The sequence below is a fragment of the Acipenser ruthenus genome, chromosome 14, assembly GCF_902713425.1.
Source record: "Acipenser ruthenus chromosome 14, fAciRut3.2 maternal haplotype, whole genome shotgun sequence".
In the NCBI taxonomy this organism is placed as follows: Eukaryota; Metazoa; Chordata; class Actinopteri; order Acipenseriformes; family Acipenseridae; genus Acipenser; species Acipenser ruthenus.
In genome coordinates this window covers 25,058,531-25,321,735 of record NC_081202.1, presented here as the reverse complement: position 1 = coordinate 25,321,735, position 263,205 = coordinate 25,058,531, and the positions used below count along the sequence as shown (strand labels likewise).

Below are 263,205 nucleotides of genomic sequence, written 5' to 3'. Positions count from 1 at the left end.
AGGGGTCGTTACAGCAAATCAGTGATGGTAGGCTTACTGTAATCAATCTGTTTAGAGCATGATTTGTCACAACACAAGTTCAAGAGCATGATTCTGCATATTAATGTAAGTGGCTTATTCAAAACATTCCCATTGAAAACATTAAAAGTTGACTCTTTAGCTTTCAACAAATAAATGAACTCTCATTGCAATGAACTTGTCAGAAGAATGCAGTACTATTAGTACAGCATGTGCATTCTAGGTATCGACCAAAAGTACGTTTTTGAAAACTTTCCATAGAAAAAATAGTGAGTATAAAAACACATCAATGCACATTTTAAATGGAACACAGTTGCTGTCAGATGCTAGCAGCCTGTTGATTTTCACAGGTCACTACCTTATATTTTATAAAATGGCGATCCTGGCTGTACCCTCAGGTCTGGAAAAATGCACAAGCATTGTACCAATCTGTGTGTGTGTGTGTGTGTGTGTGTGTGTTTAATGTACCCAGGTGCAGCATCAGAAAGCATGTTGCACTGATTATATCCCATCTCATGAATTCATTAATAATTTAAAAACTGGTTTCATAAGAATACTGCATCAGTGCCCCGGTATGGAGGGCTGTTTGTGGAGCGCTGTGTGTTAACAGCCCTTACCCAGTAAGTTTGCAGGCTTGATAAAGACCTCCACAAACTGAATTGGTATACCAGTAATATGTGATTCATTTGTTTCTTCTAGTAGGGCAAGCAGAATCCTTAACCGTTATTTATTGTCAGTCCGGCTCAGCTGCCCTAGAGGATAACCTGAAATTGGGGAACCCCACCATTGGTTATACCAGCACTGATTCCTTAGCTAAAACAGATACTGAACTGACAGACAGCATCTGTTAAATATCTGGCATCTGAACCAATCCCACATCATTCAGCATACATTCCTGTCAGGTTCATTAACAGTTAAGGGATATACTTTTTATCAGTTTTTCTTTTTTAAATTGTATTCATTTGAAACTTTCTGGAAGGTATACATTTATTTTTGTATCCCCTTTTAGCACCCCTGATGCCCCTGTTCCTGACGGAGGAGTTAAAGAGACCGAGGAAGAAAGCAACAGCTCTGGTAGTGAATCCTCTTTCAGTGACTGACACTGTTGGCCAGTAAAGCTAACAGGCTTCTACTTGCCTGCAACTCATGGTGATGAGACTGATATGAAGTGTGTAAAATACCTGCTTAACCCATTATAGCATTTGTGATGAATAGCGAGCAGAGGAACTCTCAGAAAACCTAGAAACCATGGCAATACATCTCCTTCAGTCTCCCATAATAGACTTTCTCAACCAATGTTTCTGAATATACAGAAGAATCTGACATTTTCAACTCTGAATGTTAAACCCATCTTTAATAATGAAATCAACACAGCACAACATACACATTTAACTGAGGATTACCGGTATCTTGTGCAATAAAGAGAGTGCTTTTAGCCTTATTAAAAACTGCTCTAGTGACCATTTTACTAATTATAGTTAGAGATTGGTAATGTTTAATACTGTACCAGCAAAATAATAATGACAAAGGAATGTGTCTGTTTACAAGTGATTCAGGCTACGTGTGGTATAGTAACTTAAACTTTGACACTACAGTACCTTTATTGTACAGTACATCTTAATTATGTTTGGAAAAAAAGGTCACATCACTAACTGTATGATGCAATAAAATCTGGTATTTTATAAAAACAAGTGAACCAGTGTGTTCTCTGTTTTGTTTGTTTGTTTTTTGTTTTGGAAGTAGGCTGGTAATGAAGTTAACTAAAGTTTCGTGAATAAATGATGATTTCTTCTATAAGACTACTCAAGCAGTAGTACAGTATTTTCTTTTAAATGTTACAACAGCAGTGAGCTGTCACAAACAAGCAAATACAGTGGGCTGACTGTAGTTCTTCTAATAAACACAGAGAGTTAAAGCATAATAACAGATATCACCTTTGACCAAGATTAGTCCCATATCACAAACTGCTGCATATGTCTTTGAAAGACTATAGTGCTAAATTCTCAGAGCTATTTATTCAAATTGTCATTACCACAATTTGTACAGGTTGTAGAAACGCACCCAATAAAGTTACCAAATCACAAATAAACAACTCATTTATTTAAGAACTTGTGCGTAGTGAGCAGTGGTATTTTTAGAAATGTAAATAGTATTTTTTTCCTTTCGGACAAACATTGCGTAAATACCTGTATCTTTGAGAATCTAGTCTCCATTGTGTCTCGGCATGATTCAAAATTTTACTAAATAAAATAGATTAGCTGCATGTTAATTACTGTATTTTTTCTGGAGTTGCTTTTGTAGCAGCTGTTCATACAATCTGCTGTATTGATGACTTAAATGTATGGCTCGCTTAAGCAGCAGAATAGTTACCACAGATATTGCTATATAAAATACACACAGAGTTAGATACACAGATGAATAGTTTTTTTTTCTTTTTTTTGGTTGTTGTTATGAATAGTTCAAAAGTATCATAATGCTGTTTTTTCTTTGTATATTTAAAAAGGAACACATTTGAATTCTGAATGGCAGTGATGTACAGTATTACTTTGCATGGAAATTAGCTGTGTTATAGCTGATGCACATTTCCTTTCATTTTTATTTATGTGTAAATGTATTCAATTTGGATTATCCAAGATGTGTCTTCATTCAGTAATTATTTTATGCCTGTAAAGTATAAAAATGTATTTATGTTGTAGTAATTTCCACAATGTCATTTGCTCTAAAAAAAAATAGGCAAGAATGATTATTATTATTGCAGTAGTCCTTGAAATAAAATAATTATTCTAGTACTTAAAAAAAAAAAGTACTACGTCCACACAATTCATGAAGGAGCTCAAAATGGCAACTCATTCCCCCTCACTACCCCACTGGTTGTATTGTATGCCTGAAACTAGCAGGGTGAGGTGTCCCCTCTCACACTCTTATTATATTTTGTTTTAGTTTAGCAGGGATAAGGCAAAAATCCCTATCCTTACATGGAAATTGGTTTCTGGCTTCTTTGATTTGTGGGGCAGTCTCTCAATCTAAATGATCCCAGTGTGTATAAAAGGCTGCAGAAAGCCTTGTCAGTAGTGGTAGGCTGTAGGAAGAGGTTAAATGAGAAGCTGGGCCAGCTTTGATAGAAATGCTTGGGCAAAATATATTTGCTGTGTCTTCTCAGTTTTAAAGCCTGTAGACCTATCATATGATTATTTGTTACAAGTATTTTTTAATTTTTTAATTTTCTTTGCTACACATCGATGGGCTTTATATAATACATTATTTTGTGTACAACAACCTAATTGTTATTGGGTTGTCCCCCCCCCCCCCCAAATATTAATATTCTTTCACAAAAAGGGGTTGCTTCCCTGGAATAAGCCCAAACACATGTCTTGTAAGACCCTGCTCTTCTTATTAATTGACATGCCCAGATATCTGTAGTTTACTGTACAGCTCTTATTCCTATCTGAAATGAGTTCCACATACTGTAGCCTTATTTGTATAAACATGCCAGTTCCCTTTACCACCTAACTCGACCCTGTTTCTTTAGTAATTTCAGCCAGCATGGTTAGTTAGTTACAGGAAACAGCTTTGGTTTAGCCATTTCTATTAACAGACAAAAGCCTTTGTGATACAGGCTGAGTGGTATAAAACTTCCTCAAATTGCAAAACTTCCAGTTTTATGCAAGAGCCATCTGATCGTAATGTGCAACTGATTTATAAAGTGAAAGTAAAGCAAAAGCGGGGATTCCCACATTAGAGTGCTTCCATGCAGCTGATAATATATTTGGTCATATTAATAATTTATAGGGGGAGGGTCAATTGTCTCATCCAATGACATATTTTAGGGAACTCAATGTGAAACAAACCACACATCACATGCCTCTAGCTTAGTTATCACATTTTACATGTTTGCCATATTTTTGATTGTTATTATCAAGCAAGTACAGACCAACTGACCTAGAACCAAAACTGGTCCCATTGCAGGTATCAGGAGCCTCACAAAGCTTTCTGCACTTCACCTGTTTACCTATCCACAGTTCCAGTAAAGCAGAATGTCAAAACATGTGTAAAGTGGTAACACCACTTTACACATGTTTTGACATCCTGCTTTACTGGAACTTATCAAAGAAAGCATGTGGGGGATCTAACAGGTGTGGACCACCAAACCCCTTTCGCTGTCCTGAAGGGGACAGCCCCTCTTTAAATCAGAACAGACCTATATTGGAGTGCAATGAGCCACGTTTTGGAGCTCAAGTGCCATCAGTTGGATAGCTTTAGAGATACTGTGAGTGAAATGTGAGTTTATATAGTACCCACACTAGTGAAAAACTAGGAAGTTAAACATACTGTAAAAATCAAATACAATAATCAAATAAAAGAGATCTAAATAAATAAAATTGTTGTAAACTGTACTCTTTATTTTAAAAGTGTGGATAATTTTTTTTTTTTTTTTCTCCAAATGGAACAAGATGAATGGGATGCAGCAAAACATTGCTATCATAAAAATGCATGTTATATCACATAAAATCATATTACAAAATAAATATTGTACAAATATAGTGATTGTAAGTTTGCAGCATTTTGCTTAAAACAGTATGTCCCAATCTGTAAAAGTCTATTAAATGTATTAAAGTGCTCTCCTCTTTCAGTAACAATCAATGAACTCTGCCTTGGTCTTCAGTGTGAATTTCTGTCAAGAGAAAAATACAGAAAATCAGTGGATACAAATATTAATATAATAATGTTAGTAACTTTAATTAAAAAAAATAAACACACACACATACTAGAAGACAAAGACATTGACACACTGCTAAAAAACAAATATACACTGCTGAAAATATCAGACTAGTAATGCTATAAAGCAAGTAACAAGAGGTGAATGCATTGGGCATTTGTTGTTTATTTTAGCTTTTGTAGGAGACTGTAGTGGGACTTTTGTTTGGCGCAATAAAAAACTTACTAAGGTTAAAGTATAGCAGTAATATGTAAACGGCACCTACCTGGAATTCTTTTATGTAGGTCAGGAAATAACAGACAAAGCCAAAGGCTACTATCCACTCACAAACTGCACTCACCAGGTGTAACGGGTAGTCCTATAGAGGGGTTAAACAGTTATAAACAAGGATAAAAGGACCACAAGCCAAAGCCGATGCCAGGATGAAATGCATCTTCTGAAATGTGTTTTTTTTCTGCTTTTTAACATTATTATTAAGTATACAAATCAAATATATGATTTTTTTAAAGTAGGTACATATTATATAGATATACAGCACACACATTGATCTGAACACATACATACATAGTTACATACATAGTGACACACCAGTTGTTTAAAACTGGTTTAGAGTCTCACAAACACTACGGTATATCAGAAGCACTACCTTTTCATCTGGATCCCAATGCAGCTGTGTTCTTGGCACCATTAAAGCACACACAATCACTGGTGAAGTTACATGTCAAGGAGCTGCTGTACAAATAAGTTGCCTTAGCTGTCACAACAGTCAACTGTCTAGTCAAAATAAAACACTTTATAAAAGGGTTCAAGGTTCCAAGGTGTACTAATAAAGTATCTGGCAGTTATATCAACACCAGCTCATATCCTAAGTGACATATTTTGTAACTCACAGTATGTGAATAGGGAAAGGATACTTGGGACAACAGCAATTATGGAAATGCCTGAGATGCCCATCCGGATGTAACACACTATCAGAGTGCTCCCTGAAGGGTACATCTTGAAAGAGATGATAGATTGCAGAGAAATATATATGACGCCGGCGAGAAATGCAATAATGGCACCAATGTCATGAACTAAAGTAATAACTGTTTCCTGAAATTAAAAGAAAAAAATCACATAAAAAAGGAAACAATAGTTGTATTGCTGATGACAACAATATACCGTACATATTCTAGAGGAAATACTAAATATTTAGAACATCTAGAAAAGTTCATGTAAACAGTGACTTCAGTCTTTATTAGTGTTTCTTATTTTGACTTTATGATGTAGATATATACATTCATAATACAGGAGAAAATAACACGAATAACATTGCCACAACAATAAATATTGAAAATGTTTGCAGGGCAACATTTACAATTCTGGCTTCAAGCTATAAACTCTAAGATAGCTGTAAGGGGTCTACCTGAAAAGTAGCAACAACACACATCCCCAAGCAGCCAATTATCCCCAAAAATAGTGCCGACTTGTTCAGTTTGGTAGAAATAGCATGTGTAGTTTCATTTAACTTTTCCAAGAACTTGTACCTCGTATACATTGTAGCCACTCCTACAAGAGTCCAGAGGCAAAAAGAGGAAGATGGATTAATGATTAAATGTAATGTGTTATGTATTAATACAAAAAGGGAGGCTATAAATGAAATGGCAGCTGCATTTAAATGAAGCATTTCTGCTTTCGCTTTCCTGAGAAAGGGAACTTGATAACTTTGATTTTCAGTTCTACAACATCAGTGATGAGCATCTGCCTCCACCACTAATAATCCAGAACCAGTACAGAAGAGCTTGTACAATACCCTCTGTAATGTTTTATTGGAGTACATGAGCTGCAATGGTATTTTGAAAGCATGCAGTTAACTATACTGACGCTAACACTATTCTGCTGATTATAATTCAATTATAATTCAATTATATTTCAAGTAGCTTAGGGATTTGTATTTGTAGTATTTCTCTAATATAAACCAGTCTGTTATAGAACAGAGATAGAGAAAGGCTGGTTGCTTCAGATGGATACATAAATACCCTATACTGATATCTTTCATTACTTACCCAAAAAGGAGGCCAGCGTAATCATTACTCCAAAAATCCCACTGTCTGGAGGCTCTGTGCCTGTGTCACTGGGAAAAAACAAAGAGAAAATGTGTCAGACTTCACTGCAATATGTTTGGATAACCAAACTGAGTATTGGTTATGAACTGTTGTGGGGAGTCTCCTGCTTTAAAACATAGGCACAGGCAATTTAAAGCATAGGTTTTATACTGTAGTCCAGGGAAAAGGTTTATTAATAAATTCATGATACATGGATTTGGCTATTAAAAAGCAACAGATGTTTTTTAAGGAAGAAATGTTTATTATCTGGCCTCCACAACGCTTAGTAAACAACCTTGTTAAGTTATTACACACTTTGCTACACAGCTTGTGGCTCATAATTAGCCTTAATATCAATTTGCTCTTCTGTTCACAACATTTCTTGGAAGAAACCAAGTGTATACAATATGTGTTTCAGAAAAAATGGCTTTGAAATTATTCTATGTAATTAAAACAACATACTATACATCAACTTCAGAACAGACCTTGATATAACACAAACTGTGTTGTTCTTTATCAGAGATCCTGAGATTTAATACCAGGTGCGTTTTCCTTAATCAAACAAGTGCTGTGTTAATATGTGAGGTGCATGATGCTGTCCGTCTGTATGTCTGTCCTGCAGTAAATTCTATACAGTATAACTGACACTTTTTTTTTTATCAATTTACTGTAGACAGTATTCACACACAAAATATCCTAAAGAATCTTGCAGCAATGTATTATTTTTATGTGCATTTACCTTTAACATGCTTCTTATATGGTTACTCAAGTCTTCACTCCACACATTCAAATTAGTAAACTACTGTCAGACAGCCTGCAGTATTCTGCCTTAGAAATTGGTAACTGTGACTAGTAAAGTTTTTTTTATATGTACTACTGTTCAAACATTCTCATTTATAGCAGTATTTTACTATAGTTAGTAAATTACAGTATACTGCAGTTTACTGATTTTATAGCAATTCATTACTTTTTTCTATGGATTATGTCAACCATCTTTCACAAGGCACAAGGCAATATAAAGATGTTTTCTGTGTAAGTAAGGCAATGGTGGCACATCCCCGAATACATCCAGTCTTACAAGAATTTAATTGTAGCAGTCAACACATTTTTTATCATAAGGGCCCTCAGCATCAGAGTCTTGTAGTGAATGATTTCTGGCATACACAACAGGTGGTTTTCATTTGGGTGACACAGGAAATGGAAAACATAAACAAAACATAAGCAATTGTGCATTCTATTTTTTACTTCAACAGTTTTTTAAAAAATGTATTATTATACAGTCTCTGTTTCTCTTCTGTTGTACTAAAAAGAATTAGGCAAATACTTTAATGGGAAGTAACTTGAGTATAACTTCTGCTATACAGGACGGCTGCTAAATATTTTGCAGTAAAAAGTAAAACAGACTCAGACTATTGTAGAGTGGTCAGAAATTAGAGAGGGGTCACTCCCATAACCAGAATGGTCCTGTGGTGAATAATGGATTATCTTCCATTAAAAAATGTGTATCTCACATGTTTTCATCATTCTCATGTCCAATTGTTTTTCTCATTCCGTGAATTAAAAATAATGACATGGTTTCACATTTCAGCATCTGTGTGCTGCGTTGCTCAACATTCGTCTAATTAAGAAAGAATTTGCATGCAACCTTGAAAAAAATCCAAAAGAACATCTACACTACAGCAAACCACCAGGGTGAAAGAGAAACCTGTTTCATATTATTCATTTTTTAAAAGTTACATTTAAGTAAAAGAACGACTTGCTAAAAAGAATTACATTGTATAACTTAAATCACTTTCCAATAGCTGCGAATATAGGAACAACTACACCGTGTAACAGTATATATATTTTTTTTGGTTCCTGGGTAGTAAGTGTTATTTCCTAATTGCTTATGCCTCAAAAGTATAGAAAATGGCTATTATTCCCCACAAACTTTGCTTTTGTGACCAGGACAGTGATATTTTGAAATGTACCTATTTTCCAGAACATTCCAGATAGATTCAGTGCTGAGTAAACTTGGAGTAACTTCTAGAACTTTCCAGTAATATAAATAGTAGTATAAATACAGGGGCCTTAAGCCCATCAGTTCAATTTAGTTCCAGCTGCCTAAGTGGATACATATCTGCATTTTTCTGAGATGGCATCAAGAGGCTGCAATGGTGGCATTCCTGATGGGTCTCCAAGGCGGTTTTACCAAGTTTCCCTGCTATCTTTGCCTTTGGGACAGCAGGGACACCAAGGCGCACTACCACAGACGGGACTGGCCACAGCGGACCGAGTTCTCTGTGGGGAGGAACAACGTCAAGTGGGAGCCACTGGTGGACCCCCGGAAGGCGCTGATGCCACCACTGCACATCAAATTGGGCTTTATGAAACAATTTGTCAGAGCTCTAGATAAGGAGTCGGCAGCCTTCAAGTACCTTCAAGATCCTTGATGCTCATCTTGATAAATTCAAGGAGAACATGGGAGCGTACTCGGAGGAGCAAAGCGAGCGCTTCCACCAGGATATACTGGACTTTGAACGCCGCTACCAAGGACAGTATAACGAGAACATGATGGGAGACTACATTTGGGGGCTGATTCGTGAAAGTGATTTACAGTATAATCGTAAATCTCGAAAAACTACTCACTTCAAAATCTTTTGTAGTCATTTTTGTATTACTTTAGTATAAATACATGTTAATTTGGATTCATATGTTGTTGTCGTGTGAACGAAAAGACACAAATTCGCCCGTTTTCTCATTGGAAATAGGTACATTTCAAAATATCACTGTCTGGTCACAAAAGCAAAGTTTGTGGGGAATAATAGCCATTTTCTATACTTTTGAGGCATAAGCAATTAGGAAATAATACTTACTACCCAGGAACAAAAATTGTGTTACATAGTGCTATCAATGATTTATGTGCAGGGCGTTAACTACTAGTACAGTACTACTGTAAGCAACGTTTAACGTTAGATTATCCTACTTACATTTAAACTACTTACATTTAATATAGCAACCTAAAATGCTTTCTTTAAAAAAAAAAAAAAAAAAACGGGTATACTTTACTGTACTGTAGGTTGCGTAAATTACACAAATGAACATAGTTCACATACAGAATCCTTGCAAAATTAACCTACGGTATACGGTAGTTATTTTGTGTAGGCTACTGCACTTATTCTTTAGAAATGCAGAAAGTCATCAACAAATTTAAATACTGTATCTTACCTTATATACGGGAACACCGGATCTACATGACGTTCAAGTAACGCCGTAATATATGACACTATAAAAGAAGAGGACGACCAAATCACCAGTGAAACCGGCAAAAAACACATCCCTTCCATGAACCAAAACATCGTGTCTGAAATCCTTTTTCGAAGGTTAAAGTGTTTTTAAAATATAGTACACGAACGCCCTCTGTTTCGCCTGGGTAACGTGACTTGCCATTTCATTCTGAAACAAACGATTAGGAAGCAAAGCTTATAAAATCAGACAACTTCAGAACTGTTACACGTTGTGTCACGTGTGTGGGAGCGGTTATCAACTCGCAGATATGTCTGGCTTTATTTCCATTTCAACGAGTTGTCACTAAACACCACAGAAACCTCTTCCTGTTTGATAGAGATCTGAACTTCAGCTGGACGCATCTATCTTACCGTTCCCACACACAGTACTCTTATCATTTGCATGACTTTATTTATGGTCAAGCAGCTTTCTTCTATTTAAAAATGCTGCTCCTTTGAGTGTGGTAGCCTGCATGTCTATGCTGACCTGAGGTGACCTATGCAATGGTTATTTACTGTTGAAGTTTACTTTCCACCTCTTTCATATTTTCCCTTCTACATTTTTAAATATACTGTACCAAGAAAACAGTCCCAGTTTTTATACTTGTAAAAGGTGTAATCAATGTCTTGGGCTGTCAAAAGTCTCTTCTTAATACTCTCTAAACCATAATATTAATCTGGCAGTTCTGGGTTCTCTGCATCTAGCTAAAAACCAGAGTGTGGGGATCTGGGAACCATTTACAGATGATCCCTCACAGGAGTAGCCTACATGTAGCCTCTACAGTTGTGCCCAGTAGCATTGACCAAATGACCAGAGTTTAAATAAATCATACTTGTTGCACACTTCCATTAGTTACATGCGTAAATGTTCAGTTTTGATAAAAACGCACCTTGAAGTAAGCATGTATGTTTATTTTAAAACATGATATTTGGTACTTGGTATTAAGAAATCTGTTTGGAAACCAGGCTGCACTTCCTTGGTAATTTCACCTGGAGGGTGAAATTGTCCCCAACAATTTAACACCATTTAACATGTTCTTTCCTTGTATTAACCTACAAGCGGCTTCCCATAAAAACTGACATTCTTTCACCCTAAGGACACTACTGAGGTGAGATGACATAGGAAGTGCAAGAGCTCAGATTTCCTGAGAGGAAGGCATGGAAACTGAGAACTTTCTCTAACCTAATGTAGTACTTAGATATCATGTCAAAATGAAAAGACCCGATTGCTCAAATGCTTTTAACTCTGCTGTGAAAACATCAAAGTTCTTTGTCCACAGTCTAGATTAGTTCTGAATCCAAATCTTAATTGCTGAATTCAGTTGAATATAGTTCAAAAATTTAACCCCCAGATGTGAAAGAGATTGTTCAAGCAATGACAATTTTAATACCATGCACTGAATGAGCGTTGGTACCTATGATCAATATTGTTCATTTTTATTTTGGACTAATGGTACAAAAAGATGTCTTGTATAATGAACAACAGTACAATCTGAAACTATACTGTGTCAATACAGTGCCAGGGGCATCATAAATCCAGTCCCATTGGGCATTCACTTCTTGCTAATCATTTTTTATTCAAGTTTTGAAAAGTTACAGTTACTGACAAGATTCAACAGCATGAAACTTCTTGTTAACTGCAGAACAGCACTGTGTCACCAAAACAGAAGTGAAACCAAGCAAGCTCATCAGTTCCCAGCAGCAAAAACAAGAAATAATGTTGCAATCCCTCCATGTGGCTTCTTCCACGAGACAAGCCAATGCATACTGGAATTCATGTGAATTAACAGAACCAAATTGCACAAATGGAATATGCAGTTAGAGTTTAAAGTGTAGTTTTATTCTTCGGTTCCCTTTTCCCTTAAGTTTGTTCATAGTATTGTTTGTTTGCTTCAGTTCTCAGGCAAGGTTTTCCCTCCAAACTGGCCCACTATTGCTACTACATGCAGCACCAGGTTGTGGGTTAGATCCTCAAACTGTGTTATAGCTCAGGAAGGAAAAATGGTATAGCCCTTGTATCTAAATTGTATGGTCAGAATACAGGAAAATGATTCACAAAAAGAACTATACATCTGAGATTAATGTAATTTTGCAATGGAATTACATTAATCCTCTGTTGAAATCCCTTTCAACATCTCTGAAGGTAAAACCCTCTAAAGTGTCCCTTATCTCCATGTTGGTCGCCGAGTGTTAGCGTCAACCAGTGCTCTCTGTCCTTACAAAAGAAAATAATGCTTCATGTTTCATTTTGTTTTATTTTCACTTATATGATGTCTGCAATCATTCTGAGTTGTCGATAGTGTGTGCTTTAAAAAAAACTCTCTCTCTCTCTCTCTCTCTCTCTCTCTCTCTCTGTCTCCGTCTCTCTCTCTCTCTCTCTCTCTCTCTCTCTCTCTCTCTCTCTCTCTCTCTCTCTCTCTCTCTCTCTCTCTCTCTCTCTCTGCATGCTAGATCAGCCAAAATAGCCTTACAGGAATAAGAGCTGCCAAGACCAAGTTTAAGACCACTAGGTGGCAATCACGAGCAAATTATGGTTTGGGTTGTGGGTCAGATAAGCAGAATCATTCACCGATTATATATCTGTGGTGATCATAGACTGCACACATGCCAAATTCATTTGACACCATATACTGCAACTTTTACCTTCAATTATAGCATTTACTACAGCCTTTATGGTCATCACTTGAGTGTAAGAGTACCATTGTCAAACACTCTTATAAGGGGAGTTGTTACCTCCAACAAGGGAATCAAAGCCAGTCCCACAAAAGCCAGAGTCTTGGATATGGAAGCTCCTGCTATCCAAGTTGCCTACTATCTGCCCCAGTCAAAGCCTGTCACATCTGCTATTTTATGCCCGACGTGACTAAAACTCTTTTACCAATATAAATGTTTACTGTTGTATAACAAACAAGTTAACATAGGTCTCTTGTAAGTATACTGTTCCATACTGTAATAACTCAGTAATTACATAGATAGCATGCAACAAAATGCTTAATTCGAAAAAAGATAAATATTCGCAGTTGCTAGTTCCTAATTATACTGCATTTACACACGTAGTTTTATATTAGCAATGTAATTACTATGTATCGTAAATAGAATATCAGTGTAATTATAGTGTTGCTAAGGGTATCTGTAAGTAACCTGATGCCAGGCATGGTCAGCTACAAAACATTTAAGGTGATCTGCAAATCACAAGATCATAATAAATCAAACCAGCTTCTAGTTTGGCATGTTCAGTCGATTTGAAGGCATGCCAGTCTTTTTTTTTTTTTTTTACCACACAAAGCTCTACAGTTTTAAATACATATAATAGTGTTTTTTCATGACAGACAAATAATCATCCATTTTCTTTTCATTGTGTAATAAATCCTCCTTTACCACAGAGGGAGCTAGTTAAGATCTATGGCTCCCATAGATCTTAACTCACCCGCTCGGTCTGATAGAGTAGTCTCTCTTTCTTACCAATATCACTGAATGTTGGTGTGCTTTGTGTGTGTGTGTGTGGAAGTTGTTAACAGTTACATCAGTCAGGTGATGAGCGTGTGATATATCGTATGTTTTTAGTTGTTTTTTTTCTTCTTATACATTTTTAATCAGTTTTGTGGTGAAGTTGTTGCTGAATTCGAGTGGAATACGGACGACGTATGGAAAGCTGAGTGATGACAGGTTTGCCATGTTTCTAAATTCATTGCTTAAATTGCTTCAGAGACAGACTTATACCTGTCTGTCTCACCGATATGGACTGTATCTTTGCTTTGGAGGCATTGTCCTCATGATCGTGTCTGGATTCCAGTTCGGAGAGGTAAGTTTATCCAAGATCAATCAAAGTCATTTTTGCAACATTAACGCCAAATAATAATAATAATAATAATAATAATAATAACGTGTTATGTTTAGCTGTCACTGTTTTTTTTTTTTTAATTTAAATCCGCTAAGACTGAATATGTTTCCTGGTCTATACAGCGTTTGCAGAACTTGTTTAAATCGTGTCAAGATGTACCGGTTACAGGACACAAACTGTTTTGAAGTTGTATTGTCTGTGTGTGTGTGTGTGTGTGTAGACTGTCCTGTGTTTGTGGAACAAAAGGCAGCAGGTACTGTAAAATAATTCAGGTCATGTCAAAATAAGATATATTTTATTAACAACCGCTAAAAGACCATGTTGAACCATGCCTTCTACTTCCGGGTATGTGTAGGTTATAGAATTGATTCATGGTCACACAACGACTCAAAACTGAAAGCTGAAATTCAAATACATTTTTAGAGTGTTGTCTCAAAATGTAGTGCAAGAGGCGCGGGTCTGTTCAGAGTGGCAGAAGGCATGGAGGCGGCTTGATCTGCAGCTACATTTAGGTAATGAAAATAAAGTGGATAGACAGCAGTTTTGCATGACTTTAGCCTTTGTCAGACCTTATTGACAGTCCAGTTTGTAAAAGTATATATTTTTAACTTTAGGGATAAAGAGCTTCTTCCTTCTTGAATTTAACCTGCTTGCCACTGCTACTGTGTATACCAAAAATAAATGATCCTCCTACTGCAATATTTCGTCTGCAAATTGAGCCCAGTCAGATGAAGAATCTGAGGTTGATGATTCATAGGTCAAAACTAAGCAGCCAACAATGTGGTTTCCAGCCCAAGTAGTTAAAAACTTTTGAAAATAAAAGGACACATTATATATAATGTATGTACAGTATGTGTGTGTGTATATATATACACATACATACTATATATATAGTGTGTGTTTAAATTGGTGACTAAAAAAAATCAACATTTTTTATATAATAAGCAAAACTAAGTAAATAAATACAATTATGCATAACATTGTTATATTTTAAACCCCTTTGCAATACGTATTTACTCCCCAACTATTCAAAGTATGAGATTAGACTGGAATTCATCAGGACAGCTGGTAACTGTAGACCTCCATTATATATGTGTGCAAGGATGAAAATTTGGAAAACAATCAGCTCATCCATTTGTCTTTACAGGCCCCAGTTAATTATAGTTTGAGCTTAATCTGACATTGGAGGCTTGCATTTGTACTTAGCGTGATGGAACAGCTTGTATTTACAGTATTAAAAAACTTAGATTTTGTCAACATCTCATTCAATCTGGTTTTCTTTAAATACTGCAGTGTGTCAAAAGGAAAAAAAAAAACCTAAACATATTTATAGCCACAAGTCTATATTTAAAAGTGGGGAGGATTTTATGCAACTTGAATAAAGACTATATGAAATGTGTGCTTGTCCTTTCTCTGATTTGTGAAGTTAAACTCATGGCTAATACCTAGACTGATGCAAACAGCTATACTATGGAAATCGTATTAAACTGATGCTTTCTGGTACATAATCATTTTTTGTACTTTCGGTCAAACGGTTTAATTGCATTTGAGGCCATTGGCGTGAATCTGATCTAGAACACCAGCTAGCTTGCAAGAATACTGTATAGTGTTGTATGGTAAAAAAAAGTTTGCATATCTTCTGTAATGTAAAATAAATAAGAAAAATAGAGCCAGGGATAATTCTGATGCTAGTAAGAGGTAGGCCAAAAATAATTTTAAAGCCACAATAATTCCTTTAATGCTCTGTCTACACTACAGGTTTTTAAATCTGTTGCTCATCAGAATGCCAACCAAGTTAGTGACTATTAAACCAGGTTAAAAATAAATACCTGTTTTGGTGTGCTAAGCCCCCCTCCCGAGTTATACACAAAACTAGTATAACAGGTTATATATACGAGTCAAATGCACTTAAATGAGTACCAGAAACAACACATACTCAAAACATTTTGTCTGAATATAAAGGCTTTGTCATGTACAGATCTCATCTTCAATACAAAGATTTACAAATTTTGAGCATGCTGGTGCTCCAACACAGGAAACCATTGAAATTAAAATGCAAGGCCACAGTTTCACAGTTGTTTGTCTGCATACTTCTTTGAGGGAGAAAGAGATGCTTTTAAACTACAGCATACTGAAAACTGAAAAAAAAGATGGTCTGTTTTTCAATGTAATTTACTTTGATAAGCTGTGGATCATGCATGTATATCTTCATTTCTAATATCTCCAAACATGGCCACATAGCAGTTCTCTGCACCTGTAACATACATATTTTACATAGAGTAGGCCACTTTCTTCCTTTCATCCACAGGTTGTTGTAGAGTGGAGTCGGGACCAGTATCATGTGTTGTTTGATTCATATCGAGACAATGTGGCAGGCAAATCATTCCAAAACAGGTAAGTCTGTAATAATGTCTTCTCTAGTACATTTGCTCTTTAAAATAACCACCAAGAAATGAAGCAGATATATAGAAAAATAAATGAATTGCTTCACAGGTTTTGCTCCCTTTGGAAATGTAGTTAATAATGCCATAATATTATGGTAAAATGAAGGGAGGAAATATATATATATATATATATATATATATATATATATATATATATATATATATATATATATATATATATATATATCTCTCTGTCTGTCATTTTGTGCTGTGCTTTTTTTTTTTTTTTTTTTAGACTGTGTCTGCCTATGCCAATTGATGTGGTTTACACCTGGGTAAATGGTACAGATGTAGATTTAATCGGAGAACTTCGTGCAGTGAGGGAGCAGATGGAGGAGGAGCAAAGGGCGATAAGGTAAACTGATCACTTCAAACAAAGTGTTCTCTGGAGCTGGGTACTGCACAAGCCTTTCACCCCTGGGTTTGAATCCAGCGCAAAACTACAATGCACAACTTGATGCCTGGCACATTTGCAGGAAATCTCAAAAAGGTTTTAGATGGGCATGAAGACTGAACTGCTCCCTCCCCACCCAAGGTATGTTTAAGGCATGCTCAAGGGCAGTGTGTGGAAAGATGTTAGTTGTACTGTCCCTGCCCATTGAATACATATACAGTACATGACTTATTGTAAGTGCAGTTTCCAGACCACGAATACAAATTGAACACATTAGTACCTAGGTGTTAATTGTTTACAATTTAAATGTTTAATCATTATCCAAATAATACAAGTTCAGAATATTTCCTAAACATTTAACTGTAGTCAAAACTGTCCAAATACAAATATACAGTAGGTGTTGGCCTTTGTATTTGTGTCTACACTAGTAAGTAGACACATAATGTTGCAGTAATTTAGAAAAAAACCAAACACAGGAGGTCTTATCAAGATGGATTTTTAAATTGGCTACAAACATTTCAAATATATAAAAGCTTAAAGTTCAAATGATTAGGAAAATAAAGATAATCTAACACCTCTAATCCCAGAATTTGTTGGGGGGGGGGGGGTTGTAGGTTGAAATAGTGACTCTTCAAGACTAATTTCAATACACAAATAACATTGAGCTAATATACTAGATTTATGCAGGTCTGTTTGTTTCAACCTATATACAGTGCCTTGCATAAGTATTCACCCCACTTGGACTTTTCCACATTTTGTAGTGTTACAACCTGGAATTAAAATGGATTTAATTGGGATTTTTTGTCACTGATCTACACAAAATAGTCATTAATGTCGAAGTGGGGAAAAAAATCTACATATTTTTCAAAATTATTTACAAATAAAAAACTGAAAAGTCTTGATTGCATAAGTATTCACCCCCTTTGCTGTGACACCCCTAAATAAGCTCTGGTGCAACCAATTGCCTTCAGAAGTCACATAATTAGTTGAATGGAGTCCACCTGTGTGCAATTAAAGTGTCACATGATCTCAGATTAAATACACCTGTTTCTGGAAGGCCCCAGAGTTTGTTAGAGAGCATATCTAAACAAACAGCATCATGAAGACCAAGGAGCTATCAAAACAAGTCCGGGATAAAGTTCTGGAGAAGCTCAAATTGCACTTTGGAGTACAGATCTTGATAAATCTGGCCCAATATTATTTCTTTAATCATGAGTTGTCAGACAACAGGCCATGTTATACTAACCTGCGGTCAACTTCATGATTAAATAATTTCTTAAAAGCAATTGATACTTTACATTGTAGTCTGTAATTAACACACATCCACTGTGGTGCTCTTAACTATCAAAACATGTACACCTTGGGGCACGATTTTATTTGAAAATAACATTTAAAAAAAAAAAAAAGATTGGTTTATGTAACGTTTTTTAAAAAATGAATGAAATGTATTTGCTTACGATTGTAAATTGCCCTGGATAAGGGCGTCTGCTAAGAAATAAATAATAATAATAATAACCCGGACGCTCCACAAAGCTGGGCTTTATGGAAGAGTGGCAAGAAGAAAGTCATTGCTGAAAAAAAACCCTTATCAAATCCCGTTTGGATTTTGCCAAAAGGCATGTGGGAGACACAGCAAACATGTGGAAAAAGGTTCTCTGGTCTGATGAGACCAAAATTGAACTTTTTGGCCTTAAGCGCAAAACGCTATGTGTGGTGCAAAGCCAACACTGCTCATCACCCTGAGAACATCCCCACGGTGAAGCATGGTGGTGGCAGCATCTTGTTCTGGGGATGCTTTTAATCGACAGGGACTGGGAAACTGGTCAGGATTGAGGGCAAGATGGATGGAGCCAAATACAGGGAAATTCTAGAGGAAAACCTGTTTCAGTCTGCAAGAGACCTGGGACTGGGGCGGAGGTTCATCTTCCAGCAGAACAATGACCCTAAACACACAGCCAAAGCTACACTGGAGTGGTTTAAAAACAAGAACCTGAATGTCTTAGAATGGCCCAGTCAAAGTCCAGACCTCAATCCGATTGAGAATCTGTGGCAAGACTTGAAAATTGCTGTTCACCAACGGTCCCCATCCAACTTGACAGAGCTTGAGCAATTTTGCCAAGAAGAATGGGCAAAGATTGCAGGATCCAGATGTGCAAAGCTGGTAGAGACTTACCCAAAAAGACTCACAGCTGTAATTGCTGCCAAAGGTGCTTCTACCAAGTATTGACTCAGGGGGGTGAATACTTATGCAACCAACAAATGTCATTTTTTTTTGCTTAATTAACTTTTGTGTCACAATAAAAAATATTTTGCACCTTCAAAGTGTTAAGTATGTTGTGTAAATCAAATGGTAAAAATCCCAATTAAATCCATTTTAATTCCAGGTTGTAACACTACAAAATGTGGAAAAGTCCAAGGGGGGTGAATACTTACGCAAGGCACTGTAACTTTCTGATTCAATTGTTACAAACTTTCTATCTCAAATTGCACTTTGGAGTACAGATCTTGATAAATCTGGCCCAATGTTATTTCTTTAATCATGAGTTGTCAGACAACAGGCCATGTTATACTAACCTGTGGTCAACTATGATTAAATAATTTCTTAAAAGCAATTGATACTTTACATTGTAGTCTGTAATTAACACACATCCACTGTGGTGCTCTTAACTATCAAAACATGTACAACTTGGGGGCACGATTTTGTTTGAAAATAACATTTAAAAAAAAAAAAAGATTGGTTTATGTAATGTTTTTTAAAAAATGGTCTTACAGAAGCAGGTTGCACTTTGTGTTTGCCATTTCATTACAAAGCACATGTTGTGACCTTTATATCATTCTGAAACATTTAGTTTTTGTACCTATTAAGTCGGCATAAGATTTGTATCTGGAAATTCACACTCATGTTTGGAGAACAAAATGCAAGATCCTCATAACTTCGGTTAAGCATTTAATATATTGCTGTACCGTTTAGGTTTTTATTTTAGTTTTACTGTTTAGGTTTAAACTTTTACAACCTTAGTAATTGCTTTGTGACTGTGGCCCCTACAAAAAGATATTCTGGTCACAACAGGTTTGAACATGAAGTGTTTGTTTTGTGAAAAGATTTGCTTATGGTTGATATGAAGGCATCTGAAATAGAAAACTGCTGATTGTGGGTTGTTTTACCATAGAGAAAGTCTTGGGAGCAATTCTACTGAGAAGCCAAAGACAAGGTATGTGGGATATTTTCACAAGCTTTAGAGTAAATAAGTATATTCACTAAATGTTTAATACATGCAGATCTCAAATGTGCTGTTTTGAAAGGAACACGTGTTAGAGGAAACATCTGTTTATTTATATATATATATATATATATATATATATATATATATATTAGTAGGCCATGGTGAAATCCTTTTTCATGATGTTGATAGCTCTAATTTTGTATTTACATCTGTGGCAGTGGATATATGTCACTGACATACATTTATTAAGAAGTAGGAACATCCTTTAATGTATGTGTGGTTTTCTAAAACTAGCTTTCTATTAAAGGTATTTTTTTTTCTTTCTTTCTTTTTAAAGTGAGAAGCCGGAATGCTTTTTATCACACTGTATCAAGGTCCCAATGCTCGTCCTAGACCCAGCACTGCCTGCCAACATCACGATAAAGGAGCTGCCGTCATATTCTCAATCCTTCCAGTCTGCCAAGCAGATACTCCATGTTGCCAAGCCCAAGAATCCCTCTACGAATGTCACTGTGCTCATTTTCAACACTCAGAATGAAGGTGGGCTAAGCGTTTCATTATTTCTGTCGCTGATGCATATGTCATACCTAGTATGATGGAGGCCCCTGTGTGTAACAGTTGAGACTTTTGGGCTAATGAAGGCTATATCTTCAGAACTGCTTACTTAGATTTGGATAGGCATTTGTGAAATCTGTATACAGTATAACCATTGCAATGTATTGGAAATAAACCTAAATAAAAAGTCTGAATTAGTTTTATATCTGCTTAGCAACGCAGCATAATTTAACAGTGCGATTTGGCATTTTTACATCTAAAATATGTTCTTCCACATACTACAAATATAGGTCTTCTTTACCTATATTTTCAAGGCACTGACACCTAATTAACTAAGCTGTTACTATAGTGTTGCTATAGGCCATTTCTGTAATACTTGTTTTTCAGTATCCATGAAAATCCAGTATTAATGAGTGACGGGGAGAAGCAGCCCCAGTCCTACATCCTTATATTACCCCAGTTTCCCATTCTGGTGAAAAGCTAAAGTTGTACTTAAATAGGAATTTATAATTGAAAAATTGCTAATTAGTTCCTACGAGCAAGCTTTATAAAATTAGATGGAGTCAATTTCTCTTGAAGGGTGTTTAAAGCCCCCAGAAAGGAAAATGATGTGAACTAATGAGAACAGTGTCCTACATTTAAAATATATGTAAATAGGATTGTAACTGGTTCTTGTTATATTGAAATATATTTTTTTTTTCTAAAGAGAAGAAAAGTAATTGAGTTTTAAATCACTTCTTGGATGATTTTTCGAGTCTTGGAACACGATAAAAGAAACCCTTAAATTGACGAGACATTTTGAACAGTTCTGATAACATATCTGTACTGTTGGAATTCACCCCTTTACACCTCTAAAGGATTTGGGTAATAGTGTTGGTGTTGATAGGTTTACTTGCTTAAAGAGCAATAAGTTTAGGTACAAAAATACACTTAAATAAAAGTCACTTCATTAGATAAGTGCCTTTATTAAATGCCTATTCTCCTTATTACAACACAGTGAATCAACATTAATAAATGACTGTACTTGTTCCAATGAATTATTGGCCATATTGCTGCACAGTTGCATTCTATAACTCACTTGGTCCACTGTGATTATTTAAAATCAGTAGTTTTCGGATCATATTGAACCATTTTATACACAGCTAGGTTGTAGCCTATGATTATGTTATTTAACATATTGTGAATGTCAGTGACTAGACAACACTTCCTATTGATGATCCTTTTCAGTGAGCTATGGATATATTTATGTTTTCAGGCACTCATAGTTTGAGCAGTGTAACCGAAAAAGCAATCATTTTAGGCAGTTAAGCTGGTTATTTGAATAGTAAGTTTAGTAAGCAAAGGTAGTAAACCTGTTGGATAGGTTGCTTATGAGAAACCGGTTTTCAGATGCACATCAAAGGAACACAAAACCAATTTTTGCGTCAGAGCTGTTCTTTCATTAGAGAACTGCAGAAGCTGTCATGAGTCATGATTGTCATGAGTGAGTTCAGCAGTGCCCAGCGAGTATCGCGGTAGCACTGGAGTCGTGTCAAACCGGGACATTGTGATTAACAGGACAGATGTTGTGGTTGCTTTTACTGATTTATATATCTTTTTATACTGATACAATTTTACCCTCCATGCACTGCATACTCCGCTGGCTTTATATTCATGGCATGTCTCCCAATCAGGTTTTCCAAGACTTTAACTAATCACTCTTACTTTATCTTTCAGCTGATGAAGCCCATTCAGCAAATGAAAACAGCAAGCACTCTGTTTCAAGAGGATACCTGGTGTGTATTCATTTCAAAAGAGCTGCCATATGATACAAATAAATTAGGCTTGTTTAGGTTGTTTTTTTTTTGTTTACTGTGTGCCAGTACATGATAATGTATGAAAAAATGAATATGGATGAGAATATGAACTCCATTATAGCCTAGCATATGTTGGTCATTACCTTTAGTTAAATTTGCCATTTCGTAAACCACACAGTCTAGTATTGTGTCGGATCCATCAACTGATATGGTGAGCCATGTTTTTTTCTTGATGATACAATTATCCATATAGCGATGTCTATTTCAGTGCACCTTGATATGCTAGTTATTTTATTTTGCTAGTCTGCAGTGCTAGACAATGTGAGCGCAGAGATTTCAGTTTTTGTTGTGAAAGACTGTCTCATTGATTTTAATACACACACACACACAACACGGATATAAACTGTTCATTATATTAATTGAATGTATTAATGCGGTACATAAAATAGATTTTTATATTACTGTTCTGATCAAACACTACTATGTTGGTAATTTATTCGGTTCCGTATACCTCAGAAAAAAAATGTTTAGTCTTAATTTGATACACATTTATCTCAGTAAGTTTGCTTTGGGTAACACTATAGTATTTTTTTTTTTTTTTTTTTTTAAAGCCACAGTGTGTATCCCTCAGTTCTATTCAGTTTTATACTACTAAGTTATCCTATACTTAACCTTCTGCACACACAACTTTGTTGACAATCAAAATTAAGCTATCGTACAATTGAACTGTTGTGAACTAGGTACCCACTACATCTTGCAACAGTTGGAGGTTACAAATGACTTCTCTCAAGATGGCCAACATTTTTAAAAGGATTTGTATGTTTACTATATTGTGATGTATGTTGCACATGATGTATTATGACTCTTGTATTGTGGTGAAATGTACATGAAAAGTACTATTTTCCCACTGCTAAAGAGAGTATCCTATATACAGTGCCTTGCAAAAGTATTCAGAACCCTGACCAATTCTCTCATATTATTGAATTACAAATGGTACATTTTTTATTTTAAAACACTGAAACTCATAATCAATTATTGTAAGGTGACATTGGTTTTATGTTGGGTAATATTTTTTAAGAAAAATAAAAAACTGAAATATCTTGCTTGCATAAGTATTCAACCCCCACACATTAATATTTGGTAGAGCCACCTTTCGCTGCAATAACAGCTTTAAGTCTTTTGGGGTAAGTATGTACCAGCTTTGCACACAGTGTCTGAGTGATTTTGGCCCATTCTTCTTGGCAGATTTGCTCCAGGTTGTTCAGGTTGGTTGGACGACGCTTGTGGACCGCAATTTTCAAATAGTGCCACAGATTCTCAATGGGATTGAGATCAGGACTTTGACTGGGCCACTGTAGGACATTCACCTTTTTGTTCTTGAGCCACTCCAATGTTGCTTTGGCCTTGTGCTTGGGATCAATGTCCTGCTGAAAGGTGAATTTTTAGCAGACTGAAGCAGGTTCTCTTGCAGTATTTCCCTGTATTTTGCTCCATCCATTCTTCCTTCAATTTTAACAAGATGCCCAGTCCCTGCTGATGAGAAGCATCCCCACAGCATGATGCTGCCACCACCATACTTCACTGTAGGGATGGTGTGTCTTGAGGCATGGGCAGTGTTAGGTTTGCGCCACACATAGCGCTTTGAGTTTTGGCCAAAAAGCTCTATCTTGGTCTCATCTGACCACAAAACCTTTTCCCACATCGCAGCTGGGTCACTCTCATGCTTTCTGACAAACTCCAGACGTGCTTTCAGATGGTACTTTTTGAGTAACGGCTTCTTGTCACCCTCCCATACAGGCCAGTGTTATGTAGAGCTCTTGATATGGTTGACTGGTGCACCATTACTCCACTCCCAGCCACTAAACTCTGTCGATCCTTCAAAGTGATTGTTGGCCTCTCTGTGGCTTCTCTCACAAGTCTCCTTCTTGTTTGAGCGCTGAGTTTTGAGGGACGGCCTTTTCTTGGCAGTGCCTGGGTGGTGTGATGCAGCTTCCACTTCCTGATTATTGATCCAACTGTGCTCACTGGGATATCCAAACACTTGGATATTATTTTGTACCCTTTCCCTAATCTATGCATTTGTATTACTTTATCTCTAACTTCTGTAGAATGCTCTTTGGTCTTCATTTTCCTTCAGATTCACAGTCTGACCAACGATCCTTCAACAGTGGTGTTTTTATCCAGAAAATGTGACAGGAACTTTAATGGTTCACAGGTGGAGGCCAAATGTAAGGTAATTGTGTCCTCGTTAGGGCAATTTCTTTCATTGGAGTAAACTGGGAGCTTCCACAGCACAGGGGTTGAATACTTATGCAAGCAAGATATTTCAGTTTTTTTTATTTTTCTTAAAAATATTTCCCAACATAAAACCAATGTCACCTTACAATAATTGATTTTGAGTTTCAGTGTTTTAAAATTAAATATCAAACAGAACGCAATTTCAATGTACCATTTGTAATTCAGTAATATGAGAGAATTGGTCAGGGGTCTGAATACTTTTGCAAGGCACTGTATATGTGTGTGTATATATATACACTACCGGTCAAAAGTTTTAGAATACCCCCATTTTTCCAGTTTTTATTGAAATTTAAGCAGTTCAAGTCCAGTGAATAACCTGAAATGGTACAAAGGTAAGCGGTAAACTGCCAGAGGTTAAAAAAAAAAGTTGAGGTTACCAGAAACTGAAAAATAATGTACATTTCAGAGTTATACAAAAAGGCCTTTTTCAGGGAACAAGTAATGGGTTAACAACTTACAGCTGTTCTGCAGCAATGGAAGTAAATTAAGCCTTGAAAGTTGATGCTAACAATTCCTACAGGTGTCCCAACTTTTGTTGATTACTTACAAACCCTCTGTCTGTATAAAAGCAGTGTTGGAACAGACTGTGTTACTACACCCTCTTAAGCATTATTTGGACAGTATTGTACCGCAGGAAGTAGTATATTGCTGTCATAATGGCGAGAAAAAGGCAATTAACAAAGGAAGACAGACAGACCATTATAACCCTTAAAAGTGTAGGTCTTTCCTTTAGAGAAATTGCAAAGAAAGCCAAGGTGTCAGTGAGTACAGTTTCCTACACCATCAAAAGGCACTTGGAAACTGGAGGAAACTCTGACAGGAAGAGGTCTGGCCGACCCAAAGCCACAACAGAATCAGAAGACAAGTTTCTGAGAGTCAACAGCTTGCGTGATAGGCGGCTCACAGGACAACAGCTTCAAGCACAGCTTAACACTGGTCGAAGTAAGCAAGTCTCAGTTTCAACTGTGAAGAGAAGACTTCGAGCTGCAGGTTTGACAGGTCGAGTGGCAGTAAGAAAGCCATTGCTAAGATGGCAAAATAAGAAAAAGAGGCTTGCCTGGGCCATGAAGCACCGCCAGTGGACTACTGAAGACTGGAAGGTGGTCTTATGGACCGATGAATCAAAATTTGAAATCTTCGGTTCATCACGCAGGGTTTTTGTACGCCGTCGAGTAGGCGAAAGGATTTTTCCTCGGTGTGTGACACCAACTGTCAAACATGGAGGAGGAAGCGTGATGGTCTGGGGCTCTTTTGCTGGATCCAGAGTCGGCGACTTGCACAGAGTGAGTGGCACCCTGAACCAAAACTGCTACCACAGCATTTTGCAGCGCCATGCAGTACCCTCTGGTATACACCTAGTTGGTCAGGGGTTCATCCTACAGCAAGATAATGACCCAAAACATACCTCCAGGCTATGTCAGAACTACCTTAGAAGAAAAGAACAAGACGGTAGGTTTCAAATCATGGAATGGCCAGCACAGTCTCCAGACTTAAACCCCATCGAGCTGGTTTGGGATGAACTGGACAGAAGGGTGAAAGCAAAGCAACCTACAGTGCAACACATTTGTGGGAACTTCTGCAACAGTGTTGGGAAGAACTTTCCGAACAATATTTGATTTCCATTGTAGAAAGAATGCCACGAGTGTGTTCGGCTGTTATATCTGCAAAAGGTGGCTACTTTGAGTCAAAAATTTAGATTAAATTTTGTTAAACAAAACGATTCCATGATTTCTTTTTTATCTCCAATTGTTTATCTGTTCTATGCTTTAATTTCAGAGTACATTGAGACATTAAACTGCGTAAATTTCAATAAAAACTGGAAAAATTGAGGTGTTCTAAAACTTTTGACCGGTAGTGTGTGTGTGTGTGTGTGTGTGTGTGTGTGTGTGTGTGTGTGTGTGTGTGTGTGTATATATATATAATATATATATATATATATATATATATATATATATATATATATATATATATATATATATATATATATACACACACATTATATTTATATATATATATATATATATATATATATATATATATATATATATAATTTTTATTTTTTTTGTAGTTCACACATTCACGGCCATTACAATTTACAAGGCTAAACATCTGTCTGATACATTTTCTATTGTGGAATAAAGAATCCAATCTTTAATGTTCTAGACAACTGATAAAGAAGCGCCTGGTTTGGTGCTCATGCAGAATCTGGCATTCCTAAGTGGATTCCCAGCATCATTTAAGGAGACTGAACAGCTCAGAGTGAAGCTTCCACAGACCGTCACTAGTAAGATAAAACAGGTAAGGCTGAATAATAATCACTTATGATGCAATCTATAAAACTTCTTGGCCAAATCTGCAGAAATGTGGACTTTTATAAACAAGTTTTTCCAGATGCTGTAAACATTCTAACAACAATGAAAGAGAAAATAATGCCTTATACTAATTATACTATAAATGTGTTTTTTATATATATATATACAGTACTGTGCAAAAGTTTTAGGCAGGTGTGAAAAAATGCTGTAAAGTAAGAATGCTTTCAAAAATAGACATGTTAATAGATTATATTTATCAATTAACTAAATGCAAAGTGAGTGAACAGAAGAAAAATCTAAATCAAATCCATATTTGGTGTGACCACCCTTTGTCTTCAAAACAGCATCAATTCTTCTAGGTACACTTGCACAAAGTCAGGGATTTTGTAGGCATATAGTCAGGTGTATGATTAAACAATTATACTAAACAGGTGCTAATGATCATCAATTCAATATGTAGGTTGAAACACAATCATTAACTGAAACAGAAACAGCTGTGTAGGAGGAATAAAGATGGGTGAGGAACAGCCAAACTCAACTAACAAGGTGAGGTTGCTGAAGAGAGTTTACTGTCGAGTGTCATACACCATGGCAAGACTAAGCACAGCAACAAGACACAAGGTAGTTATACTGCATCAGCAAGGTCTCTCCCAGGCAGAAATTTCAAGGCAGACAGGGGTTTCCAGATGTGCTGTCCAAGCTCTTTTGAAGAAGCACAAAGAAACGGGCAACGTTGAGGACCGTAGACGCAGTGGTCGGCCAAGGAAACTTACTGCAGCAGATGAAAGGCACATCATGCTTACTTCCCTTCGCAATCGGAAGATGTGCAGCAGTGCCATCAGCTCAGAATTGGCAGAAAACAGTGGGACCCTGGTACACCCATCTACTGTCCGGAGAAGTCTGGTCAGAAGTGGCCTTCATGGAAGACTTGCGGCCAAAAAGCCATACCTCCGACATGGAAACAAGGCCAAGCGACTCAACTATGCACGAAAACACAGGAACTGGGGTGCAGAAAAATGGCAGCAGGTGCTCTGGACTGATGAGTCAAAATGTGAAATATTTGGCTGTAGCAGAAGGCAGTTTGTTCGCCGAAGCGCTGGAGAGCGGTACACGAATGAGTGTCAGCAGGCAACAGTGAAGCATGGTGGAGGTTCCTTGCAAGTTTGGGGCTGCATTTCTGCAAATGGAGTTGGGGATTTGGTCAAAATTAATGGTCTCATCAATGCTGAGAAGTACAGGCAGATACTTATCCATCATGCAATACCATCAGGGAGGCATCTGATTGGCCCCAAATTTATTCTGCAGCATGACAACAACCCCAAACATACAGCGAAAGTCATTAAGAACTATCTTCAGCGTAAAGAAGAACAAGGAGTCCTGGAAGTGATGGTATGGCCCCCACAGAGCCCTGATTGCAACATCATCGAGTCTGTCTGGGATTACATGAAGAGAGAGAAGCAACTGAGGCTGCCTAAATCCACAGAAGAACTGTGGTTAGTTCTCCAAGATGTTTGGGCCAACCTACCTGCCGAGTTCCTTCAAAAACTGTGTGCAAGTGTACCTAGAAGAATTGATGCTGTTTTGAAGGCAAAGGGTGGTCACACCAAATATTAATTTGATGTAGATTTTTCTTCTGTTCACTCACTTTGCATTTTGTTAATTGATAAATATAAACTATTAACATGTCTATATTTGAAAGCATTCTTACTTTACAGCATTTTTTCACACCTGCCTAAAACTTTTGCACAGTACTGTATATATAAGCCTGAAATGGAATTCAGCAAAGCACGCAACTGTACACAAAAGGTCATGTGAAAGGGGCACAACTCGGTATAATGTTCAGTCCTTCAGACCGTGCCAATCCAAGGTATTCCCGCGTCCATGTTTTCAAGTTCTGTATTACCTGCATGATTTGAAAATTAAATAAAAAATCAGCACACATATGCGCATCCCGGGGACTCGGACATCTGCGAACCTGAGAGTCCCAACAAACCCAGGGTCCCCAAGAGCACATCAGCACAGTGCACATGGTGTCCAGCCATGGTTCTGAATTCAACCTGCCCATGGTCTTTCATGTTTGTTTGGTTATTGGTATATTCAGGCAAATATAAATACATATGATTTATTTGCAATAGAGATCAAAAGGACATTCTTTCAAGTATGACTATGTTTTAATTATAAATGCTAACATGGATTAAAATAAAATGAGCGCAACATGAAACGGGAAATAAAACAAACTACAGCAATGTTTAATAACTGCATTATAACAGCCACCTTGCCATGGTAAAATGTACTGTACTTTATGTTCAGTCTCATTTTATCTAGTAGAGATGGGGGAAGTGGTTTGGAGATAAAACTGGCACAACAATTGGCTGCTGTTCTCCACTCCAAAACCACAACTTCTTCTTCTTCTTCTTCTTCTGACACTTTTATCCAAAGCGACTTACAGAGACAGGGTAAATAGGACCTTGGATGTTCTCTTATCTGTTTTAAAAAACATTGCACTGCAGGTGGTCATCAATGTGCATACTTTTTATATTACAAATATCATGCTAATAGTATTTAATTGTATTTATAATTTACATATTTAATTTAACATCATGTAATGAAAGAAACTACAAAATGATATTACAAATACCAGAAGCCATAATAGTAATACAGTATGTAATGTTAGATTTTGAAATGCCAGATTTGTTCAGTTTTTCGTATATGGAAAACTATAAAGTGTTATGTAATTCAATATGTTAATGTAACGTAACATTATTCAGCAGGTTTCATTCGACTTTATGAAGCAAAATTAGTTAATTCTATAGAGTGATGCAAAACTTTTGGCCTACTGTCGTCAAATTGTAGACTGATTTCTCACTCCATAGTAAATGAATGACAAAGGCAATTTGCACACAATGGAAAATACAACTCACCATGTTCTTTAATTTCATTTTTTTTTTTTTCATAGGGGGTAGATGTATTTTATTTTTAAGCAAACAGAAGGATGTGTTTTCCTGTTTGTCCACTAGATGGTGTGGTTGCCATTTATTTCAAAGAAAAAAATACAAAACACCTTATGCTTTTGGTAAAGGTGCTATCTGATCTCTTTTGATGTGGTATTTTTCATTTTTTTGGAAGTGAAAGTTTAGTGTTTAACCCATCTTCTAGTTAAGGATTATTATGTTGGGGAAACGTATCCTAGGGGAGATACCTGTGACTATGGCACACCTTGGTGGACAATGTATGTTGCTAACTTGAGACTGGATCTGATTTTGACCAACTCAACACCGCACTCTATACATATTTTGGATTGAAAATTCCAAGGGAGATTCCTTATTGCACAGAAGTTCATATATAAGACTTCTGGTCATAAAGCTTCCAGAAAAACCCATCTGATATTTGTTCCTACAGACACAGCTGAAATAACTTGAACACTGGCAAACAGAACATGTATATAAGTTCAGTGGGTTTTCACACAGTCTTTAAAGGAATATCCACAATGTCTGGGTATTCTGGTAATGTGCTAATCCCTCGCCCTCAATTACACCAATACCACAGTGGGGTCTGCATGTTCTTGCCCCTGCACTGCAGATTACAGTATGCCACCTGTAATGACAATGTCATACAGCAGCAATTGTGAATTTCCTAAAAACACTTTTAATCAACAGCACTTCATTGTTCCTGGCAGCAGAAAATGAAAATTAACAGCAGGGGCTGCTGTTGTCTACCATTGAATGTTTTGGGAGACTAAATCCTAAACAAGGGTGCAACTGCAAAACGTAGACATGATGTGAGAATTAAAAAACAAACAACAACAACAACAAAACAAACACCAAAATTCTATTTATAATTAATGCAGCACAAGTTTTATTGAAAGTTATTTATTTTTGGCTTCTGTCCGGACACAAAATGTGTAGTACAAAATAAAAAAGCCAGAGTTATTTATATGTTCAAGCCAGAACATTCAGTGTTCATGAAAATGGGGTATTTGGTATACTCTATAAAGGCAATGTATCCTTTACTGTAATGTTAGCAAGTGTATCTGACAGATACAAAAATACATAAATAATAGTTATACAGTTTTGTGACATACATAAATCTACACAGATTGACTCTCAGATTACTCTCTGTTCTGAATATATTTAAATTAAGTATGATACTCTATTTTAGGGTACTACTGATACTGTTATTGTAATCAATGCTAGCAACTGTATCATTGCACCTTAATAACAATAACAAAGAACGTAAACAAGTACTGATTTATTTAACAGACAAACTATCTTTGATCAAAGTCAATGAAATTCAGTTAATAGAAGTACTGATATTTAATTTTACAGATCTCACAGCTATAACAATATACTTTATTAAACATTCATCTCCGCTGCCACTTGCCTGCCTACCTTTTTCATTTGTAGCAAACTAATTTTCCTAGCAAAACTATCGCCTAAATAGTAAACAAATACGTTATTGTTATTCAAACTACTGCATGCATTATTATTATTATTATTATTATTATTATTATTATTATTATTATTAATAATTAATAATAAACGTAGGATAATGTAGTCTAATTTCTAGACATAATTCCATCAAAAATATCTTGTTCACCATGAATAGTTTGAAGCATAGCACAGCTGCAGCATTGCAATAGTGGTCCACTTTGTTGGATTTGGTTTAATTTCCTGTTTATCAAATTAGAATTTGTAGAGATTTGATTTAGAACAAATAAGTTCAAACATGTTCTAACTAGTTTTTTGACCCCTATGGCCTACTATAGATTGCCTTCCGTTGTAACAAGATATTCAGCGTGTGAAACCTGCTGGTGAACAGATGGATTTCAGTTATAATTCACAAAATCCCAGTTTCTAGACACATAGCGCCCTCTGTGTGCAAAACACGTAATGGCTGATTAAACAAATCGCATCAGCCTGTTTTGCCGGAGATTCTGCTAGAAGATTTTTGCGCCGCTACGGTTGGAACATGCGTGTATACCACTGTACACCGGCTAAGGGTTTAAATCAATGCTTTCCCATGCTTGATGATGGATTGTCTTGTGATAATGGTATTAAAATGGGGTATTAAAATGAAATCCAATAGCTGTGTATGCTGTTTAACTTTTGAACAGCTGTTTTTTGTGGCGACCTGCCAAGACTGCAGAGAAAGGTTAACATGGTTTTTCCAACCTTCTTATGTCACTGTCTCTGTTTGAGTTAACATCTTGACAAACCCTTGCTTCGATAAGGTGTCAGTCTGGGACCATGGTAAGATGTGCTGATGAAACAACGTCTTGGGTCTCTGCAGCAAAATAACTTTAGATCAAAATGCCCAACAGTATACTTTGGACCTAAAAGAAATCGTCTTATTTAGGAACCAAGGCTGTAACATTATCAATAAGTTGACTGCCAGGTTAGCACGTATTTGTCCCAGGTGATCACTCCTCATTGATTGGGGTGTGAAATATGCAGTGAATATCACTTTTGAAACTGTTCATTGTGAATTAGTAATTTGTGCAGTCTGAAATGCAGAAGAAACCAAGACTTCTAAATGTAGATTTATTTGGATGTTTGTGAATTGTGTGCTTTGATTGGCTGATAGGGAGTAATAATTAAACACATGTGCCCCAAATTGCAGGTGTATCTAATTTGTTGTCCAGCAGCTGTAGGTGTGTTAACAGCGTGTTAACAGTGTGTTAACAGGGCAGCAGTGTGGAGTAGTGGTTAGGGCTCTGGACTCCAGACCGGAGGGTCATGGGTTCAATCCCCAGTGGGACACTCTGCTGCTGTACCCTTGAGCAAGGTACTTTACCTAAAATTGCTCCAGTAAAAAAAAAAACAACAACAACTGTATAAATGGGTAATTGTATGTAAAAATAATGTGTAAAAAAAATAATGTGATATCTTGTAACAATTGTAAGTCGCCCTGGATAAGGGCGTCTGCTAAGAAATAAATAATAATAATAATAATAATAACAGGGGTGTTCTATTACTGTGTGGGTATCCACAGATAGACAAGAGAGACACAGAGGTTGAAGTTGAAAACGCCACTAGGCGTCCAGGTTTTATTGCACTTTACAGGCGGCCACTACTAGGGTACCAGCAATGGTGGCCCTAGTGTGGGAGGATATACACCTAAGTGTACCTGAAAATAATAAAATGCAAAAAAGGCAAAACAGCTGACAAAATAAAAACTGGCCAAACACCCACCAAAGGGAGGTCCTGCTCCAGGAACATTCTCTCTAACACACTCTAAATAAACTTGGGTGGGATTCAAATCCCCTGAGTGAATCCCTTTTCGGAATCCCAAGAATCGTGGTTACACACGTGGTGGCCCTCGGTTTTGGTTCACTCCTTTTTAAGGCATGTGGCCAGTGTTAATTGATAATCAGTTAGTCAGTCAACACCTGGCCCCATGTTACACATGAATTTGAATTGGGCAGGGAGGGGATTCTAACCTCCCAGCCCGGTCCTGTTTAACACAAACTTAATTCCCTAAAGTTTTGTAAATGTTGAGTTTCCAAGTACGATATTATATTTAATTTTGTAGTTTATGCATACAAATATAATAAGTACTTTATTAAGTGGTCACTTCAATTGGTGTAGAATGGTGTCCACACCACAGGTAATTCCTGTTTGTTTCTGAAGGCTATTATACAATCTGAACATTGCCTGCATTGAAATATATTTCCTATGAATACACATTCAGTCTACTGTAGTAACCTGCAGTGCTGCTGGGTTACAATAACTTCATGGCTAATGCCTGTTTGTTGTATAGAGCACACCCCTGTGCAAAATAATTTGTCATGTTTTTGTTTAGAAAGCTATCTCCCGGGGACCCGACACTATATTTGAAATGCCCTCCGTGCAGTATTGCTCATCAAACTATGCCCATGCTTCTCGTCTTTCATTTGTTCCGGCTGTCCAAATGGAGGATCATGAGCCAGCCTGGTACTGTATTTAGAGACATCATTAAACTGAAAGTAATGTTGATGAAGCCAGCTTGAGTTGTATTGGCAGGGCCTCATCTGGTCTCCATGATATTCGCATTGCTGTGATCGTTAATATTGGTTCATGCAGCAGGTGGTGCTGTGCTACTGCAGCAAAAATGGAACCAGCACCGAACTCGCACAAAGCATGCAAGGATGGAGATCTGTTACCATTGCTTTGCATGGCAGCCTCAAAGATATTATTCTGTTTTTTGGGGGGTTTGTGAATGCAAATGAATAGTAAGTGATTCCTTTCGACTATGTGACCCAGCATCTTTAGTCTCATCATTAGTGTGGTGGTATCTCATGGATCTTGACAGTGTAGGGCACACCACATTCCCATAACCTAAATAAAGTGCAGGGATCAGTGAAAATGCTTTCAGAGCAGTGTTGGGTTTCTCTAGCTGCCTGGTCCCTGGGGCTGCATGGCATGAGGCGCAACATTACCTCAGCCTCTTCGGTCACTCTGCCATTAATTTTTCACAGATACACACGCACACTATACTTCCCTGGAAGAGCTGGCATTGTCAGTTCACAGGAAACAGTGTTTGGTTTCTTGGCACCAAAATTATTGGTGGGGATTGAAGCTCAATCCGTTGACACATGATTTAGGCCCCTGACAGCTGTGAACTTTTACTGGCAGGACAGCTGCAGGTCATATATATAAGATTTCTTTTTTCGGCTGTCCTTTTCTTGCATTGAAATGAAAAGATGTTCTCAGATCTGCCCAAGGTAAAAGGATGTTGCTGCTAAACCAGAGGCTGGTTATAAGAGTTGTCTCATGGGGAAATCTGCAGCTGCCAACAATCCTTGTTCGTTGATAAAATATTAGTCATTCAGTCTTTACTGCTGTCCATCCATCGCCCACCAGGGGTTACAGTGTATGTCTTCCTGAAGCAGCCATTAGGAATAATTTTCCTGCAATTAAAATGATATGCTTCATAGTATTTAAAGGTACTGTAACCGACTGGGCTCTGCAATTGGCTTTTTCCCAGTGAGTCTATTAGACAAATCCTTGTAGAAACCTAAAAACATACTTTTTTGCTTACACTGTTCAGAAATGCATATGCATACCAAGGAATTAGGTCAAGAAAATGAATAATTAAGTGAAATTACTTAATTTTTTCATCCCATGCAGTTGCAGCTGTATTCTGAAGCCAGTATAGCCCTTCTGATGCTAAACAGTCCCAAGGACTTCTCTGAACTGACCCAACAAGCAAAGAAGAATCTGACAATGGAAGGGAAAGAGCTCAGTGTCAGTCTTACTTATTTATTATGGGACTTAAGTGCTATCAGCCAGGTAATTTTTGCATGATTGATTGTGTTTTTTATCCCAGTGATATTTGTGTGATTGATCATCAAGCAGATTCAGTGAGCAGTATTTGTGCAGTTTAAAAAAAAAAAACAGGTGGTTCAGCCATCAAATGTGACTACAGTTTTTAAGGCCTTTTAACCCTTGCAGTGGTTGTAGAGTTATGTGCATTACAGAGTAATAAATACTGTAGGCATTTTAAATGCAAACATGATTTTTATTTGCTGTTCTGTCAATTATTGTACAATTTCATGGTAGCATAAAATGAAGCTGATATATTTTATGGTGTGGGTGGGGTGGGGCATCTTCAGAGATGAGTTGTCTTTTAGAATATATTCAATCACTTAATGAATTTATTTAACCCTTCAACCTTGGCTAAACTCTAAATTAGCTGTTACTTTGTAGTCTCAATATCAATAAAAAATGTTTTGAAGAAGATATATTCCATGTACTGTAGATCCTACAGACTAGTCCTATTAAAACAGGGTTTAAGCATGTACATTCATTACCAGCTTCACTCTTCTCAAAGTCCAAGCAGGATGAGGATATTTCTGCCAGTAGATTCGAAGACAATGAGGAGCTGCGATACTCCCTGAGATCTGTAGAGAGACACGCCCCTTGGGTCCGACACATCTTCATTGTGACCAATGGGCAGATCCCTTCCTGGCTGAACCTGGACAACCCCAGGGTTACTGTGGTGGCCCACAAGGTAACCATGACTACACATAATCCTTGTGTATGCTTTCAATACATACAAGCATTGGATTTAAATGTCTTGCAAAGTCCTTAAGGTAAATACAACAATATCAGTATCCCTACTGTGTATCATATTATATGAGCATAATTTATTTACTTGGCATTGGATTTGAATATTCCTGATATAAGAAAACATCATGAATATACCTATCTTGTTTTCATATGTTTTTTTTCATTATTTTCCATGCCTGTCCTTACAGGATATTTTCCACAATGAAAGTCATTTACCTACCTTCAGCTCCCCAGCAATTGAAAGTCACATACATCGAATCCCTGGGCTTTCTCAGAAGTTTATTTACCTAAATGATGATGTCATGTTTGGTAAAGAGGTATGGCCAGATGACTTCTACAGTCACTCCAAGGGACAGAAGGTATGCTGAATTATAGAAAAAGGTGGATCATTGTCATATATAATAGAAAGAAATAAAAATAATAAAAAAAATACAAAATTGTTCAGACTTTTTCCCTTTGCTCAAGGTGTACCTCACATGGCCCGTCCCAAACTGTGCTGAGGGGTGCCCTGGGTCCTGGATCAAAGATGGCTATTGTGACAAGGCCTGCAATCATTCTGCCTGTGACTGGGATGGGGGAGATTGTTCAGGTAACTGCATTAGTAAAACTCCTCATATGAAGGAATGATTGCTTCACTGGAATTCAATTGGAAGTAATATTTTAGTTCATGTGTATTTTACGTTTGAAAACATGAATCTACTTCACTGTAAAAATGAACAAATAAATAACGAATAATATAAAAAAAAAAAAATAGATTCTACACATTTTGTTGCAGGGGCTGCAGGTTCCCGTGGTGGAGGAGGAGGGGCTGTGGGAGAAAACCTCCCGGCCTGGCACTTTGGTGCTGGTGTTGGAGGGGTTGGGGGACTCACCTATTGTAACCAGGGCTGTGCCAATTCTTGGCTGGCGGATAAGTTTTGTGACCAGGCCTGCAATGTACTGTCCTGTGGTTTTGATGTAGGAGACTGTGGGCAAGGTAAGTGTTACTGGTACTTAAGTAATAATGTGTACATGGGTGTAGTCTTCAGGTGAATTGAACCCGGGCAAGTGGATTAAGAGGCTAAGACTGGAGATCAACTCTTTCAGTCCACAAGAGTTACACTCACTTCACCAGTACAGTACATTCACAAGTTCAATTATAATGTCAGTTTAGTATGTAACTATGGTTAGTAATTTCCGTAACCTTTTTGGTGTGTAAATGGTAAGTTGCCTTGTCATGTTGTTTTGAACTGTGGATGTTGACTCTATATGTTTCTGTTGTGGTAATTACAGCTTTGTACTGCTTGATTCTATACTAAATCATTTTTTATAGACTAATGCTTTGAACCTTTTAATAGTGGTTGTATCACACTTAGTAAGGGCAACTGATTTTGTTACTACATACTACATACACAGTAGGTTAGCTGAAACATTCTGTATTGCATTTATCAGCATGTAAAGCTCTTTGTGCATGGTGGTCCACTATGAAAGGCGCTATATATAATAAATATTGATTGATATTGATGATTGCTGTCAATGCAAAATAAAGCTTTTATAAGTTACACTTAAAAATCTACATAAACTTCAAGCAAGGGTTGACATTTCTTTTTTGCTGTTTAGATCACTTCAATAAGTTGCTCAAGATAACCTTAGTGCGGAACCAGACCCACTACTTCATTCCTCAAGGGGAAACCAAGCCCTACTTCAGCTTTGGTGGCATCGCCAAGAGAATCTCGGCGGCCTACGCGAGTGACAACCCCACTGTGCGCCACACCTCAGTTGCCAATAAGTGGAAAACTGTTCATCTTCTCCTGCATGGCGGCATGAATGCTACAGTAATCCAGTATAACTTCACCTTCCAGGATGAACAGGACCAGGAGTTTAAAATGGTGATCACTGTGGATGTGGATACAAGAGAGATTATCAAACCCAATGTAACTGAGAGTCCGAAAGAAGACGGGAAAGATGCCAAAATAACAACTTCCCCTCTTGAGACAGATGGCCACTTTGAAGACGTTCCTGTAGAAAGACGCTTCCCCAGATTTCATATAAGGCTTTCCAGCGTGCCGGAGATGGCCATTAATGTGCCCATGGTGAATGTTTCTCTGTTGCCAGCCAGTGTTCAAGCTGAACTGCAACAACTGGATAAAAAGCTGGCAATAGGGGACATCACACTCAAAGGGTACAACCACACAAAAGCTGCACTGCTGGAACCATTTGAATCAATAGCTGAGGAACAAGGTGATGGAAAGAGTCTTGAGTCTCTTAACATGGTCAATAAAGTTGAAATGGAGCAGCAAGGGGCAGGGGGGTCACACAGACCTTACAAGGATCTCATAGGAGAGAATTCCGAAAAAGGGAAAATCCTACTAAATCCAGCTGCCCCCAGTCCAAAGCACACAGAGGTCCAAAAGACAACTCCTGCCAAGATCATTCCTTCCATCCAAATAAAAATCGATGGGAAGATGCAGAAAAACCCTGCTAATAAAGCCCAAGGAAGAGACTTTGTGCCCAAGGAGCAGAACATTCTAAGTGCTCTAATAAATAATTCGAAGTTAAAGGAAGCTGAAGGAGTAAACTTCAAGAACGAAGCGAAGGTTGTTGAAAAGGTGCAGGATAGCCGAGTGGCACTGGGCCGAAGACTCCAGCAGTACACGGTTTCTGTCCAGGGCTTCTTGCCTTGGGAGAGGAGGAAATATTTTCAAGATCTTTTAGATGTAAGTAGGATTTTGCTAAAAACTTCTTAATTTAAACTGAGTTACAGTAAACATGTTTTGAATAACCCTGGTCAGTGGTTCTCAATCTGTGGTTCGTGCACCACTGGTGGTCCGCTGGCTCCCTTCAGGTGGTCCGTGGAAAGGTTACATAATTAACGAAAGGAAGCGGCAGGGTAGTTTATAGATCCCATTGCAAACCCAAAATTTGAGACCTTAAAAACTCAGCTACAGAAGCAGAAAGAAAATGCATGCATGGATAATATCTCCAAGTTAAAAAAAAGAAAAAGGTCTAAACTCTCCATATATAGTTTTGGAGTGTCTAAAATGTATTCTTTACTTGGGAGTTTTCGTGTATTGCGCTCACGTGCACTCAACACAGCAGCTTGTAAAGTAACGCACGACAGGGCGTGTGTTGTGTTGCATTAACATACGGCTGTAGTTGGGTTGGAGGCATTAAGCAAAGCTGAGTGCCTTCAACCAACAAAGCTATGTGTTAAAGCAACACAGTGCACAAGCCCAGGGCTGGACTGCACCAACAGGACGTAAGTCGTAGTCTTAAAAGTCTGTCGTAAACCCTAAGTTAGACGTTAATACATCTGACCTATTTTTTTCAATACGTCTAGTGCACCAACACAATTAGCTCCGATGTAACTACGCCCAACATTAATGTGCGTTCATGTAAATAGGATGTTTATATTTAAATAAATCTGCTAGTTGGGTTTTAAATAAATAATACATTATTACAGTATGTGTAGTTTAATTTATTAGAGTACTCTGAAACCAACACTGAAATTAGAAAATTGATAGAAATGTATCATAAGTATAAATCTGTCCTTACTGCCAAGCAAAACAATAGTTGCAAACAAGCAAAAGCAAGAAATTTAATGCTGCAAAGAAGTGAGGAAAACATTTAGCTAATCCATGTAACTTAGACGTGTACTAGATAAATTCTAATGAAACTTAAATCTTTATTTTACACTTGGCAGCCAACATTCAGCTAACATATACATCCGAAATACATGATTTTTCAGCATATTTGTCATTGGCAATTAAATTTGAAAAAATAAATCTGTTTTTTGCAAAATAAATATTTCTTTTGCAAGCTACATCTGGAATGCCTACATCAAATGCTTAAATTCTGAAAGATCATGTATTTCGGATTGTAAAATAAAGATTTAAGTTCCATGCAGATGTGTCTTTTGGCTAAATGTTAATAAAATATATCTGAAAGTACACATTTCAAAACTTAAGGTATGTTTTTGTTAAAATGCATGTATTAAGCTAAATCTGGAAAAAATTGAATTCCGAAGTGGGTGACATCGATGCAGCCAATTACACCAGTGATCCCCGATTTTGCCATAAACCTTTGCTTTATATTGACAATTTATCTTTCATGTGAATACGACACATACCTGTCCAGTCATCGCTGTAGTGGCATCGAAACTCGGCGTGTTGCACGACAGGCAGTTGTTCGGTGTACATTTACCATGTCTCCAACTGGATTACCATGTCTCTAACTGCATTTACCATGTGTCCAACTGCATTTACCATGTGCAACTGCATTTACCATGTCTCCAACTGCATTTATCATGTCTATATTTTAAAATGCCCTGCTGGCATACAATCTTAGGGTAATAAGCGTCAGACCTGTGTTGTAAATCGGCTGAGAATTCATCAGTTAATTTCGTTAACTCACGTCAGTGAAAACAAAACCTTTCAAACAATTCGTTGTCAACATATTTGTCCAAAGGATTACATCGGTCCCTCAGCCCACGTTAATGTCACAATGCTCGCTTGTACTGGAATCTATGCACTAAACGTAGCATACTTCTTACTTTTATTTTTTATTTAGATTGTATATACCTTTCTACTGGAGGCCTGTTTTTTACGTCTTTATGATGATGTCGGACAGGGTCCGACATTGGACTGGAAAGGGAAAATTGCAATGTCGGACCAATTCCGACATAGGACCGCAAAGGGTTGAACTGGAGGTTTTCAACGTTTCCATTTATTTCCGTGCTGGTCTTAATAGTTCCGTAAACAGAGCTGACATAACCCGCAATGTTTGCCTTGTTAGTGACCAAGCATTTAAAAATGCCAGTCATGTGTTTTTGTTGATAATTAAATGATACAGAAAAGGAGACAAAGACAAAGTTCAGTATCCACGCATTACAAAAATTAATTATTGGCATTTTTAAATGCTTGCACTAACAGACTATCATTGTGGTTAATGTCAGCACTGTTCAGTGATTTGAGACCAGCACGGAGGCTAACATAACACAACTGAGTAGCCTACTCTTGACCAGCTGAATTACGCATTGAAATTTATGTTATGAAAAGTAATCTAGACCTGTTCCTTAAAACCTCCAATTTTTAAAATAACTTTGGTCACTGAAACAAGCCCCCCCCATCGCAGAAAAACAAAGAAAGGTAAGTCTACAGTTATTCTTAATATTATAGTGTTTTTTTTTTTATTTTATGTGCTTATTTTTCAGTCCGCTATACTGTTTATGTGTGATCCACCATAAAAATAAAAAATTCAGGTGGTCCGTGAACAAAAAAGTTTGAGAACCACTGACCTGGGTGATAATACACTTAAAGTAACAACATTTAATGCAACCTCTATCGTACATCTTATCAGAAACTGCCTGGGGACCACATCCCCAGTTTCTGTTTCGTCAGGACACTGGGTTTGTATCGTCTGATTGTCTTTCCAGGAAGAAGAGAAATTGAAGAAGGAGATGATGTACCACACGAACAGTAAGCTAGCTGGGAGGAGACTTAGAGACACATTTGCAGATTCGCTGCGCTATGTTAATAAACTCCTGAACGGCCAGTTTGGGTTCACTTCACGTAAAGTCCCTGCTCACATGCCTCATATGATCGACCGCATTGTCATGCAACAACTTCAGGACCTGTAAGTGGTGGAATGTTATTCAAATTTGTTGCTAGTTTGTCTTTCTTGGTGTAGTCTTCCAATATGTTCACAACTATAATTTCTAGATTCAGGCTGGGTTATCAAATTAACTAATCAAAGAATAACTCTGTTTCCAGTATGAATTTTCAAAGTAGCCATCAAAAAAATGTTGATATTCAAAAAAAAAAAAAAAAAAAAAAGTCAGCTGTGCAGTTTATTGCCCTTTTCTGGGGATGCAAGGATACAGGTAGGTATGTGTACTTGTCTACATACTGTATGCATGTCAGTTTTGCGTATATCTATAGAACCCTTCAGTTGTGATGAAATTTGCTAAGGACAAACTTCAAAAGTATGAGAATCTTGGGGTATATATTTGGTTTGTCTCAATTACGTTTTAAATGCACGTTGGTGGAAGTCATGGGGATTTAATATTTAATGATCTGAATCCTGACAGCTCTAATTTGGAAACACAGTTACGTCAGGCTTTTGTATGGAGTCAGGCTCTTGTCGTCACTGTGTGATGTATGTCTTTTGATGTGTTGGTTTTTCATAGGTTTCCTAAAGAATTTGACAAGACTTCGGCCCACAAAGTACGTCACCCAGAAGACATGCAGTTTGCCTTTTCCTATTTCTACTACCTGATGAGTGCGGTGCAGCAGCTTAACATCTCGCAGGTGTTTGATGAAGTCGACACTGATGGGTCTGGAGTCCTGTCAGACAGGGAGATCCGTACATTAGCAACAAGGATCCATGAACTCCCTCTCAGCCTGCAGGTGACATAGCGTGGAACATATTCCCATGTTGTGCATAGGCGTGTATATCTCTCTGTTGCACAATTGTTTTTGTGGCTATATTCAACCCTATCCTATGCACATTGTTCTAGACAGATATATTCAGTGCAAAGAAAAAAAAGCACTATATAGTGTAAAAATGACCTGCTTAGTCTGCATATACACACAACATGGATTTTTTTGCTAATGTAGATTGCTTTTGGTCCCAAATGAACTTAGTGGTTTTTTGTCGTAATTTAAGACCACTTAATCAAGTTAATCTCATAGTCATTAAGTGCATGCCTTTAGACCATAACTAAGAGTTATTGTTACTGCCCCTGCAGGACTTGACTGGACTGGAGCAGATGCTGATAAACTGTTCGAAAACACTCCCCATCAACATCACTCACATCAACACAATCAATCCTACGCAGGAGGCATACTATGATCCAAGCATGGTAAGACTCCAGTGCTTCTGTTGGTAACTGCACATCCCCACACCCAATGAATGTTGAATGCTGATTTTCCATGGATTGTACAGTATTACTGTGGAACATAAGAAAAGTTTGAGAATGAGAAAAGGCCATTCGGCCCATCAAGGCTGGTCCCTTGTTACCACACCATTTTCCCCTACTGGGGTGTACTAATTTCAAAGCACAGAATCTGGTCTTTTTAAACATATTCGCAGTGGTTTAGCTATTCCTTGCATTTATAACTCTTTGTAAAAAAGTGCTTCCTACCTTCTGTTCAAAACTTACTTTTACTCAGCTTCCACTTAAGCCCTCTTGTTCTTCTCTCTGTGCTAAATTTGCAGCAGTCGGGTTTACTTTATTTATACCATTTATGATTTTGTCCTTCTTTTTTTCTCTGCCGAAGAGATTTAATTTTTTTAACCTGTCCTCATACAGTAGCTCAAGTCCTGGGATCAGCTTAGTTGTCCTTCTATGTACCTTCTTGTCCAATTATGTATTTTTTGTAGTGAGGTGACCAAAACTGCACAGGTGGGGTCTAACTAGAGCATTATATAATCTTAGTATAACCTCTCTGGACTTGTATTCCACGCTAGACCTCTTTCCAGTATGCTCTAGTTTGTGAAAGTAATTAAACGAAACATTCTATATGAATGTTCTGCTCTCTCCTGTCTTGTGATGGTGCTATCTAATGAAGCTTGATTAGTAGATTACATTTCAGAGGTTTCTAATTACAGTCTTTCTAATTATAGTTTTGGCTTCTGATTTAAGGTAATAATAGCTTGTTTTTCAGAATCAGTTTGTTGAGACATTTATTTTTTCAAGAAACTTTGTACATACTATGCATTTTTGTAATTACCTTTTTTTTCCTGACACACAAAGACAAACTTTGGAAACCACTTACCTGTGTTTAAATGTAATGCTGTATTAATATGGGTATAGCAATATAATACAGATACAGTGCCTTGCGAAAGTATTCGGCCCCCTTGAACTTTGCGACCTTTTGCCACATTTCAGGCTTCAAACATAAAGATATGAAACTGTAATTTTTTGTGAAGAATCAACAACAAGTGGGACACAATCATGAAGTGGAACGAAATTTATTGGATATTTCAAACTTTTTTAACAAATAAAAAACTGAAAAATTGGGCGTGCAAAATTATTCAGCCCCTTTACTTTCAGTGCAGCAAACTCTCTCCAGAAGTTCAGTGAGGATCTCTGAATGATCCAATGTTGACCTAAATGACTAATGATGATAAATAGAATCCACCTGTGTGTAATCAAGTCTCCGTATAAATGCACCTGCACTGTGATAGTCTCAGAGGTCCGTTTAAAGCGCAGAGAGCATCATGAAGAACAAGGAACACACCAGGCAGGTCCGAGATACTGTTGTGGAGAAGTTTAAAGCCGGATTTGGATACAAAAAGATTTCCCAAGCTTTAAACATCCCAAGGAGCACTGTGCAAGCGATAATATTGAAATGGAAGGAGTATCAGACCACTGCAAATCTACCAAGACCTGGCCGTCCCTCTAAACTTTCAGCTCATACAAGGAGAAGACTGATCAGAGATGCAGCCAAGAGGCCCATGATCACTCTGGATGAACTGCAGAGATCTACAGCTGAGGTGGGAGACTCTGTCCATAGGACAACAATCAGTCGTATACTGCACAAATCTGGCCTTTATGGAAGAGTGGCAAGAAGAAAGCCATTTCTTAAAGATATCCATAAAAAGTGTAGTTTACAGTTTGCCACAAGCCACCTGGGAGACACACCAAACATGTGGAAGAAGGTGCTCTGGTCAGATGAAACCAAAATCGAATTTTTTGGCAACAATGCAAAACGTTATGTTTGGCGTAAAAGCAACACAGCTCATCACCCTGAACACACCATCCCCACTGTCAAACATGGTGGTGGCAGCATCATGGTTTGGGCCTGCTTTTCTTCAGCAGGGACAGGGAAGATGGTTAAAATTGATGGGAAGATGGATGGAGCCAAATACAGGACCATTCTGGAAGAAAACCTGATGGAGTCTGCAAAAGACCTGAGACTGGGACGGAGATTTGTCTTCCAACAAGACAATGATCCAAAACATAAAGCAAAATCTACAATGGAATGGTTCACAAATAAACATATCCAGGTGTTAGAATGGCCAAGTCAAAGTCCAGACCTGAATCCAATCGAGAATCTGTGGAAAGAACTGAAAACTGCTGTTCACAAATGCTCTCCATCCAACCTCACTGAGCTCGAGCTGTTTTGCAAGGAGGAATGGGCAAAAATTTCAGTCTCTCGATGTGCAAAACTGATAGAGACATACCCCAAGCGACTTACAGCTGTAATCGCAGCAAAAGGTGGCGCTACAAAGTATTAACTTAAGGGGGCTGAATAATTTTGCACGCCCAATTTTTCAGTTTTTTATTTGTTAAAAAAGTTTGAAATATCCAATAAATTTCGTTCCACTTCATGATTGTGTCCCACTTGTTGTTGATTCTTCACAAAAAATTACAGTTTCATATCTTTATGTTTGAAGCCTGAAATGTGGCAAAAGGTCGCAAAGTTCAAGGGGGCCGAATACTTTCGCAAGGCACTGTAAACTGTACAATATGCTGTTGAGAGTTTATTAAGTGAAGAACCAAAATAAATAGGTATCATGATTTTGAACTATTTAATATTTATCAAAGGATCTTCCAACAGGGAACAATATTAAAGCATATTGCACCATGTTATTTTACTTAGCAGGAGAGTTTTTATACTGCTCATAATCATTGTGCCAGCATCTTAGTGGTTTCTATTTCTAATCCCATGACATTTAAGTCCTATCAGGTTAATCTACTAGAAAGGTGATACAAAATTGCAATAAATCTGTTTTATAATTTTTTTCTATACATAGATATTATACACTAAAGGCACAGTTTTCATTTTGTTTGCAGAATGAGGACTATTATGATATAAAACTAGAAAGAAACTAGAGATCTGCACGTAGTCAGTTTTCTTGGATTAGTGGTGACTTTTTTTTTCCTTTCTGAAGAGAGGCAAACTTTGCATTGATGCAAACATAAGACTGTCTGTCTGTAATTGTAACATGTTATGAATGATTAAAGACAACCACGCAAATATGGTTCCTAATGTATTGTTTACAAAACTACTGGTTATGAGTTAACAGTTAGCCATTTACAGCAGTGAATCCCTCCTTAAACTCAATTGTATGTATACGGTTGTAAAGTATCTTCTATTTTAAATGTCTATTTTAATAGGTTGTATGTACAGTAGTGCCCAGGTCTCTAACAAAAAAAAAAAAAAAAAAACAGTCTGTAATTTGTTAAAGTTTTCTGGAGGTCAGGGTAGCACAAATTCAGCATACTGCATATGAAGGGGTCACACAAGAAGTGCTTAGCTTCACTTCTATCAAAAAAGACAAAATGCTTATTCACCACCAGGGAGAGCCCAGTACACAGCCACAGTCTTAAACTCATTGAAGCGCCTGCCTCTGATGGAACACACAGTTTCAAATGGCTGCATGCAGAAATTGTGCAAAGACAAAGCTCAGTTGTTTACTTGCTGTTAAAAGTTTAATCTCATAGTATTTGGGCATTTAGTATTTCCCTTCAACCTGATTTCAAAATCAAATTTCTGAAGTGGAGGAATTAAAAAAAAAAAAGCATGGTTGTAGTTTTTCCTGTGTCGTGTCTTTACAGCCTCCAGTGACGAAAGATTTGGTGGTAAACTGCAAGCCAATTGCTGTTCGCATACACAAGGCTTACAAGGATCAGAACAAATACAAGTATGTCTGTAACCTGCTTACAAGTTGATTAGATTTAGAGCTGGAGGCAAGAAGACTTTGTTAAATGGCTGCTTGAACTAACCTTTCGGTCAGTCATGTTGCAATAAAGTTGTGTTCTACAGTTACAGCCATTCAGAGCATACAAAAAAGTATTTCCTTAATATTCATGTAACATATGTATTCGTATTCTGTTTTTTTTTTGTTCACTTTCATTGCAGTCTTGCCACTGAGGAATGTCCCTTAACTAACATCTGTTCTCAAAAAAATAAAAAGTGTGTGTATTTATTTATATTTAATTTTGAGCTACATCAATGCCTGCGCTCATTAAACTTCATAACTAAATGATAAATTCAAACTACTTGTATCTTGTATTTTGCACAAGGTTTGAAATCATGGGTGAAGATGAAATCGCCTTTAAGATGGTTAGAACAAATGTGTCTCATGTTGTCGGGCAGTTGGATGATATACGTAAAAACCCCAGGTATGTTTTTTTTTTCGGTTATGTTTGTATATTGTCTTCTTGCTATTTTATTGTAGATCTTTGTATTCCATGTTTAATGGAGAAGTCTCTCCTGAGGTTGTATGCTCCAAGGTTCAATATTGTCACTGCTTGTACCCAGGGGGGTGGCAGGGCCAGTGTCTTGCTCCGCTCCACTGGACAACACAGATGCTCACTGACAGTATGATATATGTGCATATGAAGCAAGGGGTTCGGTAGTAACATTGTCATATCAAGCATCAACTAAACAGCCTAACAAAGTGTGTCCCTAATGAGAAATAAGGCTGAAACAGAACATGTTTTGGGTACTGCTGTACACTGGTGTGTACTGTCCCTCTGCCTCAGAGGGCATTATTGTCCTATTGAAGGTGATGGGTCTTCAGTCCAAAGCATTGTTGGGAATGAGAATACCAAGCCAACCCAGATCACAAAAGTACTAATGCTGTATTTGGTGCATATGCTGGAGAGGCTGCAGGACTGAAGGAACCTTTTTGATAAACAACATTTTCAGATATCCTGGCTTTATAGGTGATGCTTCTCAGCATGATAGCTGTCTTTTAAACACTTTTTAATACTGTTCTGTTCCATTAAAAAAAAAAAAGTCCATATTGCACATTGCAAATAAGCAAGTTTCCTTTACAAACAAAATGGTACAAAAGTGTAGTGAAACTCCCCTTAAAATGCAGCTTCTGAATATGTGAAACCTAAACGTTTGTGTCTAAATAATATTTATCGTGGAGCAGTATTTGAAGTATGCACACTCTTGTATTTAGGTTTTAATGAAATAACGCCTTGACTGAAGAAAGACCAACAATTTACTAATAATTAGAAAGTGTATATACCCATAATCATTTTCTTGTTTGATATCATTTGAACTTTAAATTTAAGGCAGGCATTGGTCTTTCAGTTTCACTTCTAACTTATTAAAAATGACTGCACTGGTAACAATTCTTAACCTACAAAATTATAATTCTACCAACGCAATTTAATTAGCCATTCAAAAAATAATCTACATTGAGCTAGTTACATAATGTTAGCCCCAAATTAGAACTTTATTAATTACCTACATACAGGGATTGAAATTATTATTTTTTTTTTCTGCCTGATTGCTTGGAAGTCTTATCGGACCAAACATTGTCATCACATATGTCACATATTGCAGTAATACGAGTAATAAAGCAGACATTAGATTGGACAACGCTGCGTTTCAACACAAAATAACAGGTACATTTTTTCACATTATAGCAGGTGCGAGCAATGCTTTATAAAAGTAATACACAATTGTCCTTCCCTGCATGGATACCTTTTTAAGTACCAGTATTGGTACTTATATCCTCAACATTTTTGTATCATTAGGAAATAAGTCTGTGGTCACTATGAAATTGAGAGGTTTTACAATTTGAAGGGCTGCACTATTTTCTCCTTCAGGAAGTTTGGGGACTTTTACTAGATGCTAAACTATAAAATATATATATATATATATATATATATATATATATATATATATATATATATATATATATATATATATATATATATTACTGTGCAATGTGTATTTAACAAGGCAGACCAACTTGTTAGGGCTTGATTAAAAAAAAGGTTGAGAACCTTTCGTGTCGATTGAATTGTTGATAAAAATATTCAATGACTACAAAATTCGTGATTTTAAGCAAGTTATTCAAATAATTGTTGTAGCACTACAGTAAACTAGTACAACGCCTGTGAACTGTTACTGTGGTTACACTGCAGATCAGTATTTGCAAGTCGTCTCTTTCAGAGTACAGTACTGGTTTAACATTTTAGCTGTGCTGTTTATCATGGTTGCTATATAATTTAACTATTTATTTTAGCATGGCATTTAGAAACATAAATGGACATAAAAACTTGTGTGGGCAAAATGTGAAAAAAAAAAAAAATTTGCTACTAACATTTAGTAATAGCAGTACTAGTAGTCGTAGTGATAGTAATATATTATCTTTTAGTTTGAAACTTGACATCTTTTGCAATACTGCAGGAAATTCATTTGTCTGAATGACAACATTGACCACAGTCACAAGGATGCCCCGACAGTGAAGGCTGTGCTGCGTGATTTCTACGAGTCAATGTTCCCCATCCCGTCCCAATTTGAGCTGCCAAGAGAGTATCGAAACCGCTTCCTCCACATGCAGGAGCTTCAGGAATGGTAAATTATTCATGATTCAATATCTCCGTTATGTATGAATGTCTACATCAAGGACTAGACTAGTGTTTTTAAAGACATTAACAAATACGCTGTCAAAATGTTTGCCTACCGTGAACTACAGAGAAATGAACACTTGGGTTTTAATTAAATAAGTTTACAAAAACAAAACAAAACAGCTTTATTACTTTTCGAACAGTGGTTATTGTTAACTCTGTTTTCCGTTAACAAAATGTAAACCTCTGGAAACTTTCAGATAAGATGTTATCTTGAAGTTCGGTGAGCTGTGGCAAAAAAAAAAAAAATAACCAGGGTTGGGGTCGTCATAATAGAACTTTTGCTCCCTAGGCATGTCTAATTTGACTGTATTTCAGTTTAAGAAGTACTGGTTATTATTTTTTGATTTTTTTTAAATGCCACCTAAAAATGTAAAGGTTTACATATTTTTTTTTTATCATTCACTTCAAACATTTTAAGCCAGATTGAGGTTTACAATACAAGTTGAAACCATAAAAATGAAAATAGGGGAGTTGCCAAGTAAATTTGAGAATTACATCAAACCAATGAATGAGGAACAGGAACTGGCAAATAGTACAGCTCAGAAAGCAGACAGCACACGTAACGATCACATTTCGGCAGAGCAACTAGCAACAAGAAATAAGTCTTTTTACATAATTCGGGGGATGCGTGCTCAAATTGTTCATTTTGTACAACCGCTGCAGTTCAACAGAGCTTATAAAATTCCAACAACCCCCGCCTCCGGAAACAAAAAAAAAACAATGAAATTGGTTTAAACTGAAAAAATAACAGGAGAAAAAATATAAAGCAACTGTATAAACATACCCATGACCCAACTGAAAATACTGTCAGATTTTTTTTTTACTCATCAGCTAACTCGCCAAAGCTAACTCGCCAAAGCTAACTCGTAAAATAAATCTGATATTTTTAATTGGGCCATAGATTTTAAATATTACATCATTTGTTGTTTTGTTATTGTATGTTTATCTCCCTTCGTCATTTTAATTGATTTATGTCGGGGTTCCTTCTTGGGGAAATTTAGCTGAGACAGACTTTCCCTTATATCATTTCTATTGATAGAAGCTGTAGATGTTCCATGAAGTAATAAACTGATGTGTTGTGAAGACGAGACACATTTTCCTGTTGAAAGGCATGTGTGGTTTGTATCCAGCAGTTGATTTATTAGGGTCAGAGGCCTGTACACAGTTCAGATCTTCATGTTATAGGAGAATAATTAATGGTCCCTGCTGTCAACACCTCAGTGCAGATAAAATAGGGGCTGTTAACGGCTGACATCTGTAGAGTAACAACCTGGCTAAGGGCCACTATGTGAGCTCCATGAGCTTCTGCAGTTGCATAAACTAGAAAAAGTCATGAGGGATGGTGGTGGTCCAATGGCCAGTTGGCACGTTGCCCAAATTTCAACCCTCTCTTAGGGGCTATACATTTCAAAACCAGTAGGAATGTTATTAATTAAAATGCTTCCCCATAGTAAAAGTAATTAAGAAGTGATTATCTGCAGTCAATCATGAATATATTTATGTTTGTTTCATCCAAACCTATTTCAGTCTAATTAGAAGTGCAATCAGCAACCATTTCAAATTGAGTATCAGACGGTAATTGATAATCCGTGCATTGACAGCATTTTAGTAAAAGATGTGTTGACAATACAACTTGCATATATACTATTTGCATTGAGAAAACTTTATTATCAAAAAGCAAAAAGATTCTGCCATTTCTCATCACTAAACAAATACAAACGGGAGCGCTTTAGTCTAGCAATGCATACTGGGTGCTAACATCGGAAAGCTCCAAATAAATTATCAGGACAGTTAATCGATGAATGTTTAATTATGACTTGCAAAACTAAAGCTATAGAAATCAGTAAAGGATGAATCGGTTAATTGTTGTATCGCTACCTATTACTTCACTGATCATAAAGCACTGAGCTTAGTGGTTGTGTTAGGGTTCAGCAATCAAGAAGTACCTCCTTCATTTAAGTTTTTGATACCTATCCAAGAAATCACTTAGACTTTACACACTTCATACAGTTAGGAACTCTCATTTAAAATCAAGCCATATTAATGCAGCTCATCTTCCTCTCTTGCACAGGCATCAGATGGCATAATGCTATAACTGAGAATTGAATTGACAGATTTTGAATAATAATAATAATAATAATAATAATAATAATAATAATAATAATAATAATAATAACTTAATAAACCCCAATTATTTTTAGACCAGTCCCAGCTTCATCAAAAAAGTAGTTTTTTGTGTGTTTATTGTAAATAGTGTTGTGTGTAAACTGTGTTTGTAAATAGTTAATGAAGAACTGGGAGATCCTACCTGCTGTGTGATTGCCAGCTGTGGGTTCCTAATCAGCAGGTAGGTGTGTTCTAGTGGGCCGTCAGGTATAAAAAGGTCCTGATTATACACCTCAGGGCTGCTGCAAGGCCATAAGCCAAAGGACTAAAGATCGTCCACGCTACCTGGACAAAGATGAAATCTGAGGGGCTGAAAACACAGATGACCGGGTGTGTGACCGAGGTCAGGGTTTGTTTACTTGTGTAATGAATAAGGATTAGTTCAGGGATTTTAAATTCTAGGTAAAAGCATAGCTAGGTGTAAAAGAGGGACCTTCATTGTTTAGCAGAGTAGTGCTAGTCGTCTTCACGGCACCTTGTATTTGTAGTTCTTGTACAGTGTTTTGTTTTTGCCTTTCATACACTTTGTTGTATGTCCTCCGTGAGCCACCATCGTGCCTGTGTGTGCACATAAATAAAACCTGCGCAGCTGCGGGGCGTCAACAACAAAACCTCTGTCTCCTGCCTGTCAATGAGGCACACCCCCTATTCTCCACTGTTACAACTTGTTAATCCAAAAAAGAATTACTGCAACTGGACAAAGTTACTTTCTGGCAGCAGGCAGTATTCAGCTCCTTATTAGTCACGGGATGTCAAGGTTGTCATCGTGGAGGTCCATCTTCTGAAAACAGCCAATGGCTGTAATTTTATAGTTTTGCTGCAGTTTAATTACATTGATGTGTTCACTGATGACAGTTTATTATACCGTTCAGGAATGTGTTTGCAGGGCTCCATGTTCTATTTGCGAGAGAGGGAGAGGGATTATAAAATAGCAGTATAATAAACCTATACCACAGAGACCAGTAAGGAGCCAGATTCCGAGAAGGTCATTGTAATCATTACCTTTATTTTGGCCCCTTTTGGAAGTCATTACAGTCTTTTAGTGAAAAGGCTTTCAAAGAAGAACTTGGAAACCAACAACTGGTTAATACAGGCATAAGGACTGATATGTAATGCTGTATGAAGACATTAGCTGAATCATTTGTCTGTTTAACTTAGTGTATTAGTAATGCTGCATCATAGTATATGTAATTATCACACAGTGACATTGAGGGACTTTATGTTGCTGAAGTACATTTTGTCATGAATCACTAGTGGACTTTATTACAGTATGTATTTAAAAAGCTGTTAGTAAGTACCTGTAAAATTTTAAAGTGACTTTTCAGGCTTTGTTATAATTTAAGCTGACATTTTTAAACTCTGAAATGCATAATTGCAGTTTCATTATAACTAGGGCTTCTGTTTTTCTGATTTTATTAATTTAATTTTCAGTGCTTATTTTTAGCTATTTTTGAGTTCTATATGTAATTTTTTTTTCCGGGCTTTTGCTTTTTATATACTATATGAAATTATTGTTTTCAGCTACTTTAGTTTTTTTCTGTCACAAAATGTATGGTAACTCGACAGTACCTGCACACTTCAATTGTACCTTCTTTCCTTTGCTGTCTTCCACAATGAAATCCTTATGGTCACGGACATATTCTTCTGGGGTTTTTGTGTGTTTAGGCATTTGTTTATGTTTCACCACAATTTGGAATTCTGTTTTAAATTCCACGAGCGTGTAAATACTCCCTATTGAACTGGAATATAGCTTTAAATCTCGTGAGCAAGAACAATCCTCCGTTTCTAATTGTAATCTTGTTTTAAATCTTGCAAGCGTATTACAACCCTCCAATAGAAATGTAGGAATTTAGTTCTGTAGTTGGTGTGGGTTTAAAGTATTCAGAACGAATCAATGCAAGATACAAGTCAGGAAGGAGGGACATTGCCCAGCTGCACTGTGAAATGTGTATATTTTTTTGTAGGTTGTTTTATTTTTCATTTTTTACAGGGAAAGGGGTCAAGTAAATGTGAATTGAGTAACCATTTCCTTGGAAACTGTGTTGTGTTTCTGAAAGGGGAATCCACCCACTAATCACATACGTAATCAAACTGTTCCTTTAAATAGGCCTCCTTGTCGTTTCTTTGGTCCTCCTCTTCCTCTGCCTCTACCTTGCAGCGTGCCTTTTCTAGGGGGAAGGTGGCCCTGAGTGTCACATGTCCTGCCCACTGGCATTAGTTGTCATTCAATCAATCTACATTACATCTTAGTTTGGCTAGCGTGTAGGGGCAGCTATCGAGCTCCAATGGACAAGGCCGTGGGCCAAATGTATATTACGGTCATTTGTCAAATGCATAAATAATTGTTCATTTCAAATCCTTTCTGAAAGTGTTTTTCCGGTGTTTATTGGATGTACACCGATTTCATTTTTTTTGTATCGGGGGGTGGGGGTGAGGGGGGGGGGGGTGTTTTTATTGTTTTTTATCGCATTTAAACCCAAAAATCAGAAGCCCTAATTATAACCTAGTAATTGACATGGAGTCGATTTCATCAGGGACTTACAGTATAGGCTATTATCTTAATGAGTTACTTTAATGAGTTTGGCACCATACTTGATACACAGCTGTGTTCTATGATTCCCTAGGTCAACTCTGAACGTGAGTATCGTACAAGAAAAATGAACCCTTTTGTGGCAGTAATGTCTAACATACTCATTTTTATATTATCTTTGCTGAAGGTTCTCCCTGTAGATTTTGTATGTACTGAAGTACTTTTTTGTGTGTGTTTTGTTTTGTTTTTCCAGGAGAGTGTATCGAGATAAGTTGAAGTTCTGGACTCACTGTGTCCTTGTGACCTTGGTTGCCTTCACAATTTTCTCCTTTTTTGCTGAACAGGTAAGTAGTTTTACCAACTGACATAAGCATGTCTACCATTATGTGATCGGAATTAGTACAGTCCATGTAAACACTATTTAAAAAAGATTAAAAATAATAATAATAATAATAATAATAATAATAATAATAATACTTTGTCTTTCACTAGTCTTTCTCAACTATTTAATCCCCCTCAGTATTGTATCATACTGTAAGTCTACACAAAGTATTCAGGACAGTAACGAAACAGCTTAATCCCAAGATGTCTATTCTATAAAGACATTTTAAAATAAAATAAAGAAAATGTTACCAGATATGCAAAGCAGTGCGAGGGTCCCAGTATTTTGGCAAGTGAATAAACAGTGCTGATATTCCTTAGTCTTCATGTGCAATCTAAAGAAACTTCAACAAGAGACTTGGTCTGGTTAAGTGTGCGCTAAAAATGGGACTAGCATTCTTCATTAAATTGTTTTACTAATAAGGCTGGAATATCTTCAAAAGAGGGCTGAGAAATGTGACTGTGGTGCAAGGCAATTTACAGGTCTAGCTTCAACTGCATGATGCTGTAACATAAGCATGTCAGGTTGTAAAAGAAGCACATTTGATGGGATCTTGTGCTTCAAATGTTTTTTTTTTAGTTGAGAAAAGATAAAATGTCTGGTATACACAGCTGATAAAATGCTTAGTAATGTGAAATTTTAAGTTTTTTTTTTTTTTTGGTACAGTGATGAAATCCAAGAAGGTTTGAGGTTGGCAGCATTTCATTGGCGTTTCGCACAGAAGCAAATACTATTTTGGTTCTTGGAAGTGCGCTCTCCATAGGGATCTGGCATAATGAATCTTTGACATATCTATATCAATTAAACCCTAACTATATAAGAGTTCAAAATTACTTTTAAATACCACATGGCACTGTGTTGATGGTGTTGATACTGTTATAAAATGCTTCCCAATCGATTAACAATTTATATTCATGAACAGGCACAAAGATTAGAAAATAGATAGTTGTATCACTTGGGAATTCAACCTGTGTGCATGCCAAGAACCCATGCGCCAATGCACTGTGCCTTACTTACCAGTCATTTATACCTGTGTAACGCTGAAACTTTGAGTATCACCGTTGTGCAAAGGGGGGATTGACCTATCCCAGTTCAGGTTGAAATAAATCTGTCGCTGCTGTTTTGTCTGGTTTGAGTAGCTTCACAATTGAGAGGATAGGTTTGCTCACTCACTCTAAACTTTTTTCAAAGTATAACGTGCGCCTATTTACATATTTTTGAGGATGATGAAGAAGGGTGCGCAGACTGCATCGACGCTTGTTCTCTGTGATTTGTTTTTCAAATTTGTCGTGTTTCCTGTGAACGTGCAACATGCATGGTAGCGGAGGCACGTGTCGTGCGTACAGTTCTGTGCCCACAGCTGAAATGAAAGCAGGAGGAGACACGACTAAAACTTTAATAATACTGAAATATACAGGCTTCCTGAAAAGCGAGCGAGAACTGCTGGTAGTGGATCACAGTAAATCAATGAGCCTGTATAAGAGCTACTGTAACCAATGATCTAGAATAAACCATTTTATTTTTGTGTGATATTTTGCTAATAGTACCACATTACAACTGATGTGCTGTGCATCACAGCAGTGAGATTAGGAAAACGTGGTTTACGAAGATATGTCAAATTGAAATACATCAACCCTTTCTTATGCAGTGGATTATGGGACACTAGAAGACTAATGGCTTTTCTTTATTTTTTGGAGTGTGTTTAGTTACAAACTTGCTGGGACTTTCTCCCAAAATAAATCTGGATGTAACTGGACTTGGACCCTAGTCGACTCCAGTTTTTCTTATTTTTAAACTGACTTTTATAGTATAATAATGAAAACAAGGTACTACACATTAAAGATAGGAAATTGCATTCCTGCTTTGATTAATGTACAACAAATATGAAAAAAAAAAATGCTTCATGCAGTTTTTAGTTTGCAAATGTTGGAAGCTTCATAGTGGTAGCATGCATTTAGAAGAGTAATGCCTCTTCAGGTCAAAGTTACTTATCTGACATATGAAATGTGTCAGATAAATAACTTTGTTTTGACTTATCAGTGACGTGTAACTACATTTAGGAAGAATTAAGAAATCCGACTTCTTCAAACACAGCTTCTGATGGTTTAAATATTCATCCAAATGTAAGCAACCAAGAGCTTTCCCTATTAATAGTAACATAATTCTGTCTTTTTCTCCCCAGCTTTTTGTACTAAAACGCAAGCTCTTCCCAAGACGAAGACACAGTAAGGAAATCAACCCTGAACGGGTTTAGAAGGAGTTTGTTTCATCTACCTCTGTTTCCAGAAGTCCATCCTGAGGAAATGGCTTGCCAGACCAGACAGCAGATTTAGAAATGTGCAACTTCCAAAAAAAAAAAAAATTGGATAACCAGCACTGCATGATGTTCCTTTGATTGGCAGTGATCAACTGTTTGGAGTACTCAGCTTTGGATTGCTGACATTTTATCCTGCAATAAAAGTGGGTGATTGGACAAAGGGCAGCGGCCTTGAATGTAGAGCCCTGCCAACAGGGTGTTTATACTGGAAACCTGAGCTACCAAGGGACGTCGAGCAGGATTTGTCGTGGCCAAGCTATTCCCAGTCATTTCTCTAAAGCTTGCAGTCGCAAAGCCAACAATGCTTTAGAGTTGCTGCTTTGAAATCGGGTTCTGGGACAGATGCAGTATTAAAAAAATGATCTTGTAAATTGGACTGGGAGCGAAGGTTTGCAGAATAGATTAAAGTAAATAGTCACGTTCATAATTAGAAGCTGTTAACAACTGTGTAGTGCACTCCATAGTTTGAATCTCTAGGGTGGGGGGTAAGGGGATTGTTTTTGCATTTGCGTAACTAACTTCTTGTTACACAAGTGCCTATTCTTTGATGTTTGAATCCAGTGAAAATAGCTCCAGAGAACCACATGGGCATGGATTCATTTTCTAGTGTTTTTTTTTTTTTCATGTTGTAAAACATTGGTGGAACTCATACAGTACATGTTGTATTAACTGGTATTTTAGAAGTTAAGGACCAATGCCGTTGGCAGTTTAGTGGTGAATAAATCTTTTTTTTTTCTTTTTTTAAGGAAAGCATACAATAACTGATTTGTAAAATATTACTTGGACTGAATCCGTTTTTAAGACTCTTCTGGTTAAACGGTTTCTTGAAAGACACAGCACATCTTTAAAGCAGACTGGGTTAAATGTACTGTATACCATATCCTACCATCTGGTTTTTTGTTTTAATTTTAGGTTCCTGGAGAATCACTGTTTTGCTTTGCTTTACTTTGCATGAATTGTTTCTTTAAGAAATGCCGTCTATTTAATCTCATTCTGCCTGTTATTCATAAAGCCAGTTATGTGTATGTTCAGTAGCACACAAAACAATAAGCCCGGCAGTCAGAAATGCTAATGTTAAATGTTCTTTTTATTGCCATGGGTCCAAAATGAGCCCTTACCCATTATACTTAATTTGTACTCTATGTGGATGAATGGTTGCGTTTAGGATGTTCAAATGGTTTGTTGGAAATCTGATTCTGTTTTAAGGGTAGATAGCAGCTTTTAAATTGTTGGAGTCAAGTATGGTTTAAAAATTGTTGCAGTAGAATATTTTTTTTAATTTGATTTCATGGAGCATACAGCAATGTCAAGCCTCAGGCACTTTAAGTTTTGTAAATGCAAAATAAAGACAGGAAGCAAAAGCCCTTTGGTGAAAACCCTGGAGTTTTGAACAGAGACTTTCAAATGAGTATACTTTTGCTTGTGATGCACCCGCAATGCCTGCTCTGGGACCAGAACACGTTGAACTTTTGAACTGAAAGAAGTAGCTATCTCTTAAAGGTGTCACTCTAAGTAACTGCTTTTCTGCTGATTGTATTGTTAAACTGCATTCTCAGTATACAGTCTACTGGGCACCTATCCCTTCTTTAAAAAGAAAGCAGATTTTTTTTTTTTTTCTGCATCACATGAATTACAGCAGATAGAGTTATTTTTGGTTGGCCCTTTCTGTGACTGTGGGTCCCAGCATATATACTTTTTCCTGAAAATAACATTTGATAACATATATATTTATATTTATAGGGGTAGTTCATTTTATGTGTTCCTGTTCTCATGTCTATATAAAAAAAAGCCTTCCTTGCATTTGCACATGTAAAAATGCTTGCCGCATTATCTCCACAAAGTAATTATTTAGTCCAGTTCTAATTTTCAAAAGATGTGATATAAGTATTGCATAATCCTTTAACCTGAAAAGTATTTGATGAATTGAAGACTGCATTGCCAACAAGTGACTTGCTCTGAAAAAATCTGGACATCAAAGGGCAGGACTGAAGCCTGGCTTTCACCACCAGCAACAGCCGTCCTGCCTGGCTCACTTTTCAGCTGACCCTTTCTGTGGCTGTTAGTCCCAGCCGGTATTTTTGAATCAATACTCAGGTAAAATGTAGATGATCTTCTTTCTGATGTGTGAAAACGAATCTCCACTAAGTTTTTTCCAGCTTTGTACCTCTGGAGTCATAGATTATTTAAAGCAAAACAAATGACAGCCAGGTGGCAGGCTTGCATCCTGAAGACTGTTGTGTACACCTTTTAGATTGGAACGAGTGCAGCAACAAAACAGGACCAGCTAGATTGTTCTTGCATGCTTCCATTCAGTAAATAAGATCATCATCATCCTCGACAAACCTACTGTGTCATCTGTGCATTTATGTGTTGCCTTGGAAATGGTTGTAGGCTTTAGTTTTGCATTTTGCTGTAAATACTGCTTTTCAGTTGTTTTAAAGCGCAAGAATGTCATTTTTGTATATTTTGTTAAACTAAACACTTTTGAATTTTATGGTGGTGGTTCTTTTATTTATTTCTTTTTGCTGGCTAAATGTAATACATTAGAAATACAGTAGTACTAAAAAGATGAAATAATGAAATTAGACAAACCATTACCTCAAGCATGTTTAAAGTTATGAATAAATCAGAAAAGTTCAATTTCCTGAAGCCATTTATAAGCGGGTAGTAATATAGGTGGAGGGATGAGATGCAGAGTTGCAAGGGGAGGGAAGATGAGAGTATCAAGATTTTCGAAGGCTAGTAGAATTTCTTTTTTTTTTTATAAAGAAAGCAGGTTAGAGTTAATGTTTAGTTAACTCTGCTTGACAATTAACCTCCACGACAACCCGGTAGCAATACCACATACAGCTGGTTTCACAGCACTTGATTAGCAATAGTCTTGGGCTACTTTACCTAAATTAACATTAGGTAGTCCAAGATTAGTGCTAATTGGAATCTGTGAAAGCAGCCATTAAAGTTTATAGGAGACAGTTAATCCAAGGAATATACTGTATGGTAAACAGAACAGGCCAGTGCAACTCCATCATTGTCCACGAGGGGGAGACATATTACATTGTGCATGTTGAGGATGAAACAGGCATACAGGTTAGAAGTTACTAAACCAGTACATCTCTAATTAACATGCCACAAAATAACCATTGGCAAAAGTAAGGCGTTTTTTTCCAAGATGAATGGAACGGGACACAAAGTAAGGAAAAAAAGTGCAATGCTAACCACTTTAAGATGCATTGGAAACACACATACTTAAAATAAACCCATGATGCAATATTTTTCTAAGTGTTTATGGCTGCATTTGTTGAGCTGGCTTGTTTCTTTTACTGAGAAAATAGGTTGTAGGGCTTTAACTATGAGCTGAGGCTGTTGAATATTATCACCTCTGCCAAAATTGAGCTTTGAGCTTTGCTCTTTGCAATGGAAAACCATTAAAAAATATAAATACATAATTGCCACCTCTAATCACTTGTTCCAGCCTGCTACTTTCTAGGAAGTCACTACAGCTGCTATTCCATTACACTATCTATCTATCTATCTATAGTTTGAGAAAAAGGAAAACTGCTGTGTACCAAAATGATAAATAAGAAAAAAAGAAAAGGATATTTCAGGTACTTAAAAAGGTAGAATAATTGATTACAAATCAATTATCAGGACGTTTCAGACTACAAGTCCTTCATCGGCTGAATACAAAAAAAACAGTGAAAAAAACTTTAAGTATGAAAACACATACATCTAAAAAAAACTTAAAAGTTAAATACACCCAATAGTTAGTACATAAACCAACTACACTAATTTCTAATAATTCCACAGGTTAGAGCAGCTGATAATTGTTAGGTCAGTACTTGTGCTGCAACACTGCAGTTGCAGTTGGGTTTAGGTTTTTTTTTTCCATGCCTTCATTGCAGCAACAGCAGAAACTCTCTTCTGTCCATATTATTCTGAGGGGGTCACAGCAATCGAAAAACCTTCATCCTAAGCAATATAATATAGTTAAAATGTTAATGGTATTATTTCAACTTTTGCTTATATTACTCTATTGTTAAAGGTGTTTTGTTATGGCACAGTTGCATTTGTGTATATATAAAAAACAACATCCTTATGAAAGAATACATTCCAGTAATAAAGGGACTTAACAACACAGAGTTTAAACAAAAGCAGATTGATATGGACATGTAAATGGACTTGGACCCTAATAACAATAATACATTAATGAATTTGTAATTACGGACCAGTTGTAGTATCAGCGCTGGTCTTAAAAGACTTTCTATGTAAAACTCATCATTAGAAAGTTATACCGTTAGAAATGTACAAACTGCAGGTTTGAAAAATGAGTGCATTTGTGTATTCAGCTTTAAAATGAACATCAACTATCGGTTTACCCCGGTTTGAATACATTCTAAAAACAAAACAGACTGCTGCAACGGCACTTTTCTACAAGACTTCAGTTTATTCAGAACAGAACACTTTTTTTTTTCTTTTAAACAAATGTTTTCTACATGGATTGTAAAACGATCAGTCCCTTTTTAAATTAGTGTTTGATCCCTTTTTTCTCATCATTGAAAAGCCCAGAATGGATCTTAGATGTTGCTTTAAGCAACAAGATGCTTGATATCTTGCTTATGAAGCATACTTGCCTTAGACACGATAAAGCCACACATTCACGAATCAGAACATCAGTTACACAGTGGACAAAGGTCTATCAAAACTAAACTACTGACCCTAGAAATTAATTACAGATGCAACAAAGCGTCCAGTTATAATCACCTAATATGTAAATAATAATAATAATAATAATAATAATAATAATAATAATAATAATAATAATAATTTGACATTAGACAGATTATACCGTGAAAATATTTGAAAAACTTTGTGAAAAAAAAAAAAAGGGTTTACAATGAATTAGTCTTTAGCTCCTTTATCCAAACAAATCAATTATATTTAAAATAGAAAAAAATGCAATTTAAGGCTGTTAACATAAAAATGACATACTCAATGTTGTTTTATTTGCTGTGAAATATGCCCACCAGGAGGAGGTTTAAAAAAAAAAAAAAAAAAAAAAAAAAAAAAAAAAGTACTTGCAGTCCTTGAAGATGCATATTGCTTATTGTGTGAATCTCAATCAAAATGGTTCTCATTGGTTTAAATCAATCTTTAAAGAATATGATTTTATACCATTCTATTTCTTTGTTATTTTGGCCTGATTTAAATGTAATGGATGGCAAATTAATAAGAATGTTTCTTAAAATCAGTTTTTGAATGCAGACTGCAATTGATATAAATATAGAGCCAGTATTAAACATACATAAACAAATTATAAAATATTTGTCAGAAAGGTACCTTTCAGATATGATTGAAAACCATCTCGTGGAATTTTTTTTTTTTTTTTTTTTTGGCAGTCCAGTGAAAATAGAAGTCTTTTAAATTATTATTGTATTTATTTAATATTGGATTACAGTGTCAAAATGTATTAGTTTTTCATTTTGGAGATCTTCTTGGACTGCATCTGGGCCTGCTGTATTTAAAAGGTGTCCCTGTGAAATAATCTCCTCCTCCTCTTGGGCTATTAGTCAGTCATGGTGGTTTTGAACCTGCTCAGAAACTTGAGGCGTGATTCTGAAGACTTGAATCTGAAGATGCGATGCAATTTGTATGCATACGCCACTGCAGTATCTCACCAGATCAACCAGAGAGATGAGCTAGATGAAAAAAATACAGGATTGAAAAGGTGAGAGAAAGAGCTTCCATTCTATTTCAATACAAACAGCTGCTATTAAACTTACTAAAAAGAAAAAAGGAGGGACAAACAATTATAAAATACACACAGTGATTCTTATATAGTCTGGACTAGGGAGGGTACAAGTTTGGTGCAGTATAGAATAGAAAAAAAAATAATAATAATTACCATCGCTATCCAAAGAACAAAGTATTCATCAATAAAACTATTGAAGTACTGGTTCAAAAACAGCAGCCCTGGTCCAATGAATGCTGTATCCTGTAGATGGAGCTCACTTTTTGCCATATGTGCCACCTAATATATAAAGAAATACAGAATACAGTATTACAGAAACATTTCCGCAAAAAGTCTAGCATTCTAGGCCCAAAACCTGCTGTAAAATATCTGCTTAACTTGTACTAGTTGACCATAATTCCTTTGTAATAATTAGTGTATTCAATACCTAGAAAGGCTGGCAGGGCAAGACTGGCATCACTATGTGGAGTAGTGGTTACGGCATTAGACTCTTGACCGGAGAGTTGTGGGTTCAATCCCAGGTGGAGGACACTGCTGCTGTACCCTTGAGCAAGGTACTTTACCTAGATTGCTCCAGTAAAAACCCAACTGTATAAATGGGTAATTGTATGTGAAAAATAAGGTGATAGATTGTAACAATTGTAAGTCGCCCTGGATAAGGGCGTCTGCTAAGAAATAAATAATAATAATAAATAATAGTCTTTTTCACTAAACTCAAATGTTTGATCTTTCTTGACTGGCAACTGAAAACAGAATAAACCAATCAGCTCCAATCTTACTCCCTGGACCCTTGCCAGTGTTAGATTGGGATGTGATGCTGGAGGCTACTGCTGTTACTCACAGAGAGGACACAAAACATGACCTTTCAATGGAATATATTAAAAGTGATTTTGTGACAACAGTGTGATCCGATAACATTAAGTAATGCACTTGAATTCCAATGCTTTTGAAAAAAAGGGTGTTCAACCCGTATGAAAGCAGAACTTGTTTTGATAAAGTGGAAATATTTCAATCTTGTAATTGTACATGGTACTGTATGTGTACTTCTTTCAATGTGATAGACATGTTCCTTGCTTAGGCAGGTAGCAAATTGTTAAAAAAAATAAATAAATAAATAAGTAGGACCTGTACCCTAATTACATGCAAGATCATGTTTCTTAGATCCCATCCTACACAAACCAGTCCAGGTTCTGCACTGCAGACCATAACATTAAAGTGTTTGTATATGGACATGTTTAATTGTCCCCATATTGTCCCATAGGGTTAACTGGACACCAGTTCTGAGAAATAATGTTAAAAGTCATCTATTTAATATTCTTACAGAAGCCCACTTGCACAAATACCACTTAACTAACATGTGATTAATTCGATATTATAATGACACTCGCACAATAAAAAGAGACATGTATACAAAAAAAATGAAACTTACAACAAGTTTATTGGCAATCTTGGCAAATACACATCCAAATGTTAAGATGTACAGGCAGGAGTGGTTTTCAAAAAGCTGGCTGGAAGATTTCTTGAAGATCATGACAGCCATTGTTAAGATAAGACCTATGTGAGTGCCTGGGGAAAGCACACTGGTGTCCTGTGGGACAAAAATAATTAAATACATACATAAAAATACAGGTAAGAAACAGGTAAAACGATCAACTGATCTAAATATCACCATGCTGCGCAAGTTAGTCTCTTTAGTTGATTGCTAGATGTAACATTATAAAAAAGCACAGTGGTATGCTATGTGAAGAAGTATGCTGTCAATGGTGTTGTCCACACAGACTTTGTTGGGGTTTGGTATGTGGGGAAGGCAGATGCAGAAACACAATCAATGTATCTGGAAATGACCATTAATGTTTATTGTACCTGGTTTTTTTTAATACAATTAAAAAAAAAGAAATCTAAAATTTCTAAGTGTTCATTTTTTAGGGGGAAAAAAAAAATTTAAGCCCAATATTTTAGGGACGCCAACAGTTGTTGTTGACTCCGACTCTTCACAAAAGGAACTTCACATAAGGACTAGCAAGTTTCAAAAGGTACTAGTCCTTAAGACTAGTACCACAATTGTGTTACTTTCTAATCCTGTATATACACACACACATAAAATCCAACACTGTTTAAATTATTAAAATGGAGCCCTTTACCTTTTACTAAATGATATAACCCCAATAAGTTTTACCAATAGGGTTTTGTGTAAGAAACTAGGACTACAACATGGCAGATGTGAAGACCATATAAACAATGGTTTCAGTTTTTCTGCACTGTTAACCATCAAAAAAGTTCAAATGTGTAAAAATTTAAAATACTACTTACTGCTACTGTGGACCCATTCTTTCCCACACCTCCACTTAAAATGACTTGGAAGTAATTAGAACAGGAAAACAGCGCTCCACCTATTATGCCAAGTAGTGGAAAGGTTTGGAGTTTCCATCCTAGTACTGGAAGCTTTAAAGAAAAACAACAACGCAGAGAATATTGAATTATCTATCAGTGTAAACATTCTTATTAAAGAGCCACACATGCACAGCTGAATGATTACTGAAGCCAGTGTAACAGGAAACAACATCTGCCCATGTAATGCTTCTTGTCCATGGTAGACCCAGCGTCATGAAGATATTTACCTTAAGTCATCCCAGTAGCAGTTTATTCAAGCTTCCTTGGGCAGCAAAGAGTAAAAGTGAAACAAAAGCTCTTATTGAAATATGTCTTTGAACACTCCTCCCCTTCTACCTAATTTAAAAAGACCTTTTTTCACATCGAAAATCACTCTTCTTTGAAAACGGTTACCGGCTATCAATAGCACAAGCTTCTTGAAATGATTGATAGGTTGGGAAAAATGACTCCTCCTTATTCAGAGGATTGTTATGGTATTGTAGTTTTTTTTGTTTTTGTTTAATCCTTAACACTTTACTATATGTTGAGGGAATTCAAATATAAAATAAAGATATTATTTGCCCAATTCATTTATTAAAGTGGTGCAGCTAACAAGAATTCCATACTTTCCCCCCCCACCATGCACTATATAAATCTCTAATGTACATTTTTTATTAAGACACATAAAAAAAATACATAAATTGGAATGCCCAATCGCTTTTCCTGTCATCGCAGCAACTGGCTCAGGAGTCCTGAAGATTCAGTGGGCATCCTCCGATCCCATGACGAAGTCAGCTTCCTTTTTCACCCAGGAATTATAGAGAGGCTGTCAGCAAGCTACCGACCTCTGGAGGACAAAGGCCAGCCCTCCAGGTGTCCGCCTTCAAAATCACTAGGCACCTGGCCAGCAGGGTTCGTTGTAGCACGATGAGGAGAAACAGTCACTGCCGGTTTTGCCTCACTAATCCACGGGAGCACCAGAGCCAATGCGTCACTCCCTTCAGAGTCCCCAGCGAAGACCGGCCTACTTCGCACAGCCAGGACATGAACCTGCACTGTACGACTCACCCTGAGCACCATGCTGCTGCGCTTCTACCAGGTGAGCCATTAGGAGACCCCAATTAAAACACAGAAATCTGTTTCTAAGCCTTTCTTTCAGATTTTCCTGCACTTTCTTGGTCATTTCACCTGGTTTGTCCTCACCCCAATTGCCGGCAAGTAACCAACCAGCTGCTTCCCCCCCCCCCCCCACCCCACCCCCCACCCCCAATGATTGACATGCTTTAGAGACAGTAAGATGCTTTGATCGGCTGGGGTGAAATGACCTAGGAAGTAAAGCAGTAACAGACTTTCTGGAAGGCAAGACAAGCAAACTGAGAACTTTCTTTAACCTACTGTGGTACCAGATGTCATGTTTTAAAATGAAAATACATATTTGCTATATTTTGTTTTGTTTTCAAACTGCACATTTAAGACCTACATAGCGAATGAAAAGTGCATGAGAGATAAGATTTATGAAATTATTTTGTTGACTGCAACCACTTAAAGTCCACAAATGCTAACTCTTTACAATATTTTGTTAGCAATTGCAGGTTACAATACATCTATTGGAAGTATGCAATACTTTATTACCCTGTAATCCCACAAGCCAGTTCCTCCAAAGGCTGTCATCAGATACATGATTGTAATGGAGACCTGGACTTCTGTCACATCAATTCTGAAAACCGAGGAAGACAAAGAGAAATATTCACACCCAAATCAGCAGCACCACATCAACCCCATCATTCCTCAGTACATGCACTGTACTGTCAGCTAAATACAGTAATAATGTAATTTAAACAGAGTTCTGACATTCACAGTCTATATATTCTCAGCTGCTACAAAAATAAAAAGAACTCCACAAATCAGCTTGCAGATGACTTTCAAAATGCCTTCAACATAACTTCAAAAGCTCCTTCAGACATTATCGTGCACCCTACCTCTGGTTCAGTTGAATGAGATTTTGATCTCTTGGTTTTATCTTTGGAGATGGAATGGAAAAGGGCCACATACACCCAAACAGAAATAAAAAAGTCAAACAGAATCTGCTTGTTTCTCAAGATACATTTTATGCATTCCAGAAAAAAAAAATATATATAATTTGAGCAATGACACGCAAGCAGAGGCAATAGCTGGCTGCTCGTAATGCTACACATTACTTAATAAAGAGTTGCATAACATTTTCATTGAAAGAGAATGCTCTTGGGTCTGTGTGGACAAGGGTAAACCAGATAGCAGCAGCACAGCGGGACAGCATGGGTGACTTCTCTATGACATTCAATCCAGTGCAGAAGGGGAACAGACAACTGTCAGGCCCCTGCTTGAATTGTCACGTAGCTGAGTTGAAATAAAACTGCTGATGTGTTAATGTTCTACAAGTCCACCAGGAGACATGCCCTGGGGGTAAACACTTTGCCTTGCCATTTTGTTTGCAGCCAGTTTCACTATAAATACATTTCATAAATACAGGATTCCCATGACTGAGGATTACACTGCACTGGTGTAACCAATACACTGTTCTTTCCACTCTTTGTGCCAAGGCACACACACAAACAAAGGATAATATTGCATGTTTATAGAACAGACTACAGACACTTTCATGTTGGTTCCATGGCACGTGAAGCTAAGTCAAGGGTTTATATACTAAGAGTGTCTAAGTGGTTAAATCAAGCTTATTTTTTTTGAATGAATAATTGAGTTTGTTAAAACATAAAATACCCCACTTAAATTATGTAAAACAGTGATTGGACTAAATGCTGCCAATGTTAAAATAAATAATTGGATCCAATGGTCTAGCTGTAATCAGGCCACAGACTGAGAAAAACAGTAGTCTTTACACATACTCGTTGTTTTAAAGATGCGTGGTACTTTGTATCTCCAATATGTATTTCAACTTCCAAGGCTGAATGCACAAACACAAATGTAGTATGGAATAATAACAACCAGAATGTACACACTCCACTGACCCCTTTATAAAGAGAGTTTACTTACAATCCAAACCTCAGTGTTCCAGAAACATACGTCTGCCAGTGCGCGCAGTAAAACATGAACATGCCAATAAAACCACAGAAGAACATCCAGTTAGAATCGGTTCCCATGCGCACAGCTATACACGTTCCTATAGCAACAAAAACTTGAAAAGAGAAATACACAGTTAGACAGAGCATAGTTGAATCAACATAAGATTAAAAAATGTGATTGGTCAATTTAAAAGTAGTGCAAATCAAGGTTTAAAAATAATAATAATAATAATTCTTACCTCTTACATGCATAAGCAATATTATTGCTATTTTCTGCTGTTAAAGATCTTTTGGTTCTTTACTTTTACTCAATTTGGCACATGGAGCTGTCAAAGGCAACACTTGAGAATGATGCAAATTCACTCCCTGTACTGCAGCTCACTTTCTCTCCAATGGTCTTGCAGAAATCAGACCATGTGACCTTCTGCACAGGGAGCGATAATGTAACAGTTTCCAATTTTTTTGTACAAAACTGTATATCCATAATTAAGGCGTATAGAACAAAATCAAAAGATCTTAAAACACTAGAAAAGCAGGACAGTGTTAGTGTTTCTAAAGCTGATAAAGAGGGAAGAAATGAATTTTAACCTAGACTAGCTAAATTATTATTCTTATATATGAATTACCTGTTGAGACAGCGTCACAGCCGTGATCAAACAGTTCCCCAAGTGGAGAGCTGCTGTTTGTTCTTCGAGCCTGCTTTCCGTCGATGGCGTCCAAGGACTGGTAGATGAAAAGACCGAATGCACTTAACAGGAATGCCCATCCTGGCGCCTGAAATAATAAAGGAGGCCAATTTAAATAACATGTGCTATTGTGTGTTGTAAACCACAGAGCATTTTACTCATCGCAAACTTGGTACATTTATTTCTAACAAAAAGTAATTAAAATATTGATTCTGCACTGCCTGCAATACATTCATGTTTGCTTCATGCAAGTTTTCTTTTTTTTAAAACCTTAATTCAATTAAAAGTAGGTTAAAGTAAGGGGCCCTTTTTTAATGGTGCACCATAACACTGCTCGGTGGCTCTTAACTGCAGAATCGATTATCAGGTATTACCTTTACAAAGATAACGTCTTTAAAGAGCACTTCTCAGGAGGTCATTTGCACATGGAAAAATCAGGGTTTTCCAAATAACAAATGGCTACATAATCTCCTTTCAAATAAGCCATTTAGGTCAGGTCAGCTTTCATGGACAGCATGAGCAACTACAAACTACAAACTTCCAAAACATATAAAACTAATTAAAATAAATAAATAAAATAAACACACACTAAGCCCAGGGCCACATAATATGTTCTGTACTACACTAAAGCCCCTTTCAAACACAAATGAAACTACTGAGCCGTCACAGAGACATTAAAAAAATGATTTAAAATAGGCCTACTCATTCACACAGCACAAAATTGTGCAATCGATGCCGGTATAATACCATCATAAGCCTTTCACACAGTTAAAACGATCATGTGAGTACAACTTTCAAACCTGTCAGTCAACATATCGTTTTCATGGCAACAGCGATTCACCCATAAATTACAGCGTCATGCACCGTCCCTTTTATTTGTGAATTCACCTCCTTCGTTCTGAATACTTTAAACCTGCCCCAACTACTGAGTGACAGCACATTCCTACATTTCTATTGGACAATCTCCTTGCGAAATTTAGATTACAATCAGGAATGGAGGCTTGTTAGCGGGATTTAAAGCTGTATTACAGTTAAAATACAGAGGATTTAAAACAGAATTCTGGCAAAATGTAAAAAAATGCCTACACACAAAAACCCCAGAAGAATGTGCCTGTGACCATAGGGACTTCATTGTGGAAGACAACTTAAGTGTACATATTTTGACAGAAAAAAAAAAAACGCTCAAGCATTTTGGAAAGTAACCGAAAACACTAATTTCATCCAGTATATCAAAAATGAAAGCCCCCCAGAAAAAACAATTTACATAAAACTCGAAAATAGCTAAACATAAGCACCGAAAAATACAATTAATAAAAACCGAAAAGCAGAAGACTTAATTATGATTTTAAATAACTACCAAGACCCTAATAGAAACACCATGTAAAAGCACAGATGGTTCAGCAAACATCTGAAATCTTGAAATATTGGGCAAGTAAATCACATGATCCACTTCTTTGGATTGCTATCAGTCGTGTCACAGAGTTGTTTTAGAAAGATGTGTGCCCACAGGGTCGCTATTTTGGATCTGAATCAGTATTTCAAGGTCACAAACTCAAGCAGAGTTTTTTGAGATTGTAAAATTGTAGCTGGTTTCACAGACCCCAATTATTTCTAACATACTTGCCAACATTTGGAAACTGTTCAACGGGACTCTCGTCTCCTTGGGGGGGGGGGGGGGGGGGGGGGTAATACTCATCATACATATGGGAGGAGTCATACGAAAAAAAAACACTTATCATTTAATAGACGTATTCCCCAACTCAACAGGACATGACCGTAAGTAAAAATAGACATAATGAAGCGTTCTTACTTTTGTATAAGTTAGTGATCAGCAGATGTGTCAGCCGCACGAAGAGCACAGCGTGTGGTTTTCACTAACTCTACTGTGCAGAATAAATTATTTTGTTTTCTATGGGTAAATATCAGGACTTTCTTTCTATGCATCGGGACGCAGGACATTTGCTAGGAAATCGGGACTGTCCCGACCATATAGGGACTGTTGGCATGTATGCTCTAGTCTTGGACTCTCTCATAAGGTATTGTATAGTCCAAGATAAGGGCTAATTTGGGTCTGGGAAACAAGCTGTAGATCAACGGCTATTGGAGATGACACTGGATGGTTACATGTAGACTATACAACAGTGAATTGTGAGTGTAAGGGATTTGTAACTGTGTCTTACTGTCCAGTAAAGTACAGTATACGGTATGCTGGTAGCCAACCCAGAGTGAATATTCTCTGAAAGGCTGATTAAATGTACACTACAGTACAGTCAGACCACCCCTATGAATTCTCAGTGGCAGTGGATGTCTCTCTCTCTACTAATACTAACCAACGCAAAATAAAATTAAACAGTTTGTAAGTAATACTTCATATTGACACACTGCGGTCTCAGATACACAATCATGTATCGTATCTGTCTGAATGAAATGTTAATCAAAAACCTAATTCAATTTTTAAAAAGTCTTGATCCTAAACACTGACCCTATTTCAGTGTATCTGTATTCAATTCTGGATGTAGCGAGTCTTCTAGACTATTTGTCACTACATGCCACACGTACAGGTTTGCTGCAAAAGGGAGACATATTTTGCTACTCTTCTCAACATATCAGGTTTAAAAAAAAAAGTCTTAAAACACAGTTTAAAAACCTCAATCCAGCAATGCCTTATTAGATTCAGAAACTGACATGTTAAAACATTTATTGCATGCTACTGAGGGGAAAAATACTTACCAAATGTTAATACTAAGGTCACCACGGTATAGAATACACACAGAAGCTCCCTGACAGGGTTGTTGGTGTATTTTTAACCACTGTCGAGTCACAACAGGAATTAACCTTTAAATCCAAGTTGTCGTTGTGTTGCCAGCATATGGGCTCCCTTTGTCAAAATTTGACCTTGACTTTACATTGCCAGTAAAACATCAATCTTTAATTTTTTTTCCCCTGACTTTATTAAAAATAAACACTGTCTAATATAGTCAAGTTTATAACACAAGTATCCTGTGGACTGAAACAGTCTAACCATTCAATTTTGTAGAATGCTTTTATAACTGACCCACCACACAACCAACTACCGTACACCATATTAGGAGCATATACTGGAGAGAACAACTTTAGCCAACAGCAGCTGGTGATGATGAAACACAGGCGACATATTAGACTTGCCGCAGTCTTCCCTTGGTCCCTATTCCAAGTGAAACAAGTGAATAAACAGCTGCTTGGATATGTAAGGATTGCTGCTTTTCTTTGACTATGGACACAAATCCAAGCAGCTGTTTCGTCTCTTGTTTCACCTGGAATGGTAAATTAGCCCAATCAAAACCAATGACCCTAACCTGTGGAGAGCTTGACCTGAATAATCAATTCGTGCAGCTCTATTCTTGAGTCACCAGTAACCCACAAAACAAAATCTGCAAGTGTGCATTACATATCACACCGCTGGAATCCAATGAAGAAGAAATGCACTACTAGGACACCAACCTTGTAAACCAATACCTTAAGCCATTAAAATGCGTTAAGTAACTGTAAATTATTTAAGTCACTCGTACGATGGGAAGTGGGATGAATCTCTGTTTCTTATCTAGTGGCTCCGTTATGCAACGTTTCGGATGAAAGGTTTTGTCAAAACCCCATTTCGTAACCCCAGAAGTCCATTAATATCATTGATCCCACTGAAACAACAACAGATTGTAAAGGTTAGCCTCTCTGTTGGATTAATTGTAACCGCTCAAATCTACTGGAATAAAATCTGGGCAAAACTGTGGATTTGGATTTTAACGCTTTGGCCACTAAGTACAGTAATCCATTATAATCTCTTTATTAACCAAACATATTATTCAGACTTGAACTATTCCTGTATTAGAACTACTGGACACTACCTTCAGTTCAAGAACACACTTTACAATAGTTCAGGTAGAAATATATTGCATTCTATTCCAATAACATATATGTGTTTCTAAATGCACTAAATAGACTCACATTCATAAGCAGTGTGAGTGGATAGCCTTTGTAATCAATAAAAACGACCTGTGTGTAAAGCTGTCTTGTGTACAGTGTAAAGGTCACATCAACATGCCACTCCAACACTGCCTGCTGTATCAGTTTGCAGACATTTAAAAAATATGGCAGACAAGCTTTTAACAAAATCTACTTAAGACCTGTTTTTCACTCCCATTGTGCTGCAAAGACACACAGCAGCCAGACTGGTCTGTATAATTGTCTTAATAGGTGGATTACTCAGTGCTCATGAATTCCAAATGGCTTACTGTAAGCCCTGCACCCCCAGTGCTGGAATGTCAGATACCTGTCCTGTGTATTGGAATGAAAGCCCAAGATAACATGTTAAGATAAGATAACGTAGAAACAACTTTTTTTTTTTTTTTTTTTTTTTAAGACATACTGAATATGTTACACTATATATGTTCATAACACCATCAGAATAGTTTAGCTTAAAAAGTGTAGTAGGTTTTACAATATACAATTTTAGCTTCAATACTCTTCTGCAGAACTCCCATGGTTTTTTGTTTATTCAGGTTTTATTAACATTTCAGGTAACAACACAGTAACTCGCTAACCTTCTTTTAAAAAAAAAGTTAAACTGTAAAACTGTTACGATTTTAAATCTAAAGAAAAATTTAAAAGATTGGGAAATTGAAAAGACAACATGCAGTGTTCCTAAATCATTAAGTAACATTGAGCCTTTTTTATAATGAATATAGTATTATTATTATTATTATTATTATTATTATTATTATTATTATTAATAATAATAATAATAATAATAATAAACACGAACTGATAAAATCACTACCTTTCATACGCTGTACGCTTTCGTGTAACCTAAACTAAACATGCAGCCCCCATTGGGTGTTTTTTGGTTCCACACTGGGAAACTAAATATAAAACCGCCTGGTGTCAAGTTACTCTCCAAGCGTCGACAAAATATCATTCCTGTACAGGGAACGTTTAGCTTTGATGGTAGTTAATTTTCAACTTCTCCCTTCTTTTACAAATCATAAAATAAAACTATTAAGTTACTCTCTGCGTAGTACCCTTTTGCCCAAAGTTGTTTTGTGTACTCTTACCTCCTCTCTGGCAGAGGGACAGTAGCACATTAGGATAAGTGTAGTGGCGACATTAATAAGAAGTCCAATTATAGTGAGGGTATTGGGAGCTACCCAGGTTGGTATCTGTTCAACCAGCCAATTCCAGTAGATCTGCAGCGGCGGCTCGAACATGGATCGACCCGAAGAGCTGTATTTATGTTCCTCCAGTCGCTTCAGCTGTGGAGCTGTCAGGGGCTCCGGCCATACACACTGTGCCATTGTTATTTTTTTTTTGTAGGATTTCACAAGGGTACCCCTTTAAAAACACAGCGATTTTGTAGACAGTCCAATGTTTCGGCTTCCACGAGCGATGTTTTCAATCATTTAATCCTTATGAACATAAACTCATTTTCCAAGAGAGCCCTAGAAGTTGCTACCACTGTTCTGTATCCCGATGTGTTCGTACTGCTGGAGCAGGAAATCAGAGCCCGGAAGGCAGCGCAGCCGGGAAATTTAAAGTGAATGCTATTTGAACTACAGACAGAGACACCAATTTCCCTGCTGCACTGTTTGTAGGTGTTGCTACATACAATACACATTTAGTCCATACTTTATTTTGTTCAATGCGTGGAATTTTTTTTTTTTTTTTTAATGTTATAAATGTATATATCCTGATTAGCATGCAAAATATTTTTTCCATGGATTTTTTTATTATTATTATTGTACTGCAGTTATCTCACTAAGTACATATGTATACATCCATTTACCAGAAAATATTATATGCATGTGATTCCATGGCTTGACATAGGACTACAGTCGCAGTCAAAAGTATTGGCACCCTACGCTTATTATACCATTATTCAAGATAAAAGATTAGGAAAAGCATTTGGTAAACTTTAACCAATTGTTTATAAAACAAAAAAAACAAAATACACAATGTTTAATAATTTAACAATGAATCTCCCTTTTTTAATTTAAAGTATTCGTTCATGACAAAAGTATGGCACCTGCTTTAGTATTTCATGTCCTCCTTTTTCCATTATTATGGCTTTCAGATGTTAATGATAATTCTTAACCAGTATGTTACATCTTGTTGGTGAAACCTGAGCCCATTCTGTCTTGCATATTTACAGACTTTTAAGTAATTGTACTGATGTTAACATAACAAACAATTCACTAAAGAAATAGGCCACAGAATTACAGAATTAATTTAAGCAGAGCATTGCATCTAGAATATTGTACACATCGTTCTTGCCTTTGTCCAGTATAATGGGCCTTAAACTGTTTAAAAAATACCTCAAAGGCTTTTTGACTAATTGTGATCTTTTGTTGTCTTGGTTTCACATAATGCAACGTTTTAGTTAACAGTAACTGCATTTCCAACCCACTTTCCACAATCGCACCCCCACCTTTGGGTAAAAACATGTTAGTTATATAAGTGACATTTATCAATTGTTTTTGTCAGTTAAGTTAATCATCAATTACTGTACTTTATGTATTTAAGTTAATACAACCCACTGTACTTTACAAGTATGCATCAGGAGAGCACAAATAACAGTAATAACAATACAAACAAACACACAAAAACGAGTTTGATACATCTTTAAATAAAATGCCACGCAACCCTTATGATGATTAAACATGTTTCAGTACAAGATTATACAGAATTAGCCCAGTGTTTCTACAAAAAAGAAAAATCCTGATACTATATATAAATTATGAGGCATTTATGACAAGGACTAGGTGAAGAGCATGGGTGTGTAGGGCCACTATGAGCAGCCTGGTTTAACGTGAGAAGTCATTCCGTTTGTTATCCAGAATGCCATCACCTTTAAAACTTGTATCTTCGTGAACATGAATTGTCAAAAACTTGGATAGAGAAGCACCTGTCCTGACTGAAGCTGACTTAGGAGATATAGCAGTTTTTTTCATTTTGTAAAATGTATGTCAGGGATGTTCTTTTTGAATGAATTAACAGTCCACAGCAACATATATGAGGTGTTCGTAAACTTGTCAGACCCCTGCACATGTGCACATGTGTATATTAACAAAGTTGTTGGACCCCACCCCCCACCCCACACACACTTATTATAGTCAAGAGTTGGCTTGGAGACAATTATAGATTGCAGATGTAGCAACAATGACTTTAGAAAATGTAATCCAGAGTCCATTGCAACTGCAGTATACAGCTACAGTGGAGACAGTAAAGGCAACCAACTGCATTGAGTCCAATATGGCACATACCATACAGTGGATGCTAAAAGAAACACTGGGTCTTTTCCACTCTTTGCATGCCTACAGTATATTCTATAATCCTACTCTAACCATGTTCTTGAAAATACTGAATTCAAGGTGTGCATTATATTTATAACCTTGGTTCCCCTGAAATCAGTTATGGCTATTGCAGTCTAATTACCCAGGTATTTAAACTGTATTCCAAAATGTAATCAACCAAGATAATAAAACATTGGAGACAAAAGGTAAAAGTTCCCTGGTGTGAACACAGTTTATTAATTGAGGTACACATCTTATGAACATTAACAAAGTTCCTTAGAGATTGCCATTGCAGGGGACTCGCCTTTGTCCCATCATCACACTTATTTTCCACACTACCATACCAATCTAGTTCCAAAACAAGCTACTTGTCAAAAACACCAATAGTCATGCATCATAGTATTACCTATATATATACCAGAATTAGACAGGCAAAAGTGGGCAGCAGCAAATGATAAATCTCTGCACTATGGCCTCTAATATGTTCAGTCTACATCATTCCATGCCAAGTTTGCGTCACGAAGAGCACTCATTTGTTGCCACACCCTCCACGTGGCGATACGGTGCGGGAGAAGGAGCAGGTAAATACTGGCGACTAGCTCTTAAAAGCAGGGGTGGAGGATCTCGGTGCTGTGCGGCAGTCGGCAGGCAGTCACTCCTTCTGAGGTTCACAGCCTTTGTTCTCGTTCAGGAAATTATCAATTAGGTTTAATGGCACCCCCTTCTGCAGCAGCTCATAAAAAGTGACCCCCCCTAATAAAACAGAAAGACAGTTTTACATGCAGGCATATGAACAATCATATTGCTGTTTAATTCTGGAGTAGTAAAGGCTTTTGGCTGTAAAGTAACAATCTCACCAAGTTAAAGTCAGTTATATGTAGTTTGAGTTAAGCTACTCACAGTGTACTGCTAGATTTTCAGCTACTACGCGTTCTTTTAAATTTTCTAATTGCAACTGCGATTCTTGAAAAGTGCCCTTTTTTTTCAATGAGTCCCTGCCCTTTTAATGTCCTCTGCACATTACTCAAGACATTCATACTTACAGTGTGATTTGTGTTCTGTCATATTCAGTATCATGACATACTGTATTCAACATATTTTTCCACTGACAAAGGGCAGTATTATCTTTGAAGTAAAAAAGAAAACACCCAAATCTTTAGTGAAAATACATTTCATTTCATTGATATGCCTCTAAATTCCATAATAAAAAAATAATAATGAAAGAATAATTGTAGACTGGTGGCATGTCAAATCAGATATGATTTCAAAGTACTGTACTGTTAAAGGCCCTGTCAACACTACATAGCCGAACTCGAGAACCATACTCAAAAACGTTTTAATTAATCCAGCTCAAAGCGTCCACACTACAGTACCATTTCATGTTTAGTCGGGCTTAATGCATCCAAACACTATTAAAATAGTTTGGTTACAGTTCCTAGCAGCGCAATCAACAGTGGAAATGAATATGATAGTATCCCACCATGCATTTTATTTTATTTTAAAATAATGTGTTATTCTTCATATTAATAGAGGTGCATAGTGCTAAAAATAAATAAAACAAGTATTTTGGAAAAAAGTAAATGTGAACACACACACACAAGTAGGGCTTGAAGTTTCCAGGTTTTATTTTCAATCAGGTGACGTCCCTTTAAACAAATTGAGCTGATTTTGTTTTCATAAATCAAACTTGAAAAAAGCTCTCAATTACAAAACAATTTTTATTTTTAGCTGCATATCTTGCTTGAGCCTAATTCTGGTCCCCTTAATTTTATTTCAAACAGAGCTGACAAATTACGGAATTGTTCCTCCCCAATCCTATTTTTATTATTTATTTCTTAGCAGATGCCCTTATCCAGGGCAACTTACAATTGTTACAAGATATCACATTATTTATTTATTTTTACATACAATTACCTATTTATACTGTTGGGTTTTTACTGGAGCAATCTAGATAAAGTACCTTGCTCAAGGGTACAGCAGCAACGTCCCCCACCTGGGATTGAACCAACAACCCTCCGGTCAAGAGTCCAGAGCCCTAACCACTACTCTACGCTGCTGAGATACGCTGTATCTCAATTATTTTTTTTTTCAATATTTGCTTTTTATCTGGGTATGCAATAACCATATAACCACATTCTTACCTAGATAAGGACGATCTATCACAAGACAGATTTTATAAAGAAATGCACATACGGTTTTAAAAAAGAGGGAGATAAAGAATAATGTTAAAAATCCTATCAAACTACTGTATGAGCCTTTAATAGGCTTATAAAAATCTACATTTTTACAAAAACATTTCTTGCTTGTCTGACTTTTAATAAAGATTTAAAAAATATGTTTTGCAAGTTGTTATCTTATAAACAGCCAAAATTCCTTACAACATGATATTCAGTTTAAAAAAAAAAAAAAACCTTTCCAGATGAGATAAAAATATTTGCAAGAAGTGGATTCTCAAATATTAGTTACTCACCTGTTGTGTGAGGACAAGTACTGTAAGTGAGGTACAGAAGCAGTTACAATAAAGAAATACAAAGACGAATGTTTCTTTTCAGGGCATGGGTTACACAAGCAGTAAGTACTAGGTAAGGGTAAAGCAATAGGATTTATTTTTATACTTGAAAACTCAACAACTGACTTTTAAAAGGTGTATCATGAAAGACATAAGCTTCATATGCCTTGACCATATGAAAGCTTACCTTGGATGAACACATGCACTCACAAATCCTTACGCAACTAAGGGAGAGAAGAGAAGAGGGTTTTAAAAAAAGCATTACAGTACGAAACAAGGGAAATAAATAACTTAGTATTGAATGGGAAGGAGAAAATGAAGAAAAGCAAACAATATTAAAAAAATATTGTAAATACAAATAACTAAAGCTTGAAAAACTGAAACCATATTTCTATGAAGTAATACAGATTTGTTAAACGGCATTAATTTTCAATCAAAAGGCTGATTTTAAAGGCTGGGAAACTTCTATGAATCTATAAAATTGTCAGTATCTCTCTTAATTTGTCTTTAAGCTTCATAGTTAGTTTTCTTGACAGTTCATGAGAACTCCCTACTGTTTCAGCAAGCTTTGTTTTTTTGTATGACTCATACTGTTCTGATGAATGTGTTCCTGTCAACTTCTACAGCTGAACCTCGCAATGCTAACTAGTTATGTCAAGCATATTTAAATGCTTAATAGCATATTTAATAATCTACTACCTCTGACCTGGTCAATGCCATGGGTATAATCTTACATGCAATATGAATAAGGAAATGTCTGCTGCACCTGATTTTTTCTCCCAGAGACTTAAACCAGCTAAAGCTTCTTGCTTTCTTTCATCTCATATCTATAACATTAATCATTAAGTTTTATAAGTAGCACTGTGTTGTGTTCTGAACCAACATATTGCTTACTGTAACTGTCTTCTGTGTTCCATATACACCAGCTGTATCCATTTCAAAAGATGCAATGGTTCTGATATTTAATACCTGGGTTATTATTCCACTGCATAGTGAAACTGAATACTGTAGATGCCCCTGCATTTGTTTGTAGGACCCTGGTTTAAACAAGTGCATTCTTTAGATGAATGCCATTTTCTTGTGGCATATTAAAATAGCTCTCCCCCTTTAGGGTCTACACATACTCAGCATGGTTGTTTTTTTGCATATGCTCCAAGGATATGACATTTTATCTGGCTTGAAGCAAGTTTCTACAAACTGTCTGAACCCACAGAATTGACTGTATTAGATTTAAGAGATAATACAAAATATATATTGGCAATTAATAAATACTTTAAAGTTCATATAATCAAATGTCCCATTTATGTCTGTATTTCCTGTGTAACTAATGAACTGGTTGTTGAGAGCCATGTGAAATGCTGAGTAGTCTAGTGGTTAGAGCTGAAAACAAATGTGATAAAATGTTACAATCATTATGGGGCTTGCATGCACAAGCAGATTTTTTTTATGCAAAATGTCCAAAGCTGACCAAAAATGTAAAAAGTTTTATATCCACCCCCATAAAAAATAGAAACACAAGAGAAAAGACAAGAAAAAAATAGAACTGTACCAGAAAAAAATGAAGAAACTTAAAAAGAAACATTCGTTTTGTCAGACCAAATAATGGACAATACAGTGGCTTGCATTATTGCTTGTGAGAAAAAGAAAATCAAAAAGGTTTGGCCAAAAACAGAAAACCAAGAAAAAAAACAACTTGTGGGGAAAAAAATCAAGAAAAAAAGAAAAACAGAAATATTTTTTTTAAAACAGCTGGACAGAAATCTTTGTTGCATAGACTTACATTATGCTTGGCATGCAAGCCATAAGTTGCTAAAGATGTTTAACTAACATACCTGAAACAACCTTTTGTTTTGGCCCCTGTTCATGTCTGTTCAGTGTTTTGTTTGTTCGTTATTTGTTTATAATTAAATGTGCACATTAGTGCTTCACTGTTCCTTCTGTGTCTGAGTATCCCTTCCTGGTAACCAACAGCCGTGCCAGTGATGCTGTCCTGTCACATGTGGTGTCAGAGGTGGGGCAGCGCCCGTAGAGACTCAGACCAGAAAGTTTTGAAAAAAAAAAACTACACCAGTTGCTGCCCCTTTCAGGGTGAAGGGGAGTTTCCACCTGCCCCAAGGAGAAAGAAAGGGAGGAGTGGCCGGTCCGAGAGCCAAGCGAGGGAGGCACTACCTGCCCGAGTCCCAGAGGAGGAGGACAGCATGGACACCTACAGCAGCACTCTCGAGGCCTCAAGCTGGTGCCAGCAAAGAGGGAGGAGCCACCGTTGCCACTGCCGGAAGACCCCGCACCCCTGCCAGCTACACGGCAGGAGGGCAGCTGTGATGACTATCTCATAGCTCTCGAGGTCTCGCATCAGTGCCCTGTCTGGGAGGAGTGTGGGCACTTCATTTACAACTGCCTCCTCCCGGGGAAAAAGGAGGCGGAACAGTGGCTGGAGTCTCTAGTACCACAGGGAGAAGCCCCTCTGTCTCCAGTGCCAGCATTGCTGCTGCCAACGTTGTCGCTGCTGGCTACGTATCCGGAGGAGCCAGCATTTCCGCTGGAGCCATGACTCGAATAAATTATTAAATAATAGTGTTTTGGAGTTAATGTTGGTGAGAGTTGAAGGTATTTTCATGTTCTGTGCTGTCCCGTCTCGTTTGTTTATTTACGTCAGTGAGTGTTTTGTATAGACCTTTTGTTTTGGCCTTTGTGCCTGTTATTTTGTTAATGTGTTTTTGTTTGTGTCTGTTCAGTGTTTTGTTTGTTCGTTATTTGTTTATAATTAAACGTGCGCATTAGCGCTTCACTGTACCTTCTGTGTCTGAGTCTCCCTTTCTGGTAAACAGCCGTGCCAGTGATGCTGTCCTGTCACAATTACCTACAGACCATTCAAGTGTAATATAAAGCATGAAATACTACTACTAGTATACAACATTTTGCATCCTATTGTTGGGGTAAAAAGATAAATGAGTAAACATAAGGTAATGTTTGGAAACATATTGTACTACACTATTAAACAGGCAGGTGGTACATTATTGTTACAGACTGATTTCTGAACCAGCTGAAGGTACAATTTCATTAGGGTTTAAGTCACTTCAAGGCTTACCTTTCACCTCCAGTTTGCAATCTACCTGGGCCTCACCCAGGTCATTGATGGCTTTGCAGCTGTACGTGCCACCGTCAAAGGGGCAGGGCTTCCGGATCTCCAGGGTGCAGACTCCCTGGTTACTGAACATTCTGTAGCGGGGGTCATTGTCGATGACTATCTTGTTCTTCATCCATATCACTTTGGGCTGAAAAAGACAGTAAGTACATTAAACCTTTAAAACATCACATAAGGAAGAATAGTAATATCTGGTCAAGCCAAAATATACTTTATTGATTTTTTTTAAGTAATGCTAGTATTTAAACTAATAGGGAATGCTTTGTATGGTCCAAGTGGACAGGTGTTCAGCACATCACTTTACAGCATTGTAAAGAGCTAAGGGTTCCCCTGCTGAAGCTCACACTTAAGACCCCCAAATTGCAGTAACCATTTGACTTTTAAAATTTCTAGTGTAGAGTATGTTCTGGTAATCGATAGCAAAAAAGATAACATTTCCTTTTTCCCTAGCCAGACAAAAAATACTTTTTTGCTATCTAGTATTTTCCACCGTATGATAAACCATAATTAAACAAATGCGATTGCTTTCAGTTTAATGGAAATGAATAAGCTCTACATACCCGGGGATTAGCCCGGACACTGCAGTTCAGTGTGGCGTTGTACCCTGAGACAGCGATGGTGGTCACTAGGGGATGGGTGAATTTCGGGGGCTCAGTAAAGTCATATTCCTGGTAGTCTGGGTTTTTGTAATTCGAACCTTTTAAAAAGAAGGAGGGAATTTTTTAAGAGATGGTATACTGTACTTGTGGATAACCACTCATATTTTAATAGGAATACAATGCTTTCAGTTTTAATATCAGTAACATAGGAGGATTTACATATATAAAATATTTTCCATGATTAAAACATGTAAAACAAGAAAAAAAAAACTTTTCATTAAAAAGACATAGATTTGAGCTCTGACAAATACATTGCAGGGTCACTAAGTGATAATTCCAATGTGACTAAAGTATTTTCTTATGGTTATTTGATTTAGAGGGGATAGGCATATTTTCCATTCATGGACCACATGTCATCACAGATCAAGGTAACTAACCTTCCTTTACAATCATTGCGCTGTCCTTAGTCACTCTAGCCTCCTCACTAAGGCCGCACATGTTCTCTGAAAACACCCGGAAAAAGTATTCGTTCCCAATGACAAGTTCAGATACTGTAGTACTTTTTCTGTGGTAATGTTCGATTATAGTAAACCATTCCTAAAAAACAAGCGAAACAATATTTACAAAACATGGAAAACCATTCATGAGAGATTTCTAGTCTTCATACGTTCTATTTAACCTCAGGTAAATTAAGTTTACTAACATCTCTCCTAGAGTTCTTCATGGGAGTGAACAATAAGTCATACCCTTTTCAGGGTAGGCACATGATCCTTGCTGTATGTTACTGGATGCTTTTCATGAAGAAAAGTTGTCACGTAATTATTTCCACTGTTATATTACAGTTTCTCTTCCATTCCAACCATGCACACATCCAACACCTCTCCTCTTAATATAGGCCCAACTTGTTAAGCCTTGTTATGTGATATAGGAATGAGGTGGAAAACTATGGGAGGCTAAGCCTTCATTAACCCCCCCCCCCCCCCCCCCACCCCACCAAAATGCTGTGTACTCACAGCATTCTAAAAACGTACGTACCATAGTCTTCTTGTCTGCTTTCTGAATAGTGTACCCAGTGATTTCAGCATTGCCATTGTCTTTGGGGGGAGTCCATTCCAACGCAACATTCTCCCCCCAAATGTCCTTAATTTTCACAACCTCAGGTGGACCAGGACGGTCTGTGTGCCAAAAACAAACAATACCTTCAGGTTAGACCAAAGAGACTTTCTTACAGCCAAACGATGGATATTAGAATTTAAGGTAAAACATAATAAACTAAGAGGTCAATTTGACCACCTCTAACTAGCCAAGATATTAAGACAATAGCGATAACTGTTGAAGTGAGGGTGGATATAATCTGAATTACTGGCACCGCACACCGGCAGCTACAATGATACAAATGTGTAACATCTGCAAATATAAAAGCAAAGGATAGTAGTATCATTGTTAAAAAAAACACCTGCTGCACCTGCTATTGCTCTGCCACTGAAAACTGCATCTCTATCACCAAGATGTTAATCCAAAGTAATAGATGTACAAAGTCCCTGACATACCAACTACTTGTATATCTATTGTAGCTTTGTCTTCATGGTTCTCCACCTTCACAGTCAGCTCATATTTCCCAGAGTGCTTCCTATCTGCTTTCCGGATGAATAGGATGCTGTCAGTCTCGCTGTTGCGGATGTTGACCTGAGTCGGGTCCACGGGCTGGCCATTCGTCATCCAGCTCACTTTGGGCCTTGGCTTGCCCTGAAAACAGGAAACAACAACTTCATAAAACCCTTCTCAAAAAGATCAGATATGGTCCATATATTTTTTAAATATTTTTTTAGCTGTTTCTATTAAAAAGGTATTACCAAAAACATGATACTACATGTATATAGTTTAAGTATAAAACATCTATAAATTACTTTTTAAAATTTGATTATTAACAAAAAAATACATTGCTAAAATTAACTTCATGTCTTGTTATAAGCTGATAAGAAGGTTTCTTTGAAATACCTTAGGGCACTTTCACACCTAGTTCGTTTGAGCTTTTGATGCGGATTGAAGTGTGGTTCAGTTCGCTTGGAGTGATCTGTGAAACCTCTGAGAACCACGTAATCTCACCAGGATGTGCATCAAACCAAATGAACAAAGATCACTTGAAATGGTGGTCTCAGTTCACTTGGAAGGGGACTCAGTACGTTTGCCACTTTGCTCCGTTTCAACTTTTTGCAATGTGAAACAAAACATATTCCAGTTCACTTGAAAACTAACGGCTCAAAGTGACGTTCTTCAGCAAGCACCAAAAAGTGTCTCACCACTGTCGTGCTCCTATGTTGCATCTGTATCTCACCACACTGTCATGTATACAACAATCACAACAAGCTATTATTATTATTATTATTATTATTATTATTATTATTATTACTATTATCAATATTTGCCTTGAAACGTCTCTAAACACCAGCCGCAAAAGAACAGTTTTTTCCTGACAAATATGTGACACTCTTTAGGCATGCTTAGTTTGATTTGATGTAAAGCACCAAATAAACCAAAATAACACGGACAACAGCACATCACGTAAAGTATTCTCCATGTTGGGCATGATGGAAAACGTTTTTCCCAGGGAGAACTTCTGCTCTAGTAATCAGCAAGAGAGCCGAGTGCGTTTGGAGAAGTGCAACGTGAAACCAATAGAACGATGAAGCTGCAGTGAACCACACAAACACATTTGAATTCACTTCAAAAGAAACTAAAGTTCACTTGATTTTTTCTGGTGTCAAACCTAAAAAAAATATGTTTGTTTGCAAGCAAACCACGAGGTGTGAAAGTGCCCTTAGTTGCTTGAGCTTATAACACTGTATTGCTATAGACTGTTATTATTATGAATATCTGCATATTTTTACAGCATGTTTTATAACACATTTAAACTGCAGATGAATTATTGATGGTTCATAAAGGATGTTCTAAGTAAATTACCTGGAAAGGTATAAGAAGATTGACTACTTCTCCAACCCTCCGAATGTAAGTTTGATGAAGATGCCTTGGGATACGAATCTTGGGCCGTTCTGAAAGAAGAATGGCATTGTGGAGTTAGGTTTGAAGCTCACTGTCACTTAAAGGATTTAAGTTTCTTGGGGTGCTCCTGGACAGCACTGTAGTCTTGATTAGCACAGCTGGGTGCTTCCCCACATGATTCTGCAAACATGCTTTCAGCCTGGCCTGAAGGGACCCTTCAGGGAGCCATCGTGACTGTCCACCCAGTCTCATGTTTAATGGTGGTATGGTTGGGACCATCAAACGCATTTACAGTGACCTAAGCTGGCTTCTGGAGGCCAATCATGTTTATAATTTTTTTTCTGCAAAACATTTAATTACACAGAACAATAGTCCCTATAGGATGACATATGATGCAATATGTTAACCAAGCCCAGCTGCAACTCACCAATGACTTCTTTCACTAGAATAGGATGTGGATGCATTCTGGGTGCACTGGCGCCTGCTGCGTTGATTGCTTTAACCCTGACAAAGATCTTCTCCCCGCTTGGTAGACCAGGGATTGTATATTTTGTCTTCTCAATCAACTCTTGATTGGACACTATCCATTCATCCTCTTCGGGAGACATATAAAAAACAGGCAGCAGGCATATGAGAATAATTCAGGATTTTATTTTCATCATAGAGTAACTGCAAAGGTATAAAACTAACCGAAAACAACTAGGTTACATGAATAAGTACTTAAAGATGTTTTCATTCCTTGATGACAAATGCTCCCTTGCCTTCACATTTGCTTTAAAATAGGGCTCATAAACTATTTTATTTTCATCCTATATTGGCAGCGCTGGGCATTTTTATGGTGCGATACCGCTAGTGTGCACCTAGACAAACAGGAGTGGTATGCACTAGGCGATTGACTTATCTTACAATACAGAAAAATTTAATGGTACAGTACAGTAGTTGTCAGTACCACACCATAGGCTATGTACTCGAATATAATTTACATTATGGCCAAAAGTTTTGCATTACCTAGTAGAATATTAGGATGCAGACATAATTAAAAATAAATAAATAAATAAACTATATGAGCATAATTTCGATATTTTATTTAACATCATGCATCTAAGAAACTACAAAATGATATCTCAAAAGTCTACCGGAAACTACAATAGTAGTACAGTATTTCATGTTAGATTTCGATATGTATTTTGGGCTGCCTCTGCAGTGCTTAATTTGTAAAGGATGATGTGCCAGGGCGCAAGCAATGACAATAATACTGTTCTTAAGAACCGCACATTTAAAATCATAACAAGTTTATTTGAAAGAGTATTGTGCGTACTAGTGTTAGATTTTATAATCACATATTCTACATCATATACAAAGTAGTAGTATGTGCAGAAAAATAAATTAAAGGCAACCGCAGTACCAAAAACATAAAATAAATCAATATGCCTGTATACACAGGCACGTAACTCGTAGGGCAGAAGGGGGGCACGTGCCACCCGCTGTTTGATTACAGGGGGACGACGATGAATTTTGCCCGTCCACTTGTTTTGCTCTGTGTATATGCACTATTATTCTATGTTTTGTTATGGTTTGACATTTAAATGGTTTAAAATGAAATAAAAGTGGAAATGCATTCAGATGATTACAGAAGGCCGACATTGATTAAAAGAAACAAAAACAAACAAACAAAAAAAAAACGATACACTGCACCCTGCACAAACATTGGTTTGACCCATGGTCCGCACTGTAATAATATCTAGAGATATCTAACATTATCTCTAGATAATTATAACCTGCAGTTTGTGGAGATTGCAAAAAAAAAAAAAATAATAAATTTAGGCCAGATAGTTGTTAGCTTGGTTTGTTTTTATTCTCTATTATTTACATTCTATTCATTGAAAAAAGGCAAGAGAGAACCAGGCCGCTATTATTGTTTTTATATATTTTTTTGAATAGGGGAAGTTAGCAGGCAATGTTCCTGTGTGGGGGGTAGGGGTACAGGCAGGCATAAATGTGTTTAAGTTAAAACACCAACCCTAAATAAAATGTTGTTCCTGTTATTAAGCAGTAGTAACAATTGGAAACAATGGTATTTAAAAATAACAGAAGCCAGTTTCCGCTTTAGTGAGGTAGGCTACAGCACTTATCAGGACAGGTACATCATCCAATAGCTATGGCTATAACCTAGGCAAATGGCATCCTCTATGTAATACATCAACTTACTTCCTTCAAAGCAATACTCTATGACATAGCCATCCAGGCCTGCAGCTCCAATATGCTCTGGAGGTCGCCATTTCATTGTCACTGTAGAGTCAGTGACCTCGTCCACTACTAGCATTGATGGTTCACTAGTTACAGCTGAAAAATAAACAATACAAGTTGATATTATGTTGGTCCAATTCAATTACAGCAGTGTACAGCATTGTAACTGAAGAACTGTCAAACATCGCTGCAATTCAACAATACTACAAAACACTGTTTGTTACAATCGTTCAATATTCGGCTTGTAATACATAAAATAAAATATTGACATGCAGAGGCTAATGAAACTAAGAAATTAAACTGCTTACCCAGTGGCACAAATGCCTTTGAGGGCTCACTAGGTTTGGAAATGCCAATGGCATTCACTGCAAAAACACGAACTTCATAAGGCACTCCTTCAATCATCTTCTTTGGTTCAAAAGCCTTCTCTTTGCAAACATCGAAATTCAGTCTCATCCATCTGGAGCTTTGCTTTTTCTTTCTCTCAATGAAATATCCTGTAGTACACAAAATTATTGCTGAAACACATGTTTTTATAGCTCATTTTAAAAGACCAAGGTTAATAAACACCTTTCTGTAGTGACTATTCTGATTGATCCCAGGTTTATACTGCATATTTATAATCTTAAATCGCAGAAAGACAAAAATGTATATGGTCCATTGTCTCTTGAGCTAACACTGCTTTCAACCATTAGAACTATTATACTGTATGCAATATGTATACGCAAACAAGTGCTGCATTTATATTTACTGAAAAAGACCTAGCATCAAATTACAGGTTTTGTATAAATCCAATTTTGGGCTTGAACTATAGGTGAGTGGACCGCTCAGTGCTCACAAGAAAATAGTTTTTGGCTATATTTGTACTGTGTACTGTACTTGTGTCTTTTTCAACGGAGAAAAATCATTGTTAATGTTACAAAATGGGAAACAAACATCCAGAGAGTGCTAAAAACCCTACATATCACTTACAGTTGTTTGGATGTAGTAAGAAGAATATAGAAAGAAAAAATAGCTGTTTCAAACCTAAAATTGGTAAGCCTCCATCATACAATGGGGTTTCCCAAATCATTGAACACCAGTCTCCGCCAACTTCAGTTACAATAGGTGCTTGTGGAGGGTCAGGGATGTCTGTTGATAAAAAAAGGGAGTTTGTAAAACTGGTAAAATTCACTCTTTTGTATGTTTTTTATTCTATTTTAACTTATTTGAGTTAAAGTTAGTGAACCATTTTGAAATGTTGCAGTGTATTTGGTTATATTCATCAAACCTCTATTTCTACTAGCATTATATTAAATGCCAACTATATGGTACATAACACAGTTGGTACTTCTCCTAATAAAAAGGTCTTCATCACAAAAAAAGACTTCCTATCAGTTTACTTACCTACTACCTTTACTTTGATCTGAGCAGAGTCTTCACCAGCTTCGTTCTGCAACACAATTTTATACATCCCAGTGTCCTCCCTTTCAGCTACATCTATAGTAAATGTGCTGTGATCTGGGAAAGATTCAGCCCGTACTCTGCTACCAGTGTCAAGGATCACCTGGGAATACAATAACAGCACTATATCAGCCTCTACTTATTCTACTGGTATCTTCAGAGCTGAAGTGATTTCCCCACCTACTTGAGTAGTGAGGTGTTAACCTGGGAGTTCCACCTACTGTATGCTGTGTCCCCTCAGGTAGAAAGGTACAAACATATGTTGGCATTAAAAAAATAATTGTGCAAGTGGAGACAGAGAACTAATGTATCGGTACACTAGTCATTTTTTTTTTCAGAAGTGTTTGACTTTGCTGATTTTTATTTATTTCTTTCAGAATTGCCACTAAAGAAGTTAATCATCTACCCCATCTCAACTTCACTGTGCAAACCTCTACAGGCAAGGGAGAAGGTTACTAACAAAATAATCTGTAATTTATCTGACAGTAAGGAGAGAAGGTGTTACAGTTGTGAGTTATATTGGGATGCTTGTTAATCTGTGCAGTGTGAAACAAAAACATAAGGCTAAAAGATTTTATAGATTTTTCTATTGCAACATATGACTGTTTTTCTTCTAGAAAGAGCAATATATCATTTTTATTATTGAAAATTGCTACAGTGCTGCCATAATTTAGATTTAATCCAGACCTGGGTGTATATTAGAACTAGACTCACCCTCTCTCCTTTCATCCAGACAACCTTCGGTGCAGGCTGCCCTGTAACAGGAATCTCCAGCCGTAGTTTGTTCCCTGCTGTTACTGTCACAGTGTTTTCTGGGTAGTTAAGACTATCAAGGTGAATTTTTGGAGGATCTAGTGAGCAAAAAAAACCACACACACACATATATAGTTGTTTAGACATTTCTCACAAACCTATACTTTTAACAAAATAAATTAACCATCACAAAACTTTTTTTTCATAATCAAACTCAAAGCTTTAACATTCTTCATGAGGGCTTGTCTTGAATTTCGGTTGCTATGATGTCATCATAACAATGGAAATCTAAACTTGTTAGAAAGAGATTCCATCTTGGGCCAACAGGGTATACAGCTTTCTTTAAAATGTTCTTACTATGTTCCCAACATCATTTTAAAGCCATACCATTTTAATCTATTGGCATCTCACCCTAATTAAAATTAAACAGCAAAGCACAAGGGGTTCAATTGAAACTCCCGGCTCCCAGACATCTTCTATCAAGAACTAGCTCCGCAATCAAGCGCTCAAGTATGTGCTTTATGTTGACAGCAGTACTGTGAGTAATGTACATCTGCTGCTTGAGGGAATCCATTACACCATGACGTAGTTTCTATATGTATCTATAGTTATCTATCTGCTGACATTACTCTTAACTACACTAACAAAATGCAGCAAAAAACAAAAAAAATAGTTAAAGCATTTTCACAATCAAATCACATGAATCCATAAACATTTGTTAAGAGTTTTCCCTTCCCTTTTTACTTTTACAGCTGGTTTCATAAACCCTGGTTAACACTAACCAGTTGATAAAGAGTTGAATAAAACTGTGCAAGACTGCAAAGACTTACCAATCACATGGACTTTACCATTCAGGCTCATTGAATACCCCTCTGGTACAAAGGTATAGTCCCCCATGTCATCAACAACCGCATTCTCTATTTCCAGTTTGTGTGACCTATAAAAGAAAACAAGTTTAGTTTATTAAAAGGGAAAACACTGTTTTTAATTAAAATGGCATAGCATACATACAAAGCAGTATTGCAACCCCAAATCTAGACTAACAAAATGGAGATAGGGCCACTGGAGTGTTCATTGATTTAATACAATTATTCAATAATTGGTAGAAAGAGGTAACATCAGAATAATGCAACCATATCAACTGAGTCCCCAAGATTCATCAATTAATAGTGTAGATGCTGTTGTTCTGTATACCTTCCTCTGTGGGTGATCTTCACACGATCAGTGCCTTGGATTAGCTGTGCGTTTTTATACCATCTTCCAGGTATGTTGGCTGGATTTATTTCACAGTGTAGGACAAGGGGTTTTCCGAGTCTCACTGTTTGGTCAGTCAGATCCTGCAGAACCTTCAGTGGTTTTACTGAGGATGGAAGACGGCAATATGGAATTATAATTAAGTATGGAAGTGCAGAGAATGTGTGACACACAGGATCCTACATTCTCTTAGGAAAGATCTAATGGCAAAATGTATACTTCAAGTACATGTTTCTGTCTATATACTGTAAAGCCATAAATATTTGCAAGCCTTTTATTATGCGTTTTTCACATATGAAAAAAAAAAAACATTTTTGGCACAAAATCAAATTCCACGAACAATACATACTCCTTATATTGCAACAGGTGGCCAAGATTTCTGGAGCAAAACAGGTTTTATGGGTGTGATTCGCCAAATATTGTGGTTGCAAATATTTATGGCTTTACAGTATATTTGAGATGAAAAAAAACAAAACTGAATCAAAACTAAATTCACTCAGAAAAAATATAGGTGTAAAGTCAACCAATAAAATCCAGGTAAAGACTGCTTCCAAGTGAGCTTTTACTTTTAAATATAATTGGGGGCAGAGCATTCCCCTGCAAATCAATCACAGCTTGATTTATCTGGCTTGGCTTTTAGTCATTAGATTTCAGCATCACAGGTAAAGATAATGCAATGTTCTGTATTACTTGAAACCATTGATCTTAAGTACATACGATCTACTTGTACATGGGCTTCCGACTTCCCTCCTGTAGTCATCGCTGAGTAGACTGCAGTGTCTTCTTTCATGGCGTCCTCAATCACCAGAGTGTGCTTCATGCCGTCACTCTTAAACCTGAACCTGGAGCGAATTTCTCTGGGGATCTCCACTCCATTCTTAAACCTAAAGGAAGATTCAGAGGGAAAATTAACAGTGCAGACCCGAACATCTTGCAAATAAGGAACCAAAAGGTCAAATCACAGAGAAGAATGAATTGGTCTGCATGCAATCAAAAATAAAAAAAGTTTTTTTCTAAAGGAAAGGATACATATCCATTCCATATTTTCAGGGTAAACACTGTTGACACACTGATGATGATGTTGGACATGGGTCACATTTTTGTTCTGTTAGCTCCAAACATTTCATAGATGCAAACAGAACAAAAATCCATTCCAATGTGTAAGGGGTGTTTTAGATCATTTTCTTTTTCCCTGTTGTATAATTTAAAAAAATAAAAAGAAGAGCTCATCAAATGGTTGTAGAAATTGAAATTGATTTTGCAGTAATATTGCGGATGGAAACTATCCATACCATTTAACATTAGCCCCTTCTTCTGACACTTCACATTCAAGCTCAATTCTTTCGTTAACTGTCGTTTTCACAGCTTCCAGTTCCTTTGTAATTGTAACTGGCAACTCTGTATGAGAGAAAAAAACACAGTTCTTTCAAACTTTCTAAAATGGCTAAAATGTAGCATCACTGGTTCGTAGCTGCAATCAATGTAAATGCATACAGTACTTTATCGAACATCATTTGAATATGTAATCTGTTTCTTTTCCTTGTGGAAAATGTTGATTTGCTGGTAATCAGCAACAGCTTGGAATTGGAACATACATTGATTGGTTGCTGGTTGCCTAATTTGTTCATACAATTGTGAATATAGATTCCTAAGCATATGTAGGGTGATGTGATTACCATTTGGGAAAAGCAATGAATTCCAACTCATTCATGTTTAGTTATGTAATTGGTAGGTTATTTGGACCTAGGGAACAGTAGGGATCTTTCCATCATAACCACATCAGTTCAGTTCCAGAGACTCACTTCCGATTGCACCTGCTCTGATAGGATGTACAGTACCTTTCACAAATAGTTCGGTAGAACATTTCTCATCCCCGGCCATCACTTGATACGCTGCATCATCTGCCATGGTGCAGTTATTGATGACCAAAATGCGCTGGTTGCCCTTGTGCTCAAAGATGTACCTGGAAAGAAGTGTGGCAGCCAGTCAGTTAAGTGCATGATATGAAGTCAGATTTTATATATCTATTGTATTATAATATAAACTGAGCAGAATAAAATACTTTCAAAACCAGCTACAGTGTAGGAGACCCCTTGAGAATATTCTGTTAGAAGCTGCTGTTATTGAAATCCTATGTACAGAAACAAACCATGTACAGCATACAAAATATATTGGTAAAGTGAACAGCTTTTCATAGGTGCACTGCCCTTCTGCTTCTACTGTAATGTAGAATATAGTATATGAATTGGAAATATCACTAAATCAATAAATCATACAGTTAAACTGGTTGTACAATGTTGGTTTTATTCTGTATATTTAAAGAGGCATTATGGAACTGTATTAACATTTCCCTAATATAAATTTTGGAAGTTGTAAAGTTGTAACATTCTTGTTACAGTATTTCTGTAACATGAATGTGCAATTTATCATTTAGATACCGCAAGCTCTGAGTGATTGCTTTGTCAGTCAAAGTGTTTATAGTGTATATGTAGCTTCACAGTTAAACAAATAACCTCCCTAACCGAAAGTACCATCATATACTGCTAAATGGATCAATTATATTTATCTATGAACTACACTAGATATGAGGGCATCACAAACTGCCTAAACTAATTACAGTTTATACAGATTAGGTTGGCTGAATTTAGAATTTAGACAGATTTGCACTTTGTTTTATTAGACATGTGTATGCTTTAAAATGAATGCTGCTTTTGCAATGCAAGGAACATGCTGGTTTCCAAGATACTGGTTTAACACAACTGAGCGCTGACCATTTATTTAAACACCTTTGTATCTGTGTATCTGCGAAATAAAAGGTGGACTTACTTTTTTTGGCTGTGGGATTGCAGTAGAGCCAGGATTGCACCACGGGAGAAGTGTATGAAGTAGAAATTATAGCAGACAGGAGGAGGACAACAGGGCAGTAACAGACAAAAAATGACAGAAAACATCATGCCTGGAGGGGACTTCAAAAATCATTAGTTACAAAAGAAGAGAATGGTATGCCTTATTCAAATACTCTAAGGATACTGCATTGAAGACCAGGGACCGGAAAAAATGCAATAGCCTCCTTAATGACTTTAACTTGATTTTACTTTGAACTGTTTCTACAAGGATCAGTGTTCCTCTTTGGTCCTTCCTATGAAAGAGTCTGCAGCACAGTATGTACCATTCAATTCAACATAATATGATTCATCCATTGTTCTTTGGGGACCCAATCGATCAGTTTTTTATTGTTTTAGATCAGAATTTATGGTGTTTCAAATATATTTTTTAAGGAAATAATGCAATGGTGTTAAGTTCATGAACATTATACTCAGGTACTCTGGGATTTTGAAATACTCATACAAGACTCAAACTAAGGTTTGGTGCACAATAAGACAATAATATTGTCTTCAGTTCTCTGATTGTGGTGATTCTCAAATGGTTTTACTATAAAATGTAATCAACCATTTTTGTGAAAGGAGAAAAGACGAGAACCAACACATGATAATTGGGAAACACATTTTGACATTGAAGATGCAAACTGTAAATTGCATGTAAGTGTTATGACCAATATGTGAAGCCTGTTTTAAATATACATGGATCATATCAATGGTATGTGAATATAGGATTTAAGAGATAATTGTGTTCTGAAGAACCTCTTCCACTATAGAAACTGAACAAAGCAAAGTCTAGTTAAATGGCCTTTGAAAGAGGCATTGCCTTTTCGCTGTACAAAGAAGGGCCTGGTGTTAATGGCAATGGAATCTTTTAATTAAACAACACACTACATTTGAACACAGTTGAAGGAATCAAGTTTTAAACTGGCAATGGTTCACAATCTAGCAAACTGGCTTTGCTTCTTATATATTTAATCAACTTATAATTATGTTCTTGTCAATTCTATGCTTTAAGTAATGCTTTAACTGATATACGGCATTGTTTAAACTAACACATACAATAGTAACCCCCCTGCTCATTTTCTCTACACAATAGATGGCTTTTGCGTCTGGGTATCAAACATCAATCTCATCTAAAAGAAAATAGCGTAGTCGGATATTTTAATTAGCAAATATATATTTAGCAGTTTTCTTCAAAAATCCATCATCCATATTTCAAATATAATGAGCTTGCAATAGACATGGAGCATGCTCTCCAAGCAGTCTATATTGCATAGAATAACTATAATAAGCATGTGAGTTTTTTACAGCTGTAATTGGTTATAAGGTACTTAGAATTGTAAGCCAAACACAATGGACTTCAAATTTCTTACTTCTCTTGGAAAACAAAATGCTACAAAACAACAATACTGGACCAAAGACCACTGGCTACTGCCCACATGCTCTTCACTATACTACCCCAAGGGGGTCAATTGGCCTCTTCTAGATAAACTTGTTTGAAGAGCACTATGCGAGTAATCAGGATATCTAGTTGCAAAAATAAGCACAGAAATACATAAATCATAACATATATATATATATATATATATATATATATATATATATATATATATATATATATATATATATATATATATATATATAAGTTAACAAAAAAAAACAGTCATGGAAAATATATAATGTTGAAATAGATATTTCTTATAATAAATGCTATATTTTATGAAAAACAACTGCTAATCTGTTTGATTGCTGATTAGTAAGGTCCTACCTAAATAGCGGGGAGCTCTTCCAAAAATTATGTCTCAATTGCAGAAAAAAATTGCGGAAATGACAGAAACACTTTATCATTAATAGGCCTGTATGCTAAGTCATTGATCACGTCCATAAATTAAATTCTTGCTCCTATTGAAAATAACTAAGTGTAACTATAGTTTCTTGAAACAAACTACTTATATCACGGTGAAAAATTACGACAAACACTGAGACCCTGACTATAAAAGGATTGCGCATGTTTTTCAACCGTAAAACGGGCGCTGAAGGTTCTGAATTCTTAGATGGGATTTATAAAACACACGCAATGGCATAAACACGCAATTAATACGTGATTTGCGGGGGTAATGTCTCTGTGCGCTTTAGCCCTTGATGCATATGTAATTCGGTATATGCATATGTAATTCTGGGGCGTTTCTGAACGAAACCACTAAAATTGGGAGGGGATTTTGCAAATGAGGTCTATTAAATATGCCGTCTAATTTATTAAAGCTGCCGGTAATTGCTGGCCTCGTATTTGTGTGATTATTTTAAGAACTCTGAAAAGCAGGCGTTAATTTGCCGCAGTCAGACAGTAGGCTATATAAAAGGCAAGGTGATCTGGGAGACTTGTCTGCAGCAAGAATGAGACATCGTTTTCAAGGACAAATTAATATTTAATAACATTTTGCAAAGAGCTTATTTTTTAACCCTTCTGATCAAGTCAGTTTGTAAATTACGGTTTATAATACTGGTACCATATTGTTTTGCAAACTCCAATTTTCAATACATTTTTCATAGCTTACATGACAAAACAGAAAGTCTGCTAATAGAGAATATAGAATCCACGTAAAAAAGGTTCTTAGAAGCACCTAAAAAGGTCTCCCCATAGTGGCAAAGCAAGGGTGTAGGCATTATTAAAAGAACGGTGGAGGAGATTAAGAAAAAATGGAATGATATTCCGAGGCACACGAAAGAAAAAGTCTCATATACAATGAGGGCTCATCCTCCACTGTTATTTTAGTAATGCCTTACAAAATGTATTTTTTGTAATATGGCATTCTGGTATTTAACAGTACTGGTTCAGGTAGTGTTGTTAAATTCGAGTTGGAAAGAAAACGGCAAGAGCTAGAGCTAGAGCAAGTACAGTTTTTCGACCATATATACCATACAGATATGCTTTAAAATCATACATAGAGTAAGAAATACAGACAAACATAAGAAATAGGAGAGTTGTAACTGCATAAGACTTTAAGAAGATGTAAGTCGTATTTAAACTGAAGACTGTTCGTATGCAGCTGTATTGTTGTTGTTGAACATATTGCTGTACAACAATGGAAGGATTATCCACCCGTTTGACTGCTATGGATGTAAGTAAATAAAACTTATTGTTTCTGAAGACTGAAAAGTCTATCTGCCTGGAATTATTCTATAAGAAATAAGAAGTTGAACTGATATGCGAAGCACAGTAACTGGATGATGCGTCGTAATGTATAAGCAACCCAGACTACAAACTCTGAAGTGGTACATTTGTTTATTAAGAAGCCACCGCACATTCCATATTTTATTAATTTGTCCTGGTGATGTATTTCAAGCTTGTAACACATCTTCATCTGTTACAAGTACTGCTTGTACCAAAATCTCCACTTCCATATTGGTAAATTTCAGTTTTCACTTCTGAGCATCCTCATCACCATGGCTAATACCAGGCTGAGGTCTTTGTGTGCCATTCATTTTCTTGTGGAATGTGTAGCCTACACACGCAGGGTTGACCCAAACTCACTGTTTATTGTGAGAGGTGTGTAATTCTCCATCGCTAATTGCAGTGAGGGGTATTTAAATTGTTTGATTGCGGAATCGCCTGCTTTACCTAATTAGTCTTATAAAATAGGTCGTTAATTTGACGATGAGTGCGGTCGTACTGAGCACGCACATTACGTGGCTTTTTGCAGTCGGTTTTTCCCCTTTATAAATTTGGGCCTGAGTCTTTTACACAGTTTCCTTTTGCTTGAATTCATGCTGTAATGTTGAACGGGAGATCTAACACATTTAAATGAGCGTTGTAAATAAGAGGGGAGGTCCTGAGAGCATGCGACTCTTTTAAAGTGGATGCAAATCAGTGGACTGTGCATACTGTTTATAATATATCAACCCCTGCGATGTTGCAATGGGCAGAGGTGTCCACTCATAACATTTTGTAAAACAGTCCCATTAAACTGCCAAAGACTGCGGTATAGGCTCAATATTGTGGAGTCTGCAATTTCCGCAATATCGCTACTTAGGTAGGGCCCTACTGATTATATATTAATACTCTTATACAGTAGTTTGCGTTCCCTTACAGCTGGATTCGAATCCTGCACAGGTAATGAAAGGAAGTGACTCATGAACCATTGCTAGAAAAAATAAAAGGTGAAGCACTGGGAGATTTTTTGCAAAACGCAAATAAGAACAAAAACAAATGAATCACATTTTTAAGGAATATAAAAATGGTGTTCATTTGTGAGAAATGGGGAACAAAAAAAAAACAGAAGAAAGGAAACGGTCACTTACTTTGGAGTGGGACGGATCTCCTGACCATTTTTATACCATTTCAGTTCCACTGTAGGGTCTGCCAGTTCTACTACAAACTTTATTTTCCCTCCTTTGTCAGTTTGGTAAGCAGATTCCAACTTCTTGGCAAAGGCTTAAAGTTAAAATGATCAGTTTGGGGAGAATCATGTTAGAACTCGCGTTCTGTTATTTTCTCAGATCGATTATGAATACATTAGCTTTTTAATGTTTCTGGGGATGAGGCATTTAAATGTACTCTAGATAACACTAAACATACAGTAGGGGGGTCCTTTACCTAGGATTCCAGGGGTTACATAAAACAATGACACATAGTAAACAAATTCACTTCAAGAAGTGTCTCCTGACAAAAAAAGAATTGCCAAATCTGTCTAAGTAAACAAAACTTCAACTTACGAGCATACTAGATCATTTCTATCAGTTGAAAGTTGATAATATATAAAAAGAACGGATCAATTCTGTTTTTCATTCTTTAATAATTAAAGAGGACTTTATTGACCGGAGTAAAAGCTCAGCTAGTCAGGCCCCAAGTCCTGTTCGGGCCCGAGACAAGGACCTTAATTTTCCTTACCATCACTCTTCTTCTCCTCTCGTTTCATGCGCTTCAGTCTTTTCAGCATGCCCCTCAGGTCAGTGATACCATATTCAAAAGCTATCCTTTCAAACTCTTGTGGCGGTGCGTTCTTGAGTATCTCCCACACATCTTCCTCCGGTACAGTTTCCTCTTGCTTAACCTCCCTAGGTCAATGAAAATAAACTTCTTATTCATGTTCTTGAGCCTAATCAGGGATGGGCTACAGGTATTCTGTCTATTTAGCTCTCGTGTCACAAAAACTACTGACAATCTAACAAGTAATTAAATAGGGAAAAGCACACACCACTTTAAATAATGATTACACTTTTAGTGCGTGTGGTGATCAGGGGTTCAGGAAAGGAACCGAGAATTCTGCAGGTTTATTTGGTAAGATTAAGAATGTAAACATTATCTTGGTATTAAAGGTACAGTATTAAAGGACATTGTAGAACGTGTTAGTTTATAAGGAATGGTTTTGGTTAAATGAAGAGGTATACTCCAAAGTATATTCAATATGATGTATTTAGCTAGCTACATTCAACTGTACTAACATTTCTGCCTAATAACTGTAATGCCCATCCCCTTTGCGTCATTAGTTTTTGTTCTTGTATGTAACAAAAATGTTAGGAATGGACATATAAATCCAAAAGGAATAAATACCTTACTGGAAAAGGCATGAACATAAGTATGTTACTGTAATGTTAGTTAGCAGGGTTACCCTAATACTAAATGAAACAGTTCATTAGACAGCATATACAAATAAATTCATACATACATACAAAATTGCACTTTCACAGACATGAAACAATGTCTGAATTTTTCTAATAAAATAGCATACAGTTGTGTTTATTTTTTTCAGGCATTTAGTTTTTTAAATAAATGTTGATTTCTTTATATCACATTATATTTCAGTGATATAACATTTATTTTATATCACTGAAATATAATAACAAAGTAGTGGTAACACTATTTTACAGCACCATTTATAAATGGTTTATTAATAGCTTGCAAATTATTTATATATTAACTACATGTTTCAAGTGTTTTGAAAATATGTATTGCGCTTTTAAAAAGCCTAACGCCAAATACAATTGAGCACATTTCTAAATGAAAGAACATAACCGTTTGCTAACTATTAATAAAGAGTTTATAAATGTCACTGTTAAAATAAAGTGTTACCAAACTACAATTGGCCAACACTCTTGCGTAATACCTAAGCTACTTAACATGCTTGTAAGACTACACAATTAAGTTACTTACCCGGAGAGTAAATACTCTTTAAAATAACTTATTCATTTTACTAACCTGTTCGCTCTGAATGCATAGGAAAAAAGAAGAGACAAGCCCAAATAAATGTATAATTTTACTGATTTTAATTGGTGTATTTAGAAATGCCTTTGATGTCATGTTTGTAAATAAATATCATGTTCGTAGATAAATAAAATGAAACACTGATTAAGTTATGAAACTAGTTTAATTTTACTTATTTACGAACATGACATCAATGAAATATTCCAATATACTGGATTCTGCCGAGTCAACGCCTAGGTTTGAACGACCCCCCCCAACCCCCCAACCCCCCAACCCCCCAACCCCCTTTCTGATTTTTGACTGCTTAGAAGTACATGTAGTTGCTCTGTGCATTAATGATTCAGACAATTGCTTGCATCATCAATGATGAAGGTTGAGATGATGAAGACGCTTTCAAATCACTTGATACAGACTCGGCATTCTGATTGATTTCGCTTTCCTGTTATTATGCTACAATCCATATTTTGGATTTTTTGTTTATTTTTTGGACACTGCAAGAGCTTGTAACGCAGGCATTTTTTTTTTTTGAACATTTGCTGTAGTATAGTGCTACTTACGTTAATTTCTTATTTCATTTGCAATGACAAAACAGTAGACATACTGCAGCAACTTTGAATTGTATATCACCAGTCAATAAATGTGTTAACTGCACTACATGATTCTTTAACATGACTGTGTGCTGTGCTCTACCTTTCAATTTTAAGCATGTGTAATTGTAAACGTAATCTATCTACTTAATGTTACTAATGGCTATCATTTCACACACACCTCACACCTCACACACATTTGCCTTAACGACTTTACGCCCCCTGGGCGTTGACTCGGCAGAATCTGGGTATATATATATATATATATATATATATATATATATATATATATATATATATATATATATATATATATATAACCCATATATAAGTTATCAAAATCTTTTCATTTTAATTATAGAATTAATTATAGAATCTATCTATCTATCTATCTATCTATCTATCTATCTATCTATCCTGAATAAGCGAACCCACTTCAAATTTACTTGTATAGTTTCAAAGAAAATGTGTGAACAAGAACTATTGGGCAGGATTTTCAAACGCCAGTGTTATTGTATCAAACTCGTGGTATAGTAACGAGAGCTTTAGTAGCAAGTGATTTTCAAACTAAATGTGTTAATTAAATCAATCTGTTATGCTTTGAAATTGAGTTGATGAGTTCATTAATGAGCGCATTTCTCATTAAAAAGCTTAATTGTCGCAGGTCGCCGACATCACTTCCTGTCTCAATGACTAGATAATCAAAATGCAATAACGAGATAAAAAAAAAAAATGAATGGAAGCATAATTTGCCGACATGGAAACTACTAGCGTACAGGGAGACGGCTCTCCCGCCAGCGAGCAGCAGCTACATGGAAATAAAAAATAACGGGAATATCTATGTTGTGTATAATTTGTAAACTTCATTTAAAATTGTGCATTTTGTCATGCAGAATGTGTATTTATTTAGAACACTTCGCACATAAAATGCTGATTTATGATTAACTGGCGTGTGAGTAAAAATCGGATGACATGGATTAAAAAAATAATAATAAAAAAAAACCATTAGTTATTTACCCTCATTTGGGGGGATATACTATATACAACTTTTTAAAGTGCATGTTGCAATCTTTTTTTGGTTAAAAACCAATCCATATATATTCAAGGTTGTCTGTAAGAAAGTGTCTATACACTCTCTCTCTCTAACTGTATAACTCACTCTCTCTGTAAATGTCTGTTTCAAGGTGAGTTATATACACTTTTGTTAATTAAAACCCTCTTTTTCCAAGTGCAAATTAACTCCTGATAACTTTTGACCATTAACACTGATTTACTTGTAAATTTCCACGCAAACAAAATAAATAGTCACAAGAAGCACTGCTCGTTAAGATATTAACATTATTTCGTAAATCATCATAATTTCGGAAATCACATCAGTACGATTATTTAATAAAGAAATAGGCATAACGACTGCTTCAAAATGCCAAAATCAATGCTACATACCGATTTCTTGATTAACACTGGAGTTATCATTTACAAACTTTTGAAAATCCTGGCCATTCTGTATAATAGAATGGATTAATATGGAACACATTGTGGTCTGGCATATTCATTGGTTTTGTAACATATTTAATATTGTCAAATATTGTGAAATATGTAAAAACATAAATAGCATTTGTTTTTAATCTTGCAATGCAGGGATTGTAGCATTAAAAAAACAATTCAGCAAAAAAAAAAAAGCTTCTAATTTAAGCGCAGGGAAAAATATGCAGATAAAATGGCTATACTATTCTACAAAAAAAGTGAAACTGTCGAAGGTTCTATGCCCCACTGGAGTCACCATTGGTGTTTCTCACCTATGCTTAAGGAGACCACTAAAGTCAAGCTCTCCTGCATCTTCTTGTCCTTCTCCGCTGTTATTAACAAAAAAAAACATAATTGCAGGCACTACATTACTATATCCAATAACAATGCAGAAACAGAGCAAATGTGTGTTATCAAGGAAACACAATCTATATGTTAGCTTACCTAACACATACTTGTACTGCATCTACACAAAAATGTATAATTCTGCCACAGAACAAACTTTTTTGTGTACAGCTAACACAAAGATTTGCATTGTTTAGTCTGACATTGTTGGAAAGTTAATACACAAATGCATATGTTGACCTGTGGAGGCTTTCATTTGTGTGACACTTAGGAACACAGTGATGTATGCTAGTGTCATTCTTTTTTTTATTTCATTCACTTTAAAATATTAAAGAATAACATAATGTAGCTTTGATAAAATTTGCATCCAAGATTTTTGTTGTGATTTGCAACAAAATCTTGTTTTCGGGAAGCAAATCTGATTAAGCTACAAGCCATCATGACTACCTTTGTAACAGATCACATCAAGTTTAAAATGTTTAAAATACAAAATTGCTTTTTTATTTGATGTGATTGTTACATTAAGAGATAGCTTAACTTTGATAAATACGTTATGTAGAAAAATTCAGAATGTGTCCCTTAAAAGAAAATGGGCTAAATTCTCAAAGCTAGTTACTGTTCATTAGCACATTTTTTTCATAAAGGAGAAACACACCCAATACCAAACAAGAAATAAACAACTAAGACTTTTAACCCTCATAAGGACACATCGGAAAACTGTGAAATGAAAATACAAATGAAAATGTGTATATGAACACTTTATTGTGCTTTTCCTTTACTTCTAGCCATCGTTTGGTATAATGTGTTGTTTATGCTATGCAAAATGGATAAGACGCCCAATGCGCACAGCTGTCTCCTAGCAAGTGAAGGCACCACTGTATTCTGGATGTTGTAGTTTATTCTAAGAACATGTCACTGGCACGTGAGATATCATTGGAAAGCCCCAAGCCTCTTTCATTTGGTATATTGACTGTGTTCCTTACCAATTTGCTGTGTGTCACAGCACGGGAGCACTGAATGAGGGGGTTGTAGAAAGTATGCATATAGGCATGAATGACATCAATGGAAAGCACAAAGCCTGCGCTTTTAAATATTGAAGCTACCGAGTAATAGGCAACAAACGAAACTTAGGAGCTGACTCATGTCACATGACTCAAACCTTAGTTTCGGTTTGATGTAGTTTCGCTTATTAACGTCTGTTCAGGACATACGATACATCATTGGAAAGCTTTAATTCTGTACTTTCAGCAAGTCTTGAACCAGGAAGCTATAACGGTGCCTGAGATATTCACACAGGAAGGTCGGGCCTGTCAATACACTATGCGGGGGGTCCATACGAACCCCAAACCTAAAACAATTTGGGAAATTCACCCAGGCTACCTGGACTAGAATTATCCTTTGCATAGTGTAACAGGATGGGTGCCTGACAACTACCTAAAAGGAAACAAAAATCAAGTCACTAGATCCACATAATAACTGATACTAAAGCACCGTGGGGTCTGAATGGACCCCAGGTTACCTTATGAGGGTTAATTCAGGGGCTTGAATGAAGTATTATGTTTATTATTATTTGTTTTAGATGTTTAAGGTTTTTTTTCCATTCACAAAAAAGAATAGAGCAAAGGATGATTTGGAGTAAATAGCTTTGAGAATGTAGCACATTTCTTTCTCATAAGACTGTCTATACAGTCAAGGTATAATAAATGTACTATTTTATGTGATATATAGGGCCCTATTCACAAAAAATGTAAGGACATTTTAAAAGCCTGTTTCAAATAGTTAAATCATGTTTGCATGAAACCTTTTATCTTTTTAAAAGCACTGCTTAATCTCAGAGAATGTTTATAAACAGTCCTTTATAAAACATTCCTTAAAGTGTTGTGAATACAGTCCATTGTATTCTGTATTTTGTTTCACTCACTACCAGTAATAATGTTTTCACTTATCACAGTATAAAAATGATAAAACATAAACAATTGTCTACATTTTAGAACTACAAATACAAGTTTGAATTTGGCAAAGCTGTTAACTTTTTTTTTTAAATCAATTTATGCATTTTAAAACCATAAAAGAATAAACAAATAAAATACAATTATGGCACAGTTCTTTAGCATAACCATTACTAAGATATCTGAATGACTCTTAGGCGATAACCTGTGTGCTAAGAAGATAGTTTAAACAATGGGAATTGTGGCCCAATAAGTCGAAGCGGGGAATGGTGGTCTGTGCCGAGACCAGCAGAAAGATAGAGGCCACGTTTTGGGCCGTGTATCTGGAAAACTCTAACCTGAATGAGACAACAGACCTTGCATCTGAGATGACAGATAGAGATATGAATGTCAGCAGACAATTCTAAGCAGTGAACTGTATGCATAAAGACAGGAAAGAGCAGCAGGATTTTGCTACAGCATTTTTCTACCAGCATTTATGTGAGTTAACATGAAAGGGGTAACTTTGCTGAAGATGTGGTAACTGGGATGTGGAAGAGGGACTACAGTTACCGCATGAAAATGGGCTGGTGGGGACAAACACTGAGTCTGCTTTTTTAAATTAAGGTAGGGGAGAAATCAGTACTGTACCTCTTGCTGTGAGAGGCAAGTGGGTGGGGAAGGGTGACAGGAGATCACACTGCAGCTGTTGGCTTAACTGTTGTTCATACTTACCTCAGATATGACAGGCAAAGCCAGTGCAAATTGATGTTGAACATATGAATATAGAGATAACTAAACACATATCAGTAGATTACCCTATCCAAATAAACATGGTAATGGGTACAACTACATTTTTTTTTTCTACCAAGTAACAAGTCTATCTTATTTCACTTTATTTTTTTGTTTTGTTTTTTGTTTTTTTGTTTGCATTGCTCTTACTAAAGTATAAAGTGCAACACAGGATCGTTGCATTACCTTCTTTTAAAGGCTGATCGGATGTCAATAGAAGGTGAAACTTCCGGAACCTCTGAAAAACGGCAAATAGAATAATGTTTAACACTTTTTTTGACAAATGTCTTTATTGCTGTAAATAAAAACAATTTACAGCAATAAAGACACAAAGTATAGAAGAAGCTAACAAAAATAGAGGACAACCTTACCTTTTACCTCCAGGTCAAAAGAGCAGCTATCAAACTTATCCTTGTAATTTACTTCACAACGATAATTCCCAGCATAGTTGTCCTTGGCTTTGATAATGCTCATCTCAAATGTGTGCACCTTTGAGTTCAAAGAGATCAGACATTTTATAGCAACATTTCTACATCATTTTCATTTGATTGCACCTACAAATAAAGTATAAAGTGCTGTGCCTTTACTGCAGTCAGCAGGTACTTGTTCTGTGTGTATAGTGTTCATTATGCACACTGCAATATGAAACCATTTATATTACCAACATGAAATTATTTGGTAGGCCTGCTTTGGTTGTACTGTTGGCCCTTCATGTTCGTTTTTTAGTTTATAAAACATTTCCCAGAGAAAAATGGGTAAAAAGTTAAGAATAGAAAAATCATACAGTACATTTATATATATATATATATATATATATATATATATATATATATATATATATATATATATATATATATCACGTGCGGGAGCTAGGGCTGTGTGAAGAATATGGGTTAGTATATAGAGGCTCAGCTTTGAGGGAGTGATGATGGCCTGCGGGCCAGGGGTGCTTGTTTTGAACTGTTAGTGGCCTGCGGGCCAGTGCAAAGGACGGAGCCTGGACTTTATACCACAAGAACCTCATACTGCGAAGGTCGGTCCCATGGGCCCCCAGGACCCCCTGAAAACATAGAAATCTCTGTGGACTCTGTGGAAGATCCTTGGAGGCACTGCCTCATGGACCGGGCTATGCCCTTAGAGGATGGAAAGGTTCATAACCTGGAAAGAAGGAAGAAAAAAGAATCCCTTTCTCCAGAAGCCACCCTCAAAGAGGTGAAGCAAATCCTACAAGGTCAGGCACTGGGAGTGTGCCCGCAGGGGTATCTGAAAGATAGTTTTGTTAGTATTTGGATTTTAGTATTTAAGAATTGCAGAAGACCACCGCTTCTACTGGTACAGTGAGAGAGAAACAATAGAGTCTCTGGGTGAGACAAGAAAAAGCTCATGAGCTGCGAAAGAACAGGGGCGAGGACCCCCCTTTGAAAGAAGGCATGAGTAGCTGCGGCTGACTCGAGGCCGGGGAAGTGAGACTCACTATCCCCCCAAAATGATGGACCACCAGCTCCCCGCAAGGAGCGCACCTGTGAAGACAAACAAAAGACTGCGTGCCAATGCGCAACAAAAAACAGAGAAGGACAAACAAGGACAAAGAGAGAGATGGTTAGTAAGACGAGCTATGTGCAACCCTCCGCTTGGTGGAGAGGAAAAACCCCCTCTGTTAGGAGGAAACCTCTGTGGTCCTGGCGAGAAGGGTGCCCCCACTCCGGGCATACTAACAATTGATTGGTGAGCTGCTGAGATGTCTGTAGGAAGAGAACAGACGTAGGAGTGAACTGCTGCTGATGACCAGCGACCCATAGTTTTTATAAGGTGATGACTAACATTGGCTTTTACTGCTGATGAGGCTGCGCTGATCCTGAATGATTTCGGGGTATAGGATTGGGGAGAGAGACCTGCTGTAGCGTAGGAGGACCTGGTAGATGGAGAGAAGGCTGATGACATGTATTCTCTTGCAGATGAGAGTAGATTGGAGAGCGATGCGCTTAGTTTGATGGAACTGGGGAACCTGAAGAGGGATTGGAGCAGCTGAAGGGATCAGACTGCGAAACTTAGTTACCTTCAATTATTTGACAGTGTAATTGAGGAGAAGGAGCATGGCGGCGAATAGCTGCTGCAGACTGAGAAGCTGAAACAAGGTTGAATTCTGGGATGTTGATAGTTGGAACTGAAGTTGAAGCAGGGGCTGGCTGGGTTGCTATGGTGGGGGGAGGACTGAAATGTTTGAGGGGGACAGAGGGGCCGACGCGGAAAAAACTGCAGCGGCAGTTGATGTTCCTGCTGAAGCAACTTGGTGATCTGTATTGAAGCTGAGCTACTGGAACTTTGTTGGTTGTTCCAGTGTTGCAGCAAGGTGTACCACATTCTGATGTCTAGAGAGATGAGATGCCAAGCACCCTATGTGTTAGTTAATACAGGATCGATCAGCGGTTTGCTACTATCATGTCTGCTTGGAATGGTAAAGGTGAACTTACATTCAGAAATTTGGGTTTCACAACTCCAATCACTCTCCTAATAGTGGAACTCCTTAACTCATAATCAAGACAGGTTTCCAGTCTCGTACCACGTCTCTCACCATGTATTAATGCTTGTAGTATTTGAGAGAATGAGAGGATTTATTAGATGGGGATTAGCGTTAGCCTTGACTGCGGAAATGGCTGCCATGATCCGAGTATTGGAGGAAAGCTGGAGCGTTGGATGCTCTGGAGGAGGGTTTCTTGCTTCTGAAACATATTTACATGAGAATCCAGGTCTTTGTTGTTGACAGGTTTTTTTGCAGTTGAGGCGAGAGCAAGAAGACACAATATGAATGAGATAACGGGTTGCGTTTAGAGATTGATTTTGATACTTGGAAGTTGTTAGTGAGCTGACAAATGCGTTCCAGGATTGTCGAGTGGGATGCTGGCTTCGGATTTGACAGTGTACCAGGTGATTCCAAGGAATTCTAGTTGGGCTGATGGTTTATTTTGAGAGTGGGATGCCTACTGAAGAAAACAGGGATCGCAGATTGAAGATTGCTTTAGCGAGGGGGTCCGAAGGTGGGGATACAAGTAGACAGTTGTCTTCCCCGCAGATCCCGAACAGATGGTGGAGGGAGGGATGAATGGGCATGATTTAAAAGCGTCTAAATTATCCGCTTCTGCGAGCCAGGTGCCGTGGTCTGCTGCTTTGATGGAATTAATAGCATCGGAAGCTGTAATGTAACAAAGCGAGAATTGATCGTGGGGAATTAGGGCGTTGAGACTGGAGTGGAACTGCCTCTCGGTGTGGAAAGATCGATTATTAGGCGCTTTCCCTGATATTTTGCAAGTCGCTATTCCGATGGGGCTAATCCTGAAGATGACGAACGGAGCTGGGATGAATTCTTTGTCCATCTCGACTTGGATTAGAGGCTCAGTGATTCTGGGTTTGGAGAAAGCAGAATGAAGATTTTTGCATATGAATGGGGCAGAGGGAGATTACGAAGGGGGCCAACCAAGGCTTTTAAAGCAGGGCGAGTCTGTGACCGCAGGGCGGTGCAGAGCAGATGTTTATCTTGGACTGCGGGGTGGTGCAGAGCGTATGTCTGTTTGTGACCGCGGGGCGGTGCGGGTGTCTTGTATGTGTAACTTGGCTTTCTTTATTACTTGCCTTTGGATCAACGGGGAGAGGGCATGATGTCGGATGGCGGCTGCTAATTGGGAGCCTGAAGCAGATGCTGTAACCAGGTTGTACTCTGGAATGCTGATAGATGGGGGCGAGGCCGGAGCTGCCTGGGCTGGGGTGAGCAATGGAGCCGCTGAAACAAAAGATGTAATGAAAGAGAGGGCGGAGATTGGCACATAAGAGGCTGAAGGAGGAACTGCAATGGTGTTGGAGCGATTGACTATGCCATTTAAACGAGTGTTTATTTCTGACAAGGTGTTGCTGGTGCTGTTGAGTGAGCAGGGGCGGGGAGCGACTGAAGAAATCGGCTTATCCGGGGTAAAATTGAAATTATGAAAATATCTTTAGTTCAGTAGCAGTGAAAACTGGAAGTGTACAGTATGGGAAAGTCCAGTAAAATGCAGTGTGAAGCCTGTTTCCAAAAATTAAATTTGACAGAAACAACAACTCAACCGTTTTAGTATTTGCAAGCAGTCTAAATTAAAACTGTACTTGAAAATGTTCTCTTTCAAAAAATAAAATGAAAATGAGCTTGGAAAATAGCTTTGAGAATCTAGCCCTTAATGATGCACAAATATCAAAAGCAGAAACCATATGTGGGGGCTGGACTTCATTTCTGACTACAGGCGCTTGCTGTGGACCATTGAGGGCGGCTGATGCCCAGTTGTAGGTTGGATCGTCAGCTGTGGGCACCAGAAGTGTTGAACCCGAAGAGACGACGACCATGATTGGAGTGGCGAATACTGGCTTAGTAATTTAGAAGCAACCCGTTATTCCATGTCGTTGAGTCGTGTATTAATTGAGGCAATTGAGACGGCGATGGGGTGAATGAGGGACTTCATGTCCTTGAAAATGCTGTTATGAAGCTGAAGGATAAGTTCGGGTGCGTCTCCTGGTTGCTGCGCTTCTGAGCTGAGACGAGGCGACGACCATGATTGGAGAGGAGGGGGCTGCTGCAACCAGTTCTGGGAGTGGCAGCCTGTCCTGTGAGCGAGTTTGCGGAAGCGTGCTTATGAGAAGGAGGCAACGTGGATATAGCAGATATAAAGGTACAATTTATTGTGAACAACGCCATACGCTCGCTTCCAACCTGGGATGTTGCTATTGTTGTTGTGCAGGGCTTTTAAGAGTTTGGCGAGTGGCCGATCCTGATAAAATAGCTGCTCCGGAGGCTGAGCCTGCTGACGGGGGCGTTTTCATCTCCGTAGTGCCAGGGCAGCAGGTCTGGTTGCTGGGTAGAGGTCTGCATTAGAAGTAGACGGTCCATCGGAGAAATTAATGAGATATTTTGAGGTGAATCTGGCAGGAAGGTTTCCTGCAACGTATACAAAAAAGCAAAGGCAAAACGCAAGAGAAGAAACATAGATTGTGACGTGACTTAAATAGGCAGATAGCTTTGAAGGCAGGAGAAAGATAGGAGGAGAGCAGCTCCAGCTCCCACCCCCAAACTCCACTTTAAAGTTAGGATATACAGTATGTATATATATATATATATATATATATATATATATATATATATATATATATATATATATATATATATATATATATATATAGTTTAGTATTAATTAATATTAATTACAATCACCTTTGAGAACTTTAATCTTTCAGTTGCTTTATAGTTTTATAAATTGTTGTTCAATGTTAAATGCCTGGTAATGACAATACAATAACAATGAAGACATTTAAACATCACTTATATTCAAATAAAAACACATTCAATGGTTAAACCCCTAAAAGGAAACTTCAAATGGAACAAAAAGGAACATCATTTTATTTGAAAATAACTATAATTAGCTAAACTAAGTTTACACAAAATAATAGTCCAGTAGACAATACCTTAGACTTTAACATTTTTGAAAAGTGAGTTCTAGACCAAATTTGTTTAGTTTTGTTATAAGTTTTAAGATTTTCTTGCATGCTACGCTCACCTGCTAGTAACATGGAAGCATATATTTACTTAACCAGATTCATCCCAGGCTGCCATCACCAGGAATGCTTAATAATTGGCTAATTTGTATCTCAGAACTTCTAATATGATGTATAGTACTTTCAAACGCATCTGCCTGTATTGTGAATAAGTAATATTCTAGCACAGCAACAGTCTTGGGGCTCACCTTTGTTAAACGGTCAAATGTTTCTTTCAGCTGGAGATGCTTCCCTGTTTTGCTGGCAAGGTCCATCCATTTACCTTTAAACCACTTGATGGTAGGTTTCCTAAGCAGGTCTTTTGCTTCAACTTTAGCTATGAAAGTAATGTCTCCACCTTGGAATTGACCAATAGGATATTAGTTACCATTTCTGAATTTCAGAAAGTTCATATTTGAGATTGTTTAGATTCAAATCGAATTAGATTCAGGAGACAAAGTACCTTACAAGCATTGTCAATATGGTGACAGTGAGATTTTTTTGCTTTTAACACAGATATAAAATAATTAAATAAAATATTCAACGTTCAAAATAATGTGTTATATTTGTCAATGTTTACATCTGGCAACTTTTTATGCATTCATGTACAGTATGCAACGTGGAAGATAACGTGTCAAAGATTAAGCAGTCATTTTCTGCATTTGAATGGGTTATTATGAGTGTCTTGCTGATGGTAAAGTGAGGGAAATTACAAAGCATTTGTGTGCATTTGCATGGCCTGCTGATGGCAGAGGGCCAGGGTGGCAGTATAACAGGGGGAAGTGGCATTGGTTTATATTGGTGCATGTCGGTTCAACAGGAATATATGGTAGAATGTGAGGGAGCCATTATAACGGGAGGCAGTATAACAAGGACCGAGTGGACCAAGGTTATTAAAATCAAACTTACCAACAGTCACTGAGCCACTCTGAGGCTTCTCAATCAACAGGGTGGAACGCGGCGTGTCCTCAGGTTTGTCAATGTCATCTGGAGGAGCTTCTCCAAGAGACCACACTACTCCGTGATAAAAAAAAGTGGAATGAAAAACGTGCACACCTGCCATTTATACCAGTCCTTCTCTTTCATCTTCTTTGCTTACCTTTCTCTCTCTCAAAACCTGCTTAGTGAAAATAAATCAGTTCAATATTTCATTAAAATTGTGTATCAGGTTTTGAAATTGGCCTCCACGTGTACCGTATGATGAAGAACGTCCTATCTTGTACACAGAGACGAAAATTACTAGAGTACTAGAATTGATGCCAGCTGAATAGGACATATATATATATATATATATATATATATATATATATATATATATATATATATATTTGAGCCCCCACAGCATTGCAGTCCTTTTACATAATTCCCTTTATTAATAATTCCTTTTCACATAAAAGGTACTATTTTATACTTTACTAAACTGTATTATTACCAAAAATCCTACAGAATAGTATTTTGGGCAGTAATGAAGTACTTTTATAGTATAGAACTTTAGGTGTTATTAATCCACAGATACCAGCTGTAGCATTAGTTTTGATACTCTTTATTGGACTATTGTAGAAAATGAATTATCACAAGCTCCGAGAAACCCTTTTAAAGGTTACTGTAGTAAAGGCATAACAAAGTGTAATAAAGAATGCCGAAAACAAGGTAAAGCATAGGTAAGCATGTCAAACTATGGTAAACGCATATTAATGCCCTTGGGAACAGCATGGGAAAACTGCAAAAATACCGTGGTCAACTTCTATAAGTCCCCCTCATCAAGTGTTAAATGAAGCTGGAATGTAAGTGAACAGCTGGAGTTACAACAGGCAGACGTTGAAAGCTGCAGTTACCTGAGTCTTTTCTTCCCTTAGCTGACTCAGGAAGGCTATCGTCTAGTTGAAGATAAAAAGAAATGTACAGTATATTATTTAAAATAGTACCGTAACTTCCATTGCTGTGAGCTGGCACACATACACGTACACATGCAGATAGAGTCAATATATATATATATATATATATATATATATATATATATATATATATATATATATATATATATATATATATATATATATATCCCCATTGTATGTTTATAGGTTAGTTCCAATGCAATTCTGTAAGTAATGTATTGTATTTGTAAATAGGTCAAATCTTGATAAACAGTAACATGCATACATGGTGACATATAGCATAGAATTGGATCCAGAAAACAAGCCCTGTATTCAAAAATAACTGTATCCCTAAGTATATATTACCTGTCAGTGCAAACTATTGATCAGATTACTGTATAAATACCCATAATTATAATTTTGTCAAATGTTCACTGTTTGGAATGCTGCTAAATGTCTTATTGTCTTTCTCTACTGTTGTTAAATTATGCATTTTACTAAAATATGAGGATTGTGTCACAAGATAATACAGATAAAACTGCTTACTAGGAATTTCAGTGTGCTTTTGAACAGCACTGGTGTCATCTGTGAAGAAAAACACAGGATGAAGAAAAAAATACAAGACTTCTTAACATATAAAGAAGTTCTAATGAATGTTTTTCAATATGCAACAGTAAAATAATCTGGTTTGCAAATAAAGCTATTTTATAGAAATGTTTTTTGGTCCAGAGTTTTGTTCACAACTTTGTGTTAAGAGCAAAAATGAAAGGATTGGGATAAAATAGTGGGTAAGGTTTGTTTTGTAAAATGAAATGGAATGGAATGAGAATATATTTTAAAGTATTGTGAGTTTTGATTTCAGCACAATTAAGAAGAATGAGGAAAGAAATACTAAATTATAATGAAATGGAACCAAAGCTGGAAGGAAAGGTTATACTTTCACAGACAAATATATATACAGTGCCAAGAAAAAGTTTGTGAACCCTTTAGGATTTTCACATATTTCACACATTTCAAACCTAAAATGTTATTAGATCTTAATCCTAAATCCTAATAATAGATAAAGATAACCTGATTAAACAAATTACACAAAAACTTGAGGTCAGTCTCTCACATCGGTTTTGAGGAATTTTGGCCCATTCCTCCTTACAGAACTGCTTCAACTCGGTGACATTTGAGGGCTTCCTTGCATTGACAGCTCGCTTCAGGTCCTGCCACAACATTTCAATGGGGTTTAGGTCCGGACTTTGACTAGGCATTCTAAAACGAGGAATTTCTTCTTCTGCAGCCATTCTTTTGTAGATCTGCTTGTATGTTTATTTTGTCTTGCTGCATGACCCACTTTCGGTTCAGCTTCAGCTCATGGACGGATGGCCTGACATTCTCATCTAGAATCTTCTGATACAATGCAGAATTCATGGTTGTGTCAATGGTGACAAGCCGTCCAGGTCCTGAGGCAGCAAAGCAGCCCCAAACCATCACACTCCCACCACCATGCTTGACAGTTGGGATGAGGTTCTTCTGTTCGAACGCAGTGTTTGGTTTTTGCCAAACATAACGTTTCTCATTGAGGCCAGAAAGTTCTACCTTTGACTCATCTGTCCAGAAAACATTGTTCCAGAAGTCTTGTGGATCATCTATGTGTTCTTTGGCAAACTTCAGACGGGCAGCAATGTTCTTTTTAGAGAGCAGTGGTTTCCTCCTGGCTATCCTTCCATGAGCCTCCCAAACTCACCCCTGAAGATCTACCTAATTATTTAAACACCTGATTCTAATTATCCCCTTAATTGAGCTGATAAAACCAGGGGTTCACTTACTTTTTCACATACCCTGAATCCTACTCATTGTTTGTCTAATTCATACATAATTTTGTTTCAAAAGACATGGCATTGGTTAATATAAACCCTATTGGATATTTAAGATTCACGAAGGCTATTATGGTAAAACTATGGAATTTCCATAATTATCATTGGGGTTTCACAAACTTTTTCTCGGCACTGTATATATATATATATATATATATATATATATATATATATATATATATATATATATATATATATATACACACACACACACACAGCATATGTATAGATGATACAAATACATATAGATAGCATACATAATTACTGATATACATATCTGTTTCTTCATTCATATATATATATATATATATCAAAATATATATATATATATTTATATATGTGTATATATACACGCACACACAGGTCAGAACTGTATTAAAGACCACTTGAGCAGTCATCATATGCAGGCTTGTATATACAGAGCAGGCCCACAAATTGATGTGTGTTGTGGCTGCTTGTGGAGATACTGCTATAAAAACAGCGGATTCTATTCACCGACCTGACGGAGGCTGAGGCGATGGGGTGCTTGTCGCAAGATCATCCTCTTTATCTGCAATAAAGTTGGTGATTCAGAAAGAAGCTGTTTTGGCAGAAATGTAAACATCCAGTACCAAAACCCATCGCCATGTTAGGAACAACATAAACAAAACGCTCAACTGGAAGATGAAAGCCATGGGGAAAGCTTAATAAAAGCATGACATTGTGATTCTGCGATGGTTCTATTTCAAACTACAGGAAATGTAAAATGGTTCACAAACACTGTGTTGCTTAAGCATAGAAGTTTAATTCTCAAGGGCAGATACACTTCACAAGCATAACTGAAAAATGCAATGTTTTATGCAGTGGCATTGTGTGGTCACAAAGCCCTCAACTCCACCACCCATAAGGTGTAATGTATAAATACTTAACACTTTATTCATGTAAAATGGATTAGATCTGTGTTGATGTGCTTTGACTTTGAGTTCAGGCCACATCTTTTAGTTCTAGTTTCCTGCCATAGATATACTGTTTATAACCTAGGCTAGATCAGCCAAAGGGTCTTTATAGAAATAAGATCTGCAACACTGCAAACAGGTTTCCTTCAGTTATGCTGGTAATACACTGTAATGATGGCAAACATCATACACAGGTAAGAGGAGAGTAATAAACACATGTAAACTGAAGACACTTACCATCTCATTTTGCAAATACCTACATGGTGACATTATTTTATGTGGACATATATTACTTAATTTACAGTGAGGGTCAACATTTTATCATTTGGACCCCAAATGATAAAAAACACATGTGGATTTATGTAAAGTAAAAATATACAGTACATACATATGAACTATAAAGCAGAGACGTAAGGGAACATACTGTAGCATCTTGGTAATTACTGTTTTTGATTGGTAATTACTATTTTATGCTACAGTCAGAGCTTGTCTTTGAACTCCAGTGATCCTAATAATGACATTCACTCTAAACAATAAGGACTTTGTATATGACACACACAGTGTATTCATGATCCTGTTTCATTCCTCGTGTATTGCTCTCCTCAGTACAAGTGGTTAACATTCCAAAAAGAATTACACTTGGAATTACAGCGCCCTTAGTTAGCTAGATGCAACTGCTCTTGAAAATGAAATCTGAACCTTTGTTTTGGTCATCTACAGTCTCTAAGCTGATATGAAGTGTTAAGTAAGACACACTATGAGGGAGAATGTCCTTTGCAGTGAGAGTGTTGAACTGCTTTGCTATGGGGTGTGATAAGATCTATTACACAGACAACTGAAAAGGGTTCAACCAGATCCAGACCTTCAGCGGGTGGTGGGGTAATAACAGTAACGATTTCATCTTCCTCCTTTTCTGTAAATACAATGTGCACTGAATAAAACAAGCTGTGTATTCATCTGATACACAACACCAACATACTGGACATAGGCAACTATACAGCCTTATACACCGCTCCAATATCTGGTTGCCTCTGCAGGTTTCTTAGCAAGATAGTTTGCCATTTGCAAACAGGGAGATTGACTTAAGGATAATCATGTTATTTGCTTTATATGAATCACTGAATAAAAGGAATGTAAGCCTAAAATACAGTATCAAACGGTGGTCTATTGTCTCATTAAAGAATGTATTAGTTAATTTAAGAATTACTCAACAACTTTTCTTCAGAATAAATATTTTACTTTTTAATGTTGCAGAGTACTGTAGAGACTGGAGCAGTGGTATACATTGTATGTATACTGGATATGTGCATGTTTAATTAGAGTTTCATCTTTTATTGATTTTACTTAAAATATCAAGTTACTACATTAAATTCATACAATACTCTGTTGAAATACATTCACATAAAAATGAATATTAGCAGCATTTAACATTCAACAAACTATATATAGAGAGATTATATCAGACATGATATTCAATCCAAATCAGTAACATATAGGCGATTCTTGCATGACAGAAGAGTTGATAAAAATCAATGTTAAATTAGATGACTTTGATAAGTATATGTCTGCTTATAGCACTACCTTTCCCATATACATAAGAGAGAACTGAGAATGTAATTCATGTGTGGAACATAAAACAACAAAACAGTTCAGACCAAATGTACAGAAAACTGTTACAGTTGAAATATATACTTAAGTACATATATTAATGTGTCAGATGTGAATATGCTAAACCAGTATATTTTTCTAAGGGTAATGTATCAGTTTCTGAATTAACCAGGGAATATGAATATAAAGAAATTATAATAATTTGTGTTAGTTTAACATGTAAAGCACACTTTAGTTTTAGGATCTGTTGCTAAACATTTATTGATAGAAAGATATTGGAAATTATTAACAATGTATACAAGTCCCCTTACTAGTAGGCCTATCAAAATCTATACTTTTAGCATATTTTTAAAAGTATACATTCATTTGATTTGTTATGCCTTTTTAGTTTCTTATGCAGGAGGCAACTTTAAATTACATATATTTTCTCTCAGTAGAAGCCATCCTCTCATTATCACTGATTACAAAACACAAGGGGTCTTTCTCATCGCCTCTGGAAGTTGCATTCCTGACTGGGGTTTTTATACTGAAGAGGACTCTAAAATGTTGCTATCCTAGCAGCGTCTATAGATACCTATTGAGTCTACAAGCGCAGAGGAAACAGTGTCTCCGTACAGCCTGTGTCATCAGGAATTCTATCAAAATCAATTTTGACTGAAGAGGAAAATGATTGAATTCTGACGATATATATTTAACTGAATACGAAATGCCTTTCATTTTATAGCAGACAGTGATCACATCAGGGTAACAGTTAACCCTCAAGCTTCTGAAAAACATTACACCCCACCCTTAGGCCATCACCTCTGATAACAATGGCTCTGTTTTGATCTTATCTTGAGCTATACCCTATTTTATTGTACTACTGAACTTTCTGGTAGCACAGCTGTAAAATGCACCAAACACACCCTATCTTCAAGCTTGTAAAATCCTGTATAAATATCTACTGTAACTCCATTTGTGTTAACAGTCTTTCCTAGACACTTCCTCTGTACACATCGATTAAAATATCTAGCACTGATAATCAACGTGAATCCTGAGTCTCTTTGGATAGCGAGAATAAATCAATTTCGTGACCTTAAACAAATGTTAATTAAACGCAAACTCCTTTTGTGTTAATTCAACATTTGTCATTTGTAGATGTATATTGTTTTTCTAACAGATCCCCGAACTAAAGTGTTATCATATATATATATATATATATATATATATATATATATATATATATATATATATATATATATATATATATATGTACAATATACACTGACACAGTTAAGAAAATGGTGACACAAATAATTTACTTACCAGAGGTGCTAAAAGGTGCTTCATCCTTTAGCTCCCCTACTGGCTCTGTACATCAAACACAGTTTAAAGACAAAAGCTCTTAAACATCTGCAGTATATGAGGGCCGGTCACAAAATAAAAACCAAAAGCTTGATTATATAGTGATTTTAGCAAAATATTGGCTTTTGCATATGTTGTATCATTAGAAGTGTATCCATGCTTTAATGTACAGTATCTAATGTATGTAGAGTAATGACTAGAGTGAGGTATTGAAGGAATGCACCTTTAGGAAATAAAGGTAATGTGCTCATACCCGTTTGGACATCTTTGCATCACAAGGTAAACACAAGGAAGTATGCAAACTTCAGTTATTTGAATTTTTGAAATTCTAAAGCCTGAAAATAATATTTTGGATAATTTGGTATATTACCAGTGTTATCACTCAAAATGACTGAAGCCCACAGATGCTGAAAATCTGATAAAAAATGTAAAAACAAGTGCAAAGATAAACTGTGATCCTATTTAGTTAATAACAAATAAGAACATAAGAACATAAGAAAGTTTACAAACTAGAGGACGCCATTCGGCTCATCGTGCTCGTTTGGTTGTTAGCAGCTTATTGATCCCAGAATATCTTCAAGCAGCTTCTTGAAGGATCCCAGGGTGTCAGCTTCAACAACATTACTGGGGAGTTCCAGACTCCCACAATTCTCTGTGTAAAAAAGTGCCTCCTATTTTCTGTTTTGAATGCTCCTTTATCTATTCTCCATTTGTGACCCCTGGTCCTTGTTTCTTTTTTCAGTTCGAAAAAATCCCTTGGGTCGACATTGTCAATACCGTTTAGAATTTTGAATGCTTAAATCAGATCGCTGCATAGTCTTCTTTGTTCAAGACTGAATAGATTCAATTCTTTTAGCCTATCTGCATATGACATGCCTTTTAAACCTGGAATAATTCTGGTCATTCTTCTGTGCAGTCTTTCTAAAGCATCAATATCCTTTTTGTAGCGAGGTGACCAGAACTGAACACAATATTCTAGATGAGGTCTTACTAATGCATTGTAAAGTTTTAACATTATTTCCCTTGATTTAAATTCATCACTTTTCACTGTATAGCCAAGCATTTTGCTAGCCTCTTTTATAGCTTCCCCAAATTGTCTAGATGAAGACATTTCTGAGTCAACATAAACTCCTAGGTCTTTTTCATAGATTCCTTCTTCAATTTCAGTATCTTCCATATGGTATTTATAATGCACATTTTTATTGCCTGCGTGCAGTACCTTACACTTTTCTCTATTAAATGTAATTTGCTATGTGTCTGCCCAGTTCTGAATGCTGTCTAGATAATTTTGAATGACCTTTGCTGCTGCAACGGTGTTTGCCACTCCTCCTACTTTTTTGTCATCCAGAATGACAAAAAATACCAGAATCTTAAGTCATTAATGTAGATTTGGAATAGCAGAGGACCTAATACTGATCCCTGTGGTACTCCACTGGTTACCTCGCTCCATTTTGAGGTTTCTCCTCTAATCAATACTTTCTGTTTTCTACATGTTAACCACTCCCTAATCCATGTGCATGCATTTCCTTGAATCCCTACTGCGTTTAGTTTGAGAATTAATCTTTTATGTGGGACTTTGTCAAAAGCTTTCTGGAAATCTAAATAAACCATGTCATATGCTTTGCAATTATCTATTGCTGATATTGCATCCTCAAAAAATCATACAATCAGATAGTAATTCAGCAAACCAATACAGTAATAATCAAGTTTTTTTGGCACCTCATACAAACACAAAAGTCAATATTTTCAAAGTTTGTTTTTGTTATTAGCATAGTCTTAAAATAAACAACTTGAGACCACTTCTAAGCCTGATGCATTAAATGTGTAAGTTGTTTATTGCTGATTTTGTAATTTTATAGCTGCCTTTTTCCGTTATAAAAGAAATGCTAATGACAATTTGAAGTAAAATACTTTGAGAATAAAGCCCAGCACATTTAAACAACAACTTCAATTAAGTTAAGAAATCACTTGACAAGAAAACAAAACACGCATGTTAAGAGCACAGCAATGTGTTTGTGTGAATAAATTACTGTTTGCACATACCACAGCAGTTTTGCAAGCCAGTGAGTGAAGGAATTTGATGTAATATGGAGGCAAAAACAAGAAAACAACCTAATACATATATTATCTTGGTGAAGAAACCTTAAAAAACCTTAAAAAAAAAATGTTGGAAGGGAATGTAAATGTGAAACATGCAGTCACTAGAAAGCACAAATCAACAGGAAAGACAGACTCTCTCTCACCAACCTGGGGATGGTGAACTCACAGGAACACTTTCATTATTTTCTGCAGCTAAGTATGCAACACAATATTAGGTTTGTTCTGCATTAAAGACATGACATGTCTCACCTGCTAATTTTATTACAGGAATAGAACCAACATTAAAACAAATCTCCAGGATGATTTATTTAAACCATATAATTAAACAGTGCCATATAAAATAAGCAAAGACTGATAAATCTTTCTAAACAGCTATACATGAGCACATTTAATATCATTTAACACTGATGTTCGGTTATGTTTTGTATTTAATTTTTGACAGTAAATGTGTGTTTGAGTAAAAGTCGCTTTCAGTTATGTTTCTATTTGTTTCTATTTCAACAGAAAAGTACAAGAATTTCAGTGTTAACTGTAGCCACCCTTAATTCCACAAACACAAAATCAGTGTCACAGCCTCTTTAACCAATACATGTCATTTATTTATTTATTTATTTTTTATTTCCAGGAATGCAGAACGACACATTGTTCTTCATTTTACCCTGTAATAAACTGTATACTTGCAGTGGGGTCTGCCAGGACCAACAATAACGCAATGCTTTCCACAGAGCTGCAGATATTCAACCACCAAAAAAATGGTCTTCATACCTTGCATCTTATTTTAGCGGTCCACATATTAGGCTCCCAAGGTCAGGGTTAGAATGAGGGAGTGACACTGACATCAGTGCTTGCTGAATAAAATGTCATCCCACTTGTCAAGGGTATTTTTGTCAGCTGTATCAACAGACAAGGATCACGCAGCTTAAATGAACGCTGTCCATTAACAGGGTAGGAATGTGAGGATTTTTACTGTTCAGAGGTGGTAACAGATTAGTATGGCAACACTGCTGTCTAGATCTATGGCACTAGACCTATGGCAAAACCCTCAATTTTCACTTGCTTTGTTTTTGCTCTTGCTTTTTTTTAAATGAATTGCTTAATATATATATTGTTAAGGTCCCAGAGTCAATGCTTTACTTTATGACTACTAGCAACAGTTTTGGAATAGAATCGGAACACAATATCACTGGTTTATTTTACGGCTACCAAACAATGAGTGGAATTCTTGAAAGTCTAAGCAATTCTGGGAATCAAAGAGTTAAACAATGACCAGTACCATGTGACTCATTATGTCATGACTTGGTAAAGAAACTCACAGAATTGTTTGATAATTTATGCTTAGGCCATGTTGAGACTTGACTTGTTTTGATTATTTTTTTTTTTTTTAGGAAGTTAGATTCCAAAATTAAGAGAGAATACTTACAGAAACAATTGATGGAAAACTAAATATACGTGGTGAACATCATGAAAAAAATTATGGAAATTAAACATCTGGTAAAACTGTGTATTAAATAAATATAGGGCTCTACTCACAAAATCCAATGACTACTGTGCATATCTAATGCTCAGAAATCCTCCTATTTGAAAAAGTGAGCATGTTTAACTTTGAAAATTATGATAACATATTCCAGTTTTAGGAAGTTCAGAGTAGTACATTAAAGTCCTGGAATGAAGATGGGACACCAGTACTGAATTTTAGCAATTTATTTGGCCATATAACTGCTTTGAAGGCTGCAACAACCTGATTCTATAGTGAGATACTAACATGGTCACGCAAATGCTCTCCTGTTAGTCCACTATACAACAATTATATTCCTGGGTTGGCATATAAACTAAAAATCTTTACTACACTAATTCCTAAGTTAGTTCTAAATCAGGACTTTTATGCTGTTCCCTCTGAGCTCAGATTATATGTTAGTACTAAACATTTTGGCTTGTGCCATACACAAATAACCTCTTTGAAATTCTCATTCAAAATTCTTATGTACACAAGGATGAGTAAAAGAAAAATCCTGAATGGTTTAAGAAAAGGGATGAACCACTGACACACACACATGCTAAAGCAGCTCAGTTACCTTCTGGTTTAGAGCTTGGTTTCTCATCTTTTCCATCTGTAGAAGAACAAGGATTTTTTTTTTGGTTGTTATAAATAATAGCTGTCATGTTCACATGGAATACCTGTGGCCTTAAAAGTAAAAACATTATCTTCTCAGAAACCGGCACTAAGATTAACCTTGGTCTTTCCTAGAATTGGTGTAAACCCATAGCATAAAGTAAGAAATTAACAAGTCAAACAGCTCCTAGAATGTAGTATTCTGGCTTGTAAAAGATCAGATATAAAATCATTTTCTACAATGTGACATTACTACCACCTAGTATTGAGAACCAAATTAATTTGGGGCATCTTAATTGTGCAAGCCTGCACAGAATGAAGCTCTTCCTTTAACACAATAGACTCTCTGGTTCTACTTGGCTTTAGTGAGCTTTATTCAATGAAACATTTTGTGTACTACTGTATATTCTCAGGTTAGGTTTACATTTGTTGGAATGAAACTGGAATAATATTTTTTTTAAAAAAACAACACAAATACATATTTTGGTGGGCCCTATTATGAAAGTAAATTCAGCACTTCATTTTTCATAAATCTTTGCATAATGCTCAGTGTTAATGCAGTGGTACTACAGTGGTAATGTAATGCGTTTTTGAACTAAGGGGTAATGGTAGCACAATGGCAGCATGACAAGAGGTACTGTACAATCGAATCCTAGTTACACAGGTAATATTATCATATTACAAGATAACATTGGTATCACAATGGTATCAACCAATATTCACCAGTAATTCACTGCAGTACCATCAGTACCAGTGTTTTTCCATATCAGTGGCACTGTGCGATATGCATTGTGTTGCCATTGCTGTTAATACTGTAGCCTGCAAGTCACTGGTATTACAGTGGGTGACATTATTATAATCAGGTGGTGGTATCTCCACCATTTTTCACTGTAAAGAACCGCTAGAAAGGTAGGCAAGCATCTTTATCATTGTACATAAGTCAAATGATTTAGAGATTTTTTTTAAGAACCTGCTGTGCTAAAAAGACTGTGCTCCATAAACAAAGCAGATATGCTCAATTGTATACTACTCATCTATACTGTAGACCTTGTACCTTAATAAACTTTTTAATTATCTTTATACCATCCCATACCTGCATTATCATGAGAAAATAATGTCAGGTAGGGTTACCTTTTGACTCCATGTACACTAGGACAGTTTATGTCAGTTCAGGCTTTTCAACTCACATTGCAATGCATTCTGGTGTGTTTTACCTGTCTCACTTACCAGAGTGCACTGGGGTTTGAGTTGAAAAGCCTGAACTGTCTCAAACTCTCCTAGGGGCCGCGTTTGTTTCTTTGGCTTCAAAATATGGGTTGCTAGTGTCATGTCAAGGTGCCAACATACCTGACACAAGGCAATCATTAAAAGCTGCTCCAGTAGAAAGATGTCGTATATCTTTTCTTGAATATGTTTTTCTTGTTTTTATAAAATACTATTTTCAGTATTTTTAAGAAATGTGCAGACGTTTATAACACTAAAATAAAAAGCAGATATGAGAAAAAAATAATGTAACTCATTATAACTCCTTCTGCTCTATTTTCTGTTTCCTGCAGGCAGCTCTAACACTTTCTGTCTTGCAGTGCACTGTAAATGGCAGACTTGAAAAACAGCAGGATGACTTAAATGAGAAACTTTATAACTGAAGTAATGCTTACAGGCTATCAACATAAATTGAGATGCACAAGAAGGAGTGCTATAAGTCTGAGCTAAGTCGTGTCTACTTACAACAGTCAGAGGACAGAAGAAACATTTTAAGAGCCATTGGTATTCCTGGGTTTAATTGATTTGTAATCACCGTTTAGCAAGAAAAAAACTAATTATTTTAATTACCGGCAAAACAAGATGCACGGGGAAGGTGGAATGGGGTGAATAAAATACTATTGGAAACTTAACATGTACAAAATCTAGAAAATAACCAAACAAACAATTTGTCAAAATATACCTGTGTCACCAAAGAAAGAAAAATAAATAAATCATATTTTTAACTGTACTGTACCAGTAATAACCTGGATATTGTAAAGAATGCCATTATCAGATACTGTGCTGGATGTTGTATAAACATATTGGTGGCCAGTTCATGTTTGTGTCATTATAAAACTGGAAATTGACTACATAGGGCTAAAAAAAATTCTACGTCTCTCCCTGCTCCCCTGCATCTCTCAGCAATCTATTCTGCCAGTAAGCTAAGAATAAAACATTTTTTTGCAAACTTTGGAAGGAGGTGCAAAACTTCCCCAAAAATGTAACATGTACACTTTATTATTATTATTATTATTATTATTATTATTATTATTATTATTATTATTATTATTATTTGTTTAAAGTACTTTAAAGTAGGATTACTCCCATTTCCCTTCAAATAGTTTTGAGATAAGTTAATTTTAAATCCACGAGGGTGCGTTTGCCTCTGACGAAGGATTAACAAACCAACTTTCAATAGCGTTGTTTAAGTATGTTATTTAATTTATTAAAGTGCTTGTTATAACACTTGTTTATAAATAAACTTTAAAAATGATCGTATTTAAATTACAGGGTTTCTATTTACTTGAAAAATGAAAACTGACATTTTATTTATTTTTTTCCATCAATTTATTAAATGCACAGTTTGAATGTCACATCACAGCTGCAATCCACTTACTGATTAGGAAGATTGGAGTTCAATGGGCGACATTTGTTACCACTGTCAAGCCAATCACCTCTTCTCTGATGGACCAAAACACCTTAGATACTGAACCCTGGAGATAATGGGCCGGCCAGGGAAATCAGTAGGGGTCACTAAAGCATGATGTGGGGAGCTACGCCCAGTCCTCCTGCCAAGATTTTCAATTTGAGCCAGCAAGCGCCTGATAGTATGACTCACCCTATACTCACGTGGTTGTGCATTTACTAGATGAGCCACTGGAGACCTGATGCAATATTTTATTATTCATATAATCTATTTATTACACCCCCCCCACCCCCCGACACACACACACAACCACCCCACCCCCCTCACAATACTGCACCCAGCAAATGTTATTTTATTCTATTCATATATCATTGTATCCCTACCTTGGCCCTTAATCTTCATCTCAAATTTGACTTTGGATGTCCCGCTGATCACAGAGTAGACCACATCGTCTTCCTTGCTAGCATCATTGATGATCAGTGTGTGCAGGGTCTGATCTTGTTTAATGATATATTTGTTACTGGCTTGGATGTCCTTGCCATCTTTTTGCCATTTCACCTTGACATCCGGTTTGGCAGTCTCTGCTGTAAATTCTGCTGTGCTGCCAGCACATACTTGTAGACTTTTCGGTTTCTTTGTAAAAGCAGACCCTAAAGAACAGCACAGATTTTAAATGACTTTTATCAATAGAACAGGTGGGGTTTATTTTTGTCTTAATGACAGATGGGCTAGTATTTGAAGACCTTCATTTATCCTCAAACCAGTAGCTCTAATTGATTGGAGCAGATTAAGTATTTTGTAATACGTATTATGTATTTTGTAATTCCAATAATAGAGGTGGATAAAACCAGATAATACAGTGCCTCTTTATAAACTATATAATGTCCCTGTTTTATAGTGATAACTTTTTACACTTAGAACTTTAAACTCTGTTTCAAAGCTCATTTCAAAATGGCCACTCTAGTGCACTGATAGTGTAAGGATTATTGCCCACATTGTCAAACAGGTAACACAGCAATAACAATCCATGATGTGGTACTGAACAGAAAAGCCAGAGCACTTCTTGTTATGTGTTTTGTTTTGTTTTTTAAATTGCTCTTCCTGCAGTGATTTAGAGGACTGATCTCAAACCTCAGTGTACTAGAAGGACTATTTTGAAAATAACTTTCAAACAGAAACTAAATACAAGTACGTTATTTAAACAGTTGTAGTAACACGTGGGTATGTACAATGCAATATTTTTCCATAACCTCTTACTATTTAAGGACATGCATTGCATGCATTTTTTAATGTGTCACCTTTAAACAACTTCAGAGTTAACAACTTCAATATTTTGTTAAGCATTATAAGGTGTGATAATATGAATAGATTATATCGTTTAAAGATGGCGCTCTTGTTAACATAGATACAAAAGTATGATAAGAATATGGCAATAGGCAAGTTCTGCAATTATACCCTGAGCTAGTTCCATTGAAGGTGAAACAACTTCCATAGTAAATATAACATGTCACGTTATACTGAATGCTACAATAGAACAGAGCAAGAATGTGAGTGCTATACTGATTGAATCTACCCTCCAAGATAGAAGGCCGAGATGATTCCATCATAGATCTTCAGACTGAAACATGTGTCCAAGATGTTCTTCATCACATATCAAAAGCATTTTGATTGTATCTATTTTTACTTTCTTATTCCATTTTGATTTATAGCTGTTCATTAAAATAACTGCGATCAAGGGTATCATAGAGATCCCTTTCTTAATCCCCATCTTATAGCAACAGATTATTGTACTATATGAAAAAGGAAAGCACTAAAAATGAAGCATGCATGTGCATTCTTGAAGCATCACATCAGTCATTAGCTAAAGACTGGGCCCATGTCCAGTAGTTGGATAAACTGTTTGTATTAATAAACACATTTGTTGCAGCTATTTATGGTGGTCTCGGTTCATCCAAGTCAGACCACTATCAATCACTCAGGCTGACAGTCGCAAACAGCCAAGGAGAGGGACAGTAAAGATCAAGGGCTGTCAACACTCACTATTTAATGAGGCTTCGAGTGACACCTGAAACTGTACTGTTATGTGGAAGAAACAAATAGACCATTACTGAGGTCATTTCTGTCTTCTGATTAGAATGTTTTACACCAGGCTAGGCACTGATGGGTTATATCACCTGTAATAACCTGTTTTGTTTGCTTACTGTTTCGCATTACAATAAAGCACAGCAGAAACAATCGGAACTCAAGCAGACATATGGAAACATTTTGCATTGATTTAGTAAGTTGTATTTGCAAAAGAACTATTTTCAAGCTGCTGGGATTGCCAAGTTTCTTCAATTAAGAATGTAAAATGAATAAGAAAAATGCTTTTAAACAGGTTTAAAAAATGACACTGTATATCTTAACAAAATCCCATCATGTTTTCTATTCTATTTAATATTAGTTTAGAAATAGTGTTTCCTCTCAATTATCCAGAACTTAATTATCCAAAACTGTACATTATAAAAACAAATGTAATGCCTCCTTGAACAGTCACAAACACCTGATTATCAGAACAACGTGTGTGTCGCCAGAAGAACTTTGGATAATTGAGTGTGTGCCATAGTAAGTAGTTGCTCAGCTGTGAACAAGGTGTCTTTGTATCTAATATGAGGTGCTGATATGTCAGCTATACTGAATGCACTACTTTACACCATCATCAGGTGTTGCATTTACTGATGGGCTCAGTTTACCCCTGTGGCAAACTTAGTTTACTCAAAATAAGTTATTTTCAGTTAAAAAAAAACACATGTTGACGTACAAAACATGTAATTGCATTATTCAGATGATCAAAATCACTCTTAGATTTCTTTAAAATGCTTAATAATAGTGAGATTGACTCTCAATAACTAAAATACCATACAGACATAAATTCAGGTTTCATGTACAATGAATTATTGAATTCTCTATTTAATATAACTGAATACAAAGTATTTAATTAGTTTGTATTTAGTTCAATGCCACTGATTTATCATTGTAACAATTCATGTTTTACTAAAATTATGTTTCAATTTGTTGTTTTTCTGAATCTGAAATATATGAAAGTCAGTAGTTTTAAAGAGTTCATAGTGTTTTTAGATGAACTGTAGTATGTAAACACTACCACATAAAAAAAAAAATCTTTTCACAATAGTCTACTTAATTGAAGAATTATATGAACACCTACCAGATTTCTTCGTGGGCTCTGGCATTGTTAACTATTTCCCCCAAAGAGTTTCAGCACTGTCTTTCGATACTCAGTGATAGTGATAGAAGCCCTCAGTCTGGTAGATTAGTTGCAGTGCAATATCTGATCAGAAGGGGAGAAGAATTCCACTCCTTTATATACAGCAGTCAGATAGCACCTCCTTCCTTTGGTAAAATCTCCCTGAGATGGACATCCCTAGCCTGCTCCAGCATCCCTGTTTGTTTTTCCAGGGAATCTTTTTTTGGATTGGCTTGCATTGTTATTGTCTGCAAGAAGTGGGAGTTCTATACTGGGCATGGATACACAGAAAAATGAAATGCTGCAACTAATAAGCCCTTGTTTTGTACAACAGGCTTTATTAAACTGAAAAATCCTATTAGAAGGATCGTGATAAACAGATGTCACTTATTGTAAACATGTTTGCATCGTCGTACTATAAATGTCATACATCTTGTGTGTTATCAAATTATTATTATTATTATTATTTGTTTATTCAGCAGACGCCTTTATCCAAGGCGACTTACAGAGACTAGGGTGTGTAAACTATGCATCAGCTGCAGAGCCACTTACAATTACGTCTCACCCGAAAGACGGAGCACAAGGAGGTTAAGTGACTTGCTCAGGGTCACACAATGAGTCAGTGGCTGAGGTGGGATTTGAACCCAGGACCTCCTGGTTACAAGCCCTTTTCTTTAACCACTGGGCCACACAGCCTCCTGGACTACATTAAACCCACAATCTTATTATAATCCTCTCTTTAAAAAACATGATCAAATTATATTGCATATGCATATGCCTGTAACTTAAGGAGGGTTTGGTTTGCTCCATCTGTTAATTTTATAACTCTAATAAATATTACATGCCTGTGTAAGATTTGAAGATCCTGACAGTCTGTGATTGATTCTTTGACACATGAAACTTCAGGCCCATGCCTATTATTCAAGCCTCTTACAAGACAACTTAAGATAATGAGGTTTATTAATTGATCTAAACAGCGGCAGATCTAAATACCGCCACTACTATATTAATTTTAATTAATTAATCTGTTAAAATACATAAAATGTCAGGGAGGGTCATTTTGATTTGAAGATATTTATCTGCAACCATTTAGAAGGGAAAACTTCAGTTGTCAAAAACAGTCAGATAATAAACTGAACTAATTTTTTTGAATACCATTAATTTAAACACTGTGCCTTATTGTGCTGTCTTGGTGTGGCAAAGTGGTTGCAGTGGTGATGCAGTGCTCAAGAGAATGACAACAACAAAGGTACGGGTGAAATGATGGTTTATTTTTGTTATCCAAAGTCTGATGACAAACAGTAAACAATAATGACAACAGGCAATACACATCGTTTGCGTATTGCTCTGTTTAATCCATGGGTTGGTCCCGAAATAATAGTCCCAATATTTAAACACCCACAGTTAACACAAACACGATCACAAGTCCACAGTGAGTGCTATAGTGCTTGTGGTGCAAATACAATTAATCGTGACACCAGTGCAGTGTTGTATAATTAGACATTAGACTCGCAATTCACAATACGGGTCTCCTTCCGGTTCAGCGTTAACCATAACAAAGGAACAGATCACCTCGCTACGCCCCCTTATGTACCGTCAATCACGCCCCCTTGGTTAACGACTGCAACTGCTCCTCCAATCCGCGGCTGCCACATCGTTTCCCTTCCGGGTCGATGATTTAGTGTACCGTAGCTCTGCCCCCTTTGTAGATGGCCGACTTCCGCCTAAAACTGTGAATGAATTGTCTGGCCACCCAGTCCAGGGCACTCTGTTCCCTTTACACCGTGCCCTCACAGGTTGGGAGGGAGATCTATCACCAAGAAACATTCTGTCTCTCACACGTGGATATCAGATTTTTTTATGTAAAAAAAAAAAAAGAATCGTTGTCCATTTTTTAAATGAATATCAACGGTTATGATGTATGCAGTAACAGTTTCTGGCAAGGGGTTTTATTACTCATAATCCAGGAAGGATGGGTTCCAAGTGTTCTAGGCATGAAAGACATGTCAATAAATGATACGCAGTGATAAATTTGCTACCTAAACTTAGCTACACATCATAAACGTTGACATGTGTGGTTATATGTAATTTCAGTGCATGGTAACAAACAAACAAAAAAAGAAGTCTCCAAAAAATGAGTGCTGTGGTTGACGTGATCAATAGGGATTTATTTCTTACTCCCCAAAATAATCAAGACCAGCCAAATGTATTTCCACAACCATGTGTTTATACTGCTAAAGCGGTCAATACACTTACAGCTCAAATGTGCACGGACCACAATTGAATTAGATGTTAGAAGCTGACAGTGAATTACCTAAATGTTAAGAAACAAATAAGAAGTGGCAGCTCCTTGTTATTTTAATGTTTTAAACATGTCTACACAACACAGGACTACCTAACGTTGCAACTGCTGCAATATTCTGAATTCTTTGACAAGCTATCAACAAACTAACCCCAAAATGCCTTTCAACGTCTATTTACAATCAGATAGATGATGTCCTTGTTTGATTTAGAGTTCTCCAGTGCAGGGTGGCAGGATTAAATACCTTTGTATTACGCAATTGAATACTGTTTTGTGGACACCATTCCGAAGCGTTTAACAAGGGTAGTTGCCACAGCCAATTAAAACAGCACTCTGAAAGTGCGCCTCACCTTTCCATTCTTGTCAGTCAGCATATATAATTACTGCCACTTAGTATGCTGATCTAACAAGATAATGCTCATAAGTCATGTACATTTGAAGTATTGTACCAGCAATACTTCAAACCAGCATATATATATATATATATATATATATATATATATATATATATATATATATATATATATATATATATATATATATATTTATGGGAGTACTACTGTATGTGATAAATTACTCTAGGAGCCTATAAAATATTACCAACAATTTTGTAAATTTGTAACATTAATATAAATTACAACAGCAAGAAGAAATGGACGGTTAAGGCTGTTTTATTGGACTGTACTGTATATGCGATTGTTGGATTGATATATAGAGTAAGATCAATCAAAAGGTGTAGATTTTATTTATTTCCTTTCACCGACTTCACTTCAGTGGCATTTCACACACTAAATGCCTGGCAGGGAATTGTAAGTGGAACTCTCAATGTAGATGCTTTAGTTAGTGTTGTACTAAAAATATTGCTTCACTATGATATACTGTATATAAAGTATATAGCATACTCTAATCGTGATTTGATACAGCTATCTTATGTTCCTTAAGTGCTGTAAGAACAAGCTAATTTCTACCCCACCCAGGGTCAAATATCACATTTGCAGTTTTTTTGTAATGGCACTTTTCATCAAAAGCCACTTTAGTTATGTATTTATTAATTAATTCCTTGATTTATTACTTGACCTTAAAAGTGATAGGCTTGATCTAAAACCTTGTGAGTCTCTTAAATGAAACTTTTCCTTATCAAAACACAGGCAGACAGGGGGAGTCAAAGGTTTGGTCAGCCTAGACTTTGCTCCAGCTTCAGTTGTGCATGCCATTCCCTGCTTCTGATTAACTGTGTAACAGCTACTCTGATGCAATACAGAGGTACGTGGTAATGCATTATACTGTATCTCTAAACTAAATCATATCCGCACAAACAAACTTCTAATGAATGGTGCTAATTACCGCTGGTTCTAACTTGATAAACTCCTACAATTCCAGGAGGGCTTTAGCCATGTCAATTAGAATTCGATCTGCTGAATCAAATTAGCACACACACACACATCGATTACACCCAGAGTTCTTACTTTTGTATTATATAATTGGCTGCTTTGCCTTTTGAAATATATAGCATTTATTAGTATCAGACAAACACTTCTCGGTAAAAGATATTCTTACTCCAAATATAACCCACCTCCGCTCAAGTTAGAAATGCAAGGCTTAAGGTATTATGGTGTGGGACACAATACAGGCACAAAACCATTTTAAACTGTTTGGAGTATGTGCATGATGCGATTACTGCTTGATTTTAGCAATGAAGTAACCACTGTGGACTGTTTGTAGTGGGGCAGATTTGGAGGCTTGATATGGTTAGTATAGATGTTGTATGCCACCTTCTGGCAAATGGTGGGAGATATATTGATACACTTTCATATTCTGCGATTAAATACTTGACAGTAGGTCTATTTATTTTATTTGTACATATTAAAAGGCACACTTTTATTGCCAAAGGAACTTGATATCAAAATGTTTTTAAATAATACACGTTACAGAATCTAATTTAAATGTTGTACGAACTTTGTCTTGAACTACAGTATATACAGAACCTTAATATTTAAGTTTACAGCAGTATAATATGGTGGAGCATATAAAGGTGATATAAACCCTTGAAAAAGCATTGTGAAAACAGGATAAAACACATATAACAATACCAAAGCATTGTAAAATCAATGGTAGCCATGGTAAAGCAAAGTAAATGTATTTTATTTGCAAAAAGCATTAGGAACTGCAAACTTCCTGTGAAATTTGACCATGGTAAACTTCTTTAAGTGATTTAGCAGGATTCAATCATGATTTAAAAGCATTTGTGACTGGATTATGAACATTCCAAGCTGTCGGGTATAATCGCGCAGTTGGGATGTGATTGGTTATTTTTCTTCTAATTTTATTATTTTACCCTTTTATAAGTAACATATCCAGATATGCTGACATATATAGACTCCCCAAGTGTTTGAAAGTAACAATGCAACCTAGATGTAAAGAATTACAGCTTGGTTCCTTTAAATAATACATTGCTCTCCATTGGTGTTCACTTTGTTTTAGACCAACAACATGTACATATAAAGTAGTAGAAGGCAGAGTGTGAGAGAGTGAACACTGCGTACAAAGTCTAGTAAGTGAGGTCCTGTGACATTTCTCCTTGGCTCTGTAATCAGTGAAGCATGTGTAATATTATCTGCTTCACCACTGGAAGGAACAGTTGCACTGTCCTTCTCTCTTCAGACTACACCCCGCACCATGCTCTTTCCTTCCTGCCACTCCTTCATCATTGTCATGCCTTAGGACAGTAATAGAATAGCACTCTGGCATGTCAGACGACATGTACAGTTCTTCTTTTTTCTTGTGATGAATAATGATACTCATGAAAGATGCTGGATTGCCAGAACAGATTTAAAGTGATGCACTATTTCACCTACAATTTAATTTCTTACCTGTTTAACCTATGATGTGTGTATAACTCTTTATTAGATCATTATTTACCATGCTTAATAAAAATTGCTTTTTAAAAGACTCCTGAAGGGAAGAATATTAGGGGTAACATTGGCTGTGTTTCCTTGCAGTTTAGAAACTCAAAATTATCTTTTTATTGTCATGAGGACGTGACATAGCACGCACATACCACGCACATTCCTCACGCTATAGGAAGTGCTTGGCCAAAATATGGTACGACTAAAAAGGGTGGCTAAATCGCCTTCTCACACACAAGTTTGTTCTTCTCCCATCCTTAACGAATCATTAATTTAGTGTGTTTTCGTCAACTTTGTATTTCTGCTATGACGCATGTGTCTGCTTCAATATTTATCCATCTATTTTCAATTTGCAATGCCCAGAATGTCTGCTCCTGAGTATCCCCCCTTCTATGGTTCCTTTCCACATAGATAACTGGCGTACAATATATATATATATATATATATATATATATATATATATATATATATATATATATATATATGTATATATTTTGTAAAAGCTACAACCATGGATATTAGAAAATGGATAAAGAAAAGTGTGTGTGATACTAGTCGGAAATGCGTATCTGAGACTAGCGGCACAGAAGTTAATAGTGGGATTCTTGATAAAAAGCCAACGACCAGCGGAAACAGCTTTCAGGACTCTGCAGCAGCAACTCTCCCAGATGATTCCTCGGCGAGTGGAAAGAAGTACTTTACCTAGATTGCTCTAGTAAAAACACAACTGTATAAATGGGTAATTGTATGTAAAAATAATGTGTAAAAAAATAATATAATTGTATGTAAAAATAATGTGATATCTTGTAACAATTGTACGTCGCCCTGGATAAGGGAGTCTGCTAAGAAATAAATAATAATAATATATACACAAGCACACACACACACACACACATATATATATATATATATATATATATATATATATATATATGGAATAATGTATGGGCTGCATTTCATCAATGAGTTCTGTGTCATTATTATTTAATTATTTTGCAGATGCTTTTATCCAAAGCAACTTAGAGAAATTAAACAAAATGTAAAAATATTGAATTACAAAATTTCAAATTAAGGATATGGAGAGAAATGGTAGATTAAAAGACATAGCAGAAATATAAAAGCAATAAAAAATATATAAACATTTAAAATACACAACTAACTAACCAATAAAATAACACAACACATAACAACACAGGAACACCCCAGAACAGCCAGTGTTCTTTCTTGATGTTCTTACACGATTGCCGCACATGCTGCCGCTCACACCGGCAGGGAAGATGAATCAGTAGCAATCCTTAATCGGAGGCAGCAGAAACAGGTGGGTAATGGAGAACACTTGCAATTATGTTGTTATTGTATGAATGAGAATTAAAAAGAAATAAAACAAACCAATAAAAAAACATCATAAACACCGCCCCCTACAGAAAACATGGATCCCTCTCATGGTGCAGTTCCTGGCGCCAGGCCTGTGGATAGAACTTCAATACATCGCTTCCTAAGTGGTTTCTGTTCTATTGTTTATGTACTGTATTTAGCTTCTTGTGTTTGGTTTTAGAATCAATACTATGCATTTTTTTTTTTTTTTTAGAAACATCACTGGTATTTATCTGAACCCCAACGGGTGCATGGCAACCATTCCATCTCCCTGTTGTGCATCCCTCTTCCACAGCTTTGTTGGTTTAGATGACAATGCCAGTCATTTTTCACTACAAAGCAAAAAAGCACTGTCAGCAAAAAATAAAGGTGTGCAACTTTGATAAAGTTGGAAAAAAGTTTTCAGTATCATCATTTATTTCATTATTGTCAAAATTCACTAAAGGTTAACATACCGTGCTGTTATTTTTTGTTGACAAAAAGCACCATTCCCAGTTCTATTTCCTCTTTCAGGTTGATTTGATTAAAAACAAAAGAATTGCGAGCAGAAGTAGTGAACTGCAAAATCAACTGTTTTATATTGATAAACCACCTGCATATCAAGAAGTGTGTTATTTCCAATATCTGTAAAAGTTTGATTGGTCTTGCTTAAAAATTAAAGATATTTTCCTAGTGTGTGAAAATTACAGATGTGCATACAGTGAAAGTGAAAAGTATATTAGAAAAACATGTAACTTGGATGGTTATGCATGCACTGTGCCCGCACATTGTAAAGCTGCTATCCATTAACACCACTCTAATACCAGTTTAGCAATTTGATATGATATGTAAACAGAGAATTACAGAGACACAAATAAAAAAGATGTTCCTCTACACAAAAAGTGAAGGTGTAAACACATTGTCGGCCAATGCTGGTCCACTGTCCCTGTGTAACGGGCAGTGTTGTGTGATACACTGCCATCACGGATTCTGTCCTGGCCCCTATCGATGAGATGAGGTTAAAAGCTCTAAAACCACAAATGCAGATGAGCCTGGCTCTTTTGCATGGTTTAGACGCTTGCTTGTGCTGCGCGAGGTCGCTGGTTTGCACCTGGCCTCCGCCCTGTTACACCTGCAGTTATTATCACAGCTCATGATGTATACAGAAGTCTTTCATCTCGGAGTCATGGTAAAACACCACCCATATTACAGTGTCCAAAAGAACATTGATGTCAGATCATTTGTATAACACTATTGAAAGTATAAATGTAATAGCTGTCAAAGTTTATTATTTAATACAGTAGTTGGCCCAGGTATAACAAGAATTAAGGATACCCCAGTGTTCTTATGAGTATTTCTTGAAACCCAATTGTGAAACTTTGCATGGGAATTTCTTCTAAGATGCTATTCTATATGCACTTGTAATATGATATTTTTTTCTGCATCCATATTAGAGAATGTGTACTGTATGTTACTACTTTATTTAAAAAATAAACTGATTGTATTGTTTAATTGTTTGTCCTATTAAATACATATACTGTATAAACCGACATCTTAAAACATACAAACATGTGCTATATATATATATATATATATATATATATATATATATATATATATATATATATATATATATATATACAGACGTGCTCAAATTTGTTGGTACCCCTGCACAAAAAATGAAGAATGCACAATTTTCTCTGAAATAACTTGAAACTGACAAAAGTAATTGGCATCCACCATTGTTTATTCCATATTTAATAGAAATCAGACTTTGCTTTTGATTTTTTATTCAACATAATATTGTAAATAAGAAAACAAATGAAAATGGCATGGACAAAAATGATGGGACCGCTAACCTAATATTTTGTTGCACAACCTTTAGAGGCAATCACTGCAATCAAATGTTTTCTGTAGCTCTCAATGAGACTTCTGCACCTGTTAACAGGTAGTTTGGCCCACTCTTCCTGAGCAAACTGCTCCAGCTGCTTCAGGTTTGATGGGTGCCTTCTCCAGACTGCAAGTTTCAGCTCTTTCCATAGATGTTCAATAGGATTCAGATCAGGACTCATAGAAGGCCACTTCAGAATAGTCCAATGTTTTGTTCTTATCCATTCTTGGGTGCTTTTAGTTGTGTGTTTTGGGTCATTATCCTGTTGGAGGACCCATGATCTGCGACTGAGACAGAGCTTTCTGACACTGGGCAGTACATTTCGCTCCAGAATGCCTTGATAGTCTTGAGATTTCATTGTGCCCTGCACAGATTCAAGGCACCCTATGCCAGGTGCAGCAAAGCAGCCCCAAAACATAACCAAGCCTCCTCCATGTTTCACTGTAGGTATGGTGTTCTTTTCTTTGAAAGCTTCATTTTTTCATCTGTGAACATACAGCTGATGTGACTTGCCAAAAAGCTCCAATTTTGACTCATCTGTCCAAAGGACATTCTCCCAGAAGGATTGTGGCTTGTCAATATGCATTTTAGCAAATTCCAGTCTGGCTTTTTTATGTTTTTCTTTCAAAAGTGGAGTCCTCCTGGGTCTTCTTCCATGGAGCCCACTTTCACTCAGAAAGCGACGGATGGTGCGATCAGAAACTGACGTACCTTCACCTTGGAGTTCAGCTTGTATCTCTTTGGCAGTTATCCTTGGTTCTTTTTCTACCATTCGCACTATCCTTCTGTTCAATCTGGGGTCGATTTTCCTCTTGCGGCCGCGCCCAGGGAGGTTGGCTACAGTTCCATGGACCTTAAACTTCTTAATAATATTTGCAACTGTTGTCACAGGAACATCAAGCTGCTTGGAGATGGTCTTGTAGCCTTTACCTTTACCATGCTTGTCTATTATTTTCTTTCTGATCTCCTCAGACAACTCTCTCCTTTGCTTTCTCTGGTCCATGTTCAGTGTGGTGCACACAATGATACCAAACAGCACAGTGACTACTTTTCTCCATTTAAATAGGCTGAATGACAGATAACAAGATTGGAGACATGTGTGATACTAATTAAAGAAACTAATTAGTTTGAAATATCACTATAATCCAATTATTTATTATCTTTTCTAAGGGGTACCAACAAATGTGTCCAGGCCCTTTTAGAATATCTTTGTAGAATAAGCAATAATTCATCTCTTTTCACAGCTTCTTTGCTTTATTCTATGACATACCAAAGGCATGCAAGTATACATGATAAAATAGATTTTAATTTCATCACTTTTCAGGAGGAATGAAGCATTATTTCAATGAGCTGTAAGGGTACCAACAAATTTGAGCACGTCTGTATATATATTTATTTCTTTTTAATGATTAGATTATTATTTGGATGGAGAAAACAACATAAAATGACAAATTATATCACACTAAATCATAGGATATATAGTAGTACTGAAACCTTTATGAATCTCAGGATCGTTTTTGGTGTGGGTTGCTGTATTATAGCATGGATACCCAGGTAATTCCACAGTAGATGCCAGTTACTGTAGCAGCATTGCTAGTTTATCTCATTAGGCATTGACAAAAACACTAAAACACTGTGTAACTGTGATGTGCATGTTGCTCTCAATAGTATACCCACCAGACATTATTACAGCAGACACTTGTTATTTTTTCTGGGTCATTTTGTGTTCAAGGCCAGCATACCCATGTGACGACTTGTCTCAGAAGAGGCCCACATATCAGTAAGTCGGATACTTTCGACTAAAATGACACCCTACAGAGTAAAATGCTTATCTTCTATAAAACAATGTATTGCTCTTTGAATAGATCAGAAATCTTAAAAAAATGTTAAATCAATCTGAAAAAAATCTAAATCTGTAAAAGGGTTTTGGGAAAACAGCTTGCGACAGTTACGTTTGAATGAGTTGGTTGGTTGCAGTCAAAATATAGTGGTTTGTTATCTCACAGATAAACTTACTGCCCAGCAGTTTTATAACATAGTGAGCAAAGAAAAGCTTTCATTGGCTTGTTGGGACATGTATATTAGAACCAATAACATTTATTGCATATATAGCTAGACAACAATTCAAATTTTACTGCAGTTTTACAATCCTATAATTTAAAATGAAGGCAGCTTGAAATCTTTTTTAGGGAATTTTTGGAATGTATTTACAGACACTAATACGGTAGCCAAACTATGAATGTAAAAATAACCATACAGAGCTGTGTGTACTGTTTTACCTATAGCTTTCATTTGTAGTTAGTGCCTAGGAGACTAGTTGAGATAGCTGAAATATTTACAACACAATTATCAGTTTACAGAATACACTTTTTTGCAATCCTATAAAAATGCAAAGCCAAAAAGCTTGTATTTATTACTGGCTGTGTGCTTTCACTAGTAGTGTTTCAGAGCAAGTGAACTGATATATATATATATTTTTTTGCTGATAGTTAATGTACCTGCTGTTTAGCTGTGTAGAGATCTGCTTCAATTATCTAATAAACAGTTTTAAGAACCCAACAGCCTTGACGGAATCATTGTTAACATCACTTAATATTCTACATCAGTATGAATAATAATATTTTGAATATATTACAGTTTAAATCTATTCACCAAGATGTAAAGGTAATTAATGGACTTTAACCATACAATACACAACAATAAAAGTTTAGTTTTAACCTACCGTTTCTGGTTGTGTGCACGTTTTAAATTGGGGAGTAAAGAATGTTTTGCTTGTAGACAATGCATTTCCTTAAGGGGGACAAAAGTCGACAGAGGCACAGAGTGGGACATTAGAAAATGAGGGACTACTAGTGAGTACAATAAATGATGAAATGTTTACGCGACAGTGCCCTTCGATGAAGGCTCTGCTGTGTGGTAGTTGACCACGAATGGATTTCTCGAAATGTTACTAGCTATCTGAGTAGCTCTTAAATACATAATATGGAATACCATTTATTAAATAACGACAGGTTAATCCAGTAATAGATCACCTATCATGAAGAGTAAAAATAAGATTTGAAACAAATCAGACAATCCATTCAAAATACCAGGGTGTATGCCTTCCTTGTAAAATAAACAATAAGGTGTACTATAGAGCCCTATGTAACTTGACTGCTTTCTACAGTATTTTATGTGCATGTGAAATAGACGGATGCGGGCATAAAGTGACTGTGTATTTACAGGTTAAAAATATTTATATAAAAGTTTATTGGATTGTAGTCAAATGCAATCCAAAACGTCCATAGAAGACTAAGAGTGTATGATAAAAGTCAGCATATAAACCACCTTATAAAAACAGACATCTTAAAACAGATACACGGTCTGTAAATCAACTAATAAATATTACAATATGCATCTAATCCTGTAGAATGCCTGTAAATGCTGATGTCTTTATCTGTTATTTTCATAATCTCCATGTACATGTTTCAAGGACATAGCTTATGGCTTTACATATTCTTACCATTTTAATTTTCTAGTAGACATGCTTGTGTAACGGGGTGACCCACGTCACTATTTAGGCACGTTTGATTTTGTTATTGTAGTATATTCACGTTTTGATTTATTCACATTTGATTTAATGTTAGTTAGTTAGTTTTATTTTAACACGTTTATAAAGCATGTTTATTTTGGCACATTACTTTGTTGTACTTTTGCACAGATCTCAGTGGCACGTTGATGCTTTCCTGTTCTCAGCCCCCATAGGTGCTAATTGAATAATTTGAAGAAGCTGAGCACCTGGTATAAAAGTTCCTTTCAAGAGACTGGATTTTGTCGTTGTGATGTGAACCCGGGTTTATCTGAAGTGGAGGTTGGACGCACAGCCAGCAGGAGCAAAGAAGGAATTCAACTTGTTTGTGTTCGGCGGTGGGTTGGGGAGAAAAATGAACATTTAGAGCAAGGCTCCTGCTGTGCTTCCTGTTTCCCTCCATGTGTGTGTAACTGTTTTAGATTTTGTATTTTTAAAAGTCATTGGGGATTTTGGAGGAGTGCAGGGAGTTTTAAAGTATTGGTTTTATTGTTGTTTTTAGTAAGCACCGTCTCCATGATTGTCTTGAGCAGCACTGCACTTGTTTTGAATTATAATTAACATGTATTGTTTTTATTGAACAGTGCAAACCCCATGCCATGACTGTGTATTCTAGACTTGTCCTATTTGTTAAATATAGTTGACTACCTGTATTTAATAAAACAATGTTCATTGCCCTGCATATTGTTGTGGTCTTAGTTTATTTCCTTCTCGTATTCTGCCTGACTGATTCCACCACAATTGGAAAGAACGAGTGCCCTTCCCGGGTGCTACACTCGTATCAGATAAGTCACCTTTAAAGTTTTAGTCCCATTCAAATAATTCTCGAGTCTCTTCTTAATGATTTTAGGATGAGTAAATTGAACTGGTATGTGAGTTTCCTTTTCACTTTGGTAATCTCTCCAGTTCTGGCATAGTTCCTCAGGGCTCTGGACATCTTCTGGTAGGTCATAGTTTTCCTGTTGCCTTTTCTCACACCCCACATCTCTGCAAACTTGTCCTTGTTCTGGGACGAGAACTGGAACATGCCACTGGGAGGCTGTACCCATGAGATGCAGTGCGTCATCCTGGGGTCCTCCAGCATCTCAAAGAGGAACTGAAACAGCCGGATCTTTTTCTCTGCCGGATTAAGAGAGGTAATTAAGTACATACTTTATATCATTCACATGTTCCTATTATTTCATGTTTTACACTATCTATATTGTGTATACTTACCTTTGTGCTTAGATAATTATTTGCCAAGCTTTCTAAATATTCCAACAATATTTATTTTCTGAAAAGACATCTCAGAGTGATCGTACATTAGTGAAGGAAGTACATAAGTGTTGTGCTGTGCAAGAAGGCCCATAGTTGAAGCACTGTCAACTGAAGCTTGTGCAACACTGATATGCCTCACTTCTAAAAAAAATTCTGAAAGTCAATTTTTGCAGCAATAGGTAATAAAGCATGGCAAAAAGTAGAAACATCAGCGATTCATGCAGATGACACATAATAGGATATGAAATAGGTAATACAGGTAAATGGGTGAATGTATGTATCTTCAATAATCTACTCACCATTGTAAATCTATAAGTCTCAAAACTTGCAAAAATAGGTATGGAACCTACAGTAGTTAATTTTTTGTGGTTAAATTTGGTGTATGGGACAGCCCTTATAAAAGTCCACCAAGCATGGTTTAACATTAGGTATGGTAAAGCATGTTAAAAAAAACAACATGATAAAGCCATAGGATAACCATGGAACACTAAGATAAAGCCATAGGATAACCATGGGATAAGTGTTAGAAAACAGCAACATTACTGTGCAAATTTACTGTGGTAAACTTTTATAAGGGAGGTACTGAACTAGTTGTCCTGGAGACTGAAATCCTCTCTTTTTCTCCTCCATGCAGTTGCAATGTGCACTCCTCTAATGAGAGTGAGGACCACCTTCTTACTGTGTGGGAGAGCAGTTCAGCATCCATGCCATGCAATTCTTCAAAGGTAAAAATCTTACTCTTTTCAAAGTTGATGTCATAGCATTTGATCTTCAAGTCCGCAGACAGAGAATCATTCATGTGATGGTCATGGGAGTCTCCAGGCCTTTCTGGATAGGAACACAGGTTCTCTCCGCACTGCATATAAAAGGAACAGGTACACTATATATATATATATATATATATATATATATATATATATATATATATATAGTATACATCAAATTGTAGGACATGACAATATTTTGAGTAGTTTAGCCACTGGCTCCCACCATTTACTAACTTTTGCACACAAGCATTTATTTTGGGAGCAAGAATTATTTAAAAAACACTTTCTAACTGCTTTCCCCATAGTAAATAATATACAAAATAACAAGAGCCTTACCAAATAAAACTTACCTTCTCACTGACGAAGTGTTCTGGAATGGTCAATGTTGAGTATGCTGGTAGGGGACTGGTGTGCCACTCATTGTATTGGATTCCAACACTATTATTTTCTATATAAAAAAGAAAAGTAATTTTAAAGTGTTGAAAGATCTAGCGTTGAATAAATTCACTTTTACTTTTTTTTTTTTTTTTTACTGGATTTTTTTTTAAATCTACCTTACATTCATTTACAGTAAATCAAATGACAGAATGACTGGGCAAATTGCACTGTTCAAATTACACTGTGTTGTGAAGATGCAGAGCTTTATATAATAAAATAAATTCTCTGAACTCTTCCTCCACTCTTTTCAATACATTGTACAATACTCCATGAATGTCATGTGTTTAATGTCATGTGCAACCCATTCAAAGCCAGTCTCATTCCTGGAATATCTGCAGTATCTATCCTCTTTATGTAAGAACAATATCATTTATTTCTATTACATAATTGTTTCAAATGAACAGATTTATAGTTCTTTTTATTCTTCCTACATTGTACAAACACTGTTTTTTATTGTGTTGCTTGGTTGCATATTTAACAGCTGTCATTCTTTTCAGTTTGTTTTTAATATGGCAGAACCCTTATAAACGTTTACTACAGAAAATGTTCACAGTAATTTAGCAGTTCCCCCAAACTTCTCCCATGGTTATACTGTGGATGTACCATAGTTTATCATTGTTTTTTCCCATACAGCTCTGGGCTTTACAATGCTTACCTATGCTTTACCAGTAAGTTATTCATCAATAACGTCATGGTTTCACTGTGCTTTATTACACTTTGCTATGCTTTTACTATGGTAAACTTTTATAAGGGAAAATAATTGCTCCTTTAACACTAATCCAAATAAACTGAATAAGCATATGATTGTTAAAACAAAGGTTGATGAGCCAGGCCACATTTATATAGTCAGCAGTCACATATCCGACACTATAAAATTTTGACTTCAGTGATGGTTAAAAGAGTGTGACGCATATCTGATTATATTATTTTGGCCCGTTCCAACTCTTGTCCATTTTTCAGGGAACACAAAAAAGATACAATGTCAAAAATACATAGCTGAAAGGACTGTGTTTTAAAATAAGTAGGCTCCCATTTAGATGTACTGTAGTTGGTTTTGTTGGTACAGTACTATATTTTCAACAGAAGAAGTATTTTAATTCAGAACAATATGATTCTGAAAATATCACTTGCCAAAAGAGACACGTGGACTGTAATACAGTACATACTTTTAAATCCGGTACGTATTATAGCATTATGTAAAATTCACCATTAACGACCCAACTGCAAAATGAAATCAAAATGTTACCCATGCACAGAACTACGTAAAATGTAAAAGGCAATGAATGCAATTTTGCAAAAGATTAAAAAACAACAATAGTTTCCAGAATTAAAACAGCATCCAAAGTCAGTATTCAAAATTGCAGAATACAGGGCTTGATACGGCCCTAATGTCACAGTTCACTTGCAAATGAAAATACACAAAGGCAACTAAAGATCACAGATTTAATATATATATATATATATATATATATATATATATATATATATATATATATATATACATCACAGTAATTAACTGTTTTACATTACGGATAATCAAATAAATTGTAACATTGAAGAGAAGGGCTTTGTATCAGAAAACTGGTGATGGAGTCGGAAATCGTGTGTGACGGTTAGGTGCATTAATGTGTTAATACAAATAAAGCAAAGAATGATAATTAAGACACTTACCATTTTCATTTTCTGTATTATACCTATTCTGTTCTTCCAAAAACTCCCAGATAACTTCGAGATCTCCTTTGATTGGGTTCTAAAAAAAAAAAGAAAACTTATTAGTCCTGTACATCATGATCAAATCATAACTTGGCAAAAGGATGTGAGGTTCAAATAATATTGATAGAGCTTACCATCATGTCTACCAATAGCAAAAGGCAATTGAAATATTGCAGCACTGTTGCTTCCTGGATAACCAAGACCTGATGTTAAAGTAAGACATAAATATAATTAAGTACAAGCATTATTTTTTAATCCTCATACACCCTGTTGCAAAGACAAACATCTTTAAGAAAACAGTAATGAAAGCATACAGTATATCATATCATAGGTAGGAATACGATACATTCAAGGCTTCTAGGATTTATAACAAATATATATTTAAATAGTTAATATAAAATACATTTTCTACTTGTACCTTAGATGTTGAGATCCTTGTAAAGAGTATTGAGACATCTGCTCTTTTCTGGTGTGCAGCTTGTTATGTTATTTTCACTCATATATCACTTTCACTTTTCACCCAAGACTGCGTCACTCTGGAAGTGGTAGCCAGGGCTCCTTATCTCCCAGCTGCTATAATTCCAACCACAACATCAATAATCCCAACGACAACATCCTTATCTCGGAGCCTGATACTTAACACTGGCTCTCAAGAAGGACTCTGCAGGTGGCACCCCACAGCACCCCACAGCAGGACTATATGACTCCTCCTTGACCATGAACTCTGCAGTCTGGAGATATTCATATACCAACCAACAGCATGGCAAACAATACCGTGCCTATGAAGTCAGTGCTGTAGTTTGAAAGTCAAGTAGACAAATGCTTCTACTGCTTGTGCCTTCTTCAGTGTGCTGCAGGTCACCTTCATGACACAGGGTGGTCTATTCTATTGATGTAAATACCACTATGATATAAATCATTTGAATACTACTCTTCACTGCATTCACTGGAGATTTCATTTCCATAAGCTTGGACTCGTTTATTTAAGCACTGGTGGTAATTAGATTAGCCACCTTTTCAAGCAATTGGATGAACCCCAGGACACTCAAAGGGAGCCTTAACTAACACAACAGGGACCATTTACCCCAGTGCTGTTTTTCCAAAAGAAAACACAAACTTTGTTACAAAGTATCAAATAAATATTGTTAGGAGGAGCTCACATGTGTATGTAAGAGCTCATACACACACCTTCTACAGTGTTGTAACATCAGCAGCTTGTTTTTCCTTTTATAAAGAAATGTTGCACAATGAACATTTTAATGGCGTTGGTATTTTGATCTGTCACTGTTCATATCAATTGAATTGACTCCATGGTTATATAGATGATGCCTCCTGTGCATGTGAGGGGAGCTAAATGGATCACCAACACCCAACCCTGTTGTTTTGTTTTGTCATTCACCCAACAAAAAAGAAATGCACCTTAATATTTATATTTTTATTATGGAATTGTAAAAGTGTAGAATAAGGAAAACAATTAAAGAGTACAAATGTTTTTTTTTTTTACATACAGTATGAATGCAATTATTTTTGGCTTACTTAAAGATATACCTGTTATTTATTCTTTCAAACAAAACTGTTAAAAAAGATAATGTACACCACATTTTATATAATATGACTGACTATCCACTGTTACAGAAAAAATAATGCATTCATACACACAGGGAAAAACATTTCTAAATACTTTATTATAAATTACACAATTAAAATGGCAATTATGTGCCTAATATTGAAACTGTCTTACAAAAGTAGTTAAAACATTATAGACCATGGAAAACAATAGTTTTTGCAAATTAAGCTTTTTACAACATTTCACTTCATGATTGGGTTACTGAAGTTCATTATTATTATTATTATTTAGCAGACACCTTTATCCAAGGCGACTTACAGAGACTAGGGTGTGTGAACTATGCATCAGCTGCAGAGTCACTTACAATTACATCTCACCCGAAAGACGGAGCACAAGGAGGTTAAGTGACTTGCTCAGGGTCACACAATGAGTCAGTGGTTGAGGTGGGATTTGAACCGGGGACCTCCTGGTTACAAGCCCTTTTCTTTAACCACTGGACCACACAGCCTCCAGTGGTTTTCTTTAAGTTCATCCATTCTTTCAGTGACTTCCTTAATTCATGAGAAAAGAGAACTAACTTCATTAAATCATATAGCAATCTCAGGTTAAGATCAAGGCAGTGTTTCTTTACTGGCCCTGTCCAAAGATCTGGTGGCCAAAACTGAACTGAACAAATAGTGTGTTGAAGGCAATAAATGGGTCAGTACCAAATTGTCATTATTGATAGCCAAAATGGTTGTGTTTCAAATCAGACTATATGAAACATATTGCATTATTATTATTATTATTATTATTATTATTATTATTATTATTATTATTATTATTATTTTTTATGGTGCCCACCTGGTTATTTGATGTTTTACATTGTGATGGCTCAGCTAAACATAGTCATTTGCAACCTGGCTTTGGAATACTGACAAGTTCAAATCATACTCTGTTTCGCAGGTGTAATTACCGTAAGTGTTTTGCCAGTTATCTACGTTGTAATAGCCCTGCTCTGTTGGGATGTACTGGTAGTACACAGTCTCCCTTCCCAATGCATGAGCCGGATTGAGTCTCTGCAACACCACTGGGTTGAACTGGTAGGTCAGCTTCCTTCTGATTTTAATGATCTCTCCGGTCCTGCTGTAGTTTCTCAGAGCCCGGGCCATTTTCTGGTAGGTCATGGTTTTACGGTTGCCTTTTCTTTTGCCCCAGCGCTCAGCCAGCCTCTCCTTGTTTTTGGACACAAACTGAAAGGTGCCGTTGCCTTTGTCCACCCACTGGATCGAGTCGGACATGTTTGTATCATACAAAGCTTCATGGAGATACTCATAAAGCCGTAGTTTTTTTCTCCCTGAATAAAGAAATTCAGTACATTGGTAATTCAACAAGCGAGTGCTGGTGTCACAAACAATTTAAAATAAAGCACTTTGTTGTAATACATGTATAAGGGCTACATTTCCCTGTATGTGGATATTACTATGTGTGCAGCGACAGGCACTGTGAGTTCAAAATAAAATACATATACAATCTTGTGTATTTAAAATATATATATCAAATAAGCAATGCACATTTTTTTTTGCTTTAAAAAATACGTTTTTTCTATCTTTATAATCAGCATGAAATAGGAAGCTCACAATAGTCAGTTACTAGTTTATCTTAATATGCAATATATATATACACAATTTTATTTATTTATTTCCGTTAAATTTATTTGGGAAACATTTACATAAATACAACAAAATAAAAAAAAAAAATGTAAAAAGAAGGACTAGTGATAGTGCATACAGAGAAAATGGCATTCTAAACTACCCACCTTTCCCACTTCCTGGTGGAGGGAAGACAGAATAGACAAGCTGATTTTCCGGGCTGCTGGTATAGTTGTGTGGCACTGGTCCATCTGGAATAGTGTGGGCCCAATTCTAAATAAATAATATATAACAGATAAAATTCATGTCAAACCAGGAATCTTTAAGTAGGAAAAGTGCATGTGATGGGCAGTGTCTGTTTTTTCACACATATTGAAGCATACTTCTTTTGCTTATATATATATATATTTTAGCTCAAAGAGCCAGCTGCCCAACGTTTCGATATGTTGTACATATCTTTATATATATATATATATATATATATATATATATATATATATATATATATATATATATATATATATATATATATATATAACCACATTTTTGCACTCAATTTGAAATGCTCAGTTTAAATGTCTCCTCATCGCTGGAACCCATTTACCATCTGGAGGATATCGGATCAACAGGCAAGCTCTCTTCCAGCTGTCAAAGCAATCAAATCTGAAAACTATACAGCATTCCCTTTATATGTCTACAACACACTAATTGTTGATTGGTACTGTAACATGGACCCAGTGAATCTGCAAAGTAGTTTGAATCAATAGAATATGCTATATTCAGTCAGGTTAGCCTTAAAAGATTATCAGACTCCTTGTTAATGTCTTTTATGTATCTGTTATCAATCAATCAAGGTACTTTATATAGCGCCTTTCATAGTGGACCACCATCACAAAGCGTAGATTTTAAAAAGACATGCCTATTATTTAGGGATACCTGTTGTGTTAAAATAAGTAAGACATTATTATTGATAAGATACAATAAAAATACCAGATCTCAATGGAGCACATCATAATGAAAAGTAATTATATAAATAAAACCATGTATGTTCATCTGTGCTTGTATACTTACTGGCATCTCATTCCAGCTGAGTATTGGTGCTTCAGGAGCAGAATAGTTTGGGTTGGGTCTAAAATGCATCTGGTGGTTGTTGAAATTCTCATAGCATTTATATTCTAGTTCAGTAACAAAAAAAAAAAAATGTTATAGAACATACAGAAATCCATATTTTCAGACCCTCTTAAACAGTACATGCTTATATCATGTTTGTATTATAGCTGATTATGAAATAAATAAAAATATATCTATTATGACATTATATATATATATATATATATCTATATCTATATATATATATATATATATATATATATATATATATATATATATATATATATATTTGTCCGAATACACCCCCCCCCCCCCCCCACCCCCCAAAAATGGGTTTCTTTTATACAATCCAATTTCATTATAACAATAATATACACACAATAAACACACTATGATAAATAAACTATTATTGGAAAGAATGGATTTATTTGTAAAATGTCATACAATATAAAAGGTAGGGAACTGTATAATCCCTTACCTGGTTGGTAATGTTGACTACCCTCTGAATGTTGCTGTATGACCTCATTGGCGTCTTGGAATTGTTGGCTTAAGATGTCTTGATCAGTGCAACTCTACAGAAAAAAAAAAAAAAAATGAACTAGAGATGACATCACAGCAAATAGTTTTATATTTATTACAGATTCATCTGCTGATATATAATTATATTTTAAGATATTTTAATAATGTTACAAAGTTAATATTTATGACAAAAATTATGTTAACTCACCATTTTGTAAATTTGGAAAAAACCTAAAATAAAAAAATACAATTTATCGGATAAATCAAAAATTGGTAGTTAAGTAGTTAAGTGACATTTATTTTAATATACAAAGTTATCATAATAAATATATTTTTAAAATTACAGATTCCTAACTAAGAACACTTAGTTATTTGTACATACAAGTATTGCTAAATATGTCATTTTTTATAATTTATATTAGATTAAATAACCAGAATCCTGTACCTCAGCTCTGTGAAAAAATAATATTAAGTTACAAAGATATATGACTATTTAAATCTTAACTGTAAACGCCATCTGTACACACCTCTTACAGTATGAAACATTTTCACATAGTTCCTTCTACTATAAAAAAAAATACAGCATACATTATAATGGATTTATTTTTAGCGTGCCCTTGACACATATTAAAAACAGAATACATGTACATAAGTTACTGTAAAATATTCCAAATACTTTTTCTGAATTTATCCTTTTTAGATATTTTTTCAAAACCATGTTATAAAGTATCGAGTAAAAATACAATAGTTACAATATGCATTTTTCCACTCATGGTAACCTACCTTTACAAAACCTTGTCCATTTTTTGGCTATTGTTTTCTGTGGTGGTGAGATCTTCATTATATAGATAATTTTGGGGAAGTTCGGGGAATGGGGATGTTTTTTTTTTTAAGTATGTATTTGCATCTATAATAGAACATTTAATGAATGTAAATCTGTGTTTGAGACAAGGCAAAACATGCTTTACTATTGAGATATGCACTGGAACATTTTATTTCATTATTGCACCACATGTTAAAGAAGAACCTTTTTTTTTTTTTTATCAAATCAGTATACTTACATTAGATCATTCAGCATCATACAGGTTTCACAGTTTAAATTTTCATCCAAGATACAATAGTTGTTTTCAGTTGTTTTAAATAGTCAGTCTATCTGGGGATGACAGGAGTCTGATTAAATCAATTTACAAATAACTTCCATCATTGTGCTGTTTAATTTATGTATTTATCTGCAGTGATATCACTACATTTCATCCAAGCTTCCTAATGACATGTCCCCAGTCATAGTTGGCATGAGCTCTTCTTTGAGAACTTCTTGGGGAATACAGTACTGTAATACAGTGCTTACTAAAATGTACATTAAGAATGTCTGTGGGGAGAAATGGGGAATTAAAACATGAAAATGTCTGTGACATTTTGATAGCATGTGTATGAATAAATACATATATTACTATCTATGCATAAAAAGCACAAAATGTTCAGCAACATAGATTTTTGTATAAAGCTGTTAAATGGCCTAAAATACTGTAAAAGTGTGAGTTTTTTCAATTGTTTTGTATTGTTACCCCCTAATTGTCACACATTCTATAATGTACTGTATAATAGGTCAATAAAAATGAGTAAATAAATAATATTTTCTAGTATACATGCACAATCTTATATAAAAAAAAACACATATCCTCATGCTTTCACTATTAACATATGCATACACTCTGAAAAAAAATGACTCACTCAAGATCTTTAATGCATCATTCTTGAAATTAAATGAACCTAAATAATTAAATGTTATATATAGCCCACCATTTTACAGTGACTTGATGCTGGGTAAGAGAAACTGCAAACTGCACAATTCCTGCAGCTTAATACCGACAGAACGCTGTCATTACAGGTTAAATCTACCCCATGTAATTGTATTACCCACTGAACTAAATTCTGCTTCTAACAAAATCATTACTATTGAATGGGGTTTGTCAGTCTGAACTGTGAACTTTTCTAGAGGGGCATTCTCGTTCTAAAACCTTGTACATATTTGTTATTTCATCTTCACAATTCTTTTCCAGCAGGTCTGTCTAAATGTCTTACTTAAGTTTGTATTCATGCATTATCCACTAAGCAGTTTTGTTTCAGTCACTTCAAAATGTAACTAAAAAAGATCCTTGTTGTGCAGAAATCTCATTGAGGGACTCAGCAATTTAAAAAAAGAAAAACACACACATCCTGGTTGAGCAATCTGTTTCCTGCACATCTGTATTGCTGAAGTGGATGAAAGTATATCCTGGAGGGGATGTAAGTGACAAATAAGAGCCAGAGACTGTACCTGATCTTTGAATATACAGCAAAGGTTCAATTCCACGCCATCAATCTATCCACCGAGCGTTAAATGCACTATAACACACACAAAATATGCAAGGTTCACTTGGAGCCTGCGCTGTAATTTTGTATTACTATTTAATCCATAGGATAATTTTCCTACCACCCATAATTTGTAGAAACTTTGTACATTCCACAAATCAATACTGTATAGAACAGACAATAACACAGGTGCTGATGAATAAGTTATAAACAGGCAGGTTTATTTAGATGTATGTAAAGGAGTAGTGTCAGGAATTACACTCAGAGACCAGAAAGCTGCAGTTGAAAGCGCTGGTGCGCACATTTATTAAACAAAAACACAAACAAAATAAAACGGCCAAAATAAAAGGTTAAACAAAGAATTAGGCTTTCATGAGCTTTCGCTCTACCACAATGTATAACATGAAAATGTGTTTTATTAAATGGTGCCTAATATTGCAAGCACACTTTCCTTTCTGTCATTAGCTGCTAGATAATTGACCGTGGTGACAGGTAAGTGTTCCAAGCTGAAAGCAAGTACACATTATGAAAGATAAGGTCTTGTGGGGTATAGTGAATCTTTAATAAAACAAACAGTATATATATATATATATATATATATATATATATATATATATATATATATATATATATATATATATGACAAAGCAGGGTTACTTTGTCACTTACAGGACCATCTTCACTTGTCTTTTTTGTGTAAATAAACAGCAGTACTCTAACAGCACAAGTATGTTTCAACAGGGCAGTGCCTGTATATTTACAAATGTCAAATAAACAAAAACTAACTCCAGTTTGGAATGCTAACTAAACTTTGTCACAATCCCTTACTGCCAGACTGGACAGCTAAGCCGTTTACCAGTTACAAACACTTTTCCAAACAAGTGTAAGACAATACCTTTTACTTTACTGCCACACCACACCACACCACACCACTCCACTTTCACTTCACTTCACTTCACGTCACTTCACTTCACTTCACTTCACTTCACTTCACTTCACTTCACTACACTTCACTTCACTTCACTTCTTCAACAAACCCTGCTGATGATCACCCTTAATGGAGCTGGAAGCTTTCGTTTTATAGTCTGTGGCTTTTCCCAATTGACACCAATTATCTCATTTGGGAACAGTTACATTCTCACATGTTTTTGGCAGGGATAGGAATTAACCCCATCCCTGCCAACCACCACCAAAACACATAACACCACAATACTTTATTTACAGACAGAGCTTTTGCTCTGCCACACATCCTCTGTACTTGTTATAGAGAGTACAAGCTACGTGTTATTCGCGGTCCTATATATCTACCCTCTATAATCTTTCCCTGGACTCTGTCACAATATATATACAGACTATATATACAGTACACCCTCGCTATAAAGCCCTTCATTATAACGAACCTGGCCGCTGGACCCCAACTAAAAAAATAAATAAATAAGATTATATAAACACACACTGTCAACATCCCGGTCAGTACGCACGGGATGCCACCTCCTCAGTGAAGTCAACTCTTTTGTTTAATAAAAAGCATGCGCTGTGTAACTATGCTTCCGAAAACAAAAGTCATTTTATGTTGCAGCAAAGATAGAAACTATATTGATCATTTGAAAAAAAGGAGTAACGCAGGCATGTCTCTGTCATGAATGCAGGTTGTCAAAAAGCACTCTGTTTTTTTTGGCTTGTTCAGCAACCATGCGGCAAAGCAAAATTAAAGAAAAAAACAACAACTACAAAAAAACTTGAGGATCTGATTAACTTTTCATTTAAAATGCTTCATGTCGGGTTGATTTGGAATGAAAGCTCAGTTTGGGATTCTTGCATGTTGGATTAAGATTTGATGCACTTTGAAACGATTCATGTCAGATTGATTTTGAATAAAAGTTCGGCTTCAATTCGTGATTTTTGCTTTTTGTACTGCATTGTAATTTCGCTATAATGAACCCCTCAATATAACGAACAAAAGGCTTGGACCCCAACAGGTTTGTTATAGCGAGGGTGTAACTGTATGTATATATATATATAAATGCTAATTTGAAAGTAAAATGTACCTTTTCATAATTTCCTTTTTTTTTAGAAGTGGATTCAATACACACTAGTTTTAAATATCAACTGAAAGGTGCCACAAGTTCCCTTTTCAGAAGTTAATGAGTTTGAAACGAATGGTGGTTTAATCTAAATCTAGATCTGTAAAGATTTGACAACCATGCATTGATAGATTAAATCAACACATTGTGGACTGAGGTTTTATTACAGTAAATTGCACAAAGGTATTCTAGAAATAGACACTGAAAAGAGGTAGTAACCCATCGTGGTGTATCCATGGTAAAACTATACGAGTAAAGTAACTAACAGACAACCCAAACCAATCTAAGAAAGGATCAAACACCCATACATTTACAGGTATGTTTAAACTGATACATCAGCAGCTACTGCCATTTCCAATTGCAATGTGAATATGACCAAAATAAACGTTGACATTTTAAATACGGTCATATGAAATGTGAAGAGTAGTCTTACCAGCAATGTCAAACTACTTGTCCCTGTATAGTTTCTAGTATAAATACATATGTTTTGTTCCCATGCCAGTAGAAATACTTCTGTTTGTGTTCAGTGGTCCAGAAAGTTGGGAACCACTAGATAAAGAGTTAGCTATGCAGAATCTAAAGGTAGTGCCTATTTTTTTTTTTTTTTAATTCTTGGATATTATTTTTTTGTAATGTACATGTACGTATTGCTCTTATATATAGTTATAAGAGCAACACAGAGCTATGGCCAAAAGTTTTGCATCACCTAGAAACCTAGAAACTACAAACGTTTACCGGAAGCCACAATAGTAGTGCAGTATTTCATGTTAGATGTATGTAGATGTGCAGTGTGTAATTCAATACTGTACGTTAAAGTAACATTATTCAGCAGTCTTTATGTGACTTTATGAAGCTAAATGTGTTAACTCTATAGGCTGATGCAAAACTTTGGGCCATAGCTGTATAATGATCTATTTAGTGTTTGTTTCCCCACCTACCTAATTATCGTGGCATCCCAAAACGCATGGTTTTCTGCTATATCTTTTTTTTTTTTACTTTCTCCAAAAGTCTTTTTAACTATAAGGGCACACGCTTTCTCCAACATACTGTAACATTACTTTGTAAGCCAAATAGACATTTTAAAGCTTTGTTTTCCTCCAGTGGGGAATTATAAAGCAAAAATAAGAGTAATAATACACTTTGGCTCTGGTTCTGTGAGTTTGTGTTTTAGGTATAAAAAACACTGCACCCAGAAATAGCAGGATCAATTTATTAGAATTTTAAACTAAAGAAAATATAGGCTAGCATGCATGCTGTAAGTAATTAGGCTACTTATCAAGAAAAATATTTTGTTTTGTCTTTACAAACAGAGGGACACAACTAGGCCTGTTGTTTATCAAAAATAATAGTTCTACAGGAGAATTGTTTGATGTCCGGCTATGTAAAAAAAAAAAAAAACATCCTTTTGGATCCTTCACAGAGTTCTGGCAGCCATAGTGTCAAGTATTGTGCTTTTGCAAGTATTTGCTACACTAAACGAAAAGAAAACACATATACAGTGTACCTCATCCCAGTTACCAGCTCCTTTTGAAGAGCTGCTCACATCCTTTGAAGACCAGTGCTCATCTAAAACCATTATACTCTGTGTTTGGGGGTCGTAATAAAGGGATTCCACTGTACTTTATTCATTTCTGACCCACAATAAAATCTTTCTTTTTAAATAGGTGATGAAAACTCCTACAGTATGCAGATTCTGTTCTGCTGTCCAAAAATGCACCTCCACTCTAAATTACCATATCTGACACCTATTGTATAAAGATCATGCCACAATGTTATGGCCAGTATCACCACAGAGGTTTTAATGATCAGACCTTTTTTTATTTTTCCAGAACCTTGAAGGAAGTGGGCTGTGGGTTGGCAGTTAGGGTTGTTAAACTCTTGGAAAAAACACAGAGGTCCGATTATCTCTTACAGACACTATTCTGGAAAACAATGAAGAAATAAATCAGTATGAAGGGAATTCTGTGTAGTCTTAGCTATATATTTTTTTACTTGCTTTTCAAAACATTCTTGCTAGTTTTAAACAGTGTGTTTATTCCTGTAGTACAGCCCTGAAAGTTAGTGGAGAAGGTCCTGCTTGATACTATCACAGTAAGCATAATAATGTGGTGATAGGCATACTATGTGTGTACAAAAGATGATTGGTTCCAATCACACCATACAGAAAAAAAAGTATTATCATATTTTAATATATTTTCATTTTAATTTGTATACATTATATTTTATTTTGTAAAATCTGGACACTAATGTTTTTCTTATTCTCTCCATTGCAAATCATATTGTTACCAATGTAATATTTTCTTAAGCTAGTAAAGCCCATGTCACATTCTGAACTATATTTACATATTGTTAACACATTGGGACTGTTTTGACCATGTAATAAAATGTATTGGGTGATAGACATGCCATTGTGAAACTGGTTGCTAGAATTTCAAATTGCCCAGAGCACTCAGGAGTGTTGTGGTGGTGTGCTGATAAGAGCACCACTAATATATAGACTATTGTTTTGTCATTTTAGAGGATGGACTGGAGACTTTTTTAACATTCCGCTGCACAAGACAGCACACTTAAAAATTACATGGGGGGTCAGAAATATTTTGGTTAAAGTGCTGCTTTGGGGGTAAAAAATGTAAGGCTACACAAAATTTTAAACAAAAAAAACAAATACACCAGAAAATAAGATTGATTGGCAGAGAAAATTCTAGTCAAAGCAGAGGTCTGATGATGGAGTTAATGCTCATATTTAGGGTTAGGGTTGTGTTAGGATTGGGGTTAGGGTTAGGGTTTGCAAAAGTATTCAAGTATGTGCTGTGCTTTTCAGTTGAGCTCCTCCACCTCACTTTAGGTCCTGTCGGAAGTTAATCAAAATTCTAGAATTGAGCCAAACCCAAACAAGTCAACTGCTCACTTGTTTATTATGTCTGTAATAAAATGTTTTTAAATTACTTCTAAACAGTTCTAACAGGGGTAAATATTATGGTACTAATGGACCATATTCGGAAAATAATGTAATGTCTTCAAATAACTCATGAGTTAAAGTTTTGCAGGGCCCAGTATTATTTGTGCTAGCATATCCCATATTGTATTTGAATTACCACAAATAGTCTGACTCTTGCCATCCCCTTCAGTCAGTGCATGTATAATTGTACCATGTTAAATTTAATATATCTGTGCTTTACTTTATAATACTTATGTTTTTTTTTCCAAACTTGGTAATGCAACTTATTATATCCTGTATAGAAGCAGCGTGTTCATATTTCCTGTCAGGAGTGCCTGATGGGTAATGTAATCACATTAGCTTCCCAAGGCATTGATCCTATTTTTTATGACTTTGTAGAGCACATTGTTTCCTTGAGGCCATAACCACAACACATTTGGGATTGTTGACTCTTCCTGAATCATAAATCAAAAGTACTGTAAATTATCATCCAGTAACAATAACATATCAAAGGGTTAGCTGCCAAATAGGGGGTCATTGGTAGGTAACTATAATAAAATGATACAACAAATTTGGCTTAAAATTCACTCTATGTTTTCACTTCAATCCACTTTCAACTACCTTTGCATTCCTAGCCTAAAATACAGATAGTCAATACTATTTGGCTACTCATACTGATTTATGGTACAAATGTTGTGCTAGTTTACAGAAAATTGTACATTTTTTGTGTCTTTTGCTAAATGTAAATGAGCATTCCTTATCTTTATTTAGGACCTCTATTTAAACAACTGCTGACAGTTTGCACTGTTTCCCTATCCATAAACCTAATTAAATAAATTAAGTTTGTCAAGAAAGTATTGTACTTTGTTTACTGGTTCTGAGGCACTGTAATGTTTACCAAGACAAGGTTAGCATTTCCTTGAACTATATAAGTCAATACAGTTTCTCAGGTGACAAACTGAAGACTTTTCTTTTAAGAGAACCTGATTTCCCCCGAAAAGCCAGAGGAAGATTCTACCTTATTCTGTTACAAAATGTTGCGGTTTACTGACTGATAATGTTAAACATTTATATCGCTATTATTATGTTCCAACAATAAATAGCACCTATAACAACCCTGTTTGAAATTGTGTTTAAATCACTGTATTTAACTGAGCTTACAATTAAGGGTAGAATCATTTGTTGGGAAGATGTTGTTTTTATGAAACTGCTGAAAATACCTTTTCCCCAGATACCTGTGGCAAAAGTGTTTGTTATTAACAGTAATATCATTTTGAAAACACAAGCAAACACATATGAAAATCTGTCATGCAAAACTCAGTTGTGAATATTTATCCGGCAAGACCGAAGCAAAAAGTTTCATGTCTTGGACAGTATCGCCCTACATAAATATACAGATCCAGAGTTTCAGATTCAGTTGCATATAAAAGCCCCTTTGACATGTCAGTATAGGCCGAAGGCATATTTTAAAGTCTGCATTTTGAATTTCTTGAAACTCTGCTCCATTATGTGATGTGAATCTTTTTTTAAATAAACAGAACGCTGCTTGGATTTGAAGTTTGCTGTGTAGTTCACTGCATGCCAGGCCATAATGTATTAGGGAAACAAGAACCCTGCATGAGAGAGTATGAAAGAGGCAGGAGTTAAATATGTAGGTTGTAGGTACTGAATGCTTTGGGAACATCCACACTTCATGGCTTCTGTTATCTGGAGAATAATATTTCAGTTATACTACATAGCAATTATATTATCTGATAGTGACTTTAAAGTTAGGATTAAGTTTTAGGTTTGGAGTAAAATTACGATTTAATGTTAGCATTCGGTGTGTAGATGTTCCTGGAAGCATGGGCGTTTGGCTCCGGCCAAATAGACAGCGTGCACTAAAAACGGACATTAGCTCATGGATAGGGGATATGAAGCAAAAGACATGTTCCTCAGCTGCTTTGAACTTTTAATAGGCTGTAAAGTGGTGTAGTATTTCCACACGCTGGAACTGGCAGGACTTGATGTCAGTGTCCTACTCTCACCTGCTGCACAGCTCAGCCTCTTCAGCATTTTCTGTGTTGCCTTTTTAGAATTTACTGTGGTAATCACAGAAACGTGTAGTTCAAAGAAAATTATTGTAAAACCTAGAATTTTTTTTTTTACTTTAATAAGAATGGCAAATCATTATAGCAATTATTATTGCAACTATTATTTTTGCAGTTGAAGGATGTTCTACTGTGGATGTTTTTTTTTTTATATTAATATATATATATATATATATATATATATATATATATATATATATATATATATTGTATATAAGTGGAGTACTGAAAACAGACAAATAGGCTGAAATCTAAATGTAATATGCAGTACAAGTTGATTTGGGAAAAACACATATTCAAAAATATCAAGACAGCCACAGACCAGAGTGAACAAGCAGTGTTAGAACAAGTCAGGCTGTAAGTTTAAAAATATATATATATAGTTTGCCAGTAAATTGTTGACTTTATGGAAATGACTTTGTTTTATTCAGAAGAAAAGTGATGGATAAAAGGGCAGTTGCCTTACTTGAAATTCCTGTACAATGCATGGGGAATAGTATTCTCCTTGGTGGGATTTAAGGGTCTCCAACAGGTAAACTAAAGTACAGTTAGGCAAATTCATTTTAAAGAAGAGGAGAGAATACTACATGCATTTTTTTCACCTGCTCCTGAGTGATGGTAAAATATTCCTATTTGCAAACAGCTGGTTGTACAATCCCCCTCCCTTGGGTGTGCAATATAAAGAGAGGACGTGCCGGGAATCCCCATGCATTGTGCAGGCATTTCAGGTAAGGCAAAACCCTTTTCAAACAGACCCATGCTAATGTGTGAGTTCCATCACTTTTCTTCTGAATAAAACAAAGTCATTTCCATAATAAAAAAGTCAACAATTTACTGGCAGGCTGTATTTTCTTTTTGTTTGTTTTAAACTTACAGTAAATCTTATCTAATATTCTATACATACATTATATACACACACACACACACGCGTGCGCGCAAACACACAAGTTACCTAGGCTAGGATTGTTCTTTTATAGGATTGTAGAAATTCTGCCAGAGGCAAGCAGAAAAGCGGAGATGACATTCTTTAATTCACTAAATGTCACAACTCCCAACACAAATGGAAAAATCCAATGAACCCACCAGTGTTAGACATATGAAATCAATGCTAATCAGTGTATTCAGTGATTTAATTAAATAATTGCCTGTTACTGTATTTTTGCAATTCAAATAGAACATGTAAAATTACATGTATCACCAAAAACAAAACAAAAAATTGCAACTTACAAATGTTTCACTGTATTTAAAATAAATTATATTTACAAATATTGGATCAACCATACCACATGTACATCCAATAGAGGTTGTTTTACCCATAGACAAGACTACTGAACTGACACTGAAAAAATATAAATACTTTTTGCATCTGTATTGAACATTTAAAAAAAAAAAAAAAAAAAAAAAAGAAAAAGCAGACTCAATACCCAATTTCGACCAATGGGAATGTGCTGTCAGAACTGTACACTACCATGGGAAGTTTGCATTCCTAAGCAAAAAAGTGGCAGGAAATAATACATCCTTTTATTTAATAATAAACTACTTCTTTTTTAAATTACTTGAAACTTGCTTAGCCAACAAAAGGCCTTTCATGAGAAAGGTCAAAATCTTACCAGTGACATGACAATCAGATTAACAGTTATTGAACATTTTATATGTAAAAATGTATTTGTGACATACTGTATGGACAGTCTTAAGAAAGTACATACAGGCACCTCAGTTGTATCCCCTTTGCTACAAGGGATATAAAACTGCAATAAATTAATTAAATTCTAAGATAGTCTGCATCACATACAAGTTTAAGTCTTTGTTATGGGGGGTGGACAATAGTAAACTGTGTAGAGTAAAGTGGGATCCAGCCTTGCAGCCAAGAATGCTCACAGGAAACCCAAGAGCTGATAACAGGGATTCAACATAGCTGTAGTGTACTAGTCACCCATCACGTTGTTTTTTTAAACACCTGCTGTGAAAAATATTGAGTAAGTAACAGACCGCATCTTATTAACAACCAGTTCACTCAACACCCCTGGCTTCCCAGACCATCCCTGCAGTCCCTCATTCCTGGGACCCAGCTAAGACAGACATGGCCAGGCTCCACTATGACCATGTGGTATTGACCTTGAAATCTAAAATCTAACAGCATACTGATAATTTAACATTTAAGTAGGATTTAAGGCACTATTACAGTAGTTTGTTGACATTAAAACATTTGTCACCCTTTGATCTTTTAAATCGATACATTCTACAAATCTTATCTAAAAGTGGCTGTGTGGCTTTAAGAGAGAACGGGGGGGCGGGGCAGATATTGTTTAGAACGAATCCACAGTTTATGCTACAAATTCACAGAAAACTGTTGATTCGTCAACAAAACCACAGTCAGAACAATTCAGCAGAAAAGGGAGTACCATTTTATATTGAGCATCAAAAGAAACGTATCACTTACATTTGGATAAAATTCACTAGATGTGATCGAAAAATGACAAACTCTGTTTTAGAGCAGGTGCAGTGACTTTTTATTGTGCTGATTAACAATTGCCATCATGAAGATGCTGCTAAATGATCTGTCGATCTTGGGCAGGTGTTGTGACTCTTGGTCTCCCAGTTTGTGGCCTGTCATTGACAGAGTGTGTCTGGTTATACCGTCTTGCCAGGTTTGAAATTGCTGGCTGTGAGCACCCAAGACGGTGAGCCACAGTACGCTGCCCTAGTCCAGCCTCCAACATGCTGATTGCACAAAGGCGCTGCTCTCTTGACAGACGTGGCATATTGATTTTTTTTCTGTGATTTTCTTTATTGCTTTTATTCAAGCTTGCAATTCAACAGCTGAAATCACTCCATATCCAGTGTCCAATCAACTGTCTCACTTATTAGGTGATTAAGTGCATATGCTTCAGTCATAGTCACTCAAGCATGTCATGGTCAAGGATGAACGACTGAGTGATTAAAAAGAAACCAAATACATTTTGTCAATGTCCATCATTTATATATCTTCTTTTTTTCGAAAATAAATGTGTTATAATAGTGATAAGTTTCTTTATATTATGCAACAATCATTTCAATAATTAGTTACCAAACATAACTTAGAAAAGGGCTTGCAATTTTAGGTTTGCATTTTATGTAGTTAAAGAAAAGTAATACAATTATACATTAACTAAAGAAAAAGTGTTTATAATTACAAACTCCCACAAACATATCCCCCCTTCTAAATTTTATTTCACTTTTCTTCTGGACAGGTTCAGGAGCAACAGCAATTTCTTCATCCCTTAGTAAATCTCCATGAATTACATGGTTGTTATATGTAAACTCAGCTTTTGCATTTCTTTCTTTAACCATTGTTCAAACAAGTATACAGCCAACTTATATTTTGCCTGAGTACTTTGCGAAAACTGATCGCTGGCAATGGTACTTGGGTCTTCATCTGTTTTAGGTTAAACAAAACGATCAATAACTTAACTTTCCATTGCTGGTTCACATTTCTTTGTTTTTGTATTTTTATTTTTCACTTTCATGTTCAACATCTAAAACATAGCCCTGATCTTCACTTGCAACAGAAAATTTTGTCTGTGTAAGTTGGATTTCAAACTCAAACTTGGAAGAACTCATGATAACATGTATCAAGCAAGTATCAATTATGAAGAAATGTTTTAAGTGGCATAAACAACTCAGTATTGAAATCGGTAAGAAAATAATCCACAGTTTCACGTGCTTTATGGCACTCATGAATTATTTTTACTGATTCAACAAATCGTTGTTTATCCCTTACCTAAATGCTCATCATACAACAATTCAGCCTTGTAACTAGTTTGTTGTTGTGCATTTTGCATTGTCTTATTTACTGTATAAAGTGAAGTTTCAAGTATTCAAAACAGAGACTCCACCTGTCAAATGAGGGTGTTTTACCAATGAATCATAAGTGAAAGGATTTGGACTGCTAAAGAAGAACCATTTTTCTTCCCCTTCTGTGAACAACACCTATTCAAACATCCACCGAAACCGACATCGGTGACCGCAACATGTGACCTTACTAACTTCTTTGTTTACAGAGCGAATAAAAAAAAAATAAAGAAGTACAGTCCAGCTCCATCTTTTAAAATACTGATTGAACGCAATGTCAGATTTGAATGGTAAATGTACTTCACATTATAGATTTGTAACCTTGGAAGGTCATCAGAAACAATGTTTTTTTTTTCTCAGAAACTTACAAAAATGTTGGGGTTGTAATGAACTGAGTTGAATAATATAAAGTCTAGTTGCTAAAGAACAGTGTTATTGGGTTTAGGCATAGTATCTCCCTATGTCCAATCATTAACACATACTGACTTTTTTATACTGCATACAGACAAATTATCTATAGATCACGCTTCATGTGGCTTGACAAACTCTTCACTACAGTTTGCTAGCATGTCCAGGTCATTACCTTGAAACCCAGGGAGTCACAATTTATTAGAGGAGGGAAATAGTTATGCTTCTCCTGGTTGCAACTGGAGTAGATGTTGTCACAGGCATAGGTACTGGGCAACTGGCCTAACTAGGATGGGATGTTTGAAGCGTCCAGCGATGAGAGAAGTGTATCAAACAGGGAAGCTAAACTAAGGGCTAGTGAGTGATTAAATACCATGGTGTTGATAAACCATTTGTTAAACCAACAACCACCAATTCCGTTAGGAGGTTCAGAGGGTACTGCTATTCAAAAATAGCAATGCTAAAGAGACACATATAATACAGCCTCTTGTTGTCCGTCTCACGATTTTATCCAGACTTTTCACCTTGTTCCTCTATGGTCTGTGTCCCTTCCATTGCTGTTACATCACTACACATTGGCTCACCTACAGCACGCAATGTATTTGTTTACTTTATAATTATACAAACTGCCTGGATCACAGAGACTTGTTGAAATTAGCTGTTCAGCCCATCCTATATACAGTTAACCATTTATAAAAGTCAATTTATTAATGGTAATAAGTCAATAGATATGCAAAAAGGGTGTGTATCCACCATCAGACTGCAGTTGCAATTTAGTGCACAAATGCCATATGTATGTTAAGAAAGTCTTATATAATATCTTCTGCTTCATGATATATTTGGAATAATATTGATATCATGTAATTTTGATATGGTTTAATTGCTCTATTGCATATCTACTGATTGCTTTTAAGTAATTGCATATCAATTAAATTGTTAGTCATGACATGCAAAAGAAAGCACTACTCAAATTACAACCTTTTGGAATTTAACAAAATGGCCACGGTCTCTGGCCCCGTACAACCCCATCCATACTAGTGATTTTTGTTTTGGTTTTTTGCCCTCTGCTCTTCCTATTAATTGAATGACATATCATTTGAATTACGGTACTGATATTATGGGTTTACTGTGGGTACCAGGAGCAGACTCTCCATAGGAAGATGTCAGGCAGTAGATTGTTAATGCTGCATGAAGCACGCAGTGTTGAAGGTGCTAAGATTAGAAAAGGGTTGTGAAAAAAGGGTGTGTATCTCCCCTGATCTGATGCCCAGATTGGAGCAGGGCACTCAACAACAGTATGTGTGTCTAAGGTACATGCACAACCCAGGATCAGTGGTATGTGGTGTATAGTTAATGTATAACTGACAGTGCCAGCTGGGAGCAGCAGAACCTTCACAATACATTGCAAGCTCTGTTATGTCAAAAAAGGACTTCAGGTCCCAAATGTAGACCACGGTCATATACATGTGAAAATAAAGGAAAGTTTGCAACAGAGCTAAGCCAGTTGTTAAGTTAAAGTTCATTATAATATGTTGCAAAAAATATTCCCTAGACAAAACATGATTTAGAAAAAGTATTAAATAAATAAACAGATACACCTGATGTTAAAATGGGAATTCCCTAATGAAATACATTTAGCAGTAATCTTGGACTAGATAGATCACCTACTATTATACATATAACTGAAAACTTCACCCAAAAGGTTACCGTATTTCCCTCTCTTGCAGAGCTACACTGCCACCTATTGCCTTCAAACAACTTTACAAGAACTTTTGTAACATGCATATCACTCACTATCGCCACCTGGCAAAGAAATCTGGCTGCAAGATCTGTTGCATTTGTTTAAAGCTTCCATTATATTTTCATCTTTAAATACTTCATACACAATAAAGGCTGAAGATATCTTCCAATTATAGGTACTTAAGTTCTAGGACAATTTAAAATATGGGTATTATTATATTAATTTTCATGATGTTTTAGTATTAGAGTTTTATTTAATTACATTTGTTTAAATACATATGTGTTTCTATGTATTTACATAAACTATTTACATACAGCCTGTCAAACAATACTAAATGGATAACCAATGTATAGAGGATACTCCACGGAGTTAATGGAGAGCTGCTGCTGGTCCACAAAGGATAGCCGAATAACCAATGAGCTTCCAAAGTGGGTTATTTACCGTCGTCTTCATGAGAGAAATATTTATAGCACTCCATCTATGTATCCATTACAGTACCAACATTGTCCACAATGTACAAAAACTGGTTTAAAAAACAAACAAACAAACAAAACAAACACACCGTTGCAGTCTACCAATGGCTCCTACCAGCATACCTGCTCCTTGCTCTTAGTTCAGCACTGTAGTTCCACTGCAATGCAGTTCAAGATAATTTAGTTGGGAATTTACTGTGGATTCTATAGTCTTAACCCCTAATTAAGGAGTTTAACTATTCCATCCATTTACACTACTCTTCACTCCAAAAGGATATACATTGCAGAAATATTATAATTTAGAAAAAGTGCAAGAAAATAAAAAGCATGAGTGTGCTTTTCACAGATATGCAATATGTTATTGCTTCTCGCTTGTTTTCTGTGGATACAGCCACCAAATCCGTCATCTAAACTCAATTCAAATCCAAAAATATTTTTTTCCAAACAAATTTACATCTAAATGCATAATCAGACATGTGTTCATTCATTTTTTCTTACCTGTGTTCTAAAGATGATAAAAGGTTCCGGAACTGTAGTACCGTAATAGGTTACCAAACTACACACAAACGATATAATCAAGCCGACTAATATTTAGTAAATGACTGCATTCTTGTAGACAGATTATATGTCACACTAATATTTTCCAGAGGAAATCAGATTTTTTGCCTATTCATATTTATTTGCTGGGGAAGTACACATACTTTGAATGGGTACTGCTTTCTTCCTCAGGAACACCAACATAACCTAGAATTATGCATTTCATACAAAAATAAAGTAAGTTCATTAGATACCATCTAGTCCTATAACTTGTTAAGATTGTAGACAGTAGGGAACAGACCAACATCAGATGCCAATAGCCGAATCCCCCTGGACTATATCAACCACTTTAGTGGCACAGGTAATTCTGTGCAATCCAGAGGTGCAGTTCAGTGCTGTAAAACTAACCAATACATTCCAGCTGTGGTGTACCCCAGCAGTCCTGTAGCACAATATTGAAATACATTCTTAACTGGCCAAATTAAGCCAAATTAAGACATTGAACGAACAGGATGCATAGTTGTTTTTTTTTGTTTGTTTGTTTTTTTAGTATACATGATATTGGGCTGGTTTCTCAAACCTTTATCCTTGGCACCAATTTATCCTTGGCACAAATGTTTCAGAAAGTGGGACATGTACACAGCATGTATGTACAGCAAGCTTCTCCATATATCACCAGATTTTGATACTCTGAATAACTTGTGGTAAAGAATGTCGCAATCAATTATTTTAAAATTGGGCGAATGGTTCTATAGATGAACAGTATGTAAACATACAAGTAAAGACGGATGGAGAAGCTCTTCTTAGATACCCAGATTCTGATACATAGAGTGTTCTAAAGAAGGTCCTAACCAAGTTTCACCAAAACTGGACAGGAGGTTCCTAAGTTATATGTGTTACTACGTATGGTACATTTCTACTATATTCATCCCCTGCAGAGGACAATAAAGCTTACCCATCCCTGAAATGTTTTGTCAGATTGCCTGAACTGTTGCTAGTAAACAGTTTTATATCCATATAAGCCCCGTAAGTTACTTCTTGTTCATTATGTTCAGGCATGATTGAGACTTGAGGACCACTTATTATTGATTCCACAGCTCCCCTAAAAGAATGTAACAATATCGAACACCAGCATTATTTTCATATTTGCTTTTTTAAAGCTGAAATGAGGAAAATATTCATATTGCTGTTTTTCATAAAACATTTAGTTTGGGAAGTTACTGTAAAGGGTTCTGTAATTCAAAGAGATGTGGACCTTGTCTAACTGGGCACACATGTAGCAAATTAATTAATGTTAAGAAAGGTAAAGTATTGCATATTGGGTGTAATAATCCAAGTTATAAGTATAAAATGAACAGAATGGAAATAGGGGACGAGGACTTTGAAAAGGATCTTGGGGTTACAGTGGAATCATTATAAGTATCTCAGTTTATGTGGTGAGGCAATTAAAAAGGCAACTATGTTAGACTATATTGCAAAAAGCATGGAATACAAGTCTAGAGGTTATGCTAAGATTATACAATTCCCTAGTTAGACCCCACGTACAATAAAAGTGCAGTTTTGGTTACCTCACTACAAAAAAAAAAAAAAAAAACAGGTTTCACTCGAAGCGACAGGAGGGCAACTAGGCTGGTCCCAGGACTTAATGATAGGAGCTACAGGGACAGGTTAAATTCAATCTTCAGCCAAGAAAAAACAAGGGAAAGAGGGGACTTCACTGATGTCTTTTAAATCATGAAATTGTCAGTGGCGCTGGAACAATTTTTATAGTGTGGGTACTGAGTGCTATTGAACAAAACTGCAATGCCTGTATATGATGGAAGCCATGCATTAGGTGGCTATTACGTTAAACAATATAAACAAAGCCAGCATCAACACCTGTTTAAGCCGACTATAAAACATTTAGAGCAAAGTGTAGCCTATACTGTCATGATCCACTTACTTGTAAAAACAGGTTGAATAGTTGTATTTTATTTACAGTAAAATTTAATGAATAACTAAAAGGTAGCACAAATGAAAGGAAGTGTTATTATTATTATTTGTTTTATTTAGCAGACGCCTTTATCCAAAGCAACTTACAGAGACTAGGGTGTGTGAACTATGCATCAGCTGCAGAGTCACTTACAATTACATCTCACCCGAAAGACAGAGCACAAGGAGGTTAAGTGACTTGGTCATGGTCACACAGAGTCAGTGGCTGAGGTGGGATTTGAACTGGGGACCTCCTGGTTACAAGTCCTTTTCTTTAACCACTGGACCACACAGCCTCCTTTTTAATAAAAATAAAAGCGTTTATATCGCTACATGAATCAAGGCAGATCTGTTGCCTGTGCCAATGTTTTAGGGTACGATAATGACAACTCAAGTTCTGATGTTATCAGAAAGTCAATTGCCCATTTTACTCTGAAGCAGAGGTAGGCTATAAAGCAGACAGTGTATACAATTAACCAGCGGTGTCCCATTTGTATTGCATCATTTTACATGCATATCACTTTAAAAAATGTTGAAACCATTCTTTAATATTCTTATATAAAACATTAAAGTTGCCTGTATATAATTTGTTGGAAAGTTAACTCTTATTCAGGTGTCTGAAATGCATCTATTGTGGACATAGACACAGCTTTTAATTAATCAATTCAGCAACTTCATTATAGATTCATAAAAAAAGTGGGGGCACTAGTTTGTTTCTTGTATGTATTTGTTAAATGTAATGCCTAATGAGTGGAGTGCATTTAGCAAGAGGTTCAGGTCACTGAAAATAAAAGTAATTCCCTCCATTGATAGACATGTCTATAAAACAGAATGGGAAGAAATCAGAGGAGGAAAGTTTGCCCCTAGGTTTACAGTTAATTGGTGGGTCCTTATAAATAACACACCACATTCAACATAACCTGATCAGGAATGACAAAATGTTGAAATAAGGTAGCATACATTTCAGTAAGGGGAACAAGACATCCTGTGAACAGGGCCATTGAGGAGTATACAGCAGTCAAATACTGTGAATGTATATATTTGCACGTCACTTCAGCACCCATCTTAAATAACCAACAACAAATTTACACAGTCTTTACAAAGAAGTCATTATAACCATTTTTTGCATTTTCCAAAAAGAGACAACTCCAGCTACAAAGACAGCCACTGCCAATGTTAGCCTCTCTCATCTCCCGGATACTTTCCTCAGCTACTCCCTGTTTGGCGAGTGGAAGTCGGCGGGGGTGCTGCCTATCGGGGAGGACTCACCAATGTTAATGGAATGCTGGATAAGCCCCTCGCAGCTACGGTGCCAGACTGCTTCCACTGCTGTCTTTGTCTCAGGCGGGGTGGCAGATTGCTGCTTCATGCCGGTCTTCTGGGACATAGCTAGGGCAGGCGTGGGCTTTGGAGGAGGGCCGATGTTTGTAGTAACGGCAGCCTGGAAGTGCTGTGGGGTTGGGGGCAACCCTCCCAGTGTAGAGCAGGGGCCACAATGGGGTAGCTCCTGGTAATGAACTGGCCACGGCTGTAGAGAGGGTTGGGGACGTCCGGTGCAAGCAGGCGTGGGGTCCCTACAGGCAGGCTGTTCCGGCAGGGGGCTGGCGAAGGCAAAGCTGCTGTGCAATGGGATGGGAACTCAAGGATGATCAGGTGACACCAGTTCTCCTATCTCTTCCACATGTACCTGCATCCTGTATGCAACTCATAACATGTGGCTGCACCACTAGATGCTCTTCTCTGAGGTGCAAATGTAGAAAATCCAGACTACCTTTACTGGAACTTGCAAATGTGTAGGAGACTGTATGAACAAAGATAGCAATTAACACTTATGAAACAACAGAAAATGTCATAATACTTTATCTTTATTTTATATTCTTTTGGTGGTCCATTCTTTGGGTGGCGCTCGTTTCGTTCGGAATAGGTCTAAAGTAATTTGTAGTTGTTGCTATCACCCGTAAAAGCTTTGAATTTAGAATAACTGAGTTTGTTAAGTTTGTAATTAATGGCAGCAATATGTGAGCAGAGATACCGGCTTGAAAAACAGGGTAATGGGGCAACAACAACAACAACAATAATAATAATAATAATAATAATAATAATAATAATAATAATAATAATAATAATAATAATAATAATAGTAAAAACAACAATAATAGGTAGTGAATTTCCATATATAATTATTCAGTCCGACCATTGTGAAATAAATGTGAATTAAGTGTGCCAATTAAGCGAACACAGTCATTTGAACTATGTAGGCCTAATCATTATAATTGAACATAACACGTGTGAATGTAACCATTTGTCCTTAAACACAAAAGTTCACAACCACTGCTGGAGCTGTTTAGAATTGTGACAAAACATGGCATCACAAGTTTTAAAGTTCAAAATGCTTGAGGAAAGGAGAAAGGCAAGGAGTAGAACAACATACCCTGCCAATAACATTTATAGGACTAGAATGGCGTTCCTTGATGAATCAGATGTCGTGCAGAGATACCGGCTTGATAAACAGGCTATCGCAGACCTGTGTTCTGAGTTGAAGACTGGTTTACAGAATCCTACTGCCAGGAGTTGTGCCATACCAGTGCATGTCAAGATTACAGCAGCCTTAACATTGTATGCAACTGGCTCATTCCAAACACCAGCTGGGGATATTTCTGGTATCTGTCTATTATGTTGAAATGCATTAGCCAGGTAATGGCTGCTTTGGTTAAAAGAGCAAATACGTACATTGTTTTTCCTATGACCCCTGTGCAACAAATTAAAGTGAAACATGAGTTTTATGAGTTTGCTTAATTTTCGAATGTACTCGGAGCCATCGATTGCACACATGTTTGTATTCATGCACCTTGAGAGACCGAAGACATTTACCGAAATAGAAAGTGTTTTCACTCCATGAACATGACGCTAGTCTGTGATGCAAGTTGTCTCATCACCAATGTACTGCACAATATCCTGGGTCCTGCCATGATTCTTTTATATTGAACAACTGCACCCTGGCTAACCTATTTCTGCCTGTGGACCACTCGACATTGCTTCATTGAAGCACCTCATGACCACCTACTCCCCCGATAACATGGGTGTATTATTACAGAAACCCGTTCCTCTGAGCTTGTTAATTCTATTTCTGAGTGAGACCCCCCTCCCATGACTTTGATTGATTTTATTTTTTATTTATTTTTTGCCAATTTCTCTTTAGCATGGGCTTTAACATCATGACACCTTTTTTATGTCTGCAATTTCTCTTGTAAAGTCCGACACCGCAATCACCTTACTAGCAATTGTTTTTCATGTCATATTTTTTCGGCTTTTAAGTTGCTTGACGATTTTTTTTCAAATTAAAACGGATTCATTTTATATCACTTCTTCCAATATTATTTCGGTCTCTTCGTCTGTAAAGTTTCTTTTTCTTTTTATTTGGGCAACCCGCTTGAGTCATTGGTCATGTTCCTGCATCCCAGAGCTGGCTGCTATTACTGCTGCTGGCTGCTCTCTGTTTGACGTCAGACGCAGCTACTAGAGAAATGCCTTACCAGAGTTGGCTGTGCTTGGCTGTTCTCTGTTTGACGTCATGCTGCTACTAGTAACGCCTTCTCCAGACCTTTGGGAAACTTACCAGCAACATCACCTATTTATACCCTAGTTGCATAATTAATTAATTTTCTATTTTATTGATGTATATAATGAAGCGTAATTACATTTAATTATTTGATTTATCACAACAATGGAGATTGCATTCATTTGCAGTCCATTATAACTTATTTTTATTTTTTAAACGGCCTATAGTTAGTTTCTGGATTATCAGACTATAGAGTCAGTTTGATGTACATTGCTGAACTTTATTGTAACAGTGTACATTAGTTATCATGGATTAGTACATTATGTTTAATTTACTATTAATTACTATTTTATATTGATTAATTCATTTATTTATGTGGGTAGCACTTTAAAATAAGTGTCTGTAATTCACGATGAAGTACGTATGAACTAATTTATCAGCATGATAAAACAGGAATTCATGATGAATACACGTCTAATTCTAATAATTTAATTCCGTTTCTGCATTTCATCATGAATTACATATGAACACTTATTTTAAAGTGTTTCCATTTATTTAATATAGCGCAGACAAGGCTGTTCACCCTTCTTTGCATAAAGATACATGTTGTTTCCCTCCACTAACAAGGGGGCAGCAGTAGTTTTAGTAGCTATTTGAATTATGATTGACAGGTCACTCATCTCTGCATTGTCTGTTTGGTTCACAGCCGCAGCACAAAGGACTATCCACTACAAACTATCCTCAGGGCATCACGTGATTCTTAAGGGTTGGGGTTAGGTTTTGGGTTGGGTTAGGGTCAGGGTGGGTTAATGTCAGAGAGTTGACGAGCTCGGGAAGTGAAAAGTGGGAGTGCTTGGCAAATGCACTAGGATCATCTGATGCCCTGTGGACACTTTCTAGTGGATATTCCTTTCTGTTGCAGAAACTACTGTAAGTTCCAGCTCTTTTTTGGCTTTTCATTTGCGCACCTATTAGATCACAATTGCAACAAACCAACATTAACATTTTGATCCTTTGCTTGTTTTGGTATTTCAGTTCGGGATATGAGGGTATTATATGAAAATGGAACTGGTGTAGCTTGCAATCACATCATCAGTTTAGCAATAGAATTGCATTTTAAATATTTGAATATACTTAGTAACAAAAAAACAAGAAAGTAACCGGGGGGAAAAAAGTTTTCGCTGTGAAACCCCGGTATGGAAATGTCAGTACTGTCTTACCTGACAGGGTTGAGTTTAAAGCCATCCTTCTTGTCTCCCTGCAGTGAGTCCTCAATGAGCCTTTTCACCATCTCCTGCTGACTGCTGTCCAGCCCTTTGCTCTCCTGCAGCCTGCGCAGCACGACCAGGTACTTGCTCTCAATCTGGCAGTTTTTGGCCTCCAGGTAGGCACACTGCAACACAAAAGAGAGGTTTAGGGTTAGGATTAAAACAAAACACAGCAGCTGGTGAAAGCAGTAACCCTCCCACAACCTCCCACTCATTTCCAAGACAGGGCAGTCCAAAGGCAGAGGGTTTCTACACCCTGTTACTTTTTAACTGGGTTGAACTTGTTTATTAAAATGTAAAAATGAACCTAGTACATTTCCAAATAACTAATTTTACAGTTCTGATGGAGCCATTCCAATTATAATCTTGCTTCTGCTCCTTAAATTAATTTTATTTAAAAATCCTCTTCGCTGCAGTGTTCACTTGTTCCCTTGTGCTGCTTATATTAATTACAAGACTGCTATTTCCTACAGTGCAATATGTGTGTCACCCGAGTGCTTATGGACACTGTGGCTGTGAAGGGTCATTTCTTTGAAAGTTAAACTGTTGTGTACAATACATGTTTTTTTTCGATTACGATTCGGAAATCAAAGCGTTTATGTTTTTGGCAATTTTAGCAGTTTTAGCATAACCTGCAACTGAAATTATATTTATTTATTTATTTTTACAATTTTTGCTATTTGGTTCTTCTTTAAACCAGAGTCACCCTGGTATCAAATGTGATACCTGTTAATTCAAGTGCTCCCAGAAATTATTATTATTATTATTATTTATTTCTTAGCAGACGCCCTTATCCAGGGCGACTTACAATCGTAAGCAAAAACATTTCAAGCGTTACAATACAAGTAATACAATAAGAGCAAGAAATACAATAACTTTTGTTCAAGTAAAGAACAAGTTTGACAAACCACAGAAACCATCAGAAATCCTGAAACAACTCTACTGTAGTACAAAAGTTTTTCATGTCACAAAAATGGTCTGATCCTAAATATATCTAAAATAATTTAAAACCATTGCCAATCAGACCAGATAGATAAAACATCTAATTTGCTGCAATCATACCAGCCAGTAGCTGTTTCATTGCACAGTGCACTCAGGGGATATCACTATATGGAGCCATGACGCAGGCACTAGGACAGATCAAGCACTGATACAGAAACAGCTACAACTTGTCCCACCCCAAAGAACACATTGGGTTCAACAAGATTAAACATTAATTTAATTTGCAAACCAGGCATTTGTGTTTTTGTGAACAGTGCCCTACATTCACAGCACTGTACTTGTATTTAGAATTCACTACATATCTTTCCAATTTGCTTTCTGCATCTAGAGAAGACCTAGATTTGGAGATGAAAGGGAAACATCCCAGTCAGTCTGATCTGTTCATTCTGGGAGACTGGAGCTGGCTCAGTTGCTAACTTCTCTGTGGTTTTAATTAGTAATGCATGAACACACCCGAGGTTGCTGACCAGGCTAACAGCCAGCCAGTCAGAACTACTATGACAGTCAACTAAGAAGAAGAAACAAGGAGTGAAACCAAGTAGGAGTACAAAGAAAATTATAAAAATAAGGGAAGCACAGTATAAAATGAAAAAAGAAAAACCACAAATTACTAAAGATAAACATAACAGAGGAAGTATCTCTGCAAAAAAAGCAAATAATTGACCAAAAATACTGACTGCCTATGTCTTTATTTATGCAGATACTAGACTACCGTAACAAGGTAAGAAGGTATGTGGAGGAGTGGTTAGGGCTCTCGACTCTTGACCCGCGGGTCATGGGTTCAATCCCTGGTAGGGGACACTGCTGCTGTACCCTTGAGCAAGGTACTTTACCTCGATTGCTCCAGTAAAAACCCAACTGCATAAATGGGTAATTGTATGTAAAAATATTGTGATATCTTGTAACAATTGTAAGTCGCCCTAGATAAGGGTGTCTGCTAAGAAATAAATAATAAAAGTATATTAATAAACATGGTAAACCCAGGTAAATTATTATAAATGCATTGTATAACCATGGGAAAAGCATGGGTAAAACTGCAGAAATACTGTGGTTAAACAGGAGGCCAAAGGGATGCTTTAAACTTTTAAAAAGTTACCAAGATGTGAAAATGATACAAAGTGAATCTAAAGTTGTTTTTTTTTATTTTGTTTTTTACGTTAGACTGTGTAAGAATAGTGCCCAGTAGGTCACCAGCTTGCATCACTACATTAGAACCACTTGCAATCCATGTGTCACTAAGCAGTTTGCTTTATCATAATGTACCAGCATGCTAGTTGTTCTTTAATTTACTTTGGCTTCTTAGTGCAGACAGAGATGTCTCTAGGCGAAATCACAGATCTCATTGTGGTTTTGTGGTTAAAGCTATAAGAAAAAAGAAATAAACGAAACTCATTACTATTACTATTAATCTGGGGCCTAGGCTATAAAAGCTGAAAATAAGATATTAAATAAAGTTTAGTATTAAATAAAGTCACTTATATATTAGCCTTACACAGTGACGATACTGCATTAAAGACTTGTAGGTAAGGATAATATATTTTTTGAACATATATGTTTTTTCACAATGGTTAAATGGGTACAGATCTGTCACACAGCAAGCTGTAAAGCACATACCTTCATCAGGAGGCCCTTCTCCTCTTCTGAACTGTTCCTCCACAGCTTAGTAAGCTGGTAGATTTCAGAGTTGAGGAACTTGTTTTGGATCTTGTGCGCCTCTATATTGTCCTAGTAAACACAGTAAACAAATGAAATCAGAACACAATCTGTGGTTGTACTTAAAACATTTCTACTGTGAGCTCTACTTATTAAGACCACAGGTTTGACCTAGTCCTGACTGATCACTGCTTTTCTTTGCTTTCATAATTGTACTCATTTGTACCCTATAAAACACTGTTTGAAATTCGCTGGGATACGTAAAAAAAAAGTGTGGCTAACTAATGTCAATTAATACACTGTACAAAAACAATATACTTGTTTTGTTCTAATAACAAAGAAATAGAAGAAAAAAATAGTTGGCCAACTGATCACGTGTCTGGAATTATTATTTGACTTTATATTAGTGGATTTAAGTTTTGCTAATAAGCAGATAACTGGTCTCCTAACTTTTATCAGAGAGCAGTGTACCCCCTCATGCCTAGTAGCCTGGGGTTACACAGGGATCTTTTTTTTTTTATACAGTATGTTTATGTTATTATAATAATTTTTGCTGTTCATTGCAACATCACATCAACACTGTGCAAGCCTGACCTATAGAGTACAAAATCACAGTAACGTGATACAAAGTACAGTCGAACTTGTCGTATCTGATCCTGTAAGATATGACACCATCATTACCCAATGGACCTGTGCCATGTGTGACTTACATATGCTGCTACCAACTGAATGGTACTGATGGAAACTGACCAATGCACATTTTATTATGGGTCTAAAACAGTAAATTCAGCTCTTAGCAGGTCAGAATTTGTACACGCTGTCACTTCACATAACTGCCCAGTTTAACCATAGTAAATAAAAGAAAAGTAAAGGATTCATAAAATTACTGTACTGTTAAAAAGCGTGCATCCTTGTTGTTGTTTATGTCTCAGGTTAACACACACACAATGTAAAAAAAACCTGTCAGATTACTTTGGCATACACTGAGAAAGCACGTTAAGAACTGTTTGGAATGCTGTTTTGTAAACTGAGAAACACTGTACTTCAGTGCTTGTGCAGTCATTTTCACAGATTTTTTTGTATAGAATACATGCTGTGTCATACTTTGGTGTTTTAGGCACACTGATGTACCTGACGTTGTTCATTTGTAATGCCCCGACGTTAAAACTACAATATACTAAAACGACTTCCTCTGAGATACAATATTAGTATATATTCGCTGGACCCCTGGACCGGTTCTACTATAAATGAATCATTCTTAGACTGGAGTGGCAAACAGTAATTGTGTGTCTGCTCCAATGCTAATAAAAGCTAGTTAAGATGTCATGTTTGTAATGCTTATTGGATGCAGAGAAGGTGCAGAATACCATATGTGACACCCCAGCAGTGAAAACATGGATCAGTTAATTTACTGCTTTTTCACATCATGCAGGATTACATGGTGGTCAAACAAAACCAAAAAAAAGAGTGTGGTTTTATCCGTGTTTCTTGAAACAAGAGTTGACGTACTTCCCATGGCTGTAATGTAAAAGTAACTTTTAAAATAACCTTGAGGTGCTCAATCTTCTCCTGCAGCCGGTACGCTGGGGGTCAGCCATGCAGGCGGCCACCTGCTCGGAGAGCTTGAGGATGACTTCCTGCTTGGCATTGTTCTTCTCCATCATGAGCTGCACGTGCTGCTGCAGCAGCTCATTCACTTGGCAGTCCTGCATGGCCAGCCGCTGCTCCAGCTCCTCCTTGTCTTTGAGCAGGGCCTCCAGGCGGCCGTCCAGGTCCGCGATACACCTCTCTTTGTGCCGCACCAGTTCCAGCCGCTCCTGCTCCCCTGCTGCTGCCAGGAACTGTTTGCTGGTCCTCTTCTCCTGCTGTGCTGCCTCCAGGGCCTTGTGAAGCACCAGCTCCTGATTTCAAAACAAAAACACTATGGTCATTTACTCTTAAAGGTGAAGCTTCATGAGCTGTGTTGGAGGTCCCGTAAATAAATTATACTGTAGGTGGTCCCTGAATAATGCACCTGTACTTTCTTTGTAATCTGAACCAGGTGGGATCAGACCTGTTCAGATTAGTGATTTGTTTGGAGTACTGATAATAAACTGTACCATACTAAAAATGCCTGGTATAGTATTTGTTTTAGGTTTTTGATTTTGAAAAATCTGTAATATCCCTTTGAATAAAAAATACTGTTTTACTTATCATATAAGTACAGCTATTAACATCATGCATTTAATTACAGTTATAGCTACAGGTAAATTCAAATAGTCTACTGTACAATGCAATAGTCTACTGTACAATGCAATTTTCCCTAAAAAACAGCCTGTTGCAGTATTTATTAGTAGTGCATATGAGAAAAGGCTCTGAAGCTCTGCCCTATATTATACACCAGTGGCCTTAAAACCAATTATCAGACATTATTATTATTACTATTTTGTTTATTTTGCAGACACCTTTATCCAAGGCGACTTACAGAGACTAGGGTGTGTGAACTATACATCAGCTGCAGAGTCACTTACAACAACGTCCCACCTGAAAGACGGACCACAAGGAGGTTAAGTGACTTGCTCAGGGTCACACAGTGACTCAGTGGCTGAACTGGAATCTGAGCTGGGGACCTCCTGAATACAAGCCCTTTTCTTTAACCACTGGACCACACAGCCTACTCTTTCAATAACAATGTCCTTTTTTAACCAATTATAAAAGATGAATTCAGTGAAGTGTTTTTAGAAAAGACCAGCAAAATGACTGAAAATTCTGCACACTGCCTGCTGGTGGTCATTTTTCAAACCATTCAGGAGATCAGCTTAACTTGTGTGTTTTTAACAGGCTCAAAAAAGACCTTGTTTTTGCAGCTCTGTTCTTTGTACTCTGAAAGAAGAAAACAATGATAATGCAATAAAAGTACCAAACACTGGAAATACTGTCCCAGTATTACAATAATAATGAGCAATGGTGTCTTGTAAAGTGGTTTCATAAGGTCCAGGATAACCGTGTCTTTAATCAAGACACAAAAACTAATGATAAAATAAGTCAAAATGCACATGCAGAATAAATTCTGTGCACAAATAAAGATTGTGTCTGTTGGTCTAATTTTAGATCAAATATACAATTAGCATGCATCTTGCATGTTGCAGATCAGGTGCATTTGAGCACCGCGTTAAAAGTCGTATGGGTTACTAAAACGAAACAAGAAGGCGGCGATGCAAGATTAAAGTTTATGTTTGGGAAGCAATAAAATATGCTTATTGAAGCTCATAAAAATGTAAAAGGAAGTTTTGTGACCATGTCTTTTTATCATCATAAGATACAGAGGAGTCATGGGCGAAAACCCAGAATTGCATTCAGGAGCTCTATTGTGACTGTTTAGATCTAGCCCTGCAGAAACAGTCCATGCACAGGGCACACAATTACCCTTGACTTCCTGACTCACCCTGCACACCATGCACTCATGCCTTTACCAGCTGAGCCCCTCGGGGGTCCCAGAGATTTTGTATTTTAATACACTTGTACTGCATGTGTTGATGACAAAATAATAAAAATATTCTACATTGTAACCTTTATGGATTCATAGGAACAGTAGTACAGCACAAGAGTTTCAGTTACAGACAATGAAGCAACAACAGACTCTCTTCACTGTTTCAGAAGTGCCCTTCAACCCTATTTTACATACACAGCTACTATAGAACATCATACCACCATGTTTATAACAATTTGGATTATCAGCAATACAGTTATCACACTTTTAAAAAGCCATCATGTTAGGTAATGCATGAGTTATTCTGCTAAATGCGTTTGCCTTCACACCCTTTGACACCTTAGCCAAAGAGGAAAGAAAATGCACAGTAAAGCAACCAATTTGTGGTCAGCATGCAGGTTTCTGACTTGCATAGAAAAAGAGTTAAGACATCACACAGTAAATACAGTAGATCAGTACTTTAATCAGTTTAGGCAAAATTATTGCTGGTCTTGGATTTGAGTTTGTATTACTTTGTGTAACTGCTTGACTAAATCCACTGTTTCTGTCTTATGTTCGTTCATACCATGCTTATTATAGATACAACATCATATTTAAATACTATCATACAACTTTATAAAGGTTCACCACTGTGTTTTTGCACAGTATTTTTTACAGTTTTCCCATGCTTTCCCCGTGATTAGACTGTTATTTTCCCACAGTGTACCCTGGCTTTCCATGTCTATTAATATGCTTTACCATACCTAGCTGGTCTTTACAATGCTGACCTATGCTGTACCACTATGCTTTATGATTTTACTATGGGAAACATTTATAAGGTTCAATCATTCATTGTACAAGTGCCTCACAAGACATATTATTTAATAACTCAGTTATCAGTTGTTATGTGCTTAAATATACATCAGTCACCCAAACCAAACATATACCTTTTGTGACTTGAGCTCCTCAGTGAGCGTGAACACCTCGTGCTGGAGTCTGGATAGTTTGTCCACGGGGCTCCCCTCCTTTCCTGACACCTTCTCCCCAGAAGGCTGAAGAGAACTGGTCATTTTCTTCTCCCTCTTGTTCATGCTGCTTGATGGAGAACTCTTTCCTCCAGTCTTTGCTTCCTGCGCAGACTCGTTTGTAACTGAAGAAACTGAAGGAGCTGAAAGGACTGTAGGTGCTGGGGGTGTCAGAGGTACAGGCGGTGCTGGAGGTGCTAGGAAAGAGAGCAAGCAAAGAAAGCATTTGAAATGCATGAATATTTATTTTATATATATATATATATATATATATATATATATATATATATATATATATATATATATATATATATATATTTTTTTTTCTTAAACTTGCTGGTTCTTTATTTTATTCTGGAGCCACCTACCTGACAATATACCCTTCATAATCATTAAACAAAAAAAAGAAAATAATGATTATTTCTGGAATTCAAATTTGTTATACACACAAAAATCATCATAGAACCCATAGTACCGATGTTAATTCTAGGGTGCCTAGCCAAAACTACAATTTGCTGCAAAAGAAAATAGTTGTTAAAAAGAGCTGTTGTTTTCAATGAAAGGTGAAATTGTGAGCTATCTAGTGAGTTTTCTAGAAATTTCTTAAAAAAAGGCTTTATTGACACTCATTCTTTATCTTATTAACAAGCTTTACTCCTGCATGGTTCACCTTTTAGGAACAGGAAACCTCTGCACATTTATAACAGCAGAAAGAGTTCTTACCCTGCATGAGAAGAATATAATAGTTTCAGAGCCACTGTGGTGGTCCCCGCATTGAACTGATCCAGACATGAACTAAGCAGAGACACAGACTTTGCAGGGCAGTTTCCTGTCAACTGAAGGACGCACCTGTTGTTTCCCCCAGTATCTGTGTCACAGGATCCTCACAGGGACAGTCTTCCGACTGCTGAATCTTGTCAAAGTTGAACACACTCCGCCTCAGCTCCTGAGCTGGCTTGTTTCCACAGATATTGAGGACTGTGTTCCTGTAAGGGCAAGGCAGAGGAAACACAAACTGACTTCTGAAGGCAAAGTACAGAGAAAACGAAACTAAATGCATACAAACAAACACACACACACACAAACTAAAGTAGTACACAACAAATAACAAAATCCAAAGCTCAACTGGTTGCTTCTCTTGCTTACAGGCAGCTGCCTGGATAGGGCTGACTAGTTTACATAACAGGTTTGAATAACTTCTGTAAATTTTGAGTAGTTTGGACAGGCAAAAAGACTGTAAAATATAAAAATGGACAATTTTATTATCACAGCAGTAAATTGAGAAAAAATAAATAAAACAGCATTGGGAGGGAGCAATATTAACCCAATTTGGTTAACCTGAATCCAAGTATGAACCAAGTATTTCATTAACATACATTCCCCACCATGACTGTAAATTCATGACCATGACATAAGCATTATGAAATGGCAATGCAGTTTCCTGAAAAGTCACAAGACATGAATGGACGCACAATAAATATTACCACAGAATGTGTACACCTAGTTTAACCAAAATTAGACAGGTGTGACATACAGATGGACAGATGAACAGCCAGAGTCACCTCCACACAACGCTGTTTTTATAAAAATGGAAACAAGGCAGAAGATAACATCACAAAGTGAATCCCTGTCTAGTTACCATGTTTGTGTTCTCAGCAACTAAGCCTGCTTCAAGGCTTCAAGCACAACAGAGCCGGTGAGTCATCGGCAGAAATGAGACTTTCTCACTGTGAACATTCTCAGCATGGGTATGGGGCAGAATTGAAATCACCCTTTTGTTATTTTGAGTTCTTTCCACCACACAGCACCAACATTCTCCTGTATGATCATCATTTTTGATTGTTTGAATTCATTAAGATATCTGACACCAGACACAATAAACAAAGTCCTGGTACTTTTGTTACCTCACCTAATTAAAGCATTGCATTTCTTGCTTCACATTACACCTCATGAAAATATCTTAGATATAATTACAATAAAGGGCAAAACATGAAAAAATATGTGGTGGTTACAAGAGTATAGCAACACTTTGTAAGCGTTTAGAATAAATAATTTAAATTGGGTTATTCCGGTTCAGCTCTTTTGTTTTGCATGCACACAACACCTACCCTGGAACCCTTTTCTCCATCAGATCACAAACTGAAGAACCCCACCCCACACACAATTTGGTCGACTTGAGCTAGAATTAAAACTGGGCTGTCAGTGAGCTTACCTTCCCAAGGTGCAGAAGGCAGCTGGCAGAGCTGTGTGGAGGTAGTGGAGGGCTCTGCAGGTATTTTCACCAGGCTGGTATTGTGCTGCCACCGTTTTATTTGCAGCTGCTGCAACCAATACAGCATGGCTTGGCTGTTTAATGCCTGTAAAACAAAAACAAAACAAACTAGATGGTAACTTTACAAGTTGTGGGGCTTGCTTTATTGGGAAAGTGGTCAAAGTAGCTGATTTGTGTCAAAAGTCACATTGTTTATTAATTGTCTCATGCTTAGAATGTGCTAGAATTTGATATTTCTCAAAGTTCTATGACAGTTAATTCAACAGTGGGAAGTAGCCTACTGAAAGAAGTTGATGCGGTTACTAAAACAGCTGTACCTCTTAATTGGTAGATGCCATTCCTGTTTTGATTTCATATTTGAATAGCTGAGAAGTAGAGGAAGATTTCATTTGCTCTAAGTAGTTGTCTAACTTGTTGGGAAAGTGGTCAAAATGGCAGTTTATAAAAAGTTAGAGAAAATTTTAGTTGGTGCAGTTACTAAAACAGGTGTACCTCTTGATTGGTAAAAGTTATTTATGTTTTGATTTCAAATTTGAATAGCAGAGAAGTAGAGAAAGATGTCATACCCTCTAACTTTTTGTCTAGCTTGTTGGGAAAGTGGTCAAAATTTCAGTTGTTTATAAAAAGTTAGAGAAAATTTTAGTTGATGCGGTTACTAAAACAGCTGTATCTCTTGATTGGTAAAAGTTATTTCTGTTTTGAATAGCAGAGAAGTAGAGGAAGATTCCATATGCTCTAACTTTTTGTCTTACTTGTTGGGAAAGTGGTCAAAGTAGCTGATTTGTGTCAAAAGTTACATCGTTTACAGTAAATAGAATGTTGGAAGTCTGGGATTTTTTAAACAATGGGGAGCTTTAGAATGTTGAAAAAAGTCCCATTAAAGTGAATGAAGATGGACAAAAAAAGGATAAAAAGCTTAATAGTTTAAAAAGTATAAAAGATATCAAAAAGTTGTATACAAGCACACTATTCCAGACCGGTCTACACGTTTTAAAGTTTCTAGCTTAAACGGTGTAAGAGGAGTAGCGTGCCAAAGAATAAGAAGAAGAAGAAGTACATTGAAGATTTAAAGTGGGGACTCTTGCTTCGCAAGCCCCACTAATAAAAATGGTTAGTAATTGTGACAGAGAATGAATGAATCCTCGTCAACAATCTCCCTCTCAATCTCTGAGGGCGCTGTATAACCAGAACAGAGTGCCCCAGAATGGATGTTTTTGCAGTTCATTCCAGGGTCAGTCGGAAGCCGGACATTCAGGAAGGGGGTGGGGCCACGATACCTGAAGTCACCGCCTTAATGCGGTAGGTGATGTGTCAGTCACGGATTGGAGGAGACGTGATTGGCCGCGCCACCGAAAGAGGGCATGACGGAGGGTTTTAAGGGGAAGTGGCCCCAGTGATCTGTTCCTTAGTTTTGATGGTTAAACTATAAGGACCGTATGAACAGGAGAATTAAAAGTACAGTGAGTGTTTTGTGTTTTGTTTGTTTGTCAGCTAACTGTCATTGTTTGCTTGGCTAGACGGCTAACACGAACCGGGAGCTGTCGCTGCACGCCAGCACCAAACCCCGGACTACACTGACCTACTGTTACCTCTGTGTTTGTCTTTCACCATTCACTTGCACTAGAGCACCCACTGTCAGGAGACATGTCTGTGTCTGTGTATTGTGTGTTTAAAAAGTGTTTTTATTATTTCGGGACTGTAACCCTCCTTTTGCATGGCGCAATACACATTGATGTGTAGAGCCCATGCTTATTATTTAAAGTGTTGTTGGCACGCAACCCAGCTGAAAATAAAGAGCTGTTAATTGTGAACTGTCTTGTGTGTGTTTGTTCTGGAGCACTGCATCATCACTACACCTGCACACTGCAAACCATTCCTTCACAGTAATCCATTTTTATCATTGCAAAAATTTTAGATGTAGGGAAACCTGCTTTGGGGATGCTATTGTGTATTATCAAAGCAGCATCTGAAAAGGATTCCCTTTGTTGTACTGACAACCTTTTTACAGCAAACACTTACAGAGCTGCTATTTTATAGCTTTATAAGAAAAAAAAAGATTAAAATGATAGCCTTGCTCTGTTCGCTTAACTCAAACTATAAAGGAAGGCTGTGGATTTTAAAGTGGTCACAATGCAGTCAAATACTAAATTCAATATACTATGAAGTTTAATCTTTTACCTTCAACTTACTAAACCCTCAATACACCATACACTAAGTTTTTGTCTTTTCTTTGGATACATTCCTCTCCCACATTATCATACAACAATCAGAGCCTTTTCTTGCACAACTGGCTGGATGATGCTCATGTAAGATTACAAGTGAAAAGTTAGTAAGAACCCCTTCTTTCATAGCCAATGAACAATTTATAACTTGTTAGCTGGACAGTTTATTCTGAGTTCAGGCCATGGGATGAATGGTGTGGAGTGCTGCAACGTAACTTATAAGTGACTATATATTGGGATATTAGAACGGAACATACATTATATATAAAATTGCTACTGCTTCAAATTAATTCAACAATCTCTTTCATAATTGATCAAGCTTATCCGTAGATCATTATTACGCACAGTGTTAAGCATGTTAGCTGCAAGCTGTTAGATTGTTAATATACATTTTAAAGACTGAGAACAACAAATGCTTATTTTTGTGTTCACAACCAAGAGCATTTCACAAGAGCATTTGACATTTGATTATTATTATTATTATTTATTTCTTAGCAGACGCCCTTATCCAGGGCGACTTACAATTGTTACAAGATATCACATTATACATTATTTCACATTATACAGATATCACATCATTTTTACATACAATTACCCATTTATACAGTTGGTTTTTTACTGGAGCAATCTAGGTAAAGTACCTTGCTCAAGGGTACAACAGCAGTGTCCCCCACTGGGGATTGAACCCACAACCCTCCGGTCAAGAGTCAAGAGCCCTAACCACTACTCCACACTGCTGCCCATTTGATGAAATGTATGCCAGTAGATTCAGGGAATACATTTCTATACCAGTTTAGGATGAATGTATTTATTTTAGGTAAAGCATAACATGAGACCATACAATGGCTAATTTAATGGAATTGTATGCGTGTGTAAATTACATTTATATACAGACGTGCTCAAATTTGTTGGTACCCCTCCACAAAAAACGAAGAATGCACAATTTTCTCTGAAATAACTTGAAACTGACAAAAGTAATTGGCATCCACTATTGTTTATTCCACATTTAATAGAAATCAGACTTTGCTTTTGATTTTTTATTCAACATAATATTGTAAATAAGAAAACAAATGAAAATGGCATGGACAAAAATGATGGGACCGCTAACCTAATATTTTGTTGCACAACCTTTAGAGGCAATCACTGCAATCAAATGTTTTCTGTAGCTTGTCAGATTGGGATCAGCTGCAGGCATGGGTTTTCCGACTTGACAGTCCTGCTCCATCTTAACAGTCCTCACCATGTGTCCTCACCAGATTTCAAAGAAAAGATGTTAACTGGTTTGTCTTTGGCTATTAAAAAGAGGTGTAGTATGGTATAATCAATTTTCATTCCCTTTATTAGCTTTTCCCTGCCCCTTGTCAGTTAGTTAAACTTTCACAAACATCAGCTTCAGCGAGGGACGAATTTGTAAATAAAATGTTACATCCTTACAGTCCCATGTGAGTAACAATTAGTACAAAAAAAAGAAGCTATCAGCTATGAAGGTCTGCAGAAGAGGTACTAGTTTCCCTATGCTCTCTGTGGTGATTGCAGTGTCCCTTATTCAGGATTATGTTCTATGAAAAATAAAATCTAAACTTCACACAACTTTAAATTATTGCAACTTTTTTAAAACACATATTTTAATACAGGATTCTATTGTTAATGAACACATTTGCTGTAAATGCTTTTTTTAAATACTGTATAACATACAGGCACTGTAGTAAATACTACTGGCAATTACACCTCCTTGAAAGTATGCTATAGTAAATTCTGAAAATTCTATAACCACTGAAGTATGCATTATTCAAGGATGTTATAGTAGACTACAGTACTAAGTATGGCCACTATAGTTTACTGTTAGTTTATAGTTTAAAATTACCACTTTAAAGTATAGTGTTTACAGCAAAATACTGGAGTAAAATGCTGCAGTAGCACAGTTCATTTTATTAAATAAATAAACCAAATCTTGAATCAGCAATAGACAATTGGAGTGTTCTGATGTAGTTAAGACTGAAGGTGGCCTCCATAAGGAAAAAACACCAAAGCCCAATGACAAGGAACAAAGCGTATTAATGTGTAGCAGGCTACTGTCCTGTTATCAAAAAAAGGGTTTAAAGCTGCCTGACAATGTGAACTGTACGCATTGGATACTTCAGCATAAACGCCCTTGCCCTAATACTTTACTGGAGTAGGCTTTCATCCAGCTATTATTAGACTCCTTCAGAAAATGAATTTGGGATCTAAAACTGAAATATTGTGAAAACAATTGGCATTTCCTAGACTTCTTTGGTAAACTGACCGTGGTTAGACGTATCAGAGTGTTGGGAATAATGTTTTAGTTTCACTAATTACAAGACACAGTACAGTTCCACTTGTGCAATTACGATACATACTCCTAACAAGAACACACACCCTTCATGTACAGTAATACAAAACAGCTCACGTCTTAACCACGATCATTGTTCATTGCAAGTACACATTTACTATCAACTGCAGCTTCAATATATTCAACTTTCGTTTTTTTTCTTCAGTAAACAACCTCTGAATCCCGTAACTTGAGAGAGCACTTATAAATGAATAACACTTCTCTTGGTTCTTACCTCATTCACTTACAGAAACGACTTCTTCATTGTCGTAATACTAGAAGCTTTGTGTTGTCGTAATACTAGAAACTTCGTATGAAATTTGTGCTCCTCAATGTTTCACAACGACAGTTTAAACTTGTTCCCCGTGCTATGGTGACAGTTTAGGTCAATGGACTTGTTTTATCTCCTCTTTGACGATGGTTTTCTATATGCATTTCCTATGGGAGGGTTATTTAAAGGGTCTTCCTTATTACAAATCTGTTTCTTCGTTCCTTGCTGATAGTGTTTTGGGAATTTTAGCAATGTCACGTCTTCCGTGCTTGCGTAATCCCAGACACCATATGTATATAAATATTGCATGCACCTCCTGAATGAAGCAACCGGAGGTGGATGGAAAGACTCCATATCGTAGGTAGCGGGGCATGCAATTATATATATATATTTATATATATATTTTTTTTTTTTTTTTTGGATGTTAGGAGTTAGGATGGTATTTACTCGGGCATAGTTTTGAATGTTATTTCCGAATCCCTCCTTTAACATGTTTGAAGGGGACACTGTATTACTTAAAACGTGAATTAACGTCTTAAATCGTGTTAAAAGTGAGCAGTTACCTTGGGATTACACACCAGGTTCAGACGCAATGATTGGACTTATGTATCCGCAGGCGACCTGAGACTCACCGTTTCAACGGTGTCAGGAGTGGTCAACAGAAAAGAATGCATAGAGAAAAATATTGTATACTGGCCAAAGGCGTTGGTTTTGCCCAGAGCCTTAACTAAGCTTTGAGCTACCGGGGCATGCAAATATATATATATATATATATATATATATATATATATATATATATATATATATATATATATATATATTGTTATGTTTGTTTGATGTTCTGTTTCCTGCTTTGTTTTGTTGTGTTTTGGAAGTCAGTCAATGCTGTGTGGTTGCTAGGTTACGTGTTGCCGGATGTTGTGAATGTGTGTCGTGCTTGCAGGGATGTGGTAAGTGAGAGTGGTTGGGAAAACGGATGTGACGGGCGACTGATGGTAGAGAGGATACTGTAAACAGCCAGAATAAACCAGCAACGTGTTTAAGACTACAAACACTGTTTTGCGTCCGTTATTGCAATATAACATTGGCGACGAAGATGGCGGAATTTTCGTTTACTCCACCGCCTCCTTTTTTGGCTCTGCCTGGCGAACCGCCGGTTCCGTGGGCTCGCTGGTTGGACTCGTTTAATACATACCTGCTTGCTATGGGCTTGGAAGACGTGGCCAACCCGCGTAAGCGTGCTATACTGATACACTGTCTGGGCACAGAGGGACAACGCGTTTTCCTGACACTGGGTCCTGCCTCGACTTTTGATGAAGCAGTCGGGGTTCTCGCTGCACATTTCGGAGCCGCTCAGAGCGTCCTCATCCGCCGGTTTAAATTCCGACAACGGAGCCAACGGCCTGGTGAGTCCATACTTCAGTATATATCTGCACTAAGAGAATTAGCGCTGCCTTGTAAATTCGGTGCACTGCACGATGAGATGCTTAGAGACCAGCTTATTGAAAAGACTTCCAGTACACAAGTGAGAGAGAGGTTATTATTGGAGGCTGATGATTTAACATTAACTCAAGCACAAAAAATTGCCACCCAAGTAGAAGCAGCTTTTATCACTGCACAGAAACTGACAGAGACATCCTCACCTACTACAACTACAGACTGTGCAGTTCAGAAAATTCTGCAGCCTCTTAACCCATTAGACACTTCAGCCCTCGCAGTTCAACAAGCGCAGCACCGCCCTGCACGTTCCAGGCCACGTTGTGGGAACTGTGGGTCCACCAGGCACGAGTCTAGAGCCACTGACTGCCCTGCCCGGGGCCAACGGTGCAGGAATTGCAGCAAATTGAATCACTTTGCCAGGTGGTGTCGCTCCACCTCAGTTTCAGCATCTGATCAGTCCCAGACCTCGTTCTCAGCTCCGGCTACCATTCATACTGTGCTCTTAACCCCATCATGTTTTAAAACATGTGATATATATCTCAATGACAAGTGCATTCCTCTGCTCTTGGACACTGGGGCTAAGGTTTCTCTCTTAAATGTTGACACATACAGGCAGTATTTTTCCAGCCTGCCCCGGCAACACTCCTCCACTGCCCTCAGCGGATACGGACATGCCAAAATTGATGTTCTGGGTACATTGGAGCTGTCGGTACGCTATGGCACCAGGCATGTGCCTACATTCACATTCTACATTACAAGAACTGGGGCCAACTTAATGGGCCTTGACTTGTTTACCAGCCTTGGATTTTCTCTGACAGATTACAGTGGCACAGAAATATTGCAAGTCTCCACTCCCTGGCAGCAACAATGGCCAGCACTTTTTGACGGTTTGGGCATTCTCTTTGCCTTCATCCACCAGCCGAAAGTGGACCCCACAGTGACACCGGTCATCCAGCCTCTGCGCCGCATCCCACTTGCCTTGCGGGACCAGGTCTCAACGGAACTGCAACTCCTGCTGGACGCTGGGATTATAGAGCCAATTAACGCATCCCCCTGGATCTCCAATCTTGTCATAGCGAAAAAAAAATCAGGGGGAATCAGAGTTTGTGTGGACTTGCGCGCTGTAAATAAAGCAATCATCCCTGACAAATATCCGCTACCTACAGCCGAAGAGCTCACTACCCAATTCTACGGTTCCACTGTCTTCAGTAAATTAGATTTACGCCAAGGCTACCTCCAGGTTCCCCTTTCTCCAACCAGCAGGGATCTCACAGCATTTGTCACACACACTGGGGTTTTCCGTTACACACGCATGCCGTTTGGACTGAGCTCTGCACCCAGCTGTTTCCAAAAAATTATGTCATCTATCTTTGCAGGCATTCCAGGTGTGTCCTTGTACTTAGATGACATTGTGGTGCATGGTCCCAACACTGCAGTTCACGATCAGCGCTTGCTCCAAGTGTTCCAAACACTCACCCAGAACAACCTAACGCTGAATGGTGACAAATGTCTTTTTGCTGTGCCCGAGATTGAGTTTGTGGGTTTTAGACTCTCAGCCCATGGGATTTGTCCCCTCCAGTCCAATGTGGAAGCCATTCACCGCGTTCCTGAGCCTAAATCTGCTTCTCAGCTTGCCTCATTCTTGGGAATGACAGCTTATTATTTACGGTTCTTGCCACAGTACTCTGCCACCACTTCACCGCTACGGCAGCTTCTGAAGAAGGAGGCCCCCTGGGACTGGACCCCGGCCTGCCAAGCAGCTGTGCGCATGCTTAAAAACCAGCTCACCACAGCCCCTATTCTGGCTCATTTTGATCTCCTTAGCACCACTTTGGTCACATGTGACGCATCGGCCACGGCAGTGGGGGCTGTTTTATCCCAGATACAAGAGGGTGTGGAGAAGCCTATAGCTTTTGCTTCCCGTGCTTTGAACCCCACAGAACAAAAATACTCAGTGGGAGAGAGAGAAGCGCTAGCTTGCGTCTGGGCATGTGAACGCTGGCACATGTACCTGTATGGTCGGGCGTTTACTCTCAGAACAGATCACCAAGCACTCACAGCTCTGATGTCTACTTCGGGCACGGGACGCAGACCACTCAGATTGTACAGATGGTCAGATCGGCTACAGCAGTACAATTTTCAGCTCCAGTTCACCCCGGGGCGAGATAATGCAGTGGCTGACCTCTTATCCAGATCAGTTGTAGCGCTTGAGCAGGGATCCCAATCAGAAGACACTGAGCAAGATCTGATTCAGATGCTTCACGGACCCCTGCAGGACATGGTGTCCCTCCAAGAGCTCCAGCAGGCATCGCAGAAGGACCCTACCCTCCGCACTCTACGTTCCTATATTACAGACGGATGGCCACGGCAGGTATCTGGCGAACTGCAACAATTTTCCAGGATTAAAGACGAGCTGTCCTGCTGGAATGATTTCTGTGTGGCACGAGGCCACCGCACAGTGGTGCCAAGTGCTCTACGTGCACGGGTGCTGAATATGGCACATGAGGGTCACCTGGGCATCGTCAAGTTTAAACAACGCTGCCGGGACCTGGTGTGGTGGCCCGGCATTGACCATGATATCGAGATTCTGGTCAAAGACTGTATGGCCTGTGTGGTCAGTGGCAAGTCGGGACTCCCTGCCCCACCGCCATTGCAGCCAGTTACCTGGCCATCTCACCCCTGGGAACATCTGCAGCTGGACATTTGTGGTGAAATACATGGTGTTCCCCATCATCAGCGTTATTTAGTGGTTGTCTATGACCTGCATTCTAAATGGCCTGAGGTCGTCCCCACTGGGACGGTCACCTCCCAGACTATAGTCCACATACTGGACACACTGATTGCACGCTGGGGTTTGCCACGGGTCATCACTACAGATAATGGTCCACAGTTCATCTCGGATGAATTCTCTAGTTTCCTCAGCATCAACGGCATCAAACACATTCGTACAGCAGTCTACCACCCCCAATCTAATGGGGGGGTGGAACGATTTAATCAAACACTCAAAAATGGTATCCGGGCACATCTAGCTCAAGGCTGTGCCTTTCAAACAGCCTTACTGCAGACACTTATGCACTACAGGGCCACTCAGCACTCAACCACAGGGGTCTCACCAGCACGGTTGATGACAGGACGTGAATTGCAACTTCCATTGGACAGGCTACGACCCCCGGGGACTGTTCCTACTTCATCTACTGCACGCACTGTTGTCCAACGGAGCCAACAGCGAATGAAACAGAGGTTCGACAAAAGGCACAGGACAAAGCCACCTACAATACATCCTCGTGATTGGGTTCGAGTTAAGCGGCCTCACAGAGGTAACAAGTTGCAATCCTTCTGGTCTCCACCACTTTGTGTTAGCCGACAGCTGGGACCAGCAACCTATCTGCTCCAGGATGGCTCCCGGTGGCACGCCAGTAGGATGAGGAAAGTACTGTCACCTGAAACCCAGTCAGAGACCCAGTCATTCAGCCAGCTGGGAGCCTCCTTCTGTCCCATCAGGGTCAGCGATGATACTGTCATAGCAGGTCCTGAACCAGCAAGACCAGTGCAACATCCTCCAAGAGTCCGCCAACGTCCTCTGCATTTACGGGACTTTGAGACTTCATTCCACACCTGAACTTGGTGGGAAAGGGGGGAAAATGTTATGTTTGTTTGATGTTCTGTTTCCTGCTTTGTTTTGTTGTGTTTTGGAAGTCAGTCAATGCTGTGTGGTTGCTAGGTTACGTGTTGCCGGATGTTGTGAATGTGTGTCGTGCTTGCAGGGATGTGGTAAGTGAGAGTGGTTGGGAAAACGGATGTGACGGGCGACTGATGGTAGAGAGGATACTGTAAACAGCCAGAATAAACCAGCAACGTGTTTAAGACTACAAACACTGTTTTGCGTCCGTTATTGCAATATAACATATATATATTGCATGCACCTCCGGAATGAAGCAACCGGAGGTGGATGGAAAGACTCCATATCGTAGGTAGCGGGGCATGTTTGAAGGGGACACTGTATTACTTAAAACGTGAATTAACGTCTTAAATCGTGTTAAAAGTGAGCAGTTACCTTGTGATTACACACCAGGTTCAGACGCAATGATTGGACTTATGTATCCGCAGGCGACGTGAGACTCACCGTTTCAACGGTGTCAGGAGTGATCAACAGAAAAGAATGCATAGAGAAAAATATTGTATACTGGCCAAGGGCTTTGGTTTTGCCCAGAGCCGTAACTAAGCTTTTAGCTACCGGGGCATGCAAATATATATATTTGCATGCACCTCCGGAATGAAGCAACTGGAGGTGGATGGAAAGACTCCATATCGTAGCTAGCGGGGCATGCAAGACTCCATATCGGAGCTAACGGGGCATGCAATTATATATATATATATATATATATATATATATATATATATATATATATATATATATATATATTATTGTTATTTTTTTCTTTTTTCTTTTATTTTTTGGATGTTAGGAGTTAGGATGGTATTTACTCGCGCATAGGTTTGAATGTTATTTCCGAATCTCTCCTTTAACATGTTTGAAGGGGACACTGTATTACTTAAAACGTGAATTAACGTCTTAAATCGTGTTAAAAGTGAGCAGTTACCTTGGGATTACACACCAGGTTCAGACGCAATGATTGGAGTTATGTATCCGCAGGCGACCCGAGACTCACCGTTTCAACGGTGTCAGGAGTGCTCAACAGAAAAGAATGCATAGAGAAAAATATTGTATACTGGCCAAGGGCGTTGGTTTTGCCCAGAGCCGTAACTGAGCTTTTAGCTACCGGGGCATGCATATATATATATATATATATTGCATGCACCTCCGGAATGAAGCAACCGGAGGTGGATGGAAATACTCCATATCGTAGCTAGCGGGGCATGCAAGGCTCCATATCGGAGCTACCGGGGCATGCAATTATATATATATATATATATATATATATATATATATATATATATATATATATATATATATATATATTATTGTAATTTTTTCTTCTTTTTTCTTTTTTTTTGGATGTTAGGAGTTAGGATGGTATTTACTCGCGCATAGGTTTGAATGTTATTTCCGAATCTCTCCTTTAACATGTTTGAAGGGGACAGTGTATTACTTAAAACGTGAATTAACGTCTTAAATCGTGTTAAAAGTGAGCAGTTACCTTTGGATTACACAACAGGTTCAGACGCAATGATTGGACTTATGTATCCTCAGGCGCCCTGAGACTCACCGTTTCAACGGTGTCAGGAGTAGTCAACAGAAAAGAATGCATAGAGAAAAATATTGTATACTGGCCAAGGGCGTTGGTTTTGCCCAGAGCCGTAACTAAGCTTTTAGCTACCGGGGTATGCATATATATATATATATATATATATATATATATATATATATATATATATATATATATATATATATATATATATATATATATAAATTGCATGCACCTCCGGAATGAAGCAACCGGAGGTGGATGGAAAGACTCCATATCGTAGCTAGCGGGGCATGCAAGACTCCATATCGTAGAAACCGGGGCATGCAATTATATATATATATATATATATATATATATATATATATATATATATATATATATATATTATTGTTATTTTTTTTCTTTTTTCTTTTTTTTTTGGATGTTAGGAGTTAGGATGGTATTTACTCGCGCATAGGTTTGAATGTTATTTCCGAATCTCTCCTTTAACATGTTTGAAGGGGACACTGTTTTACTTAAAACGTGAATTAACGTCTTAAATCGTGTTAAAAGTGAGCATGTACATACATGCGATTGTGTAGTTTATTAGCTAATTGGCTTTCATTGAGAGTACTTGATCTTTAGCATTTTTCCAGAGTAAAGAAAAGCACAGAGAATACATGCAGTAAATGCCTGATCTTAAGTATTGAATTACTTAATGTTATGATACATATTGCAGATGCAAAGTGAGGAGTTCCCAGGAGAAGACGAGCATAGTATTGCCAAACACTTGGACTCCATAAGAAAAGAAATAACGAAACTGAGGCCGAACATTGAAGCCATATGTGACAGCATGAATAGAACTGTACACACTCGGGAAAGAATGATGGAGAAGAAGTCCACTGAAGAAGTCCTTGGTCTGTTTCCATTCCTAAAGCATCCTAAACTGGTAGGTACTAGTTTTTATTCTACTATGGTGATTGATCAGAAATTAATATTTTTAGTTATAAGCATGTATAATCACTTTAATTAGTCCTCCTAGGTGACCTTTCTGCATCAGCAATCCACCTGCTCCAGCTTTTACAAAACTCCACTGCTCCTGGTTTTTCCCATGCATCTTCTTTCTGCTCGCATTCAGTTTAGTTTGATTTTGTTTTATTTATTGATTTTTTTAACTACTACATTATTTGTAAGTATTCAACTCTTTTTTACAGCTGTGTATATCGCCTTGGATTATTATTATTATTATTTATTTCTTAGCAGACGCCCTTATCCAGGGCGACTTACAATCGTAAGCAAAAACATTTCAAGCGTTACAATACAAGTAATACAATAAGATTGGATAAAGGCATATGATAAATAAATAAATATAATAATAACTTTAGCATCTGTATTTTAGCTGTTGCACGAAGTAGAACTACGTTTTGGAGTAAACTTGGAACGGAACCTAATGAGTGGCCTATCCAGAATGGTAGATCCTATTTTCAGACTTTCTAGTGGGCATCTTCTAACTACTGTGATGTCCTACATTGAAGATGCTTCAGATAAGACACAGGAAAATGGTAATGTATAAGAAATATTTATTGTACATCAAATTGTTTTGACCTATCTCAGAATAGGATCTATAAATAACTATTAAACAGAAAATGATGCAACTTCATTTCATACACTTAGAGCATAATATTTCATGGGGAAGATAGCTGGTATTTAACTCTCACAGGGGCATAAAAACCAATGCGAAAAACCTGCATGAACAGATTTTTAGAAACTTTGTTGATACTGTTCTTAACATTTTTTTGCTCCAATCCACAATAACGTTTGTATCAGTGGTGGTCAGTCCTGGTCCTGGAGAGCTACAGTCTTGTGTGTGTTTTTTTAGGTACCTTTAAATCATTTAAACTATTCTTTATCTGTGCAGTTTAGCAAATAATGAATTCATGAATGTAACTGAGAGCACTGGTGGAATGCAAAGCCAAAGATCCTGTACCTCTCAGACCAAGGTTGCTCAACATTCTTCTGTTTGCTTTGTACTTTGTATATGATCTGATACCCTATTTGTTTTTTAGGACTGAGAATGAATGCTGCATTGTTGCTGTTGCCAGCTTTGTTTCGAGAGAGGGAAAATCTGTTGTTTGTTGTTGACCAAGTAAGTTAATTGAGCTCTACTTTTTAAATGTAGCTTAACTGAATTGATGTTTTCAATGTTAAATACAAAGTCAAATTATCATTTAGAGATATCTCAAAATGAGTTTGAGATATCTCCAAATTAATTCCTGATATCTGTAAACCATTTTGAGATATCTTAAAATATGTTAAGATATCTCTAATTATTTCAAAATATTTTAAGATATATTCAACTGATTTAAGGATATTTTGAAATATTTAAAGATATCTGTTAAATATTTAAAGGTATCTCTTAATTTGGCTTGCCATAAATGTGTACTTAATGAATTATGAGGGAGACTTGTAGGCAATTAACAGGAGTTTAAGACGTTCCTCGCTGTTTTAAGTGAGATCCGACAGTTAAAATGTTTTTAAAGGGAGGAATATTACGAAATCCCTTTAAAGTAGCCGCAGCCCCACCACACGAGCCGCCACTGCTTGTAGGTATGGTGAGATGCTGCTGAAGTACAATTTCACATAATTTATTGTTGAATAAAGTTATTAATTATTATTATTATTTTAAAATCTATACAGGTACCACCATCACCTACGCCAACTATCGTTTTCAAGGGAACAACAAGCCCATTGGCAGCAGATGACATCTCTGTTTGTGTTGATGGAATTGAGATACTCAGTGATTATCCAGGAATGGATATCACCCTTGCTGTTGAATGTATTTTTTCTCTTTATTTTTCCTTGGGCATTGAGTATCCTAAAGCTCTAAAAAATTTTCTGACTTTCATGGAAAGGTACTTCATGAAGCTGAGTACCTCTGACAAAGTACCTTTGCCAGTGTTAAAGATGTACAGTCAAATAACTGCACTTTTACTTGGGGAATAATTATATTGATCTGATGGAATGCCATTTTAACATTTAATCTGAAATTAAATGAATTTATTGTGTCAACTATTTAATTTGATTACAAAAACAGAATGTTTGATATAAAAATGTAATTGTACATATCAAAAAAAGTATTTATTTTAAATGTAAATGGCTGATTAGAAAATTAATTGTTTATAACAAATGTAAATTGTTTTTAATAGAAGTTTTGATCTCAAAAAACTAATAAACATTCAGTCTTAATTTATAGATATCATAAACTCATAATAAGCTCTGATCTAAATACTGTACTGTAGCTCTTCTAATTTGTGCCACCAAAAAATGAATAAGAAAAAAGAAACCCACGTTCATCAGTTTCAATATACATTTTATCTCAGCTTTTTCAAGGTCTATACATGTTCTTGAAAATGTATTTTGTGTAAGTTTCAGGAAAATCTGTGGGATGCATAGATTTATTTTCCAGTTTGCTGCGAGACCCTTTTTTCACTGTGTAAATAATATGGTTTAATTATTAAAAACACACAGGTTGAATAAAACTGTGTAAAACTGTATATAACTAAACCTGAAACTGAAACTACTCTAATGGTTTAACCTGTAAAAACAATAAATTGTTATATAAATGTTTAATAAATAAATTGTTGGCATCCTGAATTGAGTGATTTATCAAAGCACTTACACTTCTGAGGTTGTGGGATTCTAAAGGATGTGAAGAGCTCTTAAAGGTATACATTTGTTTTTTCTCAGATGAACCAAACAACCCTCCATAGAATGTTAATTGTAAGGTTTAATAGTGTAACTCTTATGGTTCTATATTAAACCTCAATAGAAGGTTCTTCAGAGGAACCAATATGGTTCTGTATTATACCATTAATATAAGAACCATGGTGGTTCTTTATTAAACCTCTAATGCAGGGTTCTTCCAAAGAACCATTTTAAAAGGTTCCATATAGCACTTCAAAATGGTTCCAAATCTATACCAGCAGATAGAACCTTTTAGGGTTCTATATTGTACCCTTTTTTCTAAGAGTGTACTGCATAAAAAAACGAGTGTGTTGTCGTGGCAGTTGGTGATCAAAGAAATAAAACAAAATAAAATCAATAAATAATAATGTCATAGACTTAAAGCCATACCTTTGAAGTCATAATGCATTGCAAGTGTTATTAGGGAATGTTGTGCTGTGTTTTCAAGCGCTTCAATGAGCTGATCTGCAAGGTTTGGAGACAGCGGGTGCGTTCACGGAGATCAAGAGCAGCCGGAGATCAAGAGCAGCCGCCGCAGGGGAGGGATACCATGGTAAATAGGTTACCTATTTACCATGGTATCTCTCCCCTGGGTGCGTTGTGTTTTGGTGAGCAGTAATGCAGGAAAGCAGCAGGCGGGATGGCGAGCTTGTCCTGCTGCTCCAACACAAGCTACCTTAAGAGCCGGTACGATGCGGGCAATGGGTGAAGTTCGTCAGTAGTACTGCATAAAAAAACGAGTGTGTTGTCGTGGCAGTTGGTGATCAAAGAAATAAAACAAAATAAAATCAATAAATAATAATGTCATAGACTTAAAGCCATACCTTTGAAGTCATAATGCATTGCAAGTGTTATTAGGGAATGTTGTGCTGTGTTTTCAAGCGCTTCAATGTGACAGCGGGTGCGTTCACGGAGATCAAGAGCAGCCGGAGATCAAGAGCAGCCGCCGCAGGGGAGGGATACCATGGTAAATAGGTTACCTATTTACCATGGTATCTCTCCCCTGGGTGCGTTGTATTTTGGTGAGCAGTAATGCAGGAATGCAGCGGGCGGGATGGCGAGCTTGTCCTGCTGCTCCAACACAAGCTACCTTAAGAGCCGGTACGATGCGGGCAATGGGTGAAGTTCGTCAGGAGTACTGCATAAAAAAACGAGTGTGTTGTCGTGGCAGTTGGTGATCAAAGAAATAAAACAAAATAAAATCAATAAATAATAATGTAATAGACTTAAAGTCATACCTTTGAAGTCATAATGCATTGCAAGTGTTATTAGGGAATGTTGTGCTGTGTTTTCAAGCGCTTCAATGTGCTGCTCTGCAAGGTTTGGAGACAGCGGGTGCGTTCACGGAGATCAAGAGCAGCCGGCGCAAAACACAAGGCACCCGGGAGAGATACCATGGTAAATAGGTTACCTATTTACCTATTTTTGTTTCGGCGAACGGTTTTGGTGAGTAGTAATGCAGGAAAGCAGCGGGCGGGATGGCGAGCTTGTCCTGCTGCTCCAACACAAGCTACCTTAAGAGCCGGTACGATGCGGTCAATTGGTGAAGTTCGTCAGGAGTACTGCATAAATAAACGAGTGTGTTGACGTGGCAGTTGGTGATCAAAGAAATAAAACAAAATAAAATCAATAAATAATAATGTCATAGACTTAAAGCCATACCTTTGAAGTCATAATGCATTGCAAGTTTTATTAGGGAATGTTGTGCTGTGTTTTCAAGCGCTTCAATGTGACAGCGGGTGTGTTCACGGAGATCAAGAGCAGCCGGAGATCAAGAGCAGCCGCCGCAGGGGAGGGATACCATGGTAAATAGGTTACCTATTTACCATGGTATCTCTCCCCTGGGTGCGTTGTGTTTTTGTGAGCAGCGGGCGGGATGGCGAGCTTGTCCTGCTGCTCCAACACAAGCTACCTTAAGAGCCGGTATACTGCTAGCTACGATATACCGCTAGATACGAATGCATAGTAGTATACTGGCCAAGGGCGTTGGTTTTGCCCAGAGCCGTAACTAAGCTTTTAGCTACCGGGGCATGCATATATATATATATATATATATATATATATATATATATATATATATATATATATATATATATATATATATTGCATGCACCTCCGGAATGAAGCAACCGGAGGTGGATGGAAAGACTCCATATCGTAGCTAGCGGGGCATGCAAGACTCCATATCGGAGCTACCGGGGCATGCAAATATATATATATATATATATATATATATATATATATATATATATATATATATATATATATATATATTATTGTTATTTTTTTTCTTTTTTCATTTTTTTTTTGGATGTTAGGAGTTAGGATGGTATTTACTCGCGCATAGGTTAGAACGTTATTTCCGAATCTCTCCTTTAACATGTTTGAAGGGGACACTGTATTACTTAAAACGTGAATTAACGTCTTAAATCGTGTTAAAAGTGAGCAGTTACCTTGGGATTACACACCAGGTTCAGACTCAATGATTGGAGTTATGTATCCGCAGGCGACCCGAGACTCACCGTTTCAACGGTGTCAGGAGTGCTCAACAGAAAAGAATGCATAGAGAAAAATATTGTATACTGGCCAAGGGCGTTGGTTTTGCCCAGAGCCGTAACTGAGCTTTTAGCTACCGGGGCATGCATATATATATATATATATATATATATATATATATATATATATATATATATATATATATATATATATATATATATATATATATTGCATGCACCTCCGGAATGAAGCAACCGGAGGTGGATGGAAAGACTCCATATCGTAGCTAGCGGGGCATGCAAGACTCCATATCGGAGCTACCGGGGCATGCAATTATATATATATATATATATATATATATATATATATATATATATATATATATATATATATATATATTATTGGTATTTTTTTTACTTTTTTCATTTTTTTTTTGGATGTTAGGAGTTAGGATGGTATTTACTCGCGCATAGGTTTGAATGTTATTTCCGAATCTCTCCTTTAACATGTTTGAAGGGGACACTGTATTACTTAAAACGTGAATTAACGTCTTAAATCGTGTTAAAAGTGAGCAGTTACCTTGGGATTACACACCAGGTTCAGACGCAATGATTGGACTTATGTATCCGCAGGCGACCTGAGACTCACCTTTTCAACGGTGTCAGGAGTGCTCAACAGAAAAGAATGCATAGAGAAAAATATTGTATACTGGCCAAGGGCGTTGGTTTTGCCCAGAGCCGTAACTAAGCTTTTAGCTACCGGGGCATGCATATATATATATATATATATATATATATATATATATATATATATATATATATATATATATATATATATATATATAAATAAATTGCATGCACCTCCGGAATGAAGCAACCGGAGGTGGATGGAAAGACTCCATATCGTAGCTAGCGGGGCATGCAAGACTCCATATCGTAGAAACCGGGGAATGCAATTATATATATATATATATATATATATATATATATATATATATATATATATATATATATATATATATATATACATTATTGTTATTTTTTTTCTTTTTTCTTTTTTTTTTGGATGTTAGGAGTTAGGATGGTATTTACTCGCGCATACGTTTGAATGTTATTTCCGAATCTCTCCTTTAACATGTTTGAAGGGGACACTGTTTTACTTAAAACGTGAATTAACGTCTTAAATCGTGTTAAAAGTGAGCATGTACATACATGCGATTGTGTAGTTTATTAGCTAATTGGCTTTCATGGAGAGTACTTGATCTTTAGCATTTTTCCAGAGTAAAGAAAAGCACAGAGAATACATGCAGTAAATGCCTGATCTTAAGTATTGAATTACTTAATGTTATGATACATATTGCAGATGCAAAGTGAGGAGTTCCCAGGAGAAGACGAGCATAGTATTGCCAAACACTTGGACTCCATAAGAAAAGAAATAACGAAACTGAGGCCGAACATTGAAGCCATATGTGACAGCATGAATAGAACTGTACACACTCGGGAAAGAATGATGGAGAAGAAGTCCACTGAAGAAGTTCTTGGTCTGTTTCCATTCCTAAAGCATCCTAAACTGGTAGGTACTAGTTTTTATTCTACTATGGTGATTGATCAGAAATTAATATTTTTAGTTATAAGCATGTATAATCACTTTAATTAGTCCTCCTAGGTGACCTTTCTGCATCAGCAATCCACCTGCTCCAGCTTTTACAAAACTCCACTGCTCCTGGTTTTTCCCATGCATCTTCTTTCTGCTCGCATTCAGTTTAGTTTGATTTTGTTTTATTTATTGATTTTTTTAACTACTACATTATTTGTAAGTATTCAACTCTTTTTTACAGCTGTGTATATCGCCTTGGATTATTATTATTATTATTTATTTCTTAGCAGACGCCCTTATCCAGGGCGACTTACAATCGTAAGCAAAAACATTTCAAGCGTTACAATACAAGTAATACAATAAGATTGGATAAAGGCATATGATAAATAAATAAATATAATAATAACTTTAGCATCTGTATTTTAGCTGTTGCACGAAGTAGAACTACGTTTTGGAGTAAACTTGGAACGGAACCTAATGAGTGGCCTATCCAGAATGTTAGATCCTATTTTCAGACTTTCTAGTGGGCATCTTCTAACTACTGTGATGTCCTACATTGAAGATGCTTCAGATAAGACACAGGAAAATGGTAATGTATAAGAAATATTTATTGTACATCAAATTGTTTTGACCTATCTCAGAATAGGATCTATAAATAACTATTAAACAGAAAATGATGCAACTTCATTTCATACACTTAGAGCATAATATTTCATGGGGAAGATAGCTGGTATTTAACTCTCACAGGGGCATAAAAACCAATGCGAAAAACCTGCATGAACAGATTTTTAGAAACTTTGTTGATACTGTTCTTAACATTTTTTTGCTCCAATCCACAATAACGTTTGTATCAGTGGTGGTCAGTCCTGGTCCTGGAGAGCTACAGTCTTGTGTGTGTTTTTTTAGGTACCTTTAAATCATTTAAACTATTCTTTATCTGTGCAGTTTAGCAAATAATGAATTCATGAATGTAACTGAGAGCACTGGTGGAATGCAAAGCCAAAGATCCTGTACCTCTCAGACCAAGGTTGCTCAACATTCTTCCGTTTGCTTTGTACTTTGTATATGATCTGATACCCTATTTGTTTTTTTAGGACTGAGAATGAATGCTGCATTGTTGCTGTTGCCAGCTTTGTTTCGAGAGAGGGAAAATCTGTTGTTTGTTGTTGACCAAGTAAGTTAATTGAGCTCTACTTTTTAAATGTAGCTTAACTGAATTGATGTTTTCAATGTTAAATACAAAGTCAAATTATCATTTAGAGATATCTCAAAATGAGTTTGAGATATCTCCAAATTAATTCCTGATATCTGTAAACCATTTTGAGATATCTTAAAATATGTTAAGATATCTCTAATTATTTCAAAATATTTTAAGATATATTCAACTGATTTAAGGATATTTTGAAATATTTAAAGATATCTGTTAAATATTTAAAGGTATCTCTTAATTTGGCTTGCCATAAATGTGTACTTAATGAATTATGAGGGAGACTTGTAGGCAATTAACAGGAGTTTAAGACGTTCCTCGCTGTTTTAAGTGAGATCCGACAGTTAAAATGTTTTTAAAGGGAGGAATATTACGAAATCCCTTTAAAGTAGCCGCAGCCCCACCACACGAGCCGCCACTGCTTGTAGGTATGGTGAGATGCTGCTGAAGTACAATTTCACATAATTTATTGTTGAATAAAGTTATTAATTATTATTATTATTTTAAAATCTATACAGGTACCACCATCACCTACGCCAACTATCGTTTTCAAGGGAACAACAAGCCCATTGGCAGCAGATGACATCTCTGTTTGTGTTGATGGAATTGAGATACTCAGTGATTATCCAGGAATGGATATCACCCTTGCTGTTGAATGTATTTTTTCTCTTTATTTTTCCTTGGGCATTGAGTATCCTAAAGCTCTAAAAAATTTTCTGACTTTCATGGAAAGGTACTTCATGAAGCTGAGTACCTCTGACAAAGTACCTTTGCCAGTGTTAAAGATGTACAGTCAAATAACTGCACTTTTACTTGGGGAATAATTATATTGATCTGATGGAATGCCATTTTAACATTTAATCTGAAATTAAATGAATTTATTGTGTCAACTATTTAATTTGATTACAAAAACAGAATGTTTGATATAAAAATGTAATTGTACATATCAAAAAAAGTATTTATTTTAAATGTAAATGGCTGATTAGAAAATTAATTGTTTATAACAAATGTAAATTGTTTTTAATAGAAGTTTTGATCTCAAAAAACTAATAAACATTCAGTCTTAATTTATAGATATCATAAACTCATAATAAGCTCTGATCTAAATACTGTACTGTAGCTCTTCTAATTTGTGCCACCAAAAAATGAATAAGAAAAAAGAAACCCACGTTCATCAGTTTCAATATACATTTTATCTCAGCTTTTTCAAGGTCTATACATGTTCTTGAAAATGTATTTTGTGTAAGTTTCAGGAAAATCTGTGGGATGCATAGATTTATTTTCCAGTTTGCTGCGAGACCCTTTTTTCACTGTGTAAATAATATGGTTTAATTATTAAAAACACACAGGTTGAATAAAACTGTGTAAAACTGTATATAACTAAACCTGAAACTGAAACTACTCTAATGGTTTAACCTGTAAAAACAATAAATTGTTATATAAATGTTTAATAAATAAATTGTTGGCATCCTGAATTGAGTGATTTATCAAAGCACTTACACTTCTGAGGTTGTGGGATTCTAAAGGATGTGAAGAGCTCTTAAAGGTATACATTTGTTTTTTTCTCAGATGAACCAAACAACCCTCCATAGAATGTTAATTGTAAGGTTTAATAGTGTAACTCTTATGGTTCTATATTAAACCTCAATAGAAGGTTCTTCAGAGGAACCAATATGGTTCTGTATTATACCATTAATATAAGAACCATGGTGGTTCTTTATTAAACCTCTAATGCAGGGTTCTTCCAAAGAACCATTTTAAAAGGTTCCATATAGCACTTCAAAATGGTTCCAAATCTATACCAGCAGATAGAACCTTTTAGGGTTCTATATTGTACCCTTTTTTCTAAGAGTGTACTGCATAAAAAAACGAGTGTGTTGTCGTGGCAGTTGGTGATCAAAGAAATAAAACAAAATAAAATCAATAAATAATAATGTCATAGACTTAAAGCCATACCTTTGAAGTCATAATGCATTGCAAGTGTTATTAGGGAATGTTGTGCTGTGTTTTCAAGCGCTTCAATGTGCTGCTCTGCAAGGTTTGGAGACAGCGGGTGCGTTCACGGAGATCAAGAGCTGCCGGAGATCAAGAGCAGCCGCCGCAGGGGAGGGATACCATGGTAAATAGGTTACCTATTTACCATGGTATCTCTCCCCTGGGTGCGTTGTGTTTTGGTGAGCAGTAATGCAGGAAAGCAGCAGGCGGGATGGCGAGCTTGTCCTGCTGCTCCAACACAAGCTACCTTAAGACGGTACGATGCAGTCAATTGGTGAAGTTCGTCAGGAGTACTGCATAAAAAAACGAGTGTGTTGACGTGGCAGTTGGTGATCAAAGAAATAAAACAAAATAAAATCAATAAATAATAATGTCATAGACTTAAAGCCATACCTTTGAAGTAATAATGCATTGCAAGTGTTATTAGGGAATGTTGTGCTGTGTTTTCAAGCGCTTCAATGTGACAGCGGGTGCGTTCTCGGAGATCAAGAGCAGCCGGAGATCAAGAGCAGCCGCCGCAGGGGAGGGATACCATGGTAAATAGGTTACCTATTTACCATGGTATCTCTCCCCTGGGTGCGTTGTGTTTTTGTGAGCAGCGGGCGGGATGGCGAGCTTGTCCTGCTGCTCCAACACAAGCTACCTTAAGAGCCGGTATACTGCTAGCTACGATATACCGCTAGATACGAATGCATAGTAGTATACTGGCCAAGGGCGTTGGTTTTGCCCAGAGCCGTAACTAAGCTTTTAGCTACCGGGGCATGCAAATATATATATATATATATATATATATATATATATATATATATATATATATATATATATTGCATGCACCTCCGGAATGAAGCAACCGGAGGTGGATGGAAAGACTCCATATCGTAGCTAGCGGGGCATGCAAGACTCCATATCGGAGCTACCGGGGCATGCAATTATATATATATATAAATATATATATATATATATATATATATATATATATATATATATATATATATATATATATATATATATATATATATTATTGTTATTTTTTTTCTTTTTTCATTTTTTTTTTGGATGTTAGGAGTTAGGATGGTATTTACTCGCGCATAGGTTTGAATGTTATTTCCGAATCTCTCCTTTAACATGTTTGAAGGGGACACTGTATTACTTAAAACGTGAATTAACGTCTTAAATCGTGTTAAAAGTGAGCAGTTACCTTGGGATTACACACCAGGTTCAGACGCAATGATTGGACTTATGTATCCGCAGGCGACCCGAGACTCACCGTTTCAACGGTGTCAGGAGTGCTCAACAGAAAAGAATGCATAGAGAAAAATATTGTATACTGGCCAAGGGCGTTGGTTTTGCCCAGAGCCGTAACTAAGCTTTTAGCTACCGGGGCATGCATATATATATATATATATATATATATATATATATATATATATATATATATATATATTGCATGCACCTCCGGAATGAAGCAACCGGAGGTGGATGGAAAGACTCCATATCGTAGCTAGCGGGGCATGCAAGACTCCATATCGGAGCTACCGGGGCATGCAATATATATATATATATATATATATATATATATATATATATATATATATATATATATTATTGTTATTTTTTTTCTTTTTTCATTTTTTTTTTGGATGTTAGGAGTTAGGATGGTATTTACTCGCGCATAGGTTTGAATGTTATTTCCGAATCTCTCCTTTAACATGTTTGAAGGGGACACTGTATTACTTAAAACGTGAATTAACGTCTTAAATCGTGTTAAAAGTGAGCAGTTACCTTGGGATTACACACCAGGTTCAGACGCAATGATTGGACTTATGTATCCGCAGGCGACCTGAGACTCACCTTTTCAACGGTGTCAGGAGTGCTCAACAGAAAAGAATGCATAGAGAAAAATATTGTATACTGGCCAAGGGCGTTGGTTTTGCCCAGAGCCGTAACTAAGCTTTTAGCTACCGGGGCATGCATATATATATATATATATATATATATATATATATATATATATATATATATATATAAATTGCATGCACCTCCGGAATGAAGCAACCGGAGGTGGATGGAAAGACTCCATATCGTAGCTAGCGGGGCATGCAAGACTCCATATCGTAGAAACCGGGGCATGCAATTATATATATATATATATATATATATATATATATATATATATATATATATATATATATATATATATATATACATTATTGTTATTTTTTTTCTTTTTTCTTTTTTTTTTGGATGTTAGGAGTTAGGATGGTATTTACTCGCGCATACGTTTGAATGTTATTTCCGAATCTCTCCTTTAACATGTTTGAAGGGGACACTGTTTTACTTAAAACGTGAATTAACGTCTTAAATCGTGTTAAAAGTGAGCATGTACATACATGCGATTGTGTAGTTTATTAGCTAATTGGCTTTCATGGAGAGTACTTGATCTTTAGCATTTTTACAGAGTAAAGAAAAGCACAGAGAATACATGCAGTAAATGCCTGATCTTAAGTATTGAATTACTTAATGTTATGATACATATTGCAGATGCAAAGTGAGGAGTTCCCAGGAGAAGACGAGCATAGTATTGCCAAACACTTGGACTCCATAAGAAAAGAAATAACGAAACTGAGGCCGAACATTGAAGCCATATGTGACAGCATGAATAGAACTGTACACACTCGGGAAAGAATGATGGAGAAGAAGTCCACTGAAGAAGTTCTTGGTCTGTTTCCATTCCTAAAGCATCCTAAACTGGTAGGTACTAGTTTTTATTCTACTATGGTGATTGATCAGAAATTAATATTTTTAGTTATAAGCATGTATAATCACTTTAATTAGTCCTCCTAGGTGACCTTTCTGCATCAGCAATCCACCTGCTCCAGCTTTTACAAAACTCCACTGCTCCTGGTTTTTCCCATGCATCTTCTTTCTGCTCGCATTCAGTTTAGTTTGATTTTGTTTTATTTATTGATTTTTTTAACTACTACATTATTTGTAAGTATTCAACTCTTTTTTACAGCTGTGTATATCGCCTTGGATTATTATTATTATTATTTATTTCTTAGCAGACGCCCTTATCCAGGGCGACTTACAATCGTAAGCAAAAACATTTCAAGCGTTACAATACAAGTAATACAATAAGATTGGATAAAGGCATATGATAAATAAATAAATATAATAATAACTTTAGCATCTGTATTTTAGCTGTTGCACGAAGTAGAACTACGTTTTGGAGTAAACTTGGAACGGAACCTAATGAGTGGCCTATCCAGAATGGTAGATCCTATTTTCAGACTTTCTAGTGGGCATCTTCTAACTACTGTGATGTCCTACATTGAAGATGCTTCAGATAAGACACAGGAAAATGGTAATGTATAAGAAATATTTATTGTACATCAAATTGTTTTGACCTATCTCAGAATAGGATCTATAAATAACTATTAAACAGAAAATGATGCAACTTCATTTCATACACTTAGAGCATAATATTTCATGGGGAAGATAGCTGGTATTTAACTCTCACAGGGGCATAAAAACCAATGCGAAAAACCTGCATGAACAGATTTTTAGAAACTTTGTTGATACTGTTCTTAACATTTTTTTGCTCCAATCCACAATAACGTTTGTATCAGTGGTGGTCAGTCCTGGTCCTGGAGAGCTACAGTCTTGTGTGTGTTTTTTTAGGTACCTTTAAATCATTTAAACTATTCTTTATCTGTGCAGTTTAGCAAATAATGAATTCATGAATGTAACTGAGAGCACTGGTGGAATGCAAAGCCAAAGATCCTGTACCTCTCAGACCAAGGTTGCTCAACATTCTTCCGTTTGCTTTGTACTTTGTATATGATCTGATACCCTATTTGTAGGACTGAGAATGAATGCTGCATTGTTGCTGTTGCCAGCTTTGTTTCGAGAGAGGGAAAATCTGTTGTTTGTTGTTGACCAAGTAAGTTAATTGAGCTCTACTTTTTAAATGTAGCTTAACTGAATTGATGTTTTCAATGTTAAATACAAAGTCAAATTATCATTTAGAGATATCTCAAAATGAGTTTGAGATATCTCCAAATTAATTCCTGATATCTGTAAACCATTTTGAGATATCTTAAAATATGTTAAGATATCTCTAATTATTTCAAAATATTTTAAGATATATTCAACTGATTTAAGGATATTTTGAAATATTTAAAGATATCTGTTAAATATTTAAAGGTATCTCTTAATTTGGCTTGCCATAAATGTGTACTTAATGAATTATGAGGGAGACTTGTAGGCAATTAACAGGAGTTTAAGACGTTCCTCGCTGTTTTAAGTGAGATCCGACAGTTAAAATGTTTTTAAAGGGAGGAATATTACGAAATCCCTTTAAAGTAGCCGCAGCCCCACCACACGAGCCGCCACTGCTTGTAGGTATGGTGAGATGCTGCTGAAGTACAATTTCACATAATTTATTGTTGAATAAAGTTATTAATTATTATTATTATTTTAAAATCTATACAGGTACCACCATCACCTACGCCAACTATCGTTTTCAAGGGAACAACAAGCCCATTGGCAGCAGATGACATCTCTGTTTGTGTTGATGGAATTGAGATACTCAGTGATTATCCAGGAATGGATATCACCCTTGCTGTTGAATGTATTTTTTCTCTTTATTTTTCCTTGGGCATTGAGTATCCTAAAGCTCTAAAAAATTTTCTGACTTTCATGGAAAGGTACTTCATGAAGCTGAGTACCTCTGACAAAGTACCTTTGCCAGTGTTAAAGATGTACAGTCAAATAACTGCACTTTTACTTGGGGAATAATTATATTGATCTGATGGAATGCCATTTTAACATTTAATCTGAAATTAAATGAATTTATTGTGTCAACTATTTAATTTGATTACAAAAACAGAATGTTTGATATAAAAATGTAATTGTACATATCAAAAAAAGTATTTATTTTAAATGTAAATGGCTGATTAGAAAATTAATTGTTTATAACAAATGTAAATTGTTTTTAATAGAAGTTTTGATCTCAAAAAACTAATAAACATTCAGTCTTAATTTATAGATATCATAAACTCATAATAAGCTCTGATCTAAATACTGTACTGTAGCTCTTCTAATTTGTGCCACCAAAAAATGAATAAGAAAAAAGAAACCCACGTTCATCAGTTTCAATATACATTCTATCTCAGCTTTTTCAAGGTCTATACATGTTCTTGAAAATGTATTTTGTGTAAGTTTCAGGAAAATCTGTGGGATGCATAGATTTATTTTCCAGTTTGCTGCGAGACCCTTTTTTCACTGTGTAAATAATATGGTTTAATTATTAAAAACACACAGGTTGAATAAAACTGTGTAAAACTGTATATAACTAAACCTGAAACTGAAACTACTCTAATGGTTTAACCTGTAAAAACAATAAATTGTTATATAAATGTTTAATAAATAAATTGTTGGCATCCTGAATTGAGTGATTTATCAAAGCACTTACACTTCTGAGGTTGTGGGATTCTAAAGGATGTGAAGAGCTCTTAAAGGTATACATTTGTTTTTTCTCAGATGAACCAAACAACCCTCCATAGAATGTTAATTGTAAGGTTTAATAGTGTAACTCTTATGGTTCTATATTAAACCTCAATAGAAGGTTCTTCAGAGGAACCAATATGGTTCTGTATTATACCATTAATATAAGAACCACGGTGGTTCTTTATTAAACCTCTAATGCAGGGTTCTTCCAAAGAACCATTTTAAAAGGTTCCATATAGCACTTCAAAATGGTTCCAAATCTATACCAGCAGATAGAACCTTTTAGGGTTCTATATTGTACCCTTTTTTCTAAGAGTGTACTGCATAAAAAAACGAGTGTGTTGTCGTGGCAGTTGGTGATCAAAGAAATAAAACAAAATAAAATCAATAAATAATAATGTCATAGACTTAAAGCCATACCTTTGAAGTCATAATGCATTGCAAGTGTTATTAGGGAATGTTGTGCTGTGTTTTCAAGCGCTTCAATGAGCTGATCTGCAAGGTTTGGAGACAGCGGGTGCGTTCACGGAGATCAAGAGCAGCCGGAGATCAAGAGCAGCCGCCGCAGGGGAGGGATACCATGGTAAATAGGTTACCTATTTACCATGGTATCTCTCCCCTGGGTGCGTTGTGTTTTGGTGAGCAGTAATGCAGGAAAGCAGCAGGCGGGATGGCGAGCTTGTCCTGCTGCTCCAACACAAGCTACCTTAAGAGCCGGTACGATGCGGGCAATGGGTGAAGTTCGTCAGTAGTACTGCATAAAAAAACGAGTGTGTTGTCGTGGCAGTTGGTGATCAAAGAAATAAAACAAAATAAAATCAATAAATAATAATGTCATAGACTTAAAGCCATACCTTTGAAGTCATAATGCATTGCAAGTGTTATTAGGGAATGTTGTGCTGTGTTTTCAAGCGCTTCAATGTGACAGCGGGTGCGTTCACGGAGATCAAGAGCAGCCGGAGATCAAGAGCAGCCGCCGCAGGGGAGGGATACCATGGTAAATAGGTTACCTATTTACCATGGTATCTCTCCCCTGGGTGCGTTGTATTTTGGTGAGCAGTAATGCAGGAATGCAGCGGGCGGGATGGCGAGCTTGTCCTGCTGCTCCAACACAAGCTACCTTAAGAGCCGGTACGATGCGGGCAATGGGTGAAGTTCGTCAGGAGTACTGCATAAAAAAACGAGTGTGTTGTCGTGGCAGTTGGTGATCAAAGAAATAAAACAAAATAAAATCAATAAATAATAATGTAATAGACTTAAAGTCATACCTTTGAAGTCATAATGCATTGCAAGTGTTATTAGGGAATGTTGTGCTGTGTTTTCAAGCGCTTCAATGTGCTGCTCTGCAAGGTTTGGAGACAGCGGGTGCGTTCACGGAGATCAAGAGCAGCCGGCGCAAAACACAAGGCACCCGGGAGAGATACCATGGTAAATAGGTTACCTATTTACCTATTTTTGTTTCGGTGAACGGTTTTGGTGAGTAGTAATGCAGGAAAGCAGCGGGCGGGATGGCGAGCTTGTCCTGCTGCTCCAACACAAGCTACCTTAAGAGCCGGTACGATGCGGTCAATTGGTGAAGTTCGTCAGGAGTACTGCATAAATAAACGAGTGTGTTGACGTGGCAGTTGGTGATCAAAGAAATAAAACAAAATAAAATCAATAAATAATAATGTCATAGACTTAAAGCCATACCTTTGAAGTCATAATGCATTGCAAGTTTTATTAGGGAATGTTGTGCTGTGTTTTCAAGCGCTTCAATGTGACAGCGGGTGTGTTCACGGAGATCAAGAGCAGCCGGAGATCAAGAGCAGCCGCCGCAGGGGAGGGATACCATGGTAAATAGGTTACCTATTTACCATGGTATCTCTCCCCTGGGTGCGTTGTGTTTTTGTGAGCAGCGGGCGGGATGGCGAGCTTGTCCTGCTGCTCCAACACAAGCTACCTTAAGAGCCGGTATACTGCTAGCTACGATATACCGCTAGATACGAATGCATAGTAGTATACTGGCCAAGGGCGTTGGTTTTGCCCAGAGCCGTAACTAAGCTTTTAGCTACCGGGGCATGCAAATATATATATATATATATATATATATATATATATATATATATATATATATATATATATATATATATATATTGCATGCACCTCCGGAATGAAGCAACCGGAGGTGGATGGAAAGACTCCATATCGTAGCTAGCGGGGCATGCAAGACTCCATATCGGAGCTACCGGGGCATGCAAATATATATATATATATATATATATATATATATATATATATATATATATATATATATATATATATATATATATATTATTGTTATTTTTTTTCTTTTTTCTTTTTTTTTTTGGATGTTAGGAGTTAGGATGGTATTTACTCGCGCATAGGTTAGAACGTTATTTCCGAATCTCTCCTTTAACATGTTTGAAGGGGACACTGTATTACTTAAAACGTGAATTAACGTCTTAAATCGTGTTAAAAGTGAGCAGTTACCTTGGGATTACACACCAGGTTCAGACTCAATGATTGGAGTTATGTATCCGCAGGCGACCCGAGACTCACCGTTTCAACGGTGTCAGGAGTGCTCAACAGAAAAGAATGCATAGAGAAAAATATTGTATACTGGCCAAGGGCGTTGGTTTTGCCCAGAGCCGTAACTGAGCTTTTAGCTACCGGGGCATGCATATATATATATATATATATATATATATATATATATATATATATATATATATATATATATATATATATATATATATATATATATATATATATATATATTGCATGCACCTCCGGAATGAAGCAACCGGAGGTGGATGGAAAGACTCCATATCGTAGCTAGCGGGGCATGCAAGACTCCATATCGTAGAAACCGGGGAATGCAATTATATATATATATATATATATATATATATATATATATATATATATATATATATATATATATATATATATATATATATATACATTATTGTTATTTTTTTTCTTTTTTCTTTTTTTTTTGGATGTTAGGAGTTAGGATGGTATTTACTCGCGCATACGTTTGAATGTTATTTCCGAATCTCTCCTTTAACATGTTTGAAGGGGACACTGTTTTACTTAAAACGTGAATTAACGTCTTAAATCGTGTTAAAAGTGAGCATGTACATACATGCGATTGTGTAGTTTATTAGCTAATTGGCTTTCATGGAGAGTACTTGATCTTTAGCATTTTTCCAGAGTAAAGAAAAGCACAGAGAATACATGCAGTAAATGCCTGATCTTAAGTATTGAATTACTTAATGTTATGATACATATTGCAGATGCAAAGTGAGGAGTTCCCAGGAGAAGACGAGCATAGTATTGCCAAACACTTGGACTCCATAAGAAAAGAAATAACGAAACTGAGGCCGAACATTGAAGCCATATGTGACAGCATGAATAGAACTGTACACACTCGGGAAAGAATGATGGAGAAGAAGTCCACTGAAGAAGTTCTTGGTCTGTTTCCATTCCTAAAGCATCCTAAACTGGTAGGTACTAGTTTTTATTCTACTATGGTGATTGATCAGAAATTAATATTTTTAGTTATAAGCATGTATAATCACTTTAATTAGTCCTCCTAGGTGACCTTTCTGCATCAGCAATCCACCTGCTCCAGCTTTTACAAAACTCCACTGCTCCTGGTTTTTCCCATGCATCTTCTTTCTGCTCGCATTCAGTTTAGTTTGATTTTGTTTTATTTATTGATTTTTTTAACTACTACATTATTTGTAAGTATTCAACTCTTTTTTACAGCTGTGTATATCGCCTTGGATTATTATTATTATTATTTATTTCTTAGCAGACGCCCTTATCCAGGGCGACTTACAATCGTAAGCAAAAACATTTCAAGCGTTACAATACAAGTAATACAATAAGATTGGATAAAGGCATATGATAAATAAATAAATATAATAATAACTTTAGCATCTGTATTTTAGCTGTTGCACGAAGTAGAACTACGTTTTGGAGTAAACTTGGAACGGAACCTAATGAGTGGCCTATCCAGAATGGTAGATCCTATTTTCAGACTTTCTAGTGGGCATCTTCTAACTACTGTGATGTCCTACATTGAAGATGCTTCAGATAAGACACAGGAAAATGGTAATGTATAAGAAATATTTATTGTACATCAAATTGTTTTGACCTATCTCAGAATAGGATCTATAAATAACTATTAAACAGAAAATGATGCAACTTCATTTCATACACTTAGAGCATAATATTTCATGGGGAAGATAGCTGGTATTTAACTCTCACAGGGGCATAAAAACCAATGCGAAAAACCTGCATGAACAGATTTTTAGAAACTTTGTTGATACTGTTCTTAACATTTTTTTGCTCCAATCCACAATAACGTTTGTATCAGTGGTGGTCAGTCCTGGTCCTGGAGAGCTACAGTCTTGTGTGTGTTTTTTTAGGTACCTTTAAATCATTTAAACTATTCTTTATCTGTGCAGTTTAGCAAATAATGAATTCATGAATGTAACTGAGAGCACTGGTGGAATGCAAAGCCAAAGATCCTGTACCTCTCAGACCAAGGTTGCTCAACATTCTTCCGTTTGCTTTGTACTTTGTATATGATCTGATACCCTATTTGTAGGACTGAGAATGAATGCTGCATTGTTGCTGTTGCCAGCTTTGTTTCGAGAGAGGGAAAATCTGTTGTTTGTTGTTGACCAAGTAAGTTAATTGAGCTCTACTTTTTAAATGTAGCTTAACTGAATTGATGTTTTCAATGTTAAATACAAAGTCAAATTATCATTTAGAGATATCTCAAAATGAGTTTGAGATATCTCCAAATTAATTCCTGATATCTGTAAACCATTTTGAGATATCTTAAAATATGTTAAGATATCTCTAATTATTTCAAAATATTTTAAGATATATTCAACTGATTTAAGGATATTTTGAAATATTTAAAGATATCTGTTAAATATTTAAAGGTATCTCTTAATTTGGCTTGCCATAAATGTGTACTTAATGAATTATGAGGGAGACTTGTAGGCAATTAACAGGAGTTTAAGACGTTCCTCGCTGTTTTAAGTGAGATCCGACAGTTAAAATGTTTTTAAAGGGAGGAATATTACGAAATCCCTTTAAAGTAGCCGCAGCCCCACCACACGAGCCGCCACTGCTTGTAGGTATGGTGAGATGCTGCTGAAGTACAATTTCACATAATTTATTGTTGAATAAAGTTATTAATTATTATTATTATTTTAAAATCTATACAGGTACCACCATCACCTACGCCAACTATCGTTTTCAAGGGAACAACAAGCCCATTGGCAGCAGATGACATCTCTGTTTGTGTTGATGGAATTGAGATACTCAGTGATTATCCAGGAATGGATATCACCCTTGCTGTTGAATGTATTTTTTCTCTTTATTTTTCCTTGGGCATTGAGTATCCTAAAGCTCTAAAAAATTTTCTGACTTTCATGGAAAGGTACTTCATGAAGCTGAGTACCTCTGACAAAGTACCTTTGCCAGTGTTAAAGATGTACAGTCAAATAACTGCACTTTTACTTGGGGAATAATTATATTGATCTGATGGAATGCCATTTTAACATTTAATCTGAAATTAAATGAATTTATTGTGTCAACTATTTAATTTGATTACAAAAACAGAATGTTTGATATAAAAATGTAATTGTACATATCAAAAAAAGTATTTATTTTAAATGTAAATGGCTGATTAGAAAATTAATTGTTTATAACAAATGTAAATTGTTTTTAATAGAAGTTTTGATCTCAAAAAACTAATAAACATTCAGTCTTAATTTATAGATATCATAAACTCATAATAAGCTCTGATCTAAATACTGTACTGTAGCTCTTCTAATTTGTGCCACCAAAAAATGAATAAGAAAAAAGAAACCCACGTTCATCAGTTTCAATATACATTCTATCTCAGCTTTTTCAAGGTCTATACATGTTCTTGAAAATGTATTTTGTGTAAGTTTCAGGAAAATCTGTGGGATGCATAGATTTATTTTCCAGTTTGCTGCGAGACCCTTTTTTCACTGTGTAAATAATATGGTTTAATTATTAAAAACACACAGGTTGAATAAAACTGTGTAAAACTGTATATAACTAAACCTGAAACTGAAACTACTCTAATGGTTTAACCTGTAAAAACAATAAATTGTTATATAAATGTTTAATAAATAAATTGTTGGCATCCTGAATTGAGTGATTTATCAAAGCACTTACACTTCTGAGGTTGTGGGATTCTAAAGGATGTGAAGAGCTCTTAAAGGTATACATTTGTTTTTTCTCAGATGAACCAAACAACCCTCCATAGAATGTTAATTGTAAGGTTTAATAGTGTAACTCTTATGGTTCTATATTAAACCTCAATAGAAGGTTCTTCAGAGGAACCAATATGGTTCTGTATTATACCATTAATATAAGAACCATGGTGGTTCTTTATTAAACCTCTAATGCAGGGTTCTTCCAAAGAACCATTTTAAAAGGTTCCATATAGCACTTCAAAATGGTTCCAAATCTATACCAGCAGATAGAACCTTTTAGGGTTCTATATTGTACCCTTTTTTCTAAGAGTGTACTGCATAAAAAAACGAGTGTGTTGTCGTGGCAGTTGGTGATCAAAGAAATAAAACAAAATAAAATCAATAAATAATAATGTCATAGACTTAAAGCCATACCTTTGAAGTCATAATGCATTGCAAGTGTTATTAGGGAATGTTGTGCTGTGTTTTCAAGCGCTTCAATGAGCTGATCTGCAAGGTTTGGAGACAGCGGGTGCGTTCACGGAGATCAAGAGCAGCCGGAGATCAAGAGCAGCCGCCGCAGGGGAGGGATACCATGGTAAATAGGTTACCTATTTACCATGGTATCTCTCCCCTGGGTGCGTTGTGTTTTGGTGAGCAGTAATGCAGGAAAGCAGCAGGCGGGATGGCGAGCTTGTCCTGCTGCTCCAACACAAGCTACCTTAAGAGCCGGTACGATGCGGGCAATGGGTGAAGTTCGTCAGGAGTACTGCATAAATAAACGAGTGTGTTGACGTGGCAGTTGGTGATCAAAGAAATAAAACAAAATAAAATCAATAAATAATAATGTCATAGACTTAAAGCCATACCTTTGAAGTCATAATGCATTGCAAGTGTTATTAGGGAATGTTGTGCTGTGTTTTCAAGCGCTTCAATGTGACAGCGGGTGCGTTCACGGAGATCAAGAGCAGCCGGAGATCAAGAGCAGCCGCCGCAGGGGAGGGATACCATGGTAAATAGGTTACCTATTTACCATGGTATCTCTCCCCTGGGTGCGTTGTATTTTGGTGAGCAGTAATGCAGGAATGCAGCGGGCGGGATGGCGAGCTTGTCCTGCTGCTCCAACACAAGCTACCTTAAGAGCCGGTACGATGCGGGCAATGGGTGAAGTTCGTCAGTAGTACTGCATAAAAAAACGAGTGTGTTGTCGTGGCAGTTGGTGATCAAAGAAATAAAACAAAATAAAATCAATAAATAATAATGTCATAGACTTAAAGCCATACCTTTGAAGTCATAATGCATTGCAAGTGTTATTAGGGAATGTTGTGCTGTGTTTTCAAGCGCTTCAATGTGACAGCGGGTGCGTTCACGGAGATCAAGAGCAGCCGGAGATCAAGAGCAGCCGCCGCAGGGGAGGGATACCATGGTAAATAGGTTACCTATTTACCATGGTATCTCTCCCCTGGGTGCGTTGTATTTTGGTGAGCAGTAATGCAGGAATGCAGCGGGCGGGATGGCGAGCTTGTCCTGCTGCTCCAACACAAGCTACCTTAAGAGCCGGTACGATGCGGGCAATGGGTGAAGTTCGTCAGGAGTACTGCATAAAAAAACGAGTGTGTTGTCGTGGCAGTTGGTGATCAAAGAAATAAAACAAAATAAAATCAATAAATAATAATGTAATAGACTTAAAGTCATACCTTTGAAGTCATAATGCATTGCAAGTGTTATTAGGGAATGTTGTGCTGTGTTTTCAAGCGCTTCAATGTGCTGCTCTGCAAGGTTTGGAGACAGCGGGTGCGTTCACGGAGATCAAGAGCAGCCGGCGCAAAACACAAGGCACCCGGGAGAGATACCATGGTAAATAGGTTACCTATTTACCTATTTTTGTTTCGGCGAACGGTTTTGGTGAGTAGTAATGCAGGAAAGCAGCGGGCGGGATGGCGAGCTTGTCCTGCTGCTCCAACACAAGCTACCTTAAGAGCCGGTACGATGCGGTCAATTGGTGAAGTTCGTCAGGAGTACTGCATAAATAAACGAGTGTGTTGACGTGGCAGTTGGTGATCAAAGAAATAAAACAAAATAAAATCAATAAATAATAATGTAATAGACTTAAAGTCATACCTTTGAAGTCATAATGCATTGCAAGTGTTATTAGGGAATGTTGTGCTGTGTTTTCAAGCGCTTCAATGTGCTGCTCTGCAAGGTTTGGAGACAGCGGGTGCGTTCACGGAGATCAAGAGCAGCCGGCGCAAAACACAAGGCACCCGGGAGAGATACCATGGTAAATAGGTTACCTATTTACCTATTTTTGTTTCGGTGAACGGTTTTGGTGAGTAGTAATGCAGGAAAGCAGCGGGCGGGATGGCGAGCTTGTCCTGCTGCTCCAACACAAGCTACCTTAAGAGCCGGTACGATGCGGTCAATTGGTGAAGTTCGTCAGGAGTACTGCATAAATAAACGAGTGTGTTGACGTGGCAGTTGGTGATCAAAGAAATAAAACAAAATAAAATCAATAAATAATAATGTCATAGACTTAAAGCCATACCTTTGAAGTCATAATGCATTGCAAGTTTTATTAGGGAATGTTGTGCTGTGTTTTCAAGCGCTTCAATGTGACAGCGGGTGTGTTCACGGAGATCAAGAGCAGCCGGAGATCAAGAGCAGCCGCCGCAGGGGAGGGATACCATGGTAAATAGGTTACCTATTTACCATGGTATCTCTCCCCTGGGTGCGTTGTGTTTTTGTGAGCAGCGGGCGGGATGGCGAGCTTGTCCTGCTGCTCCAACACAAGCTACCTTAAGAGCCGGTATACTGCTAGCTACGATACACCGCTAGATACGAATGCATAGTAGTATACTGGCCAAGGGCGTTGGTTCTGCCCAGAGCCGTAACTAAGCTTTTAGCTACCGGGGCATGCAATATATATATATATATATATATATATATATATATATATATATATATATATATATATATATATATTGCATGCACCTCCGGAATGAAGCAACCGGAGGTGGATGGAAAGACTCCATATCGTAGCTAGCGGGGCATGCAAGACTCCATATCGGAGCTACCGGGGCATGCAATTATATATATATATATATATATATATATATATATATATATATATATATATATATATATATATATATATTATTGTTATTTTTTTTCTTTTTTCATTTTTTTTTTGGATGTTAGGAGTTAGGATGGTATTTACTCGCGCATAGGTTTGAATGTTATTTCCGAATCTCTCCTTTAACATGTTTGTAGGGGACACTGTATTACTTAAAACGTGAATTAACGTCTTAAATCGTGTTAAAAGTGAGCAGTTACCTTGGGATTACACACCAGGTTCAGACGCAATGATTGGACTTATGTATCCGCAGGCGACATGAGACTCGCCATATCAACGGTGTCAGGAGTGCTCAACAGAAAAGAATGCATAGAGAAAAATATTGTATACTGGCCAAGGGCGTTGGTTTTGCCCAGAGCCGTAACTAAGCTTTTAGCTACCGGGGCATGCATATATATATATATATATATATATATATATATATATATATATATATATATATATATATATATATATATATATATATATTATTGGTATTTTTTTTACTTTTTTCATTTTTTTTTTGGATGTTAGGAGTTAGGATGGTATTTACTCGCGCATAGGTTTGAATGTTATTTCCGAATCTCTCCTTTAACATGTTTGAAGGGGACACTGTATTACTTAAAATGTGAATTAACGTCTTAAATCGTGTTAAAAGTTTTGCCCAGAGCCGTAACTAAGCTTTTAGCTACCGGGGCATGCATATATATATATATATATATATATATATATATATATATATATATATATATATATATATATATAAATTGCATGCACCTCCGGAATGAAGCAACCGGAGGTGGATGGAAAGACTCCATATCGTAGCTAGCGGGGCATGCAAGACTCCATATCGTAGAAACCGGGGCATGCAATTATATATATATATATATATATATATATATATATATATATATATATATATATATATATATATATATATATATATATATATATATATATTATTGTTATTTTTTTTCTTTTTTCTTTTTTTTTTGGATGTTAGGAGTTAGGATGGTATTTACTCGCGCATAGGTTTGAATGTTATTTCCGAATCTCTCCTTTAACATGTTTGAAGGGGACACTGTTTTACTTAAAACGTGAATTAACGTCTTAAATCGTGTTAAAAGTGAGCATGTACATACATGCGATTGTGTAGTTTATTAGCTAATTGGCTTTCATGGAGAGTACTTGATCTTTAGCATTTTTCCAGAGTAAAGAAAAGCACAGAGAATACATGCAGTAAATGCCTGATCTTAAGTATTGAATTACTTAATGTTATGATACATATTGCAGATGCAAAGTGAGGAGTTCCCAGGAGAAGACGAGCATAGTATTGCCAAACACTTGGACTCCATAAGAAAAGAAATAACGAAACTGAGGCCGAACATTGAAGCCATATGTGACAGCATGAATAGAACTGTACACACTCGGGAAAGAATGATGGAGAAGAAGTCCACTGAAGAAGTCCTTGGTCTGTTTCCATTCCTAAAGCATCCTAAACTGGTAGGTACTAGTTTTTATTCTACTATGGTGATTGATCAGAAATTAATATTTTTAGTTATAAGCATGTATAATCACTTTAATTAGTCCTCCTAGGTGACCTTTCTGCATCAGCAATCCACCTGCTCCAGCTTTTACAAAACTCCACTGCTCCTGGTTTTTCCCATGCATCTTCTTTCTGCTCGCATTCAGTTTAGTTTGATTTTGTTTTATTTATTGATTTTTTTAACTACTACATTATTTGTAAGTATTCAACTCTTTTTTACAGCTGTGTATATCGCCTTGGATTATTATTATTATTATTTATTTCTTAGCAGACGCCCTTATCCAGGGCGACTTACAATCGTAAGCAAAAACATTTCAAGCGTTACAATACAAGTAATACAATAAGATTGGATAAAGGCATATGATAAATAAATAAATATAATAATAACTTTAGCATCTGTATTTTAGCTGTTGCACGAAGTAGAACTACGTTTTGGAGTAAACTTGGAACGGAACCTAATGAGTGGCCTATCCAGAATGGTAGATCCTATTTTCAGACTTTCTAGTGGGCATCTTCTAACTACTGTGATGTCCTACATTGAAGATGCTTCAGATAAGACACAGGAAAATGGTAATGTATAAGAAATATTTATTGTACATCAAATTGTTTTGACCTATCTCAGAATAGGATCTATAAATAACTATTAAACAGAAAATGATGCAACTTCATTTCATACACTTAGAGCATAATATTTCATGGGGAAGATAGCTGGTATTTAACTCTCACAGGGGCATAAAAACCAATGCGAAAAACCTGCATGAACAGATTTTTAGAAACTTTGTTGATACTGTTCTTAACATTTTTTTGCTCCAATCCACAATAACGTTTGTATCAGTGGTGGTCAGTCCTGGTCCTGGAGAGCTACAGTCTTGTGTGTGTTTTTTTAGGTACCTTTAAATCATTTAAACTATTCTTTATCTGTGCAGTTTAGCAAATAATGAATTCATGAATGTAACTGAGAGCACTGGTGGAATGCAAAGCCAAAGATCCTGTACCTCTCAGACCAAGGTTGCTCAACATTCTTCCGTTTGCTTTGTACTTTGTATATGATCTGATACCCTATTTGTAGGACTGAGAATGAATGCTGCATTGTTGCTGTTGCCAGCTTTGTTTCGAGAGAGGGAAAATCTGTTGTTTGTTGTTGACCAAGTAAGTTAATTGAGCTCTACTTTTTAAATGTAGCTTAACTGAATTGATGTTTTCAATGTTAAATACAAAGTCAAATTATCATTTAGAGATATCTCAAAATGAGTTTGAGATATCTCCAAATTAATTCCTGATATCTGTAAACCATTTTGAGATATCTTAAAATATGTTAAGATATCTCTAATTATTTCAAAATATTTTAAGATATATTCAACTGATTTAAGGATATTTTGAAATATTTAAAGATATCTGTTAAATATTTAAAGGTATCTCTTAATTTGGCTTGCCATAAATGTGTACTTAATGAATTATGAGGGAGACTTGTAGGCAATTAACAGGAGTTTAAGACGTTCCTCGCTGTTTTAAGTGAGATCCGACAGTTAAAATGTTTTTAAAGGGAGGAATATTACGAAATCCCTTTAAAGTAGCCGCAGCCCCACCACACGAGCCGCCACTGCTTGTAGGTATGGTGAGATGCTGCTGAAGTACAATTTCACATAATTTATTGTTGAATAAAGTTATTAATTATTATTATTATTTTAAAATCTATACAGGTACCACCATCACCTACGCCAACTATCGTTTTCAAGGGAACAACAAGCCCATTGGCAGCAGATGACATCTCTGTTTGTGTTGATGGAATTGAGATACTCAGTGATTATCCAGGAATGGATATCACCCTTGCTGTTGAATGTATTTTTTCTCTTTATTTTTCCTTGGGCATTGAGTATCCTAAAGCTCTAAAAAATTTTCTGACTTTCATGGAAAGGTACTTCATGAAGCTGAGTACCTCTGACAAAGTACCTTTGCCAGTGTTAAAGATGTACAGTCAAATAACTGCACTTTTACTTGGGGAATAATTATATTGATCTGATGGAATGCCATTTTAACATTTAATCTGAAATTAAATGAATTTATTGTGTCAACTATTTAATTTGATTACAAAAACAGAATGTTTGATATAAAAATGTAATTGTACATATCAAAAAAAGTATTTATTTTAAATGTAAATGGCTGATTAGAAAATTAATTGTTTATAACAAATGTAAATTGTTTTTAATAGAAGTTTTGATCTCAAAAAACTAATAAACATTCAGTCTTAATTTATAGATATCATAAACTCATAATAAGCTCTGATCTAAATACTGTACTGTAGCTCTTCTAATTTGTGCCACCAAAAAATGAATAAGAAAAAAGAAACCCACGTTCATCAGTTTCAATATACATTTTATCTCAGCTTTTTCAAGGTCTATACATGTTCTTGAAAATGTATTTTGTGTAAGTTTCAGGAAAATCTGTGGGATGCATAGATTTATTTTCCAGTTTGCTGCGAGACCCTTTTTTCACTGTGTAAATAATATGGTTTAATTATTAAAAACACACAGGTTGAATAAAACTGTGTAAAACTGTATATAACTAAACCTGAAACTGAAACTACTCTAATGGTTTAACCTGTAAAAACAATAAATTGTTATATAAATGTTTAATAAATAAATTGTTGGCATCCTGAATTGAGTGATTTATCAAAGCACTTACACTTCTGAGGTTGTGGGATTCTAAAGGATGTGAAGAGCTCTTAAAGGTATACATTTGTTTTTTTCTCAGATGAACCAAACAACCCTCCATAGAATGTTAATTGTAAGGTTTAATAGTGTAACTCTTATGGTTCTATATTAAACCTCAATAGAAGGTTCTTCAGAGGAACCAATATGGTTCTGTATTATACCATTAATATAAGAACCATGGTGGTTCTTTATTAAACCTCTAATGCAGGGTTCTTCCAAAGAACCATTTTAAAAGGTTCCATATAGCACTTCAAAATGGTTCCAAATCTATACCAGCAGATAGAACCTTTTAGGGTTCTATATTGTACCCTTTTTTCTAAGAGTGTACTGCATAAAAAAACGAGTGTGTTGTCGTGGCAGTTGGTGATCAAAGAAATAAAACAAAATAAAATCAATAAATAATAATGTCATAGACTTAAAGCCATACCTTTGAAGTCATAATGCATTGCAAGTGTTATTAGGGAATGTTGTGCTGTGTTTTCAAGCGCTTCAATGTGACAGCGGGTGCGTTCTCGGAGATCAAGAGCAGCCGGAGATCAAGAGCAGCCGCCGCAGGGGAGGGATACCATGGTAAATAGGTTACCTATTTACCATGGTATCTCTCCCCTGGGTGCGTTGTGTTTTTGTGAGCAGCGGGCGGGATGGCGAGCTTGTCCTGCTGCTCCAACACAAGCTACCTTAAGAGCCGGTATACTGCTAGCTACGATATACCGCTAGATACGAATGCATAGTAGTATACTGGCCAAGGGCGTTGGTTTTGCCCAGAGCCGTAACTAAGCTTTTAGCTACCGGGGCATGCAAATATATATATATATATATATATATATATATATATATATATATATATATATATATATATATATATTGCATGCACCTCCGGAATGAAGCAACCGGAGGTGGATGGAAAGACTCCATATCGTAGCTAGCGGGGCATGCAAGACTCCATATCGGAGCTACCGGGGCATGCAATTATATATATATATAATATATATATATATATATATATATATATATATATATATATATATATATATATATATATATATATATATATATATATATTATTGTTATTTTTTTTCTTTTTTCATTTTTTTTTTGGATGTTAGGAGTTAGGATGGTATTTACTCGCGCATAGGTTTGACTGTTATTTCCGAATCTCTCCTTTAACATGTTTGTAGGGGACACTGTATTACTTAAAACGTGAATTAACGTCTTAAATCGTGTTAAAAGTGAGCAGTTACCTTGGGATTACACACCAGGTTCAGACGCAATGATTGGACTTATGTATCCGCAGGCGACCCGAGACTCACCGTTTCAACGGTGTCAGGAGTGCTCAACAGAAAAGAATGCATAGAGAAAAATATTGTATACTGGCCAAGGGCGTTGGTTTTGCCCAGAGCCGTAACTAAGCTTTTAGCTACCGGGGCATGCATATATATATATATATATATATATATATATATATATATATATATATATATATATATATTGCATGCACCTCCGGAATGAAGCAACCGGAGGTGGATGGAAAGACTCCATATCGTAGCTAGCGGGGCATGCAAGACTCCATATCGGAGCTACCGGGGCATGCAATTATATATATATATATATATATATATATATATATATATATATATATATATATATATATTATTGTTATTTTTTTTCTTTTTTCATTTTTTTTTTGGATGTTAGGAGTTAGGATGGTATTTACTCGCGCATAGGTTTGAATGTTATTTCCGAATCTCTCCTTTAACATGTTTGAAGGGGACACTGTATTACTTAAAACGTGAATTAACGTCTTAAATCGTGTTAAAAGTGAGCAGTTACCTTGGGATTACACACTAGGTTCAGACGCAATGATTGGACTTATGTATCCGCAGGCGACCTGAGACTCACCTTTTCAACGGTGTCAGGAGTGCTCAACAGAAAAGAATGCATAGAGAAAAATATTGTATACTGGCCAAGGGCGTTGGTTTTGCCCAGAGCCGTAACTAAGCTTTTAGCTACCGGGGCATGCATATATATATATATATATATATATATATATATATATATATATATAAATATATATATATATATATATATATATATATATATATAAATTGCATGCACCTCCGGAATGAAGCAACCGGAGGTGGATGGAAAGACTCCATATCGTAGCTAGCGGGGCATGCAAGACTCCATATCGTAGAAACCGGGGCATGCAATTATATATATATATATATATATATATATATATATATATATATATATATATATATATATTATTGTTATTTTTTTTCTTTTTTCTTTTTTTTTTGGATGTTAGGAGTTAGGATGGTATTTACTCGCGCATAGGTTTGAATGTTATTTCCGAATCTCTCCTTTAACATGTTTGAAGGGGACACTGATTTACTTAAAACGTGAATTAACGTCTTAAATCGTGTTAAAAGTGAGCATGTACATACATGCGATTGTGTAGTTTATTAGCTAATTGGCTTTCATGGAGAGTACTTGATCTTTAGCATTTTTCCAGAGTAAAGAAAAGCACAGAGAATACATGCAGTAAATGCCTGATCTTAAGTATTGAATTACTTAATGTTATGATACATATTGCAGATGCAAAGTGAGGAGTTCCCAGGAGAAGACGAGCATAGTATTGCCAAACACTTGGACTCCATAAGAAAAGAAATAACGAAACTGAGGCCGAACATTGAAGCCATATGTGACAGCATGAATAGAACTGTACACACTCGGGAAAGAATGATGGAGAAGAAGTCCACTGAAGAAGTCCTTGGTCTGTTTCCATTCCTAAAGCATCCTAAACTGGTAGGTACTAGTTTTTATTCTACTATGGTGATTGATCAGAAATTAATATTTTTAGTTATAAGCATGTATAATCACTTTAATTAGTCCTCCTAGGTGACCTTTCTGCATCAGCAATCCACCTGCTCCAGCTTTTACAAAACTCCACTGCTCCTGGTTTTTCCCATGCATCTTCTTTCTGCTCGCATTCAGTTTAGTTTGATTTTGTTTTATTTATTGATTTTTTTAACTACTACATTATTTGTAAGTATTCAACTCTTTTTTACAGCTGTGTATATCGCCTTGGATTATTATTATTATTATTTATTTCTTAGCAGACGCCCTTATCCAGGGCGACTTACAATCGTAAGCAAAAACATTTCAAGCGTTACAATACAAGTAATACAATAAGATTGGATAAAGGCATATGATAAATAAATAAATATAATAATAACTTTAGCATCTGTATTTTAGCTGTTGCACGAAGTAGAACTACGTTTTGGAGTAAACTTGGAACGGAACCTAATGAGTGGCCTATCCAGAATGGTAGATCCTATTTTCAGACTTTCTAGTGGGCATCTTCTAACTACTGTGATGTCCTACATTGAAGATGCTTCAGATAAGACACAGGAAAATGGTAATGTATAAGAAATATTTATTGTACATCAAATTGTTTTGACCTATCTCAGAATAGGATCTATAAATAACTATTAAACAGAAAATGATGCAACTTCATTTCATACACTTAGAGCATAATATTTCATGGGGAAGATAGCTGGTATTTAACTCTCACAGGGGCATAAAAACCAATGCGAAAAACCTGCATGAACAGATTTTTAGAAACTTTGTTGATACTGTTCTTAACATTTTTTTGCTCCAATCCACAATAACGTTTGTATCAGTGGTGGTCAGTCCTGGTCCTGGAGAGCTACAGTCTTGTGTGTGTTTTTTTAGGTACCTTTAAATCATTTAAACTATTCTTTATCTGTGCAGTTTAGCAAATAATGAATTCATGAATGTAACTGAGAGCACTGGTGGAATGCAAAGCCAAATATCCTGTACCTCTCAGACCAAGGTTGCTCAACATTCTTCCGTTTGCTTTGTACTTTGTATATGATCTGATACCCTATTTGTAGGACTGAGAATGAATGCTGCATTGTTGCTGTTGCCAGCTTTGTTTCGAGAGAGGGAAAATCTGTTGTTTGTTGTTGACCAAGTAAGTTAATTGAGCTCTACTTTTTAAATGTAGCTTAACTGAATTGATGTTTTCAATGTTAAATACAAAGTCAAATTATCATTTAGAGATATCTCAAAATGAGTTTGAGATATCTCCAAATTAATTCCTGATATCTGTAAACCATTTTGAGATATCTTAAAATATGTTAAGATATCTCTAATTATTTCAAAATATTTTAAGATATATTCAACTGATTTAAGGATATTTTGAAATATTTAAAGATATCTGTTAAATATTTAAAGGTATCTCTTAATTTGGCTTGCCATAAATGTGTACTTAATGAATTATGAGGGAGACTTGTAGGCAATTAACAGGAGTTTAAGACGTTCCTCGCTGTTTTAAGTGAGATCCGACAGTTAAAATGTTTTTAAAGGGAGGAATATTACGAAATCCCTTTAAAGTAGCCGCAGCCCCACCACACGAGCCGCCACTGCTTGTAGGTATGGTGAGATGCTGCTGAAGTACAATTTCACATAATTTATTGTTGAATAAAGTTATTAATTATTATTATTATTTTAAAATCTATACAGGTACCACCATCACCTACGCCAACTATCGTTTTCAAGGGAACAACAAGCCCATTGGCAGCAGATGACATCTCTGTTTGTGTTGATGGAATTGAGATACTCAGTGATTATCCAGGAATGGATATCACCCTTGCTGTTGAATGTATTTTTTCTCTTTATTTTTCCTTGGGCATTGAGTATCCTAAAGCTCTAAAAAATTTTCTGACTTTCATGGAAAGGTACTTCATGAAGCTGAGTACCTCTGACAAAGTACCTTTGCCAGTGTTAAAGATGTACAGTCAAATAACTGCACTTTTACTTGGGGAATAATTATATTGATCTGATGGAATGCCATTTTAACATTTAATCTGAAATTAAATGAATTTATTGTGTCAACTATTTAATTTGATTACAAAAACAGAATGTTTGATATAAAAATGTAATTGTACATATCAAAAAAAGTATTTATTTTAAATGTAAATGGCTGATTAGAAAATTAATTGTTTATAACAAATGTAAATTGTTTTTAATAGAAGTTTTGATCTCAAAAAACTAATAAACATTCAGTCTTAATTTATAGATATCATAAACTCATAATAAGCTCTGATCTAAATACTGTACTGTAGCTCTTCTAATTTGTGCCACCAAAAAATGAATAAGAAAAAAGAAACCCACGTTCATCAGTTTCAATATACATTTTATCTCAGCTTTTTCAAGGTCTATACATGTTCTTGAAAATGTATTTTGTGTAAGTTTCAGGAAAATCTGTGGGATGCATAGATTTATTTTCCAGTTTGCTGCGAGACCCTTTTTTCACTGTGTAAATAATATGGTTTAATTATTAAAAACACACAGGTTGAATAAAACTGTGTAAAACTGTATATAACTAAACCTGAAACTGAAACTACTCTAATGGTTTAACCTGTAAAAACAATAAATTGTTATATAAATGTTTAATAAATAAATTGTTGGCATCCTGAATTGAGTGATTTATCAAAGCACTTACACTTCTGAGGTTGTGGGATTCTAAAGGATGTGAAGAGCTCTTAAAGGTATACATTTGTTTTTTCTCAGATGAACCAAACAACCCTCCATAGAATGTTAATTGTAAGGTTTAATAGTGTAACTCTTATGGTTCTATATTAAACCTCAATAGAAGGTTCTTCAGAGGAACCAATATGGTTCTGTATTATACCATTAATATAAGAACCATGGTGGTTCTTTATTAAACCTCTAATGCAGGGTTCTTCCAAAGAACCATTTTAAAAGGTTCCATATAGCACTTCAAAATGGTTCCAAATCTATACCAGCAGATAGAACCTTTTAGGGTTCTATATTGTACCCTTTTTTCTAAGAGTGTACTGCATAAAAAAACGAGTGTGTTGTCGTGGCAGTTGGTGATCAAAGAAATAAAACAAAATAAAATCAATAAATAATAATGTCATAGACTTAAAGCCATACCTTTGAAGTCATAATGCATTGCAAGTGTTATTAGGGAATGTTGTGCTGTGTTTTCAAGCGCTTCAATGAACTGATCTGCAAGGTTTGGAGACAGCGGGTGCGTTCACGGAGATCAAGAGCAGCCGGAGATCAAGAGCAGCCGCCGCAGGGGAGGGATACCATGGTAAATAGGTTACCTATTTACCATGGTATCTCTCCCCTGGGTGCGTTGTGTTTTGGTGAGCAGTAATGCAGGAAAGCAGCAGGCGGGATGGCGAGCTTGTCCTGCTGCTCCAACACAAGCTACCTTAAGAGCCGGTACGATGCGGGCAATGGGTGAAGTTCGTCAGAAGTACTGCATAAAAAAACGAGTGTGTTGTCGTGGCAGTTGGTGATCAAAGAAATAAAACAAAATAAAATCAATAAATAATAATGTCATAGACTTAAAGCCATACCTTTGAAGTCATAATGCATTGCAGTGTTTTCAAGCGCTTCAATGTGACAGCGGGTGCGTTCACGGAGATCAAGAGCAGCCGGAGATCAAGAGCAGCCGCCGCAGGGGAGGGATACCATGGTAAATAGGTTACCTATTTACCATGGTATCTCTCCCCTGGGTGCGTTGTATTTTGGTGAGCAGTAATGCAGGAATGCAGCGGGCGGGATGGCGAGCTTGTCCTGCTGCTCCAACACAAGCTACCTTAAGAGCCGGTACGATGCGGGCAATGGGTGAAGTTCGTCAGGAGTACTGCATAAAAAAACGAGTGTGTTGTCGTGGCAGTTGGTGATCAAAGAAATAAAACAAAATAAAATCAATAAATAATAATGTAATAGACTTAAAGTCATACCTTTGAAGTCATAATGCATTGCAAGTGTTATTAGGGAATGTTGTGCTGTGTTTTCAAGCGCTTCAATGTGACAGCGGGTGCGTTCACGGAGATCAAGAGCAGCCGGAGATCAAGAGCAGCCGCCGCAGGGGAGGGATACCATGGTAAATAGGTTACCTATTTACCATGGTATCTCTCCCCTGGGTGCGTTGTATTTTGGTGAGTAGTAATGCAGGAAAGCAGCGGGCGGGATGGCGAGCTTGTCCTGCTGCTCCAACACAAGCTACCTTAAGAGCCGGTACGATGCGGTCAATTGGTGAAGTTCGTCAGGAGTACTGCATAAATAAACGAGTGTGTTGACGTGGCAGTTGGTGATCAAAGAAATAAAACAAAATAAAATCAATAAATAATAATGTCATAGACTTAAAGCCATACCTTTGAAGTCATAATGCATTGCAAGTTTTATTAGGGAATGTTGTGCTGTGTTTTCAAGCGCTTCAATGTGACAGCGGGTGTGTTCACGGAGATCAAGAGCAGCCGGAGATCAAGAGCAGCCGCCGCAGGGGAGGGATACCATGGTAAATAGGTTACCTATTTACCATGGTATCTCTCCCCTGGGTGCGTTGTGTTTTTGTGAGCAGCGGGCGGGATGGCGAGCTTGTCCTGCTGCTCCAACACAAGCTACCTTAAGAGCCGGTATACTGCTAGCTACGATATACCGCTAGATACGAATGCATAGTAGTATACTGGCCAAGGGCGTTGGTTTTGCCCAGAGCCGTAACTAAGCTTTTAGCTACCGGGGCATGCAATATATATATATATATATATATATATATATATATATATATATATATATATATATATATATATATATATATATATTGCATGCACCTCCGGAATGAAGCAACCGGAGGTGGATGGAAAGACTCCATATCGTAGCTAGCGGGGCATGCAAGACTCCATATCGGAGCTACCGGGGCATGCAAATATATATATATATATATATATATATATATATTATTGTTATTTTTTTTCTTTTTTCATTTTTTTTTTGGATGTTAGGAGTTAGGATGGTATTTACTCGCGCATAGGTTAGAACGTTATTTCCGAATCTCTCCTTTAACATGTTTGAAGGGGACACTGTATTACTTAAAACGTGAATTAACGTCTTAAATCGTGTTAAAAGTGAGCAGTTACCTTGGGATTACACACCAGGTTCAGACTCAATGATTGGAGTTATGTATCCGCAGGCGACCCGAGACTCACCGTTTCAACGGTGTCAGGAGTGCTCAACAGAAAAGAATGCATAGAGAAAAATATTGTATACTGGCCAAGGGCGTTGGTTTTGCCCAGAGCCGTAACTGAGCTTTTAGCTACCGGGGCATGCATATATATATATATATATATATATATATATATATATATATATATATATATATATATATATATATATATATATATATAGCATGCACCTCCGGAATGAAGCAACCGGAGGTGGATGGAAAGACTCCATATCGTAGCTAGCGGGGCATGCAAGACTCCATATCGGAGATACCGGGGCATGCAATTATATATATATATATATATATATATATATATATTATTGGTATTTTTTTTACTTTTTTCATTTTTTTTTTGGATGTTAGGAGTTAGGATGGTATTTACTCGCGCATAGGTTTGAATGTTATTTCCGAATCTCTCCTTTAACATGTTTGAAGGGGACACTGTTTTACTTAAAACGTGAATTAACGTCTTAAATCGTGTTAAAAGTGAGCATGTACATACATGCGATTGTGTAGTTTATTAGCTAATTGGCTTTCATGGAGAGTACTTGATCTTTAGCATTTTTCCAGAGTAAAGAAAAGCACAGAGAATACATGCAGTAAATGCCTGATCTTAAGTATTGAATTACTTAATGTTATGATACATATTGCAGATGCAAAGTGAGGAGTTCCCAGGAGAAGACGAGCATAGTATTGCCAAACACTTGGACTCCATAAGAAAAGAAATAACGAAACTGAGGCCGAACATTGAAGCCATATGTGACAGCATGAATAGAACTGTACACACTCGGGAAAGAATGATGGAGAAGAAGTCCACTGAAGAAGTTCTTGGTCTGTTTCCATTCCTAAAGCATCCTAAACTGGTAGGTACTAGTTTTTATTCTACTATGGTGATTGATCAGAAATTAATATTTTTAGTTATAAGCATGTATAATCACTTTAATTAGTCCTCCTAGGTGACCTTTCTGCATCAGCAATCCACCTGCTCCAGCTTTTACAAAACTCCACTGCTCCTGGTTTTTCCCATGCATCTTCTTTCTGCTCGCATTCAGTTTAGTTTGATTTTGTTTTATTTATTGATTTTTTTAACTACTACATTATTTGTAAGTATTCAACTCTTTTTTACAGCTGTGTATATCGCCTTGGATTATTATTATTATTATTTATTTCTTAGCAGACGCCCTTATCCAGGGCGACTTACAATCGTAAGCAGAAACATTTCAAGCGTTACAATACAAGTAATACAATAAGATTGGATAAAGGCATATGATAAATAAATAAATATAATAATAACTTTAGCATCTGTATTTTAGCTGTTGCACGAAGTAGAACTACGTTTTGGAGTAAACTTGGAACGGAACCTAATGAGTGGCCTATCCAGAATGGTAGATCCTATTTTCAGACTTTCTAGTGGGCATCTTCTAACTACTGTGATGTCCTACATTGAAGATGCTTCAGATAAGACACAGGAAAATGGTAATGTATAAGAAATATTTATTGTACATCAAATTGTTTTGACCTATCTCAGAATAGGATCTATAAATAAAGAGCATAATATTTCATGGGGAAGATAGCTGGTATTTAACTCTCACAGGGGCATAAAAACCAATGCGAAAAACCTGCATGAACAGATTTTTAGAAACTTTGTTGATACTGTTCTTAACATTTTTTTGCTCCAATCCACAATAACGTTTGTATCAGTGGTGGTCAGTCCTGGTCCTGGAGAGCTACAGTCTTGTGTGTGTTTTTTTAGGTACCTTTAAATCATTTAAACTATTCTTTATCTGTGCAGTTTAGCAAATAATGAATTCATGAATGTAACTGAGAGCACTGGTGGAATGCAAAGCCAAAGATCCTGTACCTCTCAGACCAAGGTTGCTCAACATTCTTCCGTTTGCTTTGTACTTTGTATATGATCTGATACCCTATTTGTAGGACTGAGAATGAATGCTGCATTGTTGCTGTTGCCAGCTTTGTTTCGAGAGAGGGAAAATCTGTTGTTTGTTGTTGACCAAGTAAGTTAATTGAGCTCTACTTTTTAAATGTAGCTTAACTGAATTGATGTTTTCAATGTTAAATACAAAGTCAAATTATCATTTAGAGATATCTCAAAATGAGTTTGAGATATCTCCAAATTAATTCCTGATATCTGTAAACCATTTTGAGATATCTTAAAATATGTTAAGATATCTCTAATTATTTCAAAATATTTTAAGATATATTCAACTGATTTAAGGATATTTTGAAATATTTAAAGATATCTGTTAAATATTTAAAGGTATCTCTTAATTTGGCTTGCCATAAATGTGTACTTAATGAATTATGAGGGAGACTTGTAGGCAATTAACAGGAGTTTAAGACGTTCCTCGCTGTTTTAAGTGAGATCCGACAGTTAAAATGTTTTTAAAGGGAGGAATATTACGAAATCCCTTTAAAGTAGCCGCAGCCCCACCACACGAGCCGCCACTGCTTGTAGGTATGGTGAGATGCTGCTGAAGTACAATTTCACATAATTTATTGTTGAATAAAGTTATTAATTATTATTATTATTTTAAAATCTATACAGGTACCACCATCACCTACGCCAACTATCGTTTTCAAGGGAACAACAAGCCCATTGGCAGCAGATGACATCTCTGTTTGTGTTGATGGAATTGAGATACTCAGTGATTATCCAGGAATGGATATCACCCTTGCTGTTGAATGTATTTTTTCTCTTTATTTTTCCTTGGGCATTGAGTATCCTAAAGCTCTAAAAAATTTTCTGACTTTCATGGAAAGGTACTTCATGAAGCTGAGTACCTCTGACAAAGTACCTTTGCCAGTGTTAAAGATGTACAGTCAAATAACTGCACTTTTACTTGGGGAATAATTATATTGATCTGATGGAATGCCATTTTAACATTTAATCTGAAATTAAATGAATTTATTGTGTCAACTATTTAATTTGATTACAAAAACAGAATGTTTGATATAAAAATGTAATTGTACATATCAAAAAAAGTATTTATTTTAAATGTAAATGGCTGATTAGAGAATTAATTGTTTATAACAAATGTAAATTGTTTTTAATAGAAGTTTTGATCTCAAAAAACTAATAAACATTCAGTCTTAATTTATAGATATCATAAACTCATAATAAGCTCTGATCTAAATACTGTACTGTAGCTCTTCTAATTTGTGCCACCAAAAAATGAATAAGAAAAAAGAAACCCACGTTCATCAGTTTCAATATACATTCTATCTCAGCTTTTTCAAGGTCTATACATGTTCTTGAAAATGTATTTTGTGTAAGTTTCAGGAAAATCTGTGGGATGCATAGATTTATTTTCCAGTTTGCTGCGAGACCCTTTTTTCACTGTGTAAATAATATGGTTTAATTATTAAAAACACACAGGTTGAATAAAACTGTGTAAAACTGTATATAACTAAACCTGAAACTGAAACTACTCTAATGGTTTAACCTGTAAAAACAATAAATTGTTATATAAATGTTTAATAAATAAATTGTTGGCATCCTGAATTGAGTGATTTATCAAAGCACTTACACTTCTGAGGTTGTGGGATTCTAAAGGATGTGAAGAGCTCTTAAAGGTATACATTTGTTTTTTCTCAGATGAACCAAACAACCCTCCATAGAATGTTAATTGTAAGGTTTAATAGTGTAACTCTTATGGTTCTATATTAAACCTCAATAGAAGGTTCTTCAGAGGAACCAATATGGTTCTGTATTATACCATTAATATAAGAACCATGGTGGTTCTTTATTAAACCTCTAATGCAGGGTTCTTCCAAAGAACCATTTTAAAAGGTTCCATATAGCACTTCAAAATGGTTCCAAATCTATACCAGCAGATAGAACCTTTTAGGGTTCTATATTGTACCCTTTTTTCTAAGAGTGTACTGCATAAAAAAACGAGTGTGTTGTCGTGGCAGTTGGTGATCAAAGAAATAAAACAAAATAAAATCAATAAATAATAATGTCATAGACTTAAAGCCATACCTTTGAAGTCATAATGCATTGCAAGTGTTATTAGGGAATGTTGTGCTGTGTTTTCAAGCGCTTCAATGAGCTGATCTGCAAGGTTTGGAGACAGCGGGTGCGTTCACGGAGATCAAGAGCAGCCGGAGATCAAGAGCAGCCGCCGCAGGGGAGGGATACCATGGTAAATAGGTTACCTATTTACCATGGTATCTCTCCCCTGGGTGCGTTGTATTTTGGTGAGCAGTAATGCAGGAATGCAGCGGGCGGGATGGCGAGCTTGTCCTGCTGCTCCAACACAAGCTACCTTAAGAGCCGGTACGATGCGGGCAATGGGTGAAGTTCGTCAGTAGTACTGCATAAAAAAACGAGTGTGTTGTCGTGGCAGTTGGTGATCAAAGAAATAAAACAAAATAAAATCAATAAATAATAATGTCATAGACTTAAAGCCATACCTTTGAAGTCATAATGCATTGCAAGTGTTATTAGGGAATGTTGTGCTGTGTTTTCAAGCGCTTCAATGTGACAGCGGGTGCGTTCACGGAGATCAAGAGCAGCCGGAGATCAAGAGCAGCCGCCGCAGGGGAGGGATACCATGGTAAATAGGTTACCTATTTACCATGGTATCTCTCCCCTGGGTGCGTTGTATTTTGGTGAGCAGTAATGCAGGAATGCAGCGGGCGGGATGGCGAGCTTGTCCTGCTGCTCCAACACAAGCTACCTTAAGAGCCGGTACGATGCGGGCAATGGGTGAAGTTCGTCAGGAGTACTGCATAAAAAAACGAGTGTGTTGTCGTGGCAGTTGGTGATCAAAGAAATAAAACAAAATAAAATCAATAAATAATAATGTAATAGACTTAAAGTCATACCTTTGAAGTCATAATGCATTGCAAGTGTTATTAGGGAATGTTGTGCTGTGTTTTCAAGCGCTTCAATGTGCTGCTCTGCAAGGTTTGGAGACAGCGGGTGCGTTCACGGAGATCAAGAGCAGCCGGCGCAAAACACAAGGCACCCGGGAGAGATACCATGGTAAATAGGTTACCTATTTACCTATTTTTGTTTCGGCGAACGGTTTTGGTGAGTAGTAATGCAGGAAAGCAGCGGGCGGGATGGCGAGCTTGTCCTGCTGCTCCAACACAAGCTACCTTAAGAGCCGGTACGATGCGGTCAATTGGTGAAGTTCGTCAGGAGTACTGCATAAATAAACGAGTGTGTTGACGTGGCAGTTGGTGATCAAAGAAATAAAACAAAATAAAATCAATAAATAATAATGTCATAGACTTAAAGCCATACCTTTGAAGTCATAATGCATTGCAAGTTTTATTAGGGAATGTTGTGCTGTGTTTTCAAGCGCTTCAATGTGACAGCGGGTGTGTTCACGGAGATCAAGAGCAGCCGGAGATCAAGAGCAGCCGCCGCAGGGGAGGGATACCATGGTAAATAGGTTACCTATTTACCATGGTATCTCTCCCCTGGGTGCGTTGTGTTTTTGTGAGCAGCGGGCGGGATGGCGAGCTTGTCCTGCTGCTCCAACACAAGCTACCTTAAGAGCCGGTATACTGCTAGCTACGATACACCGCTAGATACGAATGCATAGTAGTATACTGGCCAAGGGCGTTGGTTTTGCCCAGAGCCGTAACTAAGCTTTTAGCTACCGGGGCATGCAAATATATATATATATATATATATATATATATATATATATATATATATATATATATATATATTGCATGCACCTCCGGAATGAAGCAACCGGAGGTGGATGGAAAGACTCCATATCGTAGCTAGCGGGGCATGCAAGACTCCATATCGGAGCTACCGGGGCATGCAATTATATATATATATATATATATATATATATATATATATATATATATATATATATATATATATATTACTGTTATTTTTTTTCTTTTTTCATTTTTTTTTTGGATGTTAGGAGTTAGGATGGTATTTACTCGCGCATAGGTTTGAATGTTATTTCCGAATCTCTCCTTTAACATGTTTGAAGGGGACACTGTATTACTTAAAACGTGAATTAACGTCTTAAATCGTGTTAAAAGTGAGCAGTTACCTTGGGATTACACACCAGGTTCAGACGCAATGATTGGACTTATGTATCCGCAGGCGACCCGAGACTCACCATATCAACGGTGTCAGGAGTGCTCAACAGAAAAGAATGCATAGAGAAAAATATTGTATACTGGCCAAGGGCGTTGGTTTTGCCCAGAGCCGTAACTAAGCTTTTAGCTACCGGGGCATGCATATATATATATATATATATATATATATATATATATATATATATATATATATATATATATATATATATATATATATTATTGGTATTTTTTTTACTTTTTTCATTTTTTTTTTGGATGTTAGGAGTTAGTATGGTATTTACTCGCGCATAGGTTTGAATGTTATTTCCGAATCTCTCCTTTAACATGTTTGAAGGGGACACTGTATTACTTAAAACGTGAATTAACGTCTTAAATCGTGTTAAAAGTGAGCAGTTACCTTGGGATTACACACCAGGTTCAGACGCAATGATTGGACTTATGTATCCGCAGGCGACCTGAGACTCACCTTTTCAACGGTGTCAGGAGTGCTCAACAGAAAAGAATGCATAGAGAAAAATATTGTATACTGGCCAAGGGCGTTGGTTTTGCCCAGAGCCGTAACTAAGCTTTTAGCTACCGGGGCATGCATATATATATATATATATATATATATATATATATATATATATATATATATATATATATATATATATATATAAATTGCATGCACCTCCGGAATGAAGCAACCGGAGGTGGATGGAAAGACTCCATATCGTAGCTAGCGGGGCATGCAAGACTCCATATCGTAGAAACCGGGGCATGCAATTATATATATATATATATATATATATATATATATATATATATATATATATATATATATATATATATATATATTATTGTTATTTTTTTTCTTTTTTCTTTTTTTTTTGGATGTTAGGAGTTAGGATGGTATTTACTCGCGCATAGGTTTGAATGTTATTTCCGAATCTCTCCTTTAACATGTTTGAAGGGGACACTGTTTTACTTAAAACGTGAATTAACGTCTTAAATCGTGTTAAAAGTGAGCATGTACATACATGCGATTGTGTAGTTTATTAGCTAATTGGCTTTCATGGAGAGTACTTGATCTTTAGCATTTTTCCAGAGTAAAGAAAAGCACAGAGAATACATGCAGTAAATGCCTGATCTTAAGTATTGAATTACTTAATGTTATGATACATATTGCAGATGCAAAGTGAGGAGTTCCCAGGAGAAGACGAGCATAGTATTGCCAAACACTTGGACTCCATAAGAAAAGAAATAACGAAACTGAGGCCGAACATTGAAGCCATATGTGACAGCATGAATAGAACTGTACACACTCGGGAAAGAATGATGGAGAAGAAGTCCACTGAAGAAGTTCTTGGTCTGTTTCCATTCCTAAAGCATCCTAAACTGGTAGGTACTAGTTTTTATTCTACTATGGTGATTGATCAGAAATTAATATTTTTAGTTATAAGCATGTATAATCACTTTAATTAGTCCTCCTAGGTGACCTTTCTGCATCAGCAATCCACCTGCTCCAGCTTTTACAAAACTCCACTGCTCCTGGTTTTTCCCATGCATCTTCTTTCTGCTCGCATTCAGTTTAGTTTGATTTTGTTTTATTTATTGATTTTTTTAACTACTACATTATTTGTAAGTATTCAACTCTTTTTTACAGCTGTGTATATCGCCTTGGATTATTATTATTATTATTTATTTCTTAGCAGACGCCCTTATCCAGGGCGACTTACAATCGTAAGCAAAAACATTTCAAGCGTTACAATACAAGTAATACAATAAGATTGGATAAAGGCATATGATAAATAAATAAATATAATAATAACTTTAGCATCTGTATTTTAGCTGTTGCACGAAGTAGAACTACGTTTTGGAGTAAACTTGGAACGGAACCTAATGAGTGGCCTATCCAGAATGGTAGATCCTATTTTCAGACTTTCTAGTGGGCATCTTCTAACTACTGTGATGTCCTACATTGAAGATGCTTCAGATAAGACACAGGAAAATGGTAATGTATAAGAAATATTTATTGTACATCAAATTGTTTTGACCTATCTCAGAATAGGATCTATAAATAACTATTAAACAGAAAATGATGCAACTTCATTTCATACACTTAGAGCATAATATTTCATGGGGAAGATAGCTGGTATTTAACTCTCACAGGGGCATAAAAACCAATGCGAAAAACCTGCATGAACAGATTTTTAGAAACTTTGTTGATACTGTTCTTAACATTTTTTTGCTCCAATCCACAATAACGTTTGTATCAGTGGTGGTCAGTCCTGGTCCTGGAGAGCTACAGTCTTGTGTGTGTTTTTTTAGGTACCTTTAAATCATTTAAACTATTCTTTATCTGTGCAGTTTAGCAAATAATGAATTCATGAATGTAACTGAGAGCACTGGTGGAATGCAAAGCCAAATATCCTGTACCTCTCAGACCAAGGTTGCTCAACATTCTTCCGTTTGCTTTGTACTTTGTATATGATCTGATACCCTATTTGTAGGACTGAGAATGAATGCTGCATTGTTGCTGTTGCCAGCTTTGTTTCGAGAGAGGGAAAATCTGTTGTTTGTTGTTGACCAAGTAAGTTAATTGAGCTCTACTTTTTAAATGTAGCTTAACTGAATTGATGTTTTCAATGTTAAATACAAAGTCAAATTATCATTTAGAGATATCTCAAAATGAGTTTGAGATATCTCCAAATTAATTCCTGATATCTGTAAACCATTTTGAGATATCTTAAAATATGTTAAGATATCTCTAATTATTTCAAAATATTTTAAGATATATTCAACTGATTTAAGGATATTTTGAAATATTTAAAGATATCTGTTAAATATTTAAAGGTATCTCTTAATTTGGCTTGCCATAAATGTGTACTTAATGAATTATGAGGGAGACTTGTAGGCAATTAACAGGAGTTTAAGACGTTCCTCGCTGTTTTAAGTGAGATCCGACAGTTAAAATGTTTTTAAAGGGAGGAATATTACGAAATCCCTTTAAAGTAGCCGCAGCCCCACCACACGAGCCGCCACTGCTTGTAGGTATGGTGAGATGCTGCTGAAGTACAATTTCACATAATTTATTGTTGAATAAAGTTATTAATTATTATTATTATTTTAAAATCTATACAGGTACCACCATCACCTACGCCAACTATCGTTTTCAAGGGAACAACAAGCCCATTGGCAGCAGATGACATCTCTGTTTGTGTTGATGGAATTGAGATACTCAGTGATTATCCAGGAATGGATATCACCCTTGCTGTTGAATGTATTTTTTCTCTTTATTTTTCCTTGGGCATTGAGTATCCTAAAGCTCTAAAAAATTTTCTGACTTTCATGGAAAGGTACTTCATGAAGCTGAGTACCTCTGACAAAGTACCTTTGCCAGTGTTAAAGATGTACAGTCAAATAACTGCACTTTTACTTGGGGAATAATTATATTGATCTGATGGAATGCCATTTTAACATTTAATCTGAAATTAAATGAATTTATTGTGTCAACTATTTAATTTGATTACAAAAACAGAATGTTTGATATAAAAATGTAATTGTACATATCAAAAAAAGTATTTATTTTAAATGTAAATGGCTGATTAGAAAATTAATTGTTTATAACAAATGTAAATTGTTTTTAATAGAAGTTTTGATCTCAAAAAACTAATAAACATTCAGTCTTAATTTATAGATATCATAAACTCATAATAAGATCTGATCTAAATACTGTACTGTAGCTCTTCTAATTTGTGCCACCAAAAAATGAATAAGAAAAAAGAAACCCACGTTCATCAGTTTCAATATACATTTTATCCCTGTTTTTCAAGGTCTATACATGTTCTTGAAAATGTATTTTGTGTAAGTTTCAGGAAAATCTGTGGGATGCATAGATTTATTTTCCAGTTTGCTGCGAGACCCTTTTTTCACTGTGTAAATAATATGGTTTAATTATTAAAAACACACAGGTTGAATAAAACTGTGTAAAACTGTATATAACTAAACCTGAAACTGAAACTACTCTAATGGTTTAACCTGTAAAAACAATAAATTGTTATATAAATGTTTAATAAATAAATTGTTGGCATCCTGAATTGAGTGATTTATCAAAGCACTTACACTTCTGAGGTTGTGGGATTCTAAAGGATGTGAAGAGCTCTTAAAGGTATACATTTGTTTTTTCTCAGATGAACCAAACAACCCTCCATAGAATGTTAATTGTAAGGTTTAATAGTGTAACTCTTATGGTTCTATATTAAACCTCAATAGAAGGTTCTTCAGAGGAACCAATATGGTTCTGTATTATACCATTAATATAAGAACCATGGTGGTTCTTTATTAAACCTCTAATGCAGGGTTCTTCCAAAGAACCATTTTAAAAGGTTCCATATAGCACTTCAAAATGGTTCCAAATCTATACCAGCAGATAGAACCTTTTAGGGTTCTATATTGTACCCTTTTTTCTAAGAGTGTACTGCATAAAAAAACGAGTGTGTTGTCGTGGCAGTTGGTGATCAAAGAAATAAAACAAAATAAAATCAATAAATAATAATGTCATAGACTTAAAGCCATACCTTTGAAGTCATAATGCATTGCAAGTGTTATTAGGGAATGTTGTGCTGTGTTTTCAAGCGCTTCAATGAGCTGATCTGCAAGGTTTGGAGACAGCGGGTGCGTTCACGGAGATCAAGAGCAGCCGGAGATCAAGAGCAGCCGCCGCAGGGGAGGGATACCATGGTAAATAGGTTACCTATTTACCATGGTATCTCTCCCCTGGGTGCGTTGTGTTTTGGTGAGCAGTAATGCAGGAAAGCAGCAGGCGGGATGGCGAGCTTGTCCTGCTGCTCCAACACAAGCTACCTTAAGAGCCGGTACGATGCGGGCAATGGGTGAAGTTCGTCAGTAGTACTGCATAAAAAAACGAGTGTGTTGTCGTGGCAGTTGGTGATCAAAGAAATAAAACAAAATAAAATCAATAAATAATAATGTCATAGACTTAAAGCCATACCTTTGAAGTCATAATGCATTGCAAGTGTTATTAGGGAATGTTGTGCTGTGTTTTCAAGCGCTTCAATGTGACAGCGGGTGCGTTCACGGAGATCAAGAGCAGCCGGAGATCAAGAGCAGCCGCCGCAGGGGAGGGATACCATGGTAAATAGGTTACCTATTTACCATGGTATCTCTCCCCTGGGTGCGTTGTATTTTGGTGAGCAGTAATGCAGGAATGCAGCGGGCGGGATGGCGAGCTTGTCCTGCTGCTCCAACACAAGCTACCATAAGAGCCGGTACGATGCGGGCAATGGGTGAAGTTCGTCAGTAGTACTGCATAAAAAAACGAGTGTGTTGTCGTGGCAGTTGGTGATCAAAGAAATAAAACAAAATAAAATCAATAAATAATAATGTCATAGACTTAAAGCCATACCTTTGAAGTCATAATGCATTGCAAGTGTTATTAGGGAATGTTGTGCTGTGTTTTCAAGCGCTTCAATGTGACAGCGGGTGCGTTCACGGAGATCAAGAGCAGCCGGAGATCAAGAGCAGCCGCCGCAGGGGAGGGATACCATGGTAAATAGGTTACCTATTTACCATGGTATCTCTCCCCTGGGTGCGTTGTATTTTGGTGAGCAGTAATGCAGGAATGCAGCGGGCGGGATGGCGAGCTTGTCCTGCTGCTCCAACACAAGCTACCTTAAGAGCCGGTACGATGCGGGCAATGGGTGAAGTTCGTCAGGAGTACTGCATAAAAAAACGAGTGTGTTGTCGTGGCAGTTGGTGATCAAAGAAATAAAACAAAATAAAATCAATAAATAATAATGTAATAGACTTAAAGTCATACCTTTGAAGTCATAATGCATTGCAAGTGTTATTAGGGAATGTTGTGCTGTGTTTTCAAGCGCTTCAATGTGCTGCTCTGCAAGGTTTGGAGACAGCGGGTGCGTTCACGGAGATCAAGAGCAGCCGGCGCAAAACACAAGGCACCCGGGAGAGATACCATGGTAAATAGGTTACCTATTTACCTATTTTTGTTTCGGCGAACGGTTTTCGTGAGTAGTAATGCAGGAAAGCAGCGGGCGGGATGGCGAGCTTGTCCTGCTGCTCCAACACAAGCTACCTTAAGAGCCGGTACGATGCGGTCAATTGGTGAAGTTCGTCAGGAGTACTGCATAAATAAACGAGTGTGTTGACGTGGCAGTTGGTGATCAAAGAAATAAAACAAAATAAAATCAATAAATAATAATGTCATAGACTTAAAGCCATACCTTTGAAGTCATAATGCATTGCAAGTTTTATTAGGGAATGTTGTGCTGTGTTTTCAAGCGCTTCAATGTGACAGCGGGTGTGTTCACGGAGATCAAGAGCAGCCGGAGATCAAGAGCAGCCGCCGCAGGGGAGGGATACCATGGTAAATAGGTTACCTATTTACCATGGTATCTCTCCCCTGGGTGCGTTGTGTTTTTGTGAGCAGCGGGCGGGATGGCGAGCTTGTCCTGCTGCTCCAACACAAGCTACCTTAAGAGCCGGTATACTGCTAGCTACGATATACCGCTAGATACGAATGCATAGTAGTATACTGGCCAAGGGCGTTGGTTTTGCCCAGAGCCGTAACTAAGCTTTTAGCTACCGGGGCATGCAAATATATATATATATATATATATATATATATATATATATATATATATATATATATATATATATATATATATATATATATATATATTGCATGCACCTCCGGAATGAAGCAACCGGAGGTGGATGGAAAGACTCCATATCGTAGCTAGCGGGGCATGCAAGACTCCATATCGGAGCTACCGGGGCATGCAATTATATATATATATATATATATATATATATATATATATATATATATATATATATATATATATATATATATATATATATATATATATTATTGTTATTTTTTTTCTTTTTTCATTTTTTTTTTGGATGTTAGGAGTTAGGATGGTATTTACTCGCGCATAGGTTTGAATGTTATTTCCGAATCTCTCCTTTAACATGTTTGAAGGGGACACTGTATTACTTAAAACGTGAATTAACGTCTTAAATCGTGTTAAAAGTGAGCAGTTACCTTGGGATTACACACCAGGTTCAGACGCAATGATTGGACTATGTATCCGCAGGCGACCCGAGACTCACCGTTTCAACGGTGTCAAGAGTGCTCAACAGAAAAGAATGCATAGAGAAAAATATTGTATACTGGCCAAGGGCGTTGGTTTTGCCCAGAGCCGTAACTAAGCTTTTAGCTACCGGGGCATGCATATATATATATATATATATATATATATATATATATATATATATATATATATATATATATATATATATATATATTGCATGCACCTCCGGAATGAAGCAACCGGAGGTGGATGGAAAGACTCCATATCGTAGCTAGCGGGGCATGCAAGACTCCATATCGGAGCTACCGGGGCATGCAATTATATATATATATATATATATATATATATATATATATATATATATATATATATATATATATATATATATATATATATTATTGGTATTTTTTTTACTTTTTTCATTTTTTTTTTGGATGTTAGGAGTTAGGATGGTATTTACTCGCGCATAGGTTTGAATGTTATTTCCGAATCTCTCCTTTAACATGTTTGAAGGGGACACTGTATTACTTAAAACGTGAATTAACGTCTTAAATCGTGTTAAAAGTGAGCAGTTACCTTGGGATTACACACCAGGTTCAGACGCAATGATTGGACTTATGTATCCGCAGGCGACCTGAGACTCACCTTTTCAACGGTGTCAGGAGTGCTCAACAGAAAAGAATGCATAGAGAAAAATATTGTATACTGGCCAAGGGCGTTGGTTTTGCCCAGAGCCGTAACTAAGCTTTTAGCTACCGGGGCATGCATATATATATATATATATATATATATATATATATATATATATATATATATATATATAAATTGCATGCACCTCCGGAATGAAGCAACCGGAGGTGGATGGAAAGACTCCATATCGTAGCTAGCGGGGCATGCAAGACTCCATATCGTAGAAACCGGGGCATGCAATTATATATATATATATATATATATATATATATATATATATATATATATATATATATATATATACATTATTGTTATTTTTTTTCTTTTTTCTTTTTTTTTTGGATGTTAGGAGTTAGGATGGTATTTACTCGCGCATACGTTTGAATGTTATTTCCGAATCTCTCCTTTAACATGTTTGAAGGGGACACTGTTTTACTTAAAACGTGAATTAACGTCTTAAATCGTGTTAAAAGTGAGCATGTACATACATGCGATTGTGTAGTTTATTAGCTAATTGGCTTTCATGGAGAGTACTTGATCTTTAGCATTTTTCCAGAGTAAAGAAAAGCACAGAGAATACATGCAGTAAATGCCTGATCTTAAGTATTGAATTACTTAATGTTATGATACATATTGCAGATGCAAAGTGAGGAGTTCCCAGGAGAAGACGAGCATAGTATTGCCAAACACTTGGACTCCATAAGAAAAGAAATAACGAAACTGAGGCCGAACATTGAAGCCATATGTGACAGCATGAATAGAACTGTACACACTCGGGAAAGAATGATGGAGAAGAAGTCCACTGAAGAAGTTCTTGGTCTGTTTCCATTCCTAAAGCATCCTAAACTGGTAGGTACTAGTTTTTATTCTACTATGGTGATTGATCAGAAATTAATATTTTTAGTTATAAGCATGTATAATCACTTTAATTAGTCCTCCTAGGTGACCTTTCTGCATCAGCAATCCACCTGCTCCAGCTTTTACAAAACTCCACTGCTCCTGGTTTTTCCCATGCATCTTCTTTCTGCTCGCATTCAGTTTAGTTTGATTTTGTTTTATTTATTGATTTTTTTAACTACTACATTATTTGTAAGTATTCAACTCTTTTTTACAGCTGTGTATATCGCCTTGGATTATTATTATTATTATTTATTTCTTAGCAGACGCCCTTATCCAGGGCGACTTACAATCGTAAGCAAAAACATTTCAAGCGTTACAATACAAGTAATACAATAAGATTGGATAAAGGCATATGATAAATAAATAAATATAATAATAACTTTAGCATCTGTATTTTAGCTGTTGCACGAAGTAGAACTACGTTTTGGAGTAAACTTGGAACGGAACCTAATGAGTGGCCTATCCAGAATGGTAGATCCTATTTTCAGACTTTCTAGTGGGCATCTTCTAACTACTGTGATGTCCTACATTGAAGATGCTTCAGATAAGACACAGGAAAATGGTAATGTATAAGAAATATTTATTGTACATCAAATTGTTTTGACCTATCTCAGAATAGGATCTATAAATAACTATTAAACAGAAAATGATGCAACTTCATTTCATACACTTAGAGCATAATATTTCATGGGGAAGATAGCTGGTATTTAACTCTCACAGGGGCATAAAAACCAATGCGAAAAACCTGCATGAACAGATTTTTAGAAACTTTGTTGATACTGTTCTTAACATTTTTTTGCTCCAATCCACAATAACGTTTGTATCAGTGGTGGTCAGTCCTGGTCCTGGAGAGCTACAGTCTTGTGTGTGTTTTTTTAGGTACCTTTAAATCATTTAAACTATTCTTTATCTGTGCAGTTTAGCAAATAATGAATTCATGAATGTAACTGAGAGCACTGGTGGAATGCAAAGCCAAAGATCCTGTACCTCTCAGACCAAGGTTGCTCAACATTCTTCCGTTTGCTTTGTACTTTGTATATGATCTGATACCCTATTTGTTTTTTTAGGACTGAGAATGAATGCTGCATTGTTGCTGTTGCCAGCTTTGTTTCGAGAGAGGGAAAATCTGTTGTTTGTTGTTGACCAAGTAAGTTAATTGAGCTCTACTTTTTAAATGTAGCTTAACTGAATTGATGTTTTCAATGTTAAATACAAAGTCAAATTATCATTTAGAGATATCTCAAAATGAGTTTGAGATATCTCCAAATTAATTCCTGATATCTGTAAACCATTTTGAGATATCTTAAAATATGTTAAGATATCTCTAATTATTTCAAAATATTTTAAGATATATTCAACTGATTTAAGGATATTTTGAAATATTTAAAGATATCTGTTAAATATTTAAAGGTATCTCTTAATTTGGCTTGCCATAAATGTGTACTTAATGAATTATGAGGGAGACTTGTAGGCAATTAACAGGAGTTTAAGACGTTCCTCGCTGTTTTAAGTGAGATCCGACAGTTAAAATGTTTTTAAAGGGAGGAATATTACGAAATCCCTTTAAAGTAGCCGCAGCCCCACCACACGAGCCGCCACTGCTTGTAGGTATGGTGAGATGCTGCTGAAGTACAATTTCACATAATTTATTGTTGAATAAAGTTATTAATTATTATTATTATTTTAAAATCTATACAGGTACCACCATCACCTACGCCAACTATCGTTTTCAAGGGAACAACAAGCCCATTGGCAGCAGATGACATCTCTGTTTGTGTTGATGGAATTGAGATACTCAGTGATTATCCAGGAATGGATATCACCCTTGCTGTTGAATGTATTTTTTCTCTTTATTTTTCCTTGGGCATTGAGTATCCTAAAGCTCTAAAAAATTTTCTGACTTTCATGGAAAGGTACTTCATGAAGCTGAGTACCTCTGACAAAGTACCTTTGCCAGTGTTAAAGATGTACAGTCAAATAACTGCACTTTTACTTGGGGAATAATTATATTGATCTGATGGAATGCCATTTTAACATTTAATCTGAAATTAAATGAATTTATTGTGTCAACTATTTAATTTGATTACAAAAACAGAATGTTTGATATAAAAATGTAATTGTACATATCAAAAAAAGTATTTATTTTAAATGTAAATGGCTGATTAGAAAATTAATTGTTTATAACAAATGTAAATTGTTTTTAATAGAAGTTTTGATCTCAAAAAACTAATAAACATTCAGTCTTAATTTATAGATATCATAAACTCATAATAAGCTCTGATCTAAATACTGTACTGTAGCTCTTCTAATTTGTGCCACCAAAAAATGAATAAGAAAAAAGAAACCCACGTTCATCAGTTTCAATATACATTTTATCTCAGCTTTTTCAAGGTCTATACATGTTCTTGAAAATGTATTTTGTGTAAGTTTCAGGAAAATCTGTGGGATGCATAGATTTATTTTCCAGTTTGCTGCGAGACCCTTTTTTCACTGTGTAAATAATATGGTTTAATTATTAAAAACACACAGGTTGAATAAAACTGTGTAAAACTGTATATAACTAAACCTGAAACTGAAACTACTCTAATGGTTTAACCTGTAAAAACAATAAATTGTTATATAAATGTTTAATAAATAAATTGTTGGCATCCTGAATTGAGTGATTTATCAAAGCACTTACACTTCTGAGGTTGTGGGATTCTAAAGGATGTGAAGAGCTCTTAAAGGTATACATTTGTTTTTTCTCAGATGAACCAAACAACCCTCCATAGAATGTTAATTGTAAGGTTTAATAGTGTAACTCTTATGGTTCTATATTAAACCTCAATAGAAGGTTCTTCAGAGGAACCAATATGGTTCTGCATTATACCATTAATATAAGAACCATGGTGGTTCTTTATTAAACCTCTAATGCAGGGTTCTTCCAAAGAACCATTTTAAAAGGTTCCATATAGCACTTCAAAATGGTTCCAAATCTATACCAGCAGATAGAACCTTTTAGGGTTCTATATTGTACCCTTTTTTCTAAGAGTGTACTGCATAAAAAAACGAGTGTGTTGTCGTGGCAGTTGGTGATCAAAGAAATAAAACAAAATAAAATCAATAAATAATAATGTCATAGACTTAAAGCCATACCTTTGAAGTCATAATGCATTGCAAGTGTTATTAGGGAATGTTGTGCTGTGTTTTCAAGCGCTTCAATGAGCTGATCTGCAAGGTTTGGAGACAGCGGGTGCGTTCATGGAGATCAAGAGCAGCCGGAGATCAAGAGCAGCCGCCGCAGGGGAGGGATACCATGGTAAATAGGTTACCTATTTACCATGGTATCTCTCCCCTGGGTGCGTTGTGTTTTGGTGAGCAGTAATGCAGGAAAGCAGCAGGGGGGATGGCGAGCTTGTCCTGCTGCTCCAACACAAGCTACCTTAAGAGCCGGTACGATGCGGGCAATGGGTGAAGTTCGTCAGTAGTACTGCATAAAAAAACGAGTGTGTTGTCGTGGCAGTTGGTGATCAAAGAAATAAAACAAAATAAAATCAATAAATAATAATGTCATAGACTTAAAGCCATACCTTTGAAGTCATAATGCATTGCAAGTGTTATTAGGGAATGTTGTGCTGTGTTTTCAAGCGCTTCAATGTGACAGCGGGTGCGTTCACGGAGATCAAGAGCAGCCGGAGATCAAGAGCAGCCGCCGCAGGGGAGGGATACCATGGTAAATAGGTTACCTATTTACCATGGTATCTCTCCCCTGGGTGCGTTGTATTTTGGTGAGCAGTAATGCAGGAATGCAGCGGGCGGGATGGCGAGCTTGTCCTGCTGCTCCAACACAAGCTACCTTAAGAGCCGGTACGATGCGGGCAATGGGTGAAGTTCGTCAGGAGTACTGCATAAAAAAACGAGTGTGTTGTCGTGGCAGTTGGTGATCAAAGAAATAAAACAAAATAAAATCAATAAATAATAATGTAATAGACTTAAAGTCATACCTTTGAAGTCATAATGCATTGCAAGTGTTATTAGGGAATGTTGTGCTGTGTTTTCAAGCGCTTCAATGTGCTGCTCTGCAAGGTTTGGAGACAGCGGGTGCGTTCACGGAGATCAAGAGCAGCCGGCGCAAAACACAAGGCACCCGGGAGAGATACCATGGTAAATAGGTTACCTATTTACCTATTTTTGTTTCGGCGAACGGTTTTGGTGAGTAGTAATGCAGGAAAGCAGCGGGCGGGATGGCGAGCTTGTCCTGCTGCTCCAACACAAGCTACCTTAAGAGCCGGTATACTGCTAGCTACGATATACCGCTAGATACGAATGCATAGTAGTATACTGGCCAAGGGCGTTGGTTTTGCCCAGAGCCGTAACTAAGCTTTTAGCTACCGGGGCATGCAATATATATATATATATATATATATATATATATATATATATATATATATATATATATATATATATATATATATATATATATATTGCATGCACCTCCGGAATGAAGCAACCGGAGGTGGATGGAAAGACTCCATATCGTAGCTAGCGGGGCATGCAAGGCTCCATATCGGAGCTACCGGGGCATGCAATTATATATATATATATATATATATATATATATATATATATATATATATATATATATATATATATATATATATATATATATATATATTGTTATTTTTTTTTCTTTTTTTTTTTTAATGTTATTTCCGAATCTCTCCTTTAACATGTTTGAAGGGGACACTGTTTTACTTAAAACGTGAATTAACGTCTTAAATCGTGTTAAAAGTGAGCAGTTACCTTTGGATTACACACCAGGTTCAGACGCAATGATTGGACTTATGTATCAGCAGGCGACCTGAGACTCACCGTTTCAACGGTGTCAGGAGTGCTCAACAGAAAAGAATGCATAAAGAAAAATATTGTATACTGGCCAAGGTCGTTGGCTTTGCCCAGAGCCGTAACTAAGCTTTTAGCTACCGGGGCATGCAAATATATATATATATATATATATATATACAGACGTGCTCAAATTTGTTGGTACCCCTCCACAAAAGACGAAGAATGCACAATTTTCTCTGAAATAACTTGAAACTGAGAAAAGTAATTGGCATCCACCATTGTTTATTCCATATTTAATAGAAATCAGACTTTGCTTTTGATTTTTCATTCAACATAATATTGTAAATAAGAAAACAAATGAAAATGGCATGGACAAAAATGATGGGACCGCTAACCTAATATTTTGTTGCACAACCTTTAGAGGCAATCACTGCAATCAAATGTTTTCTGTAGCTCTCAATGAGACTTCTGCACCTGTTAACAGGTAGTTTGGCCCACTCTTCCTGAGCAAACTGCTCCAGCTGTCTCAGGTTTGATGGGTGCCTTCTCCAGACTGCAAGTTTCAGCTCTTTCCATAGATGTTCAATAGGATTCAGATCAGGACTCATAGAAGGCCACTTCAGAATAGTCCAATATTTTGTTCTTATCCATTCTTGGGTGCTTTTAGCTGTGTGTTTTGGGTCATTATCCTGTTGGAGGACCCATGACCTGCGACTGAGACAGAGCTTTCTGACACTGGGCTGTACGTTTCGCTCCAGAATGCCTTGATAGTCTTGAGATTTCATTGTGCCCTGCACAGATTCAAGGCACCCTGTGCCAGGCGCAGCAAAGCAGCCCCAAAACATAACCGAGCCTCCTCCATGTTTCACTGTAGGTATGGTGTTCTTTTCTTTGAAAGCTTCATTTTTTCGTCTGTGAACATAGAGCTGAAGTGACTTGCCAAAAAGCTCCAGTTTTGACTCATCTGTCCAAAGGACATTCTCCCAGAAGGATTGTGGCTTGTCAATATGTATTTTAGCAAATTCCAGTCTGGCTTTTTTATGTTTTTCTTTCAAAAGTGGAGTCCTCCTGGGTCTTCTTCCATGGAGCCCATTTTCGCTCAAAAAGCGACGGATGGTGCGATCAGAAACTGACGTACCTTCACCTTGGAGTTCAGCTTGTATCTCTTTGGCAGTTATCCTTGGTTCTTTTTCTACCATTCGCACTATCCTTCTGTTCAATCTGGGGTCTATTTTCCTCTTGCGGCCGCGCCCAGGGAGGTTGGCTACAGTTCTATGGACCTTAAACTTCTTTATAATATTTGCAACTGTTATCACAGGAACATCAAGCTGCTTGGAGATGGTCTTGTAGCCTTTACCTTTACCATGCTTGTCTATTATTTTCTTTCTGATCTCCTCAGACAACTCTCTCCTTTGCTTTCTCTGGTCCATGTTCAGTGTGGTGCACACAATGATACTAAACTAATTAGTTTGAAATATCACTATAATCCAATTCTTTATTATCTTTTCTAAGGGGTACCAACAAATGTGTCTAGGCCATTTTAGAATATCTTTGTAGAATAAGCAATAATTCATCTCTTTTCACAGCTTCTTTGCTTTATTCTATGACATACCAAAGGCATGCAAGTATACATGATAAAATAGCATTTAATTTAATCACTTTTCAGGAGGAATGAAGCATTATTTCAATGAGCTGTAAGGGTACCAACAAATTTGAGCACGTCTGTATATATATATATATATATATATATATATATATATATATATATATATATATATATATATATTATTGTTATTTTTTTTCTTTTTTCTTTTTTTTTTTTGGATATTAGGAGTTAGGATGGTATTTACTCGCGCATAGGTTTGAATGTTATTTCCGAATCTCTCCTTTAACATGTTTGAAGGGGACACTGTATTACTTAAAACGTGAATTAACTTCTTAAATCGTGTTAAAAGTGAGGAGTTACCTTGGGATTACACACCAGGTTCAGACGCAATGATTGGACTTATGTATCCGCAGGCGACCTGAGACTCACCGTTTCAACGGTGTCAGGAATGCTCAACAGAAAAGAATGCATAGAGAAAAATATTGTATACTGGCCAAGGGCGTTAGTTTTGCCCAGAGCCGTAACTAAGCTTTTAGCTACCGGGGCATGCAATATATATATATATATATATATATATATATATATATATATATATATATATATATATATATATATATATATATTGCATTGCATGCACCTCCGGAATGAAGCAACCGGAGGTGGATGGAAAGACTCCATATCGTAGCTAGCGGGGCATGCAAGACTCCATATCGGAGCTACCGGGGCATGCAATTATATATATATATATATATATATATATATATATATATATATATATATATATATATATATATATATATATATATTATTGTTATTTTTTTTCTTTTTTCTTTTTTTTTTTTGGATGTTAGGAGTTAGGATGGTATTTACTCGCGCATAGGTTTGAATGTTATTTCCGAATCTCTCCTTTAACATGTTTGAAGGGGACACTGTATTACTTAAAACGTGAATTAACGTCTTAAATCGTGTTAAAAGTGAGCAGTTACCTTGGGATTACACACCAGGTTCAGACGCAATGATTGGACTTATCTATCCGCAGGCGACATGAGACTCGCCGTTTCAACGGTGTCAGGAGTGCTCAACAGAAAAGAATGCATAGAGAAAAATATTGTATACTGGCCAAGGGCGTTGGTTTTGCCCAGAGCCGTAACTAAGCTTTTAGCTACCGGGGCATGCAAAAATATATATAAAAGCTAAAAGCTTAGTTTATATATATATATATATATATATATATATATATATATATATATATATATATATATATATATATATATTGCATGCAGGAATGAAGCAACCGGAGGTGGATGGAAAGACTCCATATCGTAGCTAGCGGGGCATGCAATTTAATTATATATATAGAAATAACATTCAAAGCTATGCGCGAGTAAATACCATCCTATCTCCTAACATCCAAAAAAAATAACAATAATATATATATATATATATATATATATATATATATATATATATATATATATATATATATATGTATTGTGATGATCTGCGTTCCTATCCCAGGCTTTGCTTCAATCAGACACTTGACAACCAGATGCAAGGAAACGCCGTAGCGTGTGTTTATTATTTACACACTGAAAAAGAAAATAAAGAAAACAAAACCTAACCCAGTCTCGGGTCCTAACTAAACAAATCGTTCCCTAACTAATGACGGAGCAGGCTAAGCCTGTTACCTCGTCTCCAAAACACAAATCGTAATCCAAATACCTTTCCAAAATGTCGTTAACCAGTTCTCACAATACTAATACCCTTTTTCCTTGTTTTTACTCTCCAACTCTCCAACTCCAAAGTAATACAGTGTCCCCTTCAGACATGTTAAAGGAGAGATTCGGAAATAACATTCAAAGCTATGCGCGAGTAAATACCATCCTAACTCCTAACATCCAAAAAAAAAATAACAATAATATATATATATATATATATATATATATATATATATATATATATATATATATATATATATATATATATATATATATATATATACACAAGCCAGCCTATCGCAGCAACTTTTCAGAGCAACGCTGGGCTGTGCAAGATCTGCACAGATTTCAGCGGGTGGAACTTAGTGACGTCACACAGCAGCCCTCGATGAACGCGCATCTATGCAGAACTGTACATATCTTTGCAGATCTGCGGAAATGTGTGCTATTAGAACACGGCCACTGTTTCTGTGTTTGCTTTCTAAACCCTTAGCGTGTGGACGTGCTGGTACTTATTGGACTCATCATTTATGCAGAGACGCTGGCTTGTGCTTATTCGCAACTCAATAGAAAATTGCATTTTTTGAACTTGGCGCAAGGCATTTGCAACGCATAATCAGTTGCGTATTAATTTAGAATAAAACCACATCTGTACGAAAACGGGGCCCTTAGTACACAGCTGGGGATGATCCAGAGATAGTACCGTATTAGCTAGTAGCCTTCGCAAATTAGTATGCAGCAGTTCTAACTGCAAGTTCGTTGCAATTGACCTTTTGCAATTGACCACTGGTTTCATAGCTCCACCTAACAGCAGAACAGGGTTAAAAAGACCCTGTGCACTCAAGTCTCAATGGACATTATCCTACACAACTTATAATGCGACTCTTCTGTTAAGAAACCACCAGTTTCCACAGCTATAATAAACAGTATATCCAGTCGTGGAAACATGGTGTCCCTTTGGTTTCTTAACAAGATATTATATGCTATGCATTGTACATAGCAATAAATTATGATTTACATTACAGAATTCTGAAGCTGTTATATCCTCGCACTAGTTAGTATTGGCTCTTATCACATGACGAGGGTTTTGTGTCATGTGAGCTCAGTCCGTGGGTTAGCTGTTAACAAATAAAATACATTCGCCACAGTGAGTACACTTGTCAACAAAAAACTTTAAAAAAAAAACATATAAAAACGGATTAAAAACAAACTTGAATTACTCTGATTAAAAAGCATTGGTTTAGAATATTACTATTATTCCCAGGTCGAAAGTAGTAGTGTCGAAAATCTACCCAGCTGACTGTGATAGTTTTACATGCAAAAAAGCGACACGTCACTGAGATTTTCAACAGCAACAGCGGTGGGAAGGTAATTTTAACAAGATAAAGAAGAGAAACCGAACTTAAAACAACATGGGTACGTAATTCAAAACTAACCGCACTTTAAAATTATAAACGGCATACTGAATTGCGTTTGATCAAATACAATGTGAATTTACAGTTGCATTTTTCACAACCAGGAAATGGACGTGGTTTGCTGGCATTTGTGTGCCAGCACCACATCATGTCCTTTCAATTGCAGTAGTTGGAGGTGGGGATGTGACATTAAATGTTATGGTTATTGGCAACAAATCCAACACATGTGCCTGGTGAATGTAATTTTAATTGATGAGATATTTTTCATCTTCTTGTTGAATAGACTGGAAAGTTACATAGCTTTAGAAATGTTCTGTACAACATGTGAATGTGCCCAAGTATAAATAATAATAACAACAACAACAGCAACAAAGCGTTTTTTATGTAGGCATGTTTTTACAGTCGATATTTTCTAAGAATGATTTCCCTTAAAACGGTTGTCAAAGGAAATACAATAGTAGGAGCCCTATGCGGAGTGAATAAATAGGGGGACAAGGAAGCAACATAGAATGCGGTGGTCGTACGGTTAAGGATCATAAAGGGCTCCTTCCAGCAAAACGTGGGCTACATATTGTTAATCGGGAGGTCTAGTAAGTACAGGTTCTGAAGATAGTAGTGAAGACAGTCTGAAACACAGTAATAATATGCGAAACGGATATTGAGCATTATTTATCAGGGTTAAACCTCCATTGTAACAAATGCATTGCACCATTTTCTTTTTTTTTTTTTTTACAGAAATCAATAACATAATAGATTTCTTACTTTGCCCTAGATTTTTTTCTTTGAATACTGTTTGATCTATTAACCACAGTTATTTGTGCCGCACTAAAGTTATGCATGTAAAGATGTACTGGTACTTCTTTTTAAGTTACTTATTTTCATTTTTAAAAAAAACAAAACAAAAAAAAAAAAACAACACATTACTTTTTAGGTAAGGGGAAGGTTGAAACCACCTCAACATTTTGGTTAAATCAGAATACCTCTGTCTCTTCATTGATAATAACAATTTGCCTCAGTGCAAGACGTGTTAAGAGCATTCGGTTTAATCATTTTAAGTGTCATTTTTAACGTCAGCAATATTTTAACTTCCACACGAAACGTACAACTTTGTGGATCATTTATTTATTTATTTTTTAAGTAATATTTAACTCTTAACTTTTTATTTTGTTTCATTACACTTCTAGTTCTTTGAAGTTTTCAAATCTACAAAGCTTCCTGGAAATCAACATAGACATATTCATATGTAAAAGGCCAACATTATACTGGCTGTAAAGTTTTGTGCCCTGCTTGTTGAGGACTGATCTATTAACGTCATACCTGTGTGGTTTTCTTTGGTTGTTCTAGGTAGGGCAGAAACATCATTAATCTTTGTGGCATCCGTTTCCTTTACTGAGACATTTATGCTGCTTTAGCCTTTAAAAGAATCTCTAGTATTTAAAATGGTTGTTTTATGGGTGGAGACATTAGAACAGTATAATTCTGTTCCAAAATTATACATTTACTTGCAAGTTATCATATTTGATGTATTACTGAAATTGCTACAAGGATGTGCGTTCATACATACATTTTATTATTCACTTGGGATTGTGTGTTTGATAATATAGAATCCTGCAGAATGTTGTCAAGAATCACAAAAGTATTGAAATTAAACAATATTGCTTCTAAACAGGTGATTAAAAAAACAAGTTTTGTACAATAGGAGGTGGGCAGGTGCCATTGCAATGTTTAGTGAATCAGTATGCATTAAACTGTAGACAGTTGCTAATATTCACTGCTGACTGCAAATGATGTATGTAGCCCATTAACTGAATATCTTGCTGTATGACAATCATATCTAATCTCCTTATCTTCTTTAAGGTCTCTTCTTCTCCAGGCTTTTCTCCGGTTTATTTGGGACAAGGGAGATGAGAATCTTGATTCTTGGTCTAGATGGAGCAGGAAAGACCACTATATTGTACAGACTACAAGTTGGGGAGGTTGTCACCACTATCCCCAGTGAGTATCTGCTTCATTTACTAATTGCTATCTAACCTTTTTTCATTTAACCCAGATTGCACAGATAAGTGGGAGCAATGGTGAGTTCTTATCCAAGAATTTGATATTTTGCAGAATCAATATAGACTAGACCAATAGATGAAGAGCATGCTTTAAAGTTCTGTCCTGGGTTATCAAACATTTGTGGTGTCTCAGTTGTGTATTCTGGAAAAAAACAACAACACTGTATTAATTAAATAACTATGGTATTAGCAATTTCATCTCAAATCATTTTCTTTTTTTCTTTCTTTAGCGATTGGTTTCAATGTTGAAACAGTGACATATAAGAATCTTAAATTTCAAGTTTGGGACTTGGGAGGACAGACGAGTATCAGGTAATTCATTAAAAGCATAGACTTGGATTCTAACCCCTTCAACTCCAGATGTGGTACCTGAAGGTGCACGTCAGGTACCAGATTTTGAAATAATTTGAATTGCTATTTGTACCCCTGGAATTGCTACAAATTACTATTAGAAATAAAATAAAACATAAATCAATAATACATGTAACATTTCCATTAACCCTGTGTGGCAGTAAAACATAAGTAAAATAAGACACACACACTTGATTTGTACTTTTAATTTTTTATGAATGAAAAAAAATTATATTTTGGAAAAAAGAAAAACAAACATACAGTAGTGTAATTTCCTTTATTTCTTTTAGGCCCTACTGGCGTTGCTATTACTCCAACACCGATGCAATCATTTATGTAGTGGACAGCTGTGATAGAGACAGAATGGGGATCTCCAAGTCGGAACTTGTTGCCATGTTGGAGGTAAGGAAACCTGTGTGGTTTCATAACATTCTATATTTACAATAAATAGTACAGTAGGCAGCTTTGTATGTGTAAAATTTGAATAATCCTTATTTTGCTTTTCTGAAAATGTTCTGTAAATAAAATTGGCAAGGATAATGGAACATTATATAAATATTCATTAATGTTGAAGATGTTGCTTTAAAAAAATATATATATATATATAATATGTAAACACATATATAGTGCCCTACAGTGAAGGGACAGTGAAGTCAAAATTGCTATTTTTGCTGTACACTCAAGCAATATGAAAATACGTTTAAAAGATGAATATGAGGCAAAAGTACAGAATGTCACCTTTTATTTCTGGCTGTTTCAACACATATATGTTTTACCAACTAAGAATAACAGCACTTTCAGAGTTCCATCCCCCCATTTTATGTGAGCATAAGTATTGGGACATTTGGCTCACAGGTGTTTCTAATTGATCAGGTGTTTCCTGTTCACACATAAAAGAGCTGTGAATGTGAAGTCTCAGTTCTATCCTTTTGCTTTTGCCTTTGGAGTCTGCCTTTGGTGTCAGTAGGCATAATCCAACATGAAGATTAGGGAGCTGTCTATGAAAGAAAAGCAAGCGATTTGGATGCTAAAAGAAAAGAGAAACTCAATTAGAATCATAGCACAAAAGTTGGGCATAGCCAAATCAACAGTTTGGAATGTCCTGAAAAAGAAAGAAACCACTGGTGTCTTCAGCAATCAGCAATCGGCAACGACCAGGTCGGACAAAGAAAACAACAGCAGTTGATGACAAAAAAATGACCAGAGCTGTGAAATACAACCCTAAAATAAGTGTCAGTGAAATCACCAACAACCTCCAGAATGCTGGGGTGAAAGTGTCACAATCTACTGTTCGCAGAAGACTTTGGGAGCAGAATTACAAAGGCTACACTGCAAGATGCAAACCTCTGATCAGCACAAAAAAACAGAAAGGCCAGATTAGAATTTGCTAAAAAGTACAGAGATGAGCCAGTAGAGTTTTGGAACAGAGTTTTATGGACAGATGAGACGAAGATTAACCTTTATCAAAGTGATGGGAAAGCAAAAGTGTTGTGAAAAAAAGGAACTGCAGATGATCCAAAGCATACCACCTCATCTGTGAAGCATGGTGGAGGTAGTGTCATGGCATGGGCATGCATGGCTGCCTCTGGAATGGGCTCACTCATCTTTATTGATGATGTAACAAATGATGGCAGCAGCAGAATGACTTCAGAAGTGTACAGAAGCATCTTGGCTACCAATGTACAAGAAATGCCACCAGACTCATTGGGTGGCGCTTCACAATGCAACAAGACAATGACCCAAAACACACTGCCAACGCAACCAAAGAGTTCATCAGGGGGAAAAAAGTGGAAAGTTTTAGACTTGCCAAGTCAATCTCCTGATTTAAATCCGATTGAACATGCATTTCACTTGCTGAAGAGGAGACTGAAGTCAGAAACTCTCCAAAACAAGCAACAGCTGAAAATGGCTGCAGTAAAGGCTTGGCAAAGCATCTCAAAGGTGATACCAAGAGTTTGGTGATGTCAATGGGTCGCAGACTCACTGCTGTTATTGCATGCAAGGGATTTGCGACTAAATACTAGCTTTTATACTTCTTATATTTGCTTTAAGTTGAATTGTCCCAGTACTTATGCTCACATAAAATGGGGGGATGGAACTCTAAAAGTGCTGTTATTCTTAGTTGGTAAAACATGTATGTCTTGAAACCATCAGAAATAAAAGGTGACATTCTGTACTCTTGCCTCATATTAATCTTTTATTCGTATTTTCATATTGCTTGAGTGTACAGCAAAAATAGCCATTTTGACTTCATTGTCCCAATACTTATGGAGGGCACTATATATATATATATATATATATATATATATATATGCACTCTATCATAGAAATCCTAAAATATTATAGTGCTTCTTGTTGCCAAATCAAAGTGTTTCAAGATATTATATTTTTTTTAAGTATAATGAATACAGATTTCCTTACCCATTGGAGATACATATGTCCTGTAACAAGGATATTGTGGCAACACGCATAAAACTAAATGGTTATACTCTATTACAGGAAGAGGAACTCAAAAAAGCTATATTGGTGGTGTTTGCAAACAAACAGGATATGGAACAGGCTATGACACCCACAGAAGTAGCAAATTCACTTGGTTTGTCAGCACTAAAAGACAGAAAGTGGCAGATATTTAAAACGTCTGCAACTAAAGGCACTGGATTGGACGAGGCAATGGAATGGTATGCTGCACAAAGTCTGGTGTTTTATATATTTTTGAGGTCTATAAAAGCAGGCACAGCAAAAATAAAGAAAATGCGTATTTTGCCTACTTACAGACACAAACTTATGACTGCTTTAAATCCTGGTCCACAAACAAAACGTCTGAACCCTAAAGGATTTTGTTTTTGTTGGCGTATCTGGACGTTCAAAGAAATTACAACTAGTTTTCATAAAATCCTTAAATACCATTTTAGATAGACTTTTAAAAACAGACGCACGGCATAGCTGTGCTAATGCATACTTTTGACTGAGAGTTCCATTTTAGAATATATATATATATATATATACACACACACACACACACAGACACTCACACACACACACTCACACACAAACATGATTTATACATTTAAAAAGAAGCTTTATGAATACTGCATACTGTTTTGCAGTTTTACTAAATGTTGTTTTACAAAATTTAAACAGCTTTCTGAATGTCTCTTCTCTGATCTATTTGCAGGTTGGTTGAAGCATTGAAGACCAGACAGTGAAAACCTGCTTTGAGCGTTACAGTAAACCCTGTGATTTGAAATATCCTCACTACTTTCTGTTGTTACCTCCTGTGTACCAAGGATTGTTGGTATTTGTTTTTAAACATGAACACTCTGGTCGTTGATCAACTGTGTTGTTTCTCCCAAAGTCATTTCACTGCCTCATCAATGTGTTTTCAGAGGAAATGTTCTGGATGCATTATGAATGTCCTCTCGCTCCATACTTTTGTCTAAATAGAAGTCCCTCCTCAGCCACATTGCTGTCTTTTGAATTTGTAGTGTTTATTTACACAGAAGATTGTGGTTTCAGATGTGAGCAGTGAAACTTTGGAAGCAATGACCCCTGATTGTGATTTGTGTGTGTGTTTTTTTTGAAGTTCAGCAACGATAAGTAGTGATAATGTTGTTAAATAAGTTGAGGGGTGTTCTGTAACACTTTAATCTAGTCGTTTCAACCTCTTTGAACTTGTCACCTCTGTAATTACTTCCAGTAAGAAAAAGTGTAAACGGGAGCGTGTTCACAGGTTAAAGGCAGCATCCTTTTTCATTCGAATTACAGGAAAGTGGTCAAAACTCATCCAGTTAAGGTGAACATTGAAAGAACATTGGCATGATGACCTGTGTCTGACTTAAAGCAAAACTACCTTTTTATGGTTTTTTTTTTTTATTACGGTATTCCATGTACGACAGGAACCATGGCAACTGAAGTAAACACCACTCTGTACTATAAACTACTTACTTTTATTCCTTTCGTTGCAGTTTATGTACCGGTGTTAATTATTTTATATTTATGTGGATTTGTTATTTTTCCAATTGACGTTGGGCTTGCTTTTTGGGGTATTGTCAGTTCCGTGGGAGAGATTTTGTGTTTTCTGGTCATCTGTTTGCTGTAAGTTTTTGTTTTGTATTCAGACACTAATGCACACCCATCTGTAGTGATTTTTACTCCTGGATTTGATGTTTATTTATCGACATTTACAGTAGGGGGTGGCGTCTGTAAAATGTGAAGAATTCATGAAAATCAATAAACCATATAACATAATTGTTGTGTTCTGTTTTAATATGTTGACAATGAGTCACTAAGTCAAATTTTAAATGTACTATTGTAGATAGTTAAATGCTATACTGTAATATTCTAATTATATGCAATGTGGGGAATCCGAGTGGTTCAGTAACTTTTCAATGCCATTAAATTTTGACCACAAGGTTGCATGTTGATTCCATGTTGGTAGAGACCAAAGCTTAATGGCTTTTGTGGTCAGTTTTTTTCAGAATGATCAATGATTTAAAGGAAAAGGCTTTTTTTGTACCAACTTTTCAGTACACTTCACAAGCACTGAATTAATTATGGGTATGG

At 36.4% G+C, this 263,205-nt stretch overlaps 17 protein-coding genes and 1 long non-coding RNA gene across 26 annotated transcripts in view; 11 read left to right on the top strand and 7 right to left on the bottom strand.

The window, feature by feature from the left end:
- Nucleotides 1-1,734, top strand: part of washc3 (WASH complex subunit 3) — a 3,664-nt gene extending 1,930 nt beyond the window's left edge. Inside the window, exon 5 of the mRNA XM_058986509.1 lies at nt 1,028-1,734. Coding sequence (XP_058842492.1) covers nt 1,028-1,118 — 91 coding nt within the window. The 3' untranslated portion in view covers nt 1,119-1,734. The remainder of the gene's footprint in view (nt 1-1,027) is intronic.
- A 2,677-nt stretch (nt 1,735-4,411) lies between these two features.
- dram1 (DNA-damage regulated autophagy modulator 1) lies at nt 4,412-10,350 on the bottom strand. Of its 2 annotated transcripts, none has more exons than XM_058986219.1 (7): nt 10,027-10,350; nt 6,781-6,848; nt 6,141-6,283; nt 5,650-5,731; nt 5,382-5,440; nt 5,001-5,093; nt 4,412-4,690 (listed from the first exon to the last, which is right to left on the bottom strand). In XM_058986219.1, the coding sequence occupies exons 1-7, from the start codon at nt 10,155-10,157 to the stop codon at nt 4,646-4,648; spliced, it is 621 nt and encodes a 206-aa protein (XP_058842202.1). In that variant the 5' UTR covers nt 10,158-10,350; the 3' UTR covers nt 4,412-4,645. The 2 variants fall into 2 exon arrangements, with proteins under 2 accessions (XP_058842202.1, XP_058842201.1); XM_058986218.1 differs by having other exon boundaries at nt 5,650-5,827; nt 10,027-10,343.
- Nucleotides 10,351-13,533: 3,183 nt separating this feature from the next.
- gnptab (N-acetylglucosamine-1-phosphate transferase subunits alpha and beta) lies at nt 13,534-59,257 on the top strand. 3 transcript variants are annotated; one of them, XM_058986217.1, is made up of 21 exons: nt 13,534-13,751; nt 16,235-16,320; nt 16,606-16,725; nt 19,935-19,976; nt 20,326-20,528; nt 22,260-22,318; nt 26,801-26,935; nt 35,058-35,219; nt 35,761-35,940; nt 36,188-36,358; nt 36,465-36,588; nt 36,775-36,975; nt 37,599-38,695; nt 41,413-41,612; nt 42,166-42,385; nt 42,727-42,840; nt 46,546-46,631; nt 47,014-47,112; nt 49,145-49,312; nt 54,318-54,408; nt 56,629-59,257. In XM_058986217.1, exons 3-21 carry the CDS (start codon nt 16,619-16,621, stop codon nt 56,698-56,700), a joined length of 3,531 nt encoding a protein of 1,176 aa, XP_058842200.1. In that variant the 5' UTR covers nt 13,534-13,751; nt 16,235-16,320; nt 16,606-16,618; the 3' UTR covers nt 56,701-59,257. The 3 variants fall into 3 exon arrangements, with proteins under 3 accessions (XP_058842200.1, XP_058842199.1, XP_033888880.3); XM_058986216.1 differs by having other exon boundaries at nt 13,534-13,887; XM_034032989.3 differs by lacking the exons at nt 54,318-54,408; nt 56,629-59,257 and adding an exon at nt 50,408-51,535 and having other exon boundaries at nt 13,534-13,887.
- Nucleotides 59,258-61,803: 2,546 nt separating this feature from the next.
- chpt1 (choline phosphotransferase 1) lies at nt 61,804-74,179 on the bottom strand. The gene is made up of 8 exons (XM_034032378.3): nt 73,712-74,179; nt 68,568-68,715; nt 67,913-68,054; nt 66,515-66,599; nt 64,823-64,954; nt 63,942-64,100; nt 62,666-62,791; nt 61,804-62,459 (listed from the first exon to the last, which is right to left on the bottom strand). The coding sequence occupies exons 1-8, from the start codon at nt 73,949-73,951 to the stop codon at nt 62,331-62,333; spliced, it is 1,161 nt and encodes a 386-aa protein (XP_033888269.1). The 5' UTR covers nt 73,952-74,179; the 3' UTR covers nt 61,804-62,330.
- Nucleotides 74,180-76,157: 1,978 nt separating this feature from the next.
- Nucleotides 76,158-128,542, bottom strand: mybpc1 (myosin binding protein C1). Its single transcript, XM_034033394.3, has 35 exons — nt 128,419-128,542; nt 125,597-125,863; nt 122,505-122,540; nt 120,580-120,624; nt 118,294-118,338; nt 116,243-116,293; nt 114,945-114,995; nt 113,127-113,165; nt 112,542-112,583; nt 111,616-111,720; nt 110,916-111,064; nt 105,528-105,645; nt 105,343-105,394; nt 102,364-102,420; nt 98,667-98,833; nt 98,078-98,210; nt 93,723-93,731; nt 92,735-92,859; nt 92,189-92,294; nt 91,614-91,780; nt 90,837-91,002; nt 90,473-90,579; nt 89,604-89,740; nt 88,833-88,992; nt 88,473-88,577; nt 87,755-87,943; nt 87,408-87,542; nt 85,627-85,794; nt 85,161-85,249; nt 83,750-83,945; nt 83,235-83,374; nt 82,637-82,796; nt 82,161-82,297; nt 81,544-81,730; nt 76,158-76,699 (listed from the first exon to the last, which is right to left on the bottom strand). The coding sequence occupies exons 1-35, from the start codon at nt 128,441-128,443 to the stop codon at nt 76,599-76,601; spliced, it is 3,966 nt and encodes a 1,321-aa protein (XP_033889285.2). The 5' UTR covers nt 128,444-128,542; the 3' UTR covers nt 76,158-76,598.
- A 12,081-nt stretch (nt 128,543-140,623) lies between these two features.
- spi2 (Spi-2 proto-oncogene) lies at nt 140,624-144,851 on the bottom strand. Its single transcript, XM_058985443.1, has 5 exons — nt 144,787-144,851; nt 144,611-144,689; nt 142,852-142,949; nt 142,473-142,590; nt 140,624-141,596 (listed from the first exon to the last, which is right to left on the bottom strand). The coding sequence occupies exons 1-5, from the start codon at nt 144,790-144,792 to the stop codon at nt 141,292-141,294; spliced, it is 606 nt and encodes a 201-aa protein (XP_058841426.1). The 5' UTR covers nt 144,793-144,851; the 3' UTR covers nt 140,624-141,291.
- Nucleotides 144,852-146,068: 1,217 nt separating this feature from the next.
- On the bottom strand, nt 146,069-166,004 carry spic (Spi-C transcription factor (Spi-1/PU.1 related)). 5 transcript variants are annotated; one of them, XM_058986215.1, is made up of 7 exons: nt 165,895-166,004; nt 150,541-150,632; nt 149,688-149,710; nt 149,439-149,532; nt 148,922-149,025; nt 148,018-148,123; nt 146,069-147,555 (listed from the first exon to the last, which is right to left on the bottom strand). In XM_058986215.1, exons 3-7 carry the CDS (start codon nt 149,688-149,690, stop codon nt 147,098-147,100), a joined length of 765 nt encoding a protein of 254 aa, XP_058842198.1. In that variant the 5' UTR covers nt 149,691-149,710; nt 150,541-150,632; nt 165,895-166,004; the 3' UTR covers nt 146,069-147,097. The 5 variants fall into 5 exon arrangements, with proteins under 5 accessions (XP_058842198.1, XP_058842197.1, XP_033889305.1 ...); XM_058986214.1 differs by lacking the exons at nt 150,541-150,632; nt 165,895-166,004 and adding an exon at nt 150,263-150,335 and having other exon boundaries at nt 146,069-146,770; nt 147,175-147,555; XM_034033414.3 differs by lacking the exon at nt 150,541-150,632 and having other exon boundaries at nt 165,895-165,950.
- Nucleotides 166,005-168,654: 2,650 nt separating this feature from the next.
- Nucleotides 168,655-175,453, bottom strand: LOC131697436 (uncharacterized). Its single transcript, XR_009307274.1, has 3 exons — nt 175,348-175,453; nt 172,684-172,856; nt 168,655-169,705 (listed from the first exon to the last, which is right to left on the bottom strand). It is a non-coding gene; the product is annotated as an uncharacterized LOC131697436 (long non-coding RNA).
- A 1,471-nt stretch (nt 175,454-176,924) lies between these two features.
- LOC117402773 (TBC1 domain family member 2A-like) lies at nt 176,925-180,897 on the bottom strand. The gene is made up of 3 exons (XM_058986507.1): nt 180,709-180,897; nt 179,782-180,056; nt 176,925-177,287 (listed from the first exon to the last, which is right to left on the bottom strand). Exons 2-3 carry the CDS (start codon nt 179,923-179,925, stop codon nt 176,925-176,927), a joined length of 507 nt encoding a protein of 168 aa, XP_058842490.1. The 5' UTR covers nt 179,926-180,056; nt 180,709-180,897.
- Nucleotides 180,898-194,068: 13,171 nt separating this feature from the next.
- Nucleotides 194,069-197,241, top strand: LOC131697435 (uncharacterized). The gene is made up of 4 exons (XM_058986212.1): nt 194,069-194,552; nt 195,003-195,165; nt 195,670-195,749; nt 196,301-197,241. The coding sequence occupies exons 1-4, from the start codon at nt 194,343-194,345 to the stop codon at nt 196,604-196,606; spliced, it is 759 nt and encodes a 252-aa protein (XP_058842195.1). The 5' UTR covers nt 194,069-194,342; the 3' UTR covers nt 196,607-197,241.
- Nucleotides 197,242-207,113: 9,872 nt separating this feature from the next.
- LOC131697434 (uncharacterized) lies at nt 207,114-210,079 on the top strand. Its single transcript, XM_058986211.1, has 4 exons — nt 207,114-207,392; nt 207,843-208,005; nt 208,505-208,584; nt 209,136-210,079. The coding sequence occupies exons 1-4, from the start codon at nt 207,183-207,185 to the stop codon at nt 209,439-209,441; spliced, it is 759 nt and encodes a 252-aa protein (XP_058842194.1). The 5' UTR covers nt 207,114-207,182; the 3' UTR covers nt 209,442-210,079.
- Nucleotides 210,080-213,183: 3,104 nt separating this feature from the next.
- Nucleotides 213,184-216,351, top strand: LOC131697433 (uncharacterized). The gene is made up of 4 exons (XM_058986210.1): nt 213,184-213,664; nt 214,115-214,277; nt 214,777-214,856; nt 215,408-216,351. Exons 1-4 carry the CDS (start codon nt 213,455-213,457, stop codon nt 215,711-215,713), a joined length of 759 nt encoding a protein of 252 aa, XP_058842193.1. The 5' UTR covers nt 213,184-213,454; the 3' UTR covers nt 215,714-216,351.
- A 4,197-nt stretch (nt 216,352-220,548) lies between these two features.
- LOC131697432 (uncharacterized) lies at nt 220,549-223,710 on the top strand. The gene is made up of 4 exons (XM_058986209.1): nt 220,549-221,024; nt 221,475-221,637; nt 222,137-222,216; nt 222,768-223,710. The coding sequence occupies exons 1-4, from the start codon at nt 220,815-220,817 to the stop codon at nt 223,071-223,073; spliced, it is 759 nt and encodes a 252-aa protein (XP_058842192.1). The 5' UTR covers nt 220,549-220,814; the 3' UTR covers nt 223,074-223,710.
- A 2,485-nt stretch (nt 223,711-226,195) lies between these two features.
- Nucleotides 226,196-229,275, top strand: LOC131697431 (uncharacterized). The gene is made up of 4 exons (XM_058986208.1): nt 226,196-226,589; nt 227,040-227,202; nt 227,702-227,781; nt 228,333-229,275. The coding sequence occupies exons 1-4, from the start codon at nt 226,380-226,382 to the stop codon at nt 228,636-228,638; spliced, it is 759 nt and encodes a 252-aa protein (XP_058842191.1). The 5' UTR covers nt 226,196-226,379; the 3' UTR covers nt 228,639-229,275.
- Nucleotides 229,276-232,241: 2,966 nt separating this feature from the next.
- LOC131697361 (uncharacterized) lies at nt 232,242-234,881 on the top strand. Its single transcript, XM_058985442.1, has 4 exons — nt 232,242-232,718; nt 233,169-233,331; nt 233,791-233,870; nt 234,422-234,881. The coding sequence occupies exons 1-4, from the start codon at nt 232,509-232,511 to the stop codon at nt 234,725-234,727; spliced, it is 759 nt and encodes a 252-aa protein (XP_058841425.1). The 5' UTR covers nt 232,242-232,508; the 3' UTR covers nt 234,728-234,881.
- Nucleotides 234,882-238,863: 3,982 nt separating this feature from the next.
- LOC131697430 (uncharacterized) lies at nt 238,864-242,023 on the top strand. Its single transcript, XM_058986207.1, has 4 exons — nt 238,864-239,340; nt 239,791-239,953; nt 240,453-240,532; nt 241,084-242,023. The coding sequence occupies exons 1-4, from the start codon at nt 239,131-239,133 to the stop codon at nt 241,387-241,389; spliced, it is 759 nt and encodes a 252-aa protein (XP_058842190.1). The 5' UTR covers nt 238,864-239,130; the 3' UTR covers nt 241,390-242,023.
- A 4,116-nt stretch (nt 242,024-246,139) lies between these two features.
- Nucleotides 246,140-249,312, top strand: LOC131697429 (uncharacterized). The gene is made up of 4 exons (XM_058986206.1): nt 246,140-246,620; nt 247,071-247,233; nt 247,739-247,818; nt 248,370-249,312. The coding sequence occupies exons 1-4, from the start codon at nt 246,411-246,413 to the stop codon at nt 248,673-248,675; spliced, it is 759 nt and encodes a 252-aa protein (XP_058842189.1). The 5' UTR covers nt 246,140-246,410; the 3' UTR covers nt 248,676-249,312.
- A 6,738-nt stretch (nt 249,313-256,050) lies between these two features.
- Nucleotides 256,051-262,890, top strand: LOC117419980 (ADP-ribosylation factor-like protein 1). 2 transcript variants are annotated; one of them, XM_034033444.3, is made up of 6 exons: nt 256,051-256,235; nt 258,092-258,229; nt 258,522-258,603; nt 258,933-259,044; nt 261,142-261,320; nt 261,818-262,890. In XM_034033444.3, exons 1-6 carry the CDS (start codon nt 256,232-256,234, stop codon nt 261,846-261,848), a joined length of 546 nt encoding a protein of 181 aa, XP_033889335.1. In that variant the 5' UTR covers nt 256,051-256,231; the 3' UTR covers nt 261,849-262,890. The 2 variants fall into 2 exon arrangements, with proteins under 2 accessions (XP_033889335.1, XP_058842188.1); XM_058986205.1 differs by lacking the exon at nt 256,051-256,235 and adding an exon at nt 256,552-256,824.
- Nucleotides 262,891-263,205: the final 315 nt, after the last annotated feature.

What these genes read in the sequence shown, in the direction of transcription:
- mybpc1 (XM_034033394.3), bottom strand. Translation starts at nt 128,443, where the DNA reads ATGCCAGAGCCCACGAAGAAATCTG. An exon ending in TAAGGGAAGAAAAGACTCAG is followed by an intron (nt 111,721 to 112,541) that starts GTAACTGCAGCT and finishes ATCACGGAGTAG; the next exon opens with TGTGGTCTCTTGGAGAAGCT. An exon ending in GAGTGGCTCAGTGACTGTTG is followed by an intron (nt 111,065 to 111,615) that starts GTAAGTTTGATT and finishes GTCAATTCCAAG; the next exon opens with GTGGAGACATTACTTTCATA.
- LOC131697429 (XM_058986206.1), top strand. Translation starts at nt 246,411, where the DNA reads ATGCAAAGTGAGGAGTTCCCAGGAGAAGACGAGCATAGTATTGCCAAA. An exon ending in TCCTAAAGCATCCTAAACTG is followed by an intron (nt 246,621 to 247,070) that starts GTAGGTACTAGT and finishes TCTGTATTTTAG; the next exon opens with CTGTTGCACGAAGTAGAACT. An exon ending in TGTTGTTTGTTGTTGACCAA is followed by an intron (nt 247,819 to 248,369) that starts GTAAGTTAATTG and finishes AAATCTATACAG; the next exon opens with GTACCACCATCACCTACGCC.
- LOC131697361 (XM_058985442.1), top strand. Translation starts at nt 232,509, where the DNA reads ATGCAAAGTGAGGAGTTCCCAGGAGAAGACGAGCATAGTATTGCCAAA. An exon ending in TCCTAAAGCATCCTAAACTG is followed by an intron (nt 232,719 to 233,168) that starts GTAGGTACTAGT and finishes TCTGTATTTTAG; the next exon opens with CTGTTGCACGAAGTAGAACT. An exon ending in AGATAAGACACAGGAAAATG is followed by an intron (nt 233,332 to 233,790) that starts GTAATGTATAAG and finishes CCCTATTTGTAG; the next exon opens with GACTGAGAATGAATGCTGCA.
- LOC131697431 (XM_058986208.1), top strand. Translation starts at nt 226,380, where the DNA reads ATGCAAAGTGAGGAGTTCCCAGGAGAAGACGAGCATAGTATTGCCAAA. An exon ending in AGATAAGACACAGGAAAATG is followed by an intron (nt 227,203 to 227,701) that starts GTAATGTATAAG and finishes CCCTATTTGTAG; the next exon opens with GACTGAGAATGAATGCTGCA. An exon ending in TGTTGTTTGTTGTTGACCAA is followed by an intron (nt 227,782 to 228,332) that starts GTAAGTTAATTG and finishes AAATCTATACAG; the next exon opens with GTACCACCATCACCTACGCC.
- LOC131697432 (XM_058986209.1), top strand. Translation starts at nt 220,815, where the DNA reads ATGCAAAGTGAGGAGTTCCCAGGAGAAGACGAGCATAGTATTGCCAAA. An exon ending in TCCTAAAGCATCCTAAACTG is followed by an intron (nt 221,025 to 221,474) that starts GTAGGTACTAGT and finishes TCTGTATTTTAG; the next exon opens with CTGTTGCACGAAGTAGAACT. An exon ending in AGATAAGACACAGGAAAATG is followed by an intron (nt 221,638 to 222,136) that starts GTAATGTATAAG and finishes CCCTATTTGTAG; the next exon opens with GACTGAGAATGAATGCTGCA.
- gnptab (XM_058986216.1), top strand. Translation starts at nt 13,759, where the DNA reads ATGTTTCTAAATTCATTGCTTAAATTGCTTCAGAGACAGACTTATACC. An exon ending in TTTCAACACTCAGAATGAAG is followed by an intron (nt 20,529 to 22,259) that starts GTGGGCTAAGCG and finishes TTTATCTTTCAG; the next exon opens with CTGATGAAGCCCATTCAGCA. An exon ending in GATATACGTAAAAACCCCAG is followed by an intron (nt 47,113 to 49,144) that starts GTATGTTTTTTT and finishes GCAATACTGCAG; the next exon opens with GAAATTCATTTGTCTGAATG.
- LOC117402773 (XM_058986507.1), bottom strand. Translation starts at nt 179,925, where the DNA reads ATGAACAAGAGGGAGAAGAAAATGACCAGTTCTCTTCAGCCTTCTGGG. An exon ending in AGGAGCTCAAGTCACAAAAG is followed by an intron (nt 177,288 to 179,781) that starts GTATATGTTTGG and finishes TTTTGAAATCAG; the next exon opens with GAGCTGGTGCTTCACAAGGC.
- spi2 (XM_058985443.1), bottom strand. An exon ending in TAATACAGAAAATGAAAATG is followed by an intron (nt 142,950 to 144,610) that starts GTAAGTGTCTTA and finishes TTTTTTATATAG; the next exon opens with AAAATAATAGTGTTGGAATC. An exon ending in AACACTTCGTCAGTGAGAAG is followed by an intron (nt 142,591 to 142,851) that starts GTAAGTTTTATT and finishes TTTTATATGCAG; the next exon opens with TGCGGAGAGAACCTGTGTTC.
- LOC131697434 (XM_058986211.1), top strand. Translation starts at nt 207,183, where the DNA reads ATGCAAAGTGAGGAGTTCCCAGGAGAAGACGAGCATAGTATTGCCAAA. An exon ending in AGATAAGACACAGGAAAATG is followed by an intron (nt 208,006 to 208,504) that starts GTAATGTATAAG and finishes CCCTATTTGTAG; the next exon opens with GACTGAGAATGAATGCTGCA. An exon ending in TGTTGTTTGTTGTTGACCAA is followed by an intron (nt 208,585 to 209,135) that starts GTAAGTTAATTG and finishes AAATCTATACAG; the next exon opens with GTACCACCATCACCTACGCC.
- LOC131697430 (XM_058986207.1), top strand. Translation starts at nt 239,131, where the DNA reads ATGCAAAGTGAGGAGTTCCCAGGAGAAGACGAGCATAGTATTGCCAAA. An exon ending in AGATAAGACACAGGAAAATG is followed by an intron (nt 239,954 to 240,452) that starts GTAATGTATAAG and finishes CCCTATTTGTAG; the next exon opens with GACTGAGAATGAATGCTGCA. An exon ending in TGTTGTTTGTTGTTGACCAA is followed by an intron (nt 240,533 to 241,083) that starts GTAAGTTAATTG and finishes AAATCTATACAG; the next exon opens with GTACCACCATCACCTACGCC.
- chpt1 (XM_034032378.3), bottom strand. Translation starts at nt 73,951, where the DNA reads ATGGCACAGTGTGTATGGCCGGAGCCCCTGACAGCTCCACAGCTGAAG. An exon ending in GTCCCTCTGCCAGAGAGGAG is followed by an intron (nt 68,716 to 73,711) that starts GTAAGAGTACAC and finishes TTATTATTTCAG; the next exon opens with GCGCCAGGATGGGCATTCCT. An exon ending in GGAACACTGAGGTTTGGATT is followed by an intron (nt 66,600 to 67,912) that starts GTAAGTAAACTC and finishes CTCGGTTTTCAG; the next exon opens with AATTGATGTGACAGAAGTCC.
- LOC131697435 (XM_058986212.1), top strand. Translation starts at nt 194,343, where the DNA reads ATGCAAAGTGAGGAGTTCCCAGGAGAAGACGAGCATAGTATTGCCAAA. An exon ending in TCCTAAAGCATCCTAAACTG is followed by an intron (nt 194,553 to 195,002) that starts GTAGGTACTAGT and finishes TCTGTATTTTAG; the next exon opens with CTGTTGCACGAAGTAGAACT. An exon ending in TGTTGTTTGTTGTTGACCAA is followed by an intron (nt 195,750 to 196,300) that starts GTAAGTTAATTG and finishes AAATCTATACAG; the next exon opens with GTACCACCATCACCTACGCC.
- dram1 (XM_058986218.1), bottom strand. Translation starts at nt 10,157, where the DNA reads ATGTTTTGGTTCATGGAAGGGATGTGTTTTTTGCCGGTTTCACTGGTG. An exon ending in CATAATTGCTGTTGTCCCAA is followed by an intron (nt 5,441 to 5,649) that starts GTATCCTTTCCC and finishes TAACTTCACCAG; the next exon opens with TGATTGTGTGTGCTTTAATG. An exon ending in ATTGGGATCCAGATGAAAAG is followed by an intron (nt 5,094 to 5,381) that starts GTAGTGCTTCTG and finishes ACCCCTCTATAG; the next exon opens with GACTACCCGTTACACCTGGT.
- LOC117419980 (XM_034033444.3), top strand. An exon ending in AACTTGTTGCCATGTTGGAG is followed by an intron (nt 259,045 to 261,141) that starts GTAAGGAAACCT and finishes ACTCTATTACAG; the next exon opens with GAAGAGGAACTCAAAAAAGC. An exon ending in TTGGACGAGGCAATGGAATG is followed by an intron (nt 261,321 to 261,817) that starts GTATGCTGCACA and finishes ATCTATTTGCAG; the next exon opens with GTTGGTTGAAGCATTGAAGA.
- spic (XM_034033411.3), bottom strand. Translation starts at nt 150,320, where the DNA reads ATGAAGATCTCACCACCACAGAAAACAATAGCCAAAAAATGGACAAGG. An exon ending in TTTTCCAAATTTACAAAATG is followed by an intron (nt 149,533 to 149,687) that starts GTGAGTTAACAT and finishes TTTTTTCTGTAG; the next exon opens with AGTTGCACTGATCAAGACAT. An exon ending in TCCACCAGGAAGTGGGAAAG is followed by an intron (nt 147,556 to 148,017) that starts GTGGGTAGTTTA and finishes TTCTTTATTCAG; the next exon opens with GGAGAAAAAAACTACGGCTT.
- LOC131697433 (XM_058986210.1), top strand. Translation starts at nt 213,455, where the DNA reads ATGCAAAGTGAGGAGTTCCCAGGAGAAGACGAGCATAGTATTGCCAAA. An exon ending in AGATAAGACACAGGAAAATG is followed by an intron (nt 214,278 to 214,776) that starts GTAATGTATAAG and finishes CCCTATTTGTAG; the next exon opens with GACTGAGAATGAATGCTGCA. An exon ending in TGTTGTTTGTTGTTGACCAA is followed by an intron (nt 214,857 to 215,407) that starts GTAAGTTAATTG and finishes AAATCTATACAG; the next exon opens with GTACCACCATCACCTACGCC.